The sequence below is a fragment of the Anastrepha obliqua genome, chromosome 3 (assembly GCF_027943255.1).
Source record: "Anastrepha obliqua isolate idAnaObli1 chromosome 3, idAnaObli1_1.0, whole genome shotgun sequence".
NCBI classification, from domain to species: Eukaryota; Metazoa; Arthropoda; class Insecta; order Diptera; family Tephritidae; genus Anastrepha; species Anastrepha obliqua.
Window position 1 is genome coordinate 70,077,242 of NC_072894.1, and position 288,358 is coordinate 70,365,599.

Here is a 288,358-nt window from a genome sequence, read left to right on the forward strand (position 1 = left end):
CGGTACATATGTATGTCAGTAGAGTTCCTTTGGTTATCTTCGAAATGGATGTTGTCAATGAGTTAGGCCAGGAGGTTTCAAACGATGAAGTCTAGGGATAATGTACAAGAGACTGTGGAGCATTTTTTGCGCATTTACCTAGCTTCGACGTGTAAAGATGCGAGTAGCTACAATCCCATTGTTTCAATTTATTTATTTAGCCTACAGGATATCCTTACAAACTAATGAATAAACTTAATTTAAATCTAGTCAAATTGGAATTAAAATCTATAAGGTGCGCATAGTTGTTACATAGACGTACGTTAGCAATTGATTTCGACGAGCAAATGATTATGCCTCTCGAATTTCGCTGGAGGAAAGGAATGGAATTGCAACTTATTTTTTTATACAATTCGTAGGTTTGAATGGGGACAGGTTATAAAAAAAAATAAATAATTGGAGCGTACACTTCTGTTAGGTGTTTGGCCGAGCTCCTCCTCCTATTTGTGGTGTACGTCTTGATGTTGTTCCACAAATGGAGGGACCTACAGTTTCAAGCCGACTCCGAACGGCAGACATTTTTATGAGGAGCTTTTTCATGGCAGAACAGGGGACAGGGTATAGACATGTAAAATTGAGAAAATCCTATTCTGTTATCATTTTCCTGATATCACTTATTTCACTTATTTTATTTACAAGGCTGACTGAATCCAAAGTAAGATTTATTCTTTTGCAATCAACTTACAAAAGAACGCCCACAATTGCTTATATATACACTGGTGATCAAAATATATGTTCGGTTTGTAAAATTGAATAATTTCAAAGAATATTTGGTAATTTTTTTTAATCTTTATATATAAAAATGAATGTTTGTCTGTATGTCATCGATGAACTCAAAAACTGCTGGACCGATTATTATAAAAATTGGTATATATATGTATTTTTCCGCGGAGAAGGTTTGTAGAATATGCTCATTGATGCCACTCGCTACCAGGTGGCGCTGCGGAGTAGCAACTTCTGCCCGTTCAACTGATTGTCATGACAATCAGTATTACCATGTATCTTTACACAGAGGAAACGAATATGACATGTTCATAGATATAACTTTTGATTGAAGACATATGCTTGACAATCGCTAAAAAGGCACTGGTGCAACTGGGAATGCCTGCTTCAAGCCGACCTGCAAACAATCTTTTCGATCGTGATTTGCAACGAAAAACACACTATGATTCTGACGAACTGGGGACATTCGTTAGAACAAATCTTCGGCAGGTTGTTTAAAAAAATATGCCTGCTTAGACTTTCAAATAATTAGAAAAAAAGTATGAACTATTGTAATAATTCGGAAACTGTCGATTTCCCTGCAGGGTATTAATTGAAATAGATGTCTTGCTCAAAATTATTTAAATGTCGGTCACCAACAAGCAGAACATTTTGTGTCAGGGATTTCGCGTCGAGTTCAGTTGAGTTGTTGGCAGTCCTTCAGCGTTCGCAGTTGTAGCTTGGCTGTCATCAACATTTTCATGGCCACTTAAGTGCGCAAGTTGATTCACCGCAGCGTCTTGTATTTAGTTGGCAACGGGTATTTATTTTGCTGAATGGTTATGCTTGTGTAGTGGTATGTGCATGGAGTGTATAGGTTTGTATAGTAGCATCTGCACAGGAATTGGCAGTTGTCGCTTGTCACTCCAATACTTACGGTTAAAATATATGTACGTGCATATTAAGAGCAGCCACAAATGCTAAAGTATTTATTTTTGCACGCTTCGCACATCTCCAGATAGCTTGAGGATGAAAAATGCAAAAATGTACAAAACTGACTAGGCATCTGTAATGGGGAAACCCCAGTCACTTTGGACTTAACGTCACCATGAAATGGTGTATGGCTTTATCGACTAATACAGGGTGGGCCATATAGCGTTTGATTTTTAAACCACCTATTTTTTTGAGAATGGTAACACAAATGACATGTCAAATGTGTTTATAATTTACTTAAAGGTTTGACAATTACGAAATGGGAACAAAATTGGGAAATATTGAAAACCTATTTTCAAAGAGGTGAGTCGTCTTCTTCTTTTCTAATTCTCACATCGGTGGCTACGTCAATAAGCAAAATTGTCAGATTTGCTTGAACAAAATTGGGAAATATTGAACACCTATTTTCAAAGAGGTGAGTCTTCTTCTTCTTTTCTGATTTTCACATCGGTGGCTATGTCAATAAGCAAAATTGTCGGATTTGGGGCTCAGAAAATCCACATGTTACTGTAGAGAAGCAAATGCATCCACAACGAGTCACTGCAGTTTTTGGTCTGGCGGCATCATCGGGCCATTTTTTTTCGAAAATGAGCGAGGAGCCGCGGTTACAGTAAATGGCGAGCGTTAGCGTGACATGCTCAACGAGTTGCTTCCAAAAATTGAAGAGGATGACATGGACAACATTTGGTTTCATCAGGATGGTGCAACTTGTCACACTGCCAAAGTTACACTCGAACTTTTGGCTACCGTTTTTGAAAACCGAATAATCAGCCGAAATCCGATATCAATTGGCCGCCTCGGAGCTGTGATTTAAGCCCGTTGGACTATTTTTTGTGGGCAGCCGTTAAGGACAAATGCTATGCGAACCATCCAGAGACGATTGAGGCTTTAAAACACGAAATCGAAGTTGCCATTCTTGAAATTGGAGCCCAAACAATCGAAAACGTGCTTAAAAATTGGGTTGATCGTGGCAGTCATTTGAACGATATTATTTTTCATTCATAAATGACAATGTTCAATCTTCAAAAAAAAAGAAGTTTGAAAAAATATTGATTAGTTTTTTTTTATAGCCGATTCAAAAATCAAACTTTACATGGCCCACCCTGTATCTCTGAAAAAAAATTATCTGACAAAAAATAAGAGAATAAACACTTTATGTAGAATGAAACTACTAATATTTATTTCATATAGACTTTTGATTTACGAATGTCCGTTCTTGGTTCTTAAAGGGTCAAAGTAAAATTTTTAAAAACTAAGTTTTTTAACAGGGAAAATTAATAACTGGAAAGCTAGTGAGTTGTAATAAACTTTATCTTTTTAAAAAACAAAAAAAGTAATACTTTTGAAAGCCACAATTAAAGTAAATTGCAAGTTTCGGAAATACTGCAGGTTAGTAAAAAAATACAAATATAAAAGGGCTCTGCAAGAAACATTTATGCGTCTAGAATCATTTGCTAGGATAGTAGGACTTATCATCAACGAAGAAAAACCAAATATATGGAAGGTGTAGCGCCCAACACAACACATACATATGTAACTCACAAAACGGCAGCTATAACTTTGAAATGGTCAATAAATTTAAATATCTTGGAATTATGCTGAGCGCACAGAAAGATACATCTATTGCCACACAAGACAGGATAAAGCTGCAAAGAAGTCTTACTTCGCACATACAAAGTTGATGAAGTCGAGATTACTTTCCAGGAGTGCAAATCAGGTACGTCAAAGCGCAAAAGACTCGATGTTACGCTCACATTATACGAATTGAGACATTGAAGTAGAACTCTAAAAAAGATCTTCAGCACAAATCCACAAGCCGACAGAAGAAGAGGCTGGCCGAGAAGACGATGGAGAGCCGACTTTGGAGCTATGGGCATATCTGATAGCAAACGAAAGGTTGATGACCGAGTGACGTGGAGGCGAATTGTAACGGAAACAATGGTTCACTCCAAACTGTGATGATGATGATAAATTGTGCATGCAAAACATTAAACAGATTTACAGGCACCTTGTTTTGGTGAAGCTTAACCACTTTAACCTAATCATTCCAGTTTTAAAGCCGCAATGTAGACAACAAGCCTTGTAACAGTTAATGTTTCTTAAAATAGTTATATTAGGAGAAATAAAAATTCAAACACTTCTATGTAATGTGAAACTACATATCGACATTTACTTTACGAAGGGTGATCAATTTAGAGGCATGAGATTTCAAATTTAAATAAAACAACGAAATTTAAATTGATTGGGCAATTTTGTGGCATTTTTGTGTAGAAACAATCATAACATTTATTTTTTAAAGATAATCCCTTTCAAATGTTGGCCGCAACTGCGCCGTTATTTGGCCTTCCGTAAACACCAATTTTGAATGACTTTGAATGACCGATGATTCCTCCAGCCCATAGACCGCACCAAACTGTTTTCAAATACATCAAATATTGCTTATTGACGTAGCCACCAAGCCAAAAATGAACAAAATTGTAATAAAACAACGTGTGATCTGTCAAAGAAACCCTATGGGAAAAATATCTTATCACCTTTTATTTATATTATAAAACAAAAAACAATTCAATTTCATAATTATTGTAGAGTTGAAATTCAATCCATAAGTACAAAACATTTAAAAATTTAATTGAAATTATGAAAACAAATAGAATTTTGCAACTATTCATAGCTCTTTGAGCTCACCACAGCTATTAAACCTTCGGAGATATTCGACAAAATTACCAGAGGATGAAATTTGTTGTTAGGATTTTAGGCAGATATTAAGATGTTACAAATTGTATCACCGGGGAATAATATTATATAAAACGATTTTTGAAGAGCCCAAGCCTGGTGCTTCGTTATCTTAAATAAGGAAGTGTGTTGAAATCTCAGTCTCTTGATTTCAAATGAAAGGAGATATTAATGTTCCGTAGGGCTCTTCGAGTGTGTATCTGCCATCAAAAAGCTTATGTTGCATCACCCTTACACTGGTAAGTGTTTAGTGACTCCTTATTTGACTCCAGCGAATTTTATTATATATATAAATACAAAACCGTACACCAATGGACATCTCGCGCAGGGCTGGGGATAAACGCGAAAAAAACGGGCATGATACTTTTGACCAGGAAGTATAAGGTCCCGGCGTGGAACCTCGCGAAGGTAGGCAACAACGAACTACTTCTCAAAGATCATGCGAGGTACTTCGGAGTAATGCTGGACAGTAAATCGCTGTGGAAGCACAGTGTTGACGAAATGGTGAAAAAGGCCAGTAATGCGCTCTACGCATGTAAAGAATGCTGGGCGTTACTTGAGGTTTATCATTCTCACTGATGCATTGGTGCTACACGGCAGAAGTTAGATCGATATTTCTGTATGGGGTCTTAGTATGGTGGACTGCAACAAGAAAACTGCCACTGAAAAGGATTCAGCGACTTGCTGCTCTGTGCATAACAGGAAAACCACTCCAGCGGCGGCGCTGGAAATGATACTCAGCATGCCACCTATTGATTTTAAGGCGGAAAATCTGGCAGCGAAATCCGCGGGGAAGTTAGTGCCTGCTGGAGTATTCACCTGTAGAACCTTCGGACATAGCTTAATAGGAAAGAGGAGTTCAGGTTGCATAGACTTTATGACTCCATACTTTAATTGGGACAGAAGGTTTCGTACTACAATTGAAAAGGAGGGACGGCACAAAGGCATGAAGCCTGGCCATAGGACTTTTCATATCTACAGGGACGGCTCTAAAACTTTAGACGGAGTGGGAGCGGGTATTTACTGCTCAAAACTAGAGATTAGAAAACTTATCAAGCTGCCAGACTAGAGAAGTATTTTCCAAGAGGAAGTTTTTGCTGTGGGAAAAGCTACGGAGCTAGCCTACACAAGAACAAGAAAGAACTCAATAATTAATATATACGTGGACAGCCAAGCAGCAATAAAAGCAATAAGCTTATATTGTATTCAGTCCAAAAATGTTCAATGGAGCAGGGATACCCCAGAAAGCCACAAACAGAAGGCTGCACATCTATTGGGTACCTGGTCACAAAAGCATTATAGGAAACGAAATAGTAGTGCTGTTAGACTACCATTTGAACAAGCGAACGACATACTAAAACCGCTAAATACAGTATACAACGAAATGGACGACTACATGAAAAAGCGAGTGGAAGATAGCTGGACTAATCTAACCACATGCAAAACAGCATCATATCCATTACATGCCGTACAAACAACTGACTTAATTCGTGCTTGCGCTCTCACGAAAGGACTGCAGAACTATCATAGGTATGCCAACTGGTCATAATCTATTGGCTGCACATATATATAATCTGTTCCGCAGCCGAACGGGTTCGGAATTCAGAGTACGTAGGTTCAAATCTCCGTGAAACATCAAAAAAAAGTTTTGTGTTTTTTTTAATAGCGGTCGCCCCTCGGCAGGCAATGGCAAAACTTCGGGTGTATTTCTGACATGAAAAAGCTCCTCATAAAAAAAATCTGCCGTTCTGAGCCGGCTTAAAACTATAGGTCCTTCTATTTGTGAAACAACATCAAGAAGCGTCGTGTACGCGCCAAATTCCGAAGACAAGCTATGCCTTTTACTATTGATCCCATAATTTCGATTCTAGTACTGCAGTCAGGCATGATAGCATCGCTTCTAAGCCTTATCTCATATCCATTACTTAATATCTCGAGTGATCTTTAAGATAAACCATAACAATATTATAGTAGTATTCTTTGAAATTACTTAATATACATATATGCATATACCATATATTCCGTTAATAATCAAACTTAGAGAGGCACAGCTTCTGTTAAAAAATTTCAACTAAAAAACCTAAGTTCCATTAAGATAAGTCTCGCTTTAGGCTTTGTTATTTAATTTAATTTTTTTTTATTATGTTTCAACAACATTTCATTGCCAATCAATCAATTCCAATCACTATCACAATTCTTCTGCTACATTCCATTTACTTGCGGAGCACATAGGCGGCGCTGTATGGGTAAGCGGAGTAGGCAGCGTAAGGTGAAGCATAGGCGGCATAGGGAGCAGCAACATATGGGGAAGCGTAGGCGGCAGCGTAGGGGGAGGCGACCAATGGAGCTGAGTAGGCCAATGGTGCGACGACAGCGGGCTTAGGTTCGGCGGCAGCGAAGGCGAATAGGGCCACGAATACGAGAGCAAACTAGAAGACAAAAAAAATCATTTTATTAGGATCAAAAATTTGGTTTAATTGACTGCAAATAAATAAACACTTAAAGCATTGTGCAGGTATAGGAATACTTACGTATTTGAACATTTTGTTTGTTTTTTGTTTGGTAGCTGTTTTACTGTTGTAGAGCAAAATTGAACTGATGATAAATTCGCTGAATACTTTAGCTTAAATACAATTTGGTTAAAGTATTGTTTTATTCTACAATCGTACAAACATATGCAAATACTTGTATGTGTACAAACATACCAATGTAATCACACATTCTATGTGGGCATATTAACTTAATATGGATATGCGAACTAAAATAAGAGCTCGGATTTTCTTGGCCTAAACACGTACCACACAGTCAGTGCCAACGTGCCTATTTACTTATTCAAAGCTATACATTTTAACTGTGTGAGGTCAATAAAAAAACTTCATTGGAAGACTTGCTTTAATCAACCCATCAATGTATTTTATGTATTTAAGTTAGTCTTTTGCTTGCCGCCGTCATGCATACTAAATACATACTTTTTGAAACCTCGTTAAAGACAAAGGGTAATATTAGTTCAATCAGTTGTTGGACTATGTTATTTATTCAATGATATGCATACATATACGGGGCTGCAGGACCAAAAATACTAAGCCGTAGCAGTATTGAAAAAAAATCACAATTCGGTGAATGGTGTGAAAACAAGTTTCATGCACACAGCGCATGTTTCCAGTGAAATATCATAGCCATAGTCATCAATAATACGCATTATTGATGGATCGATTGTGGGCTTAAAACGTTACTTATGTAATCACACTAAGATAAAATCAGGGCGCTCGAATTGTCACATCGGTGGACGTACGCAAAACTATTACGTGTTAGGTCAATCGTATTTCCTGAAGGGGATGTTGGCATACGAATGCAAGCCGATCAAATCACAATGGTTTTTAAATTCCAAAGCGCGTTGGATTGTATACTAGATTCTTAATAAATGTGAAATTCTAAAAATAATTTAAAAATTACTTGAATTAAGTAAAGCTTGGTTGTTGTTGTTGAAATGGTTGGGTATTTCTGCTGAAATAATCCTAATTAGCGACCAGCACCGATTTACTACCACTGTCCTCGTGTTATGATGTCTTGTTTTTTTTTTTGTTTTTTGCTTCGAAGTCAAACCCATTTAGTGAGCTCAAAGTATAGTAGGAAATTCTTTATCTCGATGTTTGAGATCTCAATAATTTGCAATAAGAAAGGCTTACGGAAAAAGCGGAGTCGTGCCCTACCTAGCCCTGGTCATTCACATGAGTAGTGGAAAAGACTTCCCTTCACCCCTACTGCTTGACAGCTTCTGAAGATGGGATTGAAGGGGAGGTGGAGTTTGGCTGCATGATCCCCTATCTTCCAATGACTTGTAAGGGTTGCAGTGATGCGTGAAATGTTTGGCCGGGAGCATACCAATAGGTGATTCGTCCTTTGGATTTTGTACGACGGCCATGTGTTTTTTGTTGTAATACAATACATGTAGTTAATTGTAACCACCTTCTTTCGGCTAAAGCATGATAGTGTGAAGTAATGAAGACTGCCACTGCCTCTGCTATGTCTAGTGTCGAACCTTTTCTTGCTAGCTCTCATCCGCTATCTCATTACCTCGTATGTTCCTATGACGGAGAACCCATATCCGGGTAATTTTAAGCCAATGGCTAAGCAATTCTAGTTCCTCTCTATACTGTAAGACTAGTTTGGATGAAATGGAGTTGGAGCCTAAGGCCTTGATAGCTGCTTGACTGTCTGAGAAGATAGCTACTCTTGCACCAACTTTCTTGTAGAGTTTTAGTGATTTGCATACTTCTCTGATCGCTAAAAGATCTGCCTGGAACACGCTTGCATAATCAGGAAGTCGAATTGACTGAGATAGGTTGAGCGGCTCCGAATGGAAGCTAGTTCCCACACCACAGTTCATCTTAGAACCGTCAGTGTAGATTTCAATATCGTATTTTCCAATCACATTCTCTTTGTCCCATTCGGCTTTCGGTGGAAAACGTACCGTAAAAACTTTCTTGAAGTTAAGGTCGGGGACTGTGTAGTCTGATCTCTTTTTGATCAGCGAGGATCCCTGTAGGTGGATCTTACTGTGACCGTACGACCTTATTGTCCAGCTTCCTATGTCTCTGAGTCCCATCGCGCTGCAAGTAGCGATTGTTTGTATATGTAAGTCTAATGGTAATAGATGAGTTAGTACATTGAACGCTTCAGTAGGACTGGTGCTAAGCGCTCCTGTAGTTAAGATACACACTGTTTTTTGTATCATGTTCAGAAATACACTCAGAGGTATGCCATTGTCTGCCGAGGGGCGACCGCTATTAGAAAAATGTTTCTCTTAATTTTGGTGTTTCACCGAGATTCGAACCTATGTACGTTCTCTCTGTGAATTCCTAATGGTAGTCACGCACCAACCCATTCGGCTACGGCGGTCGATGAGATCTAAGATAACACCTAAGTATTTTTCGTTTAATTTTGGTGGATTAAAGTTGGGTATCATCAGTTCAGTTTTGCTCGGATTTACACTTAAACCACAGTCTGTGGCCCAATTGCTGAGTAATCTCAGAGCTCCTTCCATAATCTCCCTGATTATGGTTGGAAGTAAAACCTTACATGCACCATTTTTATTTTTCTATTTAAATTCAAGTCAAAGCGAAGGATATGAAAAAATAAGAGGTAGCTGATAGATCGTAGTGATCTATTGGCTTTACCGGACACAACGTCAGCATTTTATAACTTATTTTCGGAAATTTATTTCTAAACCATCCATTACATATTTTTCAAACGTTTACGTTTGCTTAAAGTGTAAGTGTGAAATAATATCGCTGGTTCTGTAACTCCTTTTCCTTCGGGTTCAATGCATTATATTTAATCCTGCAACTGCAAATTTATTTAAAATTGTATGTATTTGCAAAAACTTCAGTTAACTTACATTTTTTCTGTATTTATTGTAATTTTTAATATTAAGTATCAATATTTTAAGTTTGTCAACTTTTGTACGCACCCGAATTCAATTTTGTGATACTTTGTTATAATATACATACACAGTGGCAGTTTAATATATGCATATACTCGTATTGTTACGAAATTGTTACTTTTTATTCAAAAAAAACTTCTGACAACTTCCCCTTAGTTCGATTCCTGGATTGTTAAATAAAAAGTCACAGACTAATGGCAACACAACTTTCTTCATTTATTTCTCATTTTATCGTTTTATTTTACCCTAAGCGCGAGCACCTCTGCTTATATACTCGTACATTTATGTGCTTAATAACTATCGTAATTTCTCAAGAATGATAGCGAAAACTATTGCACTTTCCGAATTCGCCGTGTCGTAAGACTCCATCAATAAGCAAACAAAAGAAAGGGGAATTACTTGTTTGTGAAGAAGTAGAGTAGGCGAAAGCAATGGAAACAACCAAACACAAAAAATTACTTTCACACATACTTTCTTGCCACGGCATCCTCCGCATAAAAACGGAAACAAACTGCATGGAGGTAATTTCTAGATTTGGCAATTGTCTGATTATAAAGGGTGGTTAAGTTTCAAGGGCCGGTCTTGATTTTGAATAAAATACAATTTTTTTAGGAAATTATTGTCATTTATCTTTATTATGATAATACTGGTATGGCTGAATTACGTATGGAGCAAAATATCGGCCAAATGGCCACCGAGGTTTCGGCGGCACACCTCCATTCGTTGGTCCAAATTTTTGATGACGCTGAGGCATAATTGAGGTTCTATGCCGTTAATGTGCGGAATTATCTCATCCTTTAACTCTTGAATTGTTGGCTTATCGACGTACGCCTTTTCTTTCAAATAACCTCGAAGAAAGAAGTCCAAAGGTGTTAAATCACATGATCTTGGCGGCCAATCGACATCGTCGCGACGTGGGATTATTCGGCCATCAAATTTTTCGCGCAAAAGAGCCATTGTTTCGTTAGCTGTGTGACAAGTGGCACCGTCCTGTCGTCCACATCCATATCTTCCAACTCGGGCCTTAAAAAGTTCGTTATCATCTCACGATAGCGAACACTATTCACAGTAACTGCCTGACGGGCCTCATTTTGGTAAAAATACGGCCCAATGATGCCGCCGGCCCATAAACCGCTCCAACCAGTCACTCTTTGTGGGTGCATTGGTTTTTCGGCAATCACTCTTGGATTATCATTCGCCCAAATGCGGCAATTCTGCTTATTGACGAATCCACTGAGGTGAAAATGTGCCTTATCACTGAATGTGATTTTCTTCACGAAGTGCGCGATATGCATTTTGATTTGAACGCCGATTTTCATAATAAACCTGAATAACTTTAACGCGTTGCTCGATTGTGTATCTTTCCATGGCTCCAATTGAGTTAGTCTGAAATTGAAAAATGTCAAATGAAATGCAGAAAAAGCTTAACGTTTAGGTGTGGTTCACATTCAACATCGGCCTTTGAAATTTAACCACCCTTTATATTCCTGTACGAACCTTCATACAATAAAAATCTCCCATCGCAAGTCTTGTTTTTCTATACATAATTATTTCAAAATTTGAGGCCTCTACTGGCGACAGCAGATATCGTCCGACTGGGTTGAAATTTGGCACACACTTTATTAGTCGAATAGTGCAACTTTTCCGCACTATTAGAATTTGATCCTAAAAAAAAATTGTTTCGGGCCACTCTACTACATAAACTTATCTTGAACATAAAAGCATACTTTCAACATAAATATTCCCAATTTGAACTGTACAAGGCTTCAAATGCTGTGGATGATAATCCTAATCATTCCACCTCGGATGAATCAATCCTACGAAATCCGGAACGCAACCTCAATAGATGAAAAGATGGTTTGAAATGGCTATTCATGGCGTGTATCGAAAAGACTTGCTGAGCCCACATGTCGCCCAAAAAATGTCGCACTTATGGCTTCCCAACAGGTCGATATTCGCCGAAGCGGAGGGTACCATTTCCGCCATACAAGGTGGTGTGATTCCAACAAGAAATTACATTACATATGTAATGCGAGATCCAATTGCCGCTGCAGACAGATGTTGAAGATGCAATAGTCGAAGTGAGACCTTAGACCACGTGCTACCTGGATGCACCACACTGGCAAACTCTATGTACCTGAAGCGACTCCATGATATCGCAAAAATAATTCATCTAAAACTGACGCAGATGTACAACTTCAATCAAAAACAAAATACGATACTTGAGATATATCCCAGAACCTGTTCAAGAACACTCCAACTACCTTTTGTATTATGAGCGAACAATTTTAACGAATGCAATAAGAGACCACAAAAGGCCAGACATTTTCTTGATCGATAAATCTCCATCGACTCTGAAGAAAAACATGCAAAAAACATATGCAGAAAATATATCAAAATATTCTGACTTAGGGATTGATGTCAAATGCCAATGAAAGTTAAGGAAGACGTACATCCTGCCAATTGTCATCTCAGCGCACAGTTAGTGTATACAAATTTAGCAGACAACGTCAAAACACTTCAGCTCACGCATTCTCTGATTTTTGACATGCAGAAAGCAGCTCTTAATACCTGCCATATGGTTCGAAACTTTGTACAGTGAATACTTTATTCTTTATCAATTTGTCAATTATTTAACATTTCTAAGTGCAATATTAGTTATAATTTACGTACCTGTTATATAACCTTGCAGCTAAGCTGCCGCCATTTAATGTTAGTTACTCCTCTTTGGGATGCAATAAATAAAAGTAAATAAATAGGAAATTGTAAATAAAGCAAATTTTATGAAACGAAATTCAAAATAAATAAAATTTAAATATAGATTAAAATAAAATAAAACAAAATGAAATAAAATAAGACAACTTCAAGTTAAATCTAAATTAAATACACAATTAAAAGAAAATAAAGTAAAATAGTGTTAAAGTAAAAACCAAAAATAAATAGAATTAACTAAAAATAATTAACTTAAATAATGTTAGTTAAGTTTTCAAGTATATAATCGAGTGAATTCGCTTCACTGTGCGATTGAAAAAAAAAATTAATCAATAACTAGATAATGTGATAACTTTAATGAAGAATATGGGAATACAAGCTGTAAACTCCAAATCAAATACAAAGGCATTTTCGATAGAGTAAAATTGACACTTCACATGCGCAACATGTTTCTCTCTCTTTGAGTTAATGTGATATTGTAAGTATGCAGGCCAGCGCCCTTAAAGTGGCGATCGCCGAAACAGAATTTCGGTAAAAAAATTATTTTTTTAATTTTCCACCACTGCTCATTGTGATGAAAACAAAAAGTTAAGTGAAACTTGAGAGACATTTTCACATTGTCAGAACATAAAAAAATTGAAGCAAGCGTTTGCATTTCAAGTTCATATCGAAAGCAACGTTATATATATGAGACAATTTTCAATTCTTTTGCCAAATTCATTGTAGTTTGAGTTTATTTTTGTGCCACTGACAATTTTTTGAAAGAGTTGTAATCACATTTTGTACATTAACCCACCTGAAGTATGAGTAATGAGCATGCCTATCTTCGTTGATACGTACCTATGAAACCCCCGTTAATGTTACATTCACCAAAGAACACCCTCCCAACGGCATCACTATAGAGGTACCACTAATCGAGGCACTGCTTCTGCTCATCATTTCATTTTCGTTGCACGTTCACGTTATACCAAGCGGTTGAACGGTGGCGAATGTTGTCAACAACTTAGCGGCTTAAATTTATTGTGAAAATTGTTCGACACTTTCGTAATGGTTCTGGCATTTCCACTCTAAAGTTTTTTATATTTGTTTTTGGCATGAGCATGTCGGTAACTTTTCGACGAGTGTTTTCTGTAATTAATGTTGCGGCTGCTGTTGTTGTTGCCATTATGCATTCCACAAACCAGTGAATGTATGTATGTTTGTGAGTAATTGTATTTTCACAAAATTTTCACTAACTCTCTTGCTACGTTTGCCGTCTACGTAGATACATATGTATGTATGTATGTACATAGTTGGAAATGTTGCCAACTGCATTCGAATAATTGCAAACGATAAAAAAGAACGAAACAAATTTGCCAAGTTACGTTTTAAACGGCACTAAATGTTTCCAACACTAACAAGAACAAGAGCTGTGTAGTGTAATAATATCCGTTACTCTGGTTTTTTCTTTATGAATTATAGGGCCAGAGAGACTTTCCGTTAGTTTGTTTTATAATAATCGCCTCGTGTCTGCATACGTAGATATGTAGAGATAAATGCGCCATGTGGGAAAATCCACTAGTTCAGAACTATTGAAAATGGTGAAAGTTTGCATTTATTCCCTAACAAGGCTGAACTCTAGTTAGTTTATGGGGTTTAGGGGTAGTCAGAATGTTGGATTTTTTTAAAGTAGAATATCTTAAAAATATTGTGTGAAAATTTGAAGTGAATCCGACAAATACTTTTCGTGTTATTCAACAATTAAAAAAGGGCGCTCTCGCGCTCCGGAGCCTTCGCAAAACTTTAATTGGGAACTGGTGATCACTTTAACTTAAAAACCGCTTCTGAAACTTCAATAAAATTTATACTGCTTTGGAAAAACATAAAAAACTCTTGCATGATCGAAGGATTCTTTTTTCAAAAATGTCGTTTTTTTACATTTAATTCTCAGTTTTTTTTTCGAAAATCTGAAAAATATTTCCTGAAGCCGCCATCTTGTGGATTTGGAAAAAACGCTTCGATCAGGCAGATTGATTTTAGATGAATCTCCAAGGGCTTGTAATGAGCACCGCAAGGGAATTCTGGAGAAACGGGCTTCACACAAACAGCAATAACTTTTACAATTACTATTTTTTTTTTTTGAAATTTTGCTAAAGTCAAGTCGAAATGATTGAAGTCAAAAATAAATGATTGAAAATCATCATTTTATCAGACCTCTAACTACCCCTACCCCCTTATGCGGGTATGTAAGCAAAATATTCTGTCTTATTTCCAAGAGTATTTTTACCAGGAAAAAAATTCTAATAAAACGAATTGCCATTCAAGGCAACAAAAATACATGCCTATGTTCCAGTGCAATGTTCATTAAAGTGTCGTTTGCTTGCCCTTTTTATTCAAATGCCATAAAGTTGGCTCGTTTCAGTGTCCGCTTCAGGAGCCAGATTAAATATTTGCTCAAAGTTCTGGCGGTATTTAAAGCGCTCAAATTTCAACCTTATGTCTGTTTATGGATTTCGCATCCAGCGATATTCAGGGAAATCAGAAAAACCATAAGCATTCCAATACAAAATACAGCCTCTCAATTCCTTACAGCGAAGTATACGACAGAGATGTCTCTGGTGTCAATAGAAAATTTAATCAAAATAAGAACACTTCGCATGGTAAATTCGGGTGGAAAAATTCGTGTAATAGGAAAAGCGACATGTAGTTCATTTTTTGCAGACTGGTGACAAGAATGAGTTTTGCCGAAGATGTGTTAGGCAAAATATGGCATTCTACTGTCATCAGGAAGTTAACTGCACTTCATAGTTCTGTTAAGTTTCAGAAGTGTCAAGTATTTCTCCTGCGGATTATTCCTTGCATTTCTTGTTTTTCGACTACAGCTGGCTGTCAGAACTGACCGTATTTTTCTAGAAAAAATTACATTTAAATCTCGTCTTTTTTATTTTTTTTTCTTCAAATAATTGGAGTATTTGTTTACTTGTTTTATAACAAAAAGTACGCATTTATGCTTAAAATAAAGGAAAACATAATTTTCTGTTGGTAAATGTGAGTAATGCGCGTTTTTTTTCGTAATAATGTAGTTCTGCCCTGCCCCAGGGTTGGAAAATTTTCGTCTTTTTTCAGAGGATTGCGTATTATTTTCCGAAAAAGTTGCGCCCTGACGAATGTGCAACAATTTCTACCCGATACAAAAAGTAATGGTGAGCGTCAAAATAGTTGTGCGAAAGCTTGAAATATTAAATTTTATTATATTCAATTAATTCGATTAATTTGTGGAAGCATTAAGTTTTTCGCATGACGTATAACAACATTTTCTTATGTTGCTGTATGACAAAGTACCATTTTTTGTCGAAAAATGAAGATACTATTAATAAATTATCCCTATTTTGTTCTCTGAGCTCAGGCTGTGCCTAAAAAATAAATTAATATTATTAATATTAAATATTATATATATTATTAATATTATGATTAATAAATAAATAAAATAAATAAATTATTAAATTGCTGCACCCGCAAAGTTGCGTTCATATATGTAATGTTTCAATCATAACTTACTTTTGGGTTTGCTACCGCCAGCGAGTTTAAGCGCAAACGCCAGCCAAAACACTTATCAAATCCCATACAATCCCGTGATTTTTTTCCTTTTGTTATTGCAATATTATCGAAGCATGGCAACAATATTTTTCAATTTGATTGGCTGTCGGCGTGTAAAATTTTGATATATACACATACCTAGTTTTGCCTTCGGTGGTAACGTAGTAAAACTGATATCTAATGAAGAATGTACGAGCGCGTTTGAACATCTAAATGCCTTATTTAACTGAAGTTACGCGTAAAATGCGATTAAGGTAGGCTTGGTAGAAATGGGCTAGCCTAGTCCTTAATAGCAATAACAACTTTGGCGAGATATTAAACAGGATTAAGCGAAAACGCAATGGATCATGGTGTCCAGTTCACATTATTAACACCGTTTTCTCATCCGTTTACCTTTCTCAAGTTGCATATACTCAACTCAATTTAATCCCATTTGGATGTCTTCCCCATTAGTCAAAATTTAGTCACTGGCAGATTGGCTCCCATTTCCAAAACAAAAACATCAAAAATTCTCTTAACTAGTTCAGTTTTTCCCTGCATGGTTTCAAACTTTCATATACAGTTTATCTGTGTGTGTTTAATGTATGTATGTATATATGTACATATACTTGTGCTCACATAATTAACCCAGTAGAAAAAAGAAGGAGTGAAAAGCGATTACAGAAGCTCTTATTTGGAATCGCGAGGGCCTTACCATCTCCATGATTTCCTTAATTATTTTTTATATGAAATGAGCCAAAACGCAAGGCATTGCACTTTCGCTTGCGACGGAACACCTTATAGAAGGTGTTATTGCAAGTCATTATGCCACCGCTTGTACGAGAATGCTTTTGAGAAGGAGCTGTCTTCAAGCGCTTCACAAACGCCTGGCAGTATGCCCTTCTTGCTCGCTTACTTTGTAAGGGCTGCAGGAAGTCGTCTTTGTCATGTGATGTTATCTTACTTCCAAACAGCAACGATAATTTCAAAAAATTATTTTAATTTTAATAATTATAAGTATTTTAATAGATGATTTATTTATTTATTTATTTTTTATAAATATGAATTTTAAACAAAAAAGATAAATAAATGTAATTAAATTATTATATATTATATATTAATGATAATAACCGAGTGGATAACATTTTCTTTCTGTCGGTGGTGATTGAAACATCTATTTTCCCATTAAATAGAATGTGCAACATCTTTTTCATAACGTCTAAGTCCAACAAGTGCATGGGCTCCAACGGAAATTGTGTGATCATTTTTATGCCAATTGTTTGTAGACTGCTTTGATTATTTTTAAACATCTCTTTGTGAAAATCAGGTTGTTTTCTTTCATTAAAGTCATTGTCGGTTCTTAATAGCGATGATTTAGTTTTGAAAGTTGTAACATTTTTAATTCTTTCCCCTCTCTGGTAACATTTACCGCAGCCTGCTAAAGCGTTATGACCCATAGTATCACACATGAAGGAACGTGCTGGTGTATCACATATAAAAGCTCTGATTTCGAATTTAAATTCCCGGCTATTCAGCACAAGGCCATTTAATTAATTTAATTTACACTCACTCTTTTTATTATAAATTTTACTTAAGTTATTTCTAACTTTCCGAAGCTCGTCTTTTCATCACAAAAATACACTTTTAATAAATTTACAGAAATGAACGCGTCATTTTTTTTTTGTTTGTACCGCCTACTGTAAATTTCGACAATTGTGTATAGGTACAAACGTTAGCTCGACAGTTTATTTTGTAACACCTTGCCTACTCACTTCTCGAGAAGGAGCACTGGAAGCGCTCTGTGAGCAGTGCTGTTGACATAAGCATTTCACTTGCTTAGAAGCTGTTCTGTAATAGCTTATGAAGGCAAGATATTGCACCATTTCCTTCTGGGAAGTCACTCCACCTTTTTACAATATTCGCAACATATTTCTTGCTACATTTTTTTCTCTTCCACCTACATATTTGTGGCGTGCGTCTTGATGTTGTTCCACAAATGGAGGGACCTACAGTTTCAAGCCGTAGTTATGTGTATGTAGGTATATATAAAAATGGAAGTCTTTTATATGGAAGAAATGGCGCAGAATCGTATGAAAAAAATATTGTGATACGTCAACGCGTTTTTTGAACAACTTCAAACTTTCATTTTGTTAAACTAAAATTGAATAAACTATAAAGCTGCATACAGAGAAGTTTTCTAAAAATTCTAATTAATTTTTGCTGATAATTTTTTGAAATTTTTGTGCATTTTGTACAAAGTTTGGAACTTTAATTTATAAAATTTATAAAGTTATATTCTTATAAAAAATTTACAAAAATTGAGCATGAAAAATATTTCGAATATTGTAAAAGAATGAAGTTACCTGATCATGTGCGCCCCAGTGTAAGCATATACTTGTATGTATGTGATGCGATTGCGTTGGCCACATGCGGCTTTTATGATTCCAAATTAACCAACAATTGGTGTAAGTGGCAATTAAAGTGGTGAAGGGATTTCAGTTGTAAGGAATTATTTTGTAAATTTACGTTGTTGAACTCTCACTATTATTATACTGCACATGCGCATACAGTCATACTATCAAACACACACACTGTACTATATTCATTCATACGTATACATAGGTACATACATACATGCGGACACACATACATATTTATTGCTTCATGAATAATTGGCGATAGTTAGTCTGAGTGGCCACTGAGTGTGTAAGGCTAGACACAGACAGGTATTTTATAAATGCAACTTAGGAGTGTAGTTGAAGGTTACTGTTACTATTTGTTGGAAAAAAAACACGATTATGAAGCTCAGAGTGCCATAAAATGAATTCCACTTTCTTTGTTCACACTGGTGTGCTTTCGCTGTGACCATTGAAAGATTGCCCTTTCAGGCGCTTCATGCTCATTTTAGTATTCTTTTTTACCATGATTTTTTTTTTATTATTACAAAAAGCTTTTTCTTTTTCGCGTTTTACAAAACGCGTCAGTTGCCAATTATAAAGATCAAGTCAACATATTTGGTGTTTTGTTGTCGCATTGACTATTTTCATCGTTCGAATGTTTCTTCCATTCGTAGAAACTGGTGCGCAATACACAACGTTTGACTATGCCAGCTACTCTGCTCTTAAAAAGGCTAACACGATGCCCACGGAACAGCGGAAGTTGAGCACAGGAAACTGGTTCTAAGTCATATTCCGACAAGTCCTTAAACTATAGTGGTAGACTTTTGTAAAACTGTTATTCCTCCTGTAATAAAAAACAATATAAAGTACCCTGGCACAATGCTGCGTTGATTAAACTTCGAAATAAAAGAAACAAATTTGTCCGTAAATTCAAAAAATATAAAACTTCAAATTTCTTTGCTCTGTATACATAAAGAGTATTACAAGAAATTCGTCTTTTTGGATACATTTTTAAACAGAAACTACGTTCTTAGACTCGAAGAAAGTTTAAAATCTAATCCAAAAGCGTTTTGGAATTTTGTAAATTCGAAGAAATCTAATTCCAATATTCCGTCCGCTCTGTTTTTCGGTCACAAAGCTGGTAATACTCCTGTCGATGCCACTTATCGCTTCGCTGAGTTCTTTACGTCCAATTTTGTATCGGCCTCGGACAGTGAGAAAAATGTTTTCTTCGATATAAAACCCTCTATTGACTTCGGAAAGCTGTATTGTACATTGAAGATATCTTTAGAGGCCTTACTCGACTTAAAACTTCTTCAAACACTGATGTTCATGGTCTGTCTGCGGTGTTATTCAAGCAGTGTGATTCTTTACTATATAACTTTTGTTGTTAATCTTTAACAAATCTCTAACTTCGGGTACTTTTATTGATGCCTGGAAATTGAGTTTCATTTCACCCATTCACCCAAGATCGTTAATAAAAACGGTATTAGTAACTACAGGCCTATTTCAAAGCTTTCCGCCACTGCAAAGCTCTTTGAATGCATCATCCACAAATTGCTTTTGCTGTCAAGAACATGATGCGTCCGAAGCAGCATGCTTTCTTTCCGGGCCGCTCAACAGTGTCTAATTTAGCTGTATTTTCGGATGATTGTATCGCTGCCTTCCAATCAGAGCACCAAGTTGCCACCGTTTATAATGACTTCTCTAAGGCCTTTGATCGGGCTTCCCATATAATAAAAATACAAAAATTAGCTTGCATTGGCTGCCACTCAACCATCTTAAGTTGAATCTCATCTTAATTGCAGAATCGCCATTGTTTGGTCGTCGTCGACAATGTTATGTTTCTTCCTTTCGTTGCTTGCTCTGGGGTTCCACAAGTTAGTATTCTTATGCAGACGACGTTAAGACTGTGAATTGCTGCAAACAGATTTAGATAATTTCACCAACTGGTGTATCAATAATCGTCTATGGCTCAACATAAATAAGTGCTTCCAAATTACCTTCTCCAAGCGTGCCACTGTTATTGACTCCTCTTATCACATATCAAGAACACCGCTGCCACGCCATAGCTCCGATTTCTCCGACCCTTATACGCTTTTGTATACGGCGTTTGTGCGTTCTAAACTGGAATATGCATCCTTCATTCGGTCTCCGTATTCTACAAGGTGGCGCAAAAGTAACCTTGCGATGTTTTTTGGCTGTAACTTAAAAAAAAAAAAAATGAAAAACTTTGATTCTTCTTGAGGACTATTTTTATTTTGTATTTTAATTTTTTTTACATCAAGTCGAGAATATGATGCCATGTAAATGGCCGCCGCCACAGTTGATTGCCATTTGAGCCCTTCTTGGCGGATATTGTCTTTAAGAGCTGCAAGAGTCTGAGGCTTGTTGACATAAACTCGCGACTTCAAAAAGCCCCACAAAAAGAAGTCTGGAGCGCTCAAAGCAGGTGATCTTGCTGGCCAGTGCAAATCGCCAAAACGGGAGATTAGGCGCCCGGGAAATGCATCTTTCAGCATATCGGTTGTGGCACGTGCAGTGTGTGCCGTTGCACCGTCCTGTTGGAACCACATGTTTTCCAATCCCAATTCATCAAGTTGCGGCAAAAAGAACTCGTTGATCATTGCTCTGTAGCGCTCACCATTCACAGTAATCGTTTGGCCCGCGACGTCTTCGAAGAAAAAATGTCCGATGACTCCTCCAGCGAAAACAGCACACCCTACAGTGACTTTGAGCGGGTGTAATGGCTCTTCGTGGGTTACACGCGGATTTTCAGTGCCCCAGAAGCGTGAATTTTGCTTATTTACGTACCCGCTAAGATGGAAATGGGCCTCATCACTCAGGATTATTGTAGATGAAAAATCATCTTCCTCTTGGTGGTGATTAAGGATGGCTTGAGCGTATGTTAGACGCGATTGGCGGTCAGCAGCTAATAGCTGATGCACCGTCTGGACTTTGTACGGAAACATCTTCAAATCTTGTACAAAAATTCGCTGTAAAGACCGTCGACTGATACCCATTTGCGTGGCCGTCGTCTGGTCGGTGTCGACGGCGCTTCCATGACATCCTCGGCTACAACAGCAATATTCTCTGCAGAACGGCTACTCCGGGGTCTGCCACGCCTGGCAGCATCTCGTGTTGTGCCAGTCTCTTCGAGGCGAGCGGCTAAACGTCGCAGTGTTTCACCAGTAGGCGTTGGACGGCGAGGAAATCTGCGACGAAATTCACGTTGTGCCAAAGTCACCGACCGATTATTGGTCAAATAAATAGTCAGCAATATTCCGCGTTCTGGAGCAGTGTAGCGTAACATTGTTTATTAACGTGTATTTCGCATGTGTTTACTACAAAAATGTCAATCATTAGGGGCCAATCGCAAAATTTATAGCATTTTCTGATAGGAGGATTACTTTAGCGCCACCTGTTACGTGCCATGCTGCTAGAATTGAACGAATCCAAAAAAGTATTCTTTCATTTCGCGTTGCGTAATTTACGCTTTTTGGATCCCATCTCTACATATAAAGCGAGATGTTTATTGACCAACTTAAAATCATTGCAGAGGAGCAGAATAATCCTAGCTTTGTCTTTCATTTTTGACTTCATCCGTGGAGCTGTTGACTGTCCGGTGCTTCTTAAGAGGATTCTTTTTAATATTCCGGCCAGAGCTCTGCGTAGGTCGGAGTTCTTCTATGTTGCTATTTCAAAATCCCTTTATGCTCAGAATGCTCCTATTACTAGAACCTTAATTGAGTTTAATAAAATCTCTAAATTTGTTGAGTTAGTTTTTTCATTTTCAAAAGATCACCTATTAAACATTTTTGAATATTTATTATAAATCGTTTAATTGTATTTTCTTTTTGTATTGCCTATTAACCTCAAAATATGTCCAATGAGCCTATAAGAATTTATTATATTTATTGGCTTAATAAATAAATAAATTTGCCGATTTTTCAACGATTCGAATTATACTTTCCACACTTTACATACACTAAATCACACCCTAAAATGGGCACTGCCATTACTGTTTACTGGATTCAAATTAGCACTGTTTACTTTTTGCTCCGAAATTAAGTTCTCTATTAAAATGAAATTATAAATGTCAACAGAATTCTGGAGTTGCAGTGCTCCAACTCTTTGTGTGATGGCAAAATATATTTTGTCCTCTCCTGTTTATCATTACGAGCATTACTTAACGTCTTAACACTAAATTCTTTATGTTTTCTAGTGAAATTGCCAATCGAGACAGCAAATTCAATGTAATTCATGTAATGAAATATTTTAAGTCGCACATTGCCAAATTTGCAAAGCAATGAGCTGGAATTGTTCATGTTTTTTGTGACGCTCATATTGGCAACATCTTTGATAGTTTTATTTGCCCCACTGTGAACTTTCTTTTTTACAAAAAAGTGAATCCACAAGAGCCTCGGCGTCCTTCTTTGCTCTTCATCGTATAAATCAAACAATGCTCTCAAGCGTGGGGGCTCAACTTATTGACTAGCTTGACATTTTCAAAATGACGATGACAGGGCACGGCAATGTCCACACTTAAAATATTGCCATTGCAATCAATCAAATTGGACAGTTGTTATAAAATGAGCGATGATGACAAAAACACTCTCAACTGGTCTTCAAAAAATGCTACAGCTGAGATCACTTGATTCCAAAACTGCAGTCTAAAAAAATTCATAAAAATTCAGATATTTCTCAATAAAAAAACATTACTATAGCTAAGAAATATATTAAAAATATGTTTTATTGCAAATTTTCCACGTTAAAGGTATTATTATTATTATTTTTTTTTTTAATTCTAATTTGGCATAGCAACCCCGTCAATAGGCTCAAACAAAAATGCCAAGCACTCACGCTATTACACACTCAGTGCCCGTCAAACTCACACCTAGATGCCTATTAAAAAAAATGGGAAGAAGAAGAGTATTTTCACTTGTATCTCTGCACAATAATTGAGGGTCGAGATGTTGAGTTCAGCAATAAGCAGATAGCAGAATCCATATTGGTGAATCGGTTTTGAAGCGGTTGATTTTTCAACTTGTCCATGTGTTGGTGACTCGGTCGGATATGTTTCTTAAGTTCCCGAATTTAGATGCTTAAAGATGATTCATCTCCTTACTGATGACTAATTTTGTGTATACATAAGTAACGTCCCATTTTTTATATGGTTAATAAACCCACTGACACAAAATTGGACTCCGCGACTAAGAGCTCAACAAGGAGCCACAATTGAAGAGCTGCAAAAGAATTTGGCTTTGGGTTAGAGTGATTGGGTGAAATTAAATTTTCAAAGGAAGTAAGAGTTGATGCAATAGATAAGACCAACAATGAAATTCAGAGTGGAAAGCTTAGCGTCAGAGATTATGGCTAACAATTTCTGGGATACCAAGACAATTTTATTAAATGTTTATTTGCCTAAAGTAACTAAAATGAATGCCCAGTACTACGCTAATTTACTGGCCCAGCCGACATGCCCGTCCACACCATGAGGGCAAAGCAGTCCTTACAAGCCACGGAATTCACAGAATTTGACCATTCACCCCTCGTTTCAAACCTGGCAAACAGTCACGCGGTTTTCAAATGCGAAAAAGGAGTTACGGGCACGAAGATTTTCGAGCCAATGCAAAAGGTGTATTTCACTTGAGAAGGATTAGTCTAAAAAATGTATAATATTAAACTATAATTTTCATTCATTAAGTACCCTAGGCCACGTAATTATCAGCCACCCTTCGTAATATTTGAATTGCTGCTAATTTGATGACCCCACCAATTGAATATTCAATTTTTTTACAACTATTACCCAGTTACATAGCTAATGCTGTATCGAGTCTGTCAAAATCTATTATTTCTGGCCTGATTGGAATGCGTTTCCATTAAACTATTTTCAATTTGAGAGAATACCCTGTATATTCTGTTCAGATACCTATTCGACCACTACCTCGCTGTGCAATAAATTTCAGTGTTCTCTTATCATTTAGAACAATAACAAATGCAACTACAGTTTGAATGTGTCTTGCTTATCTAAATCATCCTGTCAAAAGTGGAATGTAATTGTGACAGATAAACGTGCCATTAAAAATGGCGCATGAAGAAGATGAGCTTTTGATAGGGAATGCGGGCAGGTCAAGGATATTAGGAACTGAAGACGAGTAGGGTTTGCTGCAAAAGTTTAAGGTGTATGGTATATTCTATTCTGTACATATATAAGTATGTATCCATCCGCTGACATATCTATGAGCTATAAGACAAATTTATAAACTTACATACGTACGTATGAACTTACTGGAGATGTCAATGTTAGTGTACCGATTCATGATTATAAAATATTCTTAATGCATATCATCCCGATTTAATTGTTTTTAATTTTAATATTGGGAGGTTGAATTAGTTTTAAAGGTTTTTTTCGAAGATTTGGGGCTTTATTGTGAAAAAACGGTACAAAATATTTTATTCGAAGTATTGGCCATCGCTAGCTACAACTTTCGCCCATCTTTCGAGCAATTTCCGGATGCCGTTTCTCCAAAATTCTGGCCGCTGCTTGGCTATCCATGACTCAACCCATATTTTGGTAGCCTCGTACGAGGAGAACCGCTGGTCCGCCAAATCGAGACTCATATGCCGGAACAAATGATAATCGGAGGGAGCTATATCTGGACTATACGGCGGGTGCGGTAACACTTCCCAGCCAAGCGTTCCAAGGTATTTTTTGACAGGTTGAGCAACATGCGGCCGAGCGTTGTCATGTTGCAAAATAACCTTGTCGTGCCTTTTTACCGTTTCCGGCCGTTTTTCTTTCAATGCCCGGCTTAAACGTATCAATTGCAGTCGGTAACGATCCCCCGTGATTGTTTCGCCCGGTTGGAGCAGCTCAAAATATACGACGCCGACCTGATCCCACCAAATGCAGAGCATGATTTTCTTGCCGTGAATATTCTGCTTGGCCGTCGACGTTGATGCGTGGCCGGGCAAACCCCATGATTTTTTGCGTTTTGGGTTATCGTAGTGGATCCATTTTTCGTCGCCAGTCACCACCCGATGCAAAAAACCCTTTCCGATTTTGTCGCTCGATCAGCAATTCGCACGTAAAAAATCGCCGTTCGACGTCGCGCAGCTTCAACTCGTACGGAACCCAATGTCCTTGCTTTTGGATCATTCCCATCGCTTTTAGACGCTTGCAAACGGTTGATTTATCAACGCCCAATAATTCAGCAAGCTCTTCTTGGGTTTGGCACGAGTCCTCGTTTACCAATTCCCCCAATTCCGCGTCCTCGAACTTTTTGGGCTGGCCAAGACGCTCCTTGTCTTCGGTGTGAAAATCACCACTTTTGAATCGTCGAAACCAGTACTCACATGTTGAAATCGACGGAGTATGGTCTGGGTAGGCCTCCTGCCTAAAGAATCATTGGGTATAACGTCTATTGGCGTAACTGAAACTGTTAATTTCAAAATGTCATAACTTTTTTTTTTTAAATCGTACAATAATTTAAAAAATGGGTTTTAAAGCTAAAGAGTTGTACTATGCGACCTTTTCGTCGAAAATTGAAAAAAAAATTTTCTATCCAAAAAAAAATTATCAAAAATGGCTAAAATGGCCATTTTTTGACCTTTTAGGCTTCATTTACCAAAAATCCTGACGTGATGGAGCATTTTGAAGGTCAGATTCGTTTTCAGCGCATAAAAAACTACAAGAAACAAGTACAGCCATTCTAGAAACTCACCCTCGCAGGACTGTGTAATTGATGGTCATCATTAACACTGGCCGATACAGCTGCGATACTTTCTTGAGTTCGCACTCTACGTAAATTTAGTCACAATAGCTTGAATAGCCGATTCAGTGGGTCGATTAAACTGACCATAAAATGGAAGAAGCGCGCGATAAACTTCTTAACAGAACACGCATTTTTATAATAAAATTCAATGATTTGCAAGCGTTGTTCGTTTGTAAGACGATTCATGGTTAAATTATAGACCAAACTGAAGATGTTTGACAGTGAAACAAAACACGAAACGTGCGTCAGCTATTTAAACCAACGGTTTAAAAAGATAATAGCTAAAAAATCACCCGTTATAAATGTTTGACGATAGCGGAAAAGAAGAAATTAATTGAAAAAGTTGAAGGAGGTGAGAAGAAAAGTGATGTTGCAAAAGAATTTTAGATTCCGCTCAGTACTCTCTCAACCATAATAAAGAACAAGAAGAAAGTTACTGCTGCTCAAACTGCTGGAGCACGGAAAAGACTAACTAAAGGTGAATTTCCTCGTCTGGAAGCAAGTCTGGACATTTGGCTTAAACAGTGTAGAGCACAAAAGGTATATACGAGTATTAGCGGAACTTTGTTAAAGAAAAAAGCAAAAGAGTTCGCGTCTACTCTAAACATGCCAAACTTTGCGGCAAGGGAAGGGTGGCTTACAAATTTCAAAAAGAGGAATGGAGTCGTGTTTAAAAAAGTTTGTGGAGAAAGTGGAACTGTTAATGATGCTGTTTGCTCAGATTGGCATGGTAAAATGAAGACACTGATTGAAAACTATGATGCCCGAGACATTTTCAATACTGATGAATCTGGCCTATTTTTCAAATGCTTACCGGACAAGACGCTTACTTTTAAAGGTGAAAAGTGTTATGAGGGAAAACATAATAAAGAGAGGTGGACAATTCTATCATACTTGCAGTAAATATGAATGGATCGGAAAAACTGAAGCCCTTAGTAATAGGAAAAGCAATGAAACCGCAATGTTTTAAAAGAGTGAAATCGTTTTTTACTGATTACAAAGAAGCTTGGATGACAACAGAACTTTTTAACAATTGGTTTGTAACAGTTAATGGTAACATGAAACTACAAAAGAGAAAAATTTTACTATTTTTGGACAATTGCACTGTCCACAATAGTCCTTCTACATTGTCCAGCGTAGAACTCCATTTCTTTCCGCCAAATATAACGACCAAACTGCAACCATTGGACCAAGGGATCATCCATCATTTAAAGACGTCGTATCGCAAAGAAAAGGTTAAGATTGTTTTTGGAATCTCTCGATAAGCATCTAACTACGAATACTCGTATCACTGTCCTGCAGTTATTTTACTGATTGACCAGGCATGGAGAGCTGTAACACGCGTAACGATTCTCAACTGCTCGGGTTTCGTAAAAGAAGATCAGCGATGTGAGTTTTTCTGACTATTTTCAAGTGGATGAAGATGTTACTGTCTCAGGATCACTAAGCGATGGCGACATTTTATCTGCGACAGATACGAATGAAAAGAGCAACGATGAAGATGAAGATGATACATCAGAATCTTTGGCAGAGGTGTCAGTTAAGGTAGCAAGAGCCTCATTCGATAACTTACAAAGCTTTTGTCTACAAAACGAAACTGATGCAACAGCATATCAGGCACTTTTTCTCCTTAAAAAAAAAGCATGATTGAAAAGTCCGAACAGCAGCAATGTGCTTCGAAGCAAACCCGTATAAATGAGTTCTTTTCAAAGATTAATTAATTCACATTATGAATATGTAAAACATTAGCAGTTAAATAAAAGCACTTGATAATTCGAAGTTTTATTTATTTTCTCTCAAAAATTTCGAACTATTTAATATTACAAACACTCGAGTCGACTTTAGTATATTTACATACGAGGCACCCTCTGAAAATCTCAGAAAGCCACCCAAAAATTAATTTAGTCCAATTTTTTGACAATGGGTGTGGGAACTCATCATGAATCGTTTAATAGGGCGACATCATCGATCCTTATTTCTTTCGGAATGAGGAAGGAGCTGCCGCCATTATAGTGAATGGCGAGGGCTAGCGAGTCATAATGACTGAATTTTTGTTTCCAAAAATTAACCAGCTAAACATCGACGATATTTATAAACGATACAAGCGACAAGATGACGTAAATTGCCGTAGAGCGCGCTTACCTATCTATTTATTGAAACATTGAAACCACTATTGACATCCTAGGGCCAAAATTGGACTGATCGAATTTACCATGTCGTAACCGCGGCCGATATATGGCGGATATCTTCTTCTTCTTAATTGGCGCGATAACCGCTTACGCGATTTTGGCCGAGTTTAACAAAGCGCGCCAGTCGTTTCTTTCTCGTGCTAACCGGCGCCAATTGGACACACCAAGTGAAGCCAAGTCCTTCTCCACCTGATCTTTCCAACGCAGAGGAGGCCTTCCTCTTCCTCTACTACCACCAGCTGGTACCGCATCGGATACCTTCAACACCGGAGCGTTTGTATCCATTCGGACGACATGACCCAGCCAACGTAGCCGCTGGATCTTTATTCGCTGCGCTATGTCTATGTCGTCGTAAAGCTCATACAGCTCATCGTTCCATCGTCTGCGATATTCGCCGTTGTCAACGTGCAAAGGTTCAAAAATCTTACGCAGAATCTTTCTCTCAAACACCCCAAGCGTCGCTTCATCGGATGTTGTCATCGTCCAAGCTTCTGCGCCATACGTTAGGACGGGCATGATGAGAGTCTTGTAGAGTGTTAGTTTTGTTCGTCGAGAGAGGACTTTACTGCTCAGTTGCCTACTTAGTCCAAAGTAGCACTTGTTGGCAAGAGAGATTCTACGTTGGATTTCAAGGCTGACATTGTTATCGGTGTTAATGCTGGTTCCTAAATAAACGAAGTCTTTTACAACCTCGAAATTATAACTGTCTACAGTGACGTGGGAGCCGATACGCGAGTGCGCCGACTGTTTGTTTGAAGACAGGAGGTACTTCGTTTTGTCCTCGTTCACCACCAAACCCATTCGCTTTGCCTCTTTATCCAGTTTGGAGAAGGTAGAACTAACAGCGCGGTTGTTAAGGCCGATGATATCAATGGCGGATATCATATTCTAAAAATAAACTCCAATATTTTAATAAAAAAATATGCATTCCAATAATATTTCTGTTTTGCATTATCATTTTAAGTTCTCAATCCCTTAAAAAACACCCGATACTTGCAGCATAGTTCTAAGCCATTGCAAGGTATGGTTTCAGCTGTATAAAAATTAAAATTTTCGTGCAACATAAATTTAAGTCGAAATAATTTCTGGACAGACTACTTTATTAAAACAAATCAAAGGATTTTCTATGTAGAATTTTTCGATATTTCAAACAAATGTATGAATTGATTTTCATAAACAAGTAAAAAAAATCAGAATTTTAAACATCTAACTTTAAAACAATATTTTCCAAAAGGCATTTCTGTTGCTGCCGCGAGCTACAAATAATGCAGGCTACTTATTTTTAACTCGTTAACAACTCTTTCAAAAGAATATATTATTTTCTATTCTTTATGGAAATATTTTTTTGAGTTTTGTTTTTTTTATTATAATTTTTAATATTTTTTTGCATTTATTTAATTGTTCCAAACATTGAAAATTTAAATCTTAATAATGTGGCAATCCTTATTGCATGGGTAAAAAAATTGGACAAAATCAATTTGGGGGTGGCTTTATTTCAGAAAACGCTTCATACTTTGTGCTATGAAAAACGATTTTCAAATTTATAAAGGAACAGCAAGTGCCGGTTATATTTTTGTCAGGTATTTTTCAATTTTATGGTTAGGCTTCGAATATCGCACCGCAGATAGATTTATAAGCTCCAATCCATACTATTAAGATCCTACCGGCCTACTAGCCTTGGTCCTCAGACAGTCACACAATACGGTGGATGTCATCTAATACGAAATATGAAGAATGTATGTAGATACCCCATTAGGTTAGTCTCAGTTCACGCAGTTAAAGCATTCTGTAGTGGGGCACGCATAGGCTCTTGACTCGACATGAAGGGAAAGTATGTTCCAAACTTGCGTAAAGCCGATTTGAGTAGATCTCTGATTTTTTCATATAAGAAATCCTCCAAGAATTATTTACCCGAATCAAAAACCTTTTTATGACGCCAGTCTTGTATATTTTGGACTTCATCTTGTATAGCGTTTTTTATTAAAAACTCAAATGAACAAAAGCCAACTTTTTCAGTATATTAACGATTTACTCGAATAAAGCAAACATTCCTTTTACTTATGTAATACGATGTCATTCATTTGGCTGTCTCGGTTGGCTACGCAGTAGCGCATCCTATTAACCCAGTTTTCCAACACCTTCATGATGGTGTTGGGGCCGATCTCACGAACGACCTGCTCGATATTCATCTTAGGAACCCGAATCGCTAATGGATTGTACGCATATTATTGGTGATTCACAGCATCCCCCAATAATAAGTATAACGGCATCAAATAGCAGCTCCGAGGTGGTCAATTGACACCGCCAAGTTGGCTAATAATAAAATTACTGAACTTGGCGCACAAAAGATCGATTTTGGCGTGAGCTGTATGGTTATTCTGCTACAACCCCAAGCCATCCAGGTCCATGTCTTTCAATTTTCGAAGACAAAAAATCGTTTATCATGCTTCTGTAACGGTCATCCTTGACCGAAATGGGTGCGGTGCTCAAACTCACACCCACCAACAGAAACGTATGCCTGTACGCCCGTATCAGCTGACACAAACAACGATCTACGATACTACGGAAGGGAACGGTGGTGAGAATTCATTTACATGAGGCTCTCATTACTTTCATCGTATCAGCTGATACGTGCGTATGTTTCCATTGGTGAGTGTGAGCAGGATTATTGTTGAGATTTTCCACGGGAAAAACTGTCACTGTCAAAATAACGTATGTTTAAAAGACACTAAACACATACAGGGTGTGTTTGAATTTATTAACTATAATACATAAAAGAAAAAGGATATGTGAAATGGAAAAAAATTTCAAGATAAAATTTCGTTAGTTCAACTCATTAAAGCAGACCGGTGACCGATTTCATCTACTTAAATCACGTTATGAGTCTATACCAAAACGCATTTTTGAAGTAATTGTTAAAAACGGTGCTCATACACATTATTACAAGTGTAAAACAAATAACAGTTTACGACCAAAACGTACCATATTTGTGAGTTAAAATAGGTTTTAATTAAAACTGCCATTGAGGCCAGAGGATTTTTTAGCAATTACCTTTCTTAGGACATAATTGAATTAAACTATTCTTTTCTGACTACTCGAAAAGAAATTTTACACAAAAACCATTGGAAAATATTTGGTCTTAATCAAGTGAGAGGTAGCGTATTTAAGAAGTACGACGACACGTGATCGCTTACATGGAGCGCCACAGCTTTATATTTATAGAGATCCAAGTCCCACGATGGAAAGGATTTTAGAAAAATTTGCTAAAAATAAGCTAGCAGTCGAAATCATATTATAATTTTTATTTTATTTTAAGCGGCTCAACAGCTGATTTACTTGCATTGTCAGAAAGTCCTCTGCTACTTCTTCTTTCCACGGTGGTGTGGGTCTTCCTTAGCTTGCTACGTTTGTCACCTGAGGCGAAGGGGAACAAATCTCTTGCACTCTATCCGGTTCCATGTGCGAAACATGTCCTGCCCATCTGATTTTTGGTGACTGTCGGTCTGACTACGTCCTCCTTGTATTATATCGTTCATCTCGTCATAGGTTCCTTTTAAGCTGGAATCAGAAATATTGCTCAAATTCGCTATTAAATATCTCAAAGTATTGTGGGTAGTTCGGCTTGTCTGGAAACCGTTGCGTAAACTAGTGATGTTTTGATAAAGAGTTGCTAAGATTAATTAGTATGTAAATGTTTCACTTTAATATTAGCGATTTAAATCAATAATTCTGCTTTCGGATGCTTCCTTTTCGGTCCACAGTTCATTCAATTAATATTGAAATTTCTCATTTTATAGTGCTAGTATTATAATATCTTATCTAGCACACAGATAAATTTATTTATTTTATTTTTAAAAGCTTAAATAACAATAGAATTGCTAAATAAACAAAAAGATAACGCAGCGCTAGCAACGGAGGCTTTCGGCTGGGACAGATAAATTATATTCACACATTTGCTGGTCAGCGCGCAACACTTTGAGAGTTTTCTCAGAGAGTGCTGCGAAAAGAATACGAAAATTTGAGAAGTATGACGCCGAGTGTAAAATTAATGCAACACTATTACGAGAAAAATACCATTAAAAAATCTGTAAAAACTAAACAATAAAATGCGTAAATCATCAAAATTAATATTCAACATCCTGTGTTTACCAGTAACTCTCAAACTGTCCAGCAATCAAGTTTGCACAGCACTGTATCAATAGCCATTTCTCGCATGCAATAAAAACAGTAACAAACACAAATACCTTTGTGGTTGGCAATACCTTTTTACATTCCACAACGCACGGTTGCACAAAGCATTTTTGAGGTTGGCAAGAAAAAACAACAAAAATGTTAGTTGATTCTGAAACGTCTTTGTTTATGGGTGTATATGATTGTTTAACGCGTTGCGTGTGATAAAATTCGTGTTGTCTCTCGAGAAAGCTAGTGAGGGAACTCATTAGCCGGCAATTATTTTATCATTGTGTAATTTATAATATACTTTACTTGGAGTATTTGTTTTATTTTCCTGATAAAAACCTAGCCAATAAGGCGACTACATATGCGTTGCTATTAACGCATATGCACTTGTGCTTGTGGGTATGTTAGTGCGTGTAAAATATAAATTATTGCGTTAAGACCAGCATACGGAATGCTGTATTAGTATGTGCCTCTACACAAAAGCTTATCGGCAATGCGCCAAAGAGTTGTTTGCAAAAAAATTCCTGAATAAAACTTAAAAATAGTTTTTGTTTTTGTAATAATTCGCAAACGAAAAAAGGGAGAAAGAAAAGTAAAAAGCGCAAAACTGGCTAATATTAAGTGTTGGCATTTTTTGCTTTGAAGAAGGAGTGGCGAATTGGTGAACATAGAGAGCAAGCAGAACGAGTATGTTCGCTCCGTCTGCTGGAATTACCCAGCCAGTTAATCAAATTGTGTAAAATATGAAAATAAATTGGTGGCATTATTAATAGAATAAAATAATTAATAAAATGTTTAATAAAGTAAAATTATCAACAAATCCAAACTTTTCTGTGTATACCCCCTTTTATCTCATTTCAATATTTGCTGTTTCAACCACTCGTTATACAATTCTTTACGAATACGAATGTGAAGTGCAAAAAGCATAAAACCGGTTCGACCACATCAGTTAGCAAGTCAACCATCCCAGTAGACGAAATTATTTGAACAAACGGCTGGTCACACAGCTGTGAGGACAGTTCAATTGCCTGTTTGCTTGCTGGACTCGCAGTTGCCGTTGCAGCCCTAAACCGAAAAAGTGAATAGCAAAAACAAAAAAATGTAGAAAACACCCAGTGTAAAAGCAGAAATTCAAATAAGCAGCAGTGCAAGTGGAAAAGCAAATAAGTACCTAATATCTAGAATTCTGAAGTGAAGAAAAGTTTTTATTGTGTGTTATTTGGCATTTTTATATGCGCCGCCATTGCACTATTCATTACTTCGCGCCATCATCGCTGCCTTGCCGCTTTTGTCTGCATTTTATTAGTGGTATTTATTTTTGTGTCTGGCCAAAGAGTGGATTCAACAAGCCGGTATAGACGTGCGTGAATTTCAGAATTTGTTCCAACACATTTCGGAAGGATTTTGTATGTGCAACTTGTTACTGAGTGTGGCTACCTGTTTGGTTATACGCCTACTAGTGGTGGCAGGTGTTTATCGTTACAATGAAATGGGCAAAATGAAATAAACCAGACTCTATTATTACCTACTTGAAAAATTATGATATTTAAATTTTAAAATACATAAATGTTAATAAAATTAATTGCAATTGTCTTGTTTGCAGTGAAAATACCGAATTTGATGAGAAGCAGTCGATGCGTGTGCCAATCGATACGTATTGGCCCCAGTAGAAGGGGCAAAGTGATTTCGGGAATACTGCTGTTTCCGTGGCGCCGCAATTTAATGGCGGATTCTTATAGAACTCGACAAAAGAAAACGAAATGAAAGAGTAAATTTTTTTGATATCTCGCTTAGTTTTCGAGATATTAAATAAAAAATAATAATAATAATAATAAAATTTTTTTCTGCAGTTTCGATAGAATGCGGCGAGATAAGACAAAATATAGGAGTAAAATTTTTCGATTCCCGTGCTTCAAAAAAATAATCCTCATCAGTCTGACTCCGGCTACGCAATCCACAGTATTTTCATTCAATATCTCGAAAACTAAGCGAGATATCAAAAAATGTTACTCTTTCATTTCGTTTTCTTTTGTCGAGTTCTATAAGAATATCCGCCATAAGATTGCGGCGCCACGGAAACAGCAGAATCCCCGTGATTTCTATTTACCGAGCTACAGTTATTAAATAAAAAATTTGCTAAAATGTTTCTCTTTTCTATCATTAATTGTCCGAAAATAATTACACCTAGGGGTTAAACTCCTCTTTTGATATTACTTATTGGAATTGTATTCTCAAAAAAAAAAAAAAAAAAAAATTGGAAAATATGGGTAATCACTTAAATTTAATATATAATATTATAAATAACAATGTATAAAACGTTTGAAGGTCAAATGAATAATTTTCCAAATGATTATATTTAAATGAAAAACATTACTTTATTTTGCTCGATTTTAATATTTTCTATTGATTTGAGGGGACCGATGGTCTAGAAATTTCAAAAAATCGATTTTTTTATTTTTTCGATATTTCGATATATTTTAAGAAGACACTGTGATTTTCATGCAGAATTTCCCAATATTATAGCTTCTACAGCCCTTCTACTAAGTAGAGAGCGGTCCGCGTGCACCTGTACCACAAACTTTAAACTCATTTATCTTGAAACGACTTTTTTCGGCCTGGTGTTGTAAAAAAAACCTATTCCACCGAATCGTCTGAAATTTTCATATGTTGTTCACAACATCAATGGCTATCGCCCGTACTAGAATCTTATTATTAATTTAATAATTTCGTATTTTTTCGATTAAAAAACTGAAAAACACTGATTTTTAAATGTCAAATTCAAAAACGCGCCATTTTGTCATTTTTTTTTTTAGTATAGTACAGGGCATAGCTGCAGATTAATAATTTTTTTTGTTTTTGTTTTTCAGATAAATAGAAGAGCTAAAATGGACAACACCGCCCAGGCCCAATTTCTCGGGAGGGTCAACTTCAGCCCCATTTTTTAAATTATTAAAATTAAAAAAAAAAAAAAATATTTTATTTGTATGTAAAAGATGTTAAATGAAAAGCCGAAAAAATTCAAATTTTTTTATTACAATAAATAATTTTTTTTTATTAAATAAGTAACTTTAACTTTTTCAATATTCATAATATTTTTTATGCTAAATTTTTTTTCCTTAAAAATATCAAAGTTCATAACTTTGCACGAAAATCACAAAACTTTAACAAATTAAAACCAAATTCTTTTACAAAATCGTTCAAAAAAAAGCTTTTTTTTTGGATACGATGTTGAGAATTTTCTTCCATATAGTCGTAAAGTAAAAAAAAATTTTCAAGATTGTATTATCTTACATTACGGATTTTTAAAAAAGATAAAGTGCCTTAATTATGTAAGCACGAGTGTATCTGGATACATGGATATACATATATTAAGCAATATTTATAATAGAGAACGTTGAACTTTGGTCATAACTAACTATAAAAATTAAATTCGGTTTCGGTTAGGTTTCAGCGAACTTAAACTTTTAGTTCTTGTACCAAAGCCCACATTTTATATTGATCAAAGGTGCATATAAGGATATACCTTACGATCAAAAAGTACCGGGCATGTTTAAATAAAATTATATCTCCTTCAACATACGACCCGTCTGAAGCAACACAAATGTGTCAAGGTTTAACCCAGTCATCCATGCACCTCTGGTAGGCCGAAGAAGGGATGGCTTTCAGCTCCTTCGTCGCATTCTCGTTGATCTCATCTGTCCATTGAAATCTCCTTACACGAAGCGTTAACTTCAACTTAGGAAACAAAAAGATGTTGCACGGGGCCACATAAGGAGAGAATACGATGCTTGCACGATGGTATTTACTTGGTGTTTGGTCAAATAATCCAGCACAATTTGGGCTCGGTGCGATGACGCGTTATCATCATGCAAAATACATGAATTGTTTGCCCACATTTCCGGCCGTTTGCGACGTATAGCATCTCTCAAATACTTCAAAACGGATAAATAATGTTCTTTATTGACTGTCTGGCCCGATGGAAGGTACTCATGATGCACTACGCCTTGGCAATCGAAGAAAACAGTCACCCCGGTACGTTTACATCCTCATCTATTGGGTGGTAACTGAACCATTCTTCAGTGCTGCTGGTTAACTTTATATATCGAATTGGTGAAAATACCAATGACCTATTGTTTCTACATTACAGTATAAAACATACTCGAACATACATATGTAATTAATACATATTCATATGTAAATACAAATAAAATATTTTTACAATCATAAAATATCTGATGAACTGAAATTAATGTGGTTGAATCATATTTACTTTTTTTGCATTTTTATTACACAATAAAGAGACTTGATTTTTAAAAAGTTGCTTGTTTATTACTTGAATATACTCGGTTCAGTTTCGGCCTTAAAAATCGATGATCGGTCGTTCTCTAATTGTTAATTATGATTTGACGGCAAAATTTGTATATATTCAAAGCCGATAATCATTATACCTTTTTCATAATATTTATTTATATATACATACATATTTAGGTTTATTATATATTTCACGAACAAATGTTGATAAAAATACATATGGATGTGTATGCAAGTATTCATTTATAGTACAGGGTAGGCCATTTAAAGCGGGCCCATTTGTTTCTGAAAAAAAAACATTGAAAAAAACATTTTTTTTGTGTTGATATGAAAAATCATTTATTTTGATTCAAGGAGATTTGTTCCAGCTAGTTTTTGAAAATGATATCCTTCAAATGTTTGCCTCTGGCCTTGATGGCCAAATGTGTCCTTTTTTCGGCGTTTTCCATCGTTTTGGCCAATATTTCGGCCGGTATGGCGGCGATTTCGCGTCGGATATTGTTTTTAAGTTGAGTTAGAGTCCTTGGCTTGTTGATGTATACCTTGGATTTCAGATAACCCCACAAATAAAAGTCCGGTGGCGTCAAATCTGGTGATCTCGGTGGCCACGGAAAATCACCATTTTTCGAAATCAACCTTCCAGGGCATAATCAAGCCGTTTCGGGTAATCAGCCGGGTTTAATTTTTGTGCCATTTGAATTTTGTACGGAAACATTTTCAAATCGATGCGAATTATGCGCCTGAGTGTTGTCCTGGCGATGCCTAATTCCTGAGAACGACGATAACTCGATGTTCGCGGAGCCTCCTCAACACTGGCTCGTACAGCCTCGATATTTTCAGCAGAACGTCGTGTACGTTGTCTGGATGCGTGGCTGGTATTGCTGAGACTACCGTGGTTAATAAATTTTGCGTATAAACGCTGTAAAGTGCTTTTGGATGGCGCACTTTTAACTTTATTTTTTTTTTTAAACGCACGTTGAGTTTTCACAATTGAGAAGTTATTTTGGATGTAAAGCTGAATTATTTCAGCGCGTTCTTTTGGAGTGTACTGCTCCATGGTAAAAATTGTCTTGGACTGACGCTTCCAACGCGCTATGTCATTAGTCGATCTGACGTTCCTGTCAAAAGTTATAGGGTTGCCAGATGGGCCCGCTTTAAATGGCCTACCCTGTACTATATGTATGCATGCATATGCAGATATATGCAGTGTACTCTATACTACTGGGCACCTCCCATAAACGGACAGTTTTTTAGAACTAAAAGATTTTTAAGGGTTTTTGAAAATGTTTCCCTCATGAGCGGACAACCCTCTTTTAACAGGACGCGGACACTTGTTTTCCACCCCAAATGGTATTTTATGATAATTCTCCATAACCGGACACAACATTGTTTTAACGTTTACTCTCTACCATATTCGTACAGCTGTTGCTTGTTCAAAAACACTTGCAAGTATAGAGAGGAATCCCCTAAATAAAAAGAGCTTGTTTTTAATGGAGTAAAAACATAAATATGTTTTTACATGCATACGTACTTGAATCGTAATTCCTTAAGCAATGTTCAGGCCTCAAGCTGTTTGCGCCATCGACAAACAAATATCGAATTTTACGTTTTTGGAGTACTGATGTCAATCCGGGCAGAAGAAAGAGTCTGTTAAAGCCTTAAGGTCTTGAAATATTGATAAATTGTGCTACGAATGATTTCTGAAGGCTTGAAATAAAGGCACTCCTTTGTCAGGCACACTTATAAGGAGCAGTGCTAAAGAATTTTCAGTGAGACTCAATCACGTCGATTTTAGTGCATCATCTATTAAGATAATGTAACGAAAAGGTATCATATTTGATTGAAGGATATGATTCGCGTAACATTTTTGCCATTTTTGGCTTTTTTTTCCGAGCATTACCCGATGAAACTTTTGCATTAAAAGGTAGAAAATATACAGGCGGAAAAATGTCTAAGTATATGCTCACGATTTTACATTGCGTCAAAATGGTTGGATACGCTTCCGTCTTTTTTTTTATTGGGATATTTGCAAAGCCTCGGTCATTTCGTAACATAAATTTGTAGAATTTACTCGTTACGTGGCGATCAAACAAAAAGGCTTGGATTGCGTGTGATTTGATGACAGATTTTCATGTGGAGCTCGATAGAAACATATACAACTCTTCGAGCGGAGTGTCGTGCTATTTTTTAGGTAATGCGGCTTCCCATCCTCGCGATCTAAAATCGAAAAATGTTAAATTTATTTTTCTCACAGCAAACACAACAGCATTTTGTCAGCCCCTTGACCAAGGCATAACGCCTTTTAAGTTCATGTATAAATCATTATTTTTAAAACACATTTGGTTTCGCATGAAAGAGACAAATTCTGCTATGGTGTTGCCAAAATCAATCAATTTATTAGATGCTGTTTATTTCATACACAAAACGTGTGAGCAAATGAGTCCACTGACTCATTAAAGCTGGTTTTGGCAATACAAATATGCCCACTAACGATAGCGGTTGGACCGCAGATGTGCTTCCGCTATCAGCACTTGCTCAGTTCTGCAACGCTATTAATCGAGTTCAGAGCGAAATCCAAGATGGCGGAAGACTATCTTAATTTAGATAATGAAATATTCATTTATGATGAAGATTTGAAAAATACCAATACTGAAGTGTCAACTGTTTCCCAAGAATCGGAGTTGAAGTCTGGTTGGTCTGAAGTTGAAATAGAAAATGAGATTGACGTCAAGTTAACTTCCTATAAAGAGGCTTATTTAGCTTAAAGAAAATTAAAAGCTTTCTCTCTGAACCAGAACGACCTTAAGGGCGTTAAACTGCTTACTAATCTTCAAATACATCTCAAAGATACTGAAATTAAAGGAAAAACTCGCTGAAACTAAAATTTCTGACCTTTTTAAATCAATTTTTGTTTTGTAGTTCTTGAAAAAATTTTGGTGAAAGTCCTTTCTAACTAAAACTGTTTAAATATTACACATTTTTATGAACTCGTTTTATATTTTTCTCATAAGCGGACAAATTTGTCAGTCCCTTAGGTGTCCGCTTAAGAGAGAGTACACTGATATATACATATATATATCTGTCGATCTATATTTATTTCAACATACTTATATACATACCTTTAGAACCATATGCGTATGCATAGTTTCGGGTACGCTTTATGCTAGGGAATAATACACAAAGAATATTTTTAGTTAAGAACAGTTAATTTTTTTTGTGAAAGTTGATTTTTTTATGATAGATATATGTAAATCGACAATCGTCTTAAATATTTAATGAACTCGTTCGATAATGTATGGAAATTTTCCCAGCCAACTCTTCAATTATTTGCAAGTGGACTCCAGTAGGGACGCCCACAGAAGTGTCGGAATAGTTAACAGTTGCATGGAAGTAACTATGCTCTTCCAGGCTGTCATAAAATGCTCACAAATCAATAAAAATGGTCGTGACCTTATTCTTTAAAACACTTCAAAGTGTCTATTCCAGTTTCGCACTGGGATGCAATAGGAAACTCCCCAAACAGCCATTGCCCTTTGTTCCGACGACAATCGGCTCTATATTAGCGGATTGAATCGGGCTTTATATCTTACCAGGGGCTGTCACTTCAGCAGCACAACCCATTCGCTACAAGTTTGGTAGGCTATTTCTATGTCCCACTGAAACGTTTCAGTTTCAGGATAGTTGGTTTAAATAAATAGAGCAATGAACCCAAAAAAAATTGCTTATTCGGCAATTCTGCCTAAAATTTCAGCGTAACGTCTTCTTGACATGTCGTTGACTCTGACAGAACTCTAGACATCTTTGGAAATCATATTCCCTATAAAATTGGAAACTTGCATTTAAAACACTATTATCACCCTGTTGCCAAGTTACTGAACTTGGAAGCATTTTAACTAATTAACGAGAACTTGAATATGAAATCGCTTTTTACGTTTCGTAATTTTGATTTAGCTTAGCATTCGGTTTTATTGGTGGGGTAAAAGTAAACAAAATCGTAGGAAACAGCACTTAAATTTATAAATTTAATGTAGATAAAATATATTATCGGAGGTCTCAGCACATTATAAATTTGTTAAAGACTAGTAGATACTATAGTGGCATTACCATCATTTGGCTAATTTTTCATTCGGCACTCAAACGTTGTATATATTTTTATTTATAAAATATTTAAGTTATTTCCAATATTTTTCGAATTTGTTTTTGGAAAATGGAGTACAAATATGGTAACATGTATAAATAAAAATGATGTTTTAACCCTAAGTGTTAATACTTTCAATACATTAATGGTAGAAGAGTGCAACATTTTAGAAGTATTTTTTGTTACTCACTGTTGATCAGTTAAAAAACCATTTTGCCAACATTATTAATTGGGGCCAAACGCAATTTATGAAGTTTTTTTGTTTTTTTTTCTATTAAAAGCTAAAATTGGTTATAAAATATGCAAGCAATAAAAGGCTTTGCAAAATCTTTTAAATTCAACGCAAAATTAGTGAAAAATTAGTAACATGAAAAATTGTGCCCTTCACAATAAGAACGGCTGTATATCAAGTAGTGTCAACCGTTCTCCATAGTGCAAAAAATAAACTTTTTAATTTACATAATCTTATCAAGTTTTTTATATTTCGTTATCTCTTATGCTGATAGCGCACAAATAACCACATTCACCACAAGCGATAAACCAAACTGCACGAAGTTCATAATATTTTCATTTCAAGTTTAAGTTTTAAGGAAATTCACATAGTTTGGTTTTATTTAAAATTTTTCTTATGTGACAATTTGATACTTATAAATTACATTTTCCAACGCATAGTGAATATATAAAATATTGCAAAAATACAAAACCAATGATGTGTGAGTAAAAAATACCGAAATGTTGAAACATGGCAGGACCAGTCTAATTACTGGCAAAAACAATACAAACAAAACCTTTACGTTCAAAATTATCAAACGCAGAAAATCAATACAAAAAGGAACTCTAACACACTTAAGTGTGTATTGTTTCAGTGACTTCTCAATGCGCCCGATTAACAAAGGCGAGAGGTGGACGCAATAAATGCTAATCTGATTTTTTTTCATTGATATTTGCATACAACACCTTATAAGATAGATTCGTAAAATATTTTCTTAAATCAATCTGAATTCTTAAAAAAACATAATATTTAATTTTTACAAGATGGGTGCAAACTAAAGTTAATAAAACTATAGCGGTTTATCCACTAAAATATTGCTTTATGGTATTGCTTCTAATACAATATAAGAAACGTGTGCTCGTTTTGTATCATTTAAGCTGATCACAGGGTGTTTCCCTCCAATCTTTCATTGCCTCTTTTGCCATTCCATCGATGAGTATTTTGGGACCTTTAGTTTTGATTTCATGCATCAATGATATTAGGTTCGGTTACGTTAGGTTCACCTGGTTGGCTGAAAGCCATCACATAGACCTATTGGTCCTTAGTGTTAACAGATGGGGCTAAACCTTTACGTTTCTTTGTAGTAGACGTATTACAGTATGCGCCTTTTGCGAATCTAAGTAAACTCTTAAGCTGTATCCCCGAGTGACATTCTAACTTCTCATATAGTAAGGCTCCAATGCATTTCAATCTGGTTTTAGCGCTAACGCAGAGTAAGAACATAGAAGGTGTTCTAGCGTTTCCTTCTCTTGCAGTTCATTGCTATTTCAACTTGGACTGGTTTTTTCTTTGGTAGCAGAAGTCTCTTTAAATAAAAAAAAGCTCTTTATTATATTACTCTTGCAAAAGCTCGAAGTGTTTTAAATACTTCCTAATCTATTTTGAACAAAATGATTTTGTCTGCCGAAGTACTTAAATACCTTGGTGTTATCTCTGATTCTCACTTTTCTTTTAATTCTCGCACTCCTTTTATTATCTCTAAATCTTATTGGGCTTTGTGCGTTGTAACGGTCTAAAACTGATGTATTAATCTCTTATTCGTTCTACAATATATTATGCTGTGTTTCTTTTGAGACCGTAATCTTAATTTGTTATGTGGAGACTTGTTTCGAAAGTTTGTTCTTCGATTTTAAGGTTTCTGAGTCGGTTACTCTTACAATTCGTTGCGAAGATAAAAATTCTTTCTCATTCGTTTTTGGTATTATTATTGAAAGTGTTTATTGTTGGTCCTTACTGCAACGCATTCCTTCCTGTTACGCTGAGTATTTTAGCAGTCACAATCCTTTCTGTCCAGACAATACCAGTACTAATTTTGCCGTGATTGTTCCTTTAGCGCATGCTCTTCGAGAATGCAAGGAGATATCGAGTTCTGCTTTTCTTGATTTCTCACTATCCAAAGAGTATTTCCTCAATTTGCTTTATACTTCTTTTTAATGCTTTATTGGTAAAATTAGTTGGTGGTAAGTATCCGCTTCATTGGATTTAACATTATTACTGATGGGCTTTACACAAGGAATTTCTGTTGGCCCCCTCTTTGTTTTCTCCTTATTGATTATTCGCGCTTTACTTGGTGAAGTTACCTTTTTAAAACATCCTTTTTACTTTTTTAAAATATCTGCAATACTATCAAAATGTGTCGGACAAAATATATATGTATGTAGTCTGTAACGGTCATGAATACGAAATTGTTATTTGGAATCTCCACTTAACGTAGCGTACACCATATTCTGCAAATTAGGTTTAACCAAAAATTTTATATTGAACGTTTTTACTACTTAATAAATAAATAATAATAATAAACTGAATTATCACTTTGATTACAAGTATCATTTGAGTTGTCATGATGGAATCCGTTAAATTTTCTGCCGAACAATTTTAAGCGCTTTAATAGAATCTCGTGCCTTAATTTCATTGTGAATTGTAGAAATCAGAGTCAATCCTTCGACCAGTAGTGGTAGCTCATATTGTACTACTCCCTTCCAATTCTATTAAACACATAAGATTACTTTTCTTGCTACAACCCCAACACTGCTACCATTTGAAAAGTGCATAATATCAAAACGCCCCCCGAGCTAATAAGCTCAAGTACATAAAACAGCAAACGAATTCTTTCCGAAGCGCACGCAAGTACAGGGTATCTCTACTCTCCCTAAGTTAATAACCTTCAAATCAGAGGTGAGTTTTTTTTTGTTGTAGAAGCATAAACATAGAATCCAGTAACGTATAACTCACTCTCGTGGGAATGCTGAGTCGTAATGATTCCTTTGTGAATAATAAGAAATTATAATTAGTAATCGATTCGTTCAGTCCACAGCAAATCAATTTATTACTTTTCCAATTCTTAGAATTAATTTCAAACCCTTTCTTCAATTCCGTTACTAGTAATTTATTTTTGTAATTATATTAGAATTTTGTGCTAATGTAAGTTTTTTCTAGAAATGAAATTTTGAAGCAAATTTTACTATTAATATTAAAGTGGCTTTAAAAATGTGGACAAACTATGCCTCAGCTTTGATGAGTGACGTGAGTACAAATTCGTGGTAATTTTTTTGTGATTTCTTATGCTAAAACGCCAGACTAAAAATTTGCAATACTGTGGTTAATTTGGCTATGCGGTTTGCTATCTGAATAATATAAGTCTTGCTTCTCTTGTTTTCTATTACTAGTTTTGTAACATTTATTTGACTTTTCACTCCTCAAGTCTAGACATTACGAGCCCTTTTTTATTTCGATTATTTAGCCTCATTTATTTTTTGCCCAGATATTGCCACTTTGGTTCGTTCTAAAAAGTAAACTTCAATCGAATAGAATTTCAACCCTTGGCATGAGTGATGTTTTTTCAACGGTTCACTCCAGACACCTTTTAGCTGCATTTCTCACACAGTCGTAATTGATATTAAGAGTTTTCCACCCACCTACGAGCATATAAATATTCTTCTGCCATAATTGAGTTGATGCTGGGGGTGTAAACACAGTAGACACTCGCATTAAATTAGTGTTTCAAACACGCAGCGGCATGTACCCACATAAAAAATGCTTTTCGTTCTACGCATATACCCATTTTAATGGCTCTTCTCTCTGCATACATATTTGCGATGCTTTGCAATTGTATTTATTTTTTGGTTGTATTCTGGTTTCATTGGGGCTGCGTCATTGGACTTTGGAGCATTGCTTCAATGCCACTCCCACACTATGTACAAGCTTATGCACACAGCAAAGTCTGCTTGCTTTTTCTTGTCAAAAACCTGACTTCCAGCTACATATTATTTATTTGTGTGTATGTATGGCTATGTCATCACATTGTCCACAATCCCATCAACGCCGGTAACAGCGCCAGTGCCATTTGCTGCGTCGTATGCCGTCCCTTGTCGTTCCGCTCTTACGTTCTTCTTGCCACTACCCGTTTAACTCCTCTATAGGCATTGCTATTCCATATTCATCCTTGTACCTTTTGCCTTAGCTGTTGCATATTTTATGCGTCCACCATTCCCTCACTTTCTCATTGATTCGTTAGGTTGTTGTCAATGCCTTTGTTGTCTCCCGTATGTTTGTTGCACGTGCTCACATATTTACGGCATGTGGTAAATACATATATACGCGTATATCACTTTCAAAAATTCTTCGGACTTATTTATGTATATTTTCTTGTTTCATGTTCGTACATTGCTCTCGTGGCAATGTTTTTCTTTGTGTGTACTGCTTTGTTACAAATTGGTTTATTGGTGGTGCAAGTTGTGCGCCTACAGTTTAAACAAATTCGCAACATTTTATGTATGCACTGGTGGAAATAAATTTCGGTATGCACTTTGCTACACATAAACTATACATAAAGTGTCTATGAAGCAAGTGATTTTAGTGGTACAGATTTCTCATTCCAGACGTTCCAATATCCAAATCTCAAGGGTTAGACAGCCTTCATCTAGTGATGGTTACTAATAATATCCACAATAGATTGGCGCATACTATACATCTTTGACAGGTTTTTAAGCCAGGCCTCGCCCTACCGGTTTTGCTAGCATTTTTCTTTCTAACGTATTAGTTGTGCTGAACGGTCTACCTCATATAGATGGCGTCGAAAGGTTGTCACACTGTCTCAAGTTTTCGAAAAACAACTCCCAGTGTATTTAATCGACTAGCTGCCAAATCCGGACATTTACAGAGAAAGTGCTCAACAGTCTGATTCTTTGAAAGGTCCCCTCAACTTCTGCAATGGAGGTTAAATGGTAAACCTAGCTCTTCTGCGTGTGTGCCGAACGTTCAATGACCGGTAAACAAAATTGAATGTGTGGAGCCCCAGAACTTTCTAAGTCGTGCGTCTGATGTTCTGCGGCCGAAGGGTTTTCGAAATAGCAAATGAAGAAATGGAGCTCCATCTTTTCTGCGCTTTTCTGAGAAATAAGTAGTGCAATTCCTCTTTAACAACAATCAGAGGGACATCAATGATCGGGTAGGAGGTTTCTAGGACCAGCAGCTGAAACACAGCGCAAAAAATTCCCTATAAATGTTTACTGCAGTACCAGCCTTTGATCGCATTTAAATTTGAGTCGTTCCGGTAAGTTAGAACTGACTACAATCAGATCAGTGGTGGATGTAGTGGTATATCCAACCAATGACATTCACTTCACTCCCCGTTCGACGTGTGTTTTTTTGACAAAATTACTTTTCACATACATATGGTATGTCTGGCACGTGATGCCAAACCGCACGACACTAACCACCCACACTAACATCCCCCATATAACAGCGTGTTTCCTGGATCTGCCTATCTTTAGTTGCTAAAGCTTGGCAGGGGCTCGTGAATAGTTACAACAACAACAAAAATTATATTATGTTAAAGTTAATTTTGACTATTTCGAGCCATATAAAAGGACGAACATGAAGAACTTATTATCGAGTATAGTTCGAGAGAGAGCGACATTATATTCAGTTGCTTGTCAAACTAAAAATAGCTCTTGTTGTAGTTGATCTTCGGCTGAATGTTAGCTCGCAGCATTCCAGGTGGTGTTTTTGGAGGTTCCTCGATGGCACAAGTACAATCTAAATAATGAGATTACGAGTATTACTAATAGTAATAATAATAGTAGGAAAAGTATGTAAGTCCCAGATATAGCGGTTACTTGGGTAATATTTTCTGCTTTCACTGAACGAATAACGAAGATTTCCTTGAACAATGGCGGGTTTACTTTTATCCCTATCTCATCTATATTAGCTGTCTCACTAACTTACCTGCCTACCGGCTTCGCTTCGTTGTATATTCCGAAATATGTCTTTTTTTGCCCGAAATTAATTATTTCTAACATATTTTTTTAGTACAGGGTGGGCCATATAGCGTTTGCTTTTTGAATCACCTATTTTTTTGAGAATGGTAACACAAATGACATGTCAAATGTGTTCATAATTTACTTAAAGGTTTGACATTTACGAAATGGGACGCTATACGCTTGAACAAAATTGGGAAATATTGAAAACCTATTTCCAAAGTGGTGAGTCTTCTTCTTCTTCCGCGGTTACAGTAAATGGCGAGCGTTACCGTGACATGCTCAACGAGCTTTTGTTTCCAAAAATTTAGAGGATGACATGGACGACATTTGGTTTCAACAGGACGGTGCAACTTGTCACACTGCCAAAGTTACACTCGAACTTTTGGCTACCGTTTTTGAATTCCGATATCAAATGGCAGCCTCGGAGCTGTGATTTAAGCCCGTTGGACTTTTTTTTGTGGGGAGCCGTTAAGGACAAATGCTATGCGAACCATCCAGAGACGATTGATGCTTTAAAACACGAAATCGAAGTTGCCATTCAAGAAATGGGAGCCAAACAATCGAAAATGTGCTTAAAAATTGGGTTGATCGAATGGCCTACTGTAAAGCCAGTCATGGCAGTCATTTGAACGATATTATTTTTCATTCATAAATGACAATGTTCAATCTTCAAAATGAAAAAAGTTTGAAAAGATATTGATTCGTTTTTTTTTATAGCCGATTCAAAAAGCAAATTTTACATGGCCCACTCTGTATAAAGTTCCAGGAATCGTGTGATAAACTTACAGTTGTGATACAGGCGTAATAATTCTTGTAATCTCAACTGCAAAAGTTGTTCTGAGGTTTCATTATGTAGAAGACAGCTGTGTTATTCAGGGAAAATGACTAATTATTCGCTAAATGTTGCAGAAAAAGTGGTTCTATCCGAAGTGGTTATATGATTAATCTTTTTTTGTGGTATTCTATAAATATATATACATAAAGTTTATAAGTTTACAAACTGTGTACAGTTATGTTCAAAATAATATAGTGCACTTGAGTTCAGGAATTGCTAAATTCGGTCCGGACCGCACTTTATATACCCGCATTTTTTATATATTGGGAGGTTGAATTAGTTTTAAAGGTTTTTTTCGAAGATTTGGGGCTTTATTGTGAAAAAACGGTACAAAATATTTTATTCGAAGTATTGGCCATCGCTAGCTACAACTTTCGCCCATCTTTCGGGCAATTTCCGGATGCCGTTTCTCCAAAATTCTGGCCGCTGCTTGGCTATCCATGACTCAACCCATATTTTGGTAGCCTCGTACGAGGAGAACCGCTGGTCCGCCAAATCGAGACTCATATGCCGGAACAAATGATAATCGGAGGGAGCTATGTCTGGACTATACGGCGGGTGGGGTAACACTTCCCAGCCAAGCGTTCCAAGGTATTTTTTGACAGGTTGAGCAACATGCGGCCGAGCGTTGTCATGTTGCAAAATAACCTTGTCGTGCCTTTTTACCGTTTCCGGCCGTTTTTCTTTCAATGCCCGGCTTAAACGCATCAATTGCAGTCGGTAACGATCCCCCGTGATTGTTTCGCCCGGTTGGAGCAGCTCAAAATATACGACGCCGACCTGATCCCACCAAATGCAGAGCATGATTTTCTTGCCGTGAATATTCTGCTTGGCCGTCGACGTTCATGCGTGGCCGGGCAAACCCCATGATTTTTTGCGTTTTGGGTTATCGTAGTGGATCCATTTTTCGTCGCCAGTCACCACCCCATGCAAAAAACCCTTCCGATTTTGTCGCTCGATCAGCAATTCGCACGTAAAAAATCGCCGTTCGACGTCGCGCAGCTTCAACTCGTACGGGACCCAATGTCCTTGCTTTTGGATCATTCCTATCGGTTTTAGACGCTTGCAAACGGTTGATTTATCAACGCCCAATGATTCAGCAAGCTCTTCTTGGGTTTGGCACGAGTCCTCGTTTACCAATTCCCCCAATTCCGCGTCCTCGAACTTTTTGGGCTGGCCAAGACGCTCCTTGTCTTCGGTGTGAAAATCACCACTTTTGAATCGTCGAAACCAGTACTCACATGTTGAAATCGACGGAGTATGGTCTGGGTAGGCCTCCTGCAGCAATTCACGGGCTTGGGCTGTATTTTTTTTTTCAAATTGATGCAGAAAAGCAAAGCTTCCCGCAAATTGCGTTTCGACGGCACGAAAGTTGACATACTCGGAGCACGAAAACACTGCGTTGTTTATACTTCAGCGAAATGACAGATACTGATAAACAAAGCCTAAGGATGAGGCTTTGTCATGAATATATATTCAGTATTGCCAACGCGATAAAGTGATAAATAGCGCCATCTGTGTGTCACCTTTAAAACTAATTCAACCTCCTAATAATTATTATTTTTGAGCTGCATGAGAAGTATGGTTTGACAGCTGAGCATGGCAAACTATGTTGACAGTTCTGTTCTGTAAGGTTTTTCCATTCTTTATAAATCGTTTAACGCTATTGCAACTCTTACAAATTGTGGAATTTACTTTGCAATACAATAAATCTGTTCGCGAAATTCATAGAGTGAAGTGTTGAAGAAGACGCCGAAATATCGATTCGTAGTCGTTCTCAACTTTTACGTAAGGATCTTTGCTTACATGCCTATAAAACTCGGCTCGTGCAAGAAAAGAAGTGAGAACCAAGCTGCTTGAATCTTAGTCCCGCGAGAACTGGGCAGCTAAGGAGCAGGTGCTGAGATGATTCCACCTTATCCTACATACAGCAGACGCAGATAGTGCTCCGTGAGGATGCCCACGAAATTTGAGAGATGAGATTTTGTCATCCTCAGAATATCCCTCAAACGCCTCTTATCCAAACGTGGCCAGAAGGACTTCGCGACCTTACACGTTCGTGTACTTGCCCAGCGCTCGCTGAGTTGGTGCAAAGCCTATCTTTCCCGCAGTAGAGCGCAGGTTGTCAAGGGGATCCCGATCCTCTTCTTTCGCGGGCACACTATCTCACAGGTCCTTTGTCTTGCCAGCTCGTCGGCTTCGCAGTTTCCAGCAATGTCACCAGGTACCCAAATTATCCTTATGTCGAAGAATTCTGATACAATCGAGTGAGAGACCAGGCATTCCCTGACCAGTTTCGAATGCACCGTAACAGAGCCTAGGGCCCTAATTGCCGCTTGGCTGTCGGAGTAAATATTTACTTCTTAACAGTTATTACGCAGGTAAGTAGACAGTCAGCTGCTTCTTTGATTGCGGCCACCTCTGCTTGGAAGACACTGCAGTGCTCCGGTAACCTGAATTTGAGTTTGATGGGGAGCTCTTTACAGAATACTCTTCCTCCAACCCTACCGTCTAACTTCGAGCCATGCGTGAACAGGTTAACCAGGCCCTGTCCCCAAGTGTTGCCCCCTGTCCAGTCCTCCCTTGATGTAATATGGGTGGAGGAAGTTCCGCTTGGGCTAAGCGAGGGCACACACTGATCCGTCAGCGGGGGGATGAACTCAAAGTTTCAGAGGATGCTTGAGTGCCCATATGTGAGATAACGCTTATAGCCCAAACCCCTCAGTCTGATTGCGGTACGTGCAACGGCAATTCTGCCTGCGATGTCTATAGGTACCACAATTAACATTACATTAAGCGCTAGAGTAGGAGTTCGAAGCTAATTCGATATTTCCTCGTGAAAAGGACAAGTTCGGTCTTAAGATGTTTCACCGATAAGTCGCAGTCCGCTGCCCAACCTGGAATGTGCATATGTACTTACTTTCGTTAAATTGAATTTTTAATAGAATATCAATCAATCGTGTGTGAATCAATGATAGTTCCCCTATATGCCTGAGATACTACATATTTTCAATGTAAGGACTACGAAGTACAAATTATCATGTCCCATTGTTACACATCTTATCACTTCGCATTCGCATTTCTTCTATAGTCATACATATGTGTAATGAAAAAATAAATGAAGTATAAAAAATTAGAAATCTTAAAATCAGTGCGAATCAGTGTTTTATCCCCCAAGTGGCATTACTGTAAACCGCCAGCCATACGAAAGGTATTCAAGTGCTTAATTTGCTACGAAAGCACGGTAAAAGCAGCACCAAAAAAGAATCATAATAACTAGAACGCTCAGCTAGGGTGATTAAAAGTCTGTAAACTATGGAACAATGAGTTCGTTGAACTGAATTTTTCTTGCCAACGCTGAGCCACTCCGTCTCCCCTTCGCATTGCTGTTACCATGAGTAGGTACTCACTGTTTTGTTGCTCTTTTATTTACACGTAGTTTGCTACTAGCCGTGCGTTCTGTTTTGCTTATTTTTGCTACTTTTATTATAATTATGTGGGTAATTTTTTTTATTTTTCCCTCATTCTTCGCATTTTCTATTTTTTGTTTTGCCACTGTTTCTGGTTACTTGCAAAAAATCTAACCATACAATTACAACTCTTGTCTGCCTGCTTGTCAGTCAGCTGTTTTTGCGTTAATAGTCGCACCGCTAAACAATTTTAGTGTGTCACTAGATGACAACAGTTGGCTGTTGTTTAACGTGTTCTTTAAAGTCGTGCGCTTGTAAATGATGAGCGTGTTGGAACACACCGTTACACATTTTTGCTCGAATACATATATGTATGTATATAATATGCCTGTCAAAAAGTTGGCGGGAATTGATCATCTGCATTGTTTATGACCATTTGTACGGAAACTTAGTTGCGCAACCAACGTTTTCACCTGATATTAATCCGGATAAATCTTTTTCAAAACTCAAATTTCCACCTGTTGTCTGTCAATCGAAGGCATGAAAAAGACCTCGAGAAGTGAAGAAGACGAGAACTGAAATCGATTTCGTTGGAAAAAAGTTTTGAAGATTGGATTATTCGATGTCTCGGTTCCATGCGAGTAATACATGATAAGAAGCCGCACATTTGAGGGCGCACATATATATCTAATATATATAATCTATATCATAAATAGATAATAAAAATAGTAATAAATAACCAATGGGAGTTGATATCAAAAATAAATCGATAATAAAAGTAAAAATCTATAGAAGTAAAAAAATAAATAAAAATCGAAACCGAAACCGAAGGTAATAATATTAACTCGATAATTAAAATGATATTTCTTATACATATCATTTAATGGCGGAAAAAACCATTTAGTAAAATATCCAAATCTGTAAATGATACGTAAATCCAAAGTCTTACCCTAATCAGTCAAATAGAAAGTGGTTCCATATTAGTTTCAGTAACACCGAATTAATGAAACATTTTGCGCCAGTTTAATTATTTCACCAAATTTTGTTCTGAGTAAAGATACATATGTATCTACTCATAAATATGTATCATATATTTACGTATTACTCTCTGACGTACCCCTAGTTTGTACCATTTCACATCTGAATTTATTCTTCTTTTTTATTTGATTCTCATAAATGCACATTTAATACCATCTGCCTTTGTGCATCCAACATTCTGAAACTTATTTCGCGCATTTGGTAAAAATGTTTACTTTTGCTCTATTTACTTCTCTATTGCCTTGCGTTGCTTTTACTAAATTACAACACTGCAATGGCACACACTGATTTTTGCCTCAGTTCTTAAGCCTCGTTCTCCCCTTTATACTGTTTTCCTCTTCTCTATCCTACTTTTTAAGTACATACAGTAGGTTCTGTTTTTATGCGGTAGATACGTTCCGCAAGAAACAGCATAAAAGAAAACAGCATAAAAAAAGCTACTAGTTCTATAGCAAAACTATAGATACGTTTCAAATGCTAAAACCGCATAAATCGCATAAAAAAGGGCACTAGTCCCATATTATAACTATAGATGCGTTCCATAGACCGCATGAATCTGAAATAATTAAATAAAATCGCATAAACAAAATATTGTATTTTTGAAAATTATATCTTTATTTAAGAAACGTCAGAATCGAAAAATAAATTTAAGTCAGAAATAGAATCCGACAATACCCACATGTTGCGCGTTCGTTTAGGATTTGGCGTAAAATCACTTTCGTCACTTTAGGAAATGTACACATCTGATCTGGATAGTTATGCAGGCGGTTCCATACTTGTAGGGTTAGCATTTCTGATGTAATCTGTGATGAGTTTTTGCTTAGCTGGTTTAGAATCTTGTTTATATGTACAATTCCCGATAGGTCGCCATGCATTTTGTAATTTAAAAAAAAACCGCACTATTTCAAAACCGCATAAAAAAAAGCCGCATAAAAACAGAACCTACTGTACGGTACTTTAATTTCTAAACCATAGCCCGCTAATTAGTATGTACTTACCCACACACATACAAATGCATGCAGTTGTATCGATTTCAGATTATTTTTCTGTAACAAAAACAGAAAAAACTCCATATAAAAGCCGTGAAAAGCATGCATCATAATTCTTAAGAAAACCTAAGCACAGTTTTTGTTTTAATTTTTCTTCTAGTCGTACACGGTTCACAACAATATTTACTACAAGTATATTAAACTTTCTACTACCCTTTTTTATAGTTTTTGTAATTTGAGGCAGAACAAAAACACCTCGGAGTTTCTGAGAGTGCATACCCATAATTCCTGGGTGAAAGTTATTGAACTACATCACTTTGGCAGTTTATGAAAAATTGTTCATGGCCAATATCTTTCTATTTCAAAAGTTAAGGAAGAATTAACTTTTAGATTTCTTTCACAAACCAATATAATCTGAATATTTTCTGAATTCTTAAAGTTGTTGGCCTCGTCTTCATTACCTGCATGAATTCTGATTACGCTAATGCCGTGGCTGTTTAGCAGGCTAGTCCAGTATAAAAATTCTTGATTTCGGCCAAATTATTGTTTTTTTTTGCCTATAAAAGAAGAAAATATGCTGCTGTTCATTTCAACTAATTTTGAATAAAAATTTAGTTAATGTTTCAATCAAAGTCATACACTTCTAATCAAAAATTTCGGAAAATTTTTGAGCGGTGAAAGTTTGAAGTGCCTCGAAAATTGCTATGATTTCGGATTTTGTTTTTCATTGACGGAGTTTGAACTTTCCCTTCTTATGAGGGTTGCCTTAATATAATTTACGCCTAATAATAAAAACACAGTAAAATAATAATGAAAATGCCTTCACTGCTTTTCACAATATTCTCTTTAGAAGTCAATACACTTCAACATTCGCTTGAACCAATTATCAAAGCCCTTTTGCCACACAGAAGTGGATACCTCCAAAATGAGCTGTTTAAGGGCATCAACGGCTTCTTCAGACGTTGAAAAATGTTGACCTCACATTTTATTTTTGATGTTCGGGCACAAAAAGAAATCGGGGCTGTAAGGCGGGTGACCCATTAATTCGATCTCTTGAGTGCTCGAAAACTCTCTTGTGTGAGCCGATAAGTGAGAGCTCGCACTGTTTTCGTGAAGAACGATTCGACTTCGACGGTTCATTCTTTTTAATTCTTTGAGAACTTCTGGTAAACAAATGGTTGTGTGCCACTCGGAATTGACTGTTTTGAATTCCTCTAGTGGTATAGTTGCGACATGACCAGATTTTCCGAAAAAATAGGCAACCATTTACTCTCAGCTGCTCCTTCCGCGAAAAACTCTTGTTGGATTAAGATCTTGGATGTTGGAAAACCCATACCTTCGATTGCTGTTTTGTTTCCGTCTCATATGCATAATTTCAAAATTCGTCACCAATTACGATATTATTGGCGTGAAACATTTCTTTTCTCTTCCTGTTTTGATACATTGTCAAATTATGCGATATACAACCGGAACAAATCTTCTTGACGACCGACATGCCACATGATGATTAACGAACACTTAAAAACTCATTGCATTTCAAAGAGGTTAACTGTGGAGCCTCAAGGCCAAAATCGAAGTAAGTTGATAAAGGCCCTCCTGTCACGATAATCTACGTCGAAAATCGTAATAAGTCTCGCATGAAAATTTTCACGAGATAATACCATCTTTTGGTCGATATAATTTTTTTATCAGAGTGATTTTTCAGGCCTTTGGCTTCAACTTTGTATAACAGTACCTCAAATACGCACGTTCCTTTAGCTGTCACCTTCTCTTCTCTGGCCCAATAAAAACGTGGTTGGCGCAATTAGCTTGTTGGTAGAACAGCGTACGACTAAACCACCAGCTTTAAGCTATCGATGAAGTTTTCTCATTTAAATTTTGTTGGCGTATCTTTTGCGAACTTTATCCTAATACCTCCATAGGTTTTAAATTTAATTTCAAGCCAGCTGGTAACCCACTCATGAGTTAGCCTTCCTGGGGGGTTTTGAGATCTATACATATCCGACATTCTTCAATAGTTATTTACTCTTCAATTCTTTAAGGCTTACCAAATCCTACTTTTTCACTTATTTCCTATATAGTGTATTCATTTTCATTTCACTTTATATAATTTTCTTAAAATAGGTCTCATTTTATCTTTCACTGTAATTGCGCAACTAAACTTCACAAAGCACAAACATTTTGTTTAATATCACATCTGGTTGCATTAAATGGAATTTTACTACTTCTTCGTATTTTCGTGTGCCCAACTGTTTTGTAATTATCAAGATCTCCTTTAACTGCAATTCACGGTCATAAAATGTTTCATTAAATTGGTCATTACGTGTAGTATTCCACTTCTGCTAGCTGTGCGATTAATTGCGAATACTTCGGGGGGCTTTTGTTGCTCGATACCGAATTAAGCAATTTTGCAATCTCAAATCGTAAAAATTATCTTTTGGAACTTCATAAATTAGTTGGCCATTCATGATCTTAGGATTATTTGCAAATATGAGTTTGCAAAATTGCCTTGTAGTCATCTTACTGTTCTTTACTTATGCTTCCACTCGTTCATTACTGAAATCTAAATGCTGGCACCTGATCTAAATGCTAGAAGCTAAATTTTAAATCTTTTTTCCCTAATATCTAATGGTACTTCTATGCAAAAATGTCGCCGTTCCACGGTGTACAAATTGTTCAATGTTGAACTTAACCCTGTAAAAAGGGATGTTTTTTGCGTAACGGATCTATCTGTATCTGGCACACGCATCTTTCAATATTGGCTCTTTAGGTAGTCAGCTGATTTTCAGCCACTCATGCTGGTCAAGTAAAAAGTAATTAAATATTGACTGCTGGTTATTTTATGCTTAAAAAATACTTATTTGTTGCTAATTTCGCATTTCCTCTTTTATTTGTCTGGTCTACTGTTCATTCAATACGCTTTAGTAGCCAGTTGGATATGAGACGATTCCATTGACTACGTATTTCTGCAGAACATAGCCACCTCTCATTGTGTATTCTCCTGCAAAAGCAAGTGTGTAAATTCCATTGTTCTACTTGATTACCTACTTATGGGCTGTGTTCGGTAGTCTGACAGGCCCATTGTCACCAGCTGTCAAGTGGGCTATCAACTTCAAATGCTATACTCTGCCACATTTTTATTTTTAATTTTCTCCTTCCTGATTTTGGCAAGAAATCAACAGACGTTTTTGAAGGCAACAGCAAGTAAATGGAAAATCCAGACATGCAAATTTAACATGAGATTTATTAAAAAGCGAAGGCTGAGAGCACACGTGCTAAACTCCTTTTTATGTTATTGTCTTTAGGGGTTATTTGTGTTTTTTTGCGAACGCCTAGCGAATGCAGCCCGAAGGAGATACTCCATAATTCCAATTGAGTTTTCTTTGTAATTGAAAACGTTTTGTGCGATGGCACTTGAGTAGAGTGCAAATTAGCAAATGCCAAAAGATTTTGCAAAGGGATGAGTTTGAAAGGATAAGGATTGTGTTGAAAAAAGGATAAATCTATCTAGATGGTGTGGAATGAATAGAAAATGTGAATAGCAAAAATTTCGAAGTTTTATCAGAAATAAGCATTTATATGCTGACTTGTTACATGAATTTGCTTTTATTTGCAATTTCCAACAATCTCCCTAGTAATGATTAGAATCCATGTAAAGTAATCTCAGGTGCGCCAAACCAATACAGTTCTCATATATACAAACATGTATGTATATGGCCTTGCGAGACGAGATTTTCTAAATAGCCGATGCAATGTGGTCTCAGCTGTAGAGAAACTTTCTAAAAGGTTGAAAAACTTATATATTTCCTACTAGACTTTTTACCAAATATAACAGGCTCTCCTAAAGGCTGTATCTTCAGTTCTGTTATAATCTGCTTGCTTTATAAAATTTGTTCGAAGTTCGCATGCTAAGTATAGAAGGTTTACTTTTAGGTGACAGTTAACTTGTGGGTATAGGCAGATACCCAGACATCTAGCAATAGCAAATGGCAAAGTTAGTACATCGATTCGAGTGCCTACCTTACTTGAGCGGTACATACTACATAGTCGAAACCGAATAGCAGATTAACTGCCAGAAGACATAGTAAAAGTTTGAGAGGTTGTTTTCATACGTCTCCTTAATCTCCATTTCCTTTGTTCAAGTGCTTATGAAAGTGTCTCTCATACCTATGTAAATTCTGTATGCGTATTTAGTAGATCTTCCTATTTCTATTTTTACCTCAGGCTAGTCTACTTATCAGTTTTCCAGAAGAACACTATATCATACCATGACTATATCCTTGGGACTTCTTGTGACCTTGGGTCATAGCTGTACATTCTGTATCGACTTTACAACTTTGGCCAAGTCAAGCGTCCAATAAATGAATTTCCTCGCTTTATATAATATTTGCTTTACCTAACCATTCGCATAATAATTTAGTATCTGTAGTGTGCCCGATGACCTCTTTTGTGTCCTTGGTATCTGTTAGTTTGGAAAAAACTAAACTATTATTATTTTATGCCCCATTCTCCCTGTAAATTCAATTAATCCGTTTGGAAATGTAACGAAATCAATAAATCATGACAGTTGATTGATGCTGGCTATCTAAGGACTTGTCTTTGAAAACACTAAAATAGTTTTGAAGGCTGCAAAACAACCCTAAATCCATTTCGCGTTATTCCGTGAAGGTCGAAAGCCTAAACTTAGTCTCTATTGTCGCAAAACTGGACCACCGTTTTCTTTTTAAACGGAGACAAAATATTTTTCCAGTACTAAGTTTGACCATTTGTTTGCTGACCATACCAACGCGAAATAGGTGAGAGTGTCTTTACGCAGTGATTCTATGGTGGTATCTGCATCTAATATGATACATATAATTTGCACTCTCCGCTTTAGCTAAGATCTTCCTCTTATTTGCGGTGTGCGTCTTGGTGTTGCTCTGCAAACGGAGGTACCTGCAGCTTTAGGCCGGTAGCTTTATGGCTAGCTTTTTCATGGTAGAAATACACTGGTTTGGTTTGCCGTTGCCTGCCGAGCGGCACTTGGACTTCCGAATGGTACTCACACACCAACCCAATCGGCTACGGCGACCACCTTACACTCTACACCTTAGTTTAATATAGGGTTTTTCAGTAAGAGCGCTTCAACTTTTGAACTTTTTTGAATAAAACACAAACGGTTTGACTTTTTTAACTATTTGTTTTTTTTATTATCGAGTTTGAACATATACATTTAAGTATGAAATTCGATTTCTTTTGCATGACCACCGCGTGCACGTTTTTCGAAGTCCAATCGTTGAACCCAATTTTCGACCACTCTTTTGCATAAATCGGCCGAAATTCCAGCAATTTCGCGTTCAATATTGGCTCTGAGCTCACAAATCGTCGCCGGCTTATTACTGTAGACAGTCATTGGCCCCAAAACGGGACGGCTTGTTAAATGGACCGTAAAATGGCCGTAATGCTCTTAAAGTAGCAGCAACAGAACGATTATTTTCATAAAAAATTTGCACGATTTGCAATCGTTGCTCAAGTGTGTAGCGTTCCATGATGAAATGTATACTAATGAAGCTTACAAATGACAAGCGAAAAATAAAAAATATTGCGTTGTTCGCCCTCCCTATCGGAAAAAGTTGAAGCGCACCTATTGAATAACCCTATATATAATATAATATTTATCTATCTACATATTTATTTTACAAATAAAGTGTCTTTCAGAAGTGACGCCTAGATGTCAGTAGTCAATAATTTCTACTCGCGGCCTTTTCTTATGTCATCTTTGACATTTGTCAAGTAGACAGCTGTACAATTTTACAGGATAGAACAACGCATTAAAATTATTGAAATTTATTATAAAAATGGTCGTATCGCAAAATTCGTGATTTTTGTGGGGGAAATATTCGTTGGAAAAGTCAATAATTCAAAGATTGGTGAAAAAGTTTGAAGAAACTGGGTCTGCCAAGGATAGAACTGGACGTTCTGTTGATAATAATGCCGATATAAAAAATAACCTGAATTAACACAAATTTTGACAGGTTTTTTTTTAAACAACAATCTAGCGCGTCTTTTGAAATACCCCTTATAAATAGCAAACAGTATTGGTGGTGTACTCGAACATTCGCAAAATGGAACTCAATGCTGAACTGCAGTGAATGTGTAATAAATATGTGAAGACTTTATTATTTTGATTAATTACCAGAGCTATTAAATGTCTACGCATACGATTGGCAGGTTTTAAACCGTATTTATCTTTCCCACAGTGAGTGTCGCATCATAAGCGAGTTGATTTTACATAATTAACTGTAAAATACCAAAACAAAAATAAAAAACGAAATTTAAGTGAAAATAAATGAAAAGTCGAAAAATCGTGTAATGCGGTGATAAAAGTGTATACATAAGTTGATTATCAATTAAAAAAGTGTCATAACACTCAATATGATGAAGGAGCCGATAAAAATTGATGGGCCCCTCATGCTTCCTTCATCACCTTAGCGCTTTTCCCACAAATAATATAAAAAAAAGTATTTCGAAGTTGCTGATGGGTGAGTTTCGTGAGTAAAGCCCATTGCATGTCGGTAGAGTGATGGATGAGCAATCCGAAAAGAAAAGCAAAATAAGTAACCGAATAAAAAATTAATAAAATAAAAAGTAAAAAAAGAAAAACAGACAGTGAAATTGAAAATTATCTGGGAATTACGACACCCTTCGAACGACTAATAAATGACCACAATAACAATTAAGTAGCAGAAATAAACAACAAATAATTTAAAATAACAATATTTGCAGCAGCAGCTACAACGAAATAATCACCAAAACCACCTTCGCCATGTCGATGCGCAGCAATAAGCTGAATTCCTCGCAGTCAGCGTATCCGCCGCCGCCACAGTCACCGCAGCTGCAATATCATCTGCCTCATCATCAGCATCAGCAACAGCTGCTGCAACAATTGCAGCAACAACACAAATTCCAACAGCAACAACAGCAATTATCACAATCGCCACCGAGCGTCGCCCAGCAGCAACAACAGCAACAGCAACAAATTATAAATGCTGCTGCCACTGCCACAAACAGTCGCAACAACTTGGCCACCCTAGTCGCGGCCATCAATAATGAGAACAGCTATCAGTTGTCGGCGGCAACGGGCAATTCGCCAGCCATTAATGTCACATCGCCCCCCTCGTATTCAGCAGCCATAGCCGCTGGTAATAGTGGCGGTGGCGGTGTCAATGGCGGTAGTTTAAGCGCTCCCATACTTGAGGGCCATAAAACGAATGCTTCACCATTCCAATTTTTAAATCACTATCAAGCACAGGATCTCTCAAATATGCCAAATTCACAGTTGGTAGTGGATGCTGGCGGTGGCGGTGGCGGAGGGGTTGGTATTGTTAGTGAGGAGAATGTCGAAGAGTTGGATCCGCAACAGCAACTGTGTGTGGTTGCCAAGATGCAAAAATCGGTAACGATTACTGTTACACCACAGCGCAGCAACTCAATGGACTATTTAAATTTCGAAGAGAAGCGTCAGTTGATAGCTTCATCGTTGTCATTATCGGATATTTTGCATTGTAATCCAGCTGCAGCTGGTAAAGAGGTGGCTACCAATGCTAATGGTGAGTTAATTTCTTTTGGAAACAATTCTATATGTAATTAAGGTCACATAGATTGAGATTCATTAAGGCAAAATGGTTTACTAACGTTAATCGGTATTGGGCTTAGATAACACAGATCACTATTTCCAACTGTCGCTGTCTTTCGTAAACATCTTTCCTTAAGCTTTGAGTACAAAAAGAAAAATGTAAGTAAAGCAAAGATGAAAATTCAAAACTTGGCAAAAAACGGAACAAACAAAGAACATTTCCGTTACATGCATCCGCATCGATTCATTTAGATAAATTCGTGTATGTGTGTACAAAATTTAAACTGGCTCTTTCAGCGTTTTAATTTTGTTTTTATATTCTTATAAACTCGCTAATTTTTATCGATATTTACACTGTATTGGAACCAAGGATTATAGATTACCAGGTTTGCCCATCCCAAGAAAAATTGCGAGAGTAACTTCGGCTGTCACGTCGCCGGAGATTCGGCAGTAGAAGAACCCTGCTCTGCACGTATTTACACAGATTTTTCGTATATCAGCAACACAATCTCAGTTTTGTCGCAAACAAACACACCTCATTTACTGAAACATGGGTTGAGTAAAACCAAGTGCAATACTAAGGCAATATTGCATAATCAGTTTATACCCCTGAGTATCAAATATATGATTGACTATTTTGTCATTATCATTCATTACAAAAGGGCTTCGCAAAGTAGAAATTATTGTTCTAGCTTCCTGTGATATTATTTGTCTCTTTTTCTCTTATAGTAATTCCATATAAATGACAAATACAACTGCTAATCATCTTTGTGCTTACATGCAATTATATATACCTATATAAATATAATTGGCGCGTACACCATTTTTCGGTGTTTAGACTCCGAACGGTAGATATTTTTTATGAAGAACTTTTTCATGCCAGAAATACACACATGCCTGCTAAGAGGCGACCGCTGTTAGAATACATTTTTTCTTAATTTTGCTGTTTCGCCGAGATTCGAACCGACGTTTTCCGTTGCAAATGGTAGTCACGCACCAAGCTATTCAGCTACTGCTCAATGTGGCTATCACAAACACCTCAATGTCTAAAGTGCTCAGCAGTGTCGTGTAGGGATATATAATTCATGTATTATAGTATGTACGTATTTGTTTTGTGGACGTGCTTGTGAATGTTCAACATTGCGCTTATCATAAGCCAGACGGTTGATTGCACTTTAATTGCCCACGCTTGCCTAACAAAAACAAAAAAAAAACCAATACGAGTACAACAATTGAACCATAAAAACAAGAAGGAAGAAAAAAATATGAACGAAAACAAACGAAAGTGGAATATAGTACAATAAAAAAAAAACGAATCGACGAAGTAAAATAAAATTTGAACAACTAAACTTAAGGTTTACTTTTTTATCATTTTTCTTTGATTAAAAATACCAAAAATTCAATTTCTATTTCGATGTAGCTACATGACTGGTTTTTCAAATTGAATGAGACTGACATAACCAAACAAAAAAAAAAAAAAAAACGAAAACGAGAAAATTCATTGTGAAGAAATTACGTAAAATTGTGGGGAATTTGAAATAAAATCCATGCAAATTCTGCAAGTTGAGTGCAATAAAAATGCACCATATTTCATTGAGGTACCTGAAATGGCGTTGTCTAAATTAAATTACACAAATTTCTCTGCTGTCTGCTGGAAAATTTTGAATGAAGAATTTGTTGCTGAACTATTGAAAATTCTTGTATGTCGGCAAGCACGGAAACGAAAACGGAAACAAATACTGGCACCCCACACTTCCGTCATGGCAAATGTACGTTCGTTTTGGTTCTTTTCCTTTTTCGTCCTTTGCTCTTTTATTTCATACGCAAAAGTTTCTATTGCCATCAGAAAAGTTGTCATATTCTTGAGCGCAAAAATTCAATAAAAATCGCATTAAAGTGTGTTCATGGTAATAAAAAAGCGCTAGAATTGCTCTACAAAGTTTGTACTTTTATAGATGAACGATGCATACATATGTATGTGTGTATATTTAGACATTGGAAAATGATCCTTTTTGCCTGGCAAATTTTACACCCTCTAATCCATAAAGTGCAGTTAAATTTTTTGTGACAAGTATGTGATATTTCGCCTTTATGCTGTACAGAGGGAAACTATGCTTTTATCTTCTACCATTACTAGGAGAAGTACAATTTGTTCTGTTCTGAACCATTTCCAGCGTGCAATGGTACAGTAATTTTTGCTGGGCAAAATGTTTCTTTCATCAAATTGTCACTTTGATGGATAATTTTTGGTCTTAACGAACGCGTATATGCAAAGGTTAGGAATACTACTACAAATTTTTGTGCTGATGTCAAAATTTGTGAGAAAGTGAATGTGGTAATTGGTTTCCCAGATCTTTTGTTTGTCAGTTATTACTATTATTCGAGATTCCCAAGGTTTCGGAACATGAGAAAGGTTTGAAACATAACGAAACATAATTATCTCGTTTCTTCAAGAATCTATTAATTTCGGATATATGTGACAGTACTATATATGGCGGTAGCAACAGACATCAGTCTTATGCACGCCCAGACATACATAAATAAAAAATATAACTACAGTACAATACGAGTAGGGTGAACAAATTCGTGCAAGGCTTGTTCAGTCAACCAAGATTGTCCACAGAACTCAAATCAGGAATTTAAACGCAATTTAAAATAATTCACTCATTAAATAAATACATTTTATTTAAAATATAATTTCATATTCAATTCAAACCTTTTTATAATTTTTCAAAACCCTCTTGTAATTTTTTTCCAAAAAAGTTTTTTCATCACAGACGTATTTTTGAAAATTTCTAAGGGCAAGCGTACTATCGAGAGAATTTGTGTTTCCTTCGGACCACTCGATAGCCGTGTCAAAGACTTTTAAAGCTTTTAACGCCATTCTAAGATGCCTTTCATTCAATTCTTAATGTTGTTCAACTAGCCAAGTATAGCTCATTAATAAAATAAGATAATACCAATTTTAAACTTTTATAAAAAAAAGTTAGACTAATTCCACAAATTCTTTATCCTAATTTCACGGTTTTTAATTACAACTTCTGGAAATATTTGTGGTGTGCAGTTTTATAGCCTATTAAAGCTTAGTTTAATAAAGCTTAAAATGAAAGTTGCTAAATCACGTTGATTTTTTATAATTCTTTACTTTGAAGAAAAAAGTGTACAAGAAACGAGAATTTTGAGCTACTTCAAACTTATACTTTATTATACTAAAATCAAAAAGGCTAAAGCTGCATATCTAAAAAATTTCTAATTGTAATGAAAATTTTGTGGGATTTTTCTAGTTCTTGTATAAAGTTTGAATTTTCGTTCATGTTTAGTAGGGAATGAATCACCACTGAAATTGAGAAATATGTCCATTAATACCCTTACTGATGTTTTATGTGCGTATGTGGAAGAAAGATAATGTGAAATCAACATATTCATATTTTATTTGTTACAGAGGCGCCCACTGGTCGCCAACCATGACATGCCAAGTGCAAGGATCCACTGTCTCGAAACTATGTATTGGCTCCTATTGTTGCGCTGTATGTGCGCATACTTTAAATAGCAATTCTTATTTTTTTCCATTAAACAATTTACATCAATTCTCTAACTTTATCATAGAGTTTGTTGCTGGTGCAGCAATTGTTGTCGAGAGAACAATGTAGTAGACATCTATACTCATTGTGAAACAAAGCACGTACAATAACAAAACGTCGCCAGTGACATTTGTATAAAAGCATGCACCTACCTATATATGTACGGATGTATGTATGTACACGTGCATATGTGAACGTATTCTTATATACGCAAAATGTATTTGTTCGTAGATGTAAGGCCCTTGAAATGCCTTATTTATATCTTTTTGTTTGGATTTCGACGCACCACTATCCTGTCTATCCTATAAGCCTGCCAGTTTTTGTGTGGAAGTTATATTGCTTCACTTGTGCAGCCTATTCCACCTCGTCCATATGACGCACACTTCACCGCAACCCAACGTCGTTATGTTGGCGCATGTCAATGTCGTGCACTCTGATCACACTATAAGTTGGCTCGTCCTTAGTTCTTTGCGATGTATGGTAGAATTTCATTGTTTTTGGCATTAAGTAACTTTTGGTAGTTTGGTCAGACTTTTTTGCTTGTTTTTATCGTCGTATCAGTTCAATTTAAGGATTAGCAGTGGCTATTTTGTTTTCAAATTGACGTATGTACATACATACATATGTATAGCTATACATTAGGGAGGAATGAATTATTATCATTTCTCTAATCGCTTTTGGCGGACCTACAGAAAGTTGTCTTTCTATTCCAGAAACAAGGGTGCAAAATATGATTTATCTCCTTCTATGCCAAGAAGTACCCCCGGTACCCTTAATTTTTGGAAACAATTTTAAATTCCACCGTTTCATGTTCAATTTGTAAAATTACTATACCTACTCTTCTAAAATTGCCAAGATTCATAATTGGTTGCCATTAGTGTTAAGATTGATTTAAAAGTGTTTTCATGGCCTCCTGAGGTTCAACGGTTTTATAACGCTATTTAGTATTATTGATGCACTTGGGGGCATCGAATGACTTTTAGTTATGAGTCTGCATTGTGGTTGCTAAGTTGTGTAGGTCTTATTAATTATTAATTTTTTATTGGTATTAAAACTTGTATTCTTTTCTACTTAAGTACTGCATTAAAAAACAAGTTACAAGCGGAAAATCTTTTATATTATATTTTATATATTTTGTGATTTTTATTAGTTCTTATAATATAACTTCTCATTGCTATGCCATTTCAAAGCTCAATGTAAAAAAAAATCCCATATACTATCACTCCATCTTAATATACATACCTACATACTTGCATACATGTGTACGGGACTTGCATATTAGAAAATGCATTAAAAGTTTCAGATATTCTGTAAAACTTTTCTTCCCATCGAGTGTGCTTTTATTTGGGCATTGAGTTCACAAATTTTTTTTTTTTTTTTTAATTCTGAAAAACAGACATGAACGACAAATGGTATTCGTTAAACAAGCGGTACAGTTTTTAAATGTATGTGAATACAAAAGCAAGGAGGGTGATTCCATATGTAGAAGTCCCCGCAAGTGGGGAAGGTTACTGATCGCCATTCACATGGGATTGGCCAGAACGATTTTTCTACATATGGTTCAAGCAGCTTAAAACTTCCGGGATTAGCTCATGTATCCTCTGGGTAGTTTCCGAACACCCGTTTGAGCACCCGAGCCAACGTGAGAAGGCGAAGCATCCCAGGATTGCTGGTTGTGCGCTGGGTTTGGGACCCGTCACATGCGAGTGTTTCGCAAAAATCCGCATCAAACCAGATCGATCATTTTGTGATAGATGGAAGACACGCTTTTAGTGCCTTAGATGTACGTACGATCCGAGGACCCAACATCGACTCGGATCATCATTACCTTGTTGCAGCAAAACTACGCACATGCCTCTGTATAGCAAAAAAAGTACATCTAACTACGCAAAGAATGTTCGACATCGAAAAGGTGCAATCACAACAGTTAGCCAGCAGATTCGCCACTCGACTTTCGCTCTTGCTCTCATTGAGTACTGCCCAACAATCCGGTATGCACGAGCAATGGAGCAACATTTCTCATTCTCTACGTACCGCCGCTGAAACAGAAATCGGATCCTGGCGAGCCCGAAAAAACAATTTGTGCGACGAGAAATGTCATGCTATCGCAGAAAGAAAAGATGTTTTTTATAGAGCCACGCTGCGATCGGGCACAACGCGAGCCATCCCACATGGCTACCGAGAGCTAAGGAAGGAAGAGAGACATATTATCAGAAAGGAGAAACGAGAGGCGGAAATACGTGAGTGCGAGGAGCTTGAGGTGCTGGCCAACAGCAACAACGCCGAAAATTCTACCAGAAAGTTCGGTGGCTTACAGAAGGTTTTAAGACCGGGGCGCATTCCTGTAAGAACAAAGACAGTGATCTGGTGACTGACATCCAGAGCATACTTCAATTATGGAGGGAAGACTTCTCGAACCTGTTAAATAGCGACAGCTGCGCATGTCGCAGATAATGTATACCCGATACCCCAATCGTTGACGACGGAACTGTTGTTGCATTACTTGTACTGTTTTTTTATACTGTCCCATAAGTAAGTTCTATCGACAATCTTTTGACTGCCTGTCCAACGTAGTTACCTCGAAACTAGAGTTCCCGAATTATGAGAGACGCTGTTGGTAGCCATGGAGGCAGCTTTTCGCGCTTCCGCTATGCAACCACTTTTTATATCTATCTGTTCTCATTTAGATCCAGCTGTTCTCGAAAATATAGTGATCGGATTGGTCACGCCGGAAATGTAAATTTTTACCTTTGGCTCGTTTTCTCTACAATTTTTAACTTCAGAAAAAAACTATCATTCGGAATTCAGAGAGAACGTAGGTTCGAGTCTCGGTGAAACACCAAAATGAAGAAACAATTTTTCTAATAGCGGTCGCCCCTCAGCAGGCAATGGTAAACCTCCGAGCGTATTTCTGCCATGAAAAATCAAGACGCACGCCACAAATAGGAGGAGGCGCTCGGCCAAATACCCAGAAAGAGTGCACGCGCCAAATATATATATAATTTCAAAAATATAGCTCCGTCAAATTAGTACTGCTCGACGCGCAAAACCAGGTACTGAGCAGACTTTCGCAATGATGTATTTCATACATGGTTGTTAAAAGAAACTTTCGAGTCAAACATAGCTCCAAGATCTTTAATTTCGCTCACATTATGCAGAACAACATGCGAAATGCAATTGGGCGTATTGCCACCTTTCAAAATCGTCCCCACGACAGCCGGTTCTATATTAGCAGAATAGCACACACACTGTCACTCAGGCAGCGTTATCCATACTTGTATGTTTATGGTGATACAACAACAACAATATTCGAAATCTTCGCATATGTCATATTCAAGATTTTGCTTATATTTAAAGATACATTTCAATCACCATAAGTTAAGGCCGGTGGTTATAGTGAGAATCATTAGATAGTCTGCATAAAGTAGAGAATTTGCAATTGAGAAACAGCTACTAATGTCATTTATACTATACTCGTACATAGGACAAACAATAAAACAAACCTTAAACGTTACCCTTGGAAGCACTAAAGAAGTCACAAATTATTTTTATCCTGTTGGATAAATAGCATTTTAGTCAATGCAAAAAGCAGGAATGAAAGTCTAAACAGACAAGTTTTCGATTAGTTTTCAGTGAGGGATTATGGTAAATAAAAGGCTCGAAAAGTTAGAAATAGAAGAGAGTTTTGAAACGAGCCTATAATTACTAACATTGTTTTTCTTACCACATTTTAGAATAGGAGTTTCTAATCATCAATAAATGTGGCTCAACGATGGCAGTACAGTTTTGCATTAAGTGAGCAGACATGTCATCAACATCAGTTTCAATAGAGCGCTTATGTGAAGTTAACACTTTTGAAATATCTTCAGACAATAATGGTAGAGGACCAACATTTAATAGATGCTGAAGAAAATTTTGATGGGGATCTAATATCATCAGAACTAATTCGATATAAAAATGTCAGCAAACAGATTAAGCACGTTTTTTGGAGCCTCAGCAAATTTATCGTAATCGAAAAACTCCAAGCAGGGATATTTGAACATAATCTTTTAGATTTGATATAAGTAGATGGAATGTATTATAGATTTTCCGCATAAATTCCCTTTAAAATTCTGGTATTTAGTCTCATAATGGTATCAAAACGGCGCTTTAGTGCTACTTGAGGAGTGCCAGACCAGCACTTCAACCATTTCACCTACCTACCTGTGGTATTTAGTAAAAATAGTATTAGTTTTTAATTAACTTAAATCCTTTATAATAGTTTCCTTAAGGTTTTTTTAATCGTTAACTTACTATTCACATTCTGAAATTTTTCAGTTTTAGGATTTGTTGAAATCATATTCGTTGCCAAGTCTGACGACTGTCTGCGACAACGGGACTCTAGTCAATTGATTTTATGGATCTATACATAATATGTTTCTTTGTCTCACTCTAATAAGATATGCATAGAAAATTAAAAACACGCGTATAAATATCTGCGCATTCATACATACATGGCGACAAAAACAAGGCCCACCCACCCCTTGCGATTCACATTTAATTTTTTTAATTTAATTTTTATTAAAAATGAATCAAAATTCACACACTTTGTATGAAATTCAGAAATTTTTGAGTTATTTTATAATTATAGTAACTTGGAGAGTAATTGAAAAAACGTAAACAGAGAATTTAAACTAAAAACAAAAAAACAAAATAGATGCAGCGTCAGACAAGTGCCACTTCCTAGGTTATCACTGAGCTCAATTTAGAATTTCTGTGCAATAAAGAACGCCAAAAAGGGCACTAATTCTGAGCCAGTGAATTTCCCTACAGGGTAAACTCTTTTCAAAATCAGCCATTCCGCCTCAGTGCATTTGTATGTCTCCATCTATTCGTTGATGCTGTTGCTGGTGCAAACAGTGATGATGACTACGTCAAATGCTCGCGATGTTGAGGCGTAATTGTTTAGTGTGTGAGCGTGTTACACTAAATCAACTAAATGCGCCGCCAACTAACATCCGCCAGCAGCCGCACCTCATGGCTAACAGGTGTGTTTTTGAATTTTGTTGCTTATTTTACATCGTGTCAAAAAAATATCGGGAATTGTTCATCTAAAAAGCGCGCGTTACCCATATGTATAATTTTTTTTGCTGAAATGATAGTACAACTGTCCTTTATAGCTCCGCAGAGCTTGAGTGTAATCTGTCAATTGTTGTTTTTGGCATTTAATTATATCAGTCAACCGCAGGGGTGCTCTGCGATTTTCACTATTGATAAAAATATTATAATATCTTCAACGGATGAAAACGTCGGCACAGTCAAGAAAATAGTGCTGGAAAACCATCAAAGCATCATTTAAGTTTGAGGGAGGTAACTTGTTACCTTATCGTCTCTCACGAATCAATTCCCAACATTTTACACCATCAATTGGGCATGAGACGCGTTGCTGCTCGACTCGTTCCAAGAGAGTTGAATTTCTTTCAAAAAATTCATCGGAAGAAGGTGGCTGAAGACATGCTTGAGCAAGTGAATTCAAACCCTACATTTATTCAACGCATCGTAATAGGTGATGTGTCGTGGGTATATAAGTAGGACATGCGAACCAGCCAACAGAGGGCTGAATGGCGCTATCCACATGAGCCGAAACCCAAGAAACCACGTCAAAGTCGGTCCAAAGTGAAAGTCAAGCTACGCGTTTTCTTTGATTATCATGGTGATGTGCACTCGGAATCCGTTACAAATGGTTCTACGGTAAATATTACATGGAAGTTATGCGGCGTTCGAGAAAGTCTAGGAAACGGCCCAATTTGTGAAAAGAAAACTCATGGATTTTGCACCATAATAACGCACGGTCTCACAGGGCTATATTGTTGACACTTTTTTGACCAGAAACTCGAAAAATATCATCGAAAAATCACCGTATTTACCGGATTTAGCCTCCTGTGACTTTTTCCTTTTCCCAAAACTTAAATTGCCACTACGCGGACGCCGCTTTGAAGAGCTGGAGAAGATCTCGTCCCACGGGTTTAAAAGGTGGATTGGTGACTGGACTAATCGTTCGCATATGTGTATTGCTTCGAATGGGGCCTATTTTGAAGGCGATAAAATAAATTTTCATGATTAGACAATTATTTTGCCTTTTATTAAACAATTCCCGGTACTTTTTTGACAGAATGTATAATATTAGTGCTACCGGCTGACTAGCGCGTATGCACTAGGGATGTACATTTGGTCGATTTGTACGAACCCAGAATTTTCGGAATGTCGCCATTACCATCTCGGGATTTCGGGATTTCGGTATTTAGGTATTTTTTATTTTGCAACAACTTAACATGAACAAAATTTTGTCAATGTTGTATCAGCAACTCAAATAAACCCTTATAAAAAATAGTAAATAATTTGGTTTTAAAAATAATTCCTTATTTACAGTCAAAGTTTTTTTATAAGTCACAAAATACACGGTAATAGGTAGATTTGTACGCATTTAATAATGCTTTATCGTGTACATATCTAATAAAATAACTTATCTATTTCCAAATACGCTCAATGCAAAAAACTTAAGAACGAAGAAAGAGTTGTTGCCGTTGTAACAGCACAAACATTCCCCATAGATCTGGGTTATTCCGGTAACGTAGAATTGAACGGAGGAGGAGTCTTTCGACCTTATTTTGTGTGGGACAAATCCTCTATAACAAAGTTTGGACTTGAATTGATAAAGTCAGCACTCCAATTTATTATTTATTTACATATTATACATGAAGTTGAATACATCTCAAATAATAATACCGGGTGTTTTTAAGAACTTGAAAACTTCAAATTATAATACAAAACAGAGATACTGTTGGAATGATGTGTTTGTTTTTTTTTTTGTCATTATAATAAAAATTCTCTAAGTGCTGTAACTGCAAAATTCTTTTCAATGTTCCTTTTTTTGCTTTAAAAGACATTTTCTACCCCTACCTTATTTCATTTACTTCAAAAGAAACTACGAAAAATATTTGTTAACAAATCCGCGATTTTCGGCGCTTGCAGTATATCGCAAGTCCGGGATCCGGGATTGATATCCCTAGCATGGACGACTCGATGCTGCTACCTTTCATTTATCTACTCACAGTAAGTTTCCGATTGTTCACACTCTTATGCCCGGTTGCCTCATCCGCCGTCACTACCGCCGCATGTATCGTCTAACATTTTAATCTTTCTATGCAAATTTTATATAGCGTTATTATTTTCTGTAATTCACTAAACTCACTGGGGTATGAATGAACGAATGAGGGAGGGTATACGAGTATTTTTAATTTTTTCCCTTCCAATATGAAAGTTGCGCGGCGCACAAATGTAGAGTCGGTGGTGTGGTGCATTATTATTTTTTATATAAATATGCATGTAGTAGGCGAATTCCTATGTATACGAAGGGGTTTGCAATACTTACCAATACCTACACGGCTTACCCTGGCGGTTCCTTCAACGTTTTTTTGTGTGATAAATTGTAATTTTTAAAATATTTTCAACTATTTAGTAGTAAATCTTATTTTAATGAAAATATATGTATTAGGTGGTGAACAAATTTCTAACCATTTTCCGCTATATGCCTTTAATAAGCAGGTATATATAGCTTCTGCTCAAATATGAACGAGACTTTATCAATAAAACGGTCTGCGGATGACATATGGCAAAACTAAATTTTTTGTTTTTTGGTAGGACTGTTATAAGCTTATATGGCAAATTTCAGCGTGATATGTCACATAGTTTGTTTTCTGTGCTACTGTAAACAAGTCATATGAATACATTTCATCTGCTGCAGAAGAACAGGGCAATTGACGAGATCCCAGACAATGTAGGACGGTAGAGGTTCTATAAATTTAAGTGACTGAAGACCGAAAATGAATATACGCTCAACTTTTTCGGTTCTGTGGGAATGCGTAGCATAAATCGTTTTTCTGGGATAAGTATCTTTGTAGTTTTTAGCGTGGGGTTGCAGATAAGCTAAGATAGAATAGGCCCTCGGTACAATAAAGCTAATATAGTTAGCGAACGAAGAAAGGACTCAGAGGTCTAAGAATTCATTGACAGTTGAGAGCTGAGGAAGTTATCGTTCTTCTTTATTTTTTAAGAGATTTCACTTACTCATTTTCTAAAATGCGACTTAGTTAAATTTTGCCAGACATGACATATTTTAGCAGTGGCACTAAGTCCAAATTTTATTTTTATGGATTAGAATACATCTTTTTGTCGTAATGTACATGGTTCATAGATGCCCAGCACTTGATCGTCTATCGTAACACTGGTAGGTGGAACACAGTGTATCGGAAGCGGCTCTGCCCAACGTTCCTCATTATTGTATTTGAAACTCCTACTGTGTTTCTGTTATCCAGATGATACGTTCAGAATTAGAATCCTGTGTAAGTTTTTTTAACCGAGTTGTGAAATGGAACATTTTTGTACTATGGATTTGGCTTGCAATGGATTTGGCTAAAAAATACAAAAAAACAATTATTAATAAAGGAGTTACAACAGCAGTTACAGCAGTGCAATCCAATGTTCAGCTGACCAAAAAAACTCTTTCGAAAGACTTTTAGATCGCGCAAAACAGTGTATCGTTGCCAGAAGAGACTATTTTTAATCAATAAACTCTAATTTATCAGAACAAAGCTCCTGCCGTTTCTATTGTAGCTGAGTCTTCTTTGTTTTGGACTTCACCTTGTATATATGCATGTTTACCTATATATTTTCTTAAGCCTTATAAATCGAATCAAACTCCAAAAAGACGTCTGAAAGTGAATTAAAATTTAAAAAAAGTTTTTGAATCGATTTGCAATACAGTTATCACGTCGAATTCAAAGCTCAAAAATTGTACATTCGATGAAATTATCCACTCAATATGCATCATATCTCAGCTCATTTTGGACTCTTGAAATATTTGTAAAATTTCACAAATGCCATTGATTTCGAATAAATTTCACATATTTGTCATTACAATGACAACATCGCAAAAATTTCGTAAAACATTGAGTCATCATCGTTCGACACACAAGATACAAACACTGGTTGCCTCACATTCCGTCTCGTTTGTCATGTCTATCGGTTGATTTCGCCTCTCCCCGCATCACAGCTGATTGTTCGTCAACTATGATGTAGTATGACTAATATTTCCAATTTCGCGCAAATATAGTCTATTATATAAGTGTGTATTTTGAGCAAATGCCTGACGGTAAACTTTTGTTTAACTTTTTTCAGTTCAGTTTAGTTAGAGCGACTAGTTCTCCAAGTGCACGTATACACATATCCATACATATTTATTAAAATTTTTCCGCGATCCAAAATAAACAGGTTTCCCACTTGGTATTTTCTTCCATATGTACATTCCTACATACACGTACATACATACATGTGTACTTAAAAATTGTTAACTTGCCGTTTTGTGTACCAAACGAAGTATCGGTTACTCATCAGCCGTATTTAGACCTAACGTTTCGGTTACCTCGTGCTCTAATGGACTAGTGTTAGTAGTGGTCGCCGTCGTCGTAGTAATTGATTGCAATTGAAGTTTGTACCTTGCCAGGCAAGCGTGTGCTAGCTAGCGGTGTTACATGAACCGGTTTTTGCTCTGCTTTCCTACTTTAATTAGTGAGTAGGAACCGGTTATTTTGTGCACTGCTACAGAGACAATTTCCATTTGTTTTATTATTATTGTGATAGTTTTAAATTTGTTTTCGCGCTATGCGCAAAATTTTCAGTACCAAAAAAATTTGCCGCTATGTATTTCTAGAAGGCGGCATTTCGCTTTGTGCCAATTTTAATCTTATCATTGCAGAAAATGTATAAATATTTGGAATTGTTTTAAATTTACTTACCTTATCGCCAATTGCTCTTTCTGACATTTTGAGTGCAAATAAAAAAAAACGCAGAAAAAGCGAAATCGCAAAGTTAAAGTGAGTTTTTCATATAAAATAGTGAAAAAGATAAATTTTAAATTTGTACACAAACTGTAATGAAGTCAAAGCTTCAAATTTTTATTTTTCGTATGTATTTTCCTAATACATATTGCCTGATTTGTAAAATTTATGTTTGCCTTATCGAAATAACAAAATTGCATTAATAACCCAGATTTTTATTTTTATTTTTTAATTCTCATAAAATAAGCATTCAATATTTTCCATAGCTTTTTCTTCCTACAATAAGCCAAAAACAAATTTCAAAGACATTGCACCCTGCCGAAAAGATACACTAAAACTTTATTGTTTGAGTTCACTTTTTTATTTTTTTTTATTTTCTTGTTCGCTCCACTCGGGAGCATAGGGCTTCGACAAGATTCAGTCTTGTGTTGGTTTCGTTAATCTATTTCGATTTCCGACCGATTATGTGAAGGCTAATCACTAAAAAACAAAAATGTGATTAGCCTGCTGCTATCAGTCCTAAGTAGTGGGAATGCCCACCTGTTGTTGTTGTTTAGGAACAACGCCTTCTTACTACTCGAAGCGCCATCTGTATGTCACATTTTTCTTGTTTTAGCAGCCAAGTAATGCGCTGACTTTTTGTGCGGGAGTAACGATTGGAAGGATAAGGTTGAGGAAGGAAATTATTATTTTTTTTTATGAGAAACTAGGAAAGTAGGTAAGATTGGAAAAGTGCGAGGACCGCGCTTTACGTGGGATTCGAACTTAAGACCTCTGGGATGGCAGGCTGGTGCACTTACGCTAGATTACCGAGGCCGGCAGTTCATTTACTTCACCTTATAGGTGTGGTCAAGATATTAGCGCAATATTTTAAACAATCATTCCAGGTAGATGCCAAACTCCTGTGACCGACATGCAATCTCATTTTGATATTATCGGTATTCTAAGGGTGCGTTGTCGCAGTCATGCGAGGTGCAACTACAAAAAAGATTTGTCTTCGAAAAATAATGCTTAAAATTAAAATAAATTTATTTAAAACATAAAAATATATACACGTCCACACATACATATCTATAGATATATATATATATATATAATTGTGTATCTTATATTTACATCTAGTTTTTATTGATTCCGACACAAGAAAATATTACTAAAAGTAAATTTAAATTTCATATATTAAAACAAAATGTCCCCAAAACCCCAAAAAAAAATATTCTCACCGAATTGATTTAAATTCACAGCGGACATATTTTCTTTCTTATCTTCATGTTGATTTTTATTCGTTTTTCATTGTTTTTATTTTTTTATCGCTAGGCTTCATCAGCAGGTGTCAGCGGTTGCTCGCCACCACAAAAAAACGAAAAAATAAGCCTTTAGATTCGAGTTGAGCATTCTCTGCTTTACTTTGCTGATCATTCTCTTTTTCATTTCAGTTTAGAGCATTGTTTTGCTGAGAAATATTCACCACTTTTCTCTTTTTTTTAATTTTCAATAAAGGGTGTTTTAATAAGCGCGATCTTTAAAATGGCCTAAAAACAATATGTTAGGGCAGTGGTCTATTTGAAATGTTGGTCAATGGTAGCAATAATAATGGTATATAGTTTCTTTCCGCTTAAAACACTGAACCCAATTTTCGGCCACGGTTTTTCAATATTTTTGCTATTGAACGAAATCTTATAAATCTCACTTTAATTGTGTTTTTGTGTCGATTTATGCAATAAATTATAATGATTTTTGAACGCGCATAACCTGTCTATAACCCATTAATGATTATTTCTCATCTGACTTTTCCGGTAACAAATACGACCAAACCAAATAAAAATAGCAGGTGTACCCATTTGAAAACCCATTACCATACGAGCGAAATTTTTTTGTATTACGTTTAGAATGTACTGAATGAAAGAAAAAGCCTAGCGCCAAAGTTATTTTAACGTGTTTTTCAATCTCACCACTAAATTGGTTGCCAGAAAGAAACTCAACTCGTTTTCACTCGCAGCTGGAAGTCTCGCTAATAGCAAACCCTTTGTAGTCATTCTAATAAAAAACGTAATGTTTTTCTTCTTCATCCGCTATTGTTGTTTTAAAATACTCCCTTAATCTTGGGGGAATGATGCTGGAGTGGCAGTCCTTCCCTGTATATACATTTGTAAATCCAGGTCGTTTCAGTAACGTTGAACCGACACCTGTGTTTTTTCGTCCCATGCTCTCATGCCGCGTTTCAAATTGCTTTCAGTTTTTCATTTCATTTGCTGCGACTATTCTTTGGCTGCAAAAATCCAAGCTGTCAAAGCGAAAGCAATACAATAACATACCAAAACCGAAGCCAGTGACACCAGAGTCACTTTTTTGCAAAGATTGTTACAGCACAACAGCAATTTAGCAAAAGCCAGAGTTTTGCTGAGACGCGAATTTATACTAGGTGAGAGCAGTAGTACAAAAACGCAATTTACAAATGTTATTTTTCCAGATTATTGGTTTGACTGTCAAAATTTCAAACCAAATGTCAACGAACAAAATTTATAAATTTTTTTTTCAGCTTAATGATTTGACAACGAACTCACAAATACTTAAAAAATTAAAACACCACTTTGACATTCATTTCATTTCATTTATTCAAACCACCAAATATTAATATCACTTTGGCTGAGCTGATTGAAAGTGCGCAGTTAAAGCTACATCTAAACGAACAAATTATTTGTACAGTGCAAATTGAGGTTTCTGTCAATTAGCTTGTTTTTGGCATTAATTATATCAGTCAACCGCGGGTGTGGTCTGCGATTTTCACTAAGGATAAAAATATTGAACAAAGAGTTTGTCTTAAATTTGGTATTTTGAAGCGGATTTCGTGTACCGAAAATATTGCAGAAAGGCTATGGCGAGTGTGCTGTATCAAAAATACTTTCGCAGAAGGCCGAGAAGTCGTGGAAGATTTGCCCCGATTTGATCGCCCATCAATGTCTTCAACGGATGAAAACGTCGTCAAAGTCAAGGAAATCATGCTGGAAAACCATCAAACCATCATTTGAGGGAAGTAGCTCGTGATCTTGGCGTTTTTCTCGAATCAATTCGCAACATTCTACATCATCAATTAGGCATGACACGTGGCTGCTCGACTTGTTCAAAGAGAGTTGAATTTCTTTCAAACAATTCATCGGAAGAAGGTGGCTGAAGACATGCTTGAGCAAGTGAATTCGGGCCCAACGTTTATCCAGCGCATCCTAACAGGTAATGAGACGTTTGACATGCAAACCAGTCAACAGGCGGCTAAATGGCGCTATCCACATGAGCCGAAACCCAAAAAACTACGTCAAAGTCGGTCAAAAGTTAAAGTAATGGTATACGTTTTCTTTGATTACCATGGTGTTGTGCACCGGGAATTCATTCCAAATGATTCTACGGTAAATAAATAATATTATTTGGAAGTTAGTTGGTAAAAGAGAGATATAATATCACACCGACAAGGGGAAACTATCAGAACTTTCCCATGGCTAGAACGAAAATGTGTAGTTGGATGAGGATAGTGATGATGATAATATGAATGCTTATATGATAGTCAGCTGTCTTGTAGGAATCAGTATAAAAAACATAAATATGTAAAAAAATGATATTTAAATGAAACCATTCAAAATTGAAATACAAAAGGAATATATAATAATGTAATGAACTCAAAAAACTTAAATATAAATAAATACATAAAATATGGCAATTTTTTTTATATAACATGAAAAATGAGTAACAAAAAGGAAAACAATTTTTGAAATAACGAAAAGAATAAGTTAAAGCAGATAACCTTTAATTTTTTATAATTTACAGATATACAAATTTACATACATAAACCAATACCCAGTTTGCAATAAAATCACATTTATTTAAAATGTATTCATATTTGTACACAAGACGAATTAAAAGTAAAAGCCGAAAAGCATATAAGAGACTTTGGAAAATTCTAAAACCACACATTAATTTGATTTATTACGCTTCTATTGAATTTATTTTAAAACAAATAATTATATTGTAAATTTTAAATCGCTTCATTTTTCCCATTACCGCAAAAACGAGCTGTTTTCGTCAGTTATTTTTGGTAGTTTACATCTGACAGCTCTGTTACACGTGCGCGATATCTACTCAACTTTTTTAAGTATTTTACGTACAGTATCGCCGTGAACATGCTGGCCAAAGTAATTTGAAATGGTTTTACATATTTTAGAAGCCAGAACGTGGCTTTGATACAACTGAGCCAGAAGAGTAACTTCTTCCCATCATTTGCCCTATTTCGCGGAAAGATTTGCCTTCATTTCTAAGTTTCAGGGTAATTTTTCTCTCGCCGACACCGATTTGCTTAGTTTTGAGGGCCATCGCTATTTCTTGTAGAAAAAAAATCTTTAAAATAACTCCAAAGTAATGTAGTCACAGCACAATAAATTACAAACTAAAATAAAACCGTTATTGGGTATGAATAACATACACTACATACTGTGGGGAATCCCTGTTTTCATGTGTGCGGAAACTTTTTCTGCTTCGTTGAAGTGAAGTTTTTTGTTTTTGTCGCTCTAGCGAAGTCACCTTCTAAGAATTCGCCTTGCTTACCGCTCTAAAAATTATTTTCAAGTTCATGAACACTCGCTCTCAGCGCTTATCGCACAACGTAAAAGCCAATGAACACGGCACGTGTTTGACTGCTAAAAATAACACAGTTGCCACACGAAACAGCATACAAAATTTATATTTATGGTAGCCGTAATTCGAAAGCTCCTAGAGAGATGAAAGAAAATAATTTTGAAAATAATGTGTAGTGCATATACATATTTATATTTATAATACATATACATTTGTATGTAGAAGGTGGCACAAAATGAATCATCCAATTTTGTTCTTAAAATGGGTTTTTACTAAATAAAAAAATGATTTGATGAATGATGGAAATCGTTATTTTGACCTTAACCCGTTCCATTTCTTGGCTGTTTGTATACTTCAGCTTTCCAGTTCATAACTGTTAACTATAATTGACGTACGGTGCCATTTGCAAAAGTAACTAATCTTCCGATAGGATGATTAATTTTGTGCCACCATTTACATATTAAATAAATTAAATAAAACTAAATCTGTATTTTGTAATGAATTTTGGTTTGCGTTTCTTACATTTCATATCGCCGTTTTTTGTTTTTTTTTTTTGTCTATGTTAAGCCTATTGCTTGCCTGTCCGTCTGCGGGGCAGAATAATTCGAGCAAAAACTAGTATATTGTAATGGAACATGGCACACATGTTAATATTTGTTCAAGAAAATGGGCGAAAACGGGCAATAACCACGCCCTCCTCCCATATAACTATAATTTGTAAACAACAGAAAACGTAATGTCTCTGTTATAAATAAGACAATATTACTTTCAGTTGGTAGAAATGAATGAACTCAAAAATATAAATACGATCTTAAACGCACTTTTTACATGCTAAGACTAAATATCCCTCTTCCGTTCCAAATTAAATTTGTTACTATATATAATATAAAGTTCTATTCAGACCGAATTTAGCACTTTCTTACTTGTTCTTTTTGTCCATTTTGTCGTTTTCTCAGCTGTGTGCACATCATTTTTCGATTCATTGCCCCTCTTTACCTGCCAGCTCACTCATATGTATGTACGTGTAATTGTTGACCGCAATCCCAGTAACTTTGTGGCATTGGCGAGTTCACATTATTGTGACGAGCTGTTGGTGATTGCGTCGATGATTCATTTTTTTAAATCGTTTTTTGTTGATATTAAAATTTACTTGTTGTTATCGACGTGATTGTTCTCGCGGAAAATGAAAAAGTATTACATTAGAGGGGTTCTCTATACCTTGTAAAACCCTTGCAAGTTGCTAGAATTGCGAGGTATTCTCAAACACAACAAAAACATTCATGCAAGAAAATATTTCCAATAACTGGAAAAACTGTACGTGCAAGCGCTTTGCTTTTGAAAACTGTTTATTTTCGTTTACTTTTACATTTCTTGTCTTCAAAATAGTTTTCATCCATGCGAAAGCAGTTTTTTTTTTAATTTTTCTTATTAAAAACAACCATAAATAACGATGATGAATTTCAGGAAAAAAAACATGGGCGGATAATTTTTCCAATGCCAAAGCACGAACTGTTGCTGAACGGTACCTACATATTATTAGAATTTGTATAAGAAAATTGCGACTAATAAATTTTAATTCCTCACACTAGAATATTCATCATACATATTTTGTTAGTTTCCGATAGCTCAGCTGTGCTATTATTCATCTTAGTATATTAGTGAAAATGGCTGTATTGCTGATCAAAATATTCTTCCTGGAAGTTAATACTCTTCTTCATTCACTGGATCCAATTTTCAAAGTACTTTTGCCACTCATGAGTGGTTACCTCCAAAATGAGCAGCTTAAAGGCTTTAACAGCTTCTGCAGGCGTTGAAACATGTTGACCTCGCATTTATTTTTGATGTTCGGGAATAAAAACATAAAACGATAACGGAGAGCTCGCATTATCTTGGTTGAACAACGATTGGTCTTCGACGGTTGTTTTTTCTTAACTCTCCGAAAACTTCTGGCAAACAAATGGTGCTGTATCACTCGTAATATATTGTTTTAAGTTTTTCTAGTGGTACAGTTTCATCATGACCAAATTTTCCTAAAACAAGGACTATAATTGGCTTTGAGGCATAACTTTTGTTGGATTAAGCTCGTTTTGGAACACGTTTATTGTCGATTGTTGTTTTGTTTCCGTTTCATATGTATAGATCCAAGATTCGTCCCCTGGTTTGATATTGTAGATGTGCTCTCGGAACTACACCAATCGAGTTCGGTTTTGGGTAATTGTGAAACTGCACGGGATCTAACTAGGTCAAATCTTATAGACGACCAAATGTCACATGACGATCGACGGCCACTTTGGAACTCGTTGTATCAGCGTTTCACGGTGGCTAAATGTTGTGCTTCAGGGCTAAAATTCGAAGTAAGTTAATAAGTAATAAATCATCGCACGAAAATTTTTACGTGTTAGTTCCATCACTTGGACGAGATGAATTTTTCAACTGAGGAGAAAAAATTCGAATAGAGTTCGTAATTGAAAACATTATATTATATGTAAGTTGATGCATGAAAACTACCAAACTTTCGATAAAAATATCGAATTATTTATTTATTTATTTAGCTCATCACACGTGGTGTTTCGAAAGCGCAAACTATAAAACGCAACCAACGCGTTTCACCAAATACAAAGCTGTCAAAGAGCTTTTTTTGATATGGAAAATTACCTTTAAATTGCCATATAGTATGACTCCATCCGATGCATGCACCGTGAGATATGGACCAATAAAGCCATCCATAGAAAAATTGTCAGAATTTTTTATATCAGTGAATATTTATATGAAGTTGGGCAAACACCAACTGGGACATATTGTCTCACCTGGGTATATCTAATTAGTGATGCTGTTTGTTTCTATTTCCATCGCCTCCAATTGAATATACATAACTCTCTCTTTGCTACTAACCGCATTATAATTAACTGTATTTAAGGTTCTTTTCTGTTTACTTTCTAATTGCTTCTTGTAAATCTATTAATGTGAGTATGTATTTACAGTTTTTCTTCTTTTAAAACATTTCACATAGAGCTTTACATATATCACTTTGTTAAGGTAGCTGTGTTTTCCGTTGCTTTTAAATCGCTCTTTAGGCCTTTCGTGAATTTTCGGGCTTCTTTTATGGTAGTTTTTAAGTGCAATATATATACTATATATATACAGTGAATGCCACTCAAAACGGTCCACCTGCGCAAACTTAATTTTTATTTTTCCACTTAATACAAAAAAGCTTAAATTACAGAAAATAGTCAACAGATAAACGTAAAATTATTTCATTGATAACAGAAAGTTTCCAATATTAACCACAAATAACCGATATACATTCTGAATTGTTCAATAAAACGCAAAATAATTGTTTAATCATAAAAATTTATTTTGTCATCAAATCGCCTTGTAAATGCGTTTGAAGAGGTATTCTTCAGCTCCTTCCAAGAATTCTCCTTAATGGCCTCTATCGACTCAAAGCGTTGCTTGCGGAGTGGTAGTTTAAGTTTTGTGAAAAGGAAATCCGGTGAATACGGTGGTTGTTCGATGATATTTGTCGAGTTTTTATTCAAAAACGTGTTCACAATATAAGTTTTGTGAGACGGTGCGTTATTATGGTGCAAGATCCATGATTTTTCTATCTACAAATTGGCCGTTTCCTACGCATATTTTCTCTCAAACGTCGTATAACTTCAAAATAATATTCTTTGTTTCCCGTAGAACCATTTGGAACGAATTCCGAATGCACAACATCGTGATAATCAAAGAAAACAAGTAGCATGACTTTCACTTTTGACCGACTTTAGGTTTCGGCTCATGTGGATAGCGCCATTCTGCCGCCTGTTGACTGGTCTCATCACCTGTTATGATGCGCAGAAATTGGGTTATAGTTGGATCCGAATTCACTTGCTCAAGCATGTCTTCAGCCGCCTGCTTCCTATGTATTTTTGAAAGAAATTCAACTCTCTTGGAACGAGTCGAGCAGCGTATCATGCGCAATTGATGGTTTAGAATGTTGCGATTTGATTCGTGAAACACACTAAGGTCACGAGCTACCTCCCTCAAACTTAAATGATGGTTTTTCAGCACCATTTCTTCGACTTTGTCGACGTTTTCATCCCTTGAAGACATTGATAGCCGACAAGATCGAGGCAAATCTTGGCCGTTTGGTTGGAGTTTTCGGCCGTCTGCAAAAGCCGTGTACTGTGTTTTTGGTAAAGCGTTCTTTCTGCAACATTTTCAAGGATTCGGCTCACGAAATCCCGTTCAAAACAAGAAAAATTCTTTGTTCGATATTTTTATCCATAGTGAAAATCGCAGAGCACACCCGCGGTTGACTGATATAATTAATTAACATATCATGCTTTAATTCTGCGACACTATAGAGGACAGCTGTACCAACATTTCAGCAAAAAAAGAAATTTAGTCATATGTGTAAGGCGCCCTTTTAAATGAACAATTCCAGATATTTTTGTGACTGAATGTGTGAAAAGTATGAAACTGTAAAACTATACATAAAATAATCAAGCATTTCACTGAAATTACTACAGGGCTTTGTGGGATATCATCTTGGAATGTGAAACAATTTTAATATATTAGGAACAGTTTCCACCATTGTTTTGGCATAATCTTCATATATTTCTTTCCACTCTTCCATAAGAGCTCTCGGTTGCTTCAATTTCTCATTGTGCGCTTCCGACTTCCAGTTTCCAATTATTGTCATAAGATCTTAATAATTTTTCAAATAGGGTGATTGTGGAGGGGTTTAGGGACTTAAGGGCAATTCTACAACCGCCATTCTGTAGTTAAGTAGGCGAAATGCCGTGGATTGTTATCCTGATACAAATGAAAGGTATTTTCTATTCCCAGCTTCGGTGTACTTTGTTTCGGATTTTCTCTGCCCACACAAAGAACAGTTTTCCAATTCCTGCAGCCGAATATTACATTACATGCCCAGCACAATATTTAACAATAGGGCGAAGTTGTTTTGGGCTCAGCTCTTTATTTGGCTTCCGTAATAAGATTACTCTCTCGTCTGAACAAAAAAAGTTGAATCTCTACAAAAATACGTTTTTCTAGAACGCAAAATCTTTCATAAAGTGGGTGTGACTGCATTCTAAACGAATTTTCTTATTTCATTCACTAAATAATGTTTTCTTCAGGCTCTTCTTCCATGCATTCAATGTTAAATTGTTCTGCTAACATATCTCGAAGAACTCGGAGCACTAACGCGAGGATTTGATCTTAATTTTTGGAGAATTCAACGCAACACTCAGAACTTTCTTACCATCATGTTTTGGTTAGTTTGCGACTCGTTTTTTTATACATATCTAATATATTTTTTATAATACCGTGTGATCGTTTAACAATGTATTTTATTACTCTTTGACTTTCACCACTTTTATAATGTTAACTTATTATATTTCGCATTTCCATTGCAGTTTTTAGAGCCATTCCCCGTTAACGCACAATATCTGACAAAAATGTGTGTTTTTCTTGCAATCGGTTGCGTATGTGTTTGTGGTCCACATAACATTACTAATCAAGGATGGTAGATTACCATGTTTGGCCTTCAGCCATGGTGAAAAATGAAATTGAGAGAGTAATTTTGTGTGCCACGTCACCGGGTACTCGACAGTAGAATTCAGTCTACTCATTTCACACGTATTTACACACTCATCCAATCATTCGTTGTTCATACGCCAACGAAGAAACATGAGCGTAGATTGATTTTTTCGTATATCACCAACATAATCTCATTTTTTTTACAAAGGAACCGTTATCATGACCTCGGTTATGTCAGCCAATCAGTTAATTCTTTTAAATTCGCTGCGAGCAGGTTAACAGTCTGATATTGGCCCAACTTTCTGAATTGTTTTCACCATGACATCTAATAAGGCATTGTCACGAAAAAATATTCCACATAAAGCAAAACAAAGACAACATCTGACTAAAAGCTTTCATAGGAAACTATTATATGTGTTGCTATTAATGAGTGAGTTATTTTGAGTGGCGCGTAATATATGGCGAGTTTCGTTTCTTTCTCGTAAATATTGAAAATGTAACCATCTAACTCAAATCATTTTGCTATCCAATAATATTCAATCTCTTTATTAAGATTCGAGAGAAATAAGTAAATATTAAAAATAAAAACCCAGTTTTTGCAGTTTTATAACAAGTTGTGTAAAATTTCCGCAGGGGGTCATTTGGAATGGCACTCACTGTATATACATACATACGATCATTCATGCATCCACGCAGACATCACGTATCACGAAATCTGCCCATTTGAGTAGAGCAGCACAGTTTGTTCACATTACACTGGGTTAGTAGTGGAACAAAAAAATTTATATGTACTATAGTATTTCTTAGCAAACAAGTATACGTATTAATACAATTTTGTCCGTAACAGTGAATAATGAAAAAATAATTATATGAGAACAATATCATTTGTCTATTTGCTTTACTGCTTTGTCAAGCTCTCCTTATAGCTCATTTACGATGACTTCAGTTAAGTACCCCTATTATATGTGTGTGTATGCATGTTTTTACTATCACCTTTTTTATTTTCTAATTCAGTTTATTTTAAACCCATAATATTTTGATTGCTTTGAGAGCGCATTATTGTCGCTGATATATTTTCTAATCCTCAATTGCTTCTTTCTATTCTGGTTTTCTATTTATTTTGCTCTTCTGTGGTTTGAATGAATATCTTTTTTTATTAAGAATGCACGCATAAAATACACACATAGTTTCTGTTTTAACTTTCTCTTTTTGCTTGTCGTGTCGTTTTGATTGCCCGTCCATGAAGTTTTTGTTTGTAAATTATTTCACTTCCACTTTATGGATTCTATTGTTTATTTCATTACCGGTATTTCTGTTGTTCTTTTTTATTTTTAGTTACAGTTTTTTCATGTGTTCGTGGTGATATAAAAACCTGGTTAAAGAATTTTTGTTGGCGCTAATTAGTGTGTAGTATGTATGTGTGTAGAGTATATTTGTAGTTGCTTTGTTTCGAATTACAGCTCAGAAGTCATCAGTAAATATGATATAAAGTGAATATACGAGGTGTGTTCAAAAAATAAGGTGAAGGTATAAAATTTCGCGGGCTACGCGCATTCGACTTTCTATTATTAGTTTTTATTTTTGTGTAGGTACATTCGTCTCGAAGATATGTTTACTTTATTTGTAAGAGGCAAGTGTTTTGCACGTTCGGCGATTTTCTGCTATAGAATCTTGGCTCTCCTGTACACTTCCAATAGGACGATTGGGCTTTGGTTTCGATGTCATAACCATATACCTATGATTCGTCACCAGTTATGACCCTGTTAAGCAAATCTGGATCATCGTTGACGTCATTCAACAATTCTTGAGCGATGCTCATGTGACGTTGTTTTTCGTCAAAATTCCTGAAATTTGAAAACGAACTTCGCTGCCACACGCTTCATGCAAAAATTTAGGGAAAGGTTGCATTTCATTAGCCAACCGTTATGCCGACATCTCTCAACAACGTCTCTAATTGCGATTCGACGATTCCCCGTAACAATTCTTTCCACTTTCTCAACATTTTAATCGGTTGTTGATGTGCTGGGGTGTCCAGAGCGAGCGTCGTCATTCACATCTTCTCGATCTACTGTGAAAAGCTTGTACCACTTGTAAACATTTTTTTTTTTTTTTGACTTAGAGTACTCTTACCGTATGCCACTGTCAACATTTCAAGTGTTTTTGAGCACTTAATTACATTTTTTACACAAAATTTGATTCAACTTCTTTGATCCATTTTTTCCGATAGTAGAAAATCGCCGAACACGCAAAACATTTTTTAGTTATTTTTGTCTCTCACAAGCAAACTAAACATATCTGCGAGAAGAGTGTACCAACCGAAACAAAAAATCATCGAAAGTCGAAAAGTCGAAAGTTGAAAATTCATCTTATTTTTTAACACACCTCGTTTGTAGGCGCTCACCAGGGATGCCAGTCTCGGCTTACCGGTGGTTTAAGGTTCCGTAAATGGCGGCTTAGTGCTTGACTACCATTCGGGAGTGAGTAAGTTTGAATCTCCGTACAAGAAACTGTAAAATTATAAGTATTTTTCTAATAGCGGTCGCCCCTTGGCAGGTAATGACAAACCTTCGAGTATATTTCTGTCATGAAAAAGCTCCTCATAAAGAAAAAAATTCGCTTCGGAGTCGGCTTAAACTGTAGGTCCCCATTTGTGGAACAACATCAACACGCACGTCACATATAGGAGGAGGAGTTCGGCCAAACGCTTAACAGAAGTCTACGCGCCAATTATTATTATTTTTTCAATACAGGCACTAGTATTAATTGCGAGTTCCCGAAATATTTTAAATATCAAATTGAAAGAAGTAAAAATTAGTTTATTAGGAAATTTGAGTGCAACAAAAATTTTCCAATTTCCATGAAAAGTTTTAATTTACTTATATTGGAAACTGCATCATTAATAATTGTACCTATATTAACTCATTCAGTTGAACTGAGTATTTTCAATTAACAAATTTTTGCAAACCAGCTATAGTGTTAGTCTATAGTGTCGCAGAGTTTGAGCGTGATCTGTCAATTAGGTTGTTTTTGGCATTTAATTATATCAGTCAACCACAGGTGTGATCTGTGATTTTCACTTTGGATAAAAATATTGAACAAAGAGTTTGTCTTAAATGTTGTGCCTTGAACGTAATTTCGTGTACCGAATCGTTGAAAATGTTGCAGAAAGCCTATGGCGAGCGTGCTTTATGAAAACTACGGGTCTACGAGTGGTATAAGGCTTTTGCAGAGGACTGAGAAGTCGTGGAAGATTTACCCCGATATTGTTGCCCATCAACGTCTTCAACGGATGAAAACGTCGACAAAGTGAAGGATATGTTGCTGGAAAACCATCAAAACCATCATTTAAGTTTGAGGGAGATAGCTCGTGACCTTAGTGTATACCATCAATTGGGCATGAGACGCATTGCTGCTCGACTCGTTCCAAGAGAGTTGAATTTTTTTCAAAAAATTCATCGGAAGAAGGTGGCTCAAGACATGCTTGAGTAAGTGAATAACAGGTGATGAGATGTGGATATAAGTTTTACATGCAAACCAGCCAACAGGCGGCTGAATGGCTCTATCCACAAGAGACGACAATAAAGCGTCTAAAAAACGCGTCAAGGTCGGTCACAAGTGAAAGTCATGCTACTCGTTTTCTTTGATTATCATGATGTTGTGCACTCGGAATTCGTTGCAAATGGTTCTACGGTAAATAAAGAATATTATTTGGAAGTTATACGACGTTTGAGAGAGAGTGTGCTTAGGAAACAGCCAATTTGTGGAAGGAAAAATCATATATCTTGCACCACGATAACGCACCGTCTCACAAGGCTCATACTGTAAACACTTTTTTGACCAAAAACTCGACAAATATCATCGAACAACCACCGTATTCACCGGATTTCCTTTTCACAAAACTTAAATTGCCACTCCGCGGACACCGCTTTGAGTCGATAGAAGAAGCCATTAAGGAGAATTCGCGGAAGGAGCTGAAAAAGGTGCTTTGGTGACTGAACAATTGCTTCGAGTGGGGCCAATTGTGAAGGCGGCGAAATAAGTTTTGATGATAAAACAATTATTTTGCGTTTTATTTAACAATTCTCGGTACTTTTTTGACGGGAGGTGAAACTGCAAGTTTAGCTGTAATATATATGCATACATATGTACATTGCATATTCGTGTGTTTTCACAGTTAGCTCAAAAGCGTTAATGAATTGGCTTGTGCTGTTCAATAGCTGACATTTACTTGAATATATTTGTACAAGTTGTGTATATGTTTGTATTTTTTTTCGTTGTTTTCTATATTAATTATTGCTGTCAAAAGACCCTTTATTTGTACTCTTAATTGTGGTGTAGTATGTTTTGAATCGCACTTTTTTTTAGTTTTAGATTTGCCTGTAATATAAATATAATTTTATTTAGCGGCATTTTATTGAATTTTTACTCCTACTAAAAAAGTTATGCCCGAAAATAAATTCCGGGATGAATCCCGAAGTCTCGGGATAACTTTAAATATATCTCGGAATCTCTGGATAAAATGTTTCTGCCAAAATTTGGCATACCGAGTGACTACTACTAAAATTTTTCAATTCTGGCTTATTTGATAATCCATTAACGAATCCTCAGTCGATGAACTGAGTTTTTACTGTAAAGGTCATTTCATGCCTTTTCAACTAATTTGTGAACATCGGAATTTCATTCTTAATGAATTTAATAAACAGGGGCTTCCAAGTTTCCGTGCCTTTGACAGCCATCGCAGATCGATATTAAAAAAAACTACGTTAGTGCATTAGAAACCTTTATATTCCTCTTGTGCTACTCTTTGTTGTTGCCATTGGGCCAATGAGCCATTGTGCCACTTTTCTTCGAAGAAGCTGCAGCTGGAGAGGGGCCTAGAGCCAACAGATTGCAATATGAATAACAAGGTTTCTATGTATGAATATTGAAGACCTGTACTATAGTTTCAACCAGTCGGTGCGTCATGCCACATTGCCAATTGCCGAAACAATTAATTTATTGCAAACTAATTGAAAAATGTGAATGTCTGCCATGAAACGTGTCTAATAAAAGCACTCATTTGCTGCCATTGGGAGGCGGCATAAAAATGTAGGTCCCTCCATTTGTGGAAAAACATCAGTACTTTACTTGTTGTGTCTATTCTTATGTTATTCCTAAAAGCAATGTTGAATTTTTACGACTAAATTTACTGAAAACAAATGGCAAAATAAAATTACCATTATATCACATTTCTTACTGATTGTTTTTATTTATAAAATGTCTGATGCATTTTCTATTGAATTAATTCATTTCCTACACTTTTTCTCTTTCTAGGTAAGAATAAATATTCTGAAAATATACCAACCTCACATCCAAGTAAGTTTTATTAGTTTAAGCTAACATATAAAGAAAATATTTTCGCTAAGAAATTCTTATTTATTTTTGAATTTATTACTATCAGTGAAAGTTTAACACAAGAAATATGAAATATTAATTTAAGCGTTTGCTCGTATGTGTTATATATAACTTATGATTAATTTGAAATTCCACAATATTCATACTGCCAGAATTTTAAGTGATAAACTAATACATATTTCCGCGCTTTCGTGTGGGCAAATATTTCACTTAATCAAATTTACTACGCCGCTTACTATAAACTTTCTCATTTTCATTTTTGTTGTTTTTATTGTCAACACTATGCCTCCTCCTCTACTTCCTTTCATTCACATTTCAGTCTACCTATTCCGTTTGGCGGCGAAGCATTCGTCGCTTCCGCTTCCTACAGCTGAAAGAATTATTGAGTTGAATGTTGAGTGCTTTTGACGGAAGAAAGTACTTATAGCGGATATTGAATCAAGTTGTTCAGCAAAACACGCTCTCTTCACTGCTTATATGCAGCTGCTCCGTAATAGGTGGTCATTATTTGCTTATTAATTCAAGTACTCGCGATTCGCGAATGGGTTGGACTTTTCTGACTTCCCCTTTTTCTTTTTCCTCCTTCCGCTTTTGGAGCTACCTAAAGTGGTGTCACATCAATACTCACCTAAGTACATACCTTTGACGCTGTATGTGTGTGCTTGTGTTTATGTAGAAACACACACGTTTTTCTCTGCTTCATTTACGTTCCTCACTTCGCTTGCCAAACATTAAATAGTTTGTTTGCTGGTGTTGCCATAGAAGTACGAGTACCTGCAGCTGCCATCCACAAAAGTTCATACTACTGTCTAAACAGCGGAAGTGCTTATGAGTTGGAACTATGAGAGAATTGTAAAAGAGTGTTGCAAATTCCTTTTTCGATTTTGAGCTTCTACTTTTTTGCCCACACATATTTTTTTTTGATTTGGTATGCAATTAAAGAGGATGTAAGCTAAGGTTGTGGTGACAAAAATCCATTCCGGTGCTAATTAGAGATGTAAAATGCTTGGAACAAAATTGGCTGGAAATCGTATGGTTGACGAGAAGAGGTTTGACATTGCCGGAGGGACACGTATTTATATTCGGCCAAGGGCTGTTACTCCGGGGTTATCCCCCATTTACATACAACAACAATAACCATAAATTATTATAGAGGCAATATCATCTGCTTACGGAGTCGGTGACTTTTCAAAATACGATTTACTATCATTGTCATAAACCATTCAGAAAGGTACAGTAATACCATGGTGGAAGGTGTGGCCAATAACAGGTTGAGGGGCTCACGTAAATGGGGTTACGAAGCGGTTTATTTACGAAAAAATAAGAATAAAAAATAACACAATGTCTGAACAACGACTGATTGGACGAGAGTGTGAAATTATCGTGCAGATTTTGGCTGGCGAATCCGCTGTGACGTGGCAGCCGAAGCTCACCCCACAATTTTTTTTTTCACCGTAGTCATTGGCTTAACCTGGTAAATCTATCATCCTTGCAGTAACCCATTCGACAAAGTACAGAGTAAAATGAAGGTGAGCGCGCTCAGGCTGGCCATTGATTCAGCACACATTGTTGCGAGTGGTGACACAACTGCCAAAGTCAGCTGTTGAAAAAGTGAAAGTACTTTTGTGATAAATACTTCAAATAAGAGAAGCAAAGAACTCTCAACATATACTCTTCCAGCATTGATAAAAAGTTTTCCGAAAATCGGAAATAATTGCTTTAACTTTGAGACTCACTATTTGGAATTATTACCTCAAACTTTCTGTTATCTAAGTCTTGTTATAAATATTACCTGGAAATAACAAAATTATGATGATGGTTTATGCCTCTAATTTGTACAGTTTTAAAAAAGGGAACAAAGAGAATAACTGAACAGTAAGTGGATCGAAACTTTAAAACCAAATTAAAAACAAAACATTATATATGGTACAAAACATGGTATATTATTCTTGCAAGTATGTCATGGTGGACCTGAAATGAATTTCAGTGAAAAATCGTTACATCGATGTTTTTTTGGTTTCAAGCTCTAAACTATTTTAAGCAAAAAAAAAACAAACCGAAAAAATCGCCAGAGTCCGTTTTTACAAAATACATTTTTGATATGGTGGAATATTCAGGAATAATGATCATATTTTGCTTATGCACATGGCAACAGATTTTCTTTATAAAGATATTGCAACTCATTCAAACGCACGCATCATAGTGAAATTCCTGGTGACGGGTGAGAATCCATCGAAAATGGAAACCAAATTAAATCCAAGTGACCGCAAAATCGATCAAATAACTTCGTTTGTGCAGAAACAGATAGTATTATAAGTGATATACCTAGATAAATTTGGTGGTAGCGCAAAATTGGTCACCGTATCGGAAGATTTGTAATTTGTGCAAATGGTGTCGTACGTCAAACACATTTGATACTTGTGAACTGTGTAGAGAGTTGCAATGGAGCAGATAAACGTCAAAATAAAGACTGACTCAAAATCATTTTTTTTTATATTTATTAAAAATATTATTCAAAAACAAAATTGTATGTATGTAATACCAGAGGAAACAAAAGATTATAACTTTCTTTTGCCACATTTAGACCCGTTACTAATTTTACCAGTGCTCCCCACACTTCTGAAGTAACCGCGCGAATTATATATTATAACACTGGAAACTAATTCCAACGACCGGCTGTGGCCTTTGAATCCGACGACACTGTTTAGTAGGATAATTTATAATAATAATTTATATTAAACGTAGTAATAAGTAAATGTTAAGAATAGTAATGATAGCTAAAAGAAAAAAATAAAAAATACAAGGGAGGAGTGGGTGGATGTTAAGATGTCATTCGCATCGAGCGTTCACGCAACTTCAAGCAATAGCGGTAACTTGAAGAAATGGATTTTTTTTGAAAAACCGTTGCTCACTGAGGAGCTGAGTCGAAGCAGAAGTATACCATATGCAGTGGTACAAAAACGGTGCAATAAAACCTAAACTGATAGCTACTGATTTTTATCGATTATAAACGAGCAATTGCTATGCGATAAGGAAGTAAGGAAAAAACTATCACGTGTGAACTCAGCCTTAGAATATTCATATTTCTCAACTTGATTGCCAGCTTAGTATATGTTAATGTACGCCATACCAATCCGTAAGTGTTTAAATTCGAAATTCGGTAGTTTTCATACGTTCATCGTGTCTATGAAAATTGTGCATATATTGTATATATTGCATATATGGTATTAGGTTGTTTAATAAGTTTTACGGTTTGATAAGAAAAACAAAATTTTACGGTTTGAAATACACTTTATTATTCAGCATAACCTCCCTGAATACGCTTGTTCCAACGAGATTCCAATTTATGAATTCCATACCTGAAATAAGAATCTGGAATGGCTGCAAAATTCGCTTCCAGAGCTGTTATAACCTCATCATTTGATGAAAAACGCTTTCCATGCATGCATTTTTTTGGCCCGGAAACAAATGAAAGTCACTGGGAGCCAAATGTGATGAATACGGTGGATGCTCCAAGGCTTGTACGACTTTAAATTCGGCAAGCCAGGTACTGCACTAATTGATGGCAAAAAGTCTTTATACACTTTCAAAATTTCTTTGTGCTTTTAAAGCTTCTAAAAATAAAAATGCAACCACCGCATTATACTTGATTTTTTCCATTGTAGAAAATACTATGACACATCGATATTAAATGTAAACAAAAAACGACAGATTGAAATGAAACTGCACATACGTCCATATGAAAAGTTTACCAACATAACAAAAAAAAAAAATAAATTATAAAAATGTAGGCTAGTAGAAACCTTCTCTCTTATCGAACCGCAAAATTTAATAAACAATCTAGTTTCTGAGTCGGAGAAAGAGTAAATTATTTAGTGCGTTGCTATATTTATGCATATTCTTGAACTTTCAATGTGTTTAATATTTGCTTTTAAATAACACACATTTTAAACTATCTAAATGTACAAAGATACCGCAAGATAGTGTACACTGAGAATACATTAACACGAAACTTAATAAAGGCATGGAATTTGTAGCAAAGCTACTGTATCTGTTCCGCCCGAGTCAGCGGTAAGCCGAAGCAAAGGCTGCTCAGTATTTAAGCAGTAGTAGAAGTGAATGACAAAAAACTAAAACAAATAAAACTTAAGAATTGAACAAATAGACTGCTAAGTGACCAGCTGTTCCAGCTGAAAAGCAAACGAAATACATTTCAAAGAAAGTTTCTGTATAAAACGAAACAAATGTGTGGAATTCGGAATGGGAAAAGGGAAGGGGTTGGCATATGGTCACTTCTGTCCATTTGACAGTCTGTCGGATAAACTTGCATTTGAGCAAATAAATGTCAATAATCAGCTTTGCATGAAAAAAGCATACAGTAAGGCAAGACAGGTCCTTCGTATGTATGTATGTATTATACATACATATGCACTCGTATGTAGTGGCTTCATTGAGAGGAGTGTGTCTGTTCTTTCCTGGATTTTTACTGTTTGTGTTCTTGGCTTCATATATGTATATTATAAATAAATCTTATACTCATATAAATGTGTGAGAGATAGCGATAATGTGTAACTGACTGCTTTACATACCTTCGCGACGTTTGAGAGCCGTGCCAGAGCAATATTTCCAAGTAGGCAAGATGGGAACACGGGGGAAATCTGTATCGATCGGTGCTGGTGGCTCTGTCTTCAGTGATGGGGCCAAGATGGAATCGGGAGTCGGAACTGGGTTTTTCTGTAAGTCAGTCAATTTATCTATTTCCTTAAAACTGCCGAACACTGATAGTGTTTTTCAGGGGGAAATCTTTGCGATATTGCAGCCATGCAAAAGGTTATGGAACGTAGGAAATATTAACATTTTTTCCGATAGTCAAGCCGCGATCAAGGCTCTGACCACGCTATGGTGCAGATTCAAACTGTTCACCTCTTGTAAGGAGGAGCTCAAATCTCTTCTGTGTGGAGGTAACATTTATCTGATATGGGTTGTTGTTCCACAAATGGAGGGATCTGTTTTAAGCCGACTCCAAATGGCAGATGGTTTTTAATTAATATAGTAGCTTTTTCATGGTAGGGAAATAAAATTGCTGATGAGGTTGCTAGGGAGGGATCGACTGAATTGGAGTTGACCCGGTCATCGGCATTTCCCTGCCTGTTGTCTAAGAGGAATTGCACAACTTATTTCTCAGGAAAGCGCAGAAGAGATTGAGCTCCATTTCTTCGTATGCTATTACGATAACCATTTAGACGATCGGCACACACGCCGGAAAGCTAGATTTATTATTTAATTCCCATTTCAGAAGCTGTGGAGCTCTTTCTTTGCAAATGTCCTGTTTTAGCAGATATGCGATTAAGGTCACTGGGTGTTCCTTTCTTCGAGAGCCTGAGTCAGTGCTCCAACCTAAACCCCATCAACTTTGCCCATTACATCAACAGCTCTAGTTGGCTGCAGATATCTGCCCTAATGGTTTTAAAAAGGCGCTTTGAGTGTTACTTGAGGAAAGATCGAACATATAACCTAATCTCAAATAATTTTGAAAACCATAGAACAAAATCAGGATAGAGTAAAAGAATTCACGAAAAGGTACTAATCTCTAGTGGAATCATTTTGGCTACTTACTTTGATTCTGGCAGCTCCAAGTGATTGCTGTGGTCTTTTAAATTTTGTTTTCCACCTTTCCTCTGAAACACAGTGCTTTTATTCATTAAAATTAAAATTTTCAAAACTTAGGTGCATCTTTGTTTTTTTAGTTATAAGCAGAACAGCTTTTTCGACAATCGGTTTTGTGTATAATCGAAAATAAAAGAAAACGATCAGAATCTGCAACACCACATGAAATCGAGGAAGCGACTTTCAGTTCTGACTGTCTGTCGGTTTTTACTACGAAAATAAGTTGCATTTCGCGCATTAAAGTCGTATATTGTCCACAGGACACGGGTTGATAGTGTTGGCATTTCGTATGAAAAACTTTAAACAATTTGAAATTATCATTAAGATCTGTGATGGATCTCACCACATATGAACAATCTCTTTGAGTGATAATAACATTATTGTGCTTGCAATTTGGAACGCGGTGTATGTGAAAAGAAATCGTAGGGGTACGAGTTAACATGTGTAGGTAAGAACCAGTAAAAAGTGGCGCAAAATTAATGATCCAATTTTGTTTTTGAATAACTTTACAACTTTTTGAATAAATACTAAATAAATAAAAAATTTTTTGACAGATGGAAATCTTTAAATTTACCTTTTCGAGCTCCATTGCATCTGCAGCTGTCTAGTTCACAAATGCCAAAAATGATCGACGTACAAAATAATTAGAAATTTAACGATAGGGTGGTATATTTTGCACCATCTTGTGGTAAAAATTGCAAATATCTTTTAAGAAGAGGTACGTTGCGCCACCATGTATATGTAAATTTATTTGAAAATTATATTATATGTAAATTTTGTTTTTGCAATTTTATTGAAATTTTTGAAAAAACTTTGTTTCTGCAATGACGAATTTGCGGTACATATTTCACGATAACGGAAAATTATTAAAAAAAAACAACAATCCTTGATTCTTTGATTATTCACTTCTCTGTTGTTTTTCACTTTCACTTTGTCGCGCACCTTACAAAAAATTTGTTTAGTTGGCATATGATTTACCATATGAGTGCCAATCCGTTTGCAAAACAGTTTAATCGTTCATGTCTAACAAATATTAAAGTTAGTGGAATTGTGCATAATTAAACTGAATTTTTGCATGTCAGACGAAGTGATTCAAATCAATCAGAGTCAATCATTTGTAATCATTGCATATAAAGTAATTTAAGAGTAATTTTTAAAGTTGTGCTACCACCTTCGAAGGTTCACTATTTGCTAGGATAAAATAAATATGAACATACACATTTTTGTTTGCTAGGTTGGCATTATAACTATACAAGCAGTTTATTAAATGATGATTCTAAGGAAATTTTAGGCGAACTTTGCGATTTTTCTTGGAAATTAATCGCTTTTCGGCCCCGGCCTTTATGGATTAGTTGGTTCTTTAATAATTTCTTCCTTTTTCCATTCTTTTGAAGGAATTATTATTATTTTTTTTTTCCATTTGTAAATCTTTATATGCATGTATAAGTGTGTGCATACAGTGTCCGGCAAAACATATCGAACTGGGTATCTACCATACATTCACTTGACATGGAAAAACTTTCCACAAAATTTTCCCACAATACTTTAATTTAAGCAACTTAAAACGCAGATATTTTACTAAAATTTACTTATAAATATTATTTAGGACATTATATTAAGTATTCTACGAAATTCGCCAAGGGAACTTGGCATGGAAAAAAAACTACGCGTGAAAATATCTATATTGAACTCGTTATGAATGATAAAAGAAGTATATGAGAAATACAGTTATTTGAAAGAAGCCGTAAGCACACAAATCATTTGGAATATTTGCGTGTTTTTTTTAATACAAGTTTTACCATTTTTAATATAACTATAAATGTGCCCTCAAAAAGTATTACCTCATGAATTTAGTTAAAATGGCAGAGAAAATCATTCGTCAGAATTTAAAAACTTAATAAGGTACAATTACAAAACCGGTTAATCGCAGAAAGCCATTAGTCCTCCAAATCAACAGCAGATTTTATTTAAAAAATTTAAATAATCGGAAACCATAAAACACCGTATTGTGGAAGACGAACACGAAGTACTAATATTTTACAATAAAAAAATTAAAAACGATATTTAAATTTTGTAGGCTTTTTATTTAACTTCTTTTACTACATACAGAAATGAAAAAAAACAAAGGTTTTTTTTAATTTTAATAAATTTAAAAATGGCGCGAAAGTTGACCCTCCGAAAAATTGGTCCTGGACGGTGAAACACAAAAAAAGTTATTAATCAATATGATTGAAGCTACATATCTATGTCCCGTACTAGAATAAAAACAAGCTTACAAAATGGCGCGTTTTTTGAATTTGATATTCTAAAAATCGGGGGTTTTCAGGTTTTTAATAAAAAAATACGAAACAATTGAAATAATAATATGATTCTAGTAAGTGCGATAGCCACTGATGTTGTGAACAACGTATTAAAATTTCAGACGATTCGATTGAATAGTTTTTTTGAAGTGAAAACTTCTTTAGAATCGTTGGGAGTGATTTGAGAAAAAGTGAAACGAAAAAAGCGACACTCTTGGCTACGAATATTACATATAAACGTAGCGACGAACTAAATAACTTTTAGGCCAGCGCCGACAGCATGGCGCGATAGCCGAGCGGCTAGCAATGTGAGCTTCCGATCCAAAATTCTTGGTTCGAATCACAAGAAAAAAAAATTTTTTATACAGTTATTTATACACTCGGTGTTTTGCCATTGCCTGCTGAGGGGTGAGCGCTATTAGAAAAATAGTTTTCCTTAATTTTGGTGTTTTCACCGAGATTCGAACTGACGTTCTCTCTGTGAATTCTGAATAGCAGTCACGCACCAACCCATTCGGCCACGGCGTTTGTTTAATTTTACTGATGCAAAAATGAGGAAAAATATATGAATAAAGTTTGCTTACTGTTTACACATTTTCCAAAGGTGACGGAGAACCAAAAAAAAAAGTCGATTTTCAAACAAATACGAGTGCATATGTGCAATTGTGTTAGAGTTTCGGTCACGCCCCAGCAAAACCTACGTGCATATGTGTTTGTAACATTCAAAAAAATGTAATTGTGTTAGAGTTTCAATAAATAGCATCACGGAATTCATTCACGAAAATTTAATAAAGTATACACCAGAAGTATCGCGGATACTTAGAAAAGATTACAATAAAGTTCCAATGATTTTAAGTGGCGATTTTAACGTAAATTTTGCATTGGACACAGCGGTTCCTTTAATTGACGTTCTCAATACAACATTCAATTTAAAAATGTGTAACAATCGCACTGAATCGACAACACGATCAAAAACAACCATTGACGCGGTATTTCAAATATATGTTGACAACATCGAAACCAAAGCATTTGTATCATATTTTAGCTATCATAAGCCACTCGTATCATTTGTGGAAATTGAAAACATTGAGGATGAATAATAATAAAATGAAGAAAATAAAATATGAACTTTATAGCAATATTATAATGAACCTATAATTATCCCGCTCCTAATGCTGCTTTCGTCTCATTCTCTCTCAGTTTGTTTTACGGAAGGTTTCACTTCTATCGCGTCTAACCGTTAGACTGGTATTTTTTTTTCCTGACAACGGTAGGCTGAAAAAAGGAGTTTTGTTAGTTAAGTTTAAAGTTTTGAGAGTGGACGCGTGACGAACCTGACTCTAACTGCTAAAACGGCTGTAGAATCGAAAGTACTGGGAACATCTTTGCAACCATTAAGAATATACTGTCAATTCTTAAAAGCCTATACCTTCGAATTATCAAAAAAAAAACTCGATTTTTTGAAATTTCAAGGCCACCGGGACCCCTTAAAAATTATTTTTTTGGAAGTTTTGAACCGATGGTCCAAACGAATGAACAGAATGTAGCATTAAATGAACTCCAAGAGGTGGTTATGCATTCAGTATGCAGTATACTCAAGTTATTTTTACTAATTTTGTTTTTATTTCAGTGCCCACAATATTTATATATTTTTCATCAGAAGCCCAAACATATATTTATAAACTTTTTTTATTTGTTACACCTTATTTGTTGCTCTATAATTAACCATGTGTAATACATTGAGATCTAAGGTCCAAACCACCCACTTTAAGTGTTTCCCATTGAGCTTTATTATTGTAACTGCAAAACATAATTTGTTCGAGAACTGGAGTCGTTCAAATTGAAATAGAATGGTATTATTGAGATTCTAGGAATCAAAACATTTTAACCGCCTTGATCAGCAACCTAATTCCACTACATAATGTTGGCGAATTTATATCGGGCAGTTCCACTTTATGTGGCGGCAATCACGGCTGGTCCGCCGTAGCAGAATGAAAATAACAATATCTTCCATTCGGAGCAGCCTTAAACTGTAGGTTACTCAATTCTCGAAAAAAACCTCAAGACGCACACCACAAATAGAGGCAGTAGGATTTTAAAAAGTCTTTTAGCTAATACGCAGCCCCATTAGTACCCACTACTGTGTCTATCGAATAGAAAGATTTTTTTTCCGCATTACATTTTGAAAGTATTAAGATATTAACTGCATCCTCATGCTCATTGGTAGCTGATAACACTGCTCTCTCTCTTTAAACCAGTCAGTACAATGACTAAGTTGCAAGCTCTTCAATTAGAGGGTGTACTTTCTCAACCAGTTTTGCATTTTGAATCAAAACACAACTACTTGTGCCCACTTGATCAATGTGTCCACTTGTCGCTGGAACCTGCCCGCTGTCTATTTTCAACAATATTTAGCTTATCTTCTCCGGAAGAAAGTATTCTCTTAAAATGTTTTGAGGTAGTAGTGTATTTACTCACGGCCAAAGGTAAGACATTGTCCAAGAAGCGCTCACTTCGTAAGGAGTTTATAGCATTTAATCTTTTCGAGAATATTGAAACCAAAGTACTGTAAATTTCGGCTTACTCCTCTAAAAACACTATTCACCAATTAGATTTAATTGAACGTTACTGCTTTTTAATGCGGTGAAATGAGCTTTCTTGAAGCAACACAACAATAACGAAAAAACAGTAAGCCACAAAATAAATCAGCAAATATTTGAGCGCACATTTTCTCATTTTTGGTTTATCTGCTTATTTCCCTTGAACCTAACTCGGCACATTTGGCACACAGCGAACGGCGAGCATACACACAAAGAGCTTTCTTGTGCAAAAATGCTCCTTTTTAATTTTGGTTAAATAATAACTAATTTTATTGATACTGAACGGAAGTAAATATTTCAAAGTGTGATAGTTTTGATATAACAGCAACAATTGATGGTTTTTTACCATATTTTTACATATTGTTACGCCTCTTTAAGGGGTTAAGGGTAGTTAGAGACTCGAAAAAATGAGGATTTTCAATACTTTTTTTTGCTAGTCAATTGCTTTATTTTACAAACATAAAAAACATAGCATTAATACATCATGTTTCGATTTGACTTTAGCAACATTTCAAAAAAAATTAATAATTGTAAAAGTTATCGCTCTTTGTGTGGAGCCCGTTTCTCCAGAAGTCCCTTGCGGTGATCATCACAAGTCCTTGGGACCTGATATTGTGCCTGATCGAAGCTCTTTTTTTTCAAAATTAACAATATGGCATAAATTTTGTTGAAATCTACCAAGCGGTTTTTAAGTTACAGTGATCACCAATTCAAAAAATATAGTTTTGAGAAAACCGCATTTAAAGTTTTGCTATCGATTTATGTAGAGTTATATCAAATATTTAATTACTTACACAGTGCCATCCTTGGCTATATGTATAATAGTTCATCAGCCGTCATAACAGCTTCCAAAATATCGATTTGCTGTCGTTAGCGCTCAGTTGCTTGCAGCTGCTGCTAGCTACTTGCTCTCGAACGCTCCGGAGCGTCCGAGCACGCTTTGTTAATTGTTGAAAAACTTGAAAAGTATTTATCGGACTCACTTAAAATTTTCACACAATATTTCTAAGATATTATACTTTAATAAAATGCAAAAAAAGCATCAAATTTTTGAAAAATCTGACTACCCCTAACCCCTTAAAGTTTCATTTAAATTATGTTAAAATTAACCTTTCCGGATAGCTAAGCTTTAAACTAAAAGAAAAAGATATTAAGCATTCTCTACGAAATTACTACATTCCGTACGTATTTCGGAACTTTATTTTATAAGATGTAGATATTAGCGGCCGTCGTAGCCGAATGGGTTGTTGCATGACTATTTCCTGTCACTCATTTTTGATAATTTTAAAACCGTATAACTGTAAGAAACTAATAGTATTTATATTTATTCAATAATTAAAATGCAGCTACACGAAAAAAAATTAAATTATATTATAATTTTTTTACGTCAATCACAAATTCAGGTTTTGTCACCGCTATATTTCGCCCACAGATAGTGAAAGGTGTCTCCGCTTGCTTAAGTCGTGGGTGCATTGCTCATGGTTCTCTTATTGAGCATTTGTCGATTTAGCTAGCGTCATTAACTCGCTAACACAAATTAGAAAATATAAGTGAAATAAGATGTTTCAGTTCATTCTTTCAATTCAATAAGATATATATGAAGCACATTCTAGAAATTTGTATGTATCTATGTGTGTATGTATGTAGCATGTAATTAAAACAATTAATTTACCCCCGGGCATATTGCAGGGAGCTAAATGTATAATAATTGCCATATTTTTCTAATGACCTCAATAGAAATTTGTTAGCGCTCGTGTATAGCATCTGTGCACACGCGCCCAATACACATACACACGTTGAATCACAAAGTAAGCATTTCGATTGATTAAACTCCGCATGCCCTCGCTTATGCATGCAATTTACACCAACAGATTCGATATAAATTTACTTTTGCACACAATATGGCATTTAAATTTCCATTGTTGCAATACTTACACAAGTCTGAGGCACAAACTCAAAATAATGTAGCACTTATAGTTTTTCTTGGTATGTGCATACACACATACAAATGTTTGTACGCAAGTAATGTAGTAGTTGTAGTTATAGTCATGTCCAAGTGCAATTTATAAATATTTCATTATAATCGCGCTTGTCAATGATAAATGACGATGACACTTGCACAACAGTTACTGTTTGCTGCAAGTGGCCGCTTTCATGTCTACGGCCGATCGCTTACCCGCCCGCCAACGCGCCTGGCATGTGACGGTTGCAAATTGTTTACTTCAGTCATCACGCTGTTGTTTATAGAAGTGTGCATTTTGCAGCGCTCAACACCATTACTTCACCTCACCTATCTACGAATGGGGGCTTTGTTGGGGCATGTAATAAAAAAGGTAGAAATAAAAACAACTGTGATTTTTTCGCGGCAAGGAGAGCGTTAGAACCGCAGTCTTTGGCTAGCGAATTACGACCAAGTAAGTGCCATAAAAAGCTCCTCTTAAAAAACCACATACCGTTCGGGGCGGCGTAAAATTGAAGGTTTCTGCATTTGAGGAAATTAAAGGAATACATACACCACTACTAGAATGGAGGAGCAGCTCGGCAAAAAATAAAAACAACCTATTACATATAAAGTATATGGTGTGCTACTCGAATATCTCTCGAGCAGCAAGATCTACTGGCGATACCCAGATATCACTCTTTAAGAAGTTCGCTTACGTATTTCTTGGGTATACCTTTGCTAGATTAAAATTCACATTCTGACTGAGAATGTAGAGCGATGCTAAAATAATGAGTTTGTGGTTTTCTCCGGGGAAGCAAAGTAGAATTTTTGAGATTAAGACTTTACAATTGCCGCTGTATTTATGAATTCACGCCTACGGTGCACATCCAAAAACTAGTTCGTTAGTACACTTAGACTTTGGTCTCAGAATCTGGCTTTAAATACTTGGCAGCTATTTATCCATTTTTGCCTGCTCTATCTGATGTAAGCTCTGACAGCTTCGAAGTTTGCAGAGGCACGTGCTTTTTATCGTACTTTCGTGAACGATATTGCATTTAAATTATTTTGTACAGCTTTTATTGTCCGTTGTGATTGTTTTGTTCCTCAAGTAGGCCTCAAGGGTGAGTTATTCTGTTTCTAACTTCGATACCCGCAATTCGTTTTCCCCCGCAACTTAAAAATCTCTTATAAAAATAGCGTTACGTCATATACAAAACATAAAATATTCATATATTGATTTTTTAGTCCCCTCATATTCATACCATATTTAAATATTTGGCCTGAATAAATTTTGCGGTGAACATACTTTTCGTTTGTCGCTGCAGCTGCTGCAATGAATGTTTGCTATTAAAAATTTTAAACTATTGTTTTATACATACGGTCATAAGGTATGTGAATATACTATATGTGCATATAAATACATTCCTATATAAGCATGTATATTCATATACATATTTTGTGTTACATAGGTGTAGTAGTAGACAAAAGGTGTACAAACTAGACATGCTTTGCCCGCCGCTTTATCAGAGGGCTCCGGTTGTTTTCGTCTTATTATTTATGAGTACGTGCTGTAGTTATGAATGTACGTGTGTATGTACCATGCCCCTGGGTGTGCTTCCACAGTTGCAATTAATTGCGTTTATATATGTACATATGTATGGGTGTATGTAGTATTTTCATATGCATCTAAATGCATTTAAAGGGCGATCCGTCTCCGGTGGTCTCCTTATAAAAAATCAGTAAAAATAACAAAAACTTATTTTATTCGGTATATTGTTAGTATTTAGAATATAGTCTAAAAACAAATATTTCCTTTTATGAAACACAATGTTCTGCATGTTCGGCAATACAATTTGACTTTGGAAATAAGTTTGGAATATATCCCAACGCTGCTCAAGCGTAAAACAATTCATTTCGTGCCGCCGAGATATGATACTGACTTTCTTTCAACAGTTCAAGCGGAAAAGAGTAGTCACTGTCAAAATACTAGGTTGTTCAATAAGCTTTGCGATTTGATGAGAAAAATACAATTTTACGGTTTCAAATACACTTTATTATTCAGTATAGCCTCCCTGAACACCAATACGCTTGTTTCAACGAGATTCCAATTCATGAACTCCTTATCTGAAATGAGAATCTCGAAGGGCTGCAAAATACGCTTCCACAGCTGTTATGACCTCATCATTTGATAAAAAACTCTTTCCATCCATGAATTTTTTTGGACGGAAACAAATGAAAGTCGCTGGGAGCCAAAAGTGGTGAATACGGTGGATGCTCCAACAATTCGAACTTTAATTTATTGATTTTTGACTTTGTCAAAATGCCCCTGTGACACGGTACATTGTCCTGTTGAAAAAAATTATTTCCTTTTTGCAAACTGGGTCTATTTTCACGAATTTTTTTCTTCAGCTGGTGAAAATTTTAGAAAAATATTCAGAATTTATTGTTTTGCTAGCTTGCAAACTAAACCTCCATTTAAAATTCCTTTTCCATCCCTGATGTTTCTTGGCCGATTTCGTGACACAAACACTATTTAGCCTCTTCTTTCGATTTAGGATCATAGTGGCTCATCCATAGCATGAACCGACGCACAAAATCCACTTTATCCTCTCGAAAGCGCTACAAATATTGCAGAGAAAGTCATAAAGTTGTTAGTGAATGCGGCACCCATTGCGCATACAGCTTTTTGAAACCCAATACTTCAGTCAAAATATTGCCAACATTGCCAAATGAAATGCTTAGGGCTTCTACTAAATCTCTTTTAGTCACGCGACAATTTTCCAATAAGGTGTCCTGTATTTGTCCAACGATTTCTGGTGTTATTGCTGTTGTCGCGGACGTTCTTGACTTGAATCGTCTTCAAGTCTTGTACGGCCACTTATAAATTCAGCAAGCCATCTTTCTGCTGTTCTAATTGATGGAGACAAATCCTTATACACTTTCAACATTCGTTCATAAATTTTCTTTGCTTTCAAACCTCCTAAATTAAAAATTCAATCGCTGCACGATAACTGCTTTTTCCAATGTAGGAAATAAAGTATCAATATAACAAAAACAATTTAGGCTAGTAGCAACGTCCTCTCTAACAGAATCACAAAATTTATTGAACAACCTAGTATATCAACATAAACATATATAGGTTAAACGTTAAATATGTAGTAATATGCTATATACCTCAAAACGCTCTTCTTACTAAATTGTTAAATGTAAAATAAAAAAAACATTAACTTTGTTATGTTTCTCCTGTGAAACTTTAAAGTCCTTAAAAATATTATATTGATGAAAAAATTAAAAACTGTATATGCAAAATTACTACGAGTTTATAAAAGCTATAGTTTCATGTGAATATACAAATTTGGCTGGTTAACAAAAAATATTGATTTTTGTCGCACGGTGTAATCTCTTTGACATAGATTTGGCTTTTTAGCATTGATTTTACAACGGATCATACGTTTTTTGATTATTCAATCAATAACTATTATTATCTCATTTATCAGATTACCCAATTTTGTATCTCGATAATTAAGTTTCTGGCGTTTTTTTAATATTTAGAGATATGATAAAACTGCAATTGGCACTGCACGTTAACTTTGTCTGAATATTGAATTTTCTACGCCTCGAAAATCTAAGGCTTTTCTCTCCAGTCAATTGCCTCTATATGTCAATATGCTTCAATATTTATAAATAATAACCAGCTGCTGTTAACCGGTTGAATTACAAATACGTAAATATTTAAAATATTTTGAATTCCAACTTTATAGCTGCACACACACTCAGCTTGTTTCTCCTACTATTTGTATTTGCATAATACATATACTTCCATATGTTTCGATTCGAATAAATAATTGACTAATAGGTACTTTATGTACTTTACATACATACATACATTCGTTTTTTTTTTTTCTTTTTTTGTTTTTTGTTTTAGCTAATGAATACGAAATCCTTCTACTAAATGTAAATTTTAAAACTGGCTTTGAACGGTTTCCTAATCCTCATGTAATTTGTCTCAAATGTTTTATGCTCTAAAGCTTTTCTGTCATTTCTTATATGAGTTAACTTTTTTCAGAAACTCAGATTTTTTTTAACAATCGATGCCATCTTCAAATAGATTGCGTACATTATATCAAACATTTATCAATTCTGGGGTGTTCATTTGTATCTCTATCAACTCGTCAACCGTCATCCCCTGCTTGAAATTACATACTAAATAGTCCTAACCTCTCAATATGTGGTGTACACTTTCTTGTGACATTCACTGTACATATGAACATGTAATTTACACCTAAATTGCCCCTGAAGCTTTCTTTTACAAATGCCTTCTTTGGAGCTAACTTCACATATCTATATACATACATGAATATCTCTGGAAATTGCATAATTTTGTGAATCATTTCTACATATTTAGGCGTTCAAGTGGCGTTTAATTGCAGCACTTAGGCGGCAAAGCAAATATGTAGCAAAAAGTGGGTGCCAGTTTGTGCACATGTATGTATACACATATCAACTTTGCGAATATACGTGTGTATGTATGTGCAAACCCTGCAGGGAAAAATGCTAGTTGTGCTCTAGAATACTATCAGTTCACTTTTCAGCTCAATCAGATTGTGCTCTATCTTATCTTCATGTTAGCAAGGGGCATTTTTATCACGGGGTTGTCCTACGAAATGTCAATTGTTCTGCCTGGTTGTTCTGCCTGGTTGTTCTGCATGGTTTAACATTTAAAAATTTGTCCAACCCTGCACTCGAAGTGAATGCTAATTAAATTAAAACACATTTTTCAAAAAACTAATAAATAAATAAAATTTAAGGTATTTACTTTAGGAACATAAATAAAATGCTAGTCAAATTTCGGATTCATATTTTATGTGTCCGGTTGCAGCGAGAGTTTTTCATATTTTTTTGGAAAATCCGTTTTTGGAAAACCCGGTTTTTATTCAATAAGGTACTTTTATTTATTGCATTTCTGGTTCATCGGCGCTGGTAAAGCTTATTATAGATTCTGAAATAAAATACATCATCATCAAACAACTCGATTCTGAATAAAAACTCTCCGGGAGTTTTTTTCCTGCTATTTTTACTCTTATCATGAATAAAATTTTCTAGAGAATTTTTTCCATGTTCTCTTTCCTCTTATCACAGACGAACTACGGAAAAGGGAAATTGTGTTTTGGAGAAAAAAGGGAGAATATGATGACATTTTCAAATGATTTTTCTGGGCGCAGTACACAAAAAATTTAAGAATTTAAACTTTGCATGGAATACAGGGTCCGGCACTCGAAGTGTAAAAAATTAAAAGGCCATACATTTTTTTTTTAAATTTACTTTTACTCAATTCAAAATATGTGAATATAATACAAAATTTAGAATCAATTTACTTTTGCTCGATATAACTACCTTTCGCCTTGACTATGGCCCTGAAACGGTCCAGAAACGAATCGCAACCTGCTCAAATGCGACTTGCAGGTATTTTGGCCTACTCGCGGACAATGGCTTTTTTCAGCGCCTCGAGACTGGTGAATCTTTTAGTTCGGACCTTACTCTCCACAATGACCCAAAGAGAATAATCCATCGGATTCGCGTCTGGTGAATTTGAGAACCATTGTGTGGACGTTGTTTTTTAGCCATTCTTCGTTCAATCGAGTTTTGTGAGACGATGCCGAGTCCTATTCAGACGCCTATGGTCTGCCACTGACATGTTTGTCTGCCACCTCTTCAAAGGAACCTCGATGCCAGGCTCTATGAAAACTATTGGAGAGCGCCTATTTGCGATCACAGTGGCTCAAACCATTACCTGCGGTGGGTGCTGCCTCCTGGTGGCCAATCAATGACTCAAATTCTCGTATGAACAAATAAACCCTATCCTTTTGGGAGTTCACAAATTGCTCAATTTGAAAAATTTTCTTGTCAGAAAACACAATCTTCGGAAATTGACCGATTTCGACCAAGCGAAGCAACTCCATCTCTCTTTCAAGTCTGACTTGTTGCTGCTTTGTTGTGAGATAATGCGCCTTTTGGAGCTTGGAAGGCTTGACTTTGAGATCATTTTTTAATATGCGGCCGATGCTACAGTCAGATATTTTCAGTTCTTTCGCCATTTGATTGACACTTCGTCGGGACTTCGCTCATGTGGCTTCCACCTCAACTGCCAGACCCTGTAGAATGCTACATTTTTTTTTAAATCCAAAAATCCCACAAGAGCCAAGAGTTACTGAGAAACATGATGCAGGGAAATCTTTGAGTTGCGAGAGGATTTAACGAAGGCTGCAATGTATACATCCACATTTTTCTATTACCTAACAACTTTTCATATATGGAATTGATATTTATTGAACACTGATGCCAAATTTTTCTACGAATCATAGGCAAATTGCGATAAGCTATTTTTGTTTTCCTATTTTTGTTTTATTTTTATTTTTTTCGCTGTAAAAACATAATGTGTTTTAGACTATCAATAATCTGGGTTACATTGACTTGGGCAACTATTGTATATTGTAAAATACATTCTAGCTGAAAATAGAATAGTTATCCTTGCCTTTCGCAAAACTTAGTGCCGCCTTTTAAGGTTCAGTCAATTATCACATTGCGTTAAGCAAACTCTTACATAATCCACTTTCCTAACTACTTAAGTAATTTACTTTTTCAAGCTACGACGCCTTTGGTCAGTGTCGTAAGATGCTCCGTACTGCAGTGCAAAATCGATGTACAGACATACGAGTGTATATTTTTAATACGATAATTGACAGCCACGTGTGAAAGATCACACCTCGATAGATAAACAACTTTATTCAAGGTAAGGTGTGGCTGCAATGCATTCCAATAAAAAAACAACACTCGTAAGCTTTTATGTGTCATGAGAAATTGCAAAAAAATAACAAAAATTATAGACTACCACATTTCGGTTTTATTTTACAATCAGTCAAACTTTTTAAATTTTAAATCGTGGTCAAATAAATCTGTATGTGACTTGAAAGGTGTTCTAAGCTCTAAGCCGCTTTCTCACAAAACTTCATGAGGATAATTTTTGTGGAACGTTTAAACCCCCGCTGATTTCGCTTTCGACAAATTTTTTATGAAAATTCTAAAAAGTCTAAATAAAACATTTGAGAGACGTTTAAAGTGTGCTTTGAAAATATTAATCAGACGATTTCAAGCGCACACCACAAATAGGAGGAGGAGCTCGACCAAACACCCAAAAAGGGTGTACGCGCCAATTATATATATATATATATATATATATATATATATATATATATATATATATCCAAACACAAAAGACGTCAGCTGAAGGGTTAACTCATATTTTACAGAAATATTTTTACATTGAAAAGACAACTGTTAGTTTATTGCTTATTAAAAATGTCTGAATATAAGCACCGCTTCTAAAAATAAAATGGGTTATGCATTCGTAAATATCTAATTATACACATTAAAATTCCAGTCTTGTCTTAATAAAGTGCGCGATAAGCTTAGTAGGTACGAACAATAAAGCAATGCAAAATAAAATCTATTTTAAGAGATGAGCTTGGCTTTAATTTGCTTTATTAATTACTAGACACACACATATGCACATATATACACAGCAGTGAATAAGTATACTAATTGTTTACATTTTTGTTTTTTGCTTTACTGATATATGTTCGCTTTATTTGTTGATTGATTCGATTTTATAAAGCGCATCAGATTTTATTTGCGACAGCGGTAAGCCGAATTATTTGAAACTTCGGGACGAGATATCCATACCTACGTACTTTATATCTGTAGGTATGTAGACTGACTCTTTAGATTGTATCTGTAACTTTAGTCCAGGAAGTTGGCCTTAAACGGAAGCATCCACAGAAAAAGCTACTTTTCACACAAATTAACTTTTCCGCCAAAAATTGAAGTTGATAAGCATTCATCCAAATTGGATTGCCGATCATTCAAAAAATCCCAGTTTGTCAGGTGAGGGCAGTTTCAATTTACTGTGCGCCAACAGTTCCCATACATGAGACGACTTCGTATCGAGCGGCATAAGGGCAAGTGTGCAATAAACGAAGTCAGCATGCTTCAAGACGACAACAATGTTATGGCAGTAATTAGAAATCTCAACGCCGAAAACACCACTTCCGTCAAAGCTAATAATGAAATGTCATCCCCAGTACCGGTGGCAACAGGGGTAAGACAAGGCTATAGCTCAAGTCTATCACTTTTATTTTGATTGGGAACGAGATAATATCTGCTGTAAAATCTACATGGGCAGAAGGACATTTGTTAGGAAATGAAAGCCGAAGTAGATAACCACATGTGTAAAGCAGTTTGAATCTCTGGATGCCTACGCGGTGTAATATGGAGGAATAAGCGTCTAAGCTTACAAAGCAAAATCCGAATTTATAAACAATATAATACCAGATCTATGTTATAATGATGGGAGAAACAGACGACTAGGAGACCACCCGTATCCACGACAGTAAGTTCTAAGTTACCGAAACGGTGTCGGGCAATGGACTTTTCAACAGGACTCGGCACCGTATCACAAAGCTCGACTGAATGAAGAAAGGCTAAAACACGAACTTCCGAACTTCATAACGTCACACAATGGCTCTCAAATTCACCAGACGCGAATCCGATGGATTATTCTCTTTGGGCCATTTTGGAGAGTAAGGTCCGAACTAAAAGATTCAACAGGCTCGAGGCGCTGAAAAAAGCCATTGTCCGCGAGTGGGCCAAAATACCTGCAAGCCACATTCGGGCAGCTTGCAATTCATTTCTGGAGCATCTTAGGGCCATAGTCAAGGCAAAAGTGGTCATATCGAGCAAAAGAAAATTGATTCTTAATTTTGTATTATTTTCACACATTTTTTGCTTTGAACTGAATACAAGTAATTCCATTAAGAGCGTGTTTGGCTCTTTCGCGAAAAAGAAGTACTCACCATTGAGGAATTAGAGGGTTAAAGTGTCTTTCAAAATTTTCTACGCAATGATGAATAATGTTATTATGAGTAAAAGAGAGACACAGTATAGACCTACAACTTTCTAAGGACTTAAGCATCAGACTAGCAGAATGTGATAGTATGAGACCAATAAAGTTCAGAGATTGAAGAGTATATTTGAGAAATATTTTTTGCATATTCTACATGAGACCTAACAAATTATGTACTGTCTTAGATCTGAAGTTCGTCAGCAAAAAGCAAATATTTGCCACAATAATATAAAAAATGGTGAAAATTTGAGTCCACTCTTTATCAAAATCTATTGTCGGATCTTTGTTTTTATTTTTTATATCAATATTTTCATTTGGTCCTATTACAAGGCGATGCTTTCTTCAGTCGCACTACAACCAAGATGAAGCCATTGGCAAAATTTATGCTGTTTGTGGTCCAAGCCTGGTGTTGATGCAATACCAAAGCGATGACTCCAGCGATTCCGTTTTCACAGCCAATCGTTTAAAATGTTATTAAAATCATGGAAATCGTGAAGAGCACCAACCGGCATATGATCACTCTTTCCTTTGTCCAAGAATTGCAAATTAATCAGAAAATTGAAACCTTTTGAATAAGGATAAAACAAACCTTGCTAAGTTCATCATCGAAGTAAAGCCTAAAATCTTTGGCAACTATTACTCGTATTATGTGTATATATTCGTTTTTATGTTATTAAATGTTGAACATTACCGAGTAAAATTTTCCGCACAATCCTTGGTGCAAAAATACACAAAGAAACCTCTTTCTTTGAATAGCAACTATACCGAGTCCATATGACGTCAATTAATTTTCTGAAGCCATGGAGTACTATGTACTATACTTTTGCTCCCGTATGCCGTTATCGGTTTTGCGATTGCCACGATTGCAAATAGACAAAGCATTGTTTTTCATTTATGCAGATGCACTTTGCATTTCTTAATTAACAGCAAAATGCAAATTGTGGAGCCAATCATTATTTGCTTCCACACTGCAATTGGAGCACTTGACTGACTAACTGTTCATTAACTTTTTTTGCTTTTGTTTACTAATTTCAATATAGTTTTTTCACTTTTCCTTCACTCTGCTAAATTTTCGCTTATTTGCTTGTATTGCCTTGTTCAAGTGTTTTACACATTATTTACAATTAATTATTTATGCGAGAAGAATTAATTGCGATTTTTGCAATATCGTATGGCTCAGTTAGTAGCTCCAAACTTGGCTGGCTTGCAGCTGTATGATGCTGCTTTCGTTCCAGTCTTTGTTGTTTGTGTTTTCTCTTCATTTTTTATTTTCATTCCAAATCTGCTACTTGTCAGAAAAGTATAAACAACGCAGCAATGCAATTAAACACAAGCGCGCGCACTCCTCCTTTACAGTGTGCTGCACACACGCATTACTTAAATTTTTTTCTAATCCCACTGTAATGAGCTTCCCGTTGATTCTTTATTGATTTTAATTTTCTTTTTTGTTCCTATTCCACACTACTCCCTTGAAGTTTCTGTGAATATGCAAGCCACAAAGCGGCTATTTTCTTTTTGAAATAAACTTTGTTTTGTATAGGGTGTTTAAATGTTTATGTTTCTTTTTTTAATTCAAATGAAACCCATATTGTGAAAGGAAATCCATTGTCTGTTTATTGACGTAGAGGTTCAACAAATCCTTTTGTATTGAATTATTTGATGTCAGGACTAGTCTCGAGGATATGAGTTCGTCTATTATCGCGTGCAGTCCGATTTTGTTGAAAGCCTTTTCTGGGCTAGTATTCTGGTAAGAGTAGAGTATTAACTACAGATTAGCCTTTTTCGAACCATATTTGGTGGCTATCAACTGGATAGTCCGACACAAACCACCATAGTCTGTTGGCAATCATTTTGAGAGACATGAGTTAAGAGATATGGGTCTGTATGATTTTATGGTAGTTTTTATTTTTGCACCTGGTTTTAAGATGCGTATATGTAATTAAGCTAGTTGGGTAGGTTTGTGGAATACAGTTGCCTAAAATATTGTTACAATGGTTTTGATTTGTGTGTGTTTTGATTTCATATGGAAGATTACGCATCATTGGGTATGGCATTTTATCTGTTGCCAGTGTCATGACTTGTAACTTCAATAGTGCTGAAAATAGTTCGAATTAGCTAACTTTAATGCTTCACTTTTTAGGGCTTTTGGGGATGGCGGGTATTGTGTTGTGTATTGAGGGATGAATATTGTATGCGCTGTTTTGGAATATTAAGGAAAATTTACTATTTGAAGCATTTTCGAACCGAACTTTACAAAATTCGTTTGCTATATCGCTTTCGTTCTTACATTTTTTGTTGCTTAAATTTTTCGTTTTGCTGACTTAATGAGTTTAAACATTAAAGGGCCGGGGGGCTGTTTTCCGCAAAATTGTCTCCCCAAATTTTGCTAGCTGGCGTGGAGGCATTACTGCTAGATGTGAAATCACTCATGGAGTTCTTTTTATGCGCGAATATATCTAAATAGAGATGTCTCAATAGCTCTACAGATGCCGATTTTTTTTGTTGAAATTTTTAGGCATAATTCAAGCTCTGTCTTAATAATTTGGCGTCGATTGTCTTTGAAAGCTTCAATTGTTTCTGGTTTATTAGTGAAAACTCTATCTTTGACATAACTCCAACGAAAATAGTCTAAAGGCACTATAGTCGCGAGACCTTGTCGGCTAGAGAACTGCAGAGTATCGTGAAATTATTCTCTTCGGGAATGTTTCTGAATTTTGTACCGACACAGTTCACTAAAATTTTCTACTTAACTTTTGAATCCTGGCGTTGTTGGATAACTATAATGAGTAAAAATATTCACACTTTTGCGAAATGCTGTTTTTATAATATAGATCCCACTATTTTCTAGAGTTGTTCATTATTTTTATACTTTCCTCGAATTCATTTCAGTAATTTGTGAATTTTCTGTTTAACAAAGGCCAAAAGAGATGCCATCGTAATTGCAACAGCTGTCAAAACAAATCATCGCTAAATAAGGAACTCAAACTTGAATGACCCTGTGTGGTGGTTAAAAAGTTGTGCTGAGGAATGAATGAAATTTGCGTGGCGACAAAAACGCGATTTTGCACAGTTTGTTGCACCCACAATTAGTGCGTGTAATGTATGTGTTTTCGTTGGAATTAGACCAAGAAGTTATGTTGAAATTCTATAAAGACTGTGTGTTAAATATCTATAGCGCATGGCACTTATTGACATGTTTTTAATTTTTAATTTTAATAATATTTCTTTGAAAATGTAGTTTATTCTTCTCCGAAAATCATATAAATCCAAGTTCCAAACTTTTTAATCAGAATGTCAAAAAAATGTTTGAGCATGCATTTAGGTATAATAAAATGTAGGTGTGAGGTGCTTAAAGAGTGCGTTTATTTCTGGCATTTTTTTGTTTTTTGCTGCCTGCGTTGTGCGTTTTCTTCCATATTAAAAAATATATATAGAGCACCGGATTTGAATACTAAACTTATAGTGTAAGTCGGTGATAGGTAAGTGAATCAGAAATAGCTGTTCAACCTGGTCTCTCACCTTTGGATCAAACTCTATGAAGCAGAATTACTAAGGAAATTGCTTGAAAGGATGCCAGGGTTATATGCTGAAATTATAAAAAAGAGAGATTGATGTTATCTTAATACTATGTTAATATGATATTATTGGTAATGTGTGCTTTTAAAATAGTAAATGTATACGCTCGAATCGGCTTACTCTAGATGGCGTTAGAAAGATATGGTTTTTAACTAAAAGACTTATGAGATAGTTTTGTGATTGTTCGACTCAGTATTTTCTTGATAAAAAGATGGTCATCAACAAAGAGAAAGTACGCTATCGGCTCAGTTCCGAACCTGATGCTAACTGATGATAAAAAATGGGTCATTTATGACAACACCAAGCGAAAACAGCAGTAGTCGAAGCATGATGAGTGGGCGCAAATGTTGGTCAAGCCACGATTGACCATCAAGAAGGTATTGTTTTGTGTTTAGTGTGATTGAAAAGGAATCAACTACTATGTGCTGATTTCCTACAGCCAAACTCTTAACTTGGACCTGTACTCTCCACAATAGAACCGAATGATGGAAACGTTCGTACGTATGTATCCATCTTATGGTCGACACCAGACACAAAGTGGTTGCCTCTCGGTCCTGTAAGAATATTTCCTGCAGTGCTGCTTGTGAAAATCGATTGTTCACCAATAAGGACAAGGGTTTCAATGAAATAATGGGATTATACAATACCTTCAAACTGCACCAAGTTTTCGAACAAAACGATACACACATACTTGACCGTGACCAAAATCTGACCTTTCTAACTATGGTAAGCAAAGCCTTTAAGAAATTTTTTCTTTTTCCTTCTTTTATTTTATTTATTATATTTTTTAACTACATGTATGCAAATGCGAGCTAACATATTTTTTCTCTCTTTTGCTCTCTTTTTAGGTGAGTTGTCCCCAAACCACCAGAATCCACAATTCTCCACATTGCAAAGTCGTAAGTCTTCCTTCTTTCTATTTAATTTTTCTGTTGTACCGTTTTTAGGAAAACGCTATACGGTTTAATAGTCAGTAATTTCTTACTAGTTGCTCTGTCTTATAAAATTACCCGCCATATTGCTGTACTTATAAACGTATATATTTTTATTCAATCCCGTACTGTTTGAGATGCAGTGGGTGGCAGAGCATTTGTCCTACGACAAGTGCACCACGATTCACCAATTCTGAGCTGCTTACACGCACATAATATTTACATGATACACATCTGTGGCAACCCTGCAGTAAATCGAATTAGCTGCAACTAGCGCATAACTAGTTTCATATGGAACAGTACTGGAACTTGCTCAACGCCCACGCAGTGTGGCAATTTATGAATTTTCGAGCAAGCGGTCCATTTTATTTGGCTACATCAATCGAAGCTAGTTTATCCACAAATCATTTAGACTTTACATATCCCCATAAATAAAATTCCAAAGGTATGATATCACACGTCTTATTGGAAGCACCAAAAAGTCGTTGTCCGATAGCGTTCGCCATTCACTGTTACTTTCACGTCTTTGGAGCGATGATTCCTCCATCCCATATTCCGCACTAAACGGTTGTTTCCAATGGATGTAATGACTATCCTTGAATGGCTTCGGACTGCTTTTCAGCCCAAATACGGCAATCTTGCTTACTGACGTAGCTATTAAGTCGAAAATGGGCGTCATCGGTATACACCATACAGCATAAGTTGGCAGGATCGCGCGATGAACACTTTTCACAGAGCGCTGGTGTTCGTAATATAATTGTACGATTTGCAAACGTTGTTGTGACGTAATATTTTCATGGTGAGTTGTCAATGATCACTGAAAAAAATTATGTTTTTAGTTTGACAGTAGTCTGTCACAAAAACCTATTGGAAAATGTACCTCCAATCTGATCTTCCTTTTTTTTATGACAAAATTAGTTTTATTCAATTTGAATAAGCAAAGCTAACAACCTCCATCACAATTGGAACTACTAGTGCCTTACTTTAGAGATCGTATAACGACAACAAAATACAGTCCGCGCCGTATCGCTGCCTTCACCCACCCACTTTCTTTCAATAAAACATGATTTTAATTCTATATGAACAGTTTGTGGAGTCGCCGAACCAATTTTTTTTTTAATTTGGAAAGAAGAAAAAATCGTAGAGGACTGTGTCTACTAATAGTATGCTGGATGAATATGCGGTTTGTGACATAGTTCATAAAATTTTTCCATCAGGACTGCGGATTTGTGGTCTCCCTACTGGGGAAGCACACTGCGGTGCCGAATCGATGGTGCAGCTCTGCATAATATCCAAACTTTCCAAGATCATCGATGTGAATGACGCGGTGCGTGTCCCAAAAACTGTCACCAATACGTTGTCGGCCGGCAGATCTACCTTGACTCCTTCGTCAGCTTTGATTCACCAGGATAAATTGGCTGTTCTTTGGTCTCTATTGTATTGTGTGTATTCGCCCACGAATGCGAAATGGCGTAAAAACTCGTTCGTGTGGTGAATTGAATTGGGTGGTCATAATACTCCACACGGAAATTAAGGCAGTAGTCTGCTTTACAGGCTTCAAAAAATCGATTTTTTTGTTTTGTTTTAAATCTCTTCCAAAACTATCCAAGAATATGTCTTTAAAATTCCAGAGGCCAATTCGACATATTTTCGAAGCTAGAGCAGTTTTGGTGGCCGAGCGTCGAGCAGGTGCGAATGCTCAGGCAGAACTTTAAAGCGCGTTTTCTCGAGTTTTCATTTTCACAAGTGTTAGAAAACGGTGCCGGCGATAGCAAAAAGAATATATGTCCGATCGAAAAAAACCAAAGTGATCTAGCTTCAGTATTAAATTATCTTCTATTTGAACTAAAAAAGTTGGACAAAAGTATTATTTAAACTACTTGTTTTGCAACTTAAAGTCAATTTTTTTTCTTAAAAAAGTGAATTTTTTTTCAAACTTCGAAAAAATTTGGAATTTTATAACTTCTTCGGTATTTTTTTAGCTCATAAAGAAAAGAAACTTATAAAAATTAAAAAAAAATTTGGTTCGACTGTTTCAGATGCATCGCACGACCTCCATCACCGGCACCGATTTACAAGTGCAGACTCCAGGCGCTCCAGAAAAATACTTACAACTTTAAAAAATTTCAATATTTTTTAAAAATAAATATTGTTTTTTAAACCTTAAATATAGTACACTATCGTCTTAAAATTCCGTTTACCGCAATCATTTCCTTCCCTTTCAAAAAAAAATGCTAAAAAAACGCTTTTTTTCGGCTTCTAAAGCAGACTACTGCCTTAAGTAAACCAGTGTTGAACTGCTACAGTCGAAGCTAAAAAGCTCCAAAATAATTTTCAAGCTGATTTCCAAGCTTTGTTTGACTTATCGAAAACTATTTGACAGGTCAGTCAGAAAATTAGCTTGCGGTCTTCGGAAAAAATACTTCTTGCCATGAAAAAAATATAGAACTAGAGGTGGCAACACTATTTCCTGTTTTTTTTTTCTTGTTTCGAGGTATTTATTGATCAAGTCATAACATATGACTGACTTCCATCGTGGACATCAAACAAATTTTTTTTTTTCAATGATGGTCGTCCCCTAGTAGGTAATGATAAATTTCTCAGTGCATTTTTGCCATGAAAAAGGCCACAAAACTGCAAATCCCACCATTTATTGTACAATATCAAGAAACACACCAGAAATTGGAGAAGAATCATGGATAGCCGCGTGATAATAATAAAATGAACGCGTCAATTATTAATGTACATCTACCGTTTTGTACTACTTGGGATGCATTCACTGAGCGCTTGATAAGGGAACAGCTGTTAAAGTAAACTATCTCATTTGTTTATCTGCAGGGAATTTTACTTTTACTTATTTACTGTTGCTTCACATTCATTCACTGCTTGCTTTGAATATGTAGTTTATTTATGATGAGAATCTGCGGCGTTGATTAACGAAGATGCAAGCTAATGCATGCCAGGCTTTCAGACATTCCATTCAAATCTCTTCATTGACTTCTTCCTATTATTTTTCAATGATTGCGTTTGCGTGGTTGTGCTTAATTTCAGGTCAACTGAATTGGTTGTAGTTGAATTTTATTTGTAACTCGACTTAATGGAACTCTTTGTGCGTTTCTGATGTGGAATGGTCAGTTTATGCCATCTCGAACGGTAGACCATTTTTTATGAGAAGTGTTTCATGGCAAAAATACGCTCAAGGTTTACCATTGCCTGGCGAGGGGCGATCGCTATATAAAATATTTGTTCTGTCATTTGGTGTTTCATTCCCGGAGATGCGAACCTTTTCACTTCCCAATGTTAGTCATGCAGCAACCTTTTCGGCTAGGGCTACGCCAAGTATATAAATATAATCTACGCATGTTTTCGCTATTTATTTATTTTCAACAAATTGTTTTATAGAAATATAGCTTATTCCATAACAAAAACCATGCTCATCCAAGTTTGCACTTTGTACAAGATTCATCAAAATTGGGAAAATTGTTATCAAAATGATGAACTTTTTCATAAGAATTTTTAAAAATATAAAAAAAATATAATAAATTACAAGTTTGAAGCGGTTTAAAGTCCTCGTTGATTTCTGATAATATTTTACCCTGACGGTGTTGTGCAGTTTCTCTTTATAAAGAAGAAAAATCTGCATGCGTTATGTGGAGAAATTGGGCAACATCTTCAAAGAAAAAAATATAAAAATCAACGGTTAGTTATAGGCAACTTTAAATTCGCACTTTATGTCAACCTTAGACATTTAGTAATTTTTATAAAAATTATGGAAATATAAGCGTAACATTATTTAAAGTATATTTTTTTTTACAGCATAAGAGGGATACTGCATATAAGAATTATATGGCATAGGATGGATAATTACACATAAGAATTATATGACATAAAACGTAGAACAGGTTGATATTTATTTTACTGATGAGGTATCTGCTAGGGCTGTCGGAGTTATTCGTTTTAGTCTTCGTTTTTGCAGTTCTGAATGTGGAATTTTCAGCACATCTTCGTTTGTGGGTGTTAGTAGTTTGTGAATATGATACAGATCTCTGTGTATATCGTCATTGGTTATGTATCAGCCTGCGTTTGTGATAGTCCATGTTTTCGCAGAAAGCCAAATTGATGAGAGGGAATGATGTCGGTGGATTGTATTAGGAGATGAAGGCGGTCATAAATCAGTTGTTCAAATAGCTTCGACAAAATAGGTAAGAGACTTATCGGCCTGTATGATGAAGGCTTGTTGGCATCTTTATTTGATTTTGGCAGAGTAATTATTTCAAAAACTTTCCAAGGCAAAAGGAAATATTTGAGTCTTATTGACGAGTTGAATATATTCCTTAGATACTTAATTCCATTGTCGGGTAGATTCTTTATAATTTGTTCATTAATTCTGTCATAGCCTGGAGTTTTTCTTGCTTATGCTCTTAATTTTTGTCAGTATTTCATGTATGGTCACTTTTCTGATTTTTCCATCTTTAAATTCAAATGTGTCAGGTAAGTTGTTTTGTTGCCTATTTTTTGGATTGCAGAAGGTATAAAATTGCATACAAAAATTTTTTTCTTGAATTAAAAGCCATGGAATAGTGATGGCGAGTTTGTACAATTTTTTCTAATTTTTGAAACTTGCCCTTATATGGATTTGATTAGACTTTTATACAAATAAAAAAAACAATAATAAAAATATCTAAAATAAAAATAGTCTATCAACTGGTCAAATTGTTCATGTGCTATCATTTATCGCGTTCTCTACGTTGACGATACGTAGGTTTTCTATCTAATCAAGTCTTTTATAAACTGTACTTTTTAGAAAACTAATGGCTCGATTTTTTGGTAAAAAACAAATGCGAAGCAAATTGTTGAGATTCAGTTGCTGCATTATTTCGCATCCCAACTGCAAAAGAGCACCCGAAATCGGCTATAATATTCAATTGAAGTTGCACCATTTCGCTTCGTTTCCTTAGTGTATCCAATAGTTGAACGTTTCATTTTATTTAAAATGAATCCATGCTACCAGCTTGGTGAAATAATCAGCAATTCTACTGCTACCACCTTGTTTGGAACCGCCTTAGTTTTATCTGTGTATTCTTTGGTTTGACGTTTTGCTGGAATTGGTATTTTCCAAATATCTTGCACCTGGATGTTTTTTGCAGATCGCAAAAATAGCGAACAACTAAAAATCGATTTCTTCAAAATTCTGGCGCGATGTTACCCTCAATAGTCAACTTAGGCGGTTATTGTTAGTGACCACTGTTACACGCGCAGTCCTGAGATTGCACTTGAATCTTTTTTCTTTTGCTTTATATTTGTTTTAACACGAGTGTCCATGTATATGTACAAACTTATGTGAGTATATGTTTGCAAAAACCATGCGTCTGGCACCAGACATTCACACCAACGCTAAGGAGACTTGTCGGTTGAGTGCAGAGATGCGACCCCACCACTAGACATTTGACGACCTTTGGTATGTAGCAGCATCTTCAAATCGACGCCATGGTATGCTCAATTTTGCTGTTAACTTGATTGTTGGCAATAGTAGAATATCGTCGACAACAACGAGGCCCTGACTGTGGCTGGTTGGTTGCCTGCTCGACTGGCGCTATCGAGTCTGGGCATTATTGTCTGGCTAGTGTCTTGTATATTGCACGATGTGTGTGTGTGTATGTGATTTGGGCAACTTGCCATCTTGGCAAAGATACACAGTAAAAGTACTTAAAAAAATGAGCGAGCAAAATACTTCACAACAAAGAAGTATGAATGAGTGAATGTATGTATCTACTCAATACCTCGAATACATTTACAAAATTTATACTTTTGTTTTGATACTTTGTCTTGGTGTTTTCCTTTATACGAATTTCTATTTTTTGTTCATTTTTGCTTTTTGTTTAAAGTCTAAATTTTTTAGTGTCACGATGAAAATTCACGCGTTGCTCAAAATAAGTTCCTTCCACACTTTACAAAATGAAAAATAAAAGTCAATGCGGCAAATCAAAATGAAACAAAGAACTTCACCTTGAATGGAATTCGAATCGAAGCATTTGTTGGCTTTTAGTCTTTTATTTCATTTTGTAAAAAAATTCTTGAGCAGGCAAAACAAAATAAACGTGGATTCGGGAATAACTTAAAATATAGCCGGTTTTCAGGCGTAGAACGCATTAAATCCATATACGAAATTGAGTAAAATTTAAATTCCTTTTAGCAGACATGATGCATTTCGTTATTTAAAATTCTCTACTGCAGCCGTTGCATATCTAGAGGCGTAGTTTCCTTGTTTGCTTGCACGACACTTCATTTTATTACCGACAACATTTCCTGTTCCGCAACTGTTTTGCATAAGCTGTCTTAGGCGTTTATTATTATTTTATAGTGCTGTCAACTTCCCGTCTCCTCTTGTACAAACCTCTTACCGCTTACAGACATTTCTTATATGTGTGCACTTACGTACTTACCTTTTGTTGCTTTTGTTTTCAATTTTCTTAGCTAGCCTGCATGTTCTTGCATCATCTGTGTAGGTACATATTTATGGATGTAGATTTCCAACTCATTTCCGTAATACTCGTAATAGTTTACCTACAACACTTCCTGTTTTTCTTTCAGCTTTACACTTTGGCTCTTGGCGTAGAATAATCTAATACACATGTGGGCCCTTTTAAGTGAGCAAGAATGTAGACGTGGGGTTAAAACACCGTTCAGTAAATCGAAATGTCTCTAGGCTAGCGCTTGAACTTCCTTAGCTTTTTGCTTTACCTGTATGTGGATGGTCTCTCTGACAGTGGCAAGTGCCGCAGTCTAAGTATCGTTGAGCTAATTTCGCACCTCCTCTTTAAATGATCATAGAGTGCGTTTCGAGAACTATTAGGAGAAAAATTAAAAATTATCACCAGCATAAATGGTTGTAACACATCTTTGGAAAATACTGCTTAAGAGACAGTGCTTATTCGGACATAAAGCTTGGTCATGGCAATAATGTAGAGCGGAATGTCATTGGAGTGACAGAAACTACGAAAGTCCCGAAAGCTCAAAGGGTCAAAGCAACAATTCAGCCTGTTAAACACTATAGCGAATATCTCGAAAAGCTGGCACCTGCCTTGTAACCTTGCCAGCTATCCCAAGAGCCACTTCGAAAGACCGGGAAACGGCGAGCACCGGCGTTGGTGGTAAGCAAAGATGACAGATTAGATACAGTGTTGCCAGTCTATTACAATTGTAATAGATCTATTACATTTGTTCTCAGTTTATTACGCTATTACACTTCATATGAAATCTATTACAATTTCCAATTCTAAGAGGAAACAGGAAAAAAATTGTTCATGTTTTAAATTACAATTTCAGCCAAATTTTGAAAAAAATGTTTTATAAAAGACGTATTGGGAAACCTTCTTTATCCATCGCTGCTTATGTAAGTCCCGTTGTTTTTCAATGGACCATGAACAAGAATTTAATATAAAAGAATATCTACATGTATGTATAAGAAGGAATCCGTATTTTGTCTTGCAGATTTATTATTAAACGAAAATTAGACTTCTGTTAGGTGTTTGGCCGAGCTCCTTTTCCTATTTGTGGTGTGCGTCTTGATGTTGTTCCACAAATGGAGGGACCTATAGTTTCAAGCCGACTCCGAACGGCAGAGGTTTGCCATTGCCCGCCGAGGGGCGACCGCTATTAGAAAAATGTTTTTTTTTTTTTGTTTTTTTTTTTTTAATTTTGCTTAGACTCCTATTACGGAGTACAGCAATCTATTACTTTTTGATCATCGCTTTAGTACGCTGCTGCGATTGGTTCTGGCAAAACTGATTAGATATATAGAAGAAGTTTGCCCACTCTTTTCACGCATATTCTCACACTCGTCCAATTTGTCTTTTAGACGTCAACGAAGTAGCACGAGCGGATGCTGTGTTAATTTTTTCGTATACCAGCAGTGCAATATAATTTTTTTTTTTTTGTTTTCGCCTAATGAGGATGTGGCAAAATGGTGCAGAAGCGCTAGTTGGATTCTGGAAGAATCACCACTCAAACCAACCAACCAACCAACCAAAGAGCCTGCTAACGGTCTGATATTGGCCACACCTCTGAATTATTTTCACAATGCTGGTTAGGCCATTATAACGACTGATAGGCGTATTTTCGGACGGTGGCATTGAAATAACTACGCATGAACCGTTCTCCAATAAGGACTGACTACATTGATCGGAACAGATGGTATTCCGAATTTATAATGTCTGGGGAATACGGTGGGTGGGGCAAGATTCCCAATTTCGCCCTTCAGTCCCTCTGAATATTTCTAGACCGATTTAGCAACGTGTGACCTGGCGTTGTCATGCAGCAAAATCAGTTTGTCATGTCTACTGTCCCATTCCGGCCGCCTTTCTTTGAGAGCTCGATTCAAACGCATAAGCTGCAGTCGGTAACGATGCCCACTGATGGTTGTTAATAGATGACACCCTTCTGATCCCACCAGATGAGCAACATAACCTTTGAAGCTTGAATAATTATTTGAGAATTGAGAATTTTGAGAATTGAGGGGAATCTTTGTTTTGACCTTTACACATTCCATTGTACTATACGACGCAATTTGCAAAAATGTAAAACTTTCCAATAGAATCAATCTGCAGGCTGTCACAAATTATTCACTACCGCGTTGTTTTGTATAATGAGTAGGTCCTGCATGCTTAACCAAAATGTTATGAAAGTCATGGGGATCTGATGTAAAATAATTTTAGCGGGAAAGCCTTCTAAAGAAATTGGACTGCTGACTGTATACCCTATTCGTCTTTTCTGTTAGTTGTACTATTTCTTTCAGATTAAAGAAGAAGCACTTCAATCAAATAGGAATAGGAATAGCAAAAGTCACGATATGTGAAATGTCCGTCTTTGTAGTGTTAATTACACTCGTACTGTATATCAAATTATTCTACAAGTAATTATGTTTCGAATAAATTTCCGCATAATAATAAGTTCGTGTAGCACACTGTTAGGTGCATCTGCGTAACTCATTTAATTAAACTCAGCTTCCCACACAAAAACACTCACACAGTTTCACTGTTCTACAAATACCAACTTGGTAATACCACATTTTCAGGGAGCCATGCAATTGAAACGCCTAAACACAATTTCCCACCGACAGAGTCTATTGAATCCCCCCTGTCGATGTATTATTTGCACATAACCACAATGAGTATACGTCGTGGACGATGTTCAACGCCACAAAATATGCAATGCCAGTCTCTTTCGCAACGTCTGTTTGGAAATGCATTGCGTGGTACTTCTGCATATACATATAAGTACACATTTATTTATGCACCCTGCAGGTAAAAAATGTAGTAATATGTTCACTCTCTAAATTAGACTGCAAGTGATGACAATTTCTGAAAAACGTAAATAGTCGCTGTCAAGCAATGTTACAGCGGTGATTAATTCCATGTCGGTTTTATATGATTTACATTTCTTTTCCACTATCTGAAATTGCATCTATAATCTATAGTGTAGAATAAGCATAATAGTCTTATAGAATGGGTATCAATGCACTAAAAACGGAATACGTTTATTTTTTAACTGGGTGATTCCTGCAATTGTTTTAAGCTTCTTCCACAACTAGTTTCAAACTAGCCACTTGGGAAATTAATAAAATAGGTGATCAGTGTTTCTGATCCTACTATATATATATATAATTGGCGCGTACACCCTTTTTGGGTGTTTGGCCGAGCTCCTCCTCCTATTTGTGGTGTGCGTCCTACTGGGCGCTTATTGATTCAGTTTGCCGCGGACACCAACAAAGTTGACCAAACCGTCTGTAAGTGTGTCTGTTATTGTCATTGTATTAATGGTTTTGATTTATTTGCATGTAATTTTTTGTGTTTCTTATCAAATAATAGTACTGCTGGCACTAGTTTTAATTAATTTTCCACACATCAAATGTCCAGAAATAAGCATTTCCTTCATTTTGGTCGTGTGTTTGTTTGCATTTTCTGATTGTGGTTTTCAGGTGTTGGTTTTGGAATGTTTCGTGCAAAGAAAACACTACAACTTTTTTAGTGGTTTTTATTTAATTTTCTAAATATTTTGTGTAGATATTTGTCTGTGAATACACGAATATGCTAAAATGCGGGTTTTCCAAATTTAAACTTCTATTGAAATGTCATGGATGTACATTATTTTTTCTTTTTGGTGGGTGAGGTAGGGTTCAAAATGCCTTCGCACTTACAGCGACTTTCGTCTACTGCGCCGTGTGTTTGTGGCCACTAAAACCGGCCCTCCTCTCCTTCTGGGGAGAGTATGTGGACGTTCCATCAGCTTGTCACTTTATTTGAACATTCATAGTCCTACATAGTCTCTTTAGAAATTAATGGAAAAGAAGTCAAACTGTTGATAAGAAAGTCATTTGCCTCGTCACTGGCGCTTCTCAGATGAGCTGCGGTATTGGAAGGGGTGTTTATTCCGAGAAATTTAATGTCGCCTTATACTTCGGATGTGGTCAGTCTTTCAAGCGGATACGAATTGAAACATTTTCACATCTGACTCTCAATATTTCTTTTTATTTTTCGGAATTGTTATCTCGCGACTTTTTTAATTCCTATTCCTATTTGATTGAAGTGCTTCTTCAAACTGAAAGAAATAGCACAGGGTGCGCCATCTTTTATATCGGCATGTAAACCCTGAATAACCATGTCATTTACCAACCGATCGACTATAACATAAATTTTTTCGATACGTCAATTCAGTACAATTCCAACCATGGGTCGCTTAATACCGAAACAACGCGCTGCAATAGTGACGCTATACATCGAAAATAGTCGTTCTATTGTTCTAACTCAACCCGCATATCGCAAAAAGTATCGCGGCAAACAGGCACGGTCTGACAATACTATTCGTCGTTTGGTGTCAAATTTTTTTCAGCACAGGACAGTAGGAGATCGGCAATTTGCCGTTCATCAACGACTAAGACATTCCAATGAACTTGTTGAAGCAGTGACGGGGAGCGTTGCCCGGGAGCCAACAGTGTCGTATCGTCGTCGCGCTCAGCATTTTGGCGCCAGTGAAACCACAATGCGGCGCATTTTAAAGGAAGATTTAAATTTCTTTCCGTATAAAGTGCAATGACACAAAGAATATTGCCGACAGACCATTCACGTCGCTTGGAATACGGCCAAACAGTCGCTCGAATGGTTGACATTGAACCCAATTTTTCAAGCAAATTTTAATGACTGACGAGGCACATTTTAACCTCTTTGGCAGCGTGAATAAACAAAATTACCGCATTTGGGGAACTGGGAATCCACAGGAGATCCATGAAACGCCATTGCACGACCGGAAAGTAGCTGTTTGGGCCGGTATTTGCGACAAAACCATCATTGAACCATATTTTTACCGAGAAAACGAATCGGTCGATGGAAACCGATATCGTTGGATGTTGGCTCATTGTTTCTGCCCGCAAATGAGAAAGGTTGAGACGGTTACTGGCTTCAACGAGACGGTGCGCCATGCCACACTGCGAATGCAACAATTGAATTTCTTCAACGAAAATTCCCGGGACGTCTAGTGTCAAAAGGAGGCGACGTCGACTGGCCCCCTAGATCTCCTGACTACTCCCCCGGACTTCTTTTTGTGGGGTTATCTGAAAAGTTAGGTTTATGCCAACAAGTCGCAGACTATTGACCAGCTTAAGGGGGGAAGCTGGTCTAGAGCGCAAAAAATGGGCATATTTTATGAATTTATTTTGACTCAACAAAGGAATCAATCGAAAATCTGTGAAATAGGTTTAATAATATAGCTTTCATGGTACAAATACAAAATTTTTCGTCTGAATTAATTTCAAAATGGCCGCTGTCCAGCAGTTCTCCTAAGGCGCCTTTTTTTCTAGTGGGTCCATTGCTGAAGACGTAAACTCCTTAATTTTTGTCCTGGATCAAAAAATAAAATTTTTTTAGTTTCTATATAACAACAGAAAGAGACGTACGTAGGATTTTTTCGATATTTTGTTTTTTCGCGAAATGGTGCACGTTTGAACAAAAAGTTACAATTTTCACTATAAAGAACGACATAAAATTGTTGATTAAAAAAAAAACTATGTAATATAAATAAAAAATCCTACGTACGTCTCCGGAGAAAGGTATTTCGAATGTATTGTCAAAATTTCGTAAGAATCGGTAAAGATTTGTTCGAGTTATATCTTCGGCCAGTTTAAAAAAAGTAAATAGCGTTCGGGGCATACCTGCGAGGCACTGCCGTCGAATGAAAAATTTGGGCATTTAGACATTTTTGCTGGCATCCCTCATTTGGTATATTATTTCTAAGACCCTAAAGCACCTTTTAAGACAAAAAAAAATTTGTCGATTTTTTCAAAACTCTAGACCAGCTTCCCCCCTTAAGGCAAACATTCGTGCCGAAATCGACGCTATAAAACCCGAAATGCTTGACAAGGTGATGACAAACGCAGAAAAAAGATCGCAGTTTATTATTGCTAATAAATGTGACCACTTGATTGATATTATATTCAAAAAATAGTTTTAATAAATTGTAAATAAGCAAACCAAATAAAAATACCTCACTTATAGAAATCAGTTTTTTTGTTTTTTTTTTTAAGCTATTCAATATTTGCATACCGACATAAAAGAAGGCGCACCCTGTACAACTAACGAAAAATTGGAATAGGGTATGCAGTCAGCAATTGAATTTCTTTGGAAGGCTTTCCCGCTAAAATTATTTTACACCAGACCCCCATAAGTTTCACCATTTTGGTTAAGCAAGCAAAACCTATTCATTATACAAAACTCCCAGTAGTGAAAAATTTCTGATTGAAATTTCGCTTATCTTACAAATGGCATTACTGCTTCGTTGTGAATTTAAAAGACCCCCCTATGACCTAATAAAATAATGTTTGTGCTACTCATCTGTTCAAGTTCAGAGTAGTAGCGAGAGCAGAGCAATGTTTTCGGTAATTTTGCTGCTACGAAGTAGTTAATGCAAACCCTGGCCAAAGTTACTCACATAATTTTGCTTCGAATGGCCAAATTTTGTAATATATCAGTTAGTAGCTAACTAAGTGTATGTAGGTAGTTCCCTGCGATCACTCGAGTAAGATTGCCACCTTTTTTAAGTTATTTTAAAAATGTTTAACCCTTTAACGAACTCCACAACACTCCAACAACACAACTCCACAAACTCAAAAAGGTCGATTGATGTGTTGAATTCACATATGGCGACAATTTTGCTTAAAGTAGTTCTTGTTCTTTCGAGGGGTTTCGAGGTTGCTATTTACGAAATTAAATGCCGATTTCAAAAATCAAAATAACGGATTACAAATTTTGAATTTGCTACCCGAGTTTCAAGTGAATCTGAAACATTTTAAGAACTCATTCACAACAACGAATAATTCCCATTTGTGTGATACGTAAATTGCAAATGTGTAGGAACCTCCTACAAAAATATAGACCAATGTTCAAGTTATTCCTTTTTCTATTCAGTTGCGATCATAAATGTATGCATGATAATTTTTTTCACTATTCGCGATGTATTTCGATTTTGAATTTTTTGTTTGTTTAATATTGTGCATTCCTAAGCCAAAACCACCATATAAATAAAACTTTCAAATTTTACAAAAAATTTGGAAACATAAAAAAAAAGTTCATATAAAATTTAAACTTTTTAACTTGAATTTTTAGATAAATTTCGAGTATGCATTTTATTAAGCTCATTGAACACATGGCCTGGGAATTCCCGGGCCTAATAACGGACACGTTTTTTTATTCAAAGCTAGCTTTATTCATCAAAGTAATTTCCAACAACGCAATGCCAGCGCCGCTCTAATATTTCAATACCACTTTTGTAGAACGATTTTTATTCTTAACATTCGAGTGAAATTTCTTACCGGCGAGCATTTTATTTTTATGTGGGAGCAATTCGAAGTTCAATTATGTAGAATGTGGTTTTTCCTTTTTTTGATTGACTTGTGACACGGGGCGTTGTCTTCATTAAAACAAAGCAGTGAGCAAACGCGGCACTTTCGATAGAGCTTTCTCATCGTCAAATGCTCATGCAATATAAAGCAAAACGTTCTTTTTATATCTGTACGATGTTAACTAACTCCCGTAGCTTCACTTTTCAATCAATTAAAACGATTTTGCGCATTTTTAGATGTTTTCTGGTGTTACCGCCTCATTTGGCGTCCACTGCGTTGTGCATCATCGGTGTCTTTACGACCACCTTTGAAGTCAGCAAACCATCGTTTTGTTGTGTCTGATGGAGCGGAGTCCCCCTAACACCTTTCGAGGCACTGCTTCGCTTGGAAGGTATTTTTTCCCATCAAAAAGTAGTGTAAAATGAAAACACGAAATAATTTTTGATCCGCTGTTTTGAAAATAACAAAAGTAGCATCAGTCTTAGCACAATAACTCACGAACTAATAAATAGATTATAATGAAATTTTAACATCTGTCTAAGGTTAGTACTAACTGAAAAAGAGGCGAATGCAACAAAACTAGTGTCATCTACATGTTAGGCCTGGGACTTTTCGACCCATGTGTTGTGTTAAAATACAAATGAAAAATGTTAAAATGGTGTTTAACTAGCTAAGCGTTATACCTATGGCTGTGTTTTTGTTTGATTACATCTGTATTGAAAACACTTGAAACTGCCATCCGAATTGTTTTTGCTGCAAAATCATAAATTGTTTTTCTGATAAATGCGGCATTTTATATGAACGCTCTTATGATATTTTCGTATGCTTGTACAAGTACATGCGTTTTCATGAGAGTAATATTGATTCATGGAAACGCCAACAGATATTCTACAAGGTGGCACAAAATTAATCCCCCTATCGGAAGATTTATAATTTTTGAAAATGGCGGCTTATATCAATCATATTTGACACTTGCGAACTAGACAGCTACAGTACACAAACAGAAAACCAATGGAGGGCGTAAAGGTCAAAATAAAAATTTTCATCACTCAAACTCATTTGTTTTAATCAGTAAAAAAAGTCATTTAAAAACAAACTTGGATAATTAAATAGGGGCCACCTTGTATTATGAGATAGAAAAGCACGATAATGCTACTGTTTGTTCAGACTTTAAGTTTGGAAATTTATTACCTGTAGATAACACTTGCCGGACTATGTTATGCGTGTGTGTGTATTTGTAGCTGTCATTAATAACTCAAAACATGCCACTTGTTTCTAAATTACCTATTGCCGGCAACACTTTCTATCTCGGCATTCTGACCTAAATTTTATTGAATTCATACATGCATACATACATACATCATATACACACATACATTTTGTGTAAATTATTTAGGCTCTCACATACTTAATACACATAAAAATGTACTTAAAAGTTGCGCCTAAGTACAGTTTTTTCTATATTTTTTTTTTTTTTTGTACAAATTAGATTTCCTTCTGAGTTTCTAATTCTTTGCTGATTTCGTTTTTTTACTGCCTGAACACTACATTGCTGCAGTCTCATTTGCGGCAATTTGCAGTGTTTTTTAGTTAATACTCCTCAATTAGTTATTACCTGCGCAATATTGTGAGTACGAAAAATTAATCAGGAGTACTACTGTATAGCTATGAAATTTGAAATCAATGCAAGTTGATAATTAAATCCTCCTAGAACTGGCAAATGTTGTACAACTAAAATGTTGCCCTGGAGTTGTGAATTGTCCCAACACTGAATACTTATTCGATAATAAGGACTTGATTCCAAAAATTAATTATTTCCATAATAATTTTTCGCTAAGTAGTATTTATAAAAATTCTCAATATGGCGGCCTCAGCAAGAATTTTTCAGATCTTCGAGAAAAAAACCCAACATTGGTTGTTTAAAAAAATCGAAGCTTTTTATGTTTTTCAAAAGCACTATAAATTTTATTGAAATCCATCAAGCGGTTGTTTTTAAGTTACAGTGATCACCAGTTCAAAAAACATAGTTTTAAGAAAACGCTTTTAAAATTTTGCGAGTGCTCCGGAGCGTCCGAGCGTCCGTTGTCACACAATATTTTTACAATATTATACTTTAAGAAAATGCAAAAAATGAAAAAGCTTTTCATTTTTGAAAATTCTGACCACCCCTAACCACTTAACATGGTTATCTTATAATTTCTTTGGAAATTATGTTCAATTAGCTTTCGTACGTCACATCGAATAAAAAAACCCTCATCGGCTACTCTATCCAGAATATTTTTGCATAGAATTTCTTTGATCATTAAATTATCCATAAAATTTAAACAAAACCCTAACAAACAAAAGTGGTTGCTTGGTAAGTTTTAAATTTACAGTTTTTCACTAACTAGACAGACTAATGGTGCCTACTTTATACCGTTGAAAATAAATTTTCTATGAAGGTTGCAATTTTGTTAAAAACTGCTACGCCTTTTTAGTTATCCAAAAAGGTATAATAGGTATTCTAGGCAAAATGTAATTGAATATAAACAGCAGGTAGCCTCATATAACAATAATTTCCTAAAGTATCAAGAACGACTTTCGCGGTCATCCTGTATACGGGGTGTTTGGTTAGCGGCTGGCAGCCATTTTTATTTTTATCTGGGCCCACCACGAAGGTGTGTCTTAAACATAGTCTGTTTTTTTCTTATTCATAGTCTTTTCACGTAGAATTCATTCGAAAACTACTAAAATTATAAACTTGTTTTTTTCTTTATCAGACACTTGAAACGAGGGAACAAAGTAAACGATTACAAAAAAAAAAAAAACGTTTGTTATTCTTTGGACTAATTTTGTTCTGGGAAATTCTTAAACACTTAAGAAGTATACCTATTAATAAATTTTCCAATCACGTACTTCGTTTTCTAAACGGTCAGGTAATTTTGCTATTAACGTTTGTAAGATGAGTAAAATTTACTCTTAACCTTCGATATCCCAATAATTAGCAATAATCAACATAAAGAAGTTGTGTCGAACCTAATTTTTTTGTTTTCTTGTTCTTTTTATGCTACTACCGAACTTTTTATGATGAACCTTTTTTCTTTGACTCAAAACCGTCGATACATCGAAAACTGAATTAAAAAGGGTATTTTTTTGCTGAGCGCTGGTGCAATTTTTGTTGTGTGGTTGCTTTTTATTTTTTATTTTTGTTGGCTTGTTTGACTGTATCTACTTCTAGTTGCATATTAAAATCTTGGAACTTGAATATTTAATATCTACTCAACTTTAATTGCATACACTTCACTCCTCTGTTGATTCGTCTTGAAATAACAAGCAATGAGGCTAATTTCGTTTGAAACAACAAAAAAAAAGAGAAAAACTCTCCTTGTAATCTTACTTAATTGAAAATGAGCAATGCTTGCCAGACAGACAGACAACAGAACTGTAACAGCATTCGAGTCAAGGTTTTCATACGTAAATATGTGTAAGTTAAATATTATTTTCTTTATTTCTACGCGAGGTGCTTACATATACGCTTTACATGCATTGTATATATGTACATGTGTATGTACATATACAGCGACAGAAGCATATAAAACACTTTTTCATTTAACTTGCAATTATTTTACATAAAAAATTGAAAATTTTCTATAACTTATGTAAATAGTTCACAAAAAAAAGTAGCTTAACTTTATCATTCATTACTTTTCTGTATATTCATCAACTACCGGCAAAATCTTTTCCTTTCATTTTATTATTCTTTTATCAATCAACATTTCTATTTCCACCCCTAATATTTGTGGTATTCATTGAAATCCTCCATTCATTCTCTCATTCATTATTTTCACTACTATTGTCTCAATTACTAAATCGCATGCTACTTCAGTTTCAACTAACTATTCGCTCGCATGCGATCCTATATTCAATTTGCGTTCCACAAACCTGCCACTCGCATGTTATGGCAAACTCACGCAACTCTGTGAGATTGTAAATAATAAAAATAGTGTTGCCGTTTTCAAATTTTTACCATCCAAAATTGTGGAGCTCCTCTCTTGGTTGATTAATGGGTTAGTATGAATTTTAGTAGATAATGACAACGACAAGGAATGATGATACAATTCATAGTTACATTTATACGATATTAGGACCATACTATTTTGGTTTATTATTTACTCAAATTTTTTTTTAATTTGTAAGTAACGAAATTGCGATTTCATTTTAAATGGCTTTTTATTAATCCTTCGCAACTAATCAAATCTAATAATACGTTCACGAAAGACGAATAATACGTTCACATATAAGTAGATGATTTACTTTTTCGGTAATTAAAAAGCGCGATTTCCCATACAAAATTTCTGTGTTATCGATAATTATTATTACGAATGTAAGGAGAAACATCAAAATAAAAATGCCGGCAAACAAAAAAGGTCTGTAAACATAATTCTAATAAAATTTTTGTTAAATATTTTTCATTATGGATTCATTTTATGAAAGCGTGTGTCCATAAACGTTTTCTCCTCTTATTACTTGTTATAAAATGTAATATAGAATATCCCATGCGCATTGCTGCCATAATTTTTTGCAACCTCAGTAAACGTCGTTTTCCGATTTCCTCCAACTGTTTATTATTAGCAGCCAATTGCGCAGTTAAATTAACTATTCCTTTTCCTTGTACTTTCTTCATTTCGTTAATAACAATTAAATAAACCAAAAATATCGAAATATTCCACCAAAATAATTTCTATGAAGAAAAACCTCTCAATGCAGAACTAATAGCTGATTGTAGATTTTGCAGGTAATCTACCACACGTGAGCGGGTAGATTAATTTGGTGGATTTATAGGTGATTAATGCATATGTGAACGTATTAGAACCGGAAGTTGTTTACAATCTTTCACTTTGCCCAGAATTGTTTGATTGCTATCTCGACAGCTCAGTAGATTTGATTGAGACTGAATAAAGTTAATCTTGCAAACGCTAAAAATACAAATAACATGATTTTGAATTATATTAGAGGTTATTTAATGCAATAATGTATTCCTTTTATGTTGTCGCAGAGCCTCCATGAACCACTTCTTAATCAATATATTATATTATGTAGTCATACTCGGATAGACACCTTAAAAATCTTTCGAAACGGTCAGTGTAGTTCTTGGTTCTGAACTTTAATCAACTTTTACCGACCTTTGTTATATGTGTGTATAATTCCATATGTAATATCAATTTCAGTAGTGAGTGGCAGCACTGTTTGAGAATGAATACTGAGTGAAGGCTTGCGGTCATTTACTACTAACACACATTCATAACTATTTTATGTGTGTACACAAAAATTGAGGCAGTCGCGTGCTTACTTTCAAATACACAAAAAGTTAAACGTATTCTTACATATACATATATGTATTATAAGTTTACTTGCCTTAGTATGTCTTTTGTACTCGTTTCTTAGATGCGTAATTTTATAAATTACATTTTATTTTATTTTGTTTGCTTTTATTTGATTTTATTTCGTTTCCATTTCTTGTATTGTTTATTTTTTGTTTTGTTCAATTTTTTTGTGTTTTGTGTTGTTCAATTGTTTTGTGTTTTGTTTTGTTTATTTTTGTATAGTTTTTTGTTTTTGGTTTTTCATAAATACAGTTTCGGATTTCTTTTATATGGAAAAAAAAAAAAAAAAAAAGTCAACGTTAAAAAAAAAAAAAAAAAAAAAAAAAAAAAAAGTCAACGTTACTTCTGAACGACTTCAAACTCACACTTTCCTGTATATTAGGCCGGGTCGATTTGTGGGGAGGCAAAAAAAATCGCCCATTGCTCTGTGAAAATTATATTCTAGGGATCAAAATAAGATACTTTGCCGAAGGAACCATACCTCTAAAACGAATTCTGATGTCCCCCAATTTGGGTCGAACTTTTAGTGTCTTTTGTAGGGAGGCAAAAAAAATCGCCCATTGCTCTGTGAAAATCATATTCTAGGGATCAAAATAAGAAACTTTGCCGAAGGAACCATACCTCTAAAACGAATTCTGATGTCCCCAATTTGGGTCGAACTTTTTAGTTTCTTTTCTCATGTAAAGACCAAAAATGGTGATATTTTGAAATTATTGTATGGGGAACCCCCCAGGGGAGTTCCAGGGGGTGTGCCACTAGCATGGGTGGATCGGCCGTCCAAAGTTAGTGGGGGTCGGTCATACATTTGGACTCGATTGGAGCACTCTAAATGGGTCAAAGTGGGATTTTTCGTTCGACCCAAATTGGAGGACATCAGAATTCGTTTTAGATGTATGGTTCCTTCGGCAAAGTTTCTTATTTGATCCCTAGAATACGATTTTCACAGAGCAATGAGCGATTTTTAAATCGACCCGCCCTAACATATATATACAGTGGGTCACAGCTCACAGGCGAACTACTAAAACTGCGAATGCTGTATTTTGAAAGCTAAAACTTTTTTTGAAAAAATTTTAAGATTAAATAATTTATACGCAATCGCAGTATAAAAAAGGTACTTCATTTATTTTTTAAGCTTTAAAAAAAATATAAAAAATATATAAAAAACAAAAACACGGAACAGTTCAAAATTTTATGTCACCGCTTATTTCATGCAGTATTCATTTTTTCTTAAATTTAAATTAAACTATTGATTTAAAAATGATTCAGTACTTTGTGTGGTATCCTTAGGCTTTATTAACAGGTTTTAACCTTTTTGGCATTGACTCCACTCGCTTTTTCGTTACTCCCACTCCTCCAAATTACGGTTTTTATTTGTTTTTTATTTTTTGCCGCCTTATGTTTAGGGTCATTGTCCTGGTAGAAACGGAAATCTTGTGGTATTCCAAGTTTCGCAGCACTTTAAAGTAGATTACCTTTTAGAATATGAGGTACATTGTTTTGTCCATAATACCCTCGACAAACATTAAATTTCCTACTCCGGCTGCTGGCATACGTGCCCATACCATTGCACTGCCACCACCAAGTTTCACAATCGGTTTTATGTTGCTTTTGTGGAGCTCTGTATTAGGTTTCCGCCAGACGTAAGACATTCCATCTGAGCCAATAGGTGGACTCGTCAGGAAATATTACCGCTTTCCAGAAATCAAAATCTTTAATTTCGAGCTCTCTGGCGAAGGCAAACACCCAGGAGTAGGTATATGTGTATGCAACAGTTCCACAACTTGAAAGGAAGCTATAATACATATAAAATCGTTGTCGTAATGAAAGTATTGAAAATGTCTCTACATACAAACCAACGTTTTTTTGTTGTTAATTTTTGTCATTTGTTTCGGAGTGACAAAGAAAGTTGCAGATTAGAGAAACTTATTTAAAAGCCATTGGCACCTAACCACATCGGTATAGAAAATCGTATAGCTGCAATACACACATGCATACATAAATGAATAGCACATTTTTATGCATGGCCGCAAAAGTTTCCTGCAGCTTCTCATATCCCGTAATCATCGCCTCTCGGTTCATCGCTTATGAATAAACTCGACACTGACTGAAACTCAGTTGTAATTTGTTACTTTGCGTCATCTAACTTTCCCATACCTCGGGGTATCAGCAAGCAATCATTATATGCAAAAACATGAACGCTTGCATTACGAAAAAGTGATATTAAATTCATTCAATACTGCGAGGTTTTTGTGTTCATTTTTATTTCTATAAAGACTATTATTACTATTATTATATTTCTTTCCATGCATGTGTATTATTTAAGTGAAGCTTTCAACGTCATTGAACATGTTAATACGAGGGTTGCCTTCTACATTTTGCTCCCAATAACGAAAACACATTAAAATAATAATGAAAATGGCTTTATTGTTTTTATAAATAGTTTCCTTGGAAACTTTTTGCATTCGCTTGAACAAATTTTCGAAACACTTCTGTCACTCAGAAGTAGATACCGTTTTGCTGCTTAAAAACTTGAACAACTTCTTAAAGGCGTTGAAAAAAATGAACCTCGCATTTTATTTTTGATATTCCGGTACCAGAAGAAATCATTAGATGCCAAATAAGAGCTGTGAGGCGCATGACCCATCTAGTTAATATTTTGAGTGCTCAAAACCTTTTTTGTGTGAGCTGATATGTGAGAGCTCGCATTGTCTTGGTGAAGAATGCCTTATCTTTGGTAGTTGGGTTTCCTTAATTCTCCGGCAAAATTTTCAGGGAAATAAATAGTTGCGCACCACTCAGAATTCACTGTTTTAAGTGTTTCTGGTGGTACAGTTACGATATGATCAGATTTACCGAAAAAAAAGAACAGGCGAAAATTTGCTTTGGGTTGCTTCTTCCGCAAACAACTTTTGTTGGATTAGGCTCGTCTTGGAACACCCGTAATGTTGATTGCTGTTTTGTTTGCGACTCATATGCACACAAGGTCAAGTCCAAAATAAACAAGACTGGCGTTATAAAAATGTTTTTGATAGCGCCATCTTTTTAATGAGTTAGTGCGTTGGAAGTTACATCTCCAGATGACTTTCAGTGAAAGCTTGGTGACATTCGATTCAGTGCAAGCGAAGTTATTGCGTCCAAAGTGAGTGTATGTTTGTGTCATTGGTTCCAAAAATGAGTTTCAAACAAAGAGCTAAATCAAATTTAGTTTTAAAATCGGAAAACGTTTATCGAAACATTTCGTGCCAGACTTCATGAGTGGTTTACTCGTTTCAGAGATGGTTGTAAGGATATAAATGACAATGAACATACGGGTCGCCTAAAATCGGTAATCACCGAAAACTCCATCGAAATTGTTCGTAAATTTATCAAAACTGAACCGAAATCATGGTTGAAACTCATGGAATTGGAGTTGAGTATCCCCAAAACATCGCTTTATCGCTTTTTAACTGATCATTTGGTCTTACAAAAGGTCTGTGGACGTTTCATCCCGCACAAGTTAACTGAGGACCAAAAATTGCTCAGAATTCAACTTTCGAAAGACCTTCTTTTACAACATTGAAACTGGTGACGAAACGTGGAGTTTCCAACCTCAAAGTAAGCGTTAAAGTGCCGAATGTCAATGCAATTTTCTATCTTGGCGTTTTGAAGTGTTTATTGCATCGCATTCGTCGAATTCGCCCTGAATACCGCGAGGAGGAAGCTGGCGCTTATTGCATAAAAATGCACCATCTCATCGATCCACTATTGTGACTGATTTTTTGATTATAAATCGCATTTTAACCATCAATCACTCACCGTATTCGCCTGATATGGCTCTCTGTGGCCTCTAGCTATTCGGAAAATTGCATTTGGCCATGAAAGGAAAAGGTTTTGCGTCCGTAGAGGCCACCCAAAAGGCTTGTACCGACATCCTGAAGGGCATTCCGGTCAATGGCCTGAAACACACCTGAAAGCTTTTAGATCGCGCAAAACAGTGTAACGTGTCCCGAGGGGACTATTTTGAAAAAAAAACTCGAAATTATCAGAACAAAGCTGCCGTCGTTTCTATTTTAGATCAGTTTTGTTTATTTTGGACTTCACCTTGTAGATCCAAGGCTCGTCACTTTTTACGTTTTAACAGACATGCTTTGAATCACGACTGCTGAATTTCTTTAACATTTCCTTACACTAATCGGCACGGCCCTGCTTTTGGTAAGTTTCAAATTATGCGATATCCAACAAGAAAAAATCTTCTTCACGACCAAATGTTAATGCAATATTGTATTGTATTCTGGTTCCACTAATGTCTATGACGATCGTGCTTTATCGATTGCTTCTGGTACAACAACCGTTTTTGGACGATTTTTACGAAATTCATTCTGCAAGGATCGACACCCACGTTAAAACTTTTTGTACCAGCATTTCAGTAAGTAAGTCGGAGTAAGTTGATCAACGAACCCCGGCTGGACGAGATGAATTTTTCAAGAGAGACTGAAAAAAGAACAAATAAAGCTCGTAAAAGAAGCCTAATTTCTCAATAAAAGTATCGAATTACAGCTCATCACATGTAGAATTACACAGGCGCAAAATATAAAAGGCAACTCTCGTACATTTATCAGCGAATGTCGTCTCACCATTGCTGCACATCACATATGTACGTACATACATAGTAACACACTGAGTGCCATAAAAAGCGTACAGTTTGTATATATATATAAGTAAATATAAATTTATAATTTTTTTATAAAAATGTTATTCAACTTAACAAGAATTGCATAGAATTGCAAAATTCCAACACTCGAAAATAAATTACAAAAACTCAAAACAAAATATGATCACAAGATCAATAAAAGAAGAAAAACCATAAATTCTGTCAAATACTAATTATGTAAGCTAAATTGTATGTGTGCTCAATGACTCACTTTATAGTTTAATAACCTGAGTTGGTTGGTCTAAACATAGTCTAAGCTCACTTATGCAATGACACAGCGCTCAAGCTGAACTGACTGTTATGAAGAAGCCGTTTTTTGGCTAAAAAAATGCGAGTCAATCTTTCACAATTTACGAAACGATCAGTCAAGGTGGCACTGAATTTCTAAAGAATTTCTTTGATGGTCTCAGTATCATAATGGGCAAGGTCCCTAAACGAGCTGGCCATGCGTTGCACTACAGTTTTAGTATGGAGTTTTATCTCAGAAACTACCGAAGCTTTTGTGTAGGCTGCAAAAAATATAGGTGTTCCACATTATCTTTGTAAGTGTCTACTTATGTAGATGTACTTTCACTAATTGGGCATATGGCATCAAACACCGACGACATGCAACCCATTGCTGGACAAATCTGGTGGTGCGTCTTGATGTTGTTACGCCATTGGACTGACTTCGACGTTTGTGCTTTTAAGTGGCCACCGAACGGTAAATGATTTTTAAAGAAAGCTTCTTCAAGACAGAAGTAGACTTACCATTGCCTGCATTGTTGTTGTATATCCCCAGTGAGCATCGAACTCGGGTCCATTCTAATTTGCTGTTGCGCACAAACTAACACAGCTACGCTGATCCCTACCTTTCTCATATTATTACAATAATAATCAAATGAATACTAAAAACGTCAACATCAGTGGCGGTATCGACATTGAGGAATCAATGTTTGCAACTTTTTCCGCTGTGTTAATATACTCAAATTTCAATCGCTTTGCGGTTTCATTGAATAGATACAACGTGTCATAGATGTAATGTGCTTATATTTTCCGCATGATACTGTTCGTGCTCGAGTTAGCTTTGTTTGTGAATAGAAAGCAAGAAATTTAAGTAATGTGAGTTTATTCAATTGCATTTGTATTTCAATAGTCTGTAAAATTGCTTTACAATGGCGCTTACTGTGAATAGTGTTGCAGTTGAGAGTACGAGTATCGAGCACAAGGCAGCACAGCCAACCACCTAAACCAGGATGTCAGATGTCGAGTCTTAAATACTTGTTGCCATAAAACGCCTTAGCTTCTTTGCTAATCGGAAAACTAAAAGACTTAGTGAGAATTGTAGGAGATCATAAGCTGAGTCCCACTTCCTTGGCTGCAGCACATGCTCGTGCTTGTTAAAAGCGTACATTAAGAAGGCTTGATAATATTAATTGTGAAAAATTAATTTTCTTTTAAATTTTTTGTTTTTGCATTTTAGTTAGCTTTTCTTTTTTAGTAAAAATGCATTGTGTTTACTTCAAGTCTCTCGTCTTTGGCTTAATTGTGCTTCGAAAACCATGCATAAGACGCTGCACGCGTGTGCCTTTGAGACAACTCTGCTCAAATTTGTATGTAGCCTTTAAATTTGTATAATATCTAAAAAGCCTTAGAAATCCGTAAATGCAACATCGACCTGGAAATCTTTTCTAAAAGCTGATGTGCAACCCTTTGGGAAAACAGCCAAATTTGAAGCAGTCGACTTAAAAGGAATGAAGCCTGGCCTGGCCGCAAATCCAGCTCGTTGAGATCATCTTCCTGCAGAACTATGAAAACACTGGTGCTCGGGCACATGCATACCGTTGCTGGTTTATGAATCCATAAAAAGTATAACTAAGTTTACAAACATTTTCAAACTCTCGCTGACTATGCCATTTCCCGCTTTTTGTACGAAATCCAAAGAAAACGAAATTAAAATGCGAAATATTATTTTTAGCGCACATAAAAATCTAAGATAAAGCATTGTGTGGGATTTTTTTACTATTTTCCCTGCGAGCTTAATTGTCTAATTAAGTACATTTTAAATATAAAGCCTTCATAAATGTTCATCATAAAGAAACAGGCGCGCGAACCATTTATGCAAAATGAAAAAAATAATTTCATATTGTGATTATCTTATTTTTCAAAAAACAAAAAAAAAAAAACAAAAAAAAAACAATACCCTATGATCTGAAAGTACCGGGAATGTTTAATTTAAGCGAACCGGGCACGTGGGAACCGGTCCATATTTTTTTCTTATGTTGGTAGGACTGTAAGACACACATCTGTCACTTTTTAGCGCCATCGGATCTTTAGTGTCTGCCTAGCCGGCCGGAAATGTGGGCAAACAATTCTTGGATTTTGCATGATGATAACGCGCCATCGCACCGAGACCAAATTGTGCTGAATTATTTGACCAAACAACAAGTAAATACCATCGTGCAAGCACCGTATTCACCTGATATGACCCCGTGTGACTTCTTTTTGTTTCCTAAGTTGAATTTACCACTTTGTGGAAGGAGATTTTAGTCGATAGAGGAGATCAAAGAGAATGCGACGAAGGAGCTGAAGGGTATCCCTTCGTCGGCCTACCAGGGATGCATGTACAACTGGGTTAAACGTTGGCACATGTGTGTTGCTTCAGACGGGTCATATTTTGAAGGGGATAAAATAAATTTGCTGGAAATTTAACTCTGTTTTGTTAAACATTCCCGGTACTTTCAGATCATAGGGTATATATATGTATATATATATTTATTTGTATGTATGTGTTTTGATTGTGTGCGAGAGAGATTGTGAAATAAAGCAAAAACCAACTGTATAATGATAGAAGCTGTACGACGACCATCAGGCTATGAATTTTTTCATAATAATTTTTTTCAAGAGAAAATTAAGCAAAAATATTTCAAATAATACTTGCTGACGTGCAGCTTAGTTTATTTATCGAAAAATTATTTCATATGAGCTACGTAACTACAGTGGTATCCCGGTAATCGTGATGGCCAGAATCCCGAGGTCGTGCGTATCAACGACCGTCCGGATTATAGATGATGGATAACAGCATTAAAACTAACAACATAAATAGTTATATTCATTCAATTTTATTAAAGAGTTTATTTCCTACAGTTTTTTCTTTAGTGAAAGATGCATTTGTAGATATATATATATGTAATTGGCGCGTACACCCTTTTTGGGTGTTTGGCCGAGCTCCTCCTCCTATTTATGGTGTGCGCCTTGATGTTGTTCCACAAATGGAGGGACCTACACTATTAAGCCGACTCCGAACGGCAGATATTTTTATGAGGAGCTTTTTCATGGCAGAAATACACTCGGAGGTTTTGCCATTGCCTGCCGAGGGGTGACCGCTATTAGAAAAATATTTTTTTTTTTTTAATTTTGGTGTTTCACGGAGATTTGAACCAGCCTTCTCTCTGTGAATTCCGAATGGTAGTCACGCACCAACCCATTCGGCTACGGCGACTTTATAATTTATAAAGGGTCTTTCAAAAAACGCACCTAGATGTTGTTTTAAAATAAAAAGTGTTAAAAGTTTAGATTTTTTCAGGTTTCACTATTTTTACCACGTCTATAAGGAAAATCCCTCAAATAGTCGATTTATGAATGCCTAATTATTAAGAACCTCCAATATCCTTAACATACCGTCCAGTTTTTGGTCTGCCAGTCCTTTTGCTATCCTCGACAGAACCAGTTTATTGAAATTTGTTCATCAACCTTTGAATTTTCGACCCGATTATTTTCACCAAAAAATCACGAAATTTGCAAAATGTTGTTCTTAAAGATCGAACATTTGCATAATAAGTTTCGATATTTGAATGCGTTCTATGTATCGTATGTATGAAATTGTACCAGATAACCGCTTACGCGATTTTGGCTGAGCTCAACAAAGCGCGCCAGTCGTTTCTTGCTCGTACTTCTTCTTCTCTTCTTAATTGGCGCGATAACCGCTTACGCGATTTTGGCCGAGATTAACAAAGCGCGCCAGTCGTTTCTTGCTCGTACTAACCGGCGCCAATTGGACATACTAAGTGAAGCCAAGTCCTTCTGCACCTGATCTTTCCAACGCAGAGGAGGCCTTCCTCTTCCTCTGCTACCACCAGCTGGTACCGCATCGGATACCTTCAACGCCGGAGCGTTTGTATCCCTTCGGACGACATGACTCTAGAGCCGCTGGATCTTTATTCGCTGCGCTATGTCTATGTCGTCGTAAAGCTCATACAGCTCATCGTTCCATCGCCTGCGATATTCACCGTTGCCAACGTGCAAAGGTCCAAAAATCTTGGAGTGTAGAGTGTTAGTTTTGTTCGTCGAAAGAGGACTTTACTGCTCAGTTGCCTACTTAGTCCAAAGTAGCACTTGTTGGCAAGAGAGATTCTACGTCGGATTTCAAGGCTGACATTCTTATCGGTGTTAATGTTCCTAAGTATACGAAGTCCTTTACAGCCTCGAAATCATAACTATCAACAGTGACGTGGATGCTGATACGCGAGTGCGCCGACTGTTTGCTTGATGACAGGAGGTACTTCGTTTTGTCCTCGTTCACCACCAAGCCCATTCGCTTTGCCTCTTAATCCAGTTTGGAGAAGGCAGAGCTAACAGCGCGGTTGTTAAGGCCGATGATGTCGATATCATCGGCATACGCCAACAATTGTTCGCACTTAATATATAAAAAATTGTGCCTGGTCGATTAAGTTCTGCGGCTTGTACGAGCCTCTCCAACATCAGGTTAAAGAAGTTACACGACAGCGAGTCACCCTGGATGAAACCTCGTGTGGTATCAAACGGTTCGGAGAGGTCCTTCCCAATTCTGACGGCGCTGCTGGTGTTGAGCAACGTCATCTTACATAGCCGTATTAGTTTTGTGGGGATACCAAATTCAGACATCGCGGCATACAAGTAACTCCTTTCCGTACTGTCGAATGCAGCTTTGAAGTCGACGAAAAGATGGTGTGTGTCGATTCTCCTTTCATGGGTCGTTTCCAAGATTTGGCGTATTGTGAATGTTTAGCCGATGGTAGATTTTCAAGGTCTAAAGCCACACTGATAAGATCCAATCAGTTGGCTGACGGTGGGCTTCAGCCTTTCACACAATACGCTCGCTAGAACCTTATAGACGATATTTAGAAGACTAATCCCGCGGTAATTGGCACAGATGGCAGGGTCGCCCTTATGGATTGGGCAGATCACACTTAAATACCAATCGGCAGGCATGCTTTCATCCGACGATATTTTGCATAGAAGCTGATGCATGCACCTTACCAGCTCCTCGCCGCCATGTTTGAATAGCTCAGCCTGCAGCCCGTCGGCGCCCGCGGCTTTGTTGTTCTTTAGCCGCGTTATCGCTATTCTCACCTCGTCATGGTCGGGTAGCGGAACGTCAATTCCGTCGTCAACGATTGGGGTATCGGGATCTTCACTTTCTCGGTGACATGCGCAGCTGTCACTGTTTAACAGGTTCGAGAAGTGTTCCCTCCATAATTTAAGATTGATATGGATGTCAGTCACCAGTTGGCCGTCTTTGTTCTTACAGAAAAACGCCCCGGTCTTAAAACCTTCTGTAAGCCGCCGGACTTTCTGGTAGAATTTTCGGCGTTGTTCCTGACCAGCATCTCAAGTTCCTCGCACTCGCGTATTTCGGCCTCTCGTTTCTTCTTTCGGATAATACGTCTCTCTTCCTTTTTTAACTCTCTGTAGCGATCCCACATGGCTCGCGTTGCGCCCGATCTTTCTGCGGCAGCATGACATTCTTCGTCGTACCCACAGTCACATCTGTTAGCAGTCACGTTTACTACCAAACTACGAACATTTTATTGATATTGCTTGACATTTGTAAAGTCTTGAGTAAGTCTACCTGTTCATCACGTGTCTTGGAATTTTTACAGTTTTATAAAATGGTTTTTGAATTTGCAAAAACGAATTTGTATTAAATTTTGCCTTAAATGCGAAAAACTTAGAAATGTTGCAAAACTGTTTCGGTAATGAATCTAAAGAAAACAGTCATTTACGAGTTGCATAAACGCTTCAGTAGAGATCGCGAATCCATCGAGGAAGGCGAATGTAGTGGCAGGCCATCGAGACCGAAAATTGATGAAAACTTCAACAAAGTGAAAGGAAAGTTGATCAATAACTGCAAATTAACCATCAGAGAGCTCGCAGAGGACTTGCACATTGCTTATGCATCCGTTGATGCCCAGTTGGTCGTTTGTCCCAAATGACCTGAATTTCGTGCAAAAAAGGATCCGCGTTGATATCGCCAAAGGCATGATTTTCAAGGCTGAATCAGACCCAACATTCATCAAACGCAGCATTACCCGATACGGGACGTGGGTTTATGAGTATGATACCCAATCCAGACAGTGGAGAGCTCCAAAAGAACCAAGCAATAAAGCACTGCTCATGGTTTTTATGATTACAACGGTATTGTACACCACGAACTTTTGCCAGACGGTCAGCCAGTTAATAAGTACCGCATGATGAAATTTTTCAATACTTACAATGCTTTTCTAGTTGGAATTTTTTCGTAGTACTTTCTTTATATTGTTCATTCTTTAACCGATACCATATAAATCAAACTTTCGAAATTTAATGCAGAATTTAGAAAAATTTAACAAATTTTCGTTTACAATAAGTGCAAGATTTAAGTGACTGTTTTTTACTGATGGCAAGTGGAAAAAAGTATGAGCCATTTTTTATGTCACTCGTTTGTTCAAGCATATTGAAAACTTCAAAGTCTACCCTCCCAATTTTTTGTTTTTTGTTTTTTAATATAAGATCATTCCCGCTTTTTTGATCGAATTTTGTAAATTTATATGCTTATTTGACTACGTAGCTATTTTGTTTAGTATTAAGATAACTATAATTATTAGCACTAATAGCAAAAGTGACAGAGTGCATGTTTCGGTCTTCCTGCCTTTGCATTTAGCAATACATTTAGAAGACAAGCAACATGTCTGCGCTCAAGTAGGTAGTTCAATTAACGGCGGTAGAATCAAACACTACAGTTGGCCACCCATCGTCGCCACACGCCTAGCAGCCAAACGGTTGGAAAAGTCCATTACACTCGGAATCTGGCTTAGTCGTATTGTTGGTATTGTTTTAGTTGGATGCTACGTAATTTGCTAACTATTTGCTGTAGCTGCCCACTGCATTTCCTGGTGTGACTGCCGGAAGCAGAAGCAGAAGAATAAGGAAGGAAGGAGGAGCTGCATAATAGCTGAGCACTGGCAGATCTGGTTGCCGACCAACCAACCAACATGCATACAATTGCAAATATAAAATTTACTACATTATGTGCAATAATGACGATGTCAGCGAAAACAACAACAGCAATAATAATAATAACACGAGCAAACAAGTATGCTAACCAGCCAGACCTCCGTCTACGCGTTATTGTGTCATACGGCACATAATCAATTCCAGCAACATCAGGGCAACACAACAGTCAGTCATTGACCGCTTCAGTGAGCTATGATGATACTCATATATGCATGTATGAGCAAGGCGACAGGTGGCGGAAACGTGGTGCGACAATAAAGGCGACTGGTGATATGGCAAGCATGTACAGTTCGTGTTTGCTTGACAACTGATGCTGTTTCTGATAGTGCATACAATGACGCACATAAAAATAGGAACGCCTTGGAAAGTTTATTTTCTGGCGATCTTCCGTTGAGGAAACGTGCACTACATAAAATGGCGTAGACATTTTTCAAAAGTTCTCGATTATAGAAAAACGGGCATTTTCCACTTTAATTCGTAATTCTCATAATTTATTTATTATATCTATACTTATTACAGCAGTGTTTTTTATTAAATTATTTCTTATTATTATTTTTCAATATTTTGTAAGGTGTCCTGTATTTCTTAGGGCTGCTTGAATCAACCAAATCTTCCAATATAGGCTGTATAACACACCTTCGATCGATTTGTCCAGCTTAACCCGAGTTTTGGGGTTTTTGCTTCATTACTTGGATCTTCATGATATGACAACGGCTCTCGATATGGTTCTAATTTTGACTCTTCAATATTCAGCTGTTGTTAGTCAGCTGATTTCTGTTGCAAAACTTTTTTAGGACCTGCAAAGTTGATTACCTAATAAATTGGGGTTAGAAAAATAAAAACTTAACATTTTGCAGCTGAATTATTCAAAAAAACTGGCTATCTGAATGGAATAAATAAAGAGATATCCCCAACAAACAGAACTAGAATTCGTCGGAGAATATTAGCATTCGGAAATCGCATGCTATCAACATATCTACTTTTTTGACTATTTTAATGCGTTTTGAACATTTTATATATCTATATAAAAAAATGTGTTAAGTAGGCGATTCAATGTCGAGTGATTGAAATATTTTGGACCTGGTCTTTAGTTGTTCATTTCCATGCTTGAGCAAAGTGGAAGATTTTCAAGAAAATTTTGACAACTGAGATTTGTTTCATGTCGAAAGTTTAGGTATTCGTTTTTTTAAAGTAACATGTCTTTTTATTTCTTTTTCGGTTCTTACAATTGTTTTTTTTTTTTTTTGGCTAGATAAAATATCTTAAAAAAAATTTTTTTTGTGTTTAATGTTTATTTGGTTCAAAATGTTTTTTCCAATTTTTTATTTTCTTTCTACATTTTTTTGGCACAAATGTTAACAAGAAACGAAAAAACAAAAATCACCAACCATTTTTAACCAATTTTTTTAAACTATTTTTAAAGATTTCATAAAGATATAAGTTGAAAAAATTAAGAAAAAAGAACGAAATATATTTAACTTCAAAAACTCTATGCAATTTTCAACTTAAATTAAATTGTTACGTGTTAATGAATTAAAATATTTACGTGTTATTCAGAAATGACAAACATATAGTACAGAAAAAGGGAAAAATACTTTTCAAAGAGTATATTTTATCCTAAAAATATCAATTATATATTTAATATAAGAATATATTTACCTATAAAAACTCCATACAAAAATTTGTAACATAAATAAATCTGAAAATTATTAAATCTTTTCAAAACCCCCGAAATTCTTTAATGAACCCCCGTGGCGTAAACATTACAATCTCAGCCACTGTATGCATATCTACGTAAATACATGCGAGTGCCAGTGATGCTTATGACACTACTGTTGCTGATAGCAGTGTTTGGTTCACAACAAGCGCCGGTTGCAAATGACAATATTGCACATTAAATGCGACGAAATCCACCGCATGCATTCCTTTAGTGGTCTACAAAAAATGTGTCTAAGGGTGTGTCGAGCTCTCATATCTCAAATTTACACATTTGTGTCACAAAAATATACAATTGAGGAGTACATTTATCGTTTTTATAGAGAAGCATTCACACTTACATAAATATGAAAATTTTTGAGTCATGCAATCTAATTTCTCAAACTAAGTTCTCTAGGTAGGTGGCTCAGGGTGTCTGCAGTTTCTTGACGGGAGTCAGGTCGAATTTGAAATGGCATGGCCCTGGTGTGAAAGATATCACCCTAATACAAGATTGAATCATGAACTGAATCAGACTATATAATGTGAACATGATTTCATTTTACTAAACCGCGAGCATATCGTGATTGGCACTATTGTGTGGAGCCACCCTTGTTGTCAATATTTAGTGAAAGTGTCTGCAACTTGGAGTATATCGGTGTCTCGCCTTCTGAGCACATGCTGGACATATCATATACCCATTTGTGGATATTATAAACATACCAAGAGGCACTTATTAGATCCTGTTAGTTTCGCTTCATAGCCCTTCAATTCATAATATCGATTTTCCTCAAAATTTCGAAACTTTTAGTCCGTGTTTTTATGGAAATGCAATTTTGTAACCCATTCAGTTTTGGCATAATATTTTACCTGTTTAAAGTGGTTCAAAATTCGCGTTGGTTCTTGAATATTTTTTTTTGGACTTTATTACATTAAAATTTATTATTTTGCGAAAATTCTGATTTTAAAGTTTGACATTTTGATGAAAATTTTTTAAATTTTGTAATATTTTGTACAAAGCTTGAAACTTCTAGTTAAATGATTTTTGTTCCAATCATAAAAAATAAGAATAAAAAAATAAACAAAGATCCTATAAAAATATTCAAAACATCGCCTTATCAGGCGCTGCTTTTTTTGTGAACACAGATATATTATATATTAATGATAAACAGACTGAGATGGGCTGGTTACTTATTACGATCTAATACTGATAACACATCCCAATAAATACTCTTTGGAAAGTGCCACAGACATAAAAGATCGGACCGCCCGCCTTTCAGGTGGACTGACGGTGTAGATGAACATTCAGTTTTTTTTAGGATTTCGGGCATAGAAAACGTAAGGAGACAATAAGAGGTTTATGCTACTAACATAGAGACGATTTTCCTTGACCGTTTAAGTACCTCCTTTGAACGTCTGACGTTCCATTTTGACCTGATTATTTTTTTAATTTTACATGCCAGACTATCAAGCCATCTCGTGTTGGCTAAAGTGACAATGCTATTTCTTCCAGGCGGTTTGTAGGTTGATAGGGGTGTACCCGCAATCTCTATATTAAGGCTCTCTTCTGGTAATTTGTCTGTCTTACAATTCCCGGGTATATCACTATATAATGCCACTCAAATAGATGCGGAAATATTCCGCCATCTCGTTATGAGATACCTGGAATTAGTGGCTACCGTACCAAGATTTAATCGCCGCTTGGCTATCAGAATATATATAGATGTATCTAACGGTAGTCACATTTTAGTCACTAAGAGCGCAGCTGAGACTTATAAGCGCTACACGTTCAACTTTCTAAAGCCTCTTTGCAATCGTTGCCTTGTTGAGATGTGTCCACCGGTCCTATACAGTCAGTGAGTGTTCTTCAAAGAAAGACCTTACCTGCGTCCTATGGCCTTTTTGCTTGAAAATAGAATAGCTTTTATTCCCGAAACTCTTTCATTCTTTCATTCGACAAATAAAATGTTTCAGATATCAGAAGAGATAGTGTTTAGTCATTGGGAGCCAAATTTGGCAAATTTCTGAATGCTCAAGCATTCTATATATAATATATATATATAATATATAATTGGCGCGTGCACCCTTTTTGGGTGTTTGACCGAGCTCCTCCATAAATGGAGCTCCATAAATGGAGGGACCTACAGTTCTAAGCCGACTCCGAACGGCTCATGCCATTGTCTGCCACTCAGAGGTATGCCATTGCCTGCCGAGGGGCGACCGCTATTATAAAAATGTTTTTCTTAATTTTGGTGTTTCACCGAGATTCGAACCTACGTTCTCTCTGTGAATTCAGAATGGTAGCATTAACACTTCAACCATTTCCGTTTTGACTTAATTCTGGTGTTGAAGTTGAATTTAGAGCTTTGACGTATTAAGAAGCTTCTAGTAGAAGTTCATTATTAATATTTTGATGGTATATTTTAACCCTCTACATATACCTCTGTTGAGAGTGTTTTTTCCGCAAAAGAGACAAAAAATACCCATCTGTTGAGGAGTTAGATGGTTGAAATGTTCAACAAAAATATTCCCCCTTTTTATGAGGAGAACTCGTCAGACGGAAAATAATAAAATTTTGGAATTTTACTGATTTTCATATAAAAGTGGAAAATGGATTTATCTGGTTTTTATTCGACACTGAACTATTCTTTTATTGAAAATAATGAACGTTCAAAAAAAAAAAAGGAACAGAGCAAAAAAAAAATACTACTCGAAACTGTCAAAATGTAGAGATATCGTTTTCTTAATGTATTTTCCCCTGAATCTTGTTCTTTAGAAAAAAGTTTTCGAATATTGTATTTGAAGAAAATTATATTTTGACCAAACTTAAAACTGCGATTAAATTTGTTGTGTTGCATGTATGTGTGTAATTTAGTTGTTTTCGTTCGGTGATCCACAACTAGCCGGATTGACTGACTACCGATTTCTGCCGACCATATTGTTTCAAGGTGTATGCAACAATAGTTGGAGCACACAGATGGCATTGCAGGAAGTGCAACAGAAAAATGCAAGCAAAACAAAAGCTACAAAAAAATTAATAAAAAATTAAAACTAAAAGTGGAATAGATGTGTTGGACGTGAGATTGAAACAGGGGCAATGAGGTAATTTTGTGTAACACGAAAACGCGATGTTGACCAGTTTGAGCCACAAATAGCGGCAGACAATGCAATCGCATTGGCTACAGTTGCGCACATATTGTTGTTATTGCTGTTATCGTTATGTTTGTTGCAGCAGCAATTGTTGCCACCTCGTCGTACAAGTGCAGGCATCGTACAAATATATGCATGTGTGGGTCTATATATATATATGTAGGTACATATATGTGTGTGCACATTAGTCACAAGCGATTTGCAGGTTGTTTGGTTTACCCACAGTTAGTACTCCCAAGTGGCTTCGGCGCTCAAACACACAATTTACAAGTGTAATGACCATAAATGGTAGTGTCACCGAGAGATGTAGCTACAATAATATGTATGTATGTACTTATTCACAAGCATGCGTATGCTGGTAGTTGCTTGTGTGAATTTGTGATGATTAAAGTAGTTTTGGAGCATGAGAAACCTGTGTGCGATAGAAACTTGCGTTAAAAACAAACACCGAAAATTTAACTGATGTAATCGCTTGCGCGCCGAGTATTTCTGCTAAGCAGTTCTTAAGCATATTTCAAAGTTTATAACTGTTGTCATCAGAATCGGGAACTGTGTGAAGGAAATAATCCAAATATCATCGATGTTTAGGTAATTAAAAAACTAAAAAAATCAATCAGTATGGTTCGATAGCGCTCGCCATTCATCGTAACGGAAGCTCCTTCCTCATTTCGAAAGAAATAAGGGCCGATGGGCCGCCGCCAATGCTTTATGAACTTTGCGATCAGATCTTTTTTTTCAAAGTACATGGTTTTCCAATAAGCGGTGTTATTCCCATAAAAGATCAATGGTTTCGTTGTTTGTGTGGCACGTAGCGCCGTCCGTCTTATTGAAAATAAACGTTGTCCATATCAATATCATCCAATTCCGGCCATGAAAATCGTTAATCATCTCTCGATAGTGCACTCCATTCACCGTGACTGTTGCTTCATTTTCGAAAAAGTAAGGTCCAATAACTCCGGCGGACCATAAACCGCACCAAACAGTCACACGTTGAGAATAGAGAGGCTTTTCAACAATAACTTTTGGATTTTATGAACCCCAGATCCGACAATCTTGCTTGTTGACGAAGCCACCGAGGTGGAAATGGGCCTCAACACTCAAGATAACTTTTCGATGGAATTCCGGATCATTTTCATGTATTTCAACGACCCAATCAGCAAAGACCCGACGTTGTTGATGATTGGCCGGCTTGAGTTCTTGTGTTAACTGGACTCTAAAAGATTTGGGTCTCAACCTTTATGCAAAGTATGGTGTAATGACGTTTGTGGAATCTCTAGTTCCAAAGAACGACAAGGACTGGGCAAACCTGGGGTTTTCGACTTCGACTGTTCTTAAGCGCCGTGCACGGGTTTTATGCTTCATATCACGAACTTGTCTCAACAGCTCGAATTTTTTCACCAATTTCTCTATTGCGGTCCGACAAGGTGCTTCACGATGAACCAAAAATGTTCGAGATTTACGAACCGTCTCTGCCAAATTTTCACCATTTTTACAGTGAATTTTAATAATTTCATTGCTTTGTTTAAGCGTGTATCATTCCATTGTTATTAGTGGCGTAGTTTCTACTTGTTAAACATCAAAAAATGACAGCTTCAAAAGTGGCATCTACCGAAATAGCGAGCTATTCAAAATAACACCTATTATTGGAAAACCCTTTATATTTCCACAATTTGGAAACGTTCTGGCGTTTGACGCACCTTACTGAACATAAATGTAAACACAGTTTGCCAATCTCAGCTTTCAAACTATAGTTATCGATATCGATAGTTTTCATGGAGCTAAAGAACATTCGATAGTTTCTGTTGTTTGCCAGCATTTGTTCTGTTCCCTCGTCTTTCGGGCAGCGCACCGAAAGAACTCTTCGTATTTTGAGGCGATCAATGATTCAGATGATCTATTTTTTTAACCTTTTCATAAAAGCAAAGTTCATTTTCGAAATTTAAAAGACAAAAATATATCTGCAGCTACCTTTGCGAAAATATTGCAAAAATATAAATATAATTTTGTTATTATTTTCCCATTTTGATATTTCAAATTGTGTATTTATAGCACGCATTTATACATATATAAAAGTTGAATTTCTGCCGTTTCTAGAAAGTTCAAATCAGAGGTATTGACTTTCAAACAGTGCCAATTTGCGGTTTTAGTCACACAGCGATAACACTTTTCCTCTATGAAATAAAGTATACGCCATGGCGACCTCTGAATAATATTTCCCTTTTTAAAAAATTAAATTGACGAGAAAATAAAAAAAAACTAAGTATGCAGCAATTCCATATAAAATACATATTTTCAAGTGCGAATGAAAATTTTCCTGGCTAACAAATAAAGTTGATTCTTGTTACATGTTATAATACTTACATGAGAATAACTATTTTTGTACAACGTAGATATGCTACAATGCGTTACATTCGAGACGCTTTGAAAAACCGTATTTATGGTCTGTTTACCATCATTCATAGCATCACAGCTCGTTGTGAGCCTTCGCTTCCTCCACAATTCTTCTTTATGTATCTCGGTCCATAGCCAGACTACGATAGATGGTCACTCCTATGCTTCTGAGGTCGTCCTCAACGTCGTCTAACCAATGTTTCCGTGACTGTTCTCTTCGCTTTTCATCAAGCATGCGCGCATCTGGAACTTTGCGAGATATTCTTTCATCTTGCATTTAGCAAACGTGCAAAACGTTTTCGCCTTGTATCTCGCTGTTATATTTGATGCGATATAGCCCACGTTCTTCTCTTAGGTCTGATTTACATACTTGGATTATTTTCAGAATACGAGTATATAGAGTGCGCTTGATAACTTTTTAGGGCTACGTTTTGACCATTCATTTCTTTCTTATTTAAATTGAATAAGTTTTTCATTTTCATCCAAATTTCAAACTTATTATTCAGTATTTGTAGAAAATTTCGAGTACTTCGTTTTTTATGGCCCATTAAATTTTGGTACAAAGAACAAATCTGAAGTGGCTCAAAAATCGTGTGGATGTTTTGAGAATTTCTTTGCTGGCGATTTTGAGCATTTTCTCTCAAAAGCTCCATATCCAAGCTTACACTTTATTGTACCAAAAGTCAATGCTCGAAATTTTTCCAAAAGTTTTGGTTAACTTGTTTTAAATTTCAATGAAAATGTGTTAAAATATTTCTTGATTTGCACAAAATTTGAAACTCGTGTTTATATGGTTTGTGCACTATGTACAATGAAATATATTTTCATAAAAAAAAAATCACTAAAACTTAATAAAAAGCAAATAAATGCTTTGTTGTTATGAAGCGCCTTATTAGTTAGCTTCATCAGAAGAATTAAATTGCAAAGAAAAAGGCCGGCCAATTCATTTGACTATTCATATAAAAACTGAATGTAGTAGTAAATGAGGGGTATCCTTTACTCACAATGACTGTCTGATGTTTGTATGTACATACATGTGCATATGTTTGCATATATAAGTATCTATAAATATATTCTAAAATCAATATGAACACCTTTTCCGCCATTTTGGCTATATTTTCCGATTCAATTCATCTGCAATTTTGTTTGCTTTTATCAAATTTCGTTAGTCTGTACGGTATTTTCTGGGTATAAGGGCCAAGGAAATGCTCAAAATTCAATCACTTTTGTTTTTTGTTATGTTCGTGTGAGTTTTGAAATAATAATAAGCGAATAGATTCTTAAGCGAGAAATACATTAGATGGTAATCGTCCTATACCATATATTGCTGAAGCGTATTTTTTTGTGACCTAATTTAGTTAACTTACATTCATACATATATTCACCCCTTTTTGGTGTTTGGCCACGCTCCTCTTCCTATTTGCGGTGTGCGTCTTGATGTTTTCCACAAATGGAGGGACCCACAGTTTTACGTCGTCTTCGAACGGCAGATGGTTTTTTTTTCTACGAGGAGCTTTTTAATGCAAGAAATATGCTTGGAGGTTTGCCATTGCCTGCCGAGGTGTAACAACTATTAGAAAAAAGTTTTTCTATCGATTGGTGAACGAGGTCTCAAACCTGTGAACTTCCGAATAGTAGTCACGCAGTAGCCCATTCGGGTACGGCGGTTGTCCTAGTTAACTTATGTGAGGGGAAATTCATTAGCCTTGGGCCTTATATCCCAAAAGTACTGTATTTAATATTATGGTTTTGCAGCATCGAACTCATTTGCCTCCAGCGACCATCCTATCTCAATGACCTTTATTATATGTGTTGCTCATTCTTATTTTTAACTACATATATACATACTAATCGATTGATGGGAAAATCGATAATTGTGACTTTCAATGATGTCTTCTTTGTTCTCACATAAACGTGCGTCTGTGTATGTATGTATGCACTTGTGATAAGTATGTTTTATTAGGGCTGGTCATAGAAAAAAGAATCTTCAGAATTTTGTATTCCAGACCCAATACCTAAGGCTTTGCCATGTAACACCAATGACCAGCGGCTGATTATCGTGAGTCCTCCTTATTCTTATTGAAAAAACAAATAGCCCCCAAGGACAATACCATAAAAGAGAGTTTGGCACGTGTGCTCTCAGAATTCTCTTTTTAATGAATGTCATGTGAAATTTGCATATCTGCACTTTCCGTTGCATTCAAAAGCATGCTTGATTCTGATTATTTGCTTTGATTGTTGATATCTTGCGAAAAGTCAGGAAGGAGAAAAGATTAAAAATAAATATGTGGCAGAGTATAGCATTCGAAGGTGATAGCCCAGTAGCAGCTGGTGATAATCGGCCTGTCAGGATACCGAGCACCGAACATAACCAAAAAGAAAGAAGTACGTCTCGCTTTCGTTTCATAGCCTTTGTTGTCGCGATTGTTCGTATAAGATTTGTTTTTTATTTTCGGAATGGGTTTGTTTGGCAAGAGAGTTCTAGTAAATACAGCATTCCACAGTTAGACCATTTAATGAAAGATCTTGCGCCGTGCTCCTTTTATCTGTCACCAAAGGTAAAATCTTCAGCTATTTTTTCGAACAGAGTTCTATATGTAAATATAAGTGGGACTAATCGGGCTACCAACCCGAAAGTTCGAAATAAAAATTAAAATTAAAAATAAACCGTTTACTAATAATATTTTTTGTCTTCATTTTCAGCTAAAAAGCAAAACGGTGCTGCCCTGCGTACAAATAGTCTCGGCTCCGGTACACGCACACCCCCGCTCGAGCGTAAAAGTAAGTTAAGTGCTTTGGGGCGATTCTTCAAACCATGGAAATGGCGGCGGAAAAAGAAGAGCGAAAAATTCGAAGCAGCTTCCAAATGTAAGTGCCATTAAAATGTTGCAAACATATAGGTGTATACACATGTATGTATGTATGTGTGTACATATGCACTTTGTACTACTTACAGGAAAGTTAATTTAAATCACTAATACACTAACTCCATTACTAATTACAATATATACAGCATACTATTTTATTCACTAACACTAAAACTATTACTTGGCAAGGGGAAATTCTATTTTCTTTAAGAGTAATTCGCCACATAAGGCGTGCTTGATTCGCTCATTACTTTAAGTTGTTTTTTGTCTTTTTGTTTGTTTGTGCTAATTGCTTCTCTTTATTGCTAACAACAACCACAACTTGCTTTATCCACTTCCCGATTTCTCGTTTGCTTCGCAGCACTTGAACGCAAAATATCAGTACGTGCCAATCGTGAGGATCTTGTGCAGAAGGGTATACTGCTGCCAGAGAGTCCACTGGGGAATATACAAGAGCCAGGTGAGTATATGAAGCAGATGAAGGGATGAGATCGTCGACGAAAGGAATAAAGTGGCATTTACGCCATATCAGTGGAGTAACTTACTAGTGTATGCGAAGTACTTAAAAGCTCGAATAACGGATTATTCTTGTGCACAATTGTGGTCGCTGCATGCGCTCATAAATTATTGATAGTGCTGCTGCATTGTGCATTGTTGCATTATTTTAGGCGTCGCTTACAATGGTCTTCCAGATTTGTATACGTATTACGCAGTGCTTTGTGCTTGAAATGTAAATAACCTCCCGCTCACATTAGGCGGATCATTATTTTGTTTGCTTGAATTGGTAAAAACTCATTTATTATTTATTTAAATGTGGAGAAATAATTTATTATGAGTATGACTCTGCAATTAATTGTACGAATCCCACTACTGTAAGCATTCTGCTTAAAACTATGATGCTTTAGTGCATAATATAGAGTTTGAAGTCCTCCAAAAGGTTGTTTTATGCAAAGAAGGAAGCCAGTTTTATCCTTTCAAAATCAATCTTTTCCTTAAACCTTTTTCACCAAAATTGTTCGTTCCAATTCTTAAACTTTCGCAGATTTTATTCATATTTGTTAGGCTGATAATATACTTAGAAAGTTTAGGTGCCTAGTAAGTAATTGGCAATTTGACACTCTCTTCGGCTCTTCGCTTTTTGATTTTAGTCGCTTATATAGGCCTGTTACGGGGGACATTTTTCGTGTTTTAACATCACCTTCGCAAGCCTAGCGAAGGGTTATCCAATCAGTCACCCGATTTATCAATCCATCTTACTCGGTCTCAATTTTACTTTACATATAAATTAAAAAATGTTCGACATTTTGTATTTGAATTCGGGGCGTATTCAGCTGTATTATTTGTTTACGTCATAATAACAAAATTTAATAAATTTTATCAATATTTTGTTGAGTTTCCTTTAGCTTTTATGCGCGCCGACATTGCATTAATCACAATTTGCTGTGGGTATTAGTACAACTATTTTATAGCATACTGCCTGAAGGATACGATCCCACTTAGTTGAAGTGTGGTATCTTCACTTTGTTGCCAGCGCTTTCAAAATATATTAGACGTATCGGGTCAAAGTCGGGGATATCATCAGGCCGATATCTTCATTTTTGAGGCAAACAATTTTAATCTCGAAAAGAAAACACTTTTCTAGACTATTCGATTGCCACTTTTTTTAACGTGCGGTGAAAACACTCATCGAGGTAACGCTAGTTGATTTTGACCTTACGTACAAAAACTCACGCAACTAAAAATTTTAACTTTGAGATTTTCGAGTCAAACCAATGGTTAAATTGACTGTTTTGTCCAATTGCTTAGTTTTAGTGGCATTTCCTTTGCCAAAAGTGTCTTTTGAGCAGGACGACCAACGGTTGAATCACCATTTTTAAGTTCTTATGTATCAATTTCTGTACCATCGTCTTCGGCAATTTTGAAAAGTATGTATGTGACGGTGTTCCCCCTTTGAACTAGTATTGCTGACACGACTTAAACTAGAACTCATTTTCACACAGCTATTTCTCTTATATTTAATTCTTCAAGAAATATCCTTGCCAAATTTAACTTTCTCATCTTCCTATACTTAAACTTTCATAGCACTTGATTCAACACTTTTCACAATGTACAAATACTTTATAATTTAAAAATACACAAAATGCCTGTATCCATACTAAAATGGCGCTACAACACTCTGCAACCCTTTGAATGCATTCTTCTATAGTTAGTCAAGCAAGTGTTTTGACATCTACTAATCTAGCGAAATTCAGACACTGCTTAAGAAAATATGTATTTTTTCAAAGTTTTATTGCAATTTTTGGTTTTAGCTAATATAAGACAATAGTAAAAAATAAATTTATTCCGTTTAAAAATAACGCAAAAATAAAAATAAAAAAGAAAAAAAAACTATTTTCTCTTAATACGAAGATCGTTGGACAATAGTCTGTGCCTAGTCGAAGAGATTACACTACTGACACGTATCGAGGCTATGTTTAGTTGATTGTATCTCTTGAAAGAACATACGACACCAAGTTTTCTTAGTGTTTGGCATTCGGCATTTTCCATCACGACAACGCAACAGCTCAGGCCTTAGCAGTTGTGGTCGCAAAATGAATGCGAATAATGTTCCAACTCGTTTCACAGATTATATTCAAGCGAGGAGGTGCTGAATTAACAAACTAGAACAGCATTGCACGAGGCCTAAAAGGACACTATGTCGAAAAATAAAAAAGGTTTATCCCAACGGACTTTGGATGGCCTTTTCAAGCGACCCTCGTGGTTTTAAGTTGTGTGTTTTAAATAATTAAATGTGAATCTGTACTTTGTGTGGTTTTCCCGGGCATATGTAAACTTTATGGTCTCTCACAGAATGAGTCTATTGTATTGAGCATTATAATTTTGAGGTATCTTGCGCCATTCTCCTAAAATAAAGTTTTTGTGCTTTGCTCGACGTTTTCAGTGTTTTTTTCGCAACTTTTTCTTTAAATATGTCCACAAGTTTTCTAGTGGATTGATATTCGGATTTTGGGCTGGTATTCCCAATACTTTCTTCTTCTTCTTGATTGGCGCGATAACTGCTTACGCTTTTCTTTCTCGTGCTAACCGGCACCAGTTGGACATACCATGTAAAGCCAAATCCTTCTCCACCTGATCTTTCCAACGCAGAAGAGGCCTTCCTCTTCCTCTGCTACCATCAGCCAGAACTGGAGCGTTTGTATCCATTCGGACAACATGACCTAGCCAACGTAGCCGCTTTATTCGCTGCGCTACGTCTTTGTCGTCGTAAAGCTTGTACAGTTCATTGTTCCATCGCCTGCGATACCCGCCGTCACCAACGTTTACAGGTTCAAAAATCTTCCACAGAATCTTTCTCTCAAACACTCCAAGGGACGCCTCATCGGATATTGTCATCGTCCTAGCTTTGGCGCCATACTTTAGGGCGGGTATGATGAGAGCCTTCTAGAGCGTTAGTTTTGTTGCAATACTTCACTGCAATTAAAAAGCAGTCACATGCAGTTTTATATTTTGCATCGTTGACCAAAGTGAGGTTAATTGTCAGCAATGAAGCCAAAGTACACTACACTATTTATCAAATGGCATTGCAGAATAATCAAGTATTGCCCATTTTACCTTCTACTCTCTTTCTGGATATGCATCCCCAAACCCAATGACTTAAAGTTAGCCAAATTTAAATGTCGGTATAATATTCCGACTTTCTAGTGATTTTAATTGCTGCCTCCACACTATATTGGATCCATCGTTGCTATCATGATTTCAGTCTGTTCAGTCCAGTAACTATTTGGTTCAACTAGGTACGTTCAAGCGAAAAATCACTGCTTTTCAATATGCTGTGCATAGAGCAAAAGTTCCTTTCGAGCAACTCGTCAAGTATATTTGAGCTTTTGCAAAACTTGGCGAACTGTTTCAGGAGAAACTTCGACTCCGCTCTCTCGTTTCCTTCAATTCCCTTGTGTCCAAGAACCCAGCAGAAGGTAACTTGTTTCTCAGTTCCTAGAAGATTTATCCTGTTCCGGCATTGTCGTACGCAGTGTGAGTTTGTCATTACAGCTGAAATTGCTTTGATGGCTGCTTGACTGTCAACGTAGAAGCCGCGTGTTTGGCACATTTTGATAAGATCTTTGAACATAGAGAGATTACCGCGACTTGACAAATCGAGGCATGCGGTGGCAGCGAGAAGGGCAACGTGTAGCATTTTTGTTCTTCTGTTGCCCCAGGACTCTGTTGTCCGTAAATGTTACAAAGATTTTAATAGAAATCTATATTTGGAATATGCCTATGCTATTCAGTCTTTCTAGATTTTACGTTTGTGACGTTTATAGTATCCTGATATAAGATGACACCTCAACAACTTCCTATGAAAATATCTTTACTAAGTAGCATAAGTTAAATTGTTGGCTTGTGTTCACCTGGTCGAATCAGCATTATGTTCTAAACTGGACTGTGCAGACAATTGAGATCAAGATTAATAACTAATAATAATAATAATTGGCGCTTGTTTACACCCATTGTGGTTCGGCCGAGCTCCTCCTCCTCCTATTCGTTGTGGGCGTTTTAATGTTTTTCCACAAATGGAGCGATCTACAGCTTTATGCCGCCTCCGAACGGCAATGGTTTTTATGAGAAACTTTTTCATGGTAAAAATACACTCGGAGGTTTGCCATTGCCTGCCGAAGGGCGACAGCTGTTAAAAACAACTTTTTCTATCATTTTGTGTTTGAAGCCCATCATAGCTCGAACTTGAGCACTACCGAGTAGTAATATCAGTGTGAGCGAGTTGCGTAAATGAATTAATAAATTTTGTTAATGAAGTACAATGTACAACCAGCTCATGATGACAGTAGACGAGCTAATTTTCTGCGTTGAATTATGTATTTTTAACGTGGCCCTAATCGTTTAGGCTACTAGTTAGCCAAGCAGAAATATAACCTGGTTAACCTAAGGAAGGCACCGTCTCACTTGATTAATTCTAAAAAGCTAAGGGCAGTGGAAAGTTTCCTTAGTTTCATTCTTACTATACACGCTAGTTTCAGCAGAGCAATACAAAAATATTTCAATGCCCTGAACATTGCCTGCCAAGTTCATTAAGCGAGCTAAAACTGTCAAAATGTTCAATAGCTCAGCTTATAGAAACTTCAGTCGCAAAAGCTTCTGCTAAAAAATGGACATATGGTATTTAGAAGTGCTAATATGTATGTATGCATTAAGGAAATGATAAGTAAATGCAAAAACAAATCTTAAAATAAGTTAACCCTAGAATCGTAATATACGTAAATTTTACGTGTATGTCGCATAAAAAAGTCAGTTACACTTTACCGTTTGGCGCTATCGCTACGACCTCTTGGCAGTGCTTCCTTTATTTTATTGTTGCATTAACAAGTGAATCATAAATCAGTTGTTACTTCGCGTTTAGCTTTAATCGTTCTTTAAAAAAAAGTGTGCACGTTAATTTTACGTGGTCTTAGCATTAACGTATACATTTTTGTACGTAAGTTTTACGTGGTCTTGTTATTAGCGTATAAATATTTGTAAATGAAATTTATGTTCCGTGCGGTTTTCAGGAGAAATAAAAGAAAATAATGGAAAACTCAAGTCGTTGCCTTGCGGATGCAGAAATAGAAGCCCTCCTGGACAGTATTGACAGCGATGTAATGATGATGATGAGGACAACCTTGAAGAGGAAGTTGATTTTGACAGGGACGATAGTTTGGAGGATTCAGACTACTCTCCTGAATTCCAGGAAAATACTTTTGAAGAGGAACTGATGAAAGCCGTGGAGTCCGCTCAAAATATGGCATCTGAAAAAAAAAAATAAAGGTCCCCCGGCAAAAAAACAGAAGTCAGCACCAACTGTGCACCTACAACTAAATGACATTGAAGATGTATCCAGTTCTAATCCACTTTTGGGAAGGAATGGTCATGTTTGGAGTAGCAATCCAGTGCATCGTAGTATCGGAAGAGCAATGGCTATGAATGTTGTTTATATTCGACCAGGTAAATATTATTAAAAGCGGATGTTTTTTAAACACTGTTATTAAAGTAAAACATAAACTAGGTCCATATCCATTTGTTTATAATTCACTTTAAGAAACATAAAACTTTGTATTTTCAATAAATAAAATCAAAACAGAAGATATATAAGTTTTTGTTGAACATTTATTTTAAATTTTTGTGTTGTACGTAAAATTTACGTATATTAGCATTAACGTAGGGTAAAACTATCTTACGATTCTAGGGTTAAATATGTACTACCTGAAAGCGAGCCTGCGAAAGAAACGAAAGAGTTGCACTGCATGTAGCAAATAAATAAATAGGATTACCTGCCTCTTCTGCCAAAATACACACATACATACGTATGAAATACTTAGCTCTGACTATTGTCACTGAGTTGAATTTGTAAGTCGGGCACAGACAACTATTATGTCACATTGTATATCTTGACAAATTTTCAAAAGCATTGCATACACGTGAAGGCACTAAAAGTGAGGAAAGGATTTATGTGTTCACTTGTCGAAAACCATTATGTAAAGTTATATACCTTTACGAGTAGTATATGCCGAAGCATAAAATCTGTGATACATTTTCAAAAGTGCAAGTATGTGGGAGGCACAGAAATCTGTAAATAAAAGCACACAAACAAAAAGAAAGTTTAATCACACGCCACATGCATACAGTGAACCAATTTTTACGGTTGCAAATAATCCAAGCCAGGCGCACACGCTTCGCTGTTCTGACACAATTTTCCCAAATTTATAGGGGAATGGGCTATTGGCATGCAGTTGCACAATCATGTCTATAGACACACACTCACGCACTTACAAATAAATAAGCTCCATCTATGTATTCTTAAAAGCCGTTTTAACGACGTCTCTTATTATTAATTGAGTATTGGTTCTTAATTGGAATTTAAAATGTCTGTTAATACAGTCTTTTGAAGAGCTTTTCGTAGAGCCGGCAATTTGCTATAATGTAGTGGATAAATGGATGGATTGCACTGCGTTTATGAGTGTGAAGCCGTGAAAATTATGTGATAAATTCAACACAGCCGCCGACAACTTGAGTTTATAAAAAATCTAGCTGAACAGAAAGTATTTGCCGCCAAGGCAGATTTTTTTTATTTGTAATTCGAAATTTGCAAAAAAGCTGAAAAAAGCAAAAAGAAAACTTCTCACGGATCAAAAATATTTCGCTGTTTTTGAGAAAAAAGTACATTTTTAATCAAGCAGCAATTATTATTATAGATAGTTTCCACAGAAAATGTTGAATAAAATCAAATAGCATAAGAAAAAAATAAATTTAAAAAAGTTTGTTTAAGTCGCAATTTCCACAAAATCTGCTATTTAAGTAAATCGAATCAATCACAAAAATGGTACACAGATGGTTCCAAAATGCTCCAAGGAGTAGGAGCAGGTGTAGTGGGGCCTAGAGCACATAAATCCCTAACACTAGGTACAGATACCACAATTTTCCATCCGGGTCTCTTCGCCATAATGGAAACAGTGGAAATCATATCCAAAAGAGGGTTCGAGAAAGTAAAAATTAAAATACTTTTGGACAGTCAATCGGTTCTCAAAGCCTTGAATAGCTTCACATTTGAGTCAAAAGTCATAATAGAGTGTAACGATACACTCAACAAACTGGCCACTCATAATCGGGTCTCACTGATTTGTGCACCAGGACATGAGGGACACGAAGGAAACGAGAAGACAGACTTTTATGCCAAAAAAGGGGCAGAAAGCCTATTTATTGGGCCAACCCCATTTTTCGGCTTTAACAAAAATAATATAAAACAGGAGACCAAAAAATGGATCCAAACTAATATTAGGTAACACTGGAACGACACAAGCAACCTTAATAACTCCAAAAAGTGTTTGAACTTCAATGCCAACAGAGTAAAATCTGCTCTAATCCTAGATAAAAAGGGGCCTCAGATTACTCTGTGGAGCACTTACAAGTCACTTTGCTTGTAATACACACTTTAACACAATAGGATTATCTAGAACAAGATTATGCAGGTTCTGCTGTGAAGAGGAGTCTATGGAACACTTAGTCACCAAATGTGAGGCATTAGGCCACAGGAAGACCTACAATTGCTCTCTCCTAAGGAGCTGGTTCGATTCCTCGATAAACGGTTAGTCTAGGGCCCAGCGTGTGATTTCTGTTGAAACTCTCTCAAACCAAAGCTTGAATCTAAATATTATTACTGATGAAAGTAATGCTTTAATGAAAAGCATTTCAGATTTAAAAATAGATGTGAAGACTTATTTTAAGTTGAATGAAATGAGAGCCATAAAGAATATAATTGATATTCGAGATTTGTGTAATTCGCAATATTTTGTTGCTATTTTTACAATAAATGTAGATTTACTATACATGTGCACATCGCGAACGCTGTGTTGTAAAAGTGTTTTGTTAAGTAATATCTATATATACATATATATATATATATATATATTTGCAGTTTTTTATTTATCTATTTACATAACTTAGATTTGTGTTTTTTTTATCATAAGTTTTAATAAATTGCACTTCGCTGAGTCAGCGAAAGACAACATACAAAACCAAATCATGAGTATGTTGTCTGTATTGTATTAAGTAGCAGTTGGAAATGTCCATAAAATGGTCGAAATAATCGAAGTTTACCGGCATGTTAGTATTCGTAGTATCGTCCAGGAGCTAAGGATCGTCCATAAAACAGTTTTAAACAATTTGCGCACAAATTTTATGTAAAAATAATGAATTCCGTTTTCCAAGAAAACAGTACGCTTTTGCCTATTAACTGACGATAAGAAGGCCTTTTTGCTGGTGATATAACCATGCTACACAGTTTTGAACAATTTGCGCACAAATTTTATGTAAAAATAATGAATTCCTTTTTCCAAGAAAACAGTACGCTTTTGCCTATTAACTGACGATAAGAAGGCCTTTTTGCTGGTGATATAACCATGCTACCCTGCTTTATTTAAGTATTTGAGAATTATGCCCCTGCAGGTGGTCTTTTTAAAACTTTGTTTTACATTTTGAGCATTTTTGGATGCTGATAGTTGGGTATTCTGCTGGACACGTTTCAAAATGCGACGAGTTTCACACTGTGTTAATATTTTTGCTCATCCTGAACGCAATCGAGAAACAAAAACATCGGTATCTTTGTGATTTTTTATCACTCCTTGTACGGAAGAATGTGTTCTTCCAACAATCAGCCCGATTTCACAATGTTTTTCTTTCTTCGAAAAATCTAACCATAATTTCCCTTTCATTTAGGTGGTATTGTATATCTTAAACTTGAAAATAAATAAGGAATGTTATAAAATCCGTCTTCAATTGTTGTTTTTACGAAGACAAGTACGAATATAACTTTCCGACACTTTTACACTATTTTATGACACGGGGGATACCCGTTTTACTACATGTATGTACATAGAATTTTCTGTGCTGTGGAATGAGTCTTGGTTGTGAATTTATTGATCCAAAATCTTGGCAGATTTCCATTGCTTTGAACGCTGTCAGATTGTGCAAGAGACTAGCAATAAAGTATAGAATGCGATTTTTCTCGGAAATTTGGTAAAGTCGAGTTATTTCTGGATAAAAGAAATAAGACAGACGTTTGTACGCAAACTTTTTCTGCTGAGTGTATGTTTTAAAGGACTTTCAAAAGGCGCGCCTAGATAAGTTTCTAAAACAAAACGTTTACAAATTTAGATTTCTTCAGGTTTCACTATTTTCATATTATTCACATATTAATCAAAATACGGCCTTCAATAATAATATGTGAAAAATGACATCATTTAAATGTGAACTATGAGCCACGTCTACAAGTAAAATCCGTCAAACAGTCGATTTACGAATGCCTAATTGTTGAGACCCTCCAATATCCGCAACATAATGCCCAGTTTTTGGTCTGTTATTCCTTTTTCTATCCTCGACAGTAATCAGTTTCTTGAAATTTGTTCACCAACCTTTGAATTGTCGACTCATTTGGACAATTATTTTCATCAAAAAAATTCCGAATTTGGCAATATGTTGTTCTTAAAAATTGACCATTTTCATAATATGGTTTAGTACTTTGAACGCTTTGTTCTGTCGTGGAAAATTGTATATCCTGACAAATGTTAAAGATGGCATGGCATGGCAAAGGTACTCGTACCTCTAGTAATCACTCACTACTGACATCCAGGCATCAGTTCTGATTCACCTTTATATGTAAATATGTAGTATTTTTAAAACAAAACTGCAATAGTTAGAAAAAATGGCCTCTTCGAACGTATGCAGACTTGTACCGACCACTGTACGCACATATCTTATTAATAATTTTAATTTCGATTGGCGCCGAACTATCAGCAGTATTGTGTTTCATTTGAGAAAGTAACTTTCAGATTAGTATGCCAGCATGTTTTAATCTATACACATGGATATGAGACACCCATACTTCGATGTCGTTTATATGTTGCTAATTGAGCTGTAATTAATTGCAATTACATGCAATTGATATGAAGATTGTGGCGAATATGCCAAATTTAAATTTATGAATTAGAGCTTTACTTAGCTTTTTGCTGGTGCAGCTAGACTCCAACAGATGGCGCTTTAAGCACAAAAGCTTTAAAAATTCAGCTTCTACTGCTCAACTCAGCTTTTTTACAGCATGAAATATGTATATGTACAGCTGTGTTTATAATTTAAGTTTGCGTGCTTTTCACTGTATGTTTATACATAAATATAAGTATGTGTATGTATATATTTATCTATTCCAAACTTACCATGTCTCTTCTCTCCTTCCATTCTACCGCAGGCGAGGATTCTTACTACAACACAAACGCCAACACATCTACCAACATGGCCAATGGCTCCATACTTTCGGCTGCTAGCAATAATAACAATAACAATGCAAATGGCGGTAATCAACAAAATTCCATAAATGCCACCACAGCCGGCAGTGCTGGGGGAGCGCTTATTAACCAGCAACACTTGCAGCAACAGCAGCAGCACCAGCAACAACAGCAGCAATGTGGCACAGTGGGAGGCATGGGTAATGTACCCACATCTATATCTGTGCAACAATTTAATGCAATGAATGGTAGTGCCAACAATGGTGGTAATGATGGTGGAGGTGTGTGCGTTTCCAGTGGCACGGGCTGTGGTAATAATGGGCAAGGAAATGTTGGTGGCGGTGATGCGTCTCCTATGTCGGGAGTACCACACTCACAATCGGCACCACATCAGCTGGGGCAACCGCCACCGTTAACACCACTGGCGCAGCATCATCAGGCGTTGGCGCAACAGTTGCAGCAACGATTTGCCATAAGCAATAATAACGGTAAGTATTTGAATGTAGTAAGTCGGCATTAAAATAACGTTAAATCGATTATCGACCTAATTGAATAATTTTTCGCAAGCTCTCCGCTCGATAATACCTACTACTGTCATGCTATCTCTTCGTTGAGTTCCTCATAATCTTGATTTTTTTCATGCGTGTTCAGGGCCTGAAAAAAAATGACCCGCTTTCTTTAAATTGCTTGAAATCTTCAAAGTCAGGGAAATGTTACTTATAGTTGTATATTTGAGTTTTCGTGGCTAAGAAGCTATGCACGTTCCATTCCCTCCATTCTTCAAGCGTTGGTCAGACTAAACACAACACTCTACATATAGATTAACCTGCCTTTGACCTAAATTATGAAAATGTATAAGATACTTCAATATATTTAAAGGTTTGAACTCAGCATATCCCGTATATTCGTCTACCACCCCGCCTTCACGAACATCTCTATAGCAGCTTTCGATTAACCGACTGTTTAACGAGTAGTAAATAAAACAAAAAATTTCCCTTGAATGCAACTTTGTATATGATTTAGTGGCAAAATGGTTTAAAAAATAAGTCCCTACTTGTCCCTGGAAGCACTGGCCTCGGCATGTCGCTTGTGTGCGCAGCGACTAAAATCAAATTAGCTAAACTGTTGTTGCTTTCAAGTGCAAATTTTGCAGTTGGCGGGAATTGGAGTTCTCTGTTGTAGGGCCCGTCATATACTGCTCTTCCCAAGGTTACAACTTCTTCAAAATCTTCGACATTTTTGCACACCTTCCGACTCTGTTGTAACCAGTTTGAAAACTCTGATTGTTCCTCGCTACATTGTGGAGCTGCGATTTAAAAATAAAACATCAGTCATTCTCAGTAGTTCCCACACGCCCTCTTATATGCTGTGCCATTCTACTTTAATGACTTCAAACAATGCTTGTGTCATTCTATACTTTGCTGTTAATTTTGATGTTGGGAGATAGATTAGGAGATAGGGCAAGCCATTCTAGAACCGAGAATTTCGCTGTTGCAACGTTACTCAACCCTTAGAAGTGAACTTCCTATAAATGCCCTCACGCCAGCTACATACATATATGTATTAAGAGGGAGCCTGGTTTATAAGGTCAAAAAAATCAATTTTTTTTTCGTTTTAAGCGTTTCCTAATATATTTCAGAATATTCACACAAAGTTACAGAGCCTAATTCTCAATATTTCCGTAGATACAAAGCCAAAGGTAGGCGAGCGTTAGGTAGTTACGCTGTGACTGGACAGCTATAGTACAAACTTTATCTTTTATTAAAACATTCTCGCAGACCGCTTTACACACATGATACACAATTTTTGTATCTGCTTCCTCCTGAAGTTCGCATGACATTTCCTCATCGACGATTTTCGATATAGAGGCGCCGTCACTTGTAAATGTATAGCATACATCGTAATTCAATTTTATGGTTGAATTGCCAATAAATGGCGCCATTTCCACTGTTCCCCAATGCTCTATGAGAAATCTGACCAGTGCGTCCTTGAATTTGCTATTTCTTAATTCTTTATTGAAATCTTTAGGTCGAGTTTGTTCGGGTCCTGTGAAGTTATAATCGATACTGCTGACATTTCCTCTTTGTATTCGTTCATAATCTTTAATGGATGGAGTAAAATATTGGTCGAATATGATGTTCAATCGTTTGGCCGGTGTCTTCACATGAATGAGATAATTTTTTTTGATAAATTTCCAAAAGTGTTTGGAATTTCTTTCATTAGGTGGAGCAGGAAAAATCCATCGATTATGACTATGTCGAATATTTGCGGTATGTTAGCAGTTATATTTATTTGTAAAACCTGAGTGATTGCAGATTTTTCAGTCCTACAAATTGTTCCATCAGAATGACATAGAGATAACGGAATTGGTGTTATTGGATAAAGCAATATTTTTTCGACGCCGATATTGAAATCCATCGATAATGCCACAATTCGTGCAAATAGATCCCGTTGTAAGCATATTTCGTAGACCTGGTTGGCAACTTCTGCTTTATTATTTACTGCATTGGCTGAAAAATTACAAATTTTATCCCTTGTGATGGCTTTCTCAAATCGCTGTGGGTCTATGGAGCACTGAGCAATGAATTCTTTCCTTAACTGGCTCCCTGATTGTTCAAATGTCAATAAATAATTTTCAACCTGCAATGATGCAGCCTTTCCCGTAGCGATGTTGAAGAGAAAATTCCTGTCAATGCTGTCATCGAAGGGGTTCATAAATTTATCAAAAGTTTTTATGAAATTTCGGAGTTGATTAGAATCTCTTTTGATGATATGCGGTTACAGTTGCGTTATGATATCGGGACGTTTCTTCAAACCTGCAGTTTCATATACATGAGAAATGATGGCAGCACGAATAGCATGACTTTTTGCCCAACGTTGCCGGGCAGAAATGGAATTTGTGAAATCGATTATTCCCGTCAATCGTTTTGCTGCATCGGCATTAATTGTTTTATTTGAAAAAAATATAAACGATATACGCTCTCTCTCGCGCGCCCACATTCAGGTAAGTCGGTCTCGCTCGCACTCACAGGAATGAAATTTTCCAAATTTTCCATGTGATGGGACCATCAGAATGGGCTGGCTCTACACATTTCATCAATTTATTGTATTGCCAATGTCGTGTAAAAAAGACAGCCGGTATAAAATATGTTGACTTGTGCTTCCATCAAGGCACTTTCAACATGGGCTGGCAGTACTTTGGGACCATGAGAATGGGCTGGCAACCATCGTTTCACTTTATACAGACCGTAAATGAAATTCTGTTAAAATTTCAAGTGGTATAAAATATGTTGAGTAAATGTTTTTTATTAACAATTTTAAAAAATAAAAACGCATAATTCAGACCGCTATTGAGCAGCCAGCCCGCCGGATATCGATTCTAGTATTAAACAACTAATCTCACACAAAATTTCAAGAAGTATTAAATATGTTGGGTTTTTTGGTCATGAGCTCTCCGTCTAAAAGGCTTGTACCGACATTCTGAAGGACATTCCGGTCAACGATCTGAAACGCTCTTTCGAAAAGCTTTTAGATCGGGCAAAACAGTGTATCGAGGCCAGAGGGGACTATTTTGAATAAATAAACTCGAAGTTATCAGAACAGAGTTCCAGTCGTTTCTAGTTTAGTTCAGTCTTGTTTATTTTAGACTTCACCTTATATATCTGCAAATTTTTGATTAAAAGGCATTTGCATCTTTATTTGTATTCAAAATTAGGTACCAGAAACTTTTTTAGGAAGTATTTTTGATTGAAATACCGGTCGTCTAATACTCATATCCTAGTACTTGGTTGACTTTTCTTCGTTTTTCCTATTTTTCCATTAAAAGTTAGGCAACGCACCATCCAAAAATATTTTAATAAAATCCTTATATGTTTTCTAAATTAAATTTTGTGATGCATTTGCTTTCCCATAAAATATTAAGTGGAGGTAGGTTTTCCTTAACAAAATAAAAAAACACGGCGATGCCAATAAATTTTGAACGAAAGCTTTTTAAAAACCTTTGCCCAAATGCTCTTATTTGTTATTTTTTCATTTAATATTTCCTTCTTTTAATAATAAATTTGTAATTGCACTCGAAACTTCTAATAACTTATTCTAATATCTAATTTTTGTTTAATACATTTATAGTAAATGTATGCTTTGATACGCTTTTCCAATTACAAACCGGTGGCAACACTCTGTTAAAAAGAAAGTTACCTACAATAAGCCTTCAAATAAAGTAAAAAAAAAAAATTAAATAAAATTGATCTAGTAGTTTTTGAGCGATGCTCTTTCAAAGTAATTTTCCGAACAACAAATTCAATGAATTCTCATTAAAATTTCAAACTGTTAGATCAGAATTTAAAAAAAAATTTCTTCTTCTTTTATTATTCTGGCAGTGTTGGGTGTTTTCTTCCATGTAAGAAAATGACAAGCAACGCGATTTTTGAGCTACTTCAAAATTCAATGCATCCTTGTTTTAATATTGAAAAACGATAATTGGCTGACTTTTTTTTTGGAATTTGCACAAAGTTTGAAACTTTTGATTTATATGGTTTTTGTAGTAGAATGAACCCAGTTTTCAATCAAAATCACTTAAAATTTAAGAAGAAAAAAGTGAATTGTCTAAACTTGTCTGAGTAAGTGCCTGTGCTATATTTATGTCCCATAATGGGCATATGCACAAGTACATGGGAAGATCTATATAATCTGACGAGTTTAATATTTTTGGGAGTAGATAGGTAAACCAAACAAAAAATTTCAAATTTCCAAAATTTCAGCAAGCTGTTTAGCAAGCATAATTAATAATGTTTGGAAATTCAAATAGCAGCTATTACCAAAAAAAAAACAACTAAAATTTTTAAAAGTCAGAGTGAATAAGCAAAACTACAGTTCAAATTTCACTTTCTTTAAATGTTAAATAAATTGATGACAACCTTCTCTGGCAAGCCAAGTCAACTTAACCTAACCTATTTGGCAAAATGTAAAAATATATTAGCAACTGACATTTAGTGTTCGAACACAGTTTAGTTTTATTGTGCCTTTTTTCTGTCTAATCCATTTAATACACATTTTTCTAATTTTTTTTTTTATTGTAATAGAAATATTTCAATACAAATGACACTTTTGGGCTGGATTTCTTTTAAAATAAATTTGAAAAATCAGCTTATTTGGACCCAATTAATGATTTGTTTGTGTTAAAATTAAAAATCTCAAGAAACAAAAAAAAAAAAACAAAAAAAAAAACATTTTAGCGACATACTTTCTAATTTTAAGTTTTAATTCTTAGACTTTCAAGTACTTGCATCTCCTTATTTTCGTGCACAATTGTAAAACTGTATTTTTTCGTCTAGACTCTCTCAGTTAAAGCTATTCGTAGTCAATCTACTACAGAAATTCAAATGTAGAAAATTAATAAAATAAAAAACGAAAATGTGATGCACTAATACAATGAGCACAAGAGTATCAGAGAAAACGCATAGACTTTATTCTACCCTGTAGGTATACGAATATTACTCATACGCTCAGTTGGCTCTCATCACGTGTATAGAAAATTGCTTGCGTTTTGTCTATTTGTTTTCTTGCTTCTCCTTAAATTCGTATTTTGCCGCTTTTAGCTTATAGTGATTTCTGCATTATACGTCGGTCAGACGCTTCATTATTTTTTCGTCATAAAAGTGCACATATACACATACCCCCATAGCTTCCGCTGCACATGTATAAGTACAATTATTTATGTATACTGCTGTGCAAGTATACCAGCTGCACAAGTATTGCAGAAATAAAGTGATGGCATGCGAGAATTGTGAAAAATAAAATATACCTATGAAAGAAAGTAAAGGAATAAGTTGACTTGCAAGAACTGATAAAATGAATGAAGGAACGAGTGAATTGAAGTTGATTGAAGAAATGACTGTGGGCATATTGCTGTGCGGTGGGTGTGTAGTATATGTGGTATGTAAATAAACTTTTAGTAACAAATGTGCGAAAGTAGGCACATGTGATAAGTTAAATAAAAAATATGTGTATGCATACATACAACATAAAACGAGTGTTGCTGATCATTATCACATTTAAATATATTTTCGTTCAATAGGCTGACCTAAAATTTTTTACATGGAAAATGTATTAAAATTTGTTCAAAACCTAAATTCAAATTAAAAAAAAAAAACAATTTACTAACTTTTTGGTATGTTTGTCGTTTTTTCAAATTCGTAATTCGTTTTTTAACTATAATTTACAGTTTTAAACCGGATCAATATAAACGAGAGTGCATAGTAAGTGTCTGGAAGATGCTATAACGAACTAGATAGACTTTACACTTTCGCCAATTTTTTGATCTCCTCCAAATAATAGGTACGCATTACATTACCTTGTTAGGCGTCTCAAATACATTGGCATTTGCTAATTTTCAGCGATTTATTAAACCACCTTCGTTCACATTGTAAGCACAAATCACTTCATCTTGTGTTTGTTGTAACAGTGTGAATAACCTCATACATTTTTGGGAAATGCTGCTAAAGTGGCAGTTCTTGGCTGGGTAGAAATCTGAGTCGTTCAAATGTATCATTGTAATGAGTGTGTGTAATATTTTTCTTTGGATTTTTTTTTTGTTTCGGTTAAAAACTTATGCATTTAAATTTTATAAAAAAATTAACTGTTTTTTTGAGTGTCTAAAATGAGTGTATAAGAGGAATGGATGAACCCTCAAATAATCAGAACCTCTTTTGTGTACGATTTGTCTAAGCGCTTTTAATGGCAATACCTATTATGAAAACTGTAAACTGTAAAAACTAATCATTAATTTTTGGTTTCTGAAAATCGCATTGACGAAATCAGGCCACAATTCATTGAATCTATCTAAGACATGAGCCGACCACAGCCTCTATTTTTATATATTTTATTACAACAAACCCCTTTCTAATACACACTTCTCAATAAATTCATTTTTTACTTATGATTAAGATTTTCATTAGCTCGAAAAAGTATTTAAAATCCCATTGCCCCTCTCCTCCAGCGCCTTCAAATTTTCTATTTTTGTTTTTGCTTTAAAAATGCATGTACAATCGCAAGAACATCTTTTCAATGTTTCAAGCTTATATACAGTAAGCTCCATATAAAGTCAGTGAAGTGGTGAGCGTCGAACGAAAGATGAATATTGAAATTTGAAATTTGAAAAGGTCGAGCCAAGCAGCACCAGGTGATTTGGTGGCTCCTAAAACACTCAGGCTAATGAGCCCATTGTATTTAAAGCTCTGGAAAAGCGCCTCCTCCAAGCATGACAGGCATACCGGGTCCTCGATGATTCCAATGGTGGTCATATGCTGACCCCATGGGTTGTGTCCTGTAATGATGCCGACCATCAACCGAATGTCTTTCCTTCTAAGATTTAGTAGAAAGTTTGACAGTTTTCTGTTAGGACTTGTCACAAAACACTTTGCAGTTCTGCAGCGTTCTAGATCGGACCATCGCTCTTTATGTAGATTGCCGTCATAATCGCTGATCCAATTCTTGCGGAACTGATTCCGATTATTGGCTCTGGCCCTTGTGGGAGCACCGCTGATCCACGGTTGGCCAATAGTGGGCAATTTCGTTTCCTTGAACACCGGAGTGTCCCGGAACCCATATAAGTACAAGCCTGTGTTGTCTTGCGACAGAATTAAGCTTCTTCTTACATTCTTGAACCATCTTTGAGGTTTGCTTCGCGTTCTCCAGGGCCTTCAATGCAGCCTGGCTGTCACTGAAGACTCCAATCTGTTTCCCGCTCTATCTCCTCTCGATTATCCATTCGGCTACTTTTAGGATGGCAAAAACTTCTGTTTGGAAAACAGTTGCCATTCCCCCCAGAGCATATGCTATGGGGGAAAGATGAATAATGAAAACTTTAATACCGCTTTTCTCGAAATACGTGCTGTCGAATATAATTCAAAAAGGATGAAGATGCCAACGTAAAACTTTACAGAGATATTCTTTAATATATTGGCCTTTGCATGTACCTCCGACTTTCCATTAATTATCACTCAAAATATTGTTTTGATCAATTTTTTATAAAAAAAAGTGTAATTTTTTTCTTTTTCAAATTTGCATTTTGCTTTCTTGTTTTTAAATAGGTAAGTGCAAATCGGAATAACTTATTTGAATGAAAAAAATTTGTCTGGTTGATTTTCATTGATTACAAGAGGCGCAAATTAAAGAAGCCACGTTTGAGCAGCTGTAGCGCCGCCAGTTTTTTTTTTGTTTTTTTTTTTTCAAAAAATTTTGGTGTATTCATTTAAGCATGAATATTAATATGTAATTTATTTTAAGATAATAACTTCTCTCAGTTTTTCGAAAAAAAATTATTGCAGTACTCGTTGTCTGGAGAAGCTTGGCCCCCTTAATTGAGAATTGCCTTAGGTAGGTAGGTAGATGAAATGGTTGAAGTGTCAGTCTGGCATCCTCAAGTAAGCACTGAAGCGCCGTTTTGATACCATTATGAGACCTCCAACAAAATTTCTCCCGAAGCAGTATAACTTTTCTTTCTAGTTGTTTTTTAATACGAATTTACTTTTAACGATTCAAGAGGAAATCTAAGAAGAATGGCCTTTAATAACCATGCCGAAGATTTTGTGTTTATTTAATTTTTTTGTTGCTTGTTATTGCGAATATTTTTTAAAATCTCAACCGCCGTGTCATGTTGTTTGTCGTTGGTGTCCAATACACTGCCATCACAATAAAAAGACCTCTTACACATTGAACAAATTTTTAAAGGCATTGAAAGGCGTCAAGGAACTGAAGTAATACAATTAAGGAAGGATTATTGTGCCACAGTATGATGTTCGCCTAAGGTAATTTCTAGTAATTAAGATTTCCAAAATTTCACATTTTGTTGCTTTTTGATGATTGGAATGAATCTAATTTCGGAAAATTTTCATGCATATATGTACTACTTGTATGTACATGTCTAGATAAGTACACAGATGTTTCTTTTACTGCATACCAAGCGTGTTATAACATTTAGGCCATGCGTATTAATTATCATCAGTGGAACATATAGTGTGTATATAAAATTAGCATATTTCAGATGCTCAAAACCAATTTTTAGCTTCAAATACTGACTGCGAGATATTTAATATGCAGCTACATGTTTCATCCAAATAAACAAAAACAAACTCCCAAAAACTAAATCAACCATTTTTCGTTTAATTTCGAGCACTATCAAATTTATTTTTATTTTTTTATTTTTAAAAGCTTACGTGATAATAAAATGATTAGTAAACCCTGCAGCGCAAGCAGCAGAGGCTTTCGGCTCACTATCAAATTATTAAGTGCCCATTAACTGCCGCCTGCCTAAAAAATAAACGTTTATTTTTCTGCTAGAAAGTCTTATTAATTAGCAATCAATCGCTGCTTCTTTAGTGTCAGCTATCCCTCTTTAGACTAGAAAATACTGCTAGTACTGGGGTAAATGTGAAAAAATGGAGTAATATCAAAAATGAATATGTATGTATTCCGATTTTGAAAAGGAAATTATCGCGCTTGGAATTCATAGTCAAAGCATATTCGAAGCTATTAATCATTATCTCGATAAAGTTATAAATAGATTTTTACATTAGAATAAAAATATGATATAGTATAAAGTCTGACCCGAAGTGAGAAATAGAGGCTGCACAAGTTTTGCATGTGCGGTCAGTATGAGTAATTTATTGTTTTAAATGAGATAAAACATACGAACGTACAAATTTAACTGAAGTGCTTTGGTGTGTTTGAATGAGAGCTGGTGATTTGTCATTCATTGTAGCCAGCAAAAATAATAATAAAATTCCGTATAGTGGGTAAAGTAGGCGAACACAATAACAATAAACTCGAACGCCCCTAGAAAGAAAATAAGACAAGTAAATAAAAACAAAAATATATATTATATATAAATACACACATGCGTATATGTAAAAATCACTGAAAAAGCAAAAGCAGCAAGTGCCGATGCACGTCATATTAGCCGACCGTTTGTTTATATTCAACACATACTCATATATATTATCTTCATGTTTTTCTTCATTTCTTATTGTGCGCATATTCTTAAACGCCAAATGTTATGTGAGTGAGTGTGTGTGTGGGTGGGTGGGCGGTTAGGTGGCTAACCTATAGAGAGTGAAACTGTTATAGCCTTTTATAGCATTTTCCGCGGCATGCTCTGCCTGCAAAACTTCGCTCTTTCTGTAGTTCTCACTACAATCGTTCTTCGGTGTTGCCAACTTGATGGAATTTATTGAAGGTGAGTATGACTATTTCTGTTTTCTGAAAATGTCGATTTTACTGGACCAGGTATATAAGGTGACGCAAAATTAGATACTATTGGAAGATTTCTAGCTTTTAGATCACCATTTAGTAAAGAAGTTATTCAAAAACAAAATTGAGTAATTCATTTTGCGTTAACATATTTTTTTTTATCCATACATAATGATCCTCGGAAAGGTCGCTCTTAAAAAACTCAGGATAAAAAGCTCATTGTATTTTATATTTATTGCTTAATTTCTGGTGTACTGTGGCCAATTAAAGTGCTGCGAGGTAAATTTAATTACAACTCGAGAACTACCCACTTTGTGTGATGACAAATGTTATGTCTGTAAAGAATTCGAGAAGAAATTTGAAGTCGATAGCGCGCTCTTTATTCGACCCAAATCTTTTAATTGATTTTTCTAATTTTTTGCGAAAAACTGAACAAATTTTGAAATAAAATGATAAGCAAGAATTGCAACTTGCTGCTTTCTTATTGACGAGGAATATGAGCAAAGCACAAATTGCTTGAACTACAATAAGAGAAAACTCAATTGAAAAATTTGGTAATTTTCTGTGACAATTCATGATAAAATATAGTGTTTTTTTGCCTTGGCAACACTGTCGCCGCTGCCTTTATGGTTTCAAGAGTTTCTCGCTGCATAGAAAATCATCAAGTAGAATTTTATGCTCAGAATGTTTGCTGTGCGCTGTGATTGTTGCTATTGGCACTGCTGTTGTTGTTATTGTTATTGTTGCACTTGCTCATTTATGGCGAAGTATAGCAGCGTAGCAGCAGTTGGTCGCACATGAGCGCTCTCAATGCGCCCGCAACCAACAACGGGCTAGTGAGAAAATACATTCAGTTGACATTCGAAATACCGACAAGATGTACAACAGTGAAAGCGGCGTCCATAGCAACGCGGCAAAAGGTGGCAAAGTGAAATGTGAAATGCATTTATAGAGTGGAGTGTGGCGCTTAATTAATTGATTTCCTTTGCTTCTCTGGTTTAAAGAAAAAGCTAACTTTACTGTGCTGTTACATACAAATACCCACCTAATCGCATCACTATCACTACTCATTCTCGGTGACATGAGACGCGGAAATTAAGTGTTGAAATTACTATGTGATCCCAAAAAGTTGTCTGTGCGTTTCCGTTTCTTATGCGGTTTGTCTTCTCTCTTATTCCTCTTCAAGCCGTGGAAACGCGCTAATCGAAAGAGATGCATGTGCAAAACGTCGAATACGAAAGTGAGAAAATTTCATGAAACCAGGGAACATGCCTTAAAATATATTGGAATAAAAGTAGGCCGTAAAATATATAGAAACCAATGTTTTTTTTTATCAAATGTTTGAAAATATTTGTGTTGATAAAGTGGATGTGAAAAAAATAAAATATCAAGTAGTTTATAAAACACAAAATGGGGGAAAAAATTGTAATTAATTTAAGTGAAATACAAACCGGCACAACATAGTTGTTGTATACATACGTCAAAATATATACGTAAAAAAAAGGAAACAACCGGCACAACAGCAATTTATCAATAGCTGGGTACAATAAAGTGCATCACAACAACAGCAAATGTCAATACACCGAAGCACAGTCGTCAAAGAAGCGATGCAAAAATAAAAATAAATCAACAACGGTTAACGCACAGGTGCAGACACAGCTGTACTACCAAATGTGCTTACAGCAGCTACATGCAGGATCAATAGCAACAAAGCTAACACGAAATCCTAAAGCATCACAAAGAAATACATATCTATGTAAATACATACATATGTATGTATCGCTGGGCATACGCACACACGTGCAATCATAAAACAGTTAACGGTTTACTTTATGATTGTTTTCAAATCGAAATCTAGATATTTCCAAAGCAATCAAACTTAGTAGCAATAAATTTGGCTAAAACCGAAATGATTGTACCACAAATGACAACATCATACAAAATAGTGTCCGTATCAACCCAATATTATTTTTTACCTAATTTGGCTCGGATAATTTACGATGTGAATGTGATACATAGTGAGAAATCACTAACATACATACCCGCAAACAATTGCGAAGCCGAGGAAATGTGATTTATCGCATTCTCTTTTGTAGGTAATTTTTTCAAAACAAAAAAAAAAATTTTAAAGTTTAACAAGAAAAAATAGCAAATGGCAGAATAAGGTATGGTGTTAAGAAATGTGTTTTAAATTAGCGCACATCCTTTTGAAGCTTTTTCTCAAATTTGTGTCATGCGTTTTTATTTTGTTTCACAAGAAAGAGACCAGTACGAAAGATTTGCCACAGTCTTGATGGAAGTGTGTGCTTCTAGAGGGGATGAAGGGCAAAGTTATACAATTTTTTTACTCTTTTTGACTCGATTTTTTTTTTAATAAACATATGGTTAAAAACTACTTTTGGAATATTTGCCACCATGATTAATAAGCCATTTATATGCAGAATTTCACAATTTTTAAAGAAGAGCTATTTCGAGCGCAGATAATGGGAGCTTTCGCTTGTGAAGACCGTTCAGATTTGGAAGCAGCCATATCCTCACATTTTAAATAAGCGATCCAAGTAGTGTGGGTTGCCTTTTAATATTTTGCGGCCAATAATGGAAAGGCTGTAGAATAATAATAAAAATTGCTTTATAATTTTTTCAAAATATTCTCCTTAGAAGTCAATACACTTCTACATTCGCTTGAACGAATCATCAATGCTTTTGCCATTCAGCTCAACAGCTTCAGGAGTTGAAAACATTGATCTCGCATTTTACAGAACAAACAGATATCGTAAACTGCCAAATCAAAGCTATAAAGCGAATGAACGATTAGTTCGATCTTTTGAGTGCTCAAAAGCTCTTTTGTATAAGCTGATTCGCGAGAGCTCGCATTTTCTTGGTGAAGAATGATTCGTGCTTGGTTTTGTACCACTCATAATTGACTGTTTTAAGTTTCTCTAGTGGTGCACCTGCGACATGTCCAGATTTTCCGAGAATGCAGGCAATTATTTGCTTGGACGTGTTTCTTCCGTGAACAACTTTTGTTGGAATAGGCCCGTCTTGAAACACTCATACTTTCGATTGCGGTTTTGTTTCCGACTTAGTCCGACACGCGTTTTGTTTACTTAAAATGATTTACTTGTTGCGTAAGCATTAAAGGCATTGTCCCAAAACAGTAATAAATCTATTTTAAAAAAGTACTGTTCTCTGTCCTTACTTTATATAATATTAATTTTTGTAGCTGCATGAGAACTATCGATACCGATAACTATGATTTGACAGCTGAGAATGGCAAACTGTGTTGGAATTTCTGTTTTGTAAGGTTTGGCAAGGTTTCGCGAATCGTTTAACGCCAGAACAACGCTTCTAAATTGTAAAAATTAACTTTTGAAAAAAATAAATCTGCTGCGAAATAGCACACAGGCGACGTTCTCGCCCTTTATTTCTTTCGAAATGAGGAAGGAACTGCCGTGACGGTGAATGGCGAGCACTATCAATCCATGCTGACTGAATTTTTGTTTTCAAAAATTAATCAGCTAAACAACGACGACACAACTCTCTATACAGCCAGCTTAACAATCGATTTATTGCAGTATGCAAGCCAAGATTTATTGGAAAAAATAGTCAAAAATCAGAGAGATCGAATGGACCATGTAACTCGTAACCTTGGCGGAATATTGCGGATATCTTTATTCAAAAAATAAATGCAATATTTCTGTTTTGTATTACCATTTCAAATTATCAAGCTCTTAAAAGTACCCTATATTATGCTATATGTTATATTACAGAAATATTAGTATTTTGCTTATAGGTATACAATAATTATACGAGTATTAGCGTCTTAGCTAGAAATTCAATTTGTTTTTAAATTTTTGACTTCGTGTTTCATAGTGTTTACAAAACAAATAAATAAATTAAATAAATAAAATGAAAACATACTTTTTCTAGTTTGTTGATCGATATACAAGTACTATTAAGTAATTTCTCAAAAGCACAAATACAGTTATAATACCGATAATATTTTATTTACTAAGTATGTATGTACATGCATTCAACTCCTCACAATTTTATAGGCCGCCGATAATTTCATGTTTAAATGCTTATATGTGTAGATGAGTATGTGAATGTTAACTAATAGGCCAAAATGTTACAGTGGCATACACTTTATGTTGTAAAGGGTGGTTAAGTTTTAAGGGCCGGTGTTGATTTTTGAATAAAATACCATTTTTTTTATGAAATTATTGTCATTTTTCTTTAATATGATAATATTGGTATGGCTTAATTACGCATGGAACAAAATATCGGCCAAATGGCCGCCGCGGCGGCATACCTCCATCCGATGGTCCAAATTTTCGATGACGTTGAGGTATAATTGAGGTTCTATGCCGTTAAAGTGCCGAATTATCTCATCCTTTGGCTCTTGAATTGTTGCTGGCTTATCGACGTACACCTTTTCTTTCAAATAACTCCAAAGTAAGAAGTTCAACGGTGTCGTTGAACCACCCTTTATTTTTATGACTTTAAAAATTTGTATTGCTAATGGAATTGTCGTCGTACTGCAATCACTAAGAATGTGGACGATGTACAGCAGGGGTGGGCAAATACTTTAAAGCGCGGGCCAAAATGAAATTTTCAAAATGTCTCCCGGGCCGGAGGACTATACCGCATATGCTTTGCACAAGCGGATGTTTTGGATGGAGTTTTTTCCCTGCCAATTTTTTTTTGACAAAAACACTAAGTATCATTTCAATTTGAATAAAATATGTCACGTAATTTTTAAAGAAATATTTTTATAAATAAATGCCTATTAGATAAACCAGTCAATGAAACATTTTATTTTGTTACTTATTTATGTCTTAATGATACAAATTATTTTATATTGAAACATAGTTATTACAATTTAACATTTATATTGCATTTCGTAAATATAATAGTAAATAGAATTCAAAAAAGAAAAGAAAAACATCAAACGGTAAAATAAATATTTAAAGTTAATGCGAAACGTGAAATCTCGAATGTTCATCTGACATTATTTCTTCAAAATTGGGTTCCAAATCACTTGCAGCAATCCTTAATACCGAGTGTAGATTTTCGTCAGTAATTTGTGATCGATATTTATTTTTCGTGGAAACCATTAAAGAAAAAGTTATTTCACAAATATATATCGAACCAAATAAAACAAGGTATTTTTGAACATAGTTCAAAAAATGTTTGAAATGTTCATCATTCAAAGCGCCATAGAAAGCACTCAATTCGTTTGAGTGAAAATTTTCTTTTAGTAAAATATTTGATTGTAAGTCAATTAGTTCTAGTTGAATTTCAACAGGGGCTTCTTGCACATCGAAATTGAAAGGTTGGCTAATTAATGATAAAGGTTTTTCAATAGCTTTGAAATCTTGAAATCTTCTTTGGAATTCAGAATGCAGGTCTTGTGTTATTGTACTATATTTAAAAAAATCTGTATTTTTCAATGATTCTCGCCGTGCTTGCAATGAGGGGAAATGATTTAATAATTTATTATTAAAGTTTTCAGCAAATAAACTTAGTTTTATCATAAATGCTTTGACGTTTGAGTGCATATTGAAAGCGAATTGTTTTTTCCCTTGTAGATTTATATTTAGTTCATTCAAATATTTTACGATATCTACTAAAAATGAGAAATCGTTTAGCCAAGCTCTATTTTGCAATTCAGGAAAATCATGTAGTTTTTCTTTTATCGACAAGAAGGATACTATTTCATGAAGCAAATATTGAAATCTGTCCAAAACTTTACCAATGCTAAGCCATCTCACTTCAGTGTAATAAGGAATTTCATAGAAGTCACTTTCGTACGCACACTAATAATGCTGATGTCAACAAAATCTCATAAAAGAGTTTAAAAAAATTTATGTGCGGAATTTTTCAACGGGCCGAATAAAATTAGCAAGAGGGCCGGATCCGGCCCGCGGGCCGGCTTTTGCCCACCCCTGATGTACAGCCTGCCACAAATGACAGCACGCAAACATTTTTACCACTTTTGGGAATTGTTTTGTATTTAGTTTAATTTGATTGCTCATAATAATTTTAATTTATTTGATTGCCTTATAAAGACCATATATGTATGTAAACCCAAGTTTCAAACGTATACCCAAATTAGAAAAAAATCCGAAATTTTTCGGCACAACTCAACGGGTTTTAATTATTGTAGAATTTGTAGAAAATTTTTTGGTATGCAATTTTATAGCTTGATAGATTTAAGTAAAATAAAGTGCAATTTGAAAGGGTTTAGTAAACGTCCACGAATTAACTGCATTAGATTAGCAAATGTAATCTGTTTTCTACAAATTGTCATAGTCAGTGAGACTAAAACGTACCTCTTGGTTATATAATCCAGTAAACTACGGTGAAAAGCTATTTAGGTAATGCGCTTCCTGGAAATCGAAATCGGTAATAATGCCGCAGTTAATCAGTTATGGAGCGCTTCCGATATTCTCATTCTTCCTCATACCTTCAAAACTTGACTGATCTTATTTTACCTTTTCATTAATTTGTCTTTCAATAAAAGTTCTAAGACAATGCGAAGAAAAGTATATTGACCAATACTTCACTTCCACTTTGTGCTATCCTATTGCGTAGAAAGGTGCTACGAAAATGGAATAAATTCTAAAATCCGCGAAGCGGAGAAACTCGCACCAATTGAAGGCAATCAATTCCTAGTGTTAATATACACATATTATTCACATTGCTATCTTCATACTGGCTCAAGAATACTTCTATGGCCTTGGACTTCTGCCGTAAAGACTAAGTTGCTTCTCCGGTTATATACTTTACTCTCCCGCCCTGATGACCTAGTCACTCTAACAATAAGTCGTATATCAACTAGGTCTATCTATGTATACATATTTTCCAGTTTAGGCCACTGCTTAGCCCAATTGAGACTGTTTGGAGGAAAATTACCGCAAAGTTGCGTTAAAATCTAATTCTGCGGTAACGGCTGTCCACAATAGTTAAATTGGATGTTTCTCCCAAGCTTTTAAATTGATGACAGGTGAGTGTATGGATTTCTTATTTTCGCAGGATTAGATTTTGAGTCGAAAATTGGGAAACCGTGTTCAAGTAGGCATGACTCTCTATGGCTCATGCTGTCACAAGTCTAGCAGCGCCTAACAGCAGTTGGACTAAATCTGAAGCCTACAGAATATCGAATTCACTTGAGGCAATACTCGATGAACGAATAAGATGTAACTTACTGAAACCAGATATCACTTACTTACATACCAAACCAAACAAACGTTCAACCGTTTCGTCAGGTTTGGAGCCCCTCATGACGATTGCCGTAGAAGTTATAGTGATGAGCAAAAGCTAGATTTCCTTCAGTAATTCCTGTGCTAGTGCGTCACACTTTGAGGAACGCGCTTCAGATTTATGGCAAGGCTCTAATTGGGCTCGCCAAATGTTCGGGATGCTTTGAAACCATGTTGGGACTAATACTATAAGGGGATTTAGCACTGTGATCTAGAAGATCTATTGTGCCCCTTTCATGGATTCAAAGTATTTCGCTGAACACAACTTCCTCAATAAATTTTAGTACAAAGACAGCAGTGTTTCCATCGTCACCTAACCGTTTGTGTACCTGAGGTGTGCATTTTAGTCCCCTCTTACGACAGACATCAGTTACCGCCTACAAACACTAGCCACCGGGGAAACATGTTGGCATAGCGCTGCGAAAATATTTCTGGGCACCATAAAAGTTCTCGGCTGCCAATGAGTGAACCCTTTTTTAAGATCAGCCCGTCTAACTTAAACTAGTCTTACCGAAAGCTATAACTTTCAGCGACATTCTTCTGAAAAATGTCCAAGTTTAATTAATTCCGCTTTTCAACGCAAATTCACTGCCTTCTTGGTCTTATTTTCTCCTCAATTATTTTTTTTTCTGTCTGCTCTGCTATGTATACTATGCATCCTTATACGAGTATATGCACATACGTACACTCATATTCGTACACCTACCAATACGTGTGCTACCGGTGTTTGGTTAGTTGTATGCCGCAAAAGAAAGTCTGCTACTCGCAGATAAAACTCCGCGAGTTCCACGCGCGCCTTCGTTCGCTCTCTCTTTTCAATCTATTACAATTTATTTGTTAGTCGTGTGCATACAAAATTGCACACTACTAACAACGAGTGGAGTTGCAAGAAAATACCACTACTACATCCGAGGTTGCAAGTTTTTGGCGTTAGCTCTTTGAAAAAAGAAAAATATCACATTAAAGCCAGTGGTTGTCGGTTGGTTAGCTTGGTTTACGTTCTTCGAAATATCGCTTACGAGTTAGTAGCTGCTTTATATACTCATATATAATATTTATATAATTTGTGCATTTGTATTGGTACGCATATTAAGATAAGAGAATTAGATTCGAGCAGCAGACTGTGAACAATTTTGTCCTGAACCTTTTGTCACGCGCAACAAGAAAAATTGGAACTATGCATAGTAGTCGGTTCTCTTTCTAATTTTGTGTAGCAAAGAAACTAGCTGAAATTATTGCGGATCTCTATTGCTTTTTTAAAGCGTAAAATCATTAACTTCCCAGAGGAATTTTCCTTTACCCAACTTGACGTTATCTACTCCATTTTTAAACTTATCATTTTTCTCTCATTTTCACTCGTTGGCAATTACTGCCAGTTGATGGCGCCGCTTTCAGTAGTGTCTGAGGTCGTGAACCGTCGTCGTCGTCGTTGTTGTTATTGCATTCTTTTGCTTTACATTTTGTTACTGTGGTTTTTGTGCAAAATGCATGCGTCATGGCTTATTCATGGAAAAGTTATAAATATGTATAAATATGCTTCGAACGTATATGTATTGGTGTATTTATCAATGTGGCAATGTTTGTAAAGGATGTGTGATGCCGCAGTCTGCGGTTGGATATCATATACATACAATGTATGATATTATACCTGAATAAGTAAATGTGAGGATACACTTGTTTGTTGAATAGAAATAGAACCATAAAATTAGTACAAAAAATCAAATAATAAAGAGTGAGATTTGTTTGCTGTGCATTGCAGTGCATCTTTCTACAGTATGAATAAGAAACTTTTTGCGAAAACTTAACAAATCGATGGTATTTATAGTCAAGCGTTTGGCGATGTACATATAGTATATTGTAATATATGTGACCCCAATCTTTCATTTTCGAAACTTATTTTGTGTCGACGTTTGAATAGAATTGGCACATACTTGAGGTCTTATCTCTAGCAGTGTGTTCCTGAAACCTCAAAAAGGATCTTAGCAACGCATCTTTTGATAATTTTTTCAAATATCCTTGTGGAATCTTGTACACGTTTTCACTGCTTTTTCATTAATACCGCCTTGTGGGTTTGTTCGAGCTGTTCCTCCTATTTCTTGTATGCGTCGAGATGTTTTTCCACAAATGGAGGGACCTATCGTTTTATGGAGCCTCCGAAAGGCCGATGGTTTTTTATGAGAGATTTTTTCATGGCTGAAATATACTCGGAGGTTTGCCAGGAGCACCCATTGACAGGATTTGCCCACAGTCACCTGAAGTGTAATAGTTTTTGTATAAAAAGTAGTCTATAATCTGCACCACTGAAAGCCCTGCTGAATTCGGTTTACCCGTTCCTGAAAAATACAACAGTCAGCCAAAAATTTTTTGGATACAGTATTTTTTATAATATTCACAATATGTATTTTTCGTGCCATAAATTAGAGTTTCAAACTGTGTCCCAAGTTCCCAAAAATGCATGAAATTTTCTTCAGAATTTCAAACCTTTTATTCAGAATTTTGCATTTTTTCTGGTATGCAATTTTACAGCTCACTTAGTTCGTGGGCAACAAAATAAAATGTAAAATTTCTGAAATTTCCTGTTGATTTTTTATTTTTTTTTTGCTGATAGCCTTTGCATTTTCTTCTTTTCAATCATTAAAAAATATATAAATAATTTTCAGAAAAAAAGTTATTCAAAATCAACTATTCAGCCATAAAACTGCATACCAGAAATATAATTAAAATTCTGAGTTAAAAATTCGAAATTTATATATAAATTGTATTGTGTAAAGTTCGAAAATTTAAATATATTGTTTTTGTTGTAGTACGAACTCTATCTTTATAAAAAACTAACACAAAGAAACGTTGTGAATATTGTAAAAAAACTCACTGTGCCAAACCTGTCTTGACTCACTGTATATAAATTAGCTAAAATTATCCGCAACCATTTTTCTTTTTTTATAATATTTACAATGTGCAGACAGTTCTATTGTGGTACATATTTACTCACAGAAAGCACAAAGTCAAAAGAAAAATCGCTGGTATTTAATAAAGAAATTAATACAACGGAAGTGTGAGTAAAAATTGGCATATGTATGTCCGGCTATGCTAACACTAAGCTACTGTTTTATACCATTAAAGTTACTACAATTGTTTTTTCCTTCGAACTTCTCTTACTTCTGTACCTGTGGAAAGCTGAGGTTATCCTTTGCCATTCGGTTTGCCCGATTACAACAATGCCCAGATTTCGAATTTAGCTAGTTTACCCATTAAATAAGAGTCCCCATATGGCAAGTTACCTAAATTGTCTGAAAAAAAAAAAAACACTGAAAAGCAAGTCTGTAAAGTTTTTTATGCTAAAGAATGGATTCAACTGAACTTCAAGTCTCTTCTAACATACCGGTTTTGAAGATGAAAGAGTATCCCTTTAACATTTGCACCTCAGCTGTCATGATATTGCGAAGTTAAGTTCAGACATCTTGGAACTCCTTATGGGTTATCAAAGTTGGATATTAGCAGCTTGTGAAATTTTCTTACTAACAAGCAATGTTTCAGTACTTGCTATACCTTATTGTTCATATTCAATTCACTTCGCGTGCATTTTTGTATCTTTCTTCACACTGTCATTTCAACCACTGGAACTAGAATTAACTGTTTTACTTTCTTTTCCAAGTGTGTATTCAACTCAACCTAACTTGTCTAAATTGTTGTTATTAGGCATACGAGTCCGATTATATCTCTCAATGGCTCCCACTGCATAGCTAGAAAAGGCTGGTGTGTTATCGCCTAATCATTTAACTTGAATTTTGAGAGCTTCGTACTGCTAATTGTCACGTACAGAGTAAACTCGGCTATATGGTAAGCAGCACTTACAGAGCTTAGGAGTAGTTTTAGCCATTTCTTATCGGTGATAAATATCCTCATATATATATATGTATATACAATGGGCGCGTACACCCTTCTTGGGTGTTTGGCCGAGCTTCTCCTCCTATTTGTGGTGTGCGTCTTGATGTTGTTCCACATATAGCGGAAAATACAGTTTTAACCCGTTTGGACGGCATATATTTTTTATGAGGAGCTTTTTCATGGCAGAAATACACTCGGAGGCTTGCCATAGCCTGCCGAGGGGCGACCGCTATTAGAAAAACATATTTTTTCTTAATTTTGTTTCATCGATATTCGAACCTACGTTCTCTCTGTGCATTCCGGCTACGGCGGACAGTTTAGAGCATTCACTCGGTACTCGTATAATAATGGTTCAATATAGAATTTGCATTGACTGAAGGTCGAGGCAAAAACACAAAATGCATATCCAGCTGTATATGCAGTTTCGCCCCTGCTGGCCACATTTCGTGCTAGTCGGTATTTCTGAATACTTTAAATTTATTAGAATAGAGAAATTTGTTTTATCGTGTACTAGTGACGTTAGCTATCTTAATCCATATATCTGAAAATATGCCATAAATATATAAATATTATAAATCTACAAGTACATTGCTGCCATCGTTGCCACATTTTATAGCATTACATGCACCGTCTAGCCAGTCTGCCCACGTCACGTAGGAAAATAAAATACATACATATTTTTTTTTAATTGAGTGTTGAGTACTATCCATGTATTCGTCTATCTTCACTTTTCTGACTACACTTTGACATTTTAATGCGATTTAGTACTATACGACTGATTCGGAAGTCGCTAGCTGTCAGCTGTAGTTGTCTTAAATGTGTGTGTTTGCGCGTGCTAATCCAATTTTAACAATACTCCTAGAAGGAAAATTTATAAAACAAACTTTAGTTCAATTACTTACTATCGCTGGCTAGAGTGAATTTAACTTTTGACCATCACAACATTGAGTTGTGACGTGTTATTCATTTTTGCAGAGCTACAGCAGACAAGTTCAAAATAAACAAAAGTGATAATCCGAAAGCAGCGAGGCATATTACAATTGGTGGAATGGTCTTAACCTAGCTTAGGTATGTGAGTTTCGGCTGCCTACTGTTTAAAAATATCAAAATCCACGCTTCTTTATTTGTTCCCACAAAATTTGAACTAAAAGGACTACTTCATATGGAAAAATTATTTAAGTAATTTTTCAATCTGGCAGTTCTCTAATCGTGTCAGCTTTAGCTCCTTCCGCGTTTTCTATAAGCCATTATCGCCGTTGAGCAGGCTAAAGGTAGTTATACTACATATGTAGTATGTCAAATTTGTTTAGATTATCTCCGTTTGCGTCTGTGCCCAAGTGAGGATGTAGTTTTTGGGTATAAAAAACCGAGTATATATTAAAAGTTCACCTATTTCAAAATTGCTTCTGTACTATTTTGTCCAAAATTTAATATCTAAATTCATTGAATTAGATGCAACTGAGGCTAGAGGAACGAGTTTATAAGGCCATTTCCTGATGGTTCTGACTACGACATGTCTTCTTTCAAGCATTTCATTCCAAGATTGTTCTAGGTCGATCATTCAAGCATATTATAATCAGACGTCTCATTAGAGCAAATGGGTATTTTCTAAGCTCCGGAGAAGACCGAAGGTCAAAGACAACGTACGTACATATATTGTTCATTGGAGAAAGCATTACTTAACGTTGGAAACTATCTCGTCTCGATCTACTCGTTTTATTCGAACGCAACAGCTCGTACTTCCTGGACAATCGCCGGTGAATCTTTTCAGACAGAAAGTTGCAAACATCTTTGAAGTTTCAGTAAAGAGTAATTTGAGTTCAAAATTTGACTTCTGCACTCTGCTGGGGAAGTGCACTAAGTAAGCAAAACTCCCCTTTAAGCCATTACTCGGAGTACCTCAATGAACACCTTAAAACCACTGGTGCAGACGCACTTATGCATGGTGGTGCAAAATTAATCACCCAATCGGATGATTTATAACTTTTGCCAACTGCATCGTATGCCAATCATATAGATCGCGTAAAGATAAAAATAAATATTTCTATCACTCAAAATTTTTTTTTTGCATTTAGTAAAAAAGTTATTCAAAATTGGATGATTTTTTTTTTTTTTTGCCATGTATATCATTAGCATATAAATGTGTTTGAATGGGCTCATCATTCCCAGTGTATGTCTTGCTGTTGTCAAACTAATGAAGAAGGTACCAACAGTTTTATGGCACCTCTGGGTGGAGGGTTTTTATGAAATAATTTTTCATGGTAAAAATGAATTCGGAGGTTTGACATTGTCTATCGAGGGGTGGCCGCTATTAAAAAGCACTTGCTCTATCTTTTAACGTTTCATGTCCACAGTAGTCATTGAAAACAACACCAACCGAATGTTAGTCCCGTAGAAAACTACTCCATTTTTGCGGCCGATAGAGTGGCTGGTTTATTATTTACGCATGTTTGCCAGCGCTCCCAGGCTCCGAGCACCAACACCGGTCAGTCAACAAGTTAGGTTGCCAGAAAAATCTATTTGTGGGTGCTTAGAGCTCCTCTCACTTTGCGTATCCATTATTTTACGAGGCTTTTGAGACTTACTAATACTTTAATAAGCATTTAATACGGCTGTCGTAGGAATTTTCGTATGGCTTACGCTGGTTTGTTTATTGTTTCCTACTAAAAAGAATAAAACAAATGTGTGCAATTTATTTGTGGCTCAAAGCGCGCTTTATCCAGAAGAAGTTAAAAAACGGAAGTACAGAAATGACACATTGAAATGTAATTTTCAATGTTTGTTTTGAATTCATAAGTTTTTAACATTTAAATATAAATGGATAATAGATGGCGCAAAAGCTTGCATACAAATTCCTTCGTAAGGTTCAACTTTATTTTAAGGAATTACTCTTTTTTTTAATTTTCTATTGGAAGCGTAAATAATTAGAAAAATTATAATTTCCATTGATGTTTTTAGTAAAAAAAATCGGTAGTAAATTTACATCTCTTTTTTTGCAATAGAATGTTTTTCTGAATTTGTAATATATTTTTTTCAGATTGCCATGGTTTTGTGCACAGTATATTTTTTATATTAATCTTGTTATTTTGTTTCGAGATTTTAGTGTAGATACATTTTATTTTAAATCGTTTAGTTAGATATTTACACACAAAACATAAATGTTGGAAATTCTGTTAATATTTCTGTGATGTGTTTGTTGAAAAAACTACTTCACCGTTTTCTTGTAAAAGGTGATTAAAAATTAATGGCAATCAATTTGACCAAGCACCAGCCAATAGCTGCCGATAAGTATTTATTTTTCAAATTATAGTAATTTCGTTTGCGTAAAATATTTCATCTCATTGTGGCGCTAATATCTTCACAAATATTTTCGTTGATATTTGATTTACGTTGAGTATGAAAATTGTTACTCCGATATGAGATTTTTAGCTTAACCAGCTGAGTTGAATCTCATATTCAAATTTTTTTCTCACTCGGTAGACACCAGTAGCTGATTCATTTATTAATCTTTCTTTTTATTTTTATTACTACTACTAATAATTTGCATTTGCCTTTAGCGGAAAATGACCATAAAAGTAGACTTCAAATAAAAGTGTCGTCTGTTAAATAATCGGCCACGCTGCTTGCTTAGGCGAAGGAACTGGTGAATGGCTTCATAAATTTCTCCTTTAGAAACAAGTGATAAAAATGTAATAAAATATTTATTAGCCACCAGAAAGTACACTCGTTTTCAATTATACGCTTCTTATGACGGTGTCAGTCCACTTGTGTAAGTTGATATGTTGAAAAATAGTTCGACTTTTCTTGATTAATTTCAATTTATACATTTGCACAGACAATTTGCTTGGAATTGCGCATGTATTTGCGCATAATAAAAATACAGTAACTTAGCGGCTTAACAAAATGTGTAAATTCCAAAAGCAAACTGGCAATTGCTTTAAATTGAGTTTGCCATTCATCCATACATATGTACATTAGGGTGCATCACCATAAACATTAGTGCTGTTTTTCCATCGGAACTATACAATTTATTATATTTTAAAATTTTCAACAAAAAAAGTTCGGGTAAATCGAGTTTTTACTTATGCATAATAAAATTAATTTTTGAAAATATTTTCTCCAAAGAGCCACCTCGGATGAAAGAAGTGTGAAACTTAAAAATTCTGCATGCAAATGTTAAAAAATTGTATGAACAGAATCAAAATAAAAATTGGTGGTAAAAGTGGGACATCAATGGAGAATAAGTAGAAATGAGGAGAAATGTCTCTCCAATGATACCTTAGAAGTCTAGTCAATTCGATCCAGATTCGTCTGAGTTGTTCAAATAGTCCTTAAACTAATCTTCCAAGAAATTCTAAAATAGCATACAAAGTCTTTAATAAGCATAAAAGTCTTTTTAAACATTTTTATGTAGACCTTCTGCTTGAGGTTATTTTGTGCTAAACATATTTTTAAACACTAATTTTATTTGTAAAAAGTTTGATTTTTAGAGGTTTTTTAAAATCGGTCGGACTCACGTAAATTTTAGTCCTTTTACCGAAATATTTTGGCGGAAGTCTTAAACTATAGCAGATTTTATAATTCCAGTGGAAAAACCGGAAGTTTTTTGGTGAGGCACCCTCATGTACATGTATAAGTTCATACATACGGAGATAAATACTGTAGTATTCTTCATTTTATACTTAAATTTAATAAACTGCAGATTTAAAAACAAAAAAAAAAACAAAAAAAAAAATCAGATTGAGCCCATCCTGTTCACAAAAACACAAAGTCGATTATAGTGAGGTTCGTCGTTTGAATTCAAAATGGATCAAAACTCTTGCGACTTGAATCCATAGGGAAGAGAATTCTATTTAAAAGGTAGCGATTTCAGAAAAAAATACCAAACTCATAAGCAGTAGAAAACTATGTTAACTTGCCAATTCTTATTAGTTTGTATTTAATTTACTAAAATATTTTGTATACAGGCTTTTCGTCTTCACTTACCGTCGATATCAGGACTTACCGTCACCGTGAAAATCACCACTTATTGATAAGTTTTGACTATTTATTTATTTATTTTGTAATTTATATTATTTTTTTTTTATAAAGATATAGTTCATATTACAACAAGAACCATATAAAGCAAAGTTTCGAACTTCGCATAAAAGTTGTAAAAATTCGGCAAATTTTCATCAAAATTTCGAACTTTTTATACAGAACTTATAGAAAACTGTCGGGTATGCAGACTGATAGATCATTAAACTTTGGTAGTTTCAGTGGTGCAATTCTCAGGTGGTTCAAAAATCGCGTTGATTTTTGACATTTTTTTTCAGCTGACCGTGTTGGGTATTTTCTTCCATATAAAAAATGCCTACTGCCTAAGTTAAATGGAGAAAATACACCCGAAAAAAAATTCTCAAAACTACAAGCACACTGGGTCCTAAATGATTCCAATGGTGGTCATATGCTGACTCCATGGGTTATGCTCTGTAATAATACCGACCATCAACCGAACGTCTTTCCTTCCAAATTTTAGTAGAAAGTATGACAGTTTTCTATTCGGACTTGTAACAAAACACTTTGCAGTTCTGCACCATTCTAGACCGGACCATCGCTTTTTATTAAAATTGCATACATAATCGCCGATCCAATTCATGATTCCTGCGGAACTGATTGCGATTATTTGCTCTGGTCCTTGTGGAGAAACCGCTAATCCGCGGTTGGCCAATTCATCAGCAATTTCGTTTCCTTGAACTCCGGAGTGTCCTGGGATCCATATAAGTACAAGCCTGTTCTGTCTTGCGGCAAAGTTAAGCTTCTTGTTACATTCTTGAAGAATCTTTGAGGTTTGCTTCGCGTTCTCCAGCCTTCAGTGCAGCCTGACTGTCACTGAAAACTTTAACACTGTTTCCCGCTCCATCTCCTCTCGATTATCCATTTGGCTACTTTTAGGATGGCAAAAATTTCGGTTTGGAAAACAGTTACCATTTGCCCCATAGCATAGTGATACTTATTACTATCGTTTAAGTACCATCCGGCTCTAGACCCTATTTCATTCTTCGACCCATCGGTAAAGAAAATATCCGTCTAATATCCTAATAGTTCATGAGTCCCGTTTTATATATATAACTTTAACTCCTTGTGGAGTATAGGGCGTTTAAGAGCATCTAGGCGTCCCGTTAGGTGTTTCCATAATCAATTATGATATTTTTATATAATCTGCCAATTATTTAATATTGCGTAAGCTGGCTGATACGCATTCTTATCTACATATAATATATAGCGTATGCGTGTGTGCATGCGTGCATGTTTTTAGTAGTAGATAGGCTGATGTGCTAACTGGGTTATTAGTGCGCCAGCTTGTGTACGCTGATAAAGATGTGTCTACGTATCTGTGATCAAGATAATATCAGTGTGATACTTTGAGGAGTTTTGACAATTAACTTTTTATTATTTAATTTCGACATTTTTTTATATAAAAGTACAGTTCATATAACCACCAATCTTCTTGATTGGCGCGATAACGACTTACGCGATTTTGGCCAAGTTTAACAAATCGTGCCAGTTATTTTTTTCTGGTGTTAACCGGCGCCAGTTGGACACATCAAGTGAAGCCAAGTCCTTTTCCACCTCATATTTCTAACGCAGAGGAGACCTACCTCTTCCTCTGCTACCACCAGCTGTTACCGCATCGAATATTTTCAGAGCCGGAGCGTTTGTATCCATCGGACGACATGACCCAACCAACGAAGTCGCTGGATCTTTATTCGCTGAGCTATGTCTTTGTTGTCGTCCATATATTTAGATGAAATATGTATGAATATGTAGGTAATTAAAATTGTAAGTTGACATGTTTAAACTAATTAAACATCAATATCAATGAAGTAGTTTAGTTTAGTAGTTCCTAGCACTTGCCCATTGTCCGTTTAAATGCTTAATGCGGAAGTGTATTCGGTATTTAAAATAAAGTTTCTTCACGTCGGTATTTAAACAGATATTTTCACTGTATGAAAACGTATTAAATTTGCAAAACGCTGCTCGCAATAAGTAACTTAATCCTACTTAAAACCTCAGCGCTTGATTTAACTATTTCCCCTTAGTTAATGCGGCAATGCATGTGAAGGTGGGCTCACTGGAAAGATATTCCTGTAGTTTTAGGTTTCTTGTAATAGAGCCGGCGATATATTCTTTTCCAGTGAATTTTATAAGCACAGCACCAATGCATACATATACAATCTCCTAATTAGATTTACTGTGATGTGGGGAGCACATCAGTGTTGCCAACGTCATTTTCTGTCGGCCTACACTATTAAATGCAATTCCATTAGTTTATGCACCATATAAACATCCGTTTCCGACACCGTTTCTTTCCACTTTTCTTAAAAATTTCTCAAAAATAAATAGCTGGCGTGCTTTTAGGGGTATACCAATATTATTTTCAGTATTCTCGTTTGGAAGTTCATCGGCCCTACAATTCCCCGCAATGTGCCAATGGTCAGGCTAAATGGCTAGATAAGAATAAAAATTCTTATGAAATGTTAAACTCAACTATTAAACCGGATTCACATACATACGTACCACTAGATATAATGTTATTTCTTCCATAGATTCTGATTTCCAAAACCCATTTTTTTATTTATTTACTTATTTAATTATTGGAGTCTTTGGTAAGTACCGTTCCGTCCGGCATCGGTAGCGTAAGTGCACTAGCCTCCCATCCCAGAGGTTGTGGGTTCGTATCCCATGTAAAGCACAGTGCTCGCCGTTACCCAATTTACTACTTTCCCTATTTCTAAACAAAAACAATCTCATTCCTCAACCCTAAAAACTTATCCTTTCCATTCTTACTCCCGCACAATAGGCAATGTATTATTTGCATTGTGACTGCTAAAACAAGCAATAACAAAGAAAAACACATAGTTACACATAGCATCAGTGGCGCCAGGAAGAGAAAGCCGGGCAACCGCGGTAATAGCGCAAACACACCAAAAATGTACCGAAGTCCTCAACCATCTATGCGATTCTTCTGGCAGAATAATGTGCAACACAGATGGCGCTCCAAGAAGTAAGAAGGCGTTGTTCCTAAGCAACGACATGTGGGCATTCACACTATTAAGCGGCAGGCTAATCACTAACCCTGTCAGAAATCAAAATAGATGAACGAAACGAACGCAAGACTGAGTCTTGTCGAGGCCCTATGCCCACGAAAGGAGCAAAAAAAAAAAACACGTTTACAACACCTTACAAACTACAGATAGAATCGTGAACTTACATTAACTAATAATTAATAATAAATAATTAAAATAAACAAATATACAATATATTAGTAATAACGAAACGCCTTGAGACAAAATACATCTGGTATTATAGATGTAAAGAAAAAAAAAAACTATAAGTATTATCTTCAAATTTCAACTTTCGTAACCATTTAAGAACATTCAACTCGCATGGTAATGAAACCCCGTATTATGCAAATAGTTATGTACCTCCGGCTTAGCAAAATGCAAACCAATTTCCTAATTTAATTTGCCTTTCCGTAAATATGGAGCTGACAACAGATTTAAACTTCACTGACTCCAACATACCGTGCGAAACCATTTTTCACGAATTGCCCCTCAACAATGAAAGGTGATCGAAATCAAAACATATTTTATTAAAACTATATTTTTGCAAAACAAAAGCCTGTGTAAAAGCATCGACTTTTGGAAAAATTGGCTTCTCTGACTTATTCCAACAACTTAACCTTTCTACAGCTATTAGAGGAGCATCGGCAAACAACTTTGACGTTTTCCGATTCAACCCACTCAATTTGACCGCGACAAAAAAATAGATTCCTACGATTGTGTTTGAAGAACAATTTTAAGCAAAATTATTTTTTATGATTTTATTATCAGTTGTTTATGCCGGTATGGTGATCCAAATTCTAGTTCCACAGCAAGATATGAGACGCTTCACTTCACGTTCCTACGACAGTCGGTTTTACATTGTTGCAACGACCCGGATTTATATCCGGCCAAGGATTGCCACTCCAGCAGCATGCCGCAAATTTTTGTGAGGAATATTTAGCATGAGGGAAACAACAGCAAAGACAGTAAGATTTCACTTCAGACAATGTTAATTTCTTTGAAAGTTTTAATTCTAAAATAGTGAACTCGGCAAAATCTATGCCAAAGGTCCTCACATTTAATAAGTATCTTATTAATCTCCATTCTTGGTTAAGTACTTTGTTGGTGTATTCAAAAGCGAGCGTATGTTAAAATCTCGAGTTGCGGCTTGGTTAAAGATGATTAAATGGCGATTTTTCTGTGAAACAAAGTGTTCGCATCTCTGCTTTAGTATTTAGCGAAATCTACCAGCTTCAGCGAATCTCGCAGGTAAAACGCCACTTTCTCTTTGTTTGTCTTACCTGTTTTTCTTCAGATAGGTAAATATTGTGTGCTAGAGATAGGAACTCTACTCCAGGCTAATTTCTCCAATATAAAGAAATCTGCAATTAAGTAGTTAGTTGTTGTTGTTGAACTAGAAAAGCAAGCAGTGATTGACTGTTAAAAATGTGTTTATTAATAGTGATTTTCCTTTCTTCTCGCTTTTCTGAAAATGTATGTAGGAGTGGGCTTGATTTACAAAATATCTATGTATGTGTGGGCTTGATTTGTTTACGCCTTCGCTTGAGTAGCGGGCATGCAAATTCCAATAACGACCGCTAAAAAGGGCGTGTAGCCACCCTCGACAGCCTTACATTAGCATTTACTTTTTCACTTCTCGCTTGTTTACCATTTGGCTTTTGCCACAAATTTGGATACCTGTGGCACTGCATTATTATTATTGCTTGGGAGGTTTTGGTACATAAACATATATTTAAGTACATGTACATACATGCATGCAAAAATATATCCCCGAACATTTTTTTTTGAATACCTTACCAAATTTTGAGTAGTACACCTGTGCTCACAACAATAGTAGCGCGATATATTCTGAAGTTTTGACTATTTATTTAAAAAAAATTGTTTTTTTTTTATTAATCTCTTGTGCATACTACACCTTTAGTTCATACTTTCAAATTCTTTAATTCGAATTTTAGAAAAAGTTCGAGAATGAAGTTTTATACCCCATTGCCTGCGGTATTGTGCATTTTCTCGATTTAAACACAAATTGGAGCATTCGATACGTGAAACGAAATAAATGATCGAGGCGAATTTTAAGGCACTTAATTTTTTTTTAATTTTGTACCGAGTTTGATTTTCGAAGTTGTATTATTTTTTAATGAAAAAAATTAGATAAAAATAAATAATTATTCAAAACTTTGCAATATTTCGTACTGGTCTTTTTATGCAAATCAATGTAGGTTTCTGACTCTGAAGGTCGAAATAACAAGTCTGCGAGCTTTGCAAACCGTACGAAATTGTTCCTCTACAATTAGCAAAGCTTTGTCCTTGATGAAACTAAAAGAGACAAAACCCGTTCCTTCCTCTGAGATATCCAATGCCGAGCTTTCATAGGCCAGCTCAATAAGCATTTGGTTGTGATTTTGTTGAACCTTAAAAGATCGATACAGTCTTTTAGTCTATATTTTGTTACACAGTCAGACCACCCTATATGCACTGCAGTCTCGCATAAGGACATCTAAGCTCGTTCGGATTGCTTCACTGTACTCAATGCCCTGGAAGCAAGAAACATCGTCATTTTGGGTTGAGCATTAGGTCTTCAAAGTCATAACAGCAATAAACAGGCAGATTATATATATGTAGTTATATATGCGTAACCCTTCGCGTACACCCTTTTTCGGTGTTTGGCCGAGCTCCTCGCCCTATTTGTGGCGTGCGTCCCGATGTTATGCCAAAAATGGAGGGACCTATCAAGCCGATTCCGAACGGCAGACATTTTTTATGAGGAGCTTTTTCATGGCAGAAATACTCTCTGAGGCTTACCATTGCCTGCCGAGGGGCGACCGCTATTAGGAAACACTTTTTCTTCATGGCAGATTGCCTAGGGAAATTAGGAGCTACGTCCAAATTCCATATACCAGAAGAACCCTTTTGCAGGTTTACCAAAGCCACGAAAAGAAAAATTTTAACTCTTAAATCTGGCCTAGAGGGACCTTACAAGCTCTGACTGGATAGACTGTTTTAATTGGATATTGCTTTTATATTAAAGTCTTACTCCCGGCCGCAAACCCAAACATACGAAAAGGCTTGAAACTTCAATAAGTACTTTTTTCTACTATTTCTTTAGAAACCCTTAGTCACTATTTAGTTGCAGGCACTCCTTTCCCACATCACTTATGTATGAAGTGCTTTGAATGGCTGCCTATCTATTAAATACATGTACGAGTATCTTCATATTATATTTTGTACTCGAGCAAGTGCTTCAAAAATTAAATAGTGAATTTAAGTATTTATTTGTGTCCAGATAAACGTATAAAAAATATAAATTCATATATAAATGTTGTATGTACCTATCACTCTCATTCTATTTATCACCTTCTCTTTTTCAGTATGATTATTTCTTTCCTACCCTTCTGAATAGTTCTCGGAATATAAGTTCCTTGCTTCGTTTCATTGTCGCCCGTCGTTTCTTCTCGCACAATATTGTGGTCTACTTTATTTTTTATATTTTTTGCTTAAATGCCGCACGCCGGTGGCTCATTACCACTGCTGCAAGCCAAAAAACAATGAAAAGGACTACTGGCATCGCCAACATTCAAATGACTCATATGACTTTTTGGCATGCCATTTACTCCATTGTCCATAGCGTAATGTCACACACTTCAAGTGAGACGAAAAGAAGCAAAAATACCCGCCTGAATTTATATAGCATACATTTGGGTGCACTCGCTGTGTGGTAATGTGTTCACTAACTTTTTTATTTAAGAAAATAGTAATTTTTTTTGGTTCTTAAATTGAATGCTTTGGTTATTGCAACATATTATTTTTACTCATTTACTGTTCGTTAGGATCACGGATAGTATCGATTTCAGTGTGGTGAAATAATAGACAACCAATTTAGGTTTTTCACTTTAGCTGTGTTATCCGACATTTTTTTCGAACCATTTGAAATTTCATACTTTATTTTATTTTATCGTTTTTTTTTTAATTTTTATTTTTAATATTGTTTATTTTTAATTTTAATGGTTTTTCTCTATTTTATTTGGTTTTCTTTTATTTTATATATTTTAATTGACTTTTATCTTGTCTCATTTTACTATTACTATTTATTATATGTATGTATCAAAACTGCAAGCAAAGAGTACTAGTCGCCAGTGCCGTTGGTTTTATTCTATCTTATGGCTGCTGATTCTATTTTTGGGTTCGCTCTGGTAATATACTGGTGACTTGAAGTTGTATACCTTCTGCTCAAATATGAACGAGACGTTATCAATAAAACGGTCCGCGGATGACATAAGTTAAAAATAATTTTTTTGTTTTTTGGTAGGACTGTTATAAGCTTACATGGCAAATTTCGGCGTGATATGTCACATAGTTTCTTTTCTGTGCTACTGTAAACAAGTCAAGCTCGAGTGTGTTCTTCGAATTTATGACTTCAATTGTCTCAAAATGTTTTCCACGGAGCGGCAACTTGAGCTTGGGAAACAGGAAAAAGTCACATGGAGCCATATCAGGCGAATACGGTGCTTGCGGAACGATATTAACATTATTTTTGTTCAAATAATCGCGAACAAGACGTGATGTGTGAGCTGGTGCATTATCGTGATACAAGAACCATGACTTGTTGTCCCACAATTCCTTCCTTTTAAGACGAATGTTCTCGCGCAAACGCTTTAAAACGTCTAAATAATATTCAGCGTTAACCGATCGGCCTTGCGGAAGGAACTCCGAGTGCACCACACCTTCGTAATCGAAAAAAACAGTCAGCATAACCTTAATTTTTGAGCGACTTTGGCGTGGTTTTTTGGGTTGATGTACGGCCCTCTTTGAACGATTTGTAACACTGGGAAACACGTGCACGCGATAGAGCAGAGTCCCCATAGGTTGTCTGCAACATTTTTAAGGCGTCTGAAGCCGAAATTTTGTTGGAATAACAAAATTTCAAACAAATTCTTTGTTCAACTTGAATTTCCATCGTTAAATTCGAAGAACACACTCGAGCTTGACTTGTTTACAGTAGCACAGAAAACCAACTATGTGACATATCACGCTGAAATTTGCCATGTAAGCTTATAACAGTCCTACCAAAAAACAAAAAAATTATTTTTGCCTTATGTCATCCGCGGACCGTTTTATTGATAATGTCTCGTTCATATTTGAGTAGAAGATATGTGAGGTCTCCATAGCAATAGTTGACATGACAAAAATGTCTATATTCGTCCCGAAAAAATAGCATTTACGGGAAGTCAAGCTTCATTATTACCTTTTAAAGAAAAGTACAGCTGAAACGTGTCGTATATTGATCAATATTTACGGTAATCACACTCCATCAAATACAACTTGTAAAGACTGCTTTCGACGCTTTCGAAGTCGCAATTTCGGCGTGAGTGATAAAGATCGCGAAGAGGCACCGAAAAAATTCGAAGATAGCAATTACTGGTTGAAGACGCTTGTCGAAAATTCTTTTGCTGTTTTTTGTTTACTCCATTCATTTCTGAGTTACAGGGTGTTAACAATGGAAGTCAACAAAGAGAAAATTCGGTACATTTTACAGTTTTTCTTTAAAAGAGGCGAAAATGCAAGTCAGACCATTGTGGCTGAAATTGTGAGTGGTGTTTATGGTGCCGATACTGTAAGAGCTAATGACGTACGATTTTGGTTTTGTTGATTCCATTTAGGCATTTTAGATGTTAAAGATGCACCTCGCACAGGCAAGTCCGTCTCGAAAATGTCCATAAAATCACAGAATTAATCGAAGTTGACCGGCCTTTTTAGTAGTCGTAATGCCGCCCAGGAGCTAAATATCGACCATAAAAGAGTTTTAAACCATTTGCCATTACCATAATGGTTTGCTTTTATTCCCAAGCTAATATTATATTACATTTTATCATATTTAGTTTATTTTTTCATTTCACTTTATCTAATTTTACTTTATTTTATTTAATTTCATCAATTTTTATTCCTGGTGTTTCTCTTATCTTTCGATTTTTTCCGAGTTTTCCTACCAATCAGGCTAGTAAAGTGTTGCCAAGTTTTGTTAGCCACTTTCTTTCTATTAAAGTTTTGTTGTTTATCACTTCAAGTATCGTTTTCGCCTTCTCCTATTTCTTGCATGTCACAACACTTCATGTTCTTCAAGTCTATCCACTTGGGCTCTGTTTTATAAAGTTTTCTACTAAACTTTGTTTTCTGCTGATTTATTCTTAGATCCGAGTATCTTACCTGCTCGCCTCCAATAGCTCATTTCACAAAATATATGTGTATTCATGCACACATTTGTTTATGCATGCATGCATGTATACATGTTTATATGTATATACATGTTTATATGTATGTGTGCTGCTGCTCTTAGTTTTTTCTTCACTGTGTTAGTATGTGTGACGAAAGCTTATGATGCTTAGTTTTTTCAGATGTTATCAATTGCTTTTATTGGCACTCGAAGGTTCTCCGAAACAGCTGTATGTACAATATTGGCAGTGCTCTTGAGTGGATGCACCACTTATCTATGTATGTACAGTACATGTAGGTGTGCTTAAATACTTCATTAAAATATATAGAGATTCGAATAGGTGAAGTGGTGGTAAGGCGATAAAGAAACCATTGGCACTTGTTGCATAATAACCACTAAAAGTACGTTCACATACGCAGTAATTAGAAATAAATCCACAAATTAATCTACCCGTTCACATATGGCAGATTACCTGCAAAATTGACAATCAGCTCAATACTGTTGTGAAAGGTTTTTCTTCATAGAAATTATTTTGGTGGAACAATTTGGAGTTTTTGGTTTGTTTAATTATTATTAACGATATAAAGAAAATAAAAGCAGAAGGAATAGCTAATTTAACTCACAAAATTATGGCAGCAATTTGCGATTTTCGATATTACATTTTATAATAAGTAATAAGTGGACAAGGCGTTTATGGGAACACCCTTTTTCTGTTATATGAATGCATAATTAATAATCATCATCATCATCAAGTAGCGATTAGAGCTCAGGGTGAACTTTATCTTCATCCACAATCCTCTTCTAATCTGCACGGTTCATAGCAACAGATCTCCAGCTACTAACTCGTAACTTTTTCAGGTCGGCTATGGCTTGATCAAGCCAGGTTAACCTTGGACGTCCTCGGCCTCGGGTCATTAGACAATTCGTTGATAAAAAAGATTTTTGGGGGCTGCTGTCTTCCATACGCACAGTCTGCCCTAACCATCGAAGCCTTTGGGATTTAATGTATTTCACGACGTCTTCTCCCTGGCATAAGTTTAGCAACTCATCGTTGTAGCATATTAGGTACGTTCCATAGTTGCAGCGTATGGGGCCAAACATCCTTCGGAGTACTTTTCGTTCAAAAACTCTTAAGCTACTTTCGTCTTTGCTTGTCACTGTCTAGCACTCGCAGCCATAAGGCAGCACCGGTAGTATTATAAACTGGTAGAGGCGGAGTTTACATTCACGTGTGAGCAGTTTGGACTTGAGCAATTTTGTGTGGGCGTAATATGCCTTGTTTGCTGCCATTATTCTGACTTGTATTGTGTCGTAACTACTGTTGTCATTTTTTATTAACACTCCCAAATATTTGAAGTGTTGAACACCTTCAAAGGTTAATGTCCCGATTTGGATGTTTTCAGGACTTCGTCTTTCCTCGCTGCGGGAGAACTTCAGATATTTAGTTTTGCCTTCATTTATTCTAAGACCTACTGATTTTGCACGAAATTCAATATTACAGAAGGTTTCAATGAGATATCTTTTGTTCCTTGCCACTATTGCGATATAGTCCGTCGTAATTAATAATACCTAATAAATATTTTGTTAGAATTATATCTACTAACCTGTTTTCTTTGCCGGCGTCCTTTTTATTTAGTTTTTACTTTGACATTTCTCTTTAGAACCGTAAAAATAATTATTTATAACACAGAAAACACAGGGTTGTATGTAAAAAAGTATGGTAATAATATAGGTTTATTTTATAATCTCAGATTTCGGGAGTGAAATTTTGTATAGGTAATCTCGCTTTTTAATTACGTATTAGGAGTTAAGCACGAGAAAGTAGATAATCTACTTATATGTGAAAGTATTGCAAATGATATCAGTGAAGGAGTGGTACAGTAAATCAAAAATTTTATAGCTACCCGTATTCTATTGAGTATCCTGTAATACCGATAGGAATGACAGTATATGTTGACTTCAGTGGGGCTTTAGTAATTAGTAGTAGTAATTCAAGTAGTCATTAGCTTCGTCTTTGGAAGCCAGATAACGAGAAGACAAGTGGTTTTAGCAAGAAAGGATTTTTCCCTACTCTTTTGTACCACTTTCATCTAGTAGAGAGTAGGCAAGCTGCTCGCTTGCTACAAGCTCTTGAGTACGGAATTCTTTTAAAAATATTAGGGAATGAAGATGAAGCATGCCTGTACTAATAACATTTCATAATTTAAGTTCCAGAGTGCAACATGAGAAAATCGTAAGACTTAGTGAAGATTAGTAAGAGAGAACTATCTACTATTTGCCGTATTTTTACTGATAAGTACACAGATCGACTATTGGCCCCTCAGAATGAATCTCTTAAAAGCTTGCTTTATAAAGAAAAGCTCGAAAGTCGACATTTTAAGGTTTTTCCAAAAATTTGAGAAAAAAAACGTTTTCTAACCAAGTATTTTTTCGTGTAAACTATTCCTTTAGTTCACAAATCAAACAGCGTAACAGTAACAGGCGAGTAACCAGATACAGACTGTTTCCTTGGATTCCGGTTACCACCGGTTTTACGCCCCGGTAGATTTACACCTTGACAGGCTTTATACGATAAAATTTCGACTTAGAGTGGACTGGGGAAATGGTTTAGTATTTTATGAAAATGGAGTCAGTATCTACTCCGACGGTGCTAAACTTAACGTTCTAATGGAAGGCATAGCACATCTTGCGGTTACTTGATCATTGCAGCGTATTCCAAGCTAAAGTTTTGGGTATTACATGGATGGAATGGAACAACCTAAGAATATTAGTAAGAGTCCTCTATGTGCACTATCTTAAAGGAAGAAATGTCAGTAGAATTGGGGCATCATATTGGGACTTTTGCAGGTACTGTCAGGAGACAATTGAACACTTTCTCTGCGGGTGCATGGCTCTCTCTATAGAAGAAGGATGAATTTGCTCGGAATCGCTTTTCTGGACAGCATCGCGGATTTCGCATATATAAAATTAGCTAGACTAACTAGATTTATAAAGCCTACATGATGGTTTCGGCAGCCGCCGTAGCCGAATGGGTTGGTGCGTGATCACCATTCGGAATTCACTGAGAGGTCGTTGGTTCGAATCTCGGTGAAAGCAAAATTAATAAAAACATTTTTCTAATAGCGGTCGCCCCTCGGCAGGCAATGGCAAACCTCCGAGTGTATTTCTGCCATGAAAAAGCTCCTCATAAAAATTATCTGCCGTTCGGAGTCGGCTTGAAACAATAGGCCCCTCCATTTGTGGAACAACATCAAGACGCACACCACAAATAGGAGGAGGAGCTCGGCCAAACACCTAACAGAAGTGTACGCGCCAATTATTATTTTTTTTTTTATTTTACATGATGGTTTGAAGAGAACCAAGGGAAGTAAGGGTGGGATAGTTCCGGTGGTATCTAAAGGGGCCTATATTTGGCCTAGGTGCATCGTATGGCAACCACTTTACCGAACCTACCATACAAACTGCGTTGTTTTTTATTAATTTTTGTTTTTTTTTATCTGTTTCTCTCGTTGTAAATGTCTGTTATAAAAAAAATTTAATCTGATTTTATTAGCTTTCGAATGAACTTTTTCATTTTACTTCAAGAATATTTTTAAAACTTGAGTTGACCCCTAATTTCTGGTATCTTTCGTCGTGTCAAGAAATTCACCACAGAATGTAATTTTAAAGTCTTTATAAGTGCCAGCAAAACACCCTGTATATTTAAATAAAAAAACCTTCTAATAAATATGAAGTCATATTGGCCAACATTCGGGGTTGTATGGTTACTTGTCGAAATTTTTACAATTTTGAATGCACGGTCCTGTGCGTGGTACAGTGGTGTGACGAGGTCCACCGCTTTTCGATATTCTGTGTTTGTCTTGGTGCACTAAGTTTGCTACATTTTACAATTGTTATCTTCATTAGCGGCCGCCGTAGCCGAATGATTAGGTGGGTGACTACCATTCGGAAGACGTAGGTTCGAATCTCTGTGAAACACCAAAATAAAGAAAAATGTTTTCTAATATCCGTCGCCCCTCAGCAGGCAATGGCAAACCTCCGAGAGTATTTCTGCTATGAAAAAGCTCCTCATAAAAATATCTGCCGTTCGGAGTCGGCTTGAAACTGTAGGTACCTCCATTTGTGGAACAACATTAAGACCCACGCCACAAATAGGAGGAGGAGCTGGGCCAAACACCCAAAAAGGGTGTAAGCGCCAATTATATATACATATATATATATATCTTCATTATGTTCGCATTTCGGACAACTCAGCTCATCTAAGAACTAAAATGCAGTCGCTTTGTTTTGTGTTATTTGTCATTAAAATGCAACAGTTTTCATTTTGCTTACATTTCATAAACTGGTAACTTTGTCTTTAGATGATTTATTCGTGAAATGTTTCATTTGTGCTAAAGCAAACCGGAAGTGCATTTTTGTGAAATGTATTGTAACACATATGACCATACATACACACATGCCCACTCACTTATATACCAAGTATAGTGCACTTAGGCCATAAAAAGTTTGAAAAATTCTGTCATTACCTGCTTGCTGCCTTTCCAACTCGATCCAGCTTAAACGAATGTACATAATATGCATATGTGTGTGTGTGTATGTGTATAAGGTAGTATTAACAATGCTAACAATTTGTCGACTTGTTGCTAACTTGTGGCAATGAACAAACACAAATATTTAGGTCACACATGCGTTTTTTCAACCAAAACACAAATTATTCGATTTAATGTATCTGCAAATGTGTGTTTACACATATATGTATTCATATATACATGTATAGGTGCATTCATACACACATACATACATATATAGGCGCACATGTTCACTTGATTGCCATTCGAGGCATTGACATTGTCATTTCTTATTTTTCATTTTTCATTTTTGACATTTTAGGCATTGCAAGTGCACAAATTCTCCACCAAAAAAACAACAAAAATATACCGCTCATAACAACAAAAAACGGAAATAGCTAGAAATATCGCAGTGGCTACGGCCTACACTGCTCGCTAATAGCCTCGTCACCTCGAATGAGTTATTTTTTTTTTATAAATAAATTATTCATTTCATCTAATTTTCCGTGGGTATAATTTGGCTATTAAACAGGTTTTATGAATGAAAAATAAACATGCATCATTGGCTTTGCGTTTACTTTTCTTTAATTTTGGTTTTGTTTTTGGTATTAACTTGCCTCTGTATTGTTTTTGCATGCCAGCTGTTTGTGTATTGTCATCAATGAAATTCAGCGAAATTCTTGAGAATTCATTTATAAATAGCTTATAGAGCGCAAGTTGATAGCGAGAATTTGTGGGACTGCCAAAGTAAACAAAAGGCGTTCATATACATTCAAATAAATAGAGAAGTGTAGGTGTACCCAGTAGGGAAGGCTAAGTTGACTTACCGCTCTCCATTTAGTAGCTATGTATTTTTCACAAAGGTTTTGTGCCGGGCAGCTTTTCATATAACAAAAAAAATTAATAAATAAACAAATGCCTTAAAGTCATAATTGTACAGAATCAATTTTAGCTACTGTGGCGGGTATACAGACGAATGGAGGTCTCAAAATTGGCGGAAGGAAAAGAAAGGGGTATGAAATTAAATTGTGAAATAATTTTTCCCCTTCCGATGCATTAAATTTGACCGTTGAAAATGTTTGGACAAGAGTTAAGTAAAAACATATATGTACAATCGGTTCTACGTTACGGGAAACCACGGATTTATATCCGGCCAAGGACTGTCAATCCAGCCGTATTTCCCGTACATGCATGAGGAATGTTTATGCTACAATAGCAACGACAACGGTAATAACAACAACAGGGACGGTCTCCAACAGTTATCGAGGCAAATTCGGCTGATTTAGAGCCGATTACCTCCATAACTTGCGTTGAAATTAACGCAAAGTATAGTATGACTCGAAGTTGTGAGGCCATTATAGCTAATGGTGGTGACTCTTTATTTTATTGAATATATTGCGTATAATAAATATTATAGGCCCATACAGTGCAGTTATGGCGGTTACGCTGCTATTAGAGAGACTGTAAGTGAACCGTTTTTTCAAATAGGCTCAGAAATTCAAGTACGTGCGGTACTTCCCTAGGAATCAGATCCATTGTACATGCTGTGAATGTATGTATGTGTTATACAAGGTGGCGCAAAATTAGTCACCCTATCAGCAGATCTATAATTTTTGCAAAGGGTACGTCAATCATATTTGACAGTTGTGAACTATACAGCTATAAAAAAGTTATTCAAAAGCAAAATTGGATGATTAAGTTTGTGCCACCTTGTATATATTAATCTTTGTGTGGTTAAATTTTTCGAAAGCGAATATTTAATTATGAGTGGCAAGTATACATTGAATAATTACTCAGCCGCAGACATACGATAAATCATTTACGTAAAGCATTTCGCGCCAAACTGACGGTCAGTGCTGTGTACAAATATACATATATGTTTAATAGATAAATAAATATCTACAGGCCTCACAACTCAAATTGGCTTCATATATTCACATATGTACATGCCCATGTACAGCGGCAAAATTATGTCGCGCCTTTCCATTTGCGGAATTCAACACGAGATAGTGAGACTGAAATTTTACATTGTTCGACAATATTTCTCTCGAAACTTCTCTATTTGCAGCATTTCCGTGCCTATTGTTCTTATTCATTTTGACTTGCTAAGCAAATATTATGGACTAGCCATTGTTGTTGAATAGCTCGACGTTGCTTTTTGCATTTAAAGTTTGCCATGCTTCAAATAGAAATGGGAATGGCGCAGTTATTCTAAAGTTGTTTCTGAACAAAGATAATTAATTTGCGAAAATTTTGTTTGTATAAATATAAGATAAATTGCTCTGGTATAACTAAAAAAACTAAAAGAACTCAACCATTTAAAATACAAATTGCACAAACAATTCAGTGACTGAGCTTCAATCTAACTACGATCTTTACCTAAGTAGTATCGCTTAGGAAATTTCAATCATCTTGACAGGCATCTATAAAAAATGCAGCAAAAACTGTGAAACATAACACGTCAGCCTTCTGGAGTTTTATAAAACTTAAAAAATCGAATTCAACTATTCTCTCTGTCGCATTCTCTTAAAGCCGCTTGCTAATAAACAGAACTCATTCTCATCCTAGATAATTGATTCGGTCCAGAGGAACAGAGTCCGCGCACGTTTTAGTGAAATTTAATTTGGGCGGGCTACACCTTTTTGGAATCAAACAAACTCGTAGACAATAAGATTCATAGCTTGTAGCATCAGACGGACGTAGGGAAATTTGGTCTTAATATGACAAGTTATTCTTTTCAGAAACTTTTATTGCCTATCACCTCTTCATATACTATCACAAGCAAACAAAAAATGCATAAATTAAAAAAAAAACTAAGTTAATATACATTAAATTCCCTCTCTGGTATACATTTGTGATGTGTCTCTTCTGGAGCGGCAAAAACCAGTGTGCAAGTTCCAAACGTTCTTCATGTTGGTTTAAAGTCTTTATTCGTATGTTGTGTGTGGTACGGATAAAGCAGCTGTTCGTGTAGGATCACTAATTTTCATTTATTTTTATTTATATGTTTTACAAATTACGACTATTTATATCTTTTGCCAGCTCATAAAATTTTGTTTGACTGTAAACGTAATGATATCACCATATAGATAAAAAAATGTCGTTACTCACTTAAAAGACACATTTCAGAAACTTCGTCAGAGCTACCAATTTTTTATATTTTTCATTTGCATTTTCTTTATGGAATCTTTATTGTATAGGAAACTAACAATACGTTTACAAATCTTATGTGCTAGAGTAATAAAGTTCCTTGCCACTGCTAAGAAACTAATTATTTGTTCAAATGAAATTTATACGAATATGCACATACAATTATATTATTTATAAATCTGATTTGAATGTGATGGAATTGAATGAATGGAGGGAGCCGAAAAGGACGCGTTCCCAGTTTCCGATTTTTCGTAGCTGGGAGCCAGAAAGGCCTAGCTTCCGTTCGTTGTTCTTCACTGCGCTTGTGAGCGAATGCTTTTTTCTTTTTTTTTGTTTTTTGGATGTGATGGAATTGGACGGAGGAAACCGCAAAGACCTATTGTCCAGTCTTTCGTACAACTGCATGTATCTTTCATGACGATGAGGCCATACTGAAAGCCGGAATGACCGAGATTTCGTTGTCTTAGAGCCACCATACATTAGGCGCCTTCGATTCGCCACTTCTCTATTCGCCTTGTTTAGGCTCAGCGTGATTCACGAGAAGCTTGCATGTCAAAGCAACAACATAATTCACAAGAATATTAGCAAGATACCTCAAAAAACTGGTACAACTCACTATTTTGTATACAACTTTCATTAAGCCGTATTCATACAGATCCAATTTTATTGCGTCAACTTTGCGAATTTTCGGTTGGTGTTGTCCGTCGGGTTCATAGTATACCTTGCAATTGTTAGTTTTTGGTATACAGTAAATCAAGCGGCAGGCTAATCACCTACCCTGTCAGAAATCAAAACAGATTAAGGAAACCAACGCAAGACTGAGTCTTGTCGAGGCCCTATGTTCCCGAGAGGAGTGAACAAGGAAAAAAAATCAACACTGAGAAAACCGAGAACAGGAAGAGTGTTGGCAGAGCATCACAAGTAACGAGTTAAAGCAACAAAAGTTGCCCTGTATGAACGCGGCCTTACTAATACTCGTTACGTGCTTCTAATCAAACGAAATTTTTGACAGCTCTTTCCAACAAACATGTGATTATTTATATATTGTAGTATATAAATGTATATATATATAAAGAAATATTTTTGTAAATTGGATCGGCCATAATTCAATGAATAAGTACAGTAGGTCCCTTAATTTGTGACAACATGACATAGTACAAGTTGGAGGAGAAGTTCGGTCAAACACCCAAAAAAGTACTCAGCCATAAATGTTTATAAGTATATAAGTTAGTTATTTCCCTTCCACTAAATTCAATTCATTTTAATTGAACTCAAATTAAATTAACTTCGATTAGATTAAAAATAAACTAATTAGAAGGTAAATTAATCTACATTAAAGCAAATTGATCCAAGTTAGAGTCGATTTGAATTATTATCAAAGAAAAAAATTACGCTTCAAAAATGCACCGCCCTTCTGCCATTTTCGCAATTCGAAAGATTTATTTTATAAGTAGCATATTTTCAGGCAATCTGCTTGCTAACCTGTTTGATGTCCAGAAACTAAGGCAAGTGGCGAAGTGAAAAAATATACGAATGCAAAGCACCGTGAATTGAAGTCATTCACTTCTCGGAAAAAAATTTGGAATAACTTAGCCATACATGAGTGTGAAAAATATCAAAAAAAAAAAAAAAAAATCCGCCAGCAATTGTGTAAATACAGTGAAAATCAACGCCAGGATCTATTAATAAATAAATACATTGTTTTCTACTATTCCACGCATATTTAGCATAATTGTTGATATTGTGATATTTGATAATTAAAATATTTATAAATCTAAAGTATACAATAAAATATAATTTTTTTTTACAAAATATTAATATTATATAAGCACAAAAAAGTGATTTTTCAAATAAATTAACCAAACATAAACCGCAAATTGCTTCTTCAAACTCGTACACAAATTAATTTTAAATAGAAATGTAAAAAAAAAAAATAAAAGAATACACTAACTAACTATGCCCTGTATATTGCGCAAATTTTACTAAAGTGTTAACTCAAAATAATAAAAAACAGGCTGACATTTCCACACAAGTTTTTCCATATCTACACATAACTCATCAAAGCCACCGCATACAGTGGGGATTGTGAGGCTTTGCAACGCATTAACCACTGGAAAAGATTTGAACGTACAATTAGCAGCATTCCGCTTAAAATTTATTATCTGGTAGATAATTATCGTCAGTGCTTGCGGCTGCGTAGAACAAGTCACGCTGATGATGGGATACATCATGGGTTGTGCTTGTTTTAAAGGTAAAGGCTTTAAAGGTACATACAAAATTTATCTATGATAACTGATTATATTTTATAATATTTTGATGAATTAATTTTGTGATTAACTTAACCATAAAAACTTCTTAAAAGATTTCTACTACTTTTCGACCCACTCAGAAAAGGTTTGTAAACAATTGTTGTGGTAGCAGTATACAACATGCGATCGGATTGTTTCGGTAATGTGGAGCCGCTTGACGTGGGCGTATTTCCTCGAATTTTGATTTTTTGTTTGTTTTATTTCTTTTGTTTTGGCTTTAATTTTTTATTTACTATTTTTTTCTTGTTTTTTTGTTTTTGGTTTTTATTTTTTATGTAAAGTTTTTTTGGGATTTGCCCTACAGTGACAAAAATGTCAAAAATCGCACTTTATTACATATACTAAACTTTAATGGAACATAAAACGGCATATATCCATTGTTTTCTCTTTTAAGACCTGATTGAAAGGTTTACTGAATCTTGTACAAAGTTTTAAACTATTTTTCTTTTTTTAGTCCTCACTTATTCTATTCATTCACATTAATCATGTTGTTTAATGGGTTAGAGGTAGTCAGACGCCCGAAAAAATTATGATATTCAATATTTTTGTTTTTGCAAGTCAATTGCTTTATGTTACAAAAATAAAAACATAGCATTAATACATTATGTTTCGATTTGACTTTAGCAAAATTTCAAAATAAAAAATTAATTATTTTTTCAAAATTAACAATATGGCGGCTTCAGGAAATATTTTTCAGATTTTCGAAAAAAACCTAACAATTAATTTTTTAAAAATATCGAAATTTTTGAAACACGAAAAACATCCTTCGATCAGGCACTATTTTTTTATGTTTTTCAAAAGAAATATAAATTTCATGAAATCTACCGAGCGGTTTTTAAGTTACAGTGATCACCAGTTCAAAAAAGATAGTTTGAGAAAAACCCATTTAAAGTTTTGCGAACGCTCCGGAGCTCCCGAGCGCCGTTTTGTAACTGTTGAATAACTCGAAAAGTATTTGTCAGATTCACTTCAAATTTTCACACAATACTTTTAAGATATTATACTTAAGAAAATGCAAAAAAAAATCCCCTTTTTTTTTAAAATACTGACTACTCCTAACCTCTTAAGGTACTCCTGTATAAGAAGACAGGCTATTTGTACGTTTCGTCCCCTCAGTTATTTCTCAGACGTTTTGTCTGAACCAGCCGTCCCAGTCGAAAACTGAGCCAGGTAGAAACTGATGCTGATCGTTGGCCTATAGACCCAGGCGCGCAGGTCACTCTTAGTTATATTCTTCGGTGATTTGGCTACGTTGCAACCTGCGTACTCTCATGGGGGTAATGTTGCTCCGCTCTGTACTTCGCTCGTATCGGCTTTGGCTTCAAGGTCAATAGGGAGGCTTCTTGCCAGAATTCCGGCTGCTTCGTCAGAGACTGTGCGAAATACTCTACATACCCTGAGGTTGACTAAATGATCTGCCTATTTCAATTCTTTAAGGTAGGTTCCATACTGCGCTGCATCTGCCCATGTCGAAGCCGCATATTGCATTAGCGGCTTGCTAACTGATGCAAGTAGTACCCGGGCCGCCAATGTTCGGCATTATTCTTGCAAACTGGTTAAACACTTTGGATGCTCTGTGTCCTGCCTGTTTGAGTTGCTCTTTGAAGCAGAGTCTGTGATCAATGATGACCCCAAGATACTTGATGTGTGCTCCTGATTTAATGGCATCATGATGGAAATCCGCTCGATTTTCTTCCTACCTTGGTTTTGTGATCCCCTAATTGTAGGTCTGCTTTCTCTAGCCATTCCTTCACCTCAGGCATTGTCGTCCCTCTTCTTTCTACTACTATGGTGTTTATGATGATATTTGTTGTGCATTGAAGTATGTTATAAAAAATGAAGAAAACAAAAGAAAAGTTGTCAGAACTGTTCCCATATCTCACCCACAAAATGAACTTTTGAAATTGACGCATATATACGACAAAATCACTTAACAGGTTAAAAAAGGCAAATATAAAAATATGATATATAAAAAATGTTGCATATTTCAAGGAGACATATTTAACCATTTATTTTGTGAAATTTATTGTATAAAGATCTTGTCTGAAAATATCCCTAGTGAAATTTTTCGTCAAATAATTTTTTAGAATATTTAACCCTTTAATGAAACACAGTCTATATGGAAAGCTTCGACCTCCCACAGCATTGCCAAAATAATGCTACGAGTTTGCAACACGAAAACAACAAATTTTATTTTATGACTCTCAAGGAAGGAATGTAAAATATTGGTTGTAGTACTGACGGGACATTACATCACTTCATGCGTTTTAAGGGGTTACATGGGTTTCGTCGGGTAAAAAAAGGCCTATTTTCAATATTTTTTTTATGTAAAAAACTATTTATTTAATTCAAACTTTTTTCTGTCTTATAGATACATATTTAAAGAATAATTTCTGAAATTTTCAAAAAAAAAAAAGTAAAACTCCTCCATTGTGACGTCATTTTCGGTGACCCCTCGAAAAAAAGGTGCGTCCGCGTTATCAGCATAACTCCTGACAGGCTCATCAAAAATGAAAAAAACAAAAATGAGTGCTTTAGTTAAGACCATTAACTCGTGATTGAACGAAGGAAAGAAAAAAAAGTAAAATTTGGAATTTTGGCAGACATTTTTGCAAAAAAATGAAAATTTGCTTAATTTTTTTTAAATAGTTGTAATTGAAAAAAAAAAAATAAAATCCTTCGTTCAAGCACGAGTAAATTGTACTTCGAACACCTATGCTCAACACGACTCCAACAACACTGGTAACACTACGGACTCTTGTGGTCTATGTAAGATCTATTCAGATCAGCCAGATATACCTATCTTAACCCTCTAATGACTTCCCAAACGTTATTTTATTTTGACTTCAAAACAAAACAAAAAAAAAATGGTTCCAAACTTCAGGTCAAAAGGCTGATGGATTAAAATGCTCTGCAAAATTATTCTTCTTGAAATTTTGCTATATGTACCCAAACTTCATACATTTTTTGCTGCGGTTTTAATTTTTATCCGTTATCCACTTATTTTAAAAACAGTCGGGCAAACATTTGCAACTTTGAATTGGAATCGTTTCGCTCCAAAAATGCTGCTGCACTTCTGAGTAGGTTTCGGTTTTAAATACTTTTCAACAATTCAATCTATTATAACTTTATTCACTTTATGTAGAAGATTTATTGTTTGTTCACATATAAGCATTTGTGATAATTATGTATCCTTGCGGATAATTAAATTTGCATTTATGCAGTTGAATGCATGTAAACGTTAAAATGCATTAATGCCTTCACAGAAATACAATATGCGTACATATACAGAAAATTATAATAATATGTAGAAAATTAATTGCGAACCAAAATAGAACGACAAGGCGCAAACAATTAAAGACGAAGGGTGAAAAGCACGAAAAAATATTATATTGCCTACTTATGTATAGACGCCGACGTTTTCCTATTGCACTATCTCCACCAACCCGATTACACCCAGCGCCATACCCCACCATTTGTTATGGCCAACGGCGATTGTCAGACTCTTGTATGCGCCGCAATTTGTGGCTTATTCATCAGTCTATGTCGCCTGTCGTCTGTTTGCCCGAATTGGCGGGAACAATTTCAGTCACCACCAGTAACACGCCTCTTACGCTTTTGTGAAAGCCCTACTATGCCGTGCTATGCTTGCGTGCTCTCATATGCATTTGTGTTAAACAAAAAATGCATGTTTGTGAGCGGCCTAGTTTTTTTACTTGCATTTTTCGTATCCTTATTTTAATAATTTGCCAGCAACTTTAGGTGCGGCAGTAGTTCCAGTGCTGGATTAAATACCTAAACATTATGCAAATGTGCGATTGGAGATTGTTGGGTACTCATATCTTAAGAGAATTTTTTCCACCAATAGAGGGAAGTGTACACGAGGTCAGCATAATATGGGCAATGGAGATGGTAGAGCTTCACATACACCTAGAGGCATGCACTTCAGTGTAAAGTAATTTGAGGCAGAGTTGAGCAAACATTGTGCAAGAAAACTCATTAAATTGTTGAACTACTTTTAGTTTAAAAGGTCATAAGCCGTGAAAGGTACAACTGATATCTGAATATAAAATATATATATATATATATATACTTATATATATATACTAGCTAACCCGGCCCCCTTCGCTGGGCACACTAAAATAGAATAGATATGGTTTAGAACAGAAAATATATGGTTTTCATATTATTTATTTCTTTATTCTTTATTTAAGCGCTTTGGCATAAACAATATTTTTTGTTTTTCTATTTGTTTTTGAGTAAATATAAAATATAAATTGAAAATCAGGAAAAAAGAAGATTGTTTTTAAATTTCAAATCAACGCATATGAATAAACAATCGTCTTTTTTCCTGATCATCCATGAATTTTTCGTTTCAATTTATATGTTTTATTAAGCATTGGAGCTTTTTTAACCATTATCCATTTATATTTTTCAAAAAAAAAAAACGAAAAAAATTGTTTTTTCCACGAACACATAATTTCATTCGGATTTCACATTAAATTCTCAAATTTCGTAAGAAATTATTCACTGTTCCAAAATCCACTCCAAAAAAATTCACAAACAATTTTTACATGTTACACTTACATTTTTTCCTTATGGCATCCAAATCAGAAAGAAATATTGACACATTGTAACTCAAACTGTCAATTTGACAGTTCAGTTCCGCCCCAAGCGTTAAAAAAGTAAGCGACATTATGGCTGGCTCAAAAGAACGCTGTACCCGTTGCCACTGCTCCGAATTACAACCAAACTTTACGAAACCCATTTTCAATACTTACTTAACAATGTGCATAAGTTTGGTTTAATTCGGTGCAAAGACACGGCGGGTCCACGTTTTGGCATATATTTCCAGACCCTAGTCATAAATAGGTATGAAAATTACCCCGTATTAAAGCACTTATCAACAGCTTTCATTTGATACCCATATTGTACATACACAACCAAAGATTACCCGGGTCCACGTTTTGGTCTCTATCTCGAGACCCTAGTCACGGAGCGGATGGAAATACTCTGAACTAAAGCATTCACCAACAGCTTCCATTTGATACCCATATTGTACATACACACCCGAAGGTTAACCGGGTCCACGTTTTGACCTATATCTCGAGCCCTATCCACCAATAGGTATCCAAACTATACGGAAACCATCTTCAATACCTTCTTAACAATGTGTGTAAGTTTGGTTTAATTCGGTGCAGACACGGCCGGTTAGCGAACACACACAAAAAGTTGACTTTATTTAATATATAAGATTTTTTTCAGTTTGTGTCCGAAAAATCCAAATATCTTACGGAACCCTATTTTTTTCCAAAATAAAATGTAATCCATGTTACTCGTGGATAATGTAGTTTTCGAATGGTGAAAGAATTTTTAAAATCGGTCCAGTAGTTTTTGAGCCTATTCGTTACAAACAAACAAACAAACAAACAAACAAAGTTTTCCTCTTTATAATATTAGTATAGATATGATATACTGTTATTCGTCATAGGACTTTATCTTGATTATCTTCCTTAGAAACATCCACTCGTGACGAGCAAACGTTACAACATAGCTCATAGGAACTCTAGATGTACACGACACCTTTATGATATAATACTCGGAAAGTGAGGGCTTAGAGGTCTGACGTTTACGCGTATATTGTTCCAAAATACATATATGTTACGTAGATGGGTATTAGGGCTCAGTAACCGTATAAAAAATAGCTCTAAATACCCGGCTATCAAGCATTGCGAGTAGCTCGTTTATTGCTCAACTTCTCAAATATTTGTTCGAAATTTTTGAGCTCTTGAAAAATTTGAGCATCTAAACCAAAAGCTGTAAATTTTATTTGTCAATATTTCTTTAGTTTTCCATTTTTGTTTTATAGGTGTTGGCGAATAAAATTTGATTTTCTTTATTTATTTGTATACAATTAGCTTTTTCCATGCTAAGCGACCGTATATATCTATGATATTTTTATCCTTTGGTACTGTGCAAACAGTCTCTCATCGTATACTTGGGTGCGAAGTCTTGTTTTTCGTTAGCACCTAACTTTTAATAATTGGCGTTCTTCTTTGTCTGCTAGCAACTTTGGTCGACCACTGTGTTTTGTACATGGTGGTGCGTAATTAATCATCCACTCTTGTTTTTGTATCACGTTTTTACGAAATAGAAAAAATACTAAAGCGGAAAACAAATCCAAACAATCGGTTGAAATTTCAACAATTTGGTTGCGTGTGCGTGGCGAAGTCACCGATTTTCTTTCTGGTTCTGCAATCGGTTGCGTGTGTGCGACCCGAAGCTCACGATTTTTCTCATTTCTTTTGAAACTTTAAAGTGTGCACATGAGCGGACAAATGGTAACCATAAGCAGTCCTGCACCCAAATTGATCGCCTTTTTCCTCTCCTTTTCGTCCCTTCTTTTCATGCACAAATAAATATCATACATTATTAACATTTTTTCCCGCGTTCCATGTTTACTCGTCGACGATAAGCATAAAACTAAAATTGCCATAAAATCCACATGTGTGTGGAGTTTGAACCGATTGTTTGGATTTGTTTCCCGTTTGTGCCCATCTTAAATCAGTTGGAATTGTGAATTACTCTTTTGAATTTAATCATCGTAGAATCTTACCGCCACCTGCCACCTTATAAGTATCTACTGATATATGTGTATATACATACAAATATACATACATATGTATGATGCGTATGCATGCAGCAGTGGCCAGCAGCCGAAAATGTAACGCTGTGAGCTTATAACCGAAGAGTTATTCACCTAAGCTGACCGAGATCTAAACTTTTCTAATTTTTCTGTTTTGAGTATTTGCATATTTACCTCATTCACAATACCTGCATACCTGCACACCTGCACATAGGAGAACAAAATTAAAGGATGAGCAAGCATCAGAATCGTCGAGTGCAGTATAAGGTTGACTTATAGTATATGCAAATATGCATTCGTCTGTGTACATACGTGTTGGTGGAAGCATGTCGTCAACGTATACTTCACTAAATATAATACCACGTCATTGCATGGTCGGAATTTGAATTTATTTCGCATATCACTCTGATTGCGATTAGATGTTGTTTTTGTTCTGTGGTTCTTGTTTTTTTTTTTTTTGTTTTGCTTTTCCAATCGGCGCCACTTATTATGTGCGCAGGCGTTGAGAGAGTCTAAAAGTTTCTATAATTTTATTGTGCCTCTACTTGTTGTAGCTGTTTTTGTTTTGTTTTGTTATGTTTTACATTGGAGCACAAAAGAAAAATGCCGGGTAATGTCCGCAAAGCAGTATGGCGCATCGCTCATCCCAGTAACGGATTGCTGAGCGAATGTTTTGCGTGTTGTTTTCTGTTTACTATCTCATTCTGCGTGCGTTCTCTGCATTCTACACTTACTTGCAGGCAATTTCCCATCTATTACAATTTGTCCTAAGTTGACTATTCAGACACAACATTCAGTGCTGATAAATGCTTTTTCACTGTGTATATATGTATGTTTGTATAAATTCAATGATCAGCATGACAAAGGTTTGTTTAATAGACTTCTGTTGCTTAAATTTGAGTATCTCCCTTCTTGGCTGAACTCAAATAACTTGGGTTTGAAAAAATACTAAACTCCATTTGGTTAATAAGTGCACTTGCATTCACAGGCCTTTCTATGCATTGTCTACATGAAAATATGTATTTATTTTTCATTCCTCTTTAATTTGCACATGCTTAGTCATTTTTTAATCATCATCGCTACTCCTTCAACCAGCAATTTTTGTATGTATGTATAAAGTTGCAATAGTATGTGATGGTTTATCTAGCCGAATGGGTTTTATAAGTTGTGGCCGACTGGGTTTCTAAGTTACCATCATTTATGAGTAAATTAACAAATAATTTCATTCATAATTTCTACAAATTTTTGTTCAAGATTTCAACATTCGATTGAAGTCTTCGCAACAATGCTGTTTTCATGATTTATTTAAGAAAATAATTTTATATTATATTTTTGTTTGATATATAACATAGGGTTTTCCAAACAGAGGTGTTATTTTGATATTCAAAAAAAAAAAAATGCTGTTTTTTAATATAAATGATCGGATGTTTATTTTATTATAAAGAGAAAGGTATGCCGTTAATATGTATATATAATTGGCGCGTACACCCTTTCTGGGTGTTTGGCCGAGCTCCTCCTCCTATTTGTGGTGTGCGCCTTGATGTTGTTCCACAAATGGAGGGACCTACAGTTTCAAGACGACTCCGAACGGCAGATATTTTTATGAGGAGCTTTTTCATGGCAGAAATACACTCGGGGGTTTGCCATTGCCTGCTGAGGGGCGACCGCTATTAGAAAAATGATTTTCTTAATTTTGGTGTTTCACCGAGATTCGAACCAACGTTCTCTCTCTGAGTTCCGAATGATAGTCACGCACCAACCCATTCGGCTACGGCGGCCGTTAATAGTGGAAAATAATATCAGGCAAATGACCACCACAACCACGCTTACAGGACAATATCCTTTTCATGAAATTTTCCATAACCGAATTGCAAAGTGGCTGCCCTATGTTCTCGATAGTCTCACGCATTCCATCTTTGAGGTCTTGAATCGCTCCTGGGATGTTGGCGTAGACCTTCGCTTTCATGTGGCCCCAAAGAAAAAAGTCACAAGGTGTTAAATCACAAGATCTCGGTGGCCAATCGTTATCACCTCTTCAAGAGATATCACGGTCCGGAAACTTTTCCCGTAAAAGATCAATAGTTTCATTCCCTGTGTGGCACGTAGCGCCGTCTTGTTGAAAATAAACGTTGTCCAGATCAATACCATCCAATTCCGGCCACAAAAAATCGTTAAGCATCTCTCGATCGCGCAATCCATTCACCAATAACACCAGTTATTGAAAAACCCTCTATTAACATTAAAGTGGACTTCTCACAACTACATTTTCAAATATGTGCGTCTTCTGAGTTTGTCATTATTTGATAAAAACAAAAATTATTTATATTATCTACAAAGCTTTTGTTTAAGATTCCAGCGAAGTTCCCACAACTACTTCCTCAACTACATATGTAATTGCAATTTGGTTTCCATGAGTTTGTTAAAGAAATTATTTATGTTATATTTTTGCTTAAAATTTCAACATTCAAGTGGACTTCTCCCTGTTTTGTTTGAGTTAAAAAAAAAACAATAATTTTTATATTATCTACAAAATTTTCTTTAAGATTCAAGTGGAGTCCTCGCAACTATGATACGAGTACTTCCTTAACTGGATTATCAGCTATATTTAAAGTTTTTCAGAATTGTAACACAGGTCGACAAATTTTGTTTAAATTGCAGACAATCAGTTAAGCTACAATTTCCCGAAGGACAATTTAATAGTCCGGTTTAGAAAAGTTAGTTGGCCGTTATTTGTTTTTTTTTTGTTTCGTTTTGTTTTTTGCGGTTGCCTTGCTACGAAGCTAAACCTGAGTAATTTTTGCCTAAAGGGTACTTAAAAATTTAATTACTGGTATCGTAAGCCCTCTTTTCAACTTGCTGCTCTTTCTTCGCTCATCGAGTGTCGGCTCGTTAATCTTAATTGTGCTGTCACGACACAAAAACAAATATTGCAATCACGTATGCAACAACAATAATAAGCACTACTTAACTACATAGCATTGTGAAAAAGTAGTTGTGCTGATATATTTATATAAGAAGAATAATCATCACGGAAAACTTACAACAACAACTACTTCGAGTAGCGCGCTGAGAATGTCAGTATCAGCAACAGCAAGAGAGCAACAATCAAGCATCGTTGTCAATGGCTGATGCTTTCGCTTGAGCAGTAACAGCACCAAAACAACATGAAAATGTTATCGCGATTGCATGCCGTGAACTGTAAATACTCGGTTACTTAACTACTATCGGATACTTATCTATGTATTTGTTTGCAAATTTTTGTGTAACTTTGATACATACATTCATGTTTAGTTGTTGGTGGTGGCATACTAGTTTTTTGAGTAGTGAAGGGAAAATCTATTGAGTAGTACTAAGAGGCGCCTCTTAAGATGTAACTGCTTCTTTTTTGCTGAGAAATATGTAATTTGAAATTAATTAATAATGAAAAATAAATAAATTATCTAGTAAAAAAAGTGTTTAAATTCGGGGGATTCGAATAACTACATTGAAGGACTTCAGTTTATATACATCAGCTTATGTTCTTACCTTCCAGAAGGTATAGCATAATTTGTTGTTGTAATTTTTTCGGAATTTGTATTTATTTATAAATTTTCAAAAATTAAATTATTTCACTAGCTTTACAACAAGAAAATTAAAAAATCAACAAAAATGCGGTGTGAGAAAAGTCTACACACATCCTTCTGATTTGGCTTAAGCAGAGCTGGCATTGAAAAAGTAGTTTTTAAGTACCGTCATTCGAAAATTTCAGTTGATTAATCGTCGTTCATATGACAAACTTGTGATTGTTTATTTCATGGTTTGCCGCCGTTCTTATCAAGTGGATATAATAATAGGCCCGAGAAAAGCAATATCTTCTGATTTAAGAAAATTAGTGTTTAACCACAGAAAATAAAATAAATTTTAAATCGACGAAGTTACTAATTCGTATGAAAATGAGAAGCGGGCCGACCGCTCAAAGAAACTGTCTCGAAGCTCGATTTTAAGAAAAGTCGACAAAAATCCGAGAGTTAGTGCTCCGAAATTGGTGCAACATATCGTGAAGACATCTGGAAAAAGTATTCATCCAAGAACTATTAAAAGATATCTTAATAATAGCGGATATTTCTTCAGGATACCACGTAAAAAGCTGATTTCTGATTTCAGAAAAAACGGTCCCTTCGGCTTGAATTTTCACGGGCAGATATTGGGAATGGAATGGATTTTTGGTATAAAGTTTTATTTGCTGATGAATCCAAGTTCAATATAAATGTATTTGGTGGTGATGGCCGGACTAAAAAGATGTCGTTGGAGAGATGACTTTTATAGAAGCTAGTATGATGGGGTCTTGGGCAAGGATGGGGGTTCCTTCAAAACAACGACCCTATGCATACTGCACTAATTGTCATCAAGACAACTAAATACACCGCAGCAGAATAAAAAGTTAGCAAAAAATGCTTTTAAAACGTATATTTTATCCTAAAAAATTAAAATAAATTTATAAAAAAATTGGATAAATTTTGAAATCATGAATTTGTTTTAAATTTTTCAGCTGACTTCTTATAATCCTCAAGCCTACAAATAAACCAACTTTTAGAAAAATTGACGAGAATACCCAAAACCCTTGGATCACTCGACACGGAGTGGCTCTGTAGCATCTTTCACGTATTTCTTCAGAACTTATGACGTTGTGGATATTATGAAGATTAGGTTATGTTAGGTTACGGTCAGTCTCCATAAAGGTGCAGAGAGAGCCCACTTAGGTCTGTAGGCGGGGAAGTAAGAATTTAGTCAGCAATATTGCGGTATGGCAAGAGGAAGTGTTCAACGCTTTTCACCTCCGTCTCGTTCATGCAGCAGCAACATATGCTATGAATAGAATAGAGCAATACGGGGAGCAATACCATTCACAAGTGTCTTTCATTAGTTTCCATTCAGCAGTTTCAGTAAAAGTCCTGTTAGTTAAAAATTGTGTGTATGTTTTAATAATTCATAATAGACAATACAGCCAGAAAAATAATGTGAGAGAGCAAATTCCTTATATTCGTGAATAGTTTTGTCCTTAACTGTATATATTCATATAATATTATGTGGGTTGATCCTTGGCACTTGTTTTGTGCCAGAATCTCTGCTGCAAAATGAAAAAAAAAAAACACTAATAAAATTACAAATTTCCTCATGCATAGTCCAACGTTCAATTTGTATGTCAACTCGCCTAAGTGTATGCAATTATTTTGTAACGTTACACCGCACAGGCGGGTTGTTGAAAGTGGTCAACAAAAATTGCGTTTGCTGCATGTGGACCGATTAGCCTTCAAGCGGTTTGAGCATTTTGAGGGCGGCAAGTTTGCATGATTGATTTTTTGCTGCTCACTTTTAAATGAAACACCGTTGATATGGAATAATGCAATATTGTCACTTACGTGAAAGTTTGTAACTAGCGCGGCATATTTTAACTTTATTTTGCTTGTTTTCTACCTGTCCACCATGAGGCGCGTGCAACCTTGATAGGTTTCAAATGAATCTTTTCATGTATATGAAAGTATACTTATCAGCATGCAACAATCGAAGATAAAATCTCGCACTGGGACATACCTGTAATAGTTCCAATGGTCTGGGGTAATGATGGTTACATTCTGATCCTGGGTCTACTAACACAGCATCCGTTTCTTAATGCATTCACATTATATGAAATTTGACTCATATTTACCTAAATAAAATTACCGGGCTTAAAGTGAAGATACTGAGATATCGTTAAATCACAAATGCTCACTTTTTTATGTACTTTATGGGTTAAAATTATTAATCGAATATTTTTTTAAATATGATGCTACCCAGAATATTACAGTCAATGACCAGGAACTGTTGAATGGCATTTATATGGTGACGCAAAAAGTCTTACAGCGTGCGAGATTATCCGTTTTACATTTAGAAAACAATCATTGACCACAAAAAAATATAAAAAATGGATATTTGTGAATTGGGCTTAAAGATCTTTTGGATCGTTCTCACCTTGGCCATTTATACGGACCTTTTTTCTGTGAGAATATGCGAAACAGCTAGGCTACGACGTTTGTCTTCCTGCGAGCCAACATTCCATTTCTACTCGAATAATTGCTAATAATTCCGTTCGGATTGTGTTTTATTCAAGGCAGCTCCGAAGCTCATAGGCACTGCTAGCATAAAATATATTTCCGATTAAAGTCAATAAAAATACTGTTAACATGATCTTACGTGTTTTGTATCATGTCACAGTTGCATACATGTGATATGTATGATGTGTTCAACATATTCTATAGCCTCTACTTCTTGCTCGATTTTCAGTTCGTATATTTTTTAAAATATTTCAGACTTCAAATTCCTATTGTCGCTACTGTTTTTTAGCAAATATTTTTTATACTTATATAACATAATGCAATATTATCTGAATTTTTTTTTTGAAGAATTGATACAGTACAAAAAAAGTTATTAAGAAAATAAAAATATTAAGTAAAAATTGCACATCTTTTATTACCTACTTTAGAAATAATTTTTCATTCAATATACTCGTACATACATACAATCATCATCACACACCTGTGCATATATACATACATACATATGTAAATACCTACTATAATGGATAAAGTGAGTACTATCACTTAACATGTGTAGCCTTTGCATCAAAACGCAGATGAACGCAATGTTAAAATTGGCCATGTTGTCGCTATAGTTTTATGATACCTCCGGGAGACAAGTAAATGGTTTATATGCAAAGCTTTTCCATAGCAATAATGCTCCCGGATATTTGCTGCTGCCTGCCGCGGAGCGACCGCTATCAGAAAAACCTTTTTCCATCATATGGTATTTCATGCCCACGGCGCACATCGAGTTAGGGATCAGCCGAATGGTAGTCACGCTAAAACCCACCCAGCTGCAGCGCTCGAACTTTTAAACTGAAATTTCTTTCTGCGGTGATGTTTGTATGCAGCACTAAAAAATCTATATTCTGGTTTGCATGCACGTCGAGCGTGGGTACATATGGATACCATATGCATATGCATGCAAATAGGTATGCAGTTAAGATTAAATTGCCATAATTGTTTATAAAACTGCACCTATGTGCTATTTGGCCACTGCTAAAAAATGTATGTATGTGTTTGTAAACAGCTATTACTCGTAAACAATGAAACCTTTTGCATTCAATTTGCATGTGTTGAAATTAAAAGCACCTACATTTGCCTCATAATTGTGCAGATACCGAAGTGACCATGTTTAGACATCTCCCTGTTGTTGTTAGTATCTACTAGCAACGACTTCCATAAAGTTTAGCCTTACAATTAATTAAATGAGAAATTACATGCAGGCGTTCAATTTTAATTGAAATGAAATGTTGCGCTCTTGAAACCCTTTTTATTACTTTCATTGCTTGATTGATAGATTTTTATTACTGCGTACAATCTATTTACAAAGTTTATTGGCATACGCTTGTGGGCACTTAATGAAGTCACTTGCATATAAAGAACTTCCAAGCAAGTGCTTTATAATAATTGTAAAAGTTATCGCTGTTTGTGTGGAGCCCGTTTCTGCAGAAGTCTCTTGCGGTGATCATCACAAGTCGTTGGAGATTCATCTAAAATCAATGAAAAAAAGAGAAAATAGTTGTATTAACAGATAATCTTCTGCCTGATCGAAGCTTTTGTTTTTAAAATTAACAATGTGGCGGCATCAGGAAATATTTTTCAGGTTTTCGAGAAAAAAAAAAACGAAAATTTATTGTTAAAAAAAAATCGAAATTTTGAAAAAAAAAATCGTTCGATCAGGCACGAGTATTTTATACTTTTCCAAACAAGTATACATTTTATTGAAATCTACCAAGCGGTTTTTAAGTTACAGTGATCACCAGTTCAAAAAACATAGTTTTGAGAAAAACGCATTTACAGTTTTGCTATCGACATCCGGAGCACGCAGTGACCTTTGTTAATTGTTGAATAACTCGAAACTCGTATTTGTCGGATTCAGTTAAAACTTGCACACAATATTTTTATGATATTATACTTTAGGAAAATGCAATTTTTTTTTTAAATTCTGACTACCCCTTATCTCATAAGTCCTTTTAGCTATGGAAATCATAAATTCTTTTACTTCATGTAAAAAAGTTAATACAATGCGAATATCCTTCGGAAAATATACTCAATAACAAAGCAAAACAATAGTTAAGTCATAAAAAATGCGGGCGAAAGGGGAAAGTACGAGTATACATTAACATTTTGTTGAAAATTCTTTTTGCTTAATTACTGCTGCATTCTACAACATTCAACACGAATAGATTCAGCCTTTTTAAATAACTGATCCAAATTTGTGATATTCTGCGTACTGAGTGCAGTTTTTCTGTCGTTCCAAAGATATTTTATTAGATTTAAGTCTGCACTCCAAAATGCCCAAACAAAGACAGTGAACGAATTGCCTCCGAAAATCTTTTTTGCTTCACGAGCAGTGTGCTTCGGATCAGTGTCTTGGCGAAATTTCCGATACAGATAAATTCTCTTCAGCATCGAAATTACCTTCAATACATCGCGGTCCGACACCGTTCCACGAAAAGCAGCCCGACGCCATTTTGGAGCCACCCCCGTGCTTTAGTCGAACTTGAGGTCGAATACTGCACGTTTTGGCCGCAACAGTTTATGCGTCCTAGGAATATCGTTCGCAATTTTTTCATATATAGGTATGTTGTGTGGCCAGTATCACTGTCCTGTAGAAAGCACATATTGTTCCAAACCATTTGAACTAATTCAGGTCATGTAAAAGTTTGCTATCATTGTAAGGTAACGTTCGTCGGGCACAGCAACAACATTACCTGCACCAGTTTCGAAAAAGTATGATTCTACCTGTTTGGTTATTTTCTTTGTGTTTTTTTCCCCGGTATAGTGTCACAACGGATGATTTTCGATTATTTGTACAAGTGGGGCTCTCGCATGGTCAGCCATTTATCTTATCCTATGGTCCGATGACTTCGCCAGCCATCTCAAACAGTGACTCGTTGTGGGTGCATTGTTTCTCTTAAATTACGAGTGAATTTTCAATACCTCAAATATGACAGGTTTGCTTGTTAAAGCAACCGTTAGTGCCTCATCGCTCATGATGACACAATGATGTAATACGCTCAAAGCACTTCTTGCAGAACAACCCTCTTTTACGCGTAGCTCTACTGAGTATTGCTTCATGACTCAGTTTGTCAAAGCCTGAAAAAAAATCTATCGCAAATATAAGGTTGTCAAAAAAATCTTGCGGTATTTCCGCAAGCTTGTCTTTGCAAGCGCGTAGTTCTAGTTGTATTCGTCGCATCGGTTCACGCTAGAGCTTTTTGGAAAGCTCTTTTCACGTGCTAACACGTGTTTGATTAATTGTTGTTTGCTTTTAGTCGTTCGCGAGTTACAGCGTCGCAAACATGGAGCAAAATAAAGAGAAAATACGGCATATTTTACAGTACTACTACGATAAAGGCAAAAATGCATCTCATGCTGCCAATAAAATTTGTGCAGTTTATGGACCCGATACAGTTTCCATTTCCACCGCACAACGATGGTTTCAACGTTTTCGTTCTGGTGCAGAGGTGATCGAAGATGCGCCACGGTCCGGAAGGCCTGTCGTCGAAAATTGCGATAAAATTGCTGAATTGATCGAAAGAGACCGGCATGGTAGCAGCCGTAGCATCGGCCAAGAGCTGGGCATGAGTCATCAAACCGTTATAAACCATTTGAAGAAGCTTGGGAACTCGATGTATGGGTGCCACACGACTTGACTCAAAAAAACATTTTTGCCCGTATGGATGCATGCGAATCGCTTCTGAATCGCAACAAAATCGACCCGTTTTTGAAGCGGATGGTGACTGGCGATGAAAAGTGGGTCACTTACGACAACGTGAAGCGCACACGGTCGTGGTCGAAAAGCGGTGAAGCTGCCCAGACGGTGGCCAAGCCTGGATTGACGGCCAGGAAGGTTCTTCTGTGTGTTTGGTGGGATTGGCAGGGAATCATCCACTATGAGCTGCTCCCCTATGGCCAAACGCTCAATTCGGACCTGTACTGCCAACAACTGGACCGCTTGAATGCAGCACTCATGCAGAAGAGGCCATCTTTGATCAACAGAGGCCGAATTGTCTTCCATCAGGACAACGCCAGGCCACACACATCTTTGGTGACACGCCAGAAGCTCTGGGAGCTCGGATGGGAGCTTCTTTTGCATCCACCGTATAGTCCGGATCTCGCACCAAGTGATTACTACCTATTTCTGTCCATGGCGAACGAGCTTGGTAGTCGGAAGTTGTCCACAAGAGAGTCCTGTGAAAATTGGCTCTCCGAGTTTTTTGACAATAGGGAAGCGAGCTTCTATAAGATGGGCATTATGAAATTGGCATCTCGTTGGGAACTCGTCATCGAACAAAACGGCGCATATTTGACTTAAATCGCATTATTATAACCAATTTTATGAACAATTGAAAATTCAATAAAAATACCGCAAGACTTTTTGGACAACCTTATAAGTGCTATCAAATACAAGATCATTCGGTGTGGATTCGACTTGGCTGTCGACGTGAAAGAATGTCTGTTTTTACTATGTTTTTCTGCTCTTTAGATGATTAAAGTGGACCCTTTCTTTTGTTGTTTTGCCCGTGCTTCTGAGTCATTCCCATGGTTTTAAGATGCTTTGGAATGTGTTGTTAAGTCACTCTCAATGATTCAGCCTTGCGTTGCACCCGAGTTTTCAATCAATTTTGCGTCTTTTACACATTTCTGTCTCTTTGCGGTATGCGGGTGTTCGTCATCAAAATCATCGCTGCTGAAGTGTTCATACCACCCATACAATCCACTGATTTCGATGAATCTCAGCTGTAGTTTTTTCGGTTAGATCTGCTTGCGTTGGAAGTAAAGTTGTACACCGTATAATTGGCATCTCATAAGCCGTCGCCCTGCAAAGCTTATTAGCTGCTTAAAGAGAAAAGAGAAGGAACGCGAGGTGGGCATGGTGCCCGATTCTTCTTCTTCTTAATTGGCGCGATAACCGCTTACGCGATTTTGGCCGAGATTAACAAAGCGCGCCAGTCGTTTCTTTCTCGTGCTAACCGGCGCCAATTGGACACACCAAGTGAAGCCAAGTCCTTCTCCACCTGATCTTTCCAGCGCAGAGGAGGCCTTCCTCTTCCTCTGCTACCACCAGCTGGTACCGCATCGAATACTTTCAGAGCCGGAGCGTTTGTTTCCATTCGCACGACATGACCCAGCCAACGTAGCCGCTGGATCTTTATTCGCTGCGCTATGCCTATGTCGTCGTAAAGCTCATACAGCTCATCGTTCCATCGTCTGCGATATTCGCCGTTGCCAACGTGCAAAGGTCCAAAAATCTTACGCAGAATCTTTCTCTCGAACACTCCAAGCGTCGGATGTTGTCATCGTCCAAGCTTCTGCGCCATACGTTAGGACGGGCATGATGAGAGTCTTGTAGAGTGTTAATTTTGTTCGTCGAGAGAGGACTTTACTGCTCAATTGCCTACTTAGTCCAAAGTAGCACTTGTTGGCAAGAGAGATTCTACGTTGGATTTCAAGGCTGACATTGTTATCGGTGTTAATGCTGGTTCCTAAATACACGAAGTCTTTTACAACCTCAAAATTATAACTGTCAACAGTGACGTGGGTGCCGATACGCGAGTGCGCCGACTGTTTGTTTGAAGACAGGAGGTACTTCGTTTTGTCCTCGTTCACCACCAAACCCATTCGCTTTGCCTCTTTATCCAGTTTGGAGAAGGCAGAACTAACAGCGCGGTTGTTAAGGCCAATGATGTCAATATCATCGGCATACGCCAACAATTGTACGCTCTTATAAAAAATTGTGCCTGAGCGATTAAGTTCTGCTCGGAGAGGTCCTTCCCAATTCTGACGGCGCTGCTGGTGTTGAGCAACGTCATCTTACATAGCCGTATTAGTTTTGCGGGGATACCAAATTCAGACATCGCGGCATACAGGTAACTCCTTTCCGTACTGTCGAATGCAGCTTTGAAGTCGACGAAAAGATGGTGTGTGTCGATTCTCCTTTTATGGGTCTTTTCCAAGATTTGGCGTATTGTGAATAGTTGGTCGATGGTAGACTTTCCAGGTCTGAAGCCACACTGATAAGGTCCAATCAGTTGGTTGACGGTGGGCTTCAGCCTTTCATACAATACGCTCGCTAGAACCTTATAGGCGATATTTAGAAGACTAATCCCGCGGTAATTGGCACAAATTGCAGGATCGCCCTTCTTATGGATTGGGCAGAGCACACTTAAATTCCAATCGGCAGGCATGCTTTCATCCGACCATATTCTGCATAGGAGCTGATGCATGCACCTTACCAGCTCCTCGCCGCCATGTTTGAATAGCTCAGCCGGCAGTCCGTCGGCGCCCGCGGCTTTGTTGTTCTTTAGCCGTGATATTGCTATTCTCACCTCGTCATGGTCGGGTAACGGAACGACAATTCCGTCGTCAACGATTGGGGTATCGGGATCTTCACATTCTCTTTGACATGCGCAGCTGTCACCGTTTAAAAGGTTCGAGAAGTGTTCCCTCCATAATTTAAGATTGCTCTGTACGTCAGTCACCAGATCGCCGTCTTTGTTCTTACAGGACAACGCCCCGGTCTTAAAACCTTCTGTAAGCCGCCGAACTTTCTGGTAAAATTTTCGGGCGTTGTTCCTATTGGCCAGCATCTCAAGCTCCTCGCACTCACGTATTTCGGCCTCTCGTTTCTTCTGTCGGATAATACGTCTCTCTTCCTTTTTTAGCTCTCTGTAGCGATCCCACATGGCTCGCGTTGCGCCCGATCGCAGCGTGGCTCTATAGGCGGCATCTTTTCTTTCGGCGGCAGCATGACATTCCTCGTCGTACCAATTGTTTTTTCGGGCTCGCCGGAATCCGATTTCTTCTTCGGCGGCGGTACGTAGAGAACGAGAAATGTTGCTCCATTGCTCGTGCATGCCGGTGTGTTGGGCAGTGCTCTCCGAGAGCAGGAGTGAGAGTCGGGTGGCGAATCTTCTGGCTGTCTGTTGCGATTGCAGCTTTTCGATGTCGAACATTCTTTGCGTAGGTAGATGTACGTTTTTTGCTGCACAGAGGCGTGTGCGCAGTTTGGCTGCAACAAGGTAATGATCCGAGTCGATGTTGGGTCCTCGGATCGTATGTACATCTAATACACTAGAAGCGTGTCTTCCATCTATCACAACATGATCGATCTGGTTTCGCGTTTTTCGATCTGGAGACAGCCAGGTAGCTTGGTGAATCTTCTTATGCTGGAATCTGGTGCTACAGACTACCATGTTTCGGGCCCCGGCGAAGTCGATCAGCCTCTGTCCGTTACCGGATGTTTCGTTGTGCAGGCTGAATTTTCCGACTGTGGGACCAAAAATTCCCTCCTTGCCCACCCTGGCGTTGAAGTCGCCAAGCACGATTTTTATGTCGTGGCGGGGGCAGCGCTCATAGGAACGTTCCAAGCGCTCATAGAAAGAATCCTTGGTCGCATCGTCCTTCTCTTCCGTCGGGGCGTGGGCGCAAATTAGCGATATGTTAAAAAAACGGGCTTTGATGCGGATTGTTGCGAGACGCTCGTCCACCGGAGTGAACGACAGTACTTGGCGACGAAGTCTCTCTCCCACAACAAATCCGACACCGAATTTGCGCTCCTTTACATGGCAGCTGTAGTAGACGTCGCAAGGTCCTATGTTTTTCTTACCTTGCCCCGTCCATCGCATCTCTTGGATGGCAGTGATGTCAGCCTTTACTCTCACGAGGACATCAACCAGCCGGGCAGAGGCACCTTCCCCATTAAGGGACCGGACATTCCAGGTGCATGCCCTCAAATCGTATTCCTTATTTCGTTTGCAGGGGTCGTCATCAGTGTTGGAAGTTCTCATCCGAGGCTTTGTTGCTGTTTTCATTGGGGGGGATTTTTAAGTGGCGGGTCCCAAACCCAGCGCACAACCAGCTATGCTGGCATGCTTCGCCTTCTCACGTTAGCTCACTCCCGAACGGGTGTTCGAAAGCTAACCAGAGGATACGTGGGCTAATCCCGGACGTTGTGAGCTGCTTGAACCATATGTAGAAGAATCGTCCTGGCCACTCCCAAGTGAATGGCGATCAGTAACTTTCCCCACTTGCGTGGACTTCTACACATGGAGCCATCCTCCGATTCACTAGAAGTTAATCAATTCCCTGCTGGATTATGCCACTTTCCACGTAGTTCAATGCATGGGTTGAAATCAATAAAATGCATTTGTAACATTTCGCCATAAAATTATAACATTTTACAACTACTCAACTCATTCCTGTTTTTAATGGTAATAAATCAACTTGTAACTACAATATATGATTACACATACACCTGTGTTCAAATAAATAGTAGCGCGACGAATTACCAAGTCTTAACTATTTTTTATAAATTATTTTTTCAATTTTTTATAAGACAATTTTGGCATTTTTTGTTTTTATGGAAGCACTAGCAATACCCGCTAGGGGTTGCTACGCCTCAATAAATATAAACAACCAATAAGAAAAATATGAAACAAATTTATTTTTGTTAATTTTTTATCTTAACGCAGTGGGTGAATATCATTTCTGGCATAGATGAACAATTCGTGCGGAGTACCAAGTCTACAATTAGTTGGCCATAGGAAAAGCGAAGATTTTTTAAGTTTCATCCGCGCGTTTCACATATGTCTCTTTTTTTTTTTTAATATCACAGAGTTTGAGCGTGATCTGCAATTGCCTTGTTTTTGACATTTAATTATCACAGTCCACCGCAGGTGTGCTTTGCGATTTTCACTATGAATAAAAATATCGAACAAACAATTTGTCTTAAGTTTCGTGTTTTGATTGGGATTTCGTGAGCTGAATCGTTGAAAATACTGCAGAAAGTCTATGACGAGTGTGCTTTATCAAAAACACGGGTCTACGAGTGGTATACGGCTTTTGCAGAGGGCCAACAACTCGTGGAAGATTTGCCCCGATTTGGTCGCCCATCAATGTCTTCAACGGATGAAAACATTAACAAAATCAAGGAAATGTTGCTGGAAAATCATTATTTAACTTTGGGGAGGTAGCGGGAAGGTCACGACCGTTGAAGAAGAAGGTGACTGAAGACATGCTTGAGTAAGTGAATTCGGACCCAACGTTTGTCCAGCGCATCATAACAGGTGATGAGACGTGGGTGTATAAGTCTGACATGCAAACCAGTCAACAGGCGCTATCCACATGAGACGGAACCCAAAAAACCAAGTCAAAGTCAGTCAAAAGGGAAAGTCATGCACTCGGAATTCGTTCCAAATGGTTCTACGGTAAATAAAGAACATTTGGAAGTTATGGGACGATTGAGAAAAAAAACTCATGAATCTTGCACCACAATAACGCACCGTCTCACAAGGCTCATATTGTGAGCACTTTTTTGTCCAAAAACTCGACAACCGCCGTATTCAACGGATTCATCGGACTTAGCCCACTACGCCTTTTTTCCTCGATAGAGGTAATTAAAGAGAATTCTTTAAAGGAGCTGAAGAAGATTTCTTCAAAAGCGTTTAAAAGGTGCTTTGATGACTGATTGAATTTATGAAATAATTTTATTTCAACTTTTTGAACAGGTGGCAGCAGTCTTTCAATGCAGTATGACCATCTGCATGCAAAATTTCATGCAAATCGGTTCGGTCATTTTCTTGTGATTAACTTACAAACTCTCACATTTATAATACAAATGAATAGGATAGCGCAGTCAGCAATACAAACCAAGCCATATATGTAACTCAAAGTTCCATACTTTGCACACAATTCACAAAAATTTAACAAATTGTAAATTCAAATGGCTCAAAATTCACGCTAATTTTTGAGAATTTTTTTCATTAGGTGCTGATCATTTTTATTGATATAAAATAATTTCGAGATTGTGCTTTATATGGAAGAAAATTCCAACATCTTATAGCGGAAAAAATTGCCAAAAATCAACATAATTTTTAGCCACTTGAAATTTACTGTAAAACTGCATACTTGAAGTTTTCTAAAAACTTAGATTAAAAAATTAAAAAGTTTGATGGTTCTTTTTTGATTTTGTTAAATTTCCTGTTGTTGCAAAATTAGCTACACTTCTATAAAATTATAAAACAAAAATTAAATACAAATAAAAAAAAAATAAGATTGGTAATTCGTTACACTGCTAATTTTTTCAGCACAGGTGTATACCTATGTATAGAACCTCTTAAGTATAATTTTATATATATGTGTGCTCCTAATTTAAGAGCTACTTGCTTCTATATCGCTTGGTGGTGTCCCTAGTTGAGAGTGCTGGCGGCCAATAAATTTATAGTTGTTGATTGTGATTTATAGGCACCGCAATACTGGAGACATATGTATATAATGTATGTATGTATATTGTGCCTTCATACAGAACTACATGTACATGCAGGAAAATGTATTTTAAATACAAGAAATTACTTAAAAGGAAAATAAATTTTACTTAAACGAGTGATTCAATTATATTACGAGTTACGCCATGGAAGGTTTGCGTCTGGTCGTTGTCTTTACTACTTTACTTACTGCTGCCCTGATCTCTTTGTAGAGCATAGGCCTGCCGTTGTACTTAACAGCTGAGATTTTATTTCACAAAAACAAAAATATTTAATATACGCCGCTTTAGCTCAATAAATATTTTTTTATATTTCTTAATATGTTTTGATAAAATTACGAGTGTTTTACAGCTACCTTTACCAGACTACCCAGAAATTTGAGAAGAAAATGGAAAAAACTGAATTTCGTGTGCTTATTGAGCCGATTCACCCTTAGAAACCCACTGTTTCCACTGTTGTTTGGTCTCTGGTCTCAAATTGCGATTAAACAACGCCAAACCTTCCAGTGAAGTTATTACACGATTGCGTTTGTGGTCGACTGTGAATTACTGGGTAGTCTGATAAAGGTAGCTGTAAAACACAAACTAACTGACGCAGCACGTTCAAATTTTGACAGGAGTCAACTGACAGATACCTGTTGACAGGAGCAGTATTTCTTTTTCAGTAAAGAGGTCAGAAATACAAAAAGTCACGGACTTATTGATCCGCCCTCGTATTATTTTGCGAATGTTTCGTACTTAAACTTCCACTACAATTGCGTAATCACTCTTCACAAAACAGAAACACATATCGCATGTTGTTGTTGTAACAGGATAAACATTCCGCATAAATGTTTGGATCGCCTTGGCCGGATATATAAGTAAATGCGTTTCATTTCGATATTGTGAAACCGACTACTGTCGTGGTGCTATACTCCATCACTGCTTCAACGCTTACTTTGTCCTCCATGCTTGCGCCTGCGTAAGCGTAAAGAAAAACACTGATGGAACTAATGATGACGCGTTTGTTTTGTTATATTATTATTAAATAATCTAGGCACTTAATGTAATAATATGGGAAAGGGCCGAAAAAATGCATCAATTTGTTTGGGGTTAGTGTATTTTTAAACTGAGCTTAACTTGGGAAAAATGAACGTTTATATTTAGTTTCACTGGAATGCACTAAAAATCTGGCCCTTAATGGCGCAGCTGATCGCCAAGGGTAAGCAGTCACAGGCAGAAATCAGAAAAAGGTGGCTACTAAGGTTACAAAGGATTATTGCAATAATACGCATGCAAATTAGAGACCAAAGCCATGATGGATTGTATTGTATTAAAAGTATATCTACTATCCTTTTTTCATTACCCGTATCCGTTTCCGTTTGTTTTTTTCTATTGACTTTTTGATGATTTAAAACAATCGAAAACACAGAGTTACACGTCAAAGGTCATCGTAATACGCCAGTAATTATTACTAACTAAATACAGCGGCCGCCGTTGCCGAATGGGTTGGTGCGTGACTATCATTCGGAATTCAGAGGGAACGTAAGTTCGAATCTCGGTGAAACACTAAAATTATAAAAAGTTTTTTCTAATAGCGGTCGCCCCTCGGCTGGCAATAGCAAACCTCCGATTGTGTTTCTGCCATGAAAAAGCTCCTCATAAAAAAAAAATATCTGCCATTCGTAGTCGGCTTGAAACTGTAGGTCCCGCCATTTGTGGAACAAACACCCAAACACGCAAAAAGGGTGTACGCTCCAATTATATATATATATAAATGCAGTACGGACTAAGCTGGCTATTCGGCTTTCCTAATTACGGATTAAGGTATTAAGTAAGCTAAAAATGCAGATAGTCTAGATGTAGTTATTTTATATATTCTAAGGTAATTTTCATCGTATCGACGTAAAAATTTAGTATATAACTTAGCCACACCACTTTTAATAGTAACCCAAAACACAAGAAATAATAGGCCAGCAAAAAGAAAAAGAGCAACAGGGTTCGTATTGCCAGTTGAAGGTTAGTGCACGTGTGTGTGCGAAAAGTCACTTATACGCCATGTGATCCTTATGTTTCTGCCTTTCTACGGCATACTATATATCCCTGTATACAGTACGTTGCTATGCTGGAAAGGAACTTAATGGGAGAGTAGCAGTTGAGAAAAAAATTAAAAGAAAATCGATAAGGTGGTGGCGACGATGTCAACATCAAGAAATTCAAGTTATCCGAAGGGTAGAACAACATGAAAACAAGAGCTGGTGGCTGGTTTGTTGGCTGAGTGAGCATCTCAAGTTTAATACGATGCAACAACTACCTAAAGTAGAAGCTAACTAAGCATTTTACATACCTACATACTTGTAGGCGCATATATTTATATCTAAAAAGTGTATATATATGCATGTTTACATACCAAAATATAACAATATCAACGACTACCTTTAACACTCACAGTTTGTTGCTTTTGATGTTAACCTTGACAGTTTACTGTCAAAACGCACTTGTGAATTTCAGCGCGAAAAAGAAGCGTAAACAAGCGTAGGTGGGGTACTGAGAGGGCGCGCACACAAGTGGTAAGATACTCTACATACAAACATGCATGTATACGTATATAAGTAGTACATAGATGGAAAATACATGCATATGTATGGAGAAAACCACATACGTTTGCTCCTGCATATCGTTGCTCACCTGCGGCGAGACAGTGTTGATATGTCGCGCTATAGATAGCCGGATACGCCTCTTGGAAAACGCACATGTGACTAATATGTTAAAAGACTTCCCACTATCCTGTGTGTACACGCACACAGTCAATAATATTCCTTTGAGCAGGGGCAGGTTGCTGTTTACAATTAGCTGGGTTAAAAAATTACAAATTGGTTTTGCATCATACAAAGCATACTTGGTGTAGACTCATCTATTGCATGCAGTTATTCTGGTAGTGACCTTGATACACTCGTATACTCGTGTGTATGTAGCATGTCTGAGGAATTAAAAGTGGTGCTTGTGGTTGAATCTCACAATTCATCAATTCTGTAACATTAATCGGCCCGGAAATTATTGAGCCACCAACTTAGTTTAGCCGTTTAGCTTTATGCAAAATTATGGTTTCTAATTTCTAGCTCATTCCTTGACTAGTCTCCACAAAGAAACTTTAGGGACACTAGTATTTATTGAGCGCTAAGCTGTGTTTGGTGTGATTTGCTTCACTTTTCGCACTTCACGACTCTGTCTACGCCTGAAAATAAGTTTTACATTTCTAAACAGCTATCGCTGTTAGACCGCTGTAGTCATATAGGTAGGTGCGTCACTACCACTGGGAAGCGTTCACGTTAGAACCTCCGAGCGTGAAACGCGAAATGGTAGAAAAAGTTTTTTCTAATAGCGATCGCAATGGCAAATCTCCGAGTGTATATCTGCCATGAAAAAGCATACATGTTGGGTCAACAGAATTGATTGAGCTTTGTCATGAAAAAGAGTTATCGAGCTTTGATAACAGCACTAAAATATCGGTATAGGGAAAAATTAAACAAATTTCAAAAAATTCATTGTAAGCACAGCTTGGTTTTTTTGCTATTTTTTATTTTCAGATTAAAAACAATAAAGAAAATCATACATTGTTTCAGTTTTTTATTACAATTATAGAAGTTGTTTCCGTAGTGTAATTGGCTTTTGTTTCACTGGGTAACTCATTTTGAAAAAATTAAAACAGTACTAGTAATTTGCACTCAACGCATCTCACTTCGTTATAGAGAGATTTTTGGTAACGGGACTTTAACCGCCAATATATGGTATTTCCAAGGTTTTTGTGGTTAACATTTCTTTGTTGTATGTAAGGAAAATTTCACATGCATGTAGTTTTTCAAGGGGTTCGGTAAACATTTTGTCATGTTGGGTTGTTCGTGTTGTTAAGGCTGATTATATAGAGATTTCACTGTAAAACTAAATTTTTGCGACAATGCTAGGCAGGTAGGTAGGTCAAATGGTTGAAGTACTGTTCAGGCCCTCTCCAAGTAGCACAGAAGCGCTGTGTGACCTCCAATAAGCCAGCCAGAGCTTTTGATGCATTGTAGCAGACTGATGGGATGTAGGTTGGGGCACTGGCCCAGGCTGTCGAAGACTGGATCACCCAGAGACTTAATCGTCTTGCTACCAAACCCGGACATTTACAAAGAAGGTGCTCAGCAGTCTCCTTCTGTGAAAGGTCCCCACACCTTCTGGTTAAATGGTAAACTTGGCTTTTCCGTGTGTGCGCCAGTCGTTCAAAGACCGGTAAACACTGCTACGAGTTCAAAAATTTAAAGGCGTTTAGCCCTAGGAATTTCCGAGCCCTCCGTCTATTGTACTGGGGCCAAAAGGTTTTCGAAATGATCGGGTAGGAGGTCTCTGAGGTCAGATCAGTCCCCTTCCTTGCAAGCTCATCAGCAATTTCATTTCCCTCAATGCTCCTAGGTTCTGGAACCTAGATCAGAGAGATAATATCTGTACACCCCCAAGATAATTGATCTCTTCCTTACTCACTATTACCCACTATTCTTACGCATTCTTACGAGTATAAGTAGAGTTGAAATTTTATATTTATTTATACACGTTTTGATACTTTTAACTAATTTTTTCTTTTTTCTTTCCAGGTGAGTGTATCTCCTTCAAATTAAATATAATTAGCTCTGGTAAGCCTTGATGTAATATGTTGAAATTTGAACTGGTCAAGCCAAGGAGCACCAAGAGATTTGGTGGCTCCGGGAGTATGAATGCCATGAAAATGCACCTCATAAAAAATCATGTGTCATTCGGAGGTGTCATGAAAATCTATAACCCTCCATTTGTGAGAAAGTATCCAGGAATAGGACCTCGTCCGAACACCCAATGAAAGAATATACATACGCTAATTATATTAAGATATAAGTATATCGGCAATTGCCAATGAACGTCTTTTTCCGTTCAGTGTTCACACGAGGAAGTAAATCATGTTTACAACCGAAGTCTTTCGGGTGAAAGCGAATCAAATTGAGAAGCTTCGATATTCTCCTTCTCGATTGAAAAAGCGGTGGTACGGTGTAAAACGCGGTGAATACAACAATCAATAATTAGCAAATAACCAATCGAAATTAAAGTAAACCAAGAAAAACCAGTTGCGTATTCGAATTAAGATTTAAAATTTGTGTCGAATATTTATGAAAATTTAATTTAATTTAATTTTCGTATTTAATTTAATTTTCGTATTTAATTTAATTTTCGTATTTAATTTAATTTTCGTATTTTACTTACTTTACTTTATTGTACATTTAAACTTAAGCCCGATGACAAACTTTTTTTTTTTTTTTTTTTTTTTTTTTTTTTTTTTTTTATTGAAACGTTATAAAATTTGTATACATTTCATGGTATTACGCCTAGCATAAGCTAACAAGTAACATTATTCTATCCTTAACATTGAAATTTAAAAACAATTATAAATATTTTACAAACAATTATACAGCGTTGGCGACTAAATCTCGTGGCTTAGTTCTTCGAAGTCTTCTTGTGCAGACTGTTTTGGTAAGCTCTGCGGCCTCCGGGTTTATGCGCTCTTTCAGCCTGGTTTCATGGTTACTTGCAAGAATTTGGATTATATCAGCGACTTTTTTCACCGACAGATCCTTGTGCAGGTCGTGATTTCGCACATACCAAGGTGCGTTGACCATGTCTCTGAGAATCTTATTCTGCAGGCGTTGTACAGCTTCAATGTTTGATTTAGTGGTACATCCCCATAATTGAAGGCCGTATGTCCATACCGGCTTAACTACTTGGTTGTATATTAATAATTTATTCTGTATTGACAATGTAGACTTTCTGCCAATTAACCATTTCATTTTTTTAATTTTTAAGTTAATTTCAGTTGCTTTAATTTTGACATGTTCTTTCCATTTTAGCTTTGCATCCAAAGTCATACCCAAGTATTTTGCTGTATTACTATATGGAACAGTAGCAGATGATATTTTCACTGGGTTATAGGCTATTTTCTTGTTTGTAAAGTCTACGTGAACGGACTTGCTTTCATTTAGTTTGATTCTCCAGTTTTCAGTCCATGCGACAACTTCGTCTATCGATGCCTGTAACTTTCTAGTTGATTCATTTGCGTTATTTCCATAGGCTAAGATACACGTGTCATCAGCAAAAGTGGCTATCTTACTTGTATTTGAAACAGGTAGATCTGCAGTATAGAGCAAATACAGTACTGGCCCAAGAATGCTGCCTTGTGGTACACCAGCTTCAATTTTTTTAATGTTTGAGTATGCTTGTCTTTGTTTCACTCTAAAATATCTGTCCGTGAGATATGATTCCAATAGCAAAGTATATTGATATGGGAGCATCGCTCTGAGCTTACGGATTAGACCTTCGTGCCACACTTTATCAAACGCCTGTGCGATATCAAGGAATATTGCTGAACACACTTGATTGTTTTCTATGGCTTCTTCTATGATGTGTACTATACGATGTATCTGATCTATCGTTGAATGTTTTTCTCGAAATCCAAATTGGGGAGATGGTATTAATTGTTTATTAGAAATTATATCCTTTAATCGTTTGGAAAATAGTTTTTCAAATAGCTTTCCAATGGCTGGGAGTAATGCTATTGGGCGGTAAGATGTGACTTCGTTGGGATTTTTCCCTGGCTTTGGGATCATTTTAATTTCAGAAATTTTCCAGTGCATTGGTATGTATTTAAATTCAATGCATGCATTCATTATTAAAGTGAGTTTGATTAGCGCTTTGTAAGATAAGTTCTTTAGCACTTCGGCTGTGATTAAGTCAAATCCTGGACTTTTCTTTTGTTTTAGTTTGGAGATTTCATTTGCTACCTCATCAGTGGTAAAACTTGTAATTTCAACAGATTCTTGCACAGTATGGGGAAACAAAGTGTAATTTATCGTTTCAAATGGCTTAAAATTTTTTTGGAGGTGTTGTGCAAATAACTCAGCTTTTTCCGAATCGGTTTTTGCCCAAGGTTGGTTGCTATTTGGCTGTTGCCCGATGACAAATGATAAACAATTTTCTCTATTTTACTGTAGTTGAGAAAATTAAGCTCTAAGCTAATTCCCAAGAATTTAACTATAAACAGTTTAACGTTTGCTGTGTTATTTTCCGTTTTATTAAAATTAAAAAAACAGAAAAGCAACTGTGCTCAGTTTTCAGAAACTTCTTTATTAAAATCTGAAATTAATCGCAACTCACAACACGGATTCCTCTAAGAGAGTAGATAAAGAAGTAGTCAAGTGACTACTCGGTAATAGCGAAAAACTTGTGAATTGAGCGCGCATCGGATGAGATTCGTGGGAGTGACATCCATCAAATAACAAAATAGTCATCAATATGTTTAAAATGATGTCTGACCGCACCTTTATACTGTTGGCGTTCTGTTAGCGCAACTTTTGAGCTTTACAAACAGTATTCACCACAAAAGCTTCCGCAAAAGCTCGCGGCTAATACACAGGGTGCAATAGGTGCCATACAAATAAAATGCAAACTTTTGTGTTGTACAAATTGTACGTGCATAATTCAGATCAAGATAAAAGAACTTCAACAGTAAATAACGTAAATAAAATTTCTAGCCTAGAAGTCTTACTACTTTATCCAAAGTTAACCATCTCACAAACCATGCACTGGGCAAAGATAGAATTTTACAGTTTATTTTATTTTATTTTAAAAACTTGCAGTTCGTCCTTCTCATTAATTATACAGTTTTATTTTCCAATAAGGAATAACATAATAATAAAAATCCGTTAATCTTTAGAGTTCCGTACATCAAGTAATATTATAATAATAGCTTTTTAGCAATACACAGCCGTAATTATTTTCTTTTAAAACTGTAAACAGTGAAACCAACGTGAATAAAATTGCAAAAATCGAGTTTCTTACAACTTGGTCTTTCCAGGTTTTCCGCGTCGTGAAAATATATCATTTTGAACCCTTCTCGTATTTGGTTCTGCTTATCTATGTGTAAAAAAAGGCACACAATTAATCATCCAATGTTTGTTTCTGAATAACTGTTTTATTAAATAAAGAAAAATGTTTTTGAGTGACGGAAATCTTTATTTTGCCATTTACACGTTCCATTGCTTGCCTGTTTTTGTACTGCAGCTTTCTAGTTCTCTAGTGATTAATTTTGCGGCAACGAAGCTATCTATTTTCGTAAGAACTCAAATTTCATTTGAAATAAACAAACGTAATGCGAAAAGTTCACCATCCTCGAAATAAGAACTGAAAATATCTGACCGTAGGCGCATGGTCTCACATCAAAGCAGCAACAAGTCAAATTTGAGAGAGCGAAGGAGTTGTTTGGCTTTGCCGAAAGCGGCCAATTTCCGAACATTGTGGTTTTTGACGAGAACAATTCGTAAACTCCCAAAATGAGGGGCTTTATTTGACCAACCGTTCATACGAGAATCTGAGTCATCGATTGGCCAGCAGGAGGCAGCACCCGCCACAGGTAATGGTTTAGGTCGCTGTAGCCGTAGATGGGCGCTCTCCAATCGTTTTCAAGTGTGAAATATTATCGGTAAAGTATTCTGGAGGTTGCTTTGAAGCCGTGAACAGACAAAAATGTCGGTGGCAGATCATGGACGTTTCACCGTGACTCGGCACCGTCTCACAAAACTCGGGTGAACCAAGAATGGCCAAAAACCAACGTTCTGAACTTCATAAAGTCCACACAATGGCTCTCAAATTCACCAGACGCTAATCCGATGGTCTTTTCTCTTTGGGCCATTTTTTAGAGCAAGGTCCGAACTAATAATATCAAAAATTCGGCTTGACAGCCTCTATAGAGAAAACACTTTCGAATATTAAAACAAAAAACCTCATCAAAAAATACTATGAACTGTATGAGTTACCATGGAGACCATGACGGAAAAAGTAGTTTCGAGAAAAACGAGTTTAAACTTTCAAGTGCATTTTGCTCGACGTCGCACTCATTTCAAAGCAAGGTCTTAAAATGAACTTTTTAATTAATTTTGTTAACTTACGCCTAATCTCTCATTCCAGCTTCATATTGTATACCTTCCTGATGAGTAAGAAATTGTTGTTGCTTGTTTTTTTCCAGTCGACGAGGTGTTCCGGCCTCTTATGTTGCTTTCGTGCGTGTTTTAGCCGGTTCGAATTTTCCCCGATACAATAGTGGTACCCCTCGCATCCCATTGTTATTCCAAGTAATCTTTCCATTCTTAATAAACTCTCTGCTCCGTCATTAAAAGTAGGTAGAGTAACAGCTATTTCAACTACCCTCCGATTACCTGGATTACATTTGGGTGCAATCTTCCAGCTCTTCGAATTAAGACTCTCACTAACATTTTGTATTACTTTTCAAGTAATTGTTCGTCACTTAGTGATTCATAGATGGATTTTATTGCCTGCAGTACAATTTCAGGTAAAGGGTCATTGTGCCTGTATTCATTACTCGTACCTTCGGCTTTTGCTCTCTGTCAATCACACCAACTTTCTTCTCTCTCCAGGTGGACAATGAAAATGCTGAGGTTTTTCGACCTTCGATGAGTTATGCTAGAATGTCGCCCATGTGGCATTTTTCATATTTTGCAGTGAGTCAATATTATTTCTAATTGCCAAACCGTAATCAATAATTAGCTCGTCTATTAGTTTGGCAGTTAATTTTCCTTTTCCTTCCAAACTAACTCGTTTGATTTGATTCGATGTATTTGAATTTTCTTTCGTAGTTGTTGGTTTCTCTGCTTTTGTGATCGACGTCGATTTTTTACTGTCATTGACGACTTGGCGAAGACGCTTACGCATACGTTTTTGGACACAACCCACGCATTCTTTCTTCTTTGCTTCGAGGTCTTGATGCGGCTGAGCATTCGTGATACTAGAAAAAGTTTTTGTACCACCGTCTCCTATGTAATATTCATATTTAACCCCATAGTTTTCTAATGATCTCCGACACATTTCCACAGCACTATTTGGCTCCATTTTCTCAGAGCTACCTTTGTGATTTGTTGCACAATTTTCGTGATGATTTTCTAACCACGATTCATACTCAGCCGTACCTTTGTGCTTTTCGTGAATTTCGGACTCTTCTTTTACGAAACAGTCGGAAACTTTTCCCGAGAAATAACCAATTAATGTTGTGACTCCGAAAACCGAAGAAAAGTCTCTTTTCATCAAATTGCCATCTCCGGATACAATAATTCCATCCTTAGATAATTGTAATTTATCTTGATTGACAGATTCTTGAAGTTCTTCTGCAGCAGCAACTTTCACAGATGCTTTTGCAACGGTCGCTGAAGCTTCTTCAATACTTTTCATAATTGAGCCAAAGCTTGCTTGTGCGATATGTGATTATAAATCCATGACACCACCAAAAAGCTGCATTGCTTTCAATCCTCTTCCTAACAGTCGGACATCTAATGTGAAGCGTCGCTTTACATATCTCGTATGCAGTGTTTATCAGAATAATAATCTGTAAAAAAAATCGATTTTTTGAAAATTCTGGACGTATGTAACCCCTTAACGCAAAGTGGAGTACGATTACAATGTATCGTTGTGTGCCCTAACATTTGGAAGATTTGCAGCGCATGGAACACTTTACACCAAGCAATGCCAATCTCACTGGGCAAATTATACATATACATAGATTGAAAGTTAGCAATAGAACTCCGGAGGGGCGAAAATTTCCTTCTATGTTTTTTTTGAAATTTATAAGCTGCTACAACTCCTTGAGAACTTAGGTCACTAATAATATAGTGTTCAGGGACGTTATTTAGAAATGGCGCGAATATTATGCCTTTCACGTGGTTGGGTAATTCGTGTAGGGTTCCTGATATACCGCATATACTCCCTAGTTCCTTTACATTTCCGAATATGTCGGCGATTGGCCTATTTTTCACTAGAAGGAGTTATTTCCCATCTCGTAGAGAGGATATGGAGTGAACTTGGCTGCTAATTTGCTGAATCGCACGGTGTAAGGCGAAACATGAAAACGAAGAAAGGGGCTTAGATGAATCATGGGATCATTAGCCACAAATTTTGGATCATCCACTTTGGTTTCGGGAAGAAAAGCGAAATCTGTTACAGGCACACTTATAGAAGATTTACGTTTCTTTTTCTTTCTGGGTCCGGTATCGAGTACTGCGCAGCGACTAGCCTCGATGTTTACTGGCCTCGGCGGTACAAATACAACATGGAAACAAATCATTTGTAGCAAACTGCTTTGTCAAGTTTATTGAAGTTGCATTTAGAAACGTGTGCCATAGTTCATCTCCAAAGCAACATACAACCACATACCTAAGAAGAATTTTCAGCTATTTTTATTCAAGGCGCTGTGCTTTACATGTCTAGAAAAGATGGATAAGCAGATTATATATGTATGTGTATTGAAAGCTCAAGGCAAATTCTGTCCATGCTGGGTATATAACTACAACTTCACAAGTCTCTATAGAGGCAAGCAAATGGTGTGCAAGTGTTGGCAGAGAGTGGTGCCAATGTAAATGTTGCTGTTGACTTTCTGTGACGACATTGGCAGTTAATGCACACACGTGTCATCTAGCATGTATAGGTACAACACATGCACTTTAGGGTGCACCAAATTTTTCTGAACCCACAATCTTTCTTTTTTTCGAATCGATTGGGTAATAAAACTGTCACGCAATGAAGAGCCAGTCTTCATGGTAATTTTATTTTCGGCACAAGAATTTTGAGCCATTTGATTTTCATATTAAAAATTTCTATACCACATTTGTATCCCTTCAAAGTTAAACGGAACATTACATTTTTTTTCTTTTATAACCAACTACGCTAGTAAATTATATTTTCAGGAAAATTGTAACGCAATACGGTATATTGTAGTTTCTTGCCTGTAGATTTAAGTGCGCACTAAAGTGCAATTTCTTAAAGTATTATATCTTAAAAATATTGTGTGAAAATTTAGAGTGAATCTAACAAATACTTTTCGAGTTATTCAACAATTAATAAAGGGCGCTCGGTCGCTCCGGAGTCGATAGCAAAACCTTAAATGCCTTTCTCTAAACTATGATTTTTAAATTGGTGATCACTGTAACTTAAAAACCGTAGATTTCAATAAAATCTGATCGAAGGATTTTTTTTTTTCAAAACTTCGATTTTTTTTCAACAATTAATTGTCGGTTTTTTTTCTCAAAAATCTGAAAATATTTCCTGAGGCCACCATATTTTTACTTTTCGAAAAAAAAAAAAGCTTCGATGAGGCACAAGATTATCTATTAATAAAGCCAATTTCTCTTGTCCGATTGATTTTAGATGAATCTCCAAGGGGCTTGTGATGATCTCCGCAAGGGACTTCGGGAGAAACGTGCTCCACACAAACAGCGATAACTTTTATTATTATTTTGCCAAATTTCAAGTCGAAACATGATTTATTAATGCAATGTTTTTATTTGTGCAAAAAAAAAAGCAATTGACTAGCAAAAAACAAAAAAAATTATTGAAAGTCATAATTTTTTCGGGGTAGTCAGACCCCTAATCCCTTTAATATTTCATCTGGAGTATAACCGGCCTGTTCAATTATATTTTCTAGCTTTTTGCACAATTTTCGTTTCATTCTCATTTATTTTACACTGTGAAATGAGTGTTTTTCTGAAAATCTGTCAGCCATCCCTCATTTGCTTGATCCATACCTTCGTTGCTTGAAGACTTGTTAATGGTTAAAATTTTTGAAGTTGATTGTGTCCACTTTTTTATAATTTTCCCATCAACAGATTTTTTCAGGAAATATTCCATCCAAAACACAATGTGCTTTTCCGTTTGCTCCAAAATAGGATTTCGACGATAAGAAGATTCCTTAGAACAACCAGAAATTATTGATTGTCGAATAGAATTTTCATTTTTCTGATGGTTCTTATAGTCTGTACGATTAAACCAAAAGCTCTGCCAACATATGTGGGACCTTCGCCTCTCTTTGCTTCCTACCGAAATTGCTTTTCTTTTCGGAATATTTTGTTTTCTTATTTTGTATCGTAAACACGATGAAAAATAATACGGCTTATATCACTTTTCGAAACCATAACTTAATATTGCCTTTTTTAGTAGTAAAAAGTGATCAACAATATGTATAAATTAAACTGAAAATTTCACACCCAATTAAAAAAAAACTTTAATTAGAACATCTACGTTTAAAACTTTCTTGAAAATATTGGTTACGTCCTGCGAATTAAACACTTTAACACAATACTGAATAACGAAATGTTGTGTTCAAGTTGAAGTACAACTAGATAAAGAAAAATGCGATAAAAACAAATCGGAAATTGCACGTAAAATAAACAAGTCACACATTTATGGGCATAAACCGAGGATGATAGATTTACAAAGTTTGCTCTTTAATTAAGGTGAGAAAGAAATTAAGGTGAGGAGAACTTTGGCTGCCACGTCACTTGGGAGATTCGCCAGACAAAAGCGCGCTCATTTCTTATGCATTCATTCACTCGTGCAATCAGTCGTGGTTAGGCGGCAACGAAGTGCCATTGGGTGATTTATTCGTATATCCACTATCCGGTTTTGTCTGAACACATCCCAAGTGACGTCGGCTCATCAGCTGATTCTGTCAAATTCAATTCAATACGTTTTTGTAAGACACTGTCGAAATTATAATTAAAAAAATTTTTTTGGGGATTCTTACTAGATTCTTATTCACGAGAAAACCGCATTATTTAAAAATGTGTAAAAAAGAGTTAGATGTAGTTTGGAGATAGTTTCATCATGCTGAACAGTCAGACATTGAAATATTTATAAACCTATCAATTTCGTTGTAAGCAATCGGGAAATTTGAATACCCTAATGTGTCATAGTAGAGGCATGTAGGATGCTAAGTGTGCAGAAATTTAGGAGGTTTTGCTTAACTGATTATGTGTTTTTTATGAGTCACCCTAATGTGTGCACATATATATGTACATGCATCCTCTTTCATATAAATCTATAAGCATTTATGCTGCTTTGCAGGTTCTATCATGCTAGCTAGTATTTTAAATGGTTGTATGTAGTCCAAAACCTGCTTCCCACAACATGCGTAGCTCACATTTTTCGCCACAGAGATTTGCTGCTGTCGATGAAATACAGTTAAGTCCATTCGTAAAGACTTAGAAAGGTTAGGTGAATGAGAATTATGTAGATTATAAAGTAGCCAATAGAGAAAGAGAGCTGCTTTAATCAGGCGTATCATACATAAAAACTCATTTATTAGCTTAAATAACAGTTTAGAAACAATTAAAAAAAAAGGTAGTCGTTGACATTTTTATTTATGGGATTTGCTTTAAATTCATATAAAATAACGAAATATTTTCAGTCTAATAATTTTTTAGTTGAATTAGCTTATTTTGCTTTTAAAACCGTCTTCAAAGCTATCACACAGACGACAAGAGCTTTTTCTCTTGCACGTAGTTTCATGGGTACCTCTCGGTCGTTTACACATGTGCGTATGTATCTGCTTCAAATCCCTCGTACATCTTACTACATAGATACTCGTATACGTACTATGGGCGTTATTGGGTTGCTGCAGCTGCTCGACACTAACTCTGTCTTCTTCTCTTGCGTTTGTCTCTCCAACGCTTCTGCTGCTTGGCTTGCAAGGATTTCTAAAATTTTGTCAATTTCAACATTCTAGACTCCGTGCTTCATGCGCCATGCCAGTGAAAGACAGCGTTACTCATTTAGTATTTTTTTTTTTTGGTTTTGTTCGCTTAAGCGCTTGAATACCTTGAATACCAAAAAACGAAAGTTAAGTCATGAATAATAGTTTAGTGTTGGCACACTGTTAGGAAGCTTATTCTGTAGTAATATTTGGTAGTAGTTTGCTTAGTCGTGTTGGCAATTATTATGGAGTTTGCTTGTCGCATGCCACTTATTTGCATAATTTCACGGTGTAAAAGGAATTCTGATCGCTCACCTCGAAGCCATAAAATTTTACTAAAAGGCAATAATTGTTCTTGCATGGTTACTGTGGCTATATGCCTACATACATAAGTCTAGTAGGCGGTCGACTTTCGGCCTAAGATGCATCTATTCATGCTTTTGACTGGCGTCGTGTTTTAAGGATTTATGAGTGGAGTAGGGTAAATTAAATGGGTATTTTGTCTTACATAGCAAAATATTAGCGGCTGAAAGGGTATGGCGGCGTAAGGGTGTTTTTTTTTTGTTTTTTTTTTTTTTTATTTATAGAGGCCGAGAAGTATAAATTTTATATTCATTTAATCAACTCAGTTAACTGATTTTATTAAACAAATATGTGTGGCGGCCGCCGTAGCCGAACGGGTTGGTGCGTGACTATCATTCGGAATTCAGAGAGAACGTAAGTTCGCATCTCGGTGAAAATTAAAAAAAAGTTTTTTCTAATAGCGGTCGCCCCTCGTCAGGCAATGGCAAACCTCCGAGTGTATTTCTCCCATGAAAATGCTCTTCATAAAAATAATCTGCCATTCGGAGGTGCAGAAAAAAAATGCGGATAATTTAAAAACAAATGTTTGAAATTCTAATCTACATTTCATGGATTTGTTTCTGAAATTTTTGAGAAAGTTTTAAACTTAGATTTATACGGCTTTTATTACATTAAAAATTGTTCTTTCATGCAAAAATAACGAAAAAAATTTTGCTTGCGTCGCGTATATTAAAAACAAAAAAAAAATCACTGAGTCAAAACTTTTTCGACTAACTGGTCGTCTTTGAAAATAGATTTGCTCAATTTGCATAAGCTGATTCCCCATGAGTCTACTCGCAATAAATTGACAAGCCAAACTACCCTAAAAAATCTGTAACGAAAACCTATCAAATCGGCTGTTATAGAAAATGCAGGCGACGACTCTAAAACGGGTGCTTTGTTTGCTATGACCCTAGAATGACTCATGGCGTCTTTCATGTATGAGTTTCGTCGTTAAGTAGAAAATCTACGATTTACTAAAATGAGAAAAGTTTCGCTAAAAAACGTATACAAATAATTCAAATCTTTTTTTTTACTGCATTCTATACTATTTACTAAAATGATTTCGATTTCGCTCAAAAAATCAAAACAATGGCATTTTTTGTTACATTTTTTATCAATAAAATTAAAAAGTTTTGCGTTTAAAAATAATAGTTTTTACGATTTACTAAAATGATTTCATTATTTTAAATTTTTTGTGAATTTTTGGTATTTACTAAAATGGGGTAGATTTCACTCAGAAAACGTATGAAAATTGTTCAAATCTTTTATTTTACTGAATTTTACTATCATAAATTATACTAAAATGATTTTGATTACACTCGATAACTGTATAAAAATAATTAAAATCTTTTGTTTTTTATTTACGGGGGTACGTAAAAATTGCAACAATTTCTATATTTTTATTTTTGCTAGAAAAGTATGGAATATTTAAATCTGTTGGTCTGGTGGTGTCGTGGTTTTTTAGGTAGAATAATTTCTTAATAGTTTGAGGCAATTTGGACTATTTTTTCTGGGCTCTCATCACAAACAGAGGAGTTTGTGCGAATAAAAGAGATAACAGAAAAGAAAGATAACATGCGCTGAAAAATTTTCAGGATAGAACTTAAAGTATGCCGAAGATTCACTAAAACTATCAGGGTCTGCACGCCGATGACCTTTCAGGACTGTCATTTATCAGCTTTAAATTGTGTATGTCAAAAAACAAAAAAACAGATAAATAAATTCCTAACTAAAATATGTGTTTAATTTGAATTTGAAAAAGAAACTCCAACTTGAAGAACCCTTTACAATATGTAGCATGGATATTAGTTAAAATACTCAGCTTGGTTTGCTGTGCCACTAAACAAAAAACTTACGTTTTAAAGATTATTTAATTGCTTTTAAATACAGTTTTTGTTTTTCTGTCTGGCTCTTACATCAGACTTCTAAGCGGCTTACACGCTACACGCATACATCTCTCCAGATGAGTAGGATATTTAGTCCACCCAGTTGTAAATTGTCCCTGTGCTTTGTTAATGGTCGTGAAATTATTAAGTGAATGGCTACAGCATTTTCTCTCTTTTCAGTTTTTTTGAGTTTCTAGCTTCAGTACTTGTGGCATTGCAGATTTTTACCTCGATACCTGCCACATTTTTTGTTTTGGCTTTCCGTTTTCTCTTTGAGGTTGTATTTTTGCGAATAAATCTCGGGGAAGTACCGTCGATGCCATTCTGGTAATGGCATTTTTTGAATTGAATCAGCCGAATGAAAATTTACTCTGCTTACAATAAAAGGAAAAGCTGATTTTCTGAACAAATTAAATGCGGGAATTTCTATTAATTCATTTGCTAAAAGCTCTCCGGTGCGTAGAGTAAAAATGAAAATGAAAAATGTGAACAGTTCATAAATAAATTTGTTAGGCTATCTGAATTCGGTCCAGGTGAAAGTATCATAAATGAGAAACCCAAGTTATTACATGCCGAAATTTGGGGTAAGCGTCGAGGCTTCCGCGCTAGCTGGGTTATAAATTTTAAAAGGATGCATGGAATAGGATGGCTAAAAATTTGCAAAGAAAAAATTTCAAATAAGAGTGACTTCAGCAGCCCAGTTTTGGACAAATTTAGGAAACAAATTATGGATCTAAGATTGACAAAAGTGCAGATATGTAATGCTGACCAGTGTGGCTTACTTTGGAAGCTCTTACCCCATAAAATTCTTATGCGCTTAAAAGAAATCGCGGCTCCGAGGCATAAGATTAGTTAGGAGGAATAACGTTTATTGCTTGTACAAATGCTGCTGGAAATCATAAATTAAAAATAATGGTTAATAAGAAATTGGATCCCGTGTTCAATAAATTTTTTTACTTATATGGCTGTTGCCCGTATAGGAAATAAAAGTATTTGGATGATCTGAGCGCTATTTGAAAATCGGTTTCACAGAACATTAGTTCCAGAGGTTAGTTGAACTTTTTGTCAAAAACAAAGCATCCTGTTTTAATCAAAAAGTATTTAAATAAACAGGTAAAAAAGTTCCTTTGTGCGCAAAATCTTCCAGAAAAGGCACTTTCATCCCAAATAAAGCGAGTTAAAGAGCTACGACGGCAAATATCGGAGTGACTGAGAAATTTCGAATTGAAAAATGTAATAAGCTTTTAACTTCAATTTCAATTCCACCATTGTTTCAAAAACTTTTTGAAAAAGCGTCTGACTGGAATTTCTGACAACATCATTCCTCTTTTGGCGTTACGATTAGAGACAGCTGATGATCCAATATTCAATTCATTGCAACTTTGCTTCAGGAAGTGGAACCATTGAAAATAAGTCACTTAATTTCATGAAATTGAAAGCTGAAAATAAAATAAACTTATTTAACAAAATGTGAACTTTATAGTTTTTGATTTCATATCAACATCGTTGGGTCACGTAATTTTGTTTGATTTGGCATTTAAAATTAAATTCCTACAATATTTTATTAGCATCATTCTCACAATCTTATGTCATTCTCAAAGCATTAAACGACCTTGAACTCATCATTCAGACATAGTAAAATTTGCTTCGATCTAAACCTGCAGCTTGCTTAGTATTACATTCCTAATAATGTCATTCCTTGCACGTGTATTTCTTCTTTACAGTGTTATAATTTCAAATTGTATAACTCTTTGGAAAAACAACGCCATTGCTGCAGTCCTTTGAAAATGTGACCGTAATGTCACCTTCAGAAAAATGATGAAATTATGCATAAACTTTGTGTAGGTTGCCAAAAAAAAACAAAAAAATAAAACATAAAGCAGCACAAATTTTAGCTGCAATGCCATTAAGAATTTTAAATGGAAATGGATTTTGTACTAGAAATGGATTTTTATACTGCTAAAAAATTGTTGTGCATGTGATTTAAACAGCTCACAACTTTTGACTTCGTTAAAATATCCTCTGCATAACACCCAAAACTTCCTTTTGCGGGGCGTGCTAAGGATTTTGGTTTGAGCTCTCACCAAGGTCTGCAGCGTCTGAGGAAATGAAGGCAAAGCGCGGCTTAAAGACAACAAAGCTATAGGAGCTGGTGGAATGCGAGTTAAACTATTCCAAAATCCCAAAAAATGGTTGACTAAGTGTGTTTGGTACCCGTTGATTTGAACTTTAGCGCACGCAGTCCAATCTACTAGTAGGGTGACCCTGCAGTCTACCCAAATTATCGCGGTATTAATATTGGAGCAATAAGGAATATTACCTGCAAGTTATGCGCAATTTGCGCGAAGCAATCCGCCAGAAACGCCCGAATTTGTGAAAGAACAAAAATTGGCTCTTGCATCACGATAGCACCCTGCTCACACTTTTTGGCCAAAAACAACACACTAATGATGCCACAGCCACCGTATTCCCCAGATCTGACCCACTGTGACTTTTTCTTGTTCCCGAAACTGAAGAGGCCCATGAAAGAACGACGCTACGCTACGATTGACGAGATAAAGACGGCATCGAAGGAGGAGCTAAACAAGATAAAAAAAAAATTATTTTTTGAAGTGCTTCAAAGATTGGAAAAAACGTTGGCACAAGTGCATAATATCTCATGGGGATTACTTTGAAGGGGACAAAATAGATATTAATGAATAAATAAATAATTTTTGAAAAAACACAAAATTCGCGATACTTTTTGAACACGCCTCGCAGACCTGTATGTATTCGATGTGATATCTCCTAGTGGAGACGGAGCGAAACGAACGCCTCCCTGACATTGGATTTAACTTCGTGGGCGATACGGTTTCATTGGGTTTTTGAGGTATTTCCAAAATCATTTGCGAGCTTGTTGCGCCTATTAAGAAGAAGAAAAACAACAACACAAGTTCGGCCAATAGTTTAATTTTCAAACCTGCCACTGAATGTGCTAATGACTGCTGTAGCTATTCCTCAACACATGCCATGCCACATGAGTATTTTGATTAGTATTTTTTTCATATTTTTTTTTTAATTTTTTATTCCCACATCACAAATATTTACATACGTACTCGCGGTCGATATACTTTATTAGTTCTGCCCCACGTAAACTTTGTGACCTTGCTGTGTGGCAATAGCGGATGTTGCAAGTACATAAATCAAGTTGTGGCTGCCGGCAAGACCGCGGTTTAGTTAAGTTTAATAAAGTGGTGTGTATGTGCTTCGATTGGCTAAAATTGTCATTGTGCCAGCAGGAGAAAAGTCATCCCAAGATACGGCACGTGTTTGCAGAAGGGTAGGGAGATTTTATATTATTATATCGTTGCTTGGGTTTGGTATTGTTTCGATAAGTTAGATGGCTCAGTAGATGGATAAAGTGGGGGGCAAGTAATGTCTATTTGAGGTTAATGTATATTTACTGCTGCTATCCAAATTATTCTGCTAGTCGCGGCTTAATGCACATTGCTACACAGCCCGGTGTAGCATTCCTCTGTACGAGCAAAAAAGTATACCGAATGGTCTATCTTTGTCGATTTTGTTCTGGAAATCGAACTCCTTTTTCAACTACTTAGTTTTATACGAAGAAGAATACTAACTCTGTCTATATTATATATGATTTATTTACAGGGTGCGTAGGGTATTTGAGGACAACTTGAGAGCGAAATTAATTTTTTCTTTTATTATAGCCACATTTAATGAAATTTTAAAAAAAATTTAAACAACATTAACTTATTATACATATACAGGGTTTGATTGAAAAGTAATGAGCCTCTCCGCGCGGAGCGTCTGCCAAGCGATCAACCGAATCGGCTGGTGGGGGAAAATGATCGTTAGACCTTCCACTAGAAACCGGTCCCAGTTCGCTGGCAACAGCGGTGCAGTCAACATCGCTCCGCGCGGGAAAGATGTTTTAAAAGTGTGTTAGGATTTTGCAGTGGCGAAAATGCAGCGATCGTTGGAGCAAATTTTGCGTAAAGCTAAACAAAACGGGTACCGAAACCATTGGGCTACTCAAGGAGGTTTACGGGGACCAATCTCTGTGCAGTGCCCAGGTAAAACGGTGGCACAAGTCGTTAAAGGAAGGCCGGGAGGATGTCGAAGACAAACAGCGATCTGGAAGGCCTTCGACGACGCAAACAGACGAAGATGTGCACCTCTGCATTGATCAAGATTGGGGTTCCGGTGCTTCCCCAGCCTCCCTACAGCCCCGGCCTGTCCCCCCCGGACTTCTTCTTGTTCCCGCGCCTGAAAAGAAAGCTAAAGGGGGGGGGGGCGTGTCGCCTCTATCGAGGCGATCCAAAAAACTGTGACAGCCGAATTGAACGCAATTCCGTCGGATGAGTTTGAAAAATGTTTCCTGCAGTGGAAGGATCGCTACCAGCAGTGTATTGACGCTCAAGGGTCCTATTTTGAAGAATATTAGTTGTATGAGCCAAAAGGTTTAAAAAAACTGATTAAAAAAAAATAAGGCTCATTACTTTTCAATCAAACCCTGTATCTACAAAATCATTCAATAAAATTTCCATTAGCTACAATAATCTTCAAATGCTTCTTATTCATATTGATCATAACGGTGTAAATTGCAGCCTTCAGAAAAAGTGCAGCCAAACATAATAATCTAGGGGATTAAGGTTTATGGAGTTAGGCAGCCATAACTTCGGTGTTATGTGGTTACGAAAATTTTCACTCATCCAATCCTGTATCGCCATCACTTTGTGAAGATGTATTGGCTATCATTGCATACACTATCAATCCAGGGTTTCACTGCTGTCCCTAGAACTTCAATTTATGCAGCAAATTCACTCGAAACTATTTACACCTAAAACCATTACTGTGGCTGGAAGCTTCATATGCATGACAAGAGGAATTTCTGTATTGGATTGGAACATAGTCACCCGTCATTCTGGGAATTTCTGCCGTTGGCCTTTTGGTCTTGATGTTGGTCAAATTTTTTTCGTCAGAAAAAAACATACAATTTTAGGTGGTTTGGGCTGTTTAATTTTGTTTAAAAGTTGTTTTGATCGGATGACTCGCTGTTGTCGTGTGCATTTTCTCTGTATAAAAAAGTTGTAAGTTTTCGTTATGTAAAAGAAAATGTATAAAACTGTAACAAATTTTGATGGACTACAAAATTGTATACATTTTTTGTAAAATTTGAATTGAAATTTGAATTCTGATTAACAAGTTTGAAACTTGTCGTGAGTGTTTAGCAGAGTTTATTGATAATACTGTGCAGCAGCAATATTGTGGCGCAATTGTTCCAACGCAGAATGAAAGGCCTAGGTTCATATAGTAAAACCTCAAAATCGTTTTGCATTCTTTGGTTGAATTTCTTTGCCATGGTCCTTTTAAATTTGCCATATTTTGCCTTTTGAATAAATAAAAAAATAGAGAAATCTTTTGTTAAGGTGCATGCACTAAAATTTTACGAAAGAAAGAACTTTGTAGAATATGGATTAAAAAACTCTTTTACTAAAGGGCCATTTTTACGCATTTTTTAGAAAGTTCTAATATAATTCAAAAGTATCAGATGGAAACTACATAACTTGGTAAGTGCTCATGTTTCTAATAAAAAACAAATATTATATAATTAGTCGTAAAATAAACTCAATCGTTAATGGACCTGTAAAATTTTCGATTGGCTTGTTGATCACTTTTAAAATTTGGATTTTTTGAGAACCTTTTAAAATGCAAATGTGAATAAATTTATAATATTTTTTTACTTTATTTCTTATAGTTTTCAAGTCATTAAAGTAAATAATATATGTTTATGCTTGCATTAATGGTCATGAAAGGCGGAGCGAGAGGTCTTACCCATCTCCCTGCCAGACTGAAAGCTGATTCCTTTTGCTCAGTCAGGGTAGTGCGGCATTAATTAATTATAGTTTCTTGCTCAGTGGCGGGGGCGCTTCCAGGTAGGCGGATATCTGCGCCCATTAAGCAATTGGAACTGCATTCAGATTGGGAAATATAGTAGATAGCTGCTACGTGTTATTGCCGTAGGAAAAGTAATGGTGGGAATGAATGAAATGAACCAATGAAGTCATGAAGACCGAACGACTCCCGAATTTAACACATTAATAACAACCCCTGGAAATTTAATTCTAGAAAAACGGAAAATCAGTATTGACAGTAACGTACCTTGTCGCAAAAGAAGTCAAGGCTTCAGATTTTACAACTACGTTTTAGGTAAAAAATCATGCATAATTTCATGCTGCGTAGTTCAATTGGGTTATCATTCAAGTGCATACCATTTTTTATTTCTCCATCTTTTGCAAAAAACAAATCAAAAATTTTGGTTGACCGATTCGTGAGCATTCAATATATGGCATAACTGGCAATGAGAAAAACGCAAATTTGCCTTGTTAATGGTCGTGGCAAATACAAGGCTAATGGGGAGCTGTAGTCATTTGAAATCAACTGGTTTGTCAGTGGGAATAATAGAAATGCGCACAATGAGCATATTTGAGCTATCGACATTCCATTGACATTCCTTGTTGGCATTCGACATTATTTTCCCCACAAGACAATAATTTTCGTGCCGAAATTGAGTGATAATTTATGCGGTTGCACACCAGGAAGATCCAACGAATTTGAAAAATCAATAAGATAATTTACAGTTTCGTCCGAATTTATGGCGCTAAATCGATCGATTTGTAGGTAACAGATGCGCCTGCAAAGCCATTTATGATTTTTATACCTGGGGGTAATTTGCGGTGGAACTTTCGAAATGGTTCTGGTATGTGGTGAGGTTTATGTATTTACGTATTTAAAATTTCAGATTTAAATAACCTTTAATTAGGCAGATTAAGTCTACAGGCACAATAATATTAGCTTGGGTACAAAGAATTCCATTATTTTTACGTACAATTTTTGCGGAAATGGTTTTATGGCCAATCTTTAGCTCCTGGGTGATGCTACGATGACTGACATACCGGTCAACTTGAATTATTTCTGTGATTTTATCGATATTTTCGATGATGACCTGCCTCTGCCTTGGTGCATCATTAACAACCAAAATGTCTGGACGGAATCGACGAAACCAAAATTGTATGTCATTAGCTGTTACAGTAAACATAAACACCACTCACAATTTGAACCACAATGACCTGGCTTGCATTTTCGCCTTTATCAATGACAAACTCTAAATTGTACCGAATTTTCTGTTTGTTGACTTCCATTGTTAATATTCTGTAACTAATAAATCAATGAAACAAACAAAAAGCGGCAAAACAATATTTTTAATATGCAATCTCAAATCGATGACTACAACCATTTACCGAGAAAATAATGGATTTCTTTTTCCCAAACTAATGTCTTCGAATTGAATTGTCGAAAACCAAAAATAACTGCGTTTTGGGAATTAGTATAGAAAATGTTTCCGTCTAGGGATGTACTTAGCTGTTTTTCAACCCAGTGCATGCGCTTAAAGATACTCTTAAATTGTACTAAAGTAGTATATAGAACGACTTCAAAATATAGCATTGGCATCTACTGGTCCTTAAACCGTCTATGTAACCATGGTGAAACGATTTTTAGAGGTGTGCTATTGTTTTTTTTTTGTTTTTTGTGCTTGTTCACTCCACTCGGTGGCATAGGGCCTCGACAAAACTCAGTCTTGCGTTGGTTTCGTTAATCTATTTTGCTTTCTAGCAGGGTAGGTGATTAGTCCTAAATAGTGGGAATGCCCACCTGTCGTTGCTTAGGAACAACGCCTTCTTTACTGCTTGGAGCGCCATCTGTGTTTCACATTTTTCTGGCTGAAGGATCACACGGATGGTTGAGGACTTCGCTAATTTTTGTGTGTCTGCGCTATTACCACGAAATGATCGTGCAGAATTCGGCAGCCGAATCACCAAGTGACGTGGCAGTCCAAATTCCCCTCAAAAATTTCTTCTTTACCAAAGCACTATGGGCCAGGAGACCCTTATAAGTGGCCAAAATTCATAATTTCCAAAACACCAACAATTTATAACTTTTAATACCGCTATGTACAGGTTTTGGGGTCTCTGATTACGAATATGAAGTCAGATTTCAACAATTCAAAATGGCGGATCCAATATGGTGGACATGAAATTTAAAAAATTGGATTTTTTTCACCAAATTTGGTATTTAGGGGTTTTGATGGTCTCTGATTACGAATATGGAGTCAGATTTCAACAATTCAAAATGGCGGATCCAATATGGCGGACATGAAATTTAAAAAATTGGATTTTTTTCACCAAATTTGGTATTTAGGAATTTTGATGGTCTCTGATTACGAATATGGAGTCAGATTTCAACAATTCAAAATGGCGGATCCAATATGGCGGACATGAAATTTAAAAAATTGGATTTTTTTCACCAAATTTGGTATTTAGGAATTTTGATGGTCTCTGATTACGAATATGGAGTCAGATTTCAACAATTCAAAATGGCGGATCCAATATGGCGGACATGAAATTTAAAAAATTGGATTTTTTTCACCAAATTTGGTATTTAGGGGTTTTGATGGTCTCTGATTACGAATATGAAGTCAGATTTCAACAATTCAAAATGGCGGATCCAATATGGCGGACATAAATTTAAAAAATTAATTATTTTTTACCAAACTTAGTATTTAGGGGTTTTTGGGGGCGCTGATTACGAATCTGCTACCAGATTTTAGAAATTAAAAATGTCGAATCCCTTATGCGGACCTTTTTTTTAAATTTTATCTGATTAATTTGAAACTTGTTACTCGGGCTTTTTTGTATCGCTGTTGACAAATCTGCAATTAGATTTAAACAATTGAAAATGGTGGATCCAATATGTCAGATAAAGAGACACGCCTGCAGTTAGCCTACATAATAAGTTGTAGTTTCCGGAATCTACCACGAGGAGGTTACAGTGCGACTTCAGACTCCTTCTGTTTTTTTTATTTTTTGTTGTTTTAAATTTTTTTTAAGTTTTTAAATATTATTTTATTGGTTTTTATTTTTTTTATAAATTTTTTTAAAAATAGGTAAATACTAATTGCTTGCTCTACGAGGTCAAATATCGTCATTTACATCAGATTGTGAGTCTTCTTCCTCGGATAATTCTATGTCGTCTAAATATAAGATTTTTTCTGTAAAATCAATTTCCTCAATTTCATATTCGTCTAGTTCTTCACTTACCTGTACGTAATTGGTACTTCCTGATTGATTAGAATCTACTTCAACCTCTTTCAATAAAAGTTGCACTTCTTTAGGAAGAGATAATTGAACTTTTTGTTGAAGGCGTTCTTTTAAACGTAAACTCGATAAAAGAGGATCAGAGGTGTCCATAGCTCTACAAAAAAAGTCTTCCAAATTTGCCATCCTACTATGCTTTCTACTATGCTGGAGTCTAAATTTTTTGTAGTCCTTATTTCTCGCTTCAGATGCTTCTTCTCCGAGCATACCTACCGGTAAGATGCTGTTTTTTATTATTTCTCCGCTATGAATAAGAATTTTGTGAACCGTTTGAGACATAGAGCGAGACATACAGTTTTGCAGTAGAGGTGCAAAATTCTTTAAATCGACTTGAATCGAGAGGAAGATGACAAGAGAGGCTAATTAAAATTACCTTAAAACGTTGAAGCAATTCGTGATTAAGACCAAGGCAATCAGACAAAAGTTTACTATCTTTAAATGCCCTGCGAGCTGTGTTTCCATCATTGCTGGTACCACTTCCTCCAGGCTTTGGTTTATCCACGCTGAGTCCCATTTTTTCCCACAGAATTGATTGCACCTCTTGTTTTCTTAATGCTACCTGTTCTTTATTCTTAGCACCTCTGACATCCCATCTTTTGATAACCAATTTATAAGAAACATGTAAGCAAAATTCGAAAATTCTTATCCAGGCATGCAAAGGGCTGATTCCATGTAACAGTGACTCCTCATGAGGCATAAATTTCACACTCTTTATATTATATTAGATAGATCGTTAAATTGTTTAGGAACAGCATGACAGATAGCACAAGTTTTCATTGATGGCGTGTTGGTGATCGTATTTAATACCTTACCGTCAATTAAAGTCATTAATAATGTATATTGTACTTTAAGACGACAGCCTTCAATCAAAATTTCAAAGGCTTGTAATTTCAGAATTTGTTCTTCGATGGCCTTCTTTTGGGCAAGAATTACTTCTGTTGATTCCTTTGCGTATCGAATTTGAATAGGGCGACAAAATCTTGGAGATTGAGATGTAACATTATTCCACAAAATTACATCCACTTCACTTGATAACCTTAAGGGGATAAGTGTAGTAACGAACAGATTTTCATCTGTAGGAGTCTGTTTCTCATTGAAACAATCATAACCTTGTTTGTAAGGCGAATGCCCACTACTCCCATCAAATCCCCAAGAACACATCAGAACAGTTTTGAGCTCAGTAATTTTATTTTTTTTAATAAGACAGTGTAAAACTTCTCTTTGTAGTTCTATTATTCTATTCACCGTGTGGTTTAAAAGTTCTTGAAGTGATACTTCAGCTAACGTTTCAGAAATTTTAATTGACTCTTTCGACGGTCTTAACTTTTCTTTGGCTTCTCTAATCGCATTATACGCAGGCCAAATGTCTGCTCCACTAGATTTGGTCGCTAATCGCATATTCTGATAGACTTGTTTAGACATAGAATTATCGAAAAGAAATGCTAAAGCCACTTCTGGGCTTTTCTTTTCTATTGTAGGAAAAGGTGTTGTCATTATTTTTCTAATTTTCTTAGCCTGTTCCTCGCTTTTTGAAAGTTCGTTAAGTACCGATCGCAAATCTGCTTCCCCTGAAACTCGTGCCGCATGACTAGTAGCCATTAATAGTTTCTGACGATCATTATCATGTTCTTCACTGATTTTAGACACTTCTCGTCTTTTCGATCTAGTAGATTTTTCTGCAAAATCGAGCGATGGACGACCTCTTTTAAGTATATCAGTCTTACTTATTTTAGCTGTGAGGTCTAAGTCAGGTATAGTAAATTCAGAATCTAACCACTCTGAATTTTGTGACTCAAAGACAGCTATTTTCCTACCGCAATGCTGATATTTTGCATTTCTTTTTGACTTTAAACTATTTAAAGCATTTTTCAAGCGTTCCAATCCTTTACAACCTACATCTGATTTATTGATACCTATTTTAGTTAAAATTGAATCAACGGTTATATTCATGTCATTATTACCTAACATAATTTGAAGAACCTCTTTTTTCTTCAATGAAGTCATTATGAATTTGTAAGGTTATTTTACCTTTATAGTATAATACATCCGGGAACAAAGGAAACGCACGTTTAAACTGCTCGGTTGCTTTATTTCAACTAACTGTACATATTAAAACTAAGAATAACGGCGGAACCAAAAATATACATGGCCACCTATGATTCTTACAAATCATGGCCTGCTATGATTCTTACAATCATTGTTTGCTGTAATTCTTATAATCATGGGTTGCTATGATTCTTACAATTCTCCCTCTCAACCCAGTTATTTTATAAATTACATTTTTCAAAATTTTCCGTATTTTAATATTTTCATTACGACAAAACTGTAATAATAATATTGCTACTTTTGAGTACATTTTAATTACATTGTAAGTTTTAGCAATTTACATCCATTTTTATGTTTCAATTTCTTTAAAAATTTAGTCATTATATCTGCTGCATTTGCATCAGAATTTACAAAATGTACCTCGATTTCGCCCTTTTCAAACAACTCACGGACGTAATGAAATCTTAAATCTATGTGTTTACTGCGCTTGTGCACCATTGGGTTCTTCAGCAAAAATTGTGCACTTTGATTATCGCAATGCATGTTCGTAGGTTCATTTACGTATCCGTCATACCCCATTTCACGCAACAACGCTCGAAGAAAAACAACATCTTTTGCGCCTTGACATAGAGCTACATATATATTCTGCATCCATTGTACTGAGGGCAACGATAGACTGCTTTTTTGCTTCCCAAGAAACCAGACCGTCAGACATGAATACTACGTAACCGCTGTATGATTTGCGATCAGATACGTCACCAGCCCAGTCGGAATCTATGTAGCACACCAAATTTTCGCCAGTAGATGAATAAGTTATTTTCGCTGCTGAACTCTGCTTCAAATATCGTAACACGTGCTTCGCAGCTTTAAAATGTTCTTCATGTGGGTGATTATTAAATTGTGATAATTTAGATACAACATGGGCGATATCTGGCCTAGATATTACCGCCAGATACATCAACCCTCCGATTAAACTTTGGTATCGCATCGCGTCAATATCTTTACACTGCTTCTCACACTTCTTGAGTACCGTGCCATCAACCCAAGGTGTAGTTGCCGACTTGCATGAGTCCATTCCCCATGTTTTAAGAAGTTGATTCACATAATGTTCTTGATGAATTGATATTGTGCCAGTAGATGCATCCCTCTCTATTTCCATACCTAAATAAAACGATACCGGCCCTTAATAAGTTAAAATTGTGTGACTCTTAATACTTGGTTAACTTTTTACACCCTATTGGCAAATGATTGATATACAGTCAACTCGCGCATAGATCAGTAAACTTCATTTTTTTTAAAAAGAAAATGAAAAACCGCAGCAAACCGCACCTTTAGCTTGTTACACATGAACTACTGAAGACGTTAATGTAAAGAAATTGTTTATAGCTTCTGGAGTTTTGCGCAAGGCTCAATCGGCGTATTAACAAGTAGTAAAAAAAAACAAAATTTTTCACAATTATTCTCAATATTTCTAACATCAGATTTATTTTTTCAGCTATTGACTATTTTCACATACTACATGATTGCAACTAATGAGAAAATGCAATATAATTAATGACAAATACTACATTTCAGTAAAACAGTGACAGTTTAGAACAATAGCTATATGGTGATCATTTAAGCCTTACACTTATATTAACTTATATTACAAGCTTAAATATTTCATTAAAACTTATAACATTTACAAAATAACTACTTCCACTTATCTATATTATGATACTATATTGCATTTTGAAAAATCTTTCAATGACTTTTGGCCAAATTTTTTGGTCTTCTGGCCCATAGTGCAAAGCCAAAAGGCAAACCTGGTGATCTATCATCTCTGCTACGTAACAGTCGCTGATGGAAAAGTGAAATATGTAGAAAAATGAGCGTAAACTACAGTGAACACTCGCACTGCTTGGTAATCCGATATCTGTCCCTCTCAACATTGTATGCCTATTGGTACTATCATCATCTGCATAACAATGCTAATAAATAATTTACTTGTACTACTAAGTATCGCGTCCAAAATTTTTTTCTCTCTACATGACGGCGCAAAGTTAGTACTCCAATTTGTTTTTGAGTGAATTTTTTACTAAATAAAAAATGTTTGAGTGATGAAAGTCTTTATTTCGAACTTTACGCGCTCTATTTACTTTTCTGTTTGTGTACTGTAGCAGTTTAGTTCACAAATGTCAAATATGATTGACGTACGACACCATTTGCGAAAATTATATATTTTCCGATAGGGCGATTCATTTTTCGCCACCTTGAATGCTGTTAATATGAATCGTTTTTGTTCATAAATATTGAAGTAGTCAATAATTCAACTACGGCACTTCGGGCTTCTTTTTCGGCAACAAAACTATGTATATGCTATAGGAATATGAATCATTATGGTTCAGAAATAATGAAGTCATCAAAAACTTCAAAATGGCGCATTTAACCATTCCACAAGTCCAAATAATATTGTAAATTTCATCGAAATCGGATGAAAGCTATGCTAGCCCAACAGGTACGAATAAAGAAACAAAAAAACATTAATTTTTATATATTAAACTAATAACAAAGTAAGACGCGCTCACAGTGAATGATATGAAGTGTGCGGGTATTAGTTTCGATACGTCTGGTTTATTTTTTGAAGAAAAGTACGAAAATTTGTTCGCAACATCGTTACCCATAGCTTACTCGCTCAATATGCCAAACATTTTACTACTTAAAGCGTTTCTACATCAACAACTGTTGACTGCTACGCAGCAACCTGTTTGCGTAATCAGCAACAAGCGAAAAAATAACTCAGTGCTCTTCGTTTTCTTGTTCATAATAGCCCATGCATAACCAAGTCAAACATTTGCCTATAACAAATATATTCACTATTCTTCTGCTACAAAAGGCCTTGCAACAGTGTTACCAGAAAAAAATTTCAAAAGGTAGCACGGCGGACGCGGCGTAACGTAAATACAACTCCCTTTAACTCACATATACTTATACATATGTACACGTGACTTTATGTTACTATCCAATGTACTCGCATTATTGTTTTTAGAGTTAAACTAGTAAGATCTCGATCCTCGAAAGAATCGGTAGAATGCGATTTTTAAAAGTATCGCTACTGCGTACGAAAAAGTACTCAATCTGAATTCGTAGCACTAAGTGTCAAGTCTCGAAGAAGCATTATACTCCATCTCAGTGCAGTCTTACAATACTCAAAAGAAGTCAGTGCTACTAAATATGTATTACAGGGAGATGAGCATATTTACTCTGCTACTCAATAATGCTCATTTGCCCAAATTGAAGATCTGAGCGATATTTCAAATTAACTCTTTTAAAAAAAATAAAGCACTGCCAGAACGAAAACAAAGTACCCGAAACTTTTAAAAGTACCAAATTCAGAAAAGAATCGATACCGAAGTACTCGTTTCACAAAAGTAGTCGATGCTTCCCATCACTAACTGTTTTTAATAATTGCTAAGATGTGCTGACTCAAGGAAACTTTTGTTGCTTCAACTTTGCGAATATCGTTTCGCTACTGTCGTTCAGGCAGGGCAACTACGTTACGTGTAATTGTTGCAGACAATAACTATATTGAGAAGAATGAAAACACGAAGCAATTCGCCCGAGCACGAGCAATTCGGTGCCCTCTCATGATTTTTTTTGTTTCTTACAATTTTTAAACAAAAAAATGTGTGCAGTTATCCAAGGGAAAAACTTCTCAAAACAGGTCAATTGGTGACTTCAGTTGCACGACGTTAGCACTGTCCAAAGGTCATTTTCCCTCCATTAAAGAGCTAGCCAGCACAAGCAAGTGAAGACGGTTTTAGATTCGATGTCAGGACTGAATATTTTATTATTTGCGTCACCTAAACTTTTCTTTGCACCTTCAGCGCGGGATGCAATGCTAAGTTTGTGTTAGAAAGAGAACGTGGCTAAACAGCGAACGCCAGTAAATGGCACCGTTGAGAGTGAATGGGTGTAAAAGAAAGGGAAAGAGAGAGAGTGAAAAAAGCTTTGTTTTTTCTGCCTACTAGCTGACTGCCAGCTGACCTCCGTAAAGGTTGCTTTCAAAATAAAAGGACACCAGCTGCATAACGATACCTTGCCTTGTAGGTATTCCACGCATACTTACGCATTTTTCCACTTCCGCAAATTAGTTCAGGCGCAGCTTACACGTGTGCCTGTGCTTGTATGTAGGCATGTTCCCGTTTATATGTTCGCTTAGCGTTGCGTCCGCGTGCGTCAGCATATGAATTTGAAGTTCAAGTCGAAGGTTTGTGGAAAGTTGTAAGTTTAGCAAATACCAACGCGCTCTTCCACAAGGCAGCAAAAGCTCGTTTTTCTGTTGATTACACGTAGTTGATGAGAGCTTTCGCAATTTCTCCTCAATTGCAATAGTATGCGCACTGTTTGCTACCTTCTTGTGTTGGCAACGACATTGACTGCGAAGTTTGCGCAGCCAGTGGGTGTGTACGACAGCGGCTTACTTAGTTATAAATATTTTTGTGTGTTTGTTTTCATTCCACGAGCGATTATGCAAGTTTGTGGTGCTTGCAAACAGGAAAACGACCGCGGGTAAAATTTAGATTCTTATCAAAGACAGACGTAGAAGAAAATTCTCAACATTATTTGAAAAAAAAAAAAAAAACATTAAATTCACCGCGATTTTTCATAGACTACCAACTTACACTTTATTATACTGAATCTGAATGGGTTGTAAGAAGAGTATGAGACGTTCTCCAAAAATTATGATTAAAAGCTGGAAAATGTTGATGCCCCATGTTTTTTGACATTTGACTTGATGTATTTTGTGAAATTTCTGAAATACTTTGTGGCTAAACATATCGCTCATTTACTTCAATAGTGTCATAATCCCGAAAAAACAAAATTTTTTAAATAAATATGCAGAAATTACTACCAACTCTTCTTTTATGCTGTGTACAAAATTCATGGCGATATCAACAAGGCGGCCCAAAATTAATCGTCCATCCATTCCTGCAAATTTATAATTTTTTATTGTGAATTGGATAGCTGCAGTACAAAAACAGGCAAGCAATGGAGCGCGTAAAGATCAAAATGAAAATTTCCTTCACTCAACATAATTTTTTTAGTGAAAAGGTGTATAAAAGCAAAATTGGATGAATAATTTTGCGCAACCTTGTACATATTTTCACGCTCTACGTACTATGCAAGGATGCACTGAAATGTTATTGTAGCGTTGCAGATAAATTTCCTATCAACGATTCGTTTGCGCAGACTACCATCTGCCGTTATGCGAATCACATTGCTAACGCGGCCGTATTATTGAATTTCATGAATTGCTTTCAGCGAATTTCACTTTGTACAGATTTATTTGAAATTAAAAATACTCGAATGCCTTTGGTGGTTAAATATGTATTTCAATATGTTTGTTAGCGTATGCACACCTACATATGTATGTGAGTATAAATATATTGCGTTTTTTCACTGATCTTGTTGTTTTTAGTGAGTTCTCTATGCCATCGTTTTCGCAAGGATTCTAAGTAATTGCATATATACATGCTTCTCTAAACCATTTGATAGAGTGCCGCGCAAAATTCTAATAAGTAAGTAAGTTTGCTTGGGCTTTCACTCCACTTTTCTGCAATAGCTTAAATCTTATTTCACGGACAAATGCCGTGTAGTAACAATCAATGCAATTTTGTTAAACCACTTTGTTGCTACCTCAAGTGCTCAACAAGAAAGTACTTTAGAGAACCGTCCGTATGCTGCCTGAAAGATGGAGTAAAGTTGTAGCTTCCACTGACACTTCACATAAAATCATGTATTATTTAATTGTTTAAATAAGTCGTAACTTTGCCAAAGAAAGGACAGAAACTTATTTCCATTCCAATACATATATATAATTGTCGCTTATATCCTTTATTTGGTGTTCAATGACTCCATCAAAAATAGTTGTTTGAATTCAAATCAATATTGCGTCGCAGGATAATTTCAATTTTTATGAGATTAAGGTAGAGTCTTAAAGTAGAGCCTACTTTTAAAAAGCTATTATTTATTATAAAAAATTATGACAACCAAAAAGAATTACAACTTAAGATAGTATGCATATAAGTACATATATTCAACTGAATCATTTTTTAGGTCTTACGTTACATCGGCCTTACCGCACCTGTTTGAGAGCTCTCTTACGGCTACATAATTTTAGCTTTACTCGACTTATTTTGTTTTGCATTTTCTTATATGTTTGTATGATATATTTATTTATTAAATTGAATAAGTAAAAAACAGTAAACTATATTTATTTTCCCACGCATTGTGCTCAAACCGCATCCTGATAATTTTGTTCCCCCATTATTAGTTGGCTAAATACGAGCGCGCAAAAGCATTTTCCCGAGAGTAAATGCGAAAAAAGAAAATCAGTAATGGATTTCGAACGTAATAGTGTGATTGAATTATATCTTACTGGAGAATCACAACCAGCGAGATTGTTCGTGAGCTCGAGCACCTTAAAGTAAATAAAGTTTTTATTTATCGCACTTAAGCCTTACAAGATCCAAAGGGCGCGTGATATCACACCAAAGCAGCAACAAGTTAGACTTGAAAGAGCGAAGGAGTTGCTTCGCTTGGCCGAAAGCGGTCAATTTTCAAACATGAAGAAAATTTGTCAAATTGAGCAATTCGTGAACTCCTAAAACGATGGGGTTTATTTGATCGACCGTTCGTACAAGAATTTGAGTCATCGATTGGCCACCAGGGGCAGCATCCACTGTAACCGCAGATGGGCGCTCTCCAATCGTTAACATCGAACCTGGCGTCAAGGTAAATGCGAAGTATTATCGGGAAAGTATTCTGGAGGTTGCGTTGAAGCTGTGGGCTGACAAACATTTCGCTGACAGACCACACAGCTCGAGTGAACCAAAAATGGCTAAAAAACAACGTTCCGAACTTCACAACGTCCACGCAATGGCTTTCAAATTCACCAGACGCATCGAATTGTACTTTGAAAACAAGTATCTGCGCGAAATCGGCAAAATAATTGGCAAATCGCATTCTACGGTGCAAAGTGTTATTGCTAATTATGTTAATACTGGTAAATTGAAAGATAGTCTCCACCAAGCCGCTAAGCGAAAAATATTGACTCGACGTGAGGAACGCAATATAGTTGCACGAAAAGTAACTTCCACGACACTACGTCGAAATATTCAAACGTTTGGCGAAAAGAAAATACTGAACTGAATGAAAAGGATCTTATTCCTACGCTTAAGCATGGAGGAGGAAATGCAATCGTTTGAGGGTATACAACTGCATCTGGAACAAAAATTAATCACCCTATCAGAAGTGTTGTCATATTTGATGAGTTGTGAGTGAAGGTCAATTGAGTGAAGAGTGAAGGTCAAAATAAGGATTTCCATCACTCAAACTCATTTTTTTTTTATTTTGTAAAATAGTTACTCAAACAAAGTCGGATCATTAATTTTTCGCCACCCTTTGCAGTATTGTGTTCAAGTAACCTACTAAAAGGTGGCAAATATTTCTTATAAACTTGATGCTATGAACCGAAGTTCGAAGAATTAATACACAATTTGTAATAAACGCAGAGAATGCAATGTGGCTAAAAGAAGACTTCATTTCTGAGTACTCAAAATCACTTACTGAATGCAATAGTGACGATGGTTGTGAGGGTGAAAAGCAAATAGTGAATAGGCATTGAGTTTTGTTTGCCCAAGCGTATTACAATGTTTATTACATAACGGTTGTATGTATGTACAGTGTAAAAGGATCGAGATAGATATACTCGCATTTATGTACATATACCAAATTGAAACTGAAGTGCTCATAGTAGTGGATTAATATAATCGTCTGTCCATGAACACGATAACTTGAGCAGAATTTTTTATATTTCTATGGAACTTGGTGCACATAGTGCACTTTGTTCAAGGTAGTTCGGTACCGAAAGTGAGCGAAAGCGGTATGCCCTCTTTCCTTATAACGGTAGTATTCAAAAAAGAATAAAAAGTGATTTTTTGTGAAAAGTTATTTGTTATAAATAAATCAAACTTACTTACATTTGGTACAAATGATGAACCTGAAAAAATAAATACATTGCAAGTAAAGTTTTGGGAGGTGTCACACCCACATTTGGATAAATACGTGTAACGACTTGAGGAAACTCGTCCACATTTAGTTTCATGTAACGGGTGATTTTTTAGCTTTTATCTTGTTAAACAGTTGGTTTAAACAGCTGACGCACGTTTCGTGTTTTGTTTCACTGTCAAACATCTTCAGTTTGGTCTATAATTTAACCATGAATCGTCTTACAAATGAACAACGCTTGCAAATCATTAAATTTTGTTATAAAAATGCGTGTTCTGTTAAGAAAGTTTATCGCGCGCTTCTTCCATTTTATGGCCAGTTTAATCGACCCACTGAATCGGCTATTCGAGCTATTGTGACTAAATTTAGAACCAAATTTACATTATTGAACATCAAACCACCAACACGCTTACGTAGAGTGCGAACTGAAGCAAATATCGCAGCTGTATCGGCCAGTGTTAATGATGACCAATGATGATGATCAATTATCTATTCGTCGCCGTTCGCAGCAATTGGGCCTCTGTTACTCAACAACGTGGAAAATTTTGCGAAAGGATTTAGGTATGAAGCCTTTCAAAATACAGCTGGTGCAAGAATTGAAGCCGACCGACCTACCGCAACGCAGAATTTTCGGTGAATGGGCTCTTGGAAAGTTGTCAAAGATCCACTTTTTTATCGAAAAATTGTGTTCAGCGACGAAGCTCATTTTTAGATCAATGGATACGTAAATAAGCGGAATTGTCGATTTTGGAGTGAAGATCAGCCAGAAGAATTGCAAGAGCTACCAATGTATCCAGAAAAGATCACAGCTTGGTGCGGTTTATGGGCTGGAGGTATCATTGGACCGTACTTCTTCAAAGATGCTGCGAATCGTAACGTAACTGTGAATTGTGAGCGCTATCGCGAAATGATATCCAACTTTTTTTGCCCAAAATGCAAGAGCTTGACTTGCATGACATGTGGTTTCAGCAAGACGGTGCCACATGCCACACAGCACGCGTAACAATGGATTTGTTGAGAGGCGAGTTCGGTGAACATCTTATTTCACGTTCGGGACCTGTCAATCGGCCACCCATATCGTGCGATATAACGCCTTTATATTATTTTTTGAGGGGCTATGTTAAAGCTCATGTCTATTCAGACAAGCCTGCTTCAATTAACGCATTGGAAGACAACATTAAAGCATTTATTTGTGAGATACCGGCCGAAACATTGGAAAGAGTATGCCAAAATTGGACTAAGCGGATGGACCATTTGAAGCGCAGTCGCGGTCAACATTTGCATGAAATAATCTTGAAACATTAAATTATATGGTCTGTACTATCGATTTAAATAAAAGTTTCATGCATTTTTCTGAATTTTACGTATGTTTTTTTTGAAAAACTTTCTTATAGCTCTTAAAAAATCACCCTTTATTATAATACATCCCACCTCTGTAAGATCCGTCATAAATATTTTATATGTTAAGATGAAATTTCCGTACATCCAACTGTATAAGTTTGTTTTATTCTAAAAATTAACAGTCCGCCTAAATAAAATATTTCTAAAATGCGAGCGGGTAGTGTTTTTTTTTTTGTATTTGCTGTGCAGTTATCTTCATTTATCTTATAACTATTATTTCCTTGTTTCATTTTCTTCTTCTTTTGCTACTTAGGTGATATGCCAGTTCCCCTATTTGGTCACAGCTTTTGTCGTGTTAACTGATTGATATTTATGATGTGTGTACATATATGCGTTTTCAAAGAGTATCTTTAATTATAATGGTTATTATTTTTAAAGATCCATAATCTATGTCGTTCTACGTTGATGATGCCTATATCCCCGTCGTCCTGTTCATTCTGTGCTTATCTGCAAAAGACTGTGAGAAGCACTTGATTATTCACGGCTGGCATGCAATATGAGTGATGAGACGAGATTGTGACTGCGCTGAACGACGTGAAGATTTCATAGCAAGCAAATGAGAAAACTTTTCCAGTTTCCATTTATATTGTTTTCTCAGACTTCCATTGCAATATTATAATTACGATAATTAATCAAGCTGTCATATCGCATAAAACTACTTGCATCCGGCCACGGGTAGTTAACTGGAATTTCTGTGCGTAAAGATCTGAGTGCAGAGTAAATGAGTACCAGTATTATTTGTTTTTGTACTGCTTTGGATAGTTTTTAATGAGTATTCCTGTGGTTGCTGGCTGCAAATACTTTATCGTGTTTTCCTGCATCCTTGGCGCTGCATATAAAAATTATAAAGCTTTAAATACTTAATTACTTAAAGTTTTTAGGTGTCCATTTTCGAAACAGGAAGATAAGGTCAAATATGTTGAAAACAGAGACTAGGCAACGCGTCATTAAGTGCGAACTAAGGTATAATTAAAAATGTAATTAAAAATTAAATGTCATAATTAGTCAAATTAATTTAGCCAAATTTAGTGCAAACAGAAATAAGCTCAACTTTATCTGATCAAAAATTTCTGAGATATTTATCATATTTACAAATTTGTTCTTCGGGTTATCGCTGTATTGCAGCAAAGAACTTTTCACCATGCTGTGTGAAATTCATAAGCTTTTTTCTTGAAAATGTCTTTAAAAAATGGAGGCCCAAAAATTTCAAAATTTAGTGGACAGCCTACTATGATTTCAGGTAAAAATCTCACAGATGTGATCATGTTCAGGAACTCCTTCGGATAATATATTGTTAATATGTCTGCTAATGGCAAAGTTATCGGCTTGATAAGCGTCTGAAGGGGTTATATGGGATTCGTGGGTTCAAAAAATCTATTTTGTTTTGGCTTATTAATTTCTACAACATCTCAAGAATATTATCCTAAATTTTCAAGTCGATCCGAATAATAATATAGTTTCGGAGATACAGCCTTTGGAATGTGTGCGCTCCAAGCCACTTTTATTGTTACTCAAAACTTTAAACGCGTTTTTCTCGAAACCGTGTTTTCAAAGTCGGTCGTCAAATGTTCTCGAAAACTACTCAACCGATCTTGATGAAATTTTACACAGGTGTTCGAGATACCATTTACTCGTGCTTGAACGAAGGATTTTGTTATTTTTCAATTACAACTATTTAAAAAAACAAAATGTCAAGCAAATTTGACCGAAATTTTCATTTTTTTGGAAAAATGTCTGCCAAAACTCCAATTTTTACTTTTTTTCTTCCCTTCGTTCAAGCACGAGTTTATGGTCTTAACTAACACACTTATTTTTGTTTTTCACTTTTGATGATCCTGTCAGGAGTTATGCTGAAAACGTGGTCGTACCTTTTTTTTCGAGGGGTCACCGGAAATGACGTCTCAATGGAGGAGTTTTAATTTTTTTTTTTTGAAAATTTCAGAAATTATTCTTTAAATATGTATTTATTTATAAGACAGAAAAAAGTTTGAATTAAATAAATAATTTTTCACATAGAAAACAAATATTGAGAATAGGCCTTTTTTATCCGACGAAACCCATGTAACCCCTTAAAGTTTTCACGACTGCCGTTAGTGTTGTTGTTGTTGAAGTGGTTCAGTATTTCCACTGAAATAATCCTAATTTTTTTTTTGTTCTAAGTCAGATGAATTTAGTGAGGTTCAAGTATAGCATACCTTATCTCGATGTCTGAGATGGAGGAGCGGAGTCGTGCCCTAGCTAGCCCTGGACATTCACATAAGAAGTGGAAAAGACTTTCCTTCACCTCCTCCGCTTGACAGCTTCTGCAGATGGGATTGAAAGGTAGGTTGAATCTAGCTGCATGATCTCCTACTTTTCAATGGCCTGTAAGGGTTGCAGTGATGCGTGAAATGTTTGGCCGAGAACATCCTAACATATCATTCGTCCTTTGGATTTTGTACGACGGCCATGTGTTTTTTGTTGTAATACATGCAGTTAATTGCTTCCATCTTCTTTGGGCTAAAAGCATGATAGTGTGAAGCAATGGATGCTTTTAATATGTTGAGTGGGGTGGAGACTGCCACCGCCTCTGCTATGTCCAGTGTCGAACCTTTTCTTGCTAGCTCATCCACTATCTCATTACCCCGTATGTTCCTATGACCGGGAACCCATATCAGAGTAATTTCAAGTCAATGACTACGTAATTCCAGTTCCTTTCTACACTGTAAGACTAGCTTGCATGAAATGGAGTTGGAGTCTAAGGCCTTGATAGCTGTTTGACTGTCTGAAAAGATGGCTACCCTTGCACCAACTTCCTTGTAGAGTTTTAGTGATTACATGCTTCTCTGATCGCTAGAAGTTCTGCCTGGAACACGCTGGCATAGTCAGGAAGTCTAATTGACTGAGATAGGTTGAGTAGCTCCGAATGGAAGCCAGCTCCCACACCACAGTTCATCTTAGAACCGTCAGTGATATTTAAATGTCGTATCTTCCAATCACCTTCCCTTTGTTCCATTCGGCTCTCGGTGGAAAACGTACCGTAAAGTTTTTCTTGAAGTTAAGGTCTGAGATTGTGTAGTCTGATCTGTTTAGGAGCAGCGGGGGTCCCTGTAGGTGGATCTTGCTGTGACCGTGGGACCTTAGTCTAGCTTCCTATGTCTCTGAGTCCTACCGCGCTGCAGGTAACGATTGTTTTCATATGTAAATCTAATGGTAGCAGATGAGTTAGTACATTGAGCGCTTCAGTAGGACTGGTGCTAAGCGCTCCTGTAGCTAAGATACACGCTGTTCTTTGTATCTTGCCCAGCTTGATTTGGTTGTATTTCTTTTCTGTTGCGGGCCACCAGACTAGTGCCGCATATGTTTGTATTGGCCTTACAATGGCTGTGTAGGACCAATTGGATAGTTTTGGTTGGAGTGACCATTTTTTACCCAACATTCTCTTACACGTGTAAAGTGCTATATTCGCTTTCTTTACCCTGCACTCTACGTTGGACTTCCAGCTAAGTTTGGGATCTAAGATAACACCTAAGTATTTTGCTTGTTGGGTTAACGTAAGACTAACGCCGTTTAGTTTTGGGGGATTAAAGTTTGGTATCTTGGTTTTCTTAGTGAATAGCATCAGTTCAGTTCGGGTTTACACTTAACCCACAGTCTGTGTCCCAATTACTGAGTAATACCAGAGCTCCTTTCATAATGTCACTGATTATGGTTGGAAACATTGCTGACACCAAGAGCACTATGTCATCCGCATACGCCATTACTTTAATTTCCTTTCGGTTGAATTTGGTAAGGATATTGTTGACAACTAATAATCACAGCAGGGGGGATAAAACCCCTCCCTGAGGGGTTCTCCTGTAGACAGAGAATTTTACCGTGCTGTTGTATACCTCACCGATAACTATTCTAGTGTTAAGCATGTTAAGAACCTCAATTATGGATCTTGTGGTAACATTGTTATTGTATTGTTTGTATTCTATGATCCTCTCAATCGTACTTACAACCTTATGAAGAACTGTCTCTGTGGATTTTCTTTTGAGGTAGGCATGTTGGGATGATGAAATCGTTGTGCTTGCAATCTTCTCTCTGAGACATACATCCAACAATCGCTCGAGAGTTTTGAGAATAAAGGAGGATAAGCTGATGGGTCTGAAGTCTTTCGCTGTATCATGACCGCGTCTACCCGCTTTGGCGATAAAAATCACCTTAACCCTCCTCCAGCTTTTTGGAATATGCCCTAGCATAAGGCTTTTTTTTTAAAAAGACCTCCAGCCACATAATCGTCGTTTCTCGAGTGTCCCACAGCATGACAGGGAATATAGAATCCTATAGATAGATAGATTTCCCCATAGAATCCTATCTTGGGATATGATGTGGTTGATTGTATTGGATGAGAGGTTGGTAGTTTGAACACTGCCACTATTGTTCTCAATTCTACGTTACTTGGGAAATGTATATTTATAAGATACTCTAGTGTATCGGCCGAGGATTTTGTGCATTCTCCGTTCTATTTCCTCAAGAAGGAAGGACCGGAGTGTTCTTTGGATAAGAGCTTACCTACTCTGGCCGTATTTTTGGTTGATTCGATAGAACTACAAAAATCTCTCCAAGCCTCTGTCCGAACCTCTTTGATCGTAGACTGCTTGCCTAGTATTCTATTTAACGTCAATCAAATTCGGTGCAATAGCGTTCACCGGCGCTTCACTATGAGTTACAAACTATTGAAACCAAACATTTTAAATTTTTGCTTATAATTGGTCTTTGTTCTCAAAAATGCTTTATTGTCGGTTCTACTTTTCGCATACCTGCTCCAACAATCTTCGGAAAAGCCATCTGTCAGGCGAGTCAACGACTAAAGAAAACCGGGTTAAGTCGATTCAAAATTAAGCCGTTATTGACCTTTTCTGATTACTATAATTTGATCTACCTCGAATATAATATAAATATTATATATTTCACCAACAAAAAAATTAGACATTGAAATGTGTTTAGCCCATTTAGATATGTGTATTACCTAGTATTAAGTATGATAGTAAACATCGAGATCACTTTGGAAATGAAATAAAGATCAACGAATTATGTAGGTACATTGACCGGCGCAAATTTTTAACCAAGAATGAGCCACACTTTTGCGAAGATTTTTGTCTTAGGTTTTCGAGACAAACGTCAAAAAAAAAGAGGTTGTCTGCAAAGTCGGTTTACTGACGATAGTTTAACGTGATAACGTCATAAGAAAATACTGATTGAATGGTTGCATTTTTCAAAAGAAAATTTTAATTTTATTTGTTTGATACATATTTTGTATGGATATAGAGAATGAGTTAACATTAACATAACATATACTTTAACATAACATAACATAACATAACATAACACAACATAACATAACATAACATAACATGACATAACACAACACAACACAACACAACACAACACAACACAACATAACATAACATAACATAACATAACATAACATAACATAACATAACATAATATAACATAACATAACATAACATAACATAACATAACATAACATAACATAACATAACATAACATAACATAACATAACATAACATAACATAACATAACATAACATAACATAACATAACATAACATAACATAACATAACATAACATAACATAACATAACATAACATAACATAACATAACATAACATAACATAACATAACATAACATAACAAATTACCCCGTATTAAAGCACTTATCAACAGCTTTCATTTGATACCCATATTGTACATACACAACCAAAGGTTACCCGGGTCCACGTTTTGACCTATATCTCGAGACCCCAGTCACGGAGCAGATAGAAATAGTCTGAACTAAAGCATTCACCAACAGCTTCCATTTGATACCCATATTGTACATACACATCCGAAGGTTACCCGGGTCAACGTTTTGACCTATATCTCGAGACCCTATCTACCAATAGGTATTCAAACTATACGGAAATCATCTTCAATACCTACTTAACAATGTGTGTAAGTTTGGTTTAATTCGGTTCAAAGACACGGCGGGTCCACGTTTTGGCATATATTTCGAGACCCTAGTCATCAATAGGTATGAAAATTACCCCGTATTAAAACACTTATCAACAGCTTTCATTTGATATCCATATTGTACAAACACATTCTAGGGTCCACGTTTTGGTCTCTATCTCGAGACCCTAGTCACGGAACGGATAGAAATACTCTGAACTAAAGCTTTCACCAACAGCTTCCATTTGATACCCATATTGTACATACACATCCGAAGGTTACCCGGGTCCACGTTTTGACCTATATCTCGAGACCATATCTACCAATATGTACCCAAACAATACGGAAATCATCTTCAATACCTACTTAACAATGTGTGTAAGTTTGGTTTAATTCGGTGCAAAGACACGGCGGGTCCACGTTTTGGCATATATTTCCAGACCCTAGTCATCAATAGGTATGAAAATTACCCCGTATTAAAGCACTTATCAACAGCTTTCATTTGATACCCATATTGTACATACACATCCGAAGGTTACCCGGGTCAACGTTTTGACCTATATCTCGAGACCCCAGTCACGGAGCAGATAGAAATAGTCTGAACTAAAGCATTCACCAACAGCTTCCATTTGATACCCATATTGTACATACACATCCGAAGGTTACCCGGGTCAACGTTTTGACCTATATCTCGAGACCCTATCTACCAATAGGTATTCAAACTATACGGAAATCATCTTCAATACCTCCTTAACAATGTGTGTAAGTTTGGTTTAATTCGGTGCAAAGACACGGCGGGTCCACGTTTTGGCATATATTTCCAGACCCTAGTCATCAATAGGTAAGAAAATTACCCCCTATTAAAGCACTTATCAACAGCTTTCATTTGATATCCATATTGTACAAACACATTCTAGGGTCCACGTTTTGGTCTCTATCTCGAGACCCTAGTCACGGAGCGGATGGAAATACTCTGAACTAAAGCATTCACCAACAGCTTCCATTTGATACCCATATTGTACATACACATCCGAAGGTTACCCGGGTCAACGTTTTGACCTATATCTCGAGACCCTATCTACCAATAGGTATTCAAACTATACGGAAATCATCTTCAATACCTACTTAACAATGTGTGTAAGTTTGGTTTAATTCGGTGCAAAGACACGGCGGGTCCACGTTTTGGCATATATTTCCAGACCCTAGTCATCAATAGGTATGAAAATTACCCCGTATTAAAGCACTTATCAACAGCTTTCATTTGATACCCATATTGTACATACACATCCGAAGGTTACCCGGGTCCACGTTTTGACCTATATCTCGAGCCCTATTTCCAAAATAAAATATAATCCATGTTACTCGTGATGTAGCTTTCGAATGGTGAAAGAATTTTTAAAATCGGTCCAGTAGTTTTTGAGCCTATTCATTACAACCAAACAAACAAAGTTTTCCTCTTTATAATATTAGTATAGATATGGTAAATATTACCATACATTTTTTCCTTCAGATATAATAAAAAAATAATAATAATAACATTAAAACAACATTTAATAAAATAAAAAATAAAATTTAAATAAAAGTTTCATGCATTTTTCTGAATTTTACGTATGTTTTTTTTGAAAAACTTTCTTATAGCTCTTAAAAAATCACCCTTTATTATAATACATCCCACCTCTGTAAGATCCGTCATAAATATTTTATATGTTAAGATGAAATTTCCGTACATCCAACTGTATAAGTTTGTTTTATTCTAAAAATTAACAGTCCGCCTAAATAAAATATTTCTAAAATGCGAGCGGGTAGTGTTTTTTTTTTTGTATTTGCTGTGCAGTTATCTTCATTTATCTTATAACTATTATTTCCTTGTTTCATTTTCTTCTTCTTTTGCTACTTAGGTGATATGCCAGTTCCCCTATTTGGTCACAGCTTTTGTCGTGTTAACTGATTGATATTTATGATGTGTGTACATATATGCGTTTTCAAAGAGTATCTTTAATTATAATGGTTATTATTTTTAAAGATCCATAATCTATGTCGTTCTACGTTGATGATGCCTATATCCCCGTCGTCCTGTTCATTCTGTGCTTATCTGCAAAAGACTGTGAGAAGCACTTGATTATTCACGGCTGGCATGCAATATGAGTGATGAGACGAGATTGTGACTGCGCTGAACGACGTGAAGATTTCATAGCAAGCAAATGAGAAAACTTTTCCAGTTTCCATTTATATTGTTTTCTCAGACTTCCATTGCAATATTATAATTACGATAATTAATCAAGCTGTCATATCGCATAAAACTACTTGCATCCGGCCACGGGTAGTTAACTGGAATTTCTGTGCGTAAAGATCTGAGTGCAGAGTAAATGAGTACCAGTATTATTTGTTTTTGTACTGCTTTGGATAGTTTTTAATGAGTATTCCTGTGGTTGCTGGCTGCAAATACTTTATCGTGTTTTCCTGCATCCTTGGCGCTGCATATAAAAATTATAAAGCTTTAAATACTTAATTACTTAAAGTTTTTAGGTGTCCATTTTCGAAACAGGAAGATAAGGTCAAATATGTTGAAAACAGAGACTAGGCAACGCGTCATTAAGTGCGAACTAAGGTATAATTAAAAATGTAATTAAAAATTAAATGTCATAATTAGTCAAATTAATTTAGCCAAATTTAGTGCAAACAGAAATAAGCTCAACTTTATCTGATCAAAAATTTCTGAGATATTTATCATATTTACAAATTTGTTCTTCGGGTTATCGCTGTATTGCAGCAAAGAACTTTTCACCATGCTGTGTGAAATTCATAAGCTTTTTTCTTGAAAATGTCTTTAAAAAATGGAGGCCCAAAAATTTCAAAATTTAGTGGACAGCCTACTATGATTTCAGGTAAAAATCTCACAGATGTGATCATGTTCAGGAACTCCTTCGGATAATATATTGTTAATATGTCTGCTAATGGCAAAGTTATCGGCTTGATAAGCGTCTGAAGGGGTTATATGGGATTCGTGGGTTCAAAAAATCTATTTTGTTTTGGCTTATTAATTTCTACAACATCTCAAGAATATTATCCTAAATTTTCAAGTCGATCCGAATAATAATATAGTTTCGGAGATACAGCCTTTGGAATGTGTGCGCTCCAAGCCACTTTTATTGTTACTCAAAACTTTAAACGCGTTTTTCTCGAAACCGTGTTTTCAAAGTCGGTCGTCAAATGTTCTCGAAAACTACTCAACCGATCTTGATGAAATTTTACACAGGTGTTCGAGATACCATTTACTCGTGCTTGAACGAAGGATTTTGTTATTTTTCAATTACAACTATTTAAAAAAACAAAATGTCAAGCAAATTTGACCGAAATTTTCATTTTTTTGGAAAAATGTCTGCCAAAACTCCAATTTTTACTTTTTTTCTTCCCTTCGTTCAAGCACGAGTTTATGGTCTTAACTAACACACTTATTTTTGTTTTTCACTTTTGATGATCCTGTCAGGAGTTATGCTGAAAACGTGGTCGTACCTTTTTTTTCGAGGGGTCACCGGAAATGACGTCTCAATGGAGGAGTTTTAATTTTTTTTTTTTGAAAATTTCAGAAATTATTCTTTAAATATGTATTTATTTATAAGACAGAAAAAAGTTTGAATTAAATAAATAATTTTTCACATAGAAAACAAATATTGAGAATAGGCCTTTTTTATCCGACGAAACCCATGTAACCCCTTAAAGTTTTCACGACTGCCGTTAGTGTTGTTGTTGTTGAAGTGGTTCAGTATTTCCACTGAAATAATCCTAATTTTTTTTTTGTTCTAAGTCAGATGAATTTAGTGAGGTTCAAGTATAGCATACCTTATCTCGATGTCTGAGATGGAGGAGCGGAGTCGTGCCCTAGCTAGCCCTGGACATTCACATAAGAAGTGGAAAAGACTTTCCTTCACCTCCTCCGCTTGACAGCTTCTGCAGATGGGATTGAAAGGTAGGTTGAATCTAGCTGCATGATCTCCTACTTTTCAATGGCCTGTAAGGGTTGCAGTGATGCGTGAAATGTTTGGCCGAGAACATCCTAACATATCATTCGTCCTTTGGATTTTGTACGACGGCCATGTGTTTTTTGTTGTAATACATGCAGTTAATTGCTTCCATCTTCTTTGGGCTAAAAGCATGATAGTGTGAAGCAATGGATGCTTTTAATATGTTGAGTGGGGTGGAGACTGCCACCGCCTCTGCTATGTCCAGTGTCGAACCTTTTCTTGCTAGCTCATCCACTATCTCATTACCCCGTATGTTCCTATGACCGGGAACCCATATCAGAGTAATTTCAAGTCAATGACTACGTAATTCCAGTTCCTTTCTACACTGTAAGACTAGCTTGCATGAAATGGAGTTGGAGTCTAAGGCCTTGATAGCTGTTTGACTGTCTGAAAAGATGGCTACCCTTGCACCAACTTCCTTGTAGAGTTTTAGTGATTACATGCTTCTCTGATCGCTAGAAGTTCTGCCTGGAACACGCTGGCATAGTCAGGAAGTCTAATTGACTGAGATAGGTTGAGTAGCTCCGAATGGAAGCCAGCTCCCACACCACAGTTCATCTTAGAACCGTCAGTGATATTTAAATGTCGTATCTTCCAATCACCTTCCCTTTGTTCCATTCGGCTCTCGGTGGAAAACGTACCGTAAAGTTTTTCTTGAAGTTAAGGTCTGAGATTGTGTAGTCTGATCTGTTTAGGAGCAGCGGGGGTCCCTGTAGGTGGATCTTGCTGTGACCGTGGGACCTTAGTCTAGCTTCCTATGTCTCTGAGTCCTACCGCGCTGCAGGTAACGATTGTTTTCATATGTAAATCTAATGGTAGCAGATGAGTTAGTACATTGAGCGCTTCAGTAGGACTGGTGCTAAGCGCTCCTGTAGCTAAGATACACGCTGTTCTTTGTATCTTGCCCAGCTTGATTTGGTTGTATTTCTTTTCTGTTGCGGGCCACCAGACTAGTGCCGCATATGTTTGTATTGGCCTTACAATGGCTGTGTAGGACCAATTGGATAGTTTTGGTTGGAGTGACCATTTTTTACCCAACATTCTCTTACACGTGTAAAGTGCTATATTCGCTTTCTTTACCCTGCACTCTACGTTGGACTTCCAGCTAAGTTTGGGATCTAAGATAACACCTAAGTATTTTGCTTGTTGGGTTAACGTAAGACTAACGCCGTTTAGTTTTGGGGGATTAAAGTTTGGTATCTTGGTTTTCTTAGTGAATAGCATCAGTTCAGTTCGGGTTTACACTTAACCCACAGTCTGTGTCCCAATTACTGAGTAATACCAGAGCTCCTTTCATAATGTCACTGATTATGGTTGGAAACATTGCTGACACCAAGAGCACTATGTCATCCGCATACGCCATTACTTTAATTTCCTTTCGGTTGAATTTGGTAAGGATATTGTTGACAACTAATAATCACAGCAGGGGGGATAAAACCCCTCCCTGAGGGGTTCTCCTGTAGACAGAGAATTTTACCGTGCTGTTGTATACCTCACCGATAACTATTCTAGTGTTAAGCATGTTAAGAACCTCAATTATGGATCTTGTGGTAACATTGTTATTGTATTGTTTGTATTCTATGATCCTCTCAATCGTACTTACAACCTTATGAAGAACTGTCTCTGTGGATTTTCTTTTGAGGTAGGCATGTTGGGATGATGAAATCGTTGTGCTTGCAATCTTCTCTCTGAGACATACATCCAACAATCGCTCGAGAGTTTTGAGAATAAAGGAGGATAAGCTGATGGGTCTGAAGTCTTTCGCTGTATCATGACCGCGTCTACCCGCTTTGGCGATAAAAATCACCTTAACCCTCCTCCAGCTTTTTGGAATATGCCCTAGCATAAGGCTTTTTTTTTAAAAAGACCTCCAGCCACATAATCGTCGTTTCTCGAGTGTCCCACAGCATGACAGGGAATATAGAATCCTATAGATAGATAGATTTCCCCATAGAATCCTATCTTGGGATATGATGTGGTTGATTGTATTGGATGAGAGGTTGGTAGTTTGAACACTGCCACTATTGTTCTCAATTCTACGTTACTTGGGAAATGTATATTTATAAGATACTCTAGTGTATCGGCCGAGGATTTTGTGCATTCTCCGTTCTATTTCCTCAAGAAGGAAGGACCGGAGTGTTCTTTGGATAAGAGCTTACCTACTCTGGCCGTATTTTTGGTTGATTCGATAGAACTACAAAAATCTCTCCAAGCCTCTGTCCGAACCTCTTTGATCGTAGACTGCTTGCCTAGTATTCTATTTAACGTCAATCAAATTCGGTGCAATAGCGTTCACCGGCGCTTCACTATGAGTTACAAACTATTGAAACCAAACATTTTAAATTTTTGCTTATAATTGGTCTTTGTTCTCAAAAATGCTTTATTGTCGGTTCTACTTTTCGCATACCTGCTCCAACAATCTTCGGAAAAGCCATCTGTCAGGCGAGTCAACGACTAAAGAAAACCGGGTTAAGTCGATTCAAAATTAAGCCGTTATTGACCTTTTCTGATTACTATAATTTGATCTACCTCGAATATAATATAAATATTATATATTTCACCAACAAAAAAATTAGACATTGAAATGTGTTTAGCCCATTTAGATATGTGTATTACCTAGTATTAAGTATGATAGTAAACATCGAGATCACTTTGGAAATGAAATAAAGATCAACGAATTATGTAGGTACATTGACCGGCGCAAATTTTTAACCAAGAATGAGCCACACTTTTGCGAAGATTTTTGTCTTAGGTTTTCGAGACAAACGTCAAAAAAAAAGAGGTTGTCTGCAAAGTCGGTTTACTGACGATAGTTTAACGTGATAACGTCATAAGAAAATACTGATTGAATGGTTGCATTTTTCAAAAGAAAATTTTAATTTTATTTGTTTGATACATATTTTGTATGGATATAGAGAATGAGTTAACATTAACATAACATATACTTTAACATAACATAACATAACATAACATAACACAACATAACATAACATAACATGACATAACACAACACAACACAACACAACACAACACAACACAACATAACATAACATAACATAACATAACATAACATAACATAACATAACATAATATAACATAACATAACATAACATAACATAACATAACATAACATAACATAACATAACATAACATAACATAACATAACATAACATAACATAACATAACATAACATAACATAACATAACATAACATAACATAACATAACATAACATAACATAACATAACATAACATAACATAACATAACATAACATAACATAACATAACATAACATAACATAACATAACATAACATAACATAACATAACATAACATAACATAACATAACATAACAAATTACCCCGTATTAAAGCACTTATCAACAGCTTTCATTTGATACCCATATTGTACATACACAACCAAAGGTTACCCGGGTCCACGTTTTGACCTATATCTCGAGACCCCAGTCACGGAGCAGATAGAAATAGTCTGAACTAAAGCATTCACCAACAGCTTCCATTTGATACCCATATTGTACATACACATCCGAAGGTTACCCGGGTCAACGTTTTGACCTATATCTCGAGACCCTATCTACCAATAGGTATTCAAACTATACGGAAATCATCTTCAATACCTACTTAACAATGTGTGTAAGTTTGGTTTAATTCGGTTCAAAGACACGGCGGGTCCACGTTTTGGCATATATTTCGAGACCCTAGTCATCAATAGGTATGAAAATTACCCCGTATTAAAACACTTATCAACAGCTTTCATTTGATATCCATATTGTACAAACACATTCTAGGGTCCACGTTTTGGTCTCTATCTCGAGACCCTAGTCACGGAACGGATAGAAATACTCTGAAC

The 288,358-nt window shown here is 36.1% G+C and overlaps 2 protein-coding genes across 2 annotated transcripts; one reads left to right on the forward strand and one right to left on the reverse strand.

Annotated features, from left to right (window-relative positions):
• Window positions 1-6,597: 6,597 nt before the first annotated feature.
• Window positions 6,598-7,056, reverse strand: LOC129243102 (cuticle protein 16.5-like). The gene is made up of 2 exons (XM_054880227.1): window positions 6,999-7,056; window positions 6,598-6,896 (listed from the first exon to the last, which is right to left on the reverse strand). Exons 1-2 carry the CDS (start codon window positions 7,008-7,010, stop codon window positions 6,681-6,683), a joined length of 228 nt encoding a protein of 75 aa, XP_054736202.1. The 5' UTR covers window positions 7,011-7,056; the 3' UTR covers window positions 6,598-6,680.
• Window positions 7,057-32,897: 25,841 nt separating this feature from the next.
• LOC129242057 (uncharacterized protein DDB_G0283357-like) lies at window positions 32,898-169,170 on the forward strand. Its single transcript, XM_054878616.1, has 8 exons — window positions 32,898-33,007; window positions 59,716-61,065; window positions 90,013-90,054; window positions 115,986-116,036; window positions 157,243-157,407; window positions 157,768-157,866; window positions 168,193-168,717; window positions 169,109-169,170. Exons 2-8 carry the CDS (start codon window positions 60,282-60,284, stop codon window positions 169,168-169,170), a joined length of 1,728 nt encoding a protein of 575 aa, XP_054734591.1. The 5' UTR covers window positions 32,898-33,007; window positions 59,716-60,281.
• Window positions 169,171-288,358: the final 119,188 nt, after the last annotated feature.

Excerpts from the sequence above, each read along its gene's own strand:
- LOC129242057 (XM_054878616.1), top strand. The coding sequence starts at position 60,282 with ATGTCGATGCGCAGCAATAAGCTGAATTCCTCGCAGTCAGCGTATCCG. Across the intron at positions 157,867-168,192 it reads GGGGAATATACAAGAGCCAG|GCGAGGATTCTTACTACAAC; the intron begins GTGAGTATATGA and ends ATTCTACCGCAG. Across the intron at positions 168,718-169,108 it reads TGCCATAAGCAATAATAACG|GTTTGAACTCAGCATATCCC; the intron begins GTAAGTATTTGA and ends ATATATTTAAAG.